The 288,358-nt window shown below is 39.6% G+C and overlaps 3 protein-coding genes and 1 non-coding gene across 8 annotated transcripts; 1 reads left to right on the top strand and 3 right to left on the bottom strand.

Moving 5' to 3' along the window:
• Positions 1–1,167: 1,167 nt before the first annotated feature.
• ALKBH3 (alkB homolog 3, alpha-ketoglutarate dependent dioxygenase) lies at positions 1,168–37,319 on the bottom strand. 5 transcript variants are annotated; one of them, XM_060105298.1, is made up of 10 exons: positions 37,174–37,319; positions 35,390–35,538; positions 35,129–35,232; positions 34,281–34,315; positions 31,301–31,348; positions 28,707–28,810; positions 27,002–27,090; positions 19,705–19,914; positions 2,284–2,382; positions 1,168–1,529 (listed from the first exon to the last, which is right to left on the bottom strand). In XM_060105298.1, exons 2-10 carry the CDS (start codon positions 35,466–35,468, stop codon positions 1,452–1,454), a joined length of 846 nt encoding a protein of 281 aa, XP_059961281.1. In that variant the 5' UTR covers positions 35,469–35,538; positions 37,174–37,319; the 3' UTR covers positions 1,168–1,451. The 5 variants fall into 5 exon arrangements, with proteins under 5 accessions (XP_059961281.1, XP_059961282.1, XP_059961280.1 ...); XM_060105299.1 differs by having other exon boundaries at positions 37,114–37,319; XM_060105297.1 differs by having other exon boundaries at positions 36,967–37,319.
• A 15,887-nt stretch (positions 37,320–53,206) lies between these two features.
• On the bottom strand, positions 53,207–222,658 carry HSD17B12 (hydroxysteroid 17-beta dehydrogenase 12). Its single transcript, XM_060104367.1, has 11 exons — positions 222,395–222,658; positions 166,083–166,129; positions 159,095–159,170; positions 117,164–117,271; positions 95,386–95,450; positions 94,506–94,550; positions 77,834–77,868; positions 70,135–70,216; positions 68,420–68,485; positions 54,942–55,091; positions 53,207–54,682 (listed from the first exon to the last, which is right to left on the bottom strand). Exons 1-11 carry the CDS (start codon positions 222,552–222,554, stop codon positions 54,578–54,580), a joined length of 939 nt encoding a protein of 312 aa, XP_059960350.1. The 5' UTR covers positions 222,555–222,658; the 3' UTR covers positions 53,207–54,577.
• LOC132494549 (U6 spliceosomal RNA) lies at positions 82,727–82,832 on the bottom strand. The gene has a single exon (XR_009533125.1). It is a non-coding gene; the product is annotated as a U6 spliceosomal RNA (small nuclear RNA).
• A 48,468-nt stretch (positions 222,659–271,126) lies between the features above and the next one.
• On the top strand, positions 271,127–272,544 carry LOC132493496 (phosphatidylethanolamine-binding protein 1). Its single transcript, XM_060104115.1, has one exon. It carries the CDS (start codon positions 271,222–271,224, stop codon positions 271,783–271,785), a length of 564 nt encoding a protein of 187 aa, XP_059960098.1. The 5' UTR covers positions 271,127–271,221; the 3' UTR covers positions 271,786–272,544.
• The last annotated feature ends 15,814 nt before the right edge of the window (positions 272,545–288,358 follow it).

Consider the following 288,358-nt stretch of genomic DNA (forward strand, 5'->3'; position numbering starts at 1 on the left):
AGTCAGTATGATGTTCAGATTTCATAAAGCATTTAGCATTTCTTAGAGAAAGGAGCAACACACAGGGAACAACATTGAAAAGAAAGAGACTCTGGTTCAAGAAGCTACAGAGCTTGTCAGAGAACAGCGCCTGGCCAGGCATGGCATTCATCTGCCTTCTGGGGAAGAGCCTGCCCAGCCTTTGGCATTTTATTGTGATCATGGAGATCATCAATCTTACAGCACGGAATGGAAACAAGATCAAAAGCAAGAAGGCTCGCTAAACTTTCCCCGCAGGGAGCTAAGGGGAACTCTTAACTCTCTCGCCCTACTTTCATCCATTTAAATCCATTCTCTTTCTCTCCGGTTTTCCCTGTCTTGGTTTGGAATTGGCATGCTGCTCCTAAGTCAAGGGGTCAGGAAGACACATGCTTTTATGATGCAACAAGGGGCAGTTGCTCTGTCTGCTTTGGGAACCCTGGTGACATCAGAGACTAACCCTTTCATCTCGTGAACATGTGTAGAAGAAAACACTGAGTCAGAAGAAAGCCTTAGTCATAGGGCTACTGAACTCTAAAGTGAACAGGACTGTTAGGTAACTGAGTCTATTCCCTGTAGGACCGCTCCCGCTCCTATCTGGCTAGGGTTTAAATGACTCAAGTCATTCTCCAGGGGGAACTAATCTATGTAGAACAGCTGCCACTAGCAGGGCATTTGCTGCTCTTCAGCCGAAATTTCTCATGACATCACTCAATTCTTCCTCCCTTTGAGGGGACAGTTTTCTCTTGTATTTCAAGTAGTCCAGGTGGCTGCTTGGAGATGCACTGGAGAATACCACCTCTGCCCTTTATTCAGAGGCCTGTAACCTGTCTGGGCATATCCTGGGAAGATGGACAGGCAAGGAGACTCAGTTAAATAAAGTGCTCCCAGAATATGCAGCTTTGCATCACAATAGCACACAAGCCAAGATGTTCAGGAGTCAAGGCAGACTTCAGCAAAGCTCTGTTTGGGTTTTAGCAGCTGTCCGCCTACGGAAGGCTCCAGAGTCACTGACTCATATTTATACCTCCACTTTGCTAAAGGCACAAGGAACAAACATGTGTGGATTTACCCCGGAAGCAAAGTCCATTCATATTTCTTCAAATGAAGCGGGAGAGGGCAGAAAAAAAACTGCTTATGGACAAAATCATCTGTGAACACAGCCACAGCAGTTTTTAACTTGCCTAAAGAAAATATGTGATTTCAAAACATGATTAGGGATTACTGTTCCCACAGTAAACATATTACAAACATGAACTGCAGGCTGTCATTTAATAGGACTCCAAGCTGGGAAGCAAATCCCATCCACATCTTCCAAAGAGCCACACCATGAGAGCAGCTGGACCAGTCTCCGGAAGTTTCTTCATGGTGGAAGGTTTGCTCAGTCTCAGCACAGCTTCCCTCTCCAAGACCTCACATCACCAGTGTGCCCCTCAAGGGTCAGGATAAACTGTCCGAAAGGTCAAGTTTATTCTTGGTTCTCTAGAATGGTACTCCTTGGGCACTCGATGCTAAATGGAAATATGAATAACTCTGACATACGCACACTTACACTTTTATTCCAAAGCAATTTAAAACTTATTTATGAGGACATAGACATGTTTCAATTTTATCTCCCGTCAATGAGCAGCAATAGCTCTTTTAAGTCTTGTGGAGAAAGGTCTTCTTCTCTGAAACAAATCTCCACCACCACCCTCACTGTGATATGTCAACACCCTCACAGGGAGACAGTTTCATTTTTTCTAAGTGTTGCTCTTCCTCTCAGCCTCCTGCCATTTTTCCAAAGCTCAAAAGAAAACACATAAATGGCTGAGATCACAGACAGGCATGAGATTCCCCTCTCATGCTAAATGTTCTTAATTTGCACACCTTAAAAATGGCCTGGCCTAAGCTATGGAGCTGTGCAGCCCCATATGCTAGCCACTGGTTGCCAGCTCTAAATTAATTAAAAACTCAGTTCTTCAGCACACTAGCCATATCTCAAGAGGTCAACAGTCATGTGTATAGTGGCTACCACATTGGGCTGCACAGATACAGAGTATTTCCACCATCACTGGAAGTTCTAGTGGACACCGTTGCTGCAGAGGGCCATTTTGATTGTCAGTAGAATCAAAACCCCTTGGAAATGATGTCAGTTTATTGCCTCTTGCTCATTATAAAAGCCACTTGCTTTTCACCACGTCTAATATAGAAATTAATAACCGTAAGCCAGTCAGGAAACTGCCTCTACATGACAGCAAATCCATGTTACTTGCATGTTCTCACCTGCCAGTCTGCTTGGGTGGCTCCTTCCATGAGTAACAAGGTCCCGTGACCCAAGGGTAACTTCACTCTGTCCACATATGTGTAGTCTCCATTCTCTTCCTAGAAAACAGCATTCATTGCAAATGCATTCATTTGCTTGTGTGATCAAGTTGCTGCAACAGATCATGACACTGGTCAAAGAAATGCCGGCCTCCACTCAGCCAGACTGGCTCTGTCACTTGGCGGCTGACTGGCCTTAGGCAGGTTACTTCACCTCTCTGTTCTTGAATTTACTCACTTGTAAAATGAGGATGACGAGAGTACCTGCCACACAGGGCTGCTGTGAGCCTCAACTTACATATGTGAGAATTACTTGGAGACTGGTACGTATTAGGTACAGCATAACAGCTATTAGTACTAGTATTATCAGCATCCAAAATGCAGAAAAGCACATTCTGGCCGATGAAGGAATTCAGAGTCATTTATACAATAATTCTTCACATCTGCCTTATTCTGTGCCCTGTGTTTTGGCACAGTGTTAGGAGAATAGGCTTTCAGACAAGACATGGTGTGATGAGTTTTGATCCCCTTCTCATAATTTATGCTAATTCACTAATTGGTACCTATGTTAAAACTAGTCACAACTCTTCCTATAGCTACTTTGGTATTTTGGAGATATATTCTTGTTTCTTTCCAGAACAGTCAACAACAAGATTTTCTCAAAGCAGCAGGGAGCTCTGCTGTGACCAGAACAGTGTTGCTAAACTGAGACTGGCTGTGTAAGCCTTTGAGAATGGATCGCAACTCCTGAGCACCTAGGATACAAGTGCCCGTATTTACATTGCCCCTTTCTTCCAGAGCTCAAAGTCAATTCACGTCCAACACCGTAATGAAGCCTCCCAGAACAGGCTGCAATATGGCCAACAGGTGGTGTCACTCCTCCTCCACCACCGACAAAGGGGCACATTAAACAACTTCCTTGTTCACAGAGCACGTCAAGAATTGAGAGCACGTCAAGAACAAAGAGCACATCAAGAATTGAGACCGGGACAGACCCAAGTTTCCTGACTTCTTCACCTCCATTCCGGGCAGATTCGTCCATTCATCTGCTTCACTTCCAATGCAAGAGATTACATTTGGGTTACTACAGGATTAATTTCACTGCAATGCTGTGTTTATGTTTATTATTGTAGGGGTGCTTCTGAGAATGTAACTGTTTACAATGATTTCCCCCAGGAAAATCAAAATCAAAACAAAATGAACTTCCATAAACAGTCTAGGTTCCAGTCCCCAGCCCTTGGCAGTGACTTTGTCAAGCACTGTCATAACTTTATAAGCAGAAGATATAAGCAATGTTTGAAATAACTTTTGGTCTCAGTGATTGATTTTCTGTCTGCCACCTTCTGTCTTCCAGTAATAAGTAAGCACCAAAACATTTACCTCTGACCCCTCAGCCAACCAGTGGGAAGGTGACCCTGTCCTCAGGTAGCCCAGCTCCACCTCAGAAAAGCAAAAGGTTGCTCTCTGAAGAAAGTATTCCAGACAGAGGAGATGTATGTTCTACTGAAGAAAAGATATCAGAAGGGAGTGCATCGTTCATGAGATCAGAGGGTCCAAGGCTCCTTGATTTAGGCTGTAAAGTCAGTTACCAGATCAAGGTTCAACACAGCTAGAAACAGAACTGTTGTTGCCCTCTATATAATCCAGAAGTACAACGGGGCCTTAGTCTATAAACCAAGCACAGACACTAAGACAGGAGAGTGCAGTGGACAGGAAAGACACGTAACACAACAGGAAGAGAATCCTGAGATGAAGATCTCTTAGAACATTAAAACATTATTGGGATAACACTGTACCTCAACTACACTTCAATTTAAAAAAAGAAAAAAAATACACTAAGGAGGAAAAGCATGTTCTAGGAAGAAGGAATTGTATATGCAACAGCCCAGAGGCCAAGAAACTAAGCCCCATCCTGTGTACACAGGTCTGTGAGACCAGGGAACAGGTGTAAGGAGTAATTTGCAGAAGTTAGAAAAGTTAAGAGCCAGCATTTTCTAATCCAGTGTTGCTCTGCCAAAGCCACTGTAATAAAATGCAAATTTGATCTCAGAATGCCTCTCCCTTGCTTCAAATACTTTAATGACATCCCAAAGGTTTCAGGATGAAGTTCAAATCCATTAGCTTGGCGCCCAAGGCTCTTGATGACCTGCGTGCTCCTTCTCTTTAGTTTCAGTTCCTACCTCTCTCTCATGGGCACCCTGTACTCCAAATAAACCGAACTACTTACAGTTTTCCAAACATGAAAAAAAAAAAAAACATTATTGGGGAGGAGGGAGTGCTAAGGCCAGTGGAAGAGAAGAGGGGAGCACTGTAACTCTACCTGGAAACATGAAGCAGGAACAGACCCAGCAAGTGAAAGAGAATTCCAAATGCGAGAGGGAAATATCAGCATGGATGGAAAGTGATGTTCAACAGAGCCACGTCTCCCTCACTATTCCTAAGATCTGAGGTTTTCAAATTAGAGAAAGCCTCAGGTTGGTTTGAAACACATTACATCCAGTATAACCATTAGTTGTACCAAAGAGCAAAAGAGGGTGAGCCTTCACTTGGCAGGGAGCTACTCTCATCAGTCCCTGAAGGAGACAGTGATACCAGCACACTCACAGCGAGAGGTGATGTCATTACTTTGCTGCTTGTTATTCGTTCCTTCCAACACCCTTGGCTTAGGAAGTACATTCCTAATTCACAGAAGGAGACAGAAAGGAGGACAGGGGATCCTATCAAGGCAACACAGAGCTCCCGAATGCTTCCTTCCCGAGACCAGAGCAGCAACAGACCAAAGAGCCATGCTTTAACTTCACCAAGATACACAGAGACTTTTTCCACTGAGGAAGCAGATAAAAGGCCAGAGGAGCTGACGTGGCTAAGCGTAAGGGCTCAGTTGATAAACGGATAAGCGACAGTGGAAGCACAGTTCAGACTGTTTAGAGGAATGCACTCACAGCCATTAAACATGGTTAAGTTACCCAAACACTGCTCTGTAACCCTTTTGATTTACTCAGGTCTTTCTTCAAAACAAAACAAAACACACCCATTAAAAGGCCATGGCTTAGGATAAAATTTTTCATTCCCGATCCCAGTTAAAAGAAACTTTTAGGGTCACAGTCAGTCTACAGGGTGGGTTTTGCTGTTGATATTCTTGGTTTTCCACACACTTGAAACCTCACAGGTAGATGGAAAAAGCAAAAAAAAATTTTTTTAATATTAATGTTAATCAACATTCTCACTCCCTCCCCAACCATAGCCAATTCATCTGAATGCTTAATTATAATTTCCAGTGAATGCTGGGGTTTTCCAAAGTTCCACAACTTTCACCAAGATCTCAGCTTATCCAGTTTCCTTTAGAAAAATATTATTTAGGGACTTCCCTGGTGGTCTAGTGGTTAAGACTCCGCACTCTCAATGCAGGGAGCCAGGGTTCAACCCCTGGTCAGGGAACTAGATGCGACATGCCGCAACTAGGAGCCCGCGTGCCGCAAATAAAAATCCCACGTGCCACAACTAAGACCCGACACAGCCAAATAAATAAATATTTTTTTTTAAATGCTATTTAAGAAAAAAAAAAGCCTGGGTGTATATTGTTATATCATTACAAACCACCCAACAGATAAGAAATCTAAACATTTTTCTTTTCACTGGAAAGGAAACTTCACACTGTATGAGATCTATGTAGATTTTTCATGTAATTGCGCCTTTCTTGTCCTAAAAAAGGTGTCTTAGAAATTATAGGGTTGGCCAAAAAGTTCCTTTGGTTTTTAAGTAAAAATAAAAGTCACTTTTCATTTTCACCAAGAACTTTATTGAACAACGTATTCAACCTTTTGTTCCACTACCTTCTGCCATTTTCCAGGCAACTTCATAATTCCATCTTCCCAAAACTTTTAATCTTTTTGAGCAAAGAATTGTTCCAGGTGCCTTTTACAGTCTTCCAGGGAATTGAAATTTTTTCCATTAAGAGAATTTTGTAAAGACCGAAATAAATGGAAATCCGAAGGTGCAATGTCTGATGAATACGGCAGATGAATCAGAACTTCCTAGCCAAGTTGTAACAGTTTTCGCCTAGTCATCAAAGAAACACGTGGTCTCGCACTATCTTGATGGAAGATTACGCGTTCTCTGTTGACTAATTCTGGACACATTTGTCAAGTGCTGCTTTCAGTTGGTCTAACTGGGAGCAGTATTTGTTGGAATTAATCACTCGGTTTTCTGGGAAGCTCATAATAGAGGACTCCCTTCCAATCCCACCATATACACAACATCACCTTTGGCCCAGCCTTTGGTGTGGTTGGCAGGGGTTCATTTTGCTCGCCTCACGATCTCTTCTGTTCCACATTATTGTACAGTATCCACTTTTAACTGCCCATCACAATTTATTTTAAAAATGGAACATTTCCATATGTTTAAGTAGAGAATCGCACGCGGAAATACGGTCAAGGTTTTTTTTGCTTAACTTATGTGGAACCCAAACATCGAAGCAATGAACATAACCAAGCTGGTGCAAATGATTTTCAGTGTTTGATTTGGATATTTTGAGTATGTCGGCTATCTCCCACATGGTATAACGTTGATTGTTCTCAATTAATGTCTCGATTTGATCGCTATCAACTTCAACTGGTCTACCCGACCGTGGAGCATCGTCCAGCAAGAAATCTCCAGCACGAAACTTCGAAAACCACTTTAGACACGTTCGATCAGTCACAGCACCTTCTCCATACACTGCATGAATATTTTTTGTGTTTCAGTTGTTTTTACCTTTCTTAAAATAATAAAGCATAATATGCTGAAAATGTTGCTTTCCCCCCATCTTTAATATTAAAATGGCTACACAAAAATTCACCAATCTTGATTTTGTTTAATGCACACTGATATGACAGCTGTCACAATACAATCTAACAAAATTGTTTCAAATGATGTTAAAGACAACTAAGCGCTACTAGAGTCACCTTTTGGCCAAGCCAATACAAACATCAGTGCTTGAAAATCATCATTGGCATAGTTTTTTTTCCTACTATAAAAGTAACATAAGTTCACTAGAGTAACTGACACACTTGAATTACCTGTTCAACGTCTGCCTTCTTGATCTCTGATAATAAACTCCATGAGGGGAGGGCTATGCTGTCTTTCCCTCTTGAAATACGCTCAATGCCTATCACACATATCAATAAATATGTCCTGAATGACTGAGGAAAAGCACCAATATAGAAATCACCTTTAATCCCGTCATCCAGAATTCATACAACACATACACAGGGAATAGTCTACACATACAATCATGCACTCATTTTTAACATTGTATTGTGAGCATTTTCTACATCTTAGATGTACTGTATTTTAAAAATATGGCTGTATAATATTCCTTTGTATGAACACATCCTTCCTCCTTTAAACTCACAAATTATTTTTTGACCACCTACATATGTTAGGCATTATGCTAGTGCTAAGGATATAGCAGTTAGGTACACATGGTTGGAAACAGAGATTTTAATATACCAGTAATACTTAAAAAAAAAAAAAAAGAAAGGAAAGAACAACCTACTGCAAGTAGATCTTGGGCTAAACATCTCTGAGTATATTTCTAGGATATATTCTTTAAAGTGGAATAACTGGATCTAAGGGTATGAACTTGAAGGCACTTTGATTTATCCATCAAACTGCTTTAAGAAGGTTGTGGCAATTTATAATTCCAGCAAAAAAAATGTGACAGCACCTGCCTTCTGAGCGCATCACCAGTATATGGAACATTATCCATTGGCAAAAAAGATGAGGGAAAAATGGCAATTCATTCTTCAAACATAGAGTTCTTTAATAACTAACCAAGTTCACCGTTTTTTCACATGGCTATGTGCTGTTTGCATTTCTTCTACTGTAAACTCTGTTCGTGTCTTTTGTCCATCATTCTATGGGGTGTTAATGTTTTTCTTATTGATCTGTAACCATGTACAGTAAGATATTTTCCCTTTGTTATACTTTATATAAATATGTTTCTCATTTGCTATTTGCCTTTTAACTGCATTTATGATATTTAACACAGAATAACTCAAAAATTTTTACAGTCAACTCTACTGATCTTTCTTTGGCTCTCCTTCATGGTTTTTTCCCGTCTTCAGGAAACTTAAATATACAACTGCAATTCCTTTCAGTTAAAAAAAAAGTCTATATTTTTTAGATTTAACTCTTTAATCCACCTGGAGTTGGCTCCCCACTTCCCTGCCCCAAGTGTCTTTTCATAACGATTTCCAGGTACTTAAACCAAGGCATCCTGCTAGACTTTCTGGACAGGATCAACCATGGTGTACGCTGCTAAAGTACCAGGCATGTTAGGGACCATCTGTACCCAGTACTGCTAATTCTCACCACAACCCTGTAAGGGACATGATATTCTCCTTTGTATTATAAGCAAAGGAAGCTGGAGGGAAAGTACGTTTCTAAGGCAAAAGGCTGGCTAGAGGCAGGTAGGCAAGTATTTGAACTTAGATCTGCCTGGCTCTAAAGCCTGTATTTTTTCCCCCTTGTTGTGCTCTCCAAAGTTATCTCTCTTTCTTCTGAAATCCTGTGATTATTTCCTATCTGAATTATATGGCACACTGACTATACTGTAAGGGTCACAAACATCAGCAAGTAGCATAAACAAGGGGCGTGGGCCAGGTGCAACACAGTGGGGAGTGGGGACCATGGAGAACTAGAGAGCACAGGGCCTGCATACAGGTGGGAGCCACTCTGCAGCTCCCTCACCGTTCCCCTGGAGTTGCCCGATCTTCTGGGTTTTCCAGGGAAACTGATAACGGGAGTTTTATATGAAATCTCCTGAGTTAGAAATTTTGGCAACTAACTCAGTTTCTTTAGAAACCCTGGGAAGTATATAAAGAAAACAAGTCTGAGGACCAGTTTCCGCTTAAGAGCTACCCAACTGAGCCGCTGGTGGACCCCTCACATGACTCCTTCTTTTATGCCCATGTCTTGTCATCGTATGTAAGCTCCCAAGCAAGGCCACATGTTATCTGCCAGGCTTCTTTGATGCCCCTTTGCCATTCCACATGGCAGTGCCTGAAACAAAGCTCAGGACAGATATGCTGCTTCAAGTATCACATTCTTAATCTCAGTGATCCCAACGCAATCAGAAAAGGCCATGGATGCAAAATATGCTTCCAAATTAATGATCTTAGTCAACAGTGAGACATTTGGTTTTCCAAGTCACCTCTGATCTCCTAGGTGAGCTACATACTAGAAATTTTCCCATCTTTTTACTAAGAAGATGCTTATAATAACAAAACACAAATGAGCAGAAAGGTCAAACAAAACAAAGTAGAAGCGCTCTACCTGTTTCTCATTTCCCAAACTCACAGGAAGCACCCAACATACACTAACTCTTATTAGTTTCTTCATTGGAGGCACCAGGAATGGCTTCGAGGCTATAGTGGGCCCCTGAAGCCTGGAGAGGACTTAAGTTAATGAGAAGGTGGAGAGCACATGCCGAAGGAGCAAAGAGACAGTTCAGCAGAACAGTGCAATCGCACAGGGACAGTGAGACACCAGAGTCGGTGGGGCATAGATTATGTAAAGATTTGACAGTCTGGCTGAGGAGTTTACATTTACGATTTGTTCCAATAGGAGCAAATAAAGACTTCTGAGTTGGAAAACAAAGTGATGAAAGCAGTGAGCTCAATCCTGGCTCTCTGTGCCTCTTTCTCTGTTCTTTTGCCCTGAATTGATAATGGTGCAATTCCATAGCTTTACATATTATCTAGATTATTAGTTTCAATTCAGTTCAACAAATAATTGTCTGTGCAATGTGGTGCAAGTGATAGAATACCGTGCCTCAGCCACCTCACCTGTACCATGGGGATAACAGCACTATCAACTTGACAAGATTACTGGAGGCTGCATGTAAAGCACTTAGAACAAAGCCAGGCACAGAGTCAGTACTATACACTTGTTACTGATCACCATCCCTTTACTGTTGTTATTGTTGTTGTTATCCTGACAATTCCCAAATGATAGCTCTAGCACAGACCTGTCATGTGAAGCCCAGACTTCATAGCCAATGTCCTACTTTACATTTGGAAGTCTCAAGTGTCTCGAACATACCATGTAGAAGAAGGAACTCTTGTTACCCTCTACAGACCTCCCCTAAATAAGAGCAAAATAAAATGCAAAACCCCTGCTCCTGCTCCCTCTGAGTAAACAGCACCTCCATCCACCAACTGCTCAAGCCAGAAACCTGGTTCACCCTCCAAAACATACCTCAAATTCATTCACTTTGTTCTTCCCCACTGCCACCATCTGAGTCCAAATCACCAGTCTCCCACTAAAAATACGGAAACAACCTTTCATTTAGTCTCCTACTCTTGCCTCTGCCTGAATTATTCTTCACACAGCAGCCAGAGAGCTCTTTTAAAAATATAAACCAGAGCATGTCACAACCTCATTTATTCCCATTGCACTTAGAGTAAAATCTAAATTCAGAGCTCCAACCACAAGATGTAATTATCTCTCTCCATTCATTTATCTTCTAGCTCCTGTGACATCCATGAGGGCAGGGTCCATGTCTGCCATATTTACTGCTATACCTGCAGAGTTGAGCATAGTACCTGACACATAGTAGGTGCTCAATTAATATTTGTGAGCAGGAGGTGGGGGGAGAGAGAAAAAAAAATGAGCTGTTCCTGAAAATATCTGGCATCTGGATATCAGACAGAACTAGGGAGGAAAGATTAGAATTAAAGATATCAGGGTGGAAAAAGGTCATTTTAGTATTTTAGACGTGTGGTAAAAAGAGCCTGGAATGAAGCTGCTGTTAGAAGGATAAGTTTTTCAGACACTTCAAGAAAGAACTAAGAAGATTTGGGAACTGAAACAATTAAAATGAGAGAATGGGAAGAACTAAAAATAACTTACAATGTAAACCTGGCCAAGAGAATAGTGACATCATGAACATAAACGGCCTTATGGGTGGGTGAAACTGTGGAGTTTTCTGAGAGAACAACAATAAATCTGATTTTACAATTTCAGGTTAGACGTCACATGCTGTTATACGTGGAAATGTCTCGTGAACATGTACAAAGTGATGACTAGAACCTGAGATAAAAGTCAAAACTGGAAATAAGATCCAGAAGTTGCTCCACCAAAGAAGAAATGGTTGAAGCCATAAGAACAAATGAAATCCCATTTATTTACTTATTCAACAAAATACCGCCCCCCCCTGCAGACACACACACCATACACACACACACACACACACACACACACAGTGCTAAAGGCTGGGACGTAATGATAAACAAGACAGAAGTGGACCTTGCCTATACAGCATTTACAATCTACTGCTAGGTCATAATTTCCTAAAAAGTAATGTAGACAAAGATAACAGAATCGAAGACAACCTTGAATATCCATATTTAAGGGGTGCAAAGGGAAAAAAACCTCAAAGGAGGCAGAGAAGTAGCAATGAGAAAAGTGTGAGAATAGCTAAGATAATACAATATTTCAGAAGCCAATAAGAGAAAGAAAAGGCAGCTAACAGATGGCTAAGTTTCAGGCAGAGAGGTGCTGGACACTGGTGACCAATGTTACAAAGAAGAGGAGAATGATGACTGAGAAAAGGCCAGAGGACTCGCTCTTTAGGACAGTGGTATAGTATATTCGCAGCGTGGTGGGATGGAGCTAGAGAGCAGGTGTTCCAAAAGTAAGTTAAGTTGTAGGAAAGGGAAACTGCAGATAGAGACAACTTATCCCAGAATCCGTGCTTCAAAATCAAGAAGAAACCAAGATGTTAGAGTGCCTGCAGAATCAAGCAAAGGGTTTTCTCAAGACAGATAGAATAGGAATTTCCCTAGCTCTCCAGTCCAAGAATCAGATACATGGTAGAGCTGCTTGACAAGTATGGTCAATTGAGGCTTTTTTGCAGACTGAAATAATATTTGAAAACTAAATGCCAGCACGTGCTACAGCTACTTAGCCTGCTGGAGCCAAGGGTCCCTTTACTTGCCCTACCTCCCAACTTATGGCCATGCCAAAATGTTCCCCTCTCCTCTTTTTTAATCATTTCTTTCCAGCTTGTTTTCCCAATCAAATTGTGGTGTTGCTTTGCCCTTGAGAACCTGGCTGGCTTCTAGACAGCTTCATCGATCATCAAAGCTTGCAGCTATATTTGGACAGAAAAGTTGTTCCTACAGCAATGATGTAAGAACACAGCTGGACGTTTTGTTCATAGTGGTAATGTATCTTTTAAATCTGACACAAACAAAACATATTAGTTATGGAAATTATGGAGACAGAATAAAGCTAGGACCCCACAAAGTCATCTCTACAGTTAGTCTGCTGACTCAAACCACGCCTGCAAAGATGGCATCCTCAATATCAATCTGGAAAACATTACTTTAGAAAAAGAAGCAGCTGTTTCTGAAATAAGATCTGCTAAAGGAAGAGGCTAGCTGGAAAAGCAAAGATTTGAAATGACCGAGATTATCTGTTCAAAACAGTTTTGAGCTCGCTTGCCACACACAAATCTTGGGGTTTTTATCAAACTCTTTTCCTGACTTTTGACATGGATTTGGCATGAAAGGTTCTAGCGAGGTGAGTGAGAATACTAAGTATGGGGGACTAGCACGTGCAATCAATCATCCTATACCAGGCGAACCCAGTGATTGTAAAAGGCAAATGCAGTTTACAGTGAAACACCTGCCGACAGTATTTGTTGTTCAGATTTGTTGTTGATATAGTATCGGTGGTGGGGTGGGGGTCAGAAGTTACTGAATTTAAGCAAAAAGAAGCTTGGCTTTACACTGACTGTTACAGTCATTCTAGCCACACTGAATGTGCCTTAATGTAATGAAGATGCCATTCTTGGTGATATAATGTTTCCAAGAAATGCAACTTAAAGGAACTGCTATTTTGAAAGAGCTTCCACTCAACACTGTAGCACCAGAAATAAACACTTTCCTTCCTCTAAGAGCATACAGAACAAATTCCACGAAGCCTGACATCCAGCTGACCCCAGTCACCAGCAAAAGTGCAGGGTTCTCCAGTCATCCATTAAATCAGAACGTTCATTCCCAAACCATTCCGGGACATAACCTGATCAGACATAATCTCCCACACCCACCCCTGCGCCCTTCCACTGTGTCCGCTGGAATTCTCATTCAGTGATGAGCAAACACCCGCCTATATCCTCAACCTCATGTGCTCAGAAGATTCCAAATTCCCTGAAACTCTCTCTCCTGTGGAAGCTGATCACATCTCTTGTGTCTACAGAGCCAGGGGATACTCCTTATTAACGCTTTCAGACCATATTCCCATGCCTCTCGTAAAAATACCTGCTTCTCGGAGCTCCTGTCATTAAAGCTGTCCACCTCCCTTCTTCTCTGCCTCGGTCCCAGGAAGTATAACAACCTCCTAATTGGTCTCCTGGCTTCCACTCTTGCTCCTACCTAGCCCGAGCTCCACGCAGTAGCAACTGACCTTGTAAAATTTCAATCGGAACATGTCACTCTTCTGCTTAACACATTTCAATGGCTTCTTGATGTACTTAAAATAAAATCCGCTCCTTCCTGAGGCTCATGAGTCTCCGCATGATCTGGCACTGCCCCACTCCTCCCATCTCATCACTTGCTACTCTCCTTGCTCACTCTGCTCCACTGTGGGGCCTTCTCCTCCTTCCTCAAACTCACTAAGCTCTTCTCTGCCTCAGCTAAGCAGTCATCCACCATGAAGATGTGGCTTATGAAAGATGGAAAAATTACCAGAAGGCTTAGGAACAGTTTTTTAGAGTATGGCAAAGTGGAGGGAAAAAAACTCTACCACTGAGACAACATTCAAAAAAAAGTTTGCAAGCAGATCCCATACATAATTGGGGCACACAGACACTTGACCGATCACTTTGGAAAAGGTTGTTCTCCCAAGACGAAAAGTACTATCGGTGGCAATATGAAACTGGGAGGCTCTTTGCAAAAATCAATTATTCCCAGTGGCAGTCAGGACATGGATTCTAGCCTGAGACAAGGCCCCAAGGAAGCAAATGATGGTTCTAACTCCCAAAAGATCTCGTGTCGGTAGAGAATTCAGGTCCTACCAGGACTATTTATCTGTATCTGCTTAAACATGCACAAATTAATTTCCCACTCACTCATGCTCTCCAAACCACTGCATGACCCTACAGATAGGAGCTCAAAAACTCAGCCACCATTCCTGACCCACAGGCCACTTTACCCTCTCAGAGTCTCCTTTGTACTCCCTCAGTGAATGCCATTCACAGTCCAAGGCAAACTTGGAGGTTGGCTGTTCATTTTCTTTTTTGATTTCCACATATGAAAAGTCACCGTAGCATCCACCATTTATAAAAGCTTAAAAATTCACTGATTACTGCAACAACTTTCATAGTGCCTTTCACGGGAAAACTTCTCTATTACTCCCATAAAGTAGCTACCAATTATCATCCCCATTTACAAAAAAGGAGTAAGTATAAATGAGGCGGATAAGTGCTTCTTACAAACGTCAGTAACAGAAATAGGAAACAAAACGTGACTTTCTCAATTTCATTAGGGAATGTATTAAAAATATGATGGTTATCAACAATTTCTTTCAGGTAGGCCTTGTAATTTCTCAGAACAGATGCTGTAACCAGAAGATGGACTAATGAGAAGTGTGGATGCCCGGGAGAGCCGCAGCGGGGGTTCTGGCTGAGGCGGCAGTTCAGTCACCACTCCGTGAAACACTACACAGTCCAGTTCATCCAATTTTCAAATGTAACCTAGTCAGTTTATTAGTTTGGATTCCAATATCCTCACTTCCTCCACAGTCCTGGAAAAATATTGGTATTTATGATCAAACTGACCTTTTCATACTCCACTCTTCCCAGCCGTGTGTAAAAAACCTATTAGCAAGGGAGGTACTAGGAACCCAGACGCACTGGGAACTCTCAGAAACCCTACCATTACAAGTGGTTTTACAACCATCTCTTTTGGTGATATGAACAGAGTTCACATCCTTCAGAAGGTGCTAGAGAGAGGAATGGTTAGAGAAACGTCCAACTGGCCTCAACTCAATCACCTCGAGATGGATAGAAGCCCCTCACGTTTTCAGGATTCAGCTGAAGGACAGAGCTTACGCACGGGTAAGTTTCTAGAAAACAAGGCTTTTGGCATCCAAACCTTCAGTGCATCACAAACTTCCTATTATCTAATACCCACACCCCCCCAACTCAGCCATCACTGTTTCTATGGTAACCGACAGAGAAATAGCAGCCTGCCAAATGGCTTTTGTAGTTCCTTTTCCAGCTTGTTTTTCAGTATAGAATTAAAACTATACTGGGAAAAGAACCAGACTAATCTTTACAACCGGGACACGATGCAGTTTGAAAAGTACAACTGGGTTTGGGACACGAGTGTAGAAAAGCTTTAATGAGCCCAGCTTGGGAGAATAAAAAAAGGTTCTTGGGGCTTCCCTGGTGGCACAGTGGTTAAGAACTCACCTGCCAATGCAGGGGACATGGGTTCGAGCCCTGGTCCAGGAAGAACCCACATGCCACGGAGCAACTAAGCCTGTGCGCCACAACTACTGAGCCTGCGCTCTAGAGCTCATGAGCCACAACTACTGAGGCCCGCACGCCTAGAGCCCGTGCTCCGCAACAAAATAAGCCACCACAAAGAGAAGCCCGCGCACCACAACGATGAGTAGCCCCCCGCTCGCTGCAACTAGAGAAAGCCTCTGCGCAGCAACAAAGACCCAATGCAGCCAAAAAATAAATAAAATAAATTTACAAAAAAAAAAAAAAAAAGGTTCTTGGTTTCTAAAAAATGTCTACTGAGGTATATTTGGAAAGCTTTACTTTTGTCTTAAGACAGTGTATCCTGACATTGGCCTGAAGATGGATATGATGCTATTCATTCAGGTTTAACTGAATTAACAAAAGAAGGGATAGGGTGAATGGAAGAGCAAGTCTACTATGCCCCCAAGTACCTTATTATCATTAAAGGAAGTGGTAATTGACTCTAAAATCAAAATGAATGGGCTGGAGTTGACAAACTTGGACTAGAGGACAGTGAAACGAGGATCAGCATCTTGGAGGAGTGAATGTTTAATCCTAGGGGTGACACATGCATGAAGCTGCCTGAGCCAACTGCATGAACCAGAAGGGCACTGATGCTTAGGAAACAAAGATCTCCTTACCATCTCAGCACGGCGAGAAATTGTTAGGAATGTAACGTGTGGAACTGGGGCAGCTTTCAGAAGATCAGCAGCTACAGAGAACTACTACTTAAGGTGCCAGACTGCAAAACAAACAGCTGCTGCAGGGGTGGAGGAGTTTGAATGTTAAAAACAAAAGGCTAATTCTCTTTGAAAGTGGCCCCAAACAGATGCTTTTCTGTCTCAAAACTGCATACTTGAATGAGGTACAGGCAATCTCACGATTCCTCTATGTCAGCTTTAGGTGAGAAACTTTGACTCAAGTCAAGCAGGTATTACCTTCTTCTCCTCTGATAGTTTAAAACTAACTGGATTTTGAAAGAGATGCCCTCCCACAACCTCTAGCACACTCCAAATGTCTTGATGACAGACATGAAAATTACAATCTATAGTGGCATAGGGAGACAGGTTCCTAGGAGCTACAGAAAGTCAAGACTCCTACAAATTCCACACAGAAGACTAATTTATACTTCCTATTTTATGATTTTACTTTGAGTTGTACAATATGAATCATGAGCCATGTTCTCAAAGCTATCACCACAGCTGAGAAAGAAAAGTAGACTGATTTGCAATAAACTTTTCCTTTCAATCCTTCAGAAAAGGGATCATTATCCTGTGATAAAGATGATGTACTCTCAGATACATTTCCAAGGATGTCAACTCAAAGAAAGGCTTCTGCACTTTAAGCTTAGCTACATTTGTGGAGCCCAAGATTTTTTAAATCTGTTAAAGAAACCTGAAGAAATCCTTCCAAAAGTTTAAACCTGGGTTTTGATTATCCAAGAATGGACTTTATGGGTTCTGGAGGAAAAAAGTAATTTTTAAACTATATTCACTAATGCATGATTATAACTTCCCCATCTTAAACAAAAGCCAGATTTGAAGGAATACACAACTGCATCAAATTCAATCATAGTTAAGACTATGCTGGAAGCCAAAACTTATTAGAGTCAGTAACCTGACATACTGACACATTTATATTTCTTCCCAAATTTTCTTACTTATCAGATATGTATTTTCATCAAATCAGCTACCATAGTTATAGTGCAGATTCCCCTGATACTAGTAGACAATTAAAGGGACTTAACCACATTTTCAGTGTTTCATGGCCTGTGCTTTCACTCATGTTCACCAAAATAGACTCTAAGAAGCCTTGAGAAGACAATGTTTCAGTAAGTATGGTCAGTCTCCCTCTTACACAGAGATTTTGTTCCAAATGGTTGCCCTCAGAAACAATGCAAAGTGGTAGTTACATTTTTCCATCCACACACGAACCTACAACATAACTGAATTATATTACCAAGAAATAGCTCTTGATCACCATGAATACGTTTTTATGTGAGAAAATGAAGACCTTCAGCTGCCTAGAGGGGAAAAGGAATAGCGGTATTCTGGGCACCGGAACATTGTTAACGCTTAATAGTTGGAAACTGCTGGTACAGCAAAATTAATTATCCAGAAAGCATGCTTTGGGAATTTTTAAGCTTAAAATCTATAAACAGGCCAAAAATGTTTTAAAAAAGGGATGATGGTGGTGGTGGTGAATGTACGTGTACAGAGAAGCAGTAACTGAATACTTCAATACTTGGCAGCAAAGAAAATAACAGCAAAGACTCAGAGACTCAGATTACACCAAAGATTATATTGGACACACGACAGCTTGTTTTCCAATCAGAAAGCTGGATGGATAACTCTGGGAGGCGGGCAGAGCACTAGCACGGACCAGATCAGGAGCTCCAGGAGGGGAAAGATGACATCACCGTACTTATCCATTGCTATAGCCCCAGCTCCCAGGACCATGCCTGGCAAAAAGTTTGTGTTCTATATGCCTGGCTTGAGAAGAGGGTCTGAACTTTAAAATGAGACACGTGGTATTTCTCCACTAGTCATACAACAGGAGACTTATTAAGGGCGGGATGAATTCTTCACATGTGTGAACTTGGGAGTTAACTGAGTGGAAGCCTACATATGAAAGCATAACCATACCTTGCTTCTCAGGTGGTACTCCCTGGTACATGAGAAGGCTGACTGCCAGTGAAACTGTGAAGGCTATTCAAAGTGCTCGGGGAGCAAGTTCACTCAGTAAGTCACTGGCAACTGACAATCCCTCACTAACAAAGACTAAAGTTTCTGTGCAAACAAAAGCAAAGAAAACCCAGTCAACAGAAAACATACCAATGAAAGGTGCTTAATGGCATAAATGCAAAACAACACAATATGCTTCAAAATTCCGTTCTTGGAAACCCAAATACGTGTCAGAAAAACAGCCCAAAGAAGTATATCTGATGCAGAACAGACACAAGCACTGACTGCCTGATAATTATGTGGTCTGGATTAGGTCATACTCAAAACACAGCCTTGTAGGCTTTCCACACTGACTGGGTCTGGTTTAATGTTATAAACAAAATGACTGGGAATCTTGGTTAGAAAAAAACCCCACAAATCCTGGAAATAAGATAATTTGGTAGAGATCTGCTCTTTTCTTAGAGTTTCTAAGATCCTTCTATCTACCTTAGTCCTAAAGTTCTATACTTTTTGATTTAAAAACACTAACAGCCCTCGTATCCCTCAAATGTCTTGTAATATAGGTAAGAGCTGGGCTGGACAACTGAAGTTATTCTACAGTTTAGCCACTGCTTGTCTGATAATCTGGCTTGAATTTCCTCTCTGAAAGAGTTACAGAGCCATGTGGATTTCAGGAGCAGGCTAAGAAGGCAGTGAGGATGCATGTGATGCTCTCTCACAAGAGAGAGGCAACCCTGCCATGAAGAGCACTTACTTAAAGTTTCAGGGGTATCTTCCTTGAGACGCCCTTCTTTGCCTCCTGGCCCCCACTAACTTGAACCTTGCCTTTATAAGCCCTCCTTCCTAGCATTTATCAGAATTCCAATTACTTGAGTAATTAGTAGTATCTGTATACCCCCGTTTCCATGTGGACAGGGACCATGTCTGTCCTTCCCACCAATGCAAATAAGCCTCTAGCACCTGGCACGCGGCAGGCAGTTTCTGTTGCATAAGTGAATGAACGAATGGCTTCTTTGGAAGTCACAAGTTAACCATGGGGTAAGCAATCAGTTGAAAATGTTTCATCAACAAAACACACACTCCAATCTCCTAAATCTGAAAAAAGGAGCCTTTTAGAGGTCAGTTTTTTTCACAGAATATTAGATGGCAGGAGGAGCATAATATAAATAGACTACTCACTGGTGGGGGCTTCTTTCTCATCTCAAACATGCGTGTGGCACCAAAACTGAGTGAAGCAATGATGGGGCACCTCCCCAATGAAGGTTCGTCGTCACTATGCCAGTCCACGCTGTCCTTCTCATTTCGGTAAAGATTGCAGAGCAAGGAGTTGAATGTGTGGCCAGTGTTCTCTTCAATTTGGTTCTTCAGCATGAGCAGCACAGGATGCCACTGCAATCAACAGGCCAAGAAAAGGGGCAGAGACAGTTCACATAAGACACAAGGTGGCAGCCATGTGGAAAAACAGGAATGGCAAAATCAGTCATGTTATAATATAAACAGGGGCATGAAATAAGCAAACCACTGGAAACGTAATAAACATAAGGCTAGAAGAGTAGTTTAATTCTCTCCTGTAATTTCTGTTTTGAAGCAAGCTGACCTCTACACTTTTATAAACGTACTAAATTTGGTATAGAACGTCATGAAGACCAGGCCTATCCACCCATCTCATCCTTTCCATGTTAAATATATGACGCTCGCAGAGAAGCAACTGTCAATACACTCAGGGCAGTCACCTCAGTAGGTCACTGAGGTAGCGTGTGGAACAGTAAGCCTGGTTTGTCACCACAGCTGACGGGCCACCAAGAGTTAGCAGATGCAGACTGAAGTCTGAGGAGGGAAACAACTCTCCTGCTGGGTGGCCCTCTGTTCCATTCCTATTTTATCAAGAAAGGCAGAACTGCTCTTTAAAAAAGATATTTAATATTTCCAGAGTGGCAAACTGCCTAAAAACAGAACCTAGAGGGGAAAAACATTCTACAGAATGGAATCATAACATGGCTGTGCAGTACAGAAGATTTAAACAGAGTCCACAGCCCTGCCTCCTGAGCACCGAGTTCACCTCTGTTTATATGTGGAGCTCAGCGTCTTGCCACACATACTTTAGGAAGCTATGACCCCTAAGCTTAGGTTGTAGTTGGGGGCTACAATCAGCACAGCTCACACTGGTTCTTGTTAGAACTCTATGTCCTGCCTCCAGGAAACCTCAAGTGCTTTACAGAGCTTCCTGGAGAACAGGAGTTCTCAAACCACTGGCAAAGATTATTGAGGTGGGAATTCCCTGGAGGTCCAGTGGTTAGGACTCCGTGCTTTCACTGCTGAGCGCCCAGGTTCAATCCCTGGCCGGGAAACTAAGATCCCGCAAGCCGTGAGGCACAGCCAAAAAAAAAAAAATTATTGAGGGCCCCAAAGAACTTCTGTATGTATGGGTTATAGCTATAATAGTTACCATATTAAAAATTAAAACTAAAAAAATTTTTAATTTTGGGTTAATTCATTTAAAAAATAACCTCATTACATGTTAACGTAAGTATTATTTTATGAAAATTAACTATTTTGCAATACAAAATATTGGTGAGAAGAGTGGCACTGTTTTGCAAATCTCTTTAATGTCTGACTTAATAGAGGAGTTGATTCTAATATCTGCTTCTGCATTTAATCTGTTACAATATGTTGTTTCTGTTGAAGCATACGAAGAAAACTGCCTTCACACAGTTAAGCAGTTAGAAAAAGGAAGAATCTTTTATAGCCTTTTCAAATAATCGTAAATATTCTTTGACATTACACCAAAACTCAACTGAACTGACTTCTTAAAGGTTAGATGCAATGGGGAATCTGAAACTATATCAACAAACTTTTCACATTGCTACATCTAAATCCACTGGTCTAGCATGCACTTTGAATGGATGTTTTAATCTTGCATGATTCTGTAACATCAAGCATTGGTCATTTGGAAAATATTGGCTCACTGAGTTATGCAGACCCTTTTAATACTGACATATTTTATTATACAATATCAAAAAATCATCTCCAATATCAAAAAATCAAAAAACCACCGATCTCTTCAGAAAAAGCTAAGTAAAGGGAAGAGGTCAGGCTCAAGGTGGTGGATATGAGTTTTTCCAGAATTCCTAATATTCCCTTTAAACCTCAAGTTTTATCATTAGTGACAAATCTTGTCCATTATTTTCCTGGAAGTGACACTTCATTCATTTTTGAGAAAATGTCTGCTGAATACTCAAGCCTGAGTAACTAGTTTGTGAGCCAGCTGCTCTTCCAAGTAAAATGGTCCATGATAAAAGTAGCTCGTTCAGCTTACAGCTTAAACAATCACACCAGTGTTCTTCCTTGACAACCATCATACTTGGCTTGTAGCAGGAGTGCCTTATGCATACTTTCCATTTCATCAAACAATTAAAAAAGATCAAGACTTAATAAAACTAGGGCCTCCCTGGTGGCGCAGTGGTTGAGAGTCCGCCTGCCGATGCAGGGGATACGGGTTCGTGCCCCGGTCTGGGAGGATCCCATATGCCGCGGAGCGGCTGGGCCCGTGAGCCATGGCCGCTGGGCCTGCGCATCCGGAGCCTGTGCTCCGCAACGGGAGAGGCCACAACAGTGAGAGGCCCGCATACCGCAAAAAGAAAAAAAAAAAAAAAAAAAAGACTTAATAAAACTAATAGTGCTTACTGCTTCATCAAGGGACATCCTTAAATGAAATCAGCATTTTGTTTTTGTTTTTGTTTTTACTGGAAGTGCAGGTAGTAAAGAAATCAATGATTACTAGTACAGCCTGGGGGCAGTGTCTTGATTCATGCTAAGGCACCGGCAATTTTATTCACCATTACTTTTGTATCACCAGTGCAAATTCAACACAGTGAAAAATGTCACCTAGTCTTAGCATTACCATAAAAATATCTTTGACCTTGTGGATTCCCAGAAAGGATTTCGTGGAGTTCTTCCAGGGATCTACAGGCTCTACTTTAAGAACTGCCACTTTAAAGAAGCCCTTCAAGGGCTTCCCTGGTGGCATAGTGGTTAAGAATCCACCTGCCAATGCAGGGGACACAGGTTCGATCCTTGGTCCGGGAGGATTCCACATGCTGTGGAGCAACTAAGCCCGTGTGCCACAACTACCGAGCCTGCGCTCTAGAGCCCGTGAGCCACAACTCCTGAGCCTGTGCTCTAGAGCCCGTGAGCCACAACTACTGAGCCTGTGCTCTAGAGCCCGTGTGCCACTACTGAAGACCGCATGCCTAGAGCCCGTGCTCCGCCACAAGAGAAACCACTGCAATGAGAAGCCCGCGCACCGCAACGAGGAGCAGCCCCCGCTTGCCGCAACTAGAGAAAGCCTGCACGTAGCAACAAAGACCCAACGCAGCCAAAAATATAAATAAATTTTAAAAATAAGTAAATAAAATAAAAATAAGGAACCCCTTCAAAGTCCATGTTCTATGTTTGAAAGCAAAGAAATGGATGTTCAGCAAAGGAAAGCATAATGTCATTATAAGGTATATCCCATGACTACTGTCAGGTAAAACTTCCAGGGAGCATATGTGGAAATCACTCAGCTTCCCCGGCACATGGAAATCATGGTAAAAGCTGGCATTCCTTGTTATGGATATTAGCATTACATTCTAAGCAGAGGATTTTATTTATTTATTTTACTGAAGTAACACTGGTTTATAACATTATATAAGTTTAATGTGTACAATGTTATATGGGTTGGCCAAAAAGTTCGTCTGGGTTCTTCCAATATTTCTGTTTCTATATAGCATACTGCATGCTCACCACCAAAAATTTAGTTTCCATCCATCTCCACACAGTTGATCTCCTTCATCCATTTTGCCATCCATTCTGCCCCTTCCCCTCTGGTAACCACCACTCTGTTCTTTGTATCTACATGTTTGGTTTGTTCATTTATTTTATTAGTTTTTTATATTCCACATATGAATGAAATCATACGGTATTTGTCCTTCTCCACCTGACCTATTTAACATAATACCCACAAGGTCCATCCATGGTCTCACAAATGCTAAGAGTTCATCGTTTTTTAAATGGCTGAATAGTATTCCATTGTATATATATATACCACATCTTCTTTATCCATTCATCTGTTGATGGGCACTTAGGTTGTTTCCATATCTTGGCTATTGTGAATAATGCTGTGATGAACACAGGGGTGCACACATCTTTTCAAACTAGTGTTTTCATATTCTTTGTATACATAACCAGAAGTAGGATAGCTGGATCATATGGTAGCTCTACTGTTAATTTTTTGAGGACTCTTCATACTGTTTTCCATAGTGGCTGCACCAATTTAAATTCCCACCAACAGTGTAAGAGGGTTCCCTTTTCTCCATAGCCTTACCAGCACTTGTTATTTCTTGCCTTGTTGATAATAGCCATTCTAGCAGGTATGAGGTGATATCTCATTGTGGTTTTGATTTGCATTTCCCTAATAATTAGTGATGCTGAGCATCTTTTCATGTTGTCCATTTGTATGTCTTCTTTGGAAAAATGTCTATTCAGCTCCTCTGAGAAGAGGATTTAAAAAAATAAACAGCAATAATAACAGACAAAACTCAGATCAAGAAAACAAATGTTATTAAACTAACATAAGTTAGTTCAAGAGAATAAGTTTCAAAGTAAAATTCCATAATAATGTTAGCAAGCTGTACTTCCTATTTATTTTATGACTTAAGCTTATCTTCATGGCGATAAAGATCAGATGCTAGAATTATACACTTAACAAGAGACACAAGAATGTAAAGGAGGATGACGAGAGCTTTTCGCCAATGTAACTGAGAAACTAATTAGCACTTCCTTGACTTGCTTAGGGACTGAGCACTGGGATAACACCAAGTCTGCATTATGTTTCTAAGTGGATATATATTTTTTCTTGGTTATTTTTGGTGGTGAAGGAGAAAAGGAGGAAAAAAAGGAAATAATGAACTAGAGGATTAACTTAGACTCTCCAACCAATACTCTATATACAGATCCCTCAGAAGTGAACGTCTATATTAAAATTCAGAGTCATCTCACTGTTCAGTGAGTACATTCTATCCTTAAAAGACATTTGAGGAAATGAGTATGAGAAAATATGAATCACAAATGTAAAAGGACCTATTCAGTGGACTTCAAACAGTGTTTTGTAGAGACGTAGGTACCACAGAGATGTCTCCGGGATCACAGTGGGAGAAAGGAGAGGTCAAGCTGGTAGGACTGCCAGTCAGTCGAGATACTCTTTATTTTCATACATTGGGTTCATACAAGATTTAGTTTGAAAAAAGACTAAAAGGAGTTTAATTACCTATGGGTGAATCTCTTCCTGTGCTATGGGATACTAAACTTGAAGTAATAACAACTTTAAACTAGTACCCCCAACACATATATACACATTAGGGAATCCCCCCTTTAAAAAAATCCGAGGCATCACTTTTGACTTTGTTCCAGATGGTATACAAACTAAATTTATTAGCAATAAATGCAAAGTTATGAGCCAGCCAAATTCAAATGAAAAAACTCTAATTTGACAACCTTAATATCCAACAAAAGAGGCTTGCTTGAATAAATTATGCTACACATAGATTATGGAATACTATGTACCTATTAATGCAATGTTGTAAAAGAGTATTTAATGATACTAAAATATGTTAATGATATAGTAAAATGAAATGTAGTATATAAATAATTGATTTTATTTTTATAGAAAAATTCTCTACATATATTTGCCTAAAAAAAGAAAAAAAAGACTGGAACCAAAATATCAGGTAGAACTATTATGCAAAATTTTAATATTCTTCATACTTATCTGTAGCTTCTATATTTTCAATAACAGATACATATTACTTATATTATAAGAAAAGGATTGACATCTAAAAAATTCTTTTCAAGAGTTGTCAAAATGTCTTCAAGAATAAGTGGTCACTCAACTCAGCAGATCTTTGTGCCTTATGTTTATTCTAAAGCAGCAGTTCTCAACCAAGGTCAATTTTGACCCCTGGCAGAGGTCTGGCAATGTCTAGAGCCATTTTTGGTTGTCACGACTGAGTAAGGGGTGCTTCTGGAAGCTCGTGGGCAGAAGTCATGGATATTGCTAGACATCCTACAATGCACAGGATAACCCTAAAAACAAAGAATTATCCAGCTTGAAATGTCAGTAATACCGAGGTTGAGAAATCCTGTTCTAAAAGATTAACTAGAATGAATAAGAACTTCTTCCCCACAGGCTGTTTAATCCTCAGCTTCTCTGCTATGACTGTTGACAAGAAGATAAACTAATTCTGACAGAAACACGGCCAGCAGTTTATGCTGGATTGGCCTAATTCAATTCTCTTCACGTTTCCAAGTCAACTTCAGATATAGAGGGTCTCAACGCTTCCCTGGATCACATTCTAAATGCAGCTGTAGAAACCAGAGCATACAGCTATCTCTTTATGTGAAAAAGCCATGTTCCCTTCAGTCAATATTTTATCCCTGAACATTTTAGTAAAATGGTAGTTTATGATAACAAATTACTAGAAGCTCTAAATGTGTCATATTTCTCTTTATTTCAATGCCATAAGCAAAACTCCATTTTCTTCAAAGTCTCTTTCAATAAAAACATAATATTATTTGCCAAAGGCAAGATTCCAGGGACTAAACAGAGAGCTGTTTCTTGGATCTTAATTCCATCATCTGGGCAAGCTTAATTTATATACTAGAATCTCTCTGTCTGTCATGGAAATTTTTAAAAACAAAAGAAGCAGCAGAAACAAGCCAAAGCAATGGTAAGTTAGAAGTATGAGAACTGCAACCACAGAATGAAAGCAAAATCAACAAGAAAAGCACGGATTTTTTCACAAACAGCAAAAGAGCCTGAGAAGTAGGAAGAAACATTCTGACCTCACTGGTCAGTCATAAGGCTTAGACCCCACAGCAAATATGTATCAGGAGGCACACAGAGGGCTACGGCCGGAAAAGCCTGGGGAAGGGGAGATTAGGAAAAGAAATGATTCATTTCTCTGAAATCCTTGAGTCTGGTTCTAGTTCACTCTAGTTCCAGTTTTTTTCTCATCCTCTGTCTTTATCTATGGATCAAAAGCATATCAAGGGGGCTTCCCTGGTGGTGCAGTGGTTGAGAGTCTGCCTGCCGATGCAGGGGACACGGGTTCGTGCCCCGGTCCAGAAAGATCCCACATGCCGCGGTGCGGCTGGGCCCGTGAGCCATGGCCGCTGAGCCTGCGCGTCCAGAGCCTGTGCTCCACAACGGAAGAGGCCACAACAGTGAGAGGTCCGTGTACAGCAAAAAAAAAAAAAAAAAAAAAAAAAAAGCACATCAAGGGTGATAAGCCCCAAAACTCAGTGTTTGAACCCAGAGGATTTTTTGAACTAGGAATCACCACGCAGCTCTGCAAGGTATCTTACTGTTATTTTATAGTACTCTACATTTATAGTATACAATCTATAAAACCAAACCAACAACAACATTCCAACATACGTGAGGATTTGGTTCCAAAGTGATTCTTGAATAAGTGTAAGGAAGTTCTCCATACCATGCTGTAAGTCTTGGTTGCTGGTATGTTACATCTAAGAAAGAAAATACAGGGCCTTTGAAATGGTTTGATGCTATTTAAGGTGTACCTATTGAGTGCCAACACCATGCCTTGCAATGTATAAGAAGCTATGAGAAATACAAAGGAAGAGTAAGGATGGGCCCTGACCCAAGGTTCCACCTTCACAGAGGGCGTGGGATTTCAGGAGTAGAATGCTGACAGCTAAAAGGAGGACGATAAGAGAATGTACACTGGCAGAAACAGTATGGGTGAAGCTCTGAGGTGAGAATGTGTGTGACTTATTTGTGTCAGTGATGACATAAACAAGAGTGAAGGAGACACAGCGCAGAACAGAAGGGTTCAGATTAGGGAGGGTCTAAAATGCAGGATATGGAGTCTGAACCCTTGCAGGTAGGAACTTGTGGCACCAACGTCCGTACAAGAAACAAGACAAACTGTTCACCCATGTGCCACCCTTGTGTAAGCCCTTTTGATTCCAAATGAAGAAAAAAGTGCTCTGACCAATCATAGCATGTAGCTAATTTTAGTCAGAAGGTTTTGATGTCCAATTTATTTAGAGAGGGAGTTACCACAGATCTGCTATTTTTCCTACAATTGATTTCAACCACTACAACAATAAAAACAACAATAATAAAAGCAGCTAACATTCACTGAAGGCTTACTATGTAGCAGGCATTCTGTTAAGTACTTATCATGTACTGTATCATTTAATTATCACAACAACCATGTAAGATAGGTATCAATATTATTATTCACTCTATTTTACAGATCAGAAAATCAAGAATCAGAAAATTATTTAACTGTAATTTGTTTAAAATTAACAATTATTTTGAAAGACAGAGCCAGCAATCAAAGCCAAGTCCGTCACCAAAAGCCCTGCTGTAGAAACTGCTGGGAATTAGAAGGCTGCCCTGAAAGAGTTGACTCTCATTCTGACACCTGAGTTACAAAAATGATGCCAGTATACTTTGCCTCTTTCTCCACAGAAAATTTAAATTCACTCAATGTGCCAGAAAGGAAATTCTATGCTAGAGCACAGGCGCTCCCCAGTGACCGCCTCTGGTATAGCAGGTACTGTTGCTTGTGGATGACCACAGAGGAGCCGGTTCCAAATCAGGTAATCTCAACAAGCTCAGTAGAATACTACAGATGCTGAAGCTAAAGGAGACTGGACTCTTCTAGTGAAACTAAAATGAGAATAAAAAGCTGGTAAAAAGGATCACAAAAGAATATATGCCAAATAGAATCAGGAAAAAAAAGCTCTGGAAGTTTCTATGAAGAAAGAGGAAAGCTGGCACCATTTGTAGTAATAAGTAGTGAACAAACACAAAAGGAGATAAGCATATCAACCACAGTTCAGTCAAACCAAACTTCCTTTGTTTCCCTGAACGCCCATCTTCTGCCATGTTCTGAGAACCACTTGCTGTTTCTTCTTCCAGGAACACTCCTTCCTGTCCCCTTTGACAGGCTAACTCCCACTCATCCCGAGGGTTCCTGTCAGATTTTGAATCTCTGTTTAAATCTGGCTGTGGTTCAAAGAAGCAACGGTGCAAAGAAGCAACGGTATTGGAATACATTCCGGAAAGGAAGACCAAACATCAACAACTGTGATCTCAGAGATCTACTTACCCTCTCTGATGCCAGTCCTCTGTTTCCAGGGAACATCCTGACAAAGCTGTTCAAATACTGAGTCGGCTTCTTTTAAGTCAACAAAGCCAGGATACAAACACACCCTTGATGCACAAAGAACAGTTATTAACTAAAGAACACAGAAAAAGATGAGTTAGACTCTAATCATTAGCAGAACAAATCTGGATGCTTCCTTTCGTGGGGAGATGAAATCATCTTACCACACCTCCAGAGCTTAATATCACCCAGATCACGATGCTCCGGATGTAAAATAAACCTCTTTCAAGTTAAGACAAATGAAAGAGGCAATGAAGGATAAAGAGGTACATGACAGCTTTCATAGATATGGTTCAAATATTACCCAAGCACTGCTTAGCTATGAAACCTTGGACAAGTTACTTAACCTCTCTGAACCTTGGTTTTTCTCATCTGTAACACAAAGATGATCTCCACCTTATAGCATCACTGTGAAAAGTAGAATAACTAATAAAATGCTTGGCCCTGTGTTACTTTAACAATTGGTAGTCTTCTAAGACTATGCTAATTGTAGGGAAAGCAATCATTTATAACCATCAAAATAAACATATCCAAATAAGGGTTCTTTCTCTCATTGAATATACACTTATTTCAACAGTGCCAAGCCAGCTCAAAATTGTTTTGGATATCTTTTTTTTTTTCTCCTTTAAACAGCTTTATTGAGGTATAATTTACATACTGTAAAATTCAGCAAAGAATAATGTCTTCAAGGTTTATCCATGTTGTAGCACATTATCAGAACATTTCTTTTTATGGTAGAATAAAATATTTCATTATATAGACATACTGCATTTTACTTATCCATTCACCAACTGATGGACATTTGAGTTGTTTCTACTTTTGCCTATTATGAATGCTACTATGGACATTCGCATGCAAGTCTTTGTGTGGATGTATGTTTTCATTTCTCTTGGGTAAGACACCTAGGAGTGAAGTTGCTGGGTCATATGGTAAATGTATGCTTAACTTTTTTTTTTTTTTTTTTTTTTTTTTTTTTTGCTGTACGCGGGCCTCTCACTGCTGTGGCCTCTCCCGTCGCGGAGCACAGGCTCCGGACACACAGGCCCCGCGGCCATGGCTCGCGGGCCCAGCCGCTCCGCGGCATGTGGGATCCTCCGGGATCGGGGCACGAACCCGCGTCCCCTGCATCGGCAGGCGGACTCTCAACCACTGCGCCACCAGGGAGGCCCTGTATGCTTAACTTTTTAAGAAACCATCAAACTTTTTTCTAAAAGGGTTGTACTATTTTACATTCCCACCAGCAATACAGGAAGGCTCTAATTTTTCCACATCCTCATTTATAATAACACTTATTATTGTCTTTTTGATTATGGAAATTCTAGTGAATATAAAGTGGTATTTCATTGTGGTTTTGATTTCTATGTCCCTAATATACTATTTCATTTTAACAATGCATTTGGCTTTTTTGGATACCTTTCTTAAGAAATGTTCTGAAACCCCATGGAACACTCTCTTCAACAGCCTTGTTGGTAGTAAATTTTCACTCTTGAAAGGTACATTTAATTTTTTTTAACAGTTTAACAAGTAATTTATTAATTAATTTTAACCTGTTGTCCAATTTAAAATGTTTGGATCTGAGTTATTACTTTTTTCCAGTTTTACTAAGATATAATTGACATAGAGCACTGTATAAGTTTACAGCGTACAGCCTAATAATTTGGCTTACACATATTGTGAAATGATTTTGTGAAAAAGCCCAAGCTCACCTGAAGCCATACCAGGTTAACAATGAGATGTGACCAAAATAATGCAACTGGTTTTCTTGTGTGACTATTAAACTTGCTTTAAAAGGGAAGTTCTGAAAAAGGCTATAACAATAGCAGTGCCAGTGGACTAATTATAAAGGCTTCCAAGTCCAACAGCACCTCTTTCTAAGCAATTCATTTAGATAGATAAGTTCTGATTTATTTAAATGTCTCATTACTTTATAGTGACATGCATTAAGGTGACGCTTTCAAAATGTTTTGAAACAATGACTAATGCCTAATATACCCTAAATCATATATGCTTTAATTTTACTGAAATCTACCTTTATATAGCAATATGACATAACTTAATATATATTATATATAATAATGTATGATCAACATAATATGTAATAATATTGGATTGGCCAAAAAGTTCATTCAGTTTTAAATAAATAAAAATAAAAGACACATTTTCCACTTTCACCAAGAACTTTATTGAACAACGTATTCACTAACCGAACAATTTTTTTGCCAACCCAATACATACAATGTAATCTAACAATAATAATATAATGTAACACAAATAGCACAGAAGTTGAGGCCAGACCCAACTCTAATATTAAATTACCCTGTAGCCTAGGAAAAAGTACTCAATCTCCCTGGACCTCATTTCCTCATCTGAAAAACTGGAGAAATAAGTTACTATACCTGAGAGGCTTTGAAAATGTTTTGAAGCTAGTATAAAAGGAGATATTACCACATTAATTACTTTAATCAAGGGAGTAGAATATTTTAAGAGACTATAACTCGGCGATAATTATAGTCCCTTTCTAGTGAGGATTCACTTACCTAGATATGCCTGTGGGTGACAGGCTGATTTCATACACACCCTCTTTACTAAAGAAACAAAGAAAACAAAGACTTGTTAGTGTCAAGCAAAGCAACATACTGCACGTAGCAGAAGGAAGGGTTGTCCTGAAGAGTTCACAAAGCCCTAGCTCACCAAAATCACTTCACGATGAAGGCGCACTATGAGGGAAGTACAGCCCCACCTTCTTCTACCACTGAGGGAAGGGGCAACAGTGTGGTAATCATTAATGGCACTGGGATTGGAATCCTGACAAAATCAGGCCATTTAGGCAAAAACCAGGACAAAGGGCTTCCCTGGTGGCACAGTGGTTGAGAGTCTGCCTGCCGATGCAGGGGACAAGGGTTCGTGCCCGGGTCCGGGAAGATCCCACATGCCACGGAGCGGCTGGGCCCATGAGCCATGGCCACTAAGCCTGCGCGTCCGGAGCCTGTGCTCCAAAACGGGAGAGGCCATAACAGTGAGAGGCCCGCATACCGCAAAAAAAAAACAAAAAAAAACAAAACAGGACAAAATAAATTCTAGTGCTATTACTTTATATTTCACCCATAATTCAGGCTGATGTGCTGCAGGAAACTATCACACAAAGGGGTGGCAAATAGAGTACCCCCTTGGAGACTCTGGAATAGAGATGCATTGAACAGAAGCAAGTACAAGGTCCCCATGAGCTAGCTCCACCTCCTGACAGTTCCCACAGACGCATCAGCTTCCACGGTAATTACTGCCTGGAATCTTCTGAATACACCACCACGTGTCTAACCCCATGCTTTTCTACATGCTGGCATGTCTCCCCGCCATCTAGCACCCCCAATCCACCACCCCCAGCTTTGGTCCAGTGGAAAATTCTAATTCATCCTTCAAAATCTCAGCTCAGCATCACCTTCTCTAAACCTTTCCTGACCTGTAATCCAGGCAAATAATGTTAGCTATCTCATCCTGTTACCACACCACGTTACCTACAAGTCCTCACTTCCAAGATATTCAGGATTACAACTTATCTGACTACATGTCTATTTCATTTACTAGACTATAGGCTCCTGAAGGGCTGGAATGGGTTATTCTTCTGTTTCCTAGTGCCTGGCACATAATAGATGAGCAGTAAAAAGCTTACTGAACTTAATCAAATGTGCAACAGTACAAAACTGTTACAGATGGGCAGGGTAGTGAGGTCTATAACCCACCACGGTGAGAAAAGTGACCCAGACTGGAGAGGTGCCTCTGTCACGATAACTGTGTCAGAGTCTTCTCACAGAGATAAGTTATAGAGAATAATATAAAGGGACAGTATTTCCATCACCCTTTTCCACGTGACTTAGCAGTTCATGATCTTTGAGCTGGGCTCTTAGGTAGATGTATGAACCACTCTGAGCCAAAATGTAGGCAGAGTTATTATCATAAACACTTAGCACATTTCAAAATGAGTTGCCTATAAAGTCTCCTAGAGTGTGAATATAATATTTCAGTGTGATATATTTTGGGCCACATTTAGAAACGCTCACTTCAAATGTTAGGGACATTTCTGGCTATTAAAAAAAAAAAATCTAGGGACTTCCCTAGATTCGCTTCCACTTCCTGGCACGGTGGTCAAGAATCCGCCTGCCAATGCAGGGGACATGGGATCAATCCCTGGTCCGGGAAGATCCCACATGCCGCGGAGCAACTAAGCCCGTGCGCCACAACTACTGAGCCTGCCCTCTAGGGCCCGCAAGCCACAACTACTAAAGCCCATGCACCTAGAGCCCATGCTCCGCAACAAGAGAAGCCACCGCAATGAGAAGCCCATGCACCGCAATGAAAAACAGTCCCCTCTCGCCACAACTAGAGAAAGCCCGTGCACAGCATCGAAGACCCAATGAGGCCAAAAAAAAAAAAAAATCTAGCATAGCTCACTTCAGATAAACAGAATTAACAAACCCTATGGTCAAGGAGGAATGAGTACTGTCATTTTCTCTCTGACTTGGAAATTCACAATTGTCCACTTTTTCAACCTGAATGTCCTATCTGTAACAGGTTTCATGGCTTTGTTTCTTCTTTTTACCAGCAATGGAGGCAGTATCACATTTGTGTTTGCAAAACAGACTGTTAGAGCGACCAGACTGGGTCTTAAGTGATTATACTGTCCAAACCCTTAATATTACAGACAAGGAAACAAAAGTCCAGAGAGATAGCAATAACTTACCTAAGGACTAGGTAAGTTACCGTATCTAACTAATGGCAAGGCCACAACTACATACCCTCTTTGAAAGTATGATGACATCTGTGTTCGTTTTAAATTTTTCTAAGATATACAAGTCAATCTGCAAACAGCCAAACAGCTTAACAGTTGTTCATGAGCAACAGCATACACATAATGTTAATTTGCTAAAATAAAAGGATGCTTTCTACTGATAATTTATCTGCATCAGATGGAAACTGAGAAGCAGGAAAAGAGGAATCAAAGCATCTTTCATCATTTTGGAAAAGAATATTTTAGACACAGATCACTATAAGAGAAATGTTTACTATCATTTAATTGCTCTGGAAGAGTTGTGTGGTTTCAAGAAATGAACTGTAAGAGCATCTAGATTTCTAGCAGTTTTCATGAGCATTGCTAGTAAAATGATACTTACAGGTTTTTCAAAGAGCCATGTTTCAATGACTCAGGAAAAAATCCCTGTCGTTACCTAGGAGATGTTTTAACTACTATCTGCAGACATATTAGTGAAATAGGGTCTGGAAATCTACACCAGAGCCAGAGTTTAATGTACAGATATCTGGTTGCACTTCCCACACCATCTGCAAATTCAGAAAGGCTTCTCAAAAGACCAAGTTTAGAGACATCTGAGACAGGAAAATCCCAGCCTAAAATTTAGACACATTGGCCATTATCTCTTCCAGATGGAAAAACCAGGGTGAGGGAAAGATCCTGGACTCTCCCTTTCACTGTGGGCAATAGTTACAGGAGGGCAGCGATTTACTTACTCGATCACTCGTGGCTCTGGGGCTCTGCGTACCACCTGCAAGGAAACAGCCAGGTCTGATTTCTGAATGATTCCTAATCCTCAGGGAGGCTTACTTGCAGGATTACTGTATCCTCTCACTTCTAGTCAAAATAAATCAGGTTTAAAACTCTCCCTTTTTTATTCTAAGCTCTCACTATCCCACCAGAAACTCTTGTTTCTATTCTTCTTAGAACTACTTCACAGTTACTAGTGGGCAGTAAAAGATGACAAAATTAGAATTAATACATTTTCCTAGCAGTCAGCAGCTCTGGAAAAACCATCTTTCCAAGGGATTTTTTAAAATAGAAGATATACTAGGAAATAAGGGGTTTTAATATTACTTATACAGTCATTACTACAGCAAGATGCCTGATTTTTAGCTCTTTTTTCCCATGTTATTAAAAAGTGACTCTTCCCCTTTCTTACATTCTTCCCAGTAGGAGAAAAAGCTAAAAAGATCAGGCATTGTAGTAGCTGAAATTTCAATCCAATTCCAGAGATATGTGCTATACTAGCAATTTTTAGGACCATTAGAACTTAGATAACTAATGCAAGCTCTAGTCATGGTATAACCTCTAACCTCTAGTCATGGTACACCTCCTTGCCAAAAAAAATGGGAACTATATATGCCTACAAATTGGAGGAAGACTACAAAGAATCCTCAGACATACTAAGAAACTGATACTCCATATTTCATTATTATTATAATACTTTCAACTCTTTTCATTAGTGAGTTTATTCTGTCACTATTTATTTGAGTGTCTACTATGTGACTGTTGCTTTTATAAATAAATCTTTGTTACTGTTGAAGAAGAAACAAGAATTTACCTCCTGGGGTTCTTTGAACACAAACTGTCTGTCAGACAGACGATGCTCCTTGTTCATCCAGGTTTGACCAGGTCTCTGTTGGAGATGCTTCTCAGCAGTGGGAGCTGAAGCAAGAGAGAGAAGAGACTCAAACCTTAACATCAATTGAAATGGGAGTCCACTATAAACCAAAGGGATATATATAAAATAGGATGATATGAGTCCAGACACACACACACACACACACACACGCGCGCGCGCGCGATCCCCACAGGTTCTTGCCTGGTTGAGCAATGGCCTGGCTCTTAGCAGGGCCAGCCCAGGCTCCCTGCACTCGGGCTCGCCGTCTTTTGTCCTCCATGTTGACCAAGAAGGCTTCTGCTCTCAGCTTTCAGAAGATTTCACTCCTGATTCAAACTATACAATGGTATCTGTTTAAAGAAAAAAAAAAAAAGATGTTTTAGCTGGGGTTGTGAGAGCTTGGACTATCAAGGGGTAATTATAATCCTTTCAATCAGACGAGATGGTTCAATAGTAATCAGAGCTTCTACATGAAATCAACTTCTGACATCACAACATCTCAGTCAAGGAGCCTACTAAGTCACTTGGGGATGCTGCTTTTAATGTTTATCTTTTGCAATGTTTATCTTATCACAGTACTTTCACTTCATTCGCAAGAAAGTAGATGTTAAGAAATTCTAAAACCAGGACCTAACAAAAACCACATTACTTTTATTAGTCCCCCAAGAGCAGAACACAGAGAAACTGTAATACTCCACCTATGAACATTCAGAAATAGGCTAAGACAGTTTCCCAGGGCATTGCCATATTCCATTATCACAGGCTGCATCAAACTTCCACGGAAGCTTGTTAAAAACACCTATGGCCTGTCTCAGGATGTGATGTAGGATGGATACAGGTGTTTGTCTTTATAACAAGCATTGTAGGAGATGATGATAAACAGGTATGTAAGGCCCACAAAGTTAAGTGGCTCACCCAGTGTCACTCAGGAAATCAACAGTAGGTAGACTAACATTCAAATTTTATTACGTGCCAGTCTTCAGCTAAGTAAAAAATCCACCTCGTAATGGCCAGTAATACTAATTTGACATTTTTGCCAATAAAAGTCTAGCCCACAGCAAATACAGGAGCATGCACAGCTACAAAAAAACAAAAACAGGAAGGGGGGGAGTGTTCCAACCCTATAATCCATTTCCATCTCAAGTTCTCAAAGGTAACAGGCTCACTTTATAGCTTATTTAGCCTGCAGATTCCCAGCCCCACCTCCAGACCTTCTGATTCAGTAGAATAAAGCTGGTCCCGGGAATCTGTATGTTTAACAAATTCCCCCAGGTGATAAGTCTGTAAGTCTTCTTATTTAATAGGTGCGGAGAGGACAGAGGCTGCCATCTGCCTAAAAAGTTAATGGCAGAACCAAATACCAACTCTCAAGTCTCACATGATTTGCGGAGTAAGCCCTCACGTGACATTTTCTCTCAAGTGAGGCCTTAAAACCTTAACACAACAATTAGCCATCGTTCTTGCTGTGTTCACAGGGGAGCGATGTGTTATTATTATATGCACGGTACAGCTGTTGAAAATACAGATTCCAGAACCCCATCCCAGACCTACTGAATTTGCAGTCCCAGACACTGTTAACTAACCGCACCTTCCATGACGAGATTCTTTACTCGAATTAAGTGTGAGAACCCTGCTGCAGTGCAAACAGCAAGGGTTCTGGCGCCAGCCAAAGGACTCGCTTTGAACCCAGATCTGACACTTCCCAGCTGCATGGCCTGAGGCAAACGACTTAACGTTTCTGAGCCTGTTTCTTCCTCTGTAAACAGAAGAACCAATACCTCTCTCACGGTCCAAGTGCGGGTTAAGCGATCCTCGAAGGTAAGAGAGCCTAGTCCTCTCAACAAGGGTTAGCAACTTTCTCTATTTTAGACCCTGCTTTCCTGGGAGGCCCTGGACGAGGTCCCGGAGGTCGCTCGGGAAGGTACCTCAGGGCGGTCCCCGCACTCGCAGCCCCGGGCACCCAGCGATAGGCCTGGCGGCCGCACCTGCCGACAAAGACGGGCGCAGAGGTTCAAAGCCGCTCGTCCTAAAGCAAACCCCGCTGCCCCGGCCTGCTCCGCCGCCCGCGGTCCGGAGAACCTTGAGCGCCGGGAACCGACTCCAGCAACTCTCAACCACAGGCCGCGGCGTCAGGCACTTCCTCTGACGTCACGTGCCGGTGCCGCGGCCGCCGCTTCCGGCGCCACCTCCTGGAATCCGGGCGGCTCAGCGTTCCCCGCGCCGGGAGGGCCGACTCGCTGAAGGTGCAGATGGTAGTGCCGGGGTTCGAGGGGAGCACAGAGACTGAGCGTGCGGTGGAGCCCCGTGAGGGGCCGGGACATGGCGAAGGTGGAAAGGAAGACGTATTAACTAGGCCGAAGTCCCTCTGGATATTCCCCGCACACCCCTAACTAGAGACGTCCAAGAGCCCGCTTCTTTGGTCTGTGCGGAAAGAGCGACTGAGACCCAGCGGGCCTGGCAGAAGGGCGAAGGCGTTGGGGAACCTGGTCCTGATGTACTGAGCAAAAGGATTTGACTTTTATCCCGAAAGCCATTCAGAGTCTAAGATGCACCTCCATTGTGTTGTCGCTGCAGCCTGTGCATACCTCGATCATAGCACTTAGACCAGGGCATGGGACCACGCCTTATTCGTTATGGCTCTACAGTGCTAACAAATTTTGCGAGAGAGAAGAGACCTGGGTTTCCGTCTATACACCATCATTTACTAGGTGTATAATCTAGGTCGAGTACCCTGCTTCTTTATAAAATGGGCACAGCTTCTGTTGGGAGCATTAAATGAGATAATTTATTTAAAGAATTTAGCACAATGCCTGGAACACAATAGAAACTCAGTAAATGTTAAGAGTGTCTTCAACCCATCTGAGTTCTTGAGAAACATCTTTAAAGTGGCCATGGTAAATCATGTACCTTACAGTGTGAAAATAGCAAAAGTAGCACTAAATTAACTATGTCTGTGCAAGTTATTCTGTGAAAGTCTTTAAAATAAACCTTGTATTATATAGTGCTTACCTGCAAGAAGCTCAGTATACCCCATCAATGACCCTATGTTGTTGTTACTATCAACTAATAATTTGTCAGTGTCTGCTTCTGGTTCAGGAATCTTGTATGTATCTTCCAAAGGATGTCATTTCTTTCTTTTCAATGATTATGGTTTTGGAACAGGAACAAAGAAGTCCTGGATTGTCCTCCAAGTAGAACATTTCTTAAAAATCAATCCATGGGGGCTTCCCTGGTTGCACAGTGGTTGAGAGTCCGCCTGCCGATGCAGGGGAAACGGGTTCGTGCCCCGGTCTGGGAGGATCCCACATGCCGCGGAGCGGCTGGGCCCGTGAGCCATGGCCGCTGGGCCTGTGCGTCCGGAGCCTGTGCTCCGCAACGGGAGAGGCCGCAACAGTGAGAGGCCCACATACCGCAAAAAAAAAAAAAATATATATATATATATATATATATATATATATATATATATATATATATATCAATCCATGGTCTGCCTGCACCCAAAATAACTGAATCACCTTTAACAGTTTTAACAGAGTCACCTGTATTTTTACCAATGTTTGAAAACGTTTGGGAGGCATGTAGGGTGACAAATTGTCCCGGTTTTTCTGGGACTGAGGGGTTTCCCAGGATGCAGGACTTTAAGTACTAAAGCTGGAACGGCCCTGGGCAAACTGAGATGGTTGGTCACCCTAGATACATGTGAGTATATAGTTTTTTTTTTTTTTTTTTTTTGCGGTACGCGGGCCTCTCACTGTTGTGGCCTCTCCCGCTGCGGAGCACAGGCTCCGGACGCGCAGGCTCAGCGGCCATGGCTCACGGGCCCAGCCGCTCCACGGCACGTGGGATCTTCCCGGACCGGGGCACGAACCCGTGTCCCCTGCATCGGCAGGCGGACTCTCAACCACTGCGCCACCAGGGAAGCCCATGAGTATATAGTTTTTGAAAGATGTTCTTGATGGGTGTTGGCATCCTGGGTTTCCTCATTTCTATTTGCAGTATTTGTGTTTTTGTTAGGGGGTGGTAGCAGAGACCATGGGAGAGTCAATGAAGGTGGGGTGCATTACCAGTCACCAGCCTATTGATTCTCAGTCCCAGCCCCATACTTCTCTGCTCTGCTTGCAATACTGGAACATTTCTCTCTTGCCATTTGGCTCGGTGTTAAGCTTCATCAGTAGAGGATGCTGGAGGGACATTAGAGGGAGAAATGTTAGAGAGAAAGAGCTCTTTCCCCTCACTCCAGAGTGCTTCTCTCAGCTGGCTCTGCAGTGCATGGTGGCCTGCTGTGACTGGCACCTCTCTGTGCGCTGAATTAGTTGCATTTCCAGCCTTGTTAACATCCCTTGTGAAGTTAAGACATCATCTGGGAAGGAATGGGATCCCAAAGCTTGAAATAGGGAACATCTGCTTGGACCCAGGTGAAATTGACCATCTTGAACATCCAAGTCACCCTGAGCCTCCCTTGGCAGTGGAAGCAGCTTGCCCTCCTGTGTCTGAGGAGACTGGTCATCCTTTGCTTGAAAACCCTGTGAAACCCTCACCTGGAGCAAGCAGGCGACTTAAAAAGAACAGCACAGGTCTGTGCTTCCTGATGGGTGGCAGTCTTCCAGATTTGTGCCTTCCTTCGTGTTCTGCCTCGACATAGAGGTAGGTAGTGGCTGCTCCCTGTATCTGCTGTTTCTGTATATCAGAATTTTCTTTTTCCCCTTGTAGGTAATATCCTATCATGGTTAATCAATATATTTTTTTCCTTGTTCAAATTACTATATGGTTTCTGTCTCCTGTTTAAGTCCTGACTGTTACAGTGTGATTGTGATAGCAGGGATGGGAGCAATGGGTAGCGAGTGGCTGGCTCCAGGGCGGGCCTTAAACTGCAGGTAGTGGGGTTGCCTCTGATTTGGACCCTTATTATCTCTGGCCCTTTACTCTTGCACTACCTTCTTGATTCTCTTCATCTGAGACAACCCTCCTGAAGTCCCAGTAGGCACAAATCTGGAAGCTGAAACCAGCGTTTCTCAGCATGTAGTCAGAAGACCATCTGCACTGGAGTCCGTAGGGGATGCTTGTAAATATGAAGATTCCAGGCCCCCCGGTAAGTCTGGGGCAGACCTAAACATTTTTTTAGTTTGCATTTTTAACAGTGCCTTGTTTCATTTTGCAAGAAGCTTCACGAGTTCTCTTTACCTTTTCCAGCTGCCTGCTTTATTCAGGTGGTTACTTTTCCACCCAACAGTTATCTCATCCCCTGGATGGCAAAACTGATACTTACTGTACGTGGTGGTAGCTCTTAGAAATGATTCTGGGTGAGGCACACAATGTAGCCTGTTTTCAGTTGCTGATTTTCACACCAGACTCCTGCCAAACATTCAGTCACCTGCTGCTGAACTCCTGAGAAAATCCAGTCCAAGGCAAATAACCGCCATCATGCTAATAGTTCTCAGTGAAGGTTTCATAGAGAAATTCCCAGCTCACGTCTCAACTGCCAAAGGCTTAGCATTTCCTGGCTTGAGCGAGGAGGGTGTTTGTGTGGAGGTTTTCAAGTCTCTGTCAACTTTAAACATTGTTGAGGGAGAAAGGATGCTTCCCCAGACTCCAGACAGGAACTCCTCCTGTTCAGTGCCCAGCGTGATTGCAGGTGCTGCCAGAGATAAAATCTACCATTGAACCATAGTGTAAAGGTTATGAGGTACAATTAAAGAACAGTATAATTGGATGTGAAATTGTGGAGAGCAGACAAAAATCCAGGACAGGAGAGACCACTAGAGGTTATGGGCATCAGTGAAGACCTTTATGGCAAACAGGGAGTTATGTCAAGGTTTGAAAGTATGTAGCATTCATATGGCTCAAAGATGTTCTGATAGTTACATTGCCCCTGAAAAGAGTAAGCTACATTTCCACGTCCTTGTTTCTAAATAGTAGCAAGTAATATTATTAGTTAACATTTCTTGAGAGCTTCTTGCATGCCAGGTGCTGCTCCAATTACTTACATGCCTACGCTAATGTAATTTTTAGAGCAACCTTGTGCTGTAGGTAGTATAAATATTAGTTCCATTTACAAAGGAGAAAACTGAACCACTATGCTTCATGATGCCACCATGCCACTACTCTACAAATACATGGCAGAATGAAAGCCAAATTAAGAAAGGCAGGACTATTCCTGGAATGATACGTGGAGCCATTTCCTGGGACCTCATAGCTGGTTTCCTTCAGTGACTTCAAAAGTGAAGGGTTGGTAGCAATATAATCCAGCAGACCCTGGGTTATAGGTCGTTCTTAATGGCTTTACCTAGATGGCTTAGCAGATTCCGCTTTAGAGTTACCCAGCCCTCACAGCTGTGTGAACTGTATTTTTTTTTTTTTTCTTTTTGCGGTATGCGGGCCTCTCACTGTTGTGGCCTCTCCCGTTGCGGAGCACAGGCTCCGGATGCGCAGGCCCAGCGGCCATGGCTCACGGGCCCAGCCGCTCCGCGGCATATGGGATCCTCCCAGACCGGGGCACGAACCCGTATCCCCTGCATCGGCAGGCGGACTCTCAACCACTGCGCCACCAGGGAAGCCCAGGAAAGAGTTTTTTGAGATGAGGTAGAAAAGAGGCAGATCATGCAGGCCTTGAGAGGCATAATAAACATTAAATGTTAATTTATATATGGTATGAAGTATATGATTAACATTAAATACTCACTCGCCCTTTCTCCGTTACTTTCCATCTCATAGGATACTTTGAAATGGTTGTCAAATCCATTTGTTTTAAAAAGGTGAAAGATTTATGTGATCTAAAGAGAAACCAGAATATTGGTCCATTTGTTCTTAGGTGTGTCCTAAGGCAGGGATTGTTTTCTTTCAAGTGATTAGGATGCTGGTCAGAAAATAGTCAACAAAATCTTATTACTGAATAAATTAAAAGTACCTGAAATTATTAAGTTAACGATTAGTGGAATAAGTCCCCTAATGCCTTAGGAATAAATTATCCACTTTGTAGAAGCAAATCCATTATGTAAAGAGTCATAAAAGCTAAACTGATGTGCCTAGGTTGTCTTTTGCCTGGAAAGAATGAAAGACAACATAGCTGTTAAATAGAGTATTCATCTGAGGTTCCACTTACAGCTTTTCCATAGGTTGTGTAGTGCTTGGCAACCACCATTGGTTTGTCCACTTGTCAAATGCAGCCAACACCTGCATCAGGGTGGGTGCATGAATAAAAAAACATAGTAAACCTAAATCATTCCTATGCATGGAATAACACTCTGGATAAACTGGACATGTTAAAAGTGGCCTTATAGCTTTCATACTTCTAGTACCACTTTCTGGGCAGCAACCACATTTATAAGGTATGAGTCTGAAAGGATTATTCCAGGTCTTGCACCATTGTGCTCTCAGGGGCAGAAGAGTGGCTTTGCAGAGATGAGCTAGTCAATAGTACACCAGGTAGGAGAATCTGACCCCATGTAGTGAAAGCACATAGAGCTTCCATTTTTAGAAATTAGGTTGGAGATCCTGAGGGCTATCTGGTATAAAACACCTACAAATAAAAGATAAAATGCTTTTCAATAATGAATTGGCCTGTGCAAAAAAGATTTCCTCTGAGACCAGGAGTAATGTGGGAACATGAGTCCAGAGAGATGAGTAAGCTGGGACATATACACTCCTGAGTGGCCAACTGCTTGGATATTCCTGGGGGAGGGGGGAGGTGGCTTGGGACGGGATGGAGACAAAGTTCGTGAAGGGGAGTTACAGCAGAGACCTTCTGCATAAAGCTGGGACCTAGGAAGGAGTACGTACCGGGAGGGGGTGCAGAAAAGAAACCTCACAGAGGCCAACAGCAAGAAAATTTTTTTGTCTTGGCATTAACTTAGGGTAGGGAAAACTCTCCCCTGAGAATTCATGGCCACTAGCCTAACTTTACATAGGATTAAAGGCTGAATTAATACCATTTATACAATTCCCCTGTCCCCTCCCCCAAACCCAAGACCAACAAAAACCAACAACTGCATAGGCTGAGAATTTTAATTTAAGGCAGGTGAAAATTGGTAGTGCCCTCATGTCTGATGCAAACAAACACAAATCCTGCCAGGAAAATTTACACTCAATAAGACTGAATAATTCCAATATAGGTCTAATGAACATAAACACACACACACAAATCATGAAAAATACCGGGAAAGGAAGAACCATTAGCAAAAGTCAGCAGACACAGTAGAAACATCTACAAAAACTACTGGATTATTGGAACTATTAGATACACAACATAATGATGTTTAATATGTTGAAATAAATAAAAGAATGAAAAACATAAGTATAGTTTAAAAATAGCTTTGAATTTTTGATGGTTTTAAAAAGAACCAAATGTAACAATTAAAATTAAGAACTCAGTGAAGCATCTATTTCTGGGTGGGACATGGTAGTAGTGAGCAGTCACTATAATGGAAAAAATAAACAAGTAAATTATAATCTTTCTTTGAAGACACTGGAGATTTTTGGATGCAATGAGGACTAGCTTAACTAAAACCCTAAAGAAAGAACCCTTGCTAGGTGAGCTAGCTATGTTCTTCCCCAGGGACATTTTCCAAGCATGACAATGGAGAATTGGGTTTGCCAAAGACAGTGGCATCTCTACAAGGGGAAAGAGAATCCAACAGACCTTTTGACAGCCATTGGGATGGAATGACAGATTGGGATCTAGAAGAGTTCTCAAATGCATAACCAGTTTGCCCTACAAGGCATTTGCTGAGTACTAGGGCAGCACAGAAGGATAGAGGACTGGGATGGAAAGACAAGGTAAAACCTCTCAGTCTTACTATGTTTTAAAAACCAAGTTCTTAAAGCATAAAGAGGGGCTTCCCTGGTGGCGCAGTGGTTGAGAGTCCGCCTGCCGATGCAGGGGATATGGGTTCGTGCCCCGGTCCGGGAAGATCCCACATGCCGCACAGCGGCTGGGCCCGTGAGCCCTGGCCGCTGAGCCTGCGCGTCAGGAGCCTGTGCTCCGCAATGGGAGAGGCCACAACAGTGAGAGGCCCGCGTACCGCAAAAAAAAAAAAAAAAAAAAAAAGCTCTGAGAAAGAGGAGCAGCCCACAAGAAACACATGACAGGTTTCATTCTGCTGACATTTCAAACTATGGGGCACTGCATTTAATTAAAGTGGCATCCTAACCCTAGCTCAGCTCAATACCCACCCTATCTACCAGTGAGGAGGCAAGCCCTCCCTGGAGAAAAATAACATTGATTCAGTCTTCATGTATAGAATGTCTGGCATACAATTTTTAAAAATTATGGGACGTGCAAGAAGGCAGAAAAATGTGACTGCTCATCAAGAGAAAAAACAAACAAGTAGATCCACAGATAATCCAAATGTAGGAGTAAGCAGACAAGGACTTTAAAACAACGATTGTAATATTTATAAAAATAGAGGAAATGTACAAAATATGAAAAAGGGAGTATTTAAATAGGTGATTAGAAATTACATGAAAGAATCAAATGAACATTCCAGACATGAAATGTTTAATACCTGATATTACATGGATTTAACAGCAGAATGTATCCTCAATATGGTAGGATTAGTGAACTTAAAAGATGGTCAATAGAAAAGAAGCTAAGTTAAGCTAACCTAAACCCTCTTACTATATAATCCAGCAATCATGCTCCTTGGTATTTACCCGAAATGAGCTGAAAACTTTTGTCCACATAAAACCCTGCACGCAAATGTTTATAGCAGCTTAATTCATGATTGTCCAAACTAGAAGCAACCAAGATGCCCTTCAGTATAAGCAAACTGTGGTCCATCTGTACAATGGAATATTATTCAGCAATAAAAAGAATAGAGCTCTCAAGCCCTCAGAAGTCATGGAGGAAACTTAAATGCATATTAAGTGAAAAAAGCCAGTCTGAAAAGGCTATGTATTGTATGATTCCAACTATAGAATTCTGGAAAAGGCAAAACTATAGAGGCAACAAAAAGATCACTGATGCCAAGGTTTGGAGGTCGGGGGAAAGGAAGGCATGAATAAATGGAGCATGGAATTTTTAGTGCAGTGAAACTATTCTTTATGATACTATAACGGTGGTTATATCACATGCATTTTCTGTAAACATAAAATTGCTCTATACGGTCTATTAATTTTCAAAAGTGACAGTAGAAGATATCCAAGCACAGAGAGAAAGAAAACAATGGAAAACTTAAGTTGTCTGTATGGCTCCTCTATTCTTTGCAGAAATTTCGAATTTCCCTGGGTTGTTCTGTCGTATATCTATTAGCTTATATCATACTGAATCCCCAACTAGAAGAAATGTAAAAAAGAATGTTTATGCAAACTCTTTAAAAATTAATTTGTAACCACTCTACATTTTAATGCAAGGCTGGACTCACAAGAAATAAAAATGGTATCTCTAAGGGCAGAAGACAAACCAAACCAAAAGGGGAAAAAGTGTAAGAAACTGAAACCAGAGCTAGAAGCAGGGAGCAGTAAGGAAAATAAATCAGTGAGGGAAATGCCCAAATCAGCATTGGTAAGAGGAGAGTAACTCTTGGAATCACTACAAGGTGAGAGAACTAAGCCTGAGATTCCTGCGTCGGCAGGTACCTCAAAGAGAGTGGTGCCGCGTGCTAGAGGGCCTAGGCCCCTGACAGAAACAAAACATTCATCTCTGCAGAACATCCCAATTTAGCCCTCAGGATTCGTCTCCAGTTTAAAATCAAACAAATAGACTTCAAAATAAAAATATCAAACACAGAAGAAAACAAACATCCAGGTAAGAGCAAAAATATAAAAAATAGATTTAGACTCCTAAGAATTTCAGATGGAAGAATCACCAGATGTGGAATGTAAAAGACCAATGTATGAAATACTTTCATTAACTTTTAAAACTGAATTTTTAAAATAAGCACACACTAAGAAACTATGAATGACCAGGCAAATTTAAACGAACTAAAAAGAACTTTTTAAAACGAAAAAGATAACTGAAATTAAAATAGCAGTGAATAGCTTTAACAGCAGATAAAAATATATGAAGAAAGAATTAGAGAACTGGAATGTAGATGTAAAGAAATTACGCATCATGCAGCTCAGGGAGACAAGAAGTATGGAAAATATGAACGAGAGGTTAAGAGACAGAATAAAGATATGACACATGAGAGGCAGATGGAGACAATGAGGATTTTTCAGAAAGACAAAAGACAGGGCTTCCCTGGTGGCGCAGTGGTTGCGAGTCCGCCTGCCAATGCAGGGGACACGGGTTCGAGCCCTGGTCCGGGAGGATCCCACATGCTGCGGAGCAACTAAGCCTGTGCGCCACAACTACTGAGCCTGCGTTCCAGAGCCCATGAGCCACAACTCCTGAAGCTCGTGCACCTAGAGCCCGTGCTCCGCAACAAGAGAAGCCACCGCAGTGCAAAGCCCGCGCACCTCAACGAAGAGGAGCCCCCCCACTTGCCGCAACTAGAGAAAAGCCCGCGCACAGCAACAAAGACCCAACACAGCCAAAAATAAATAAATAAAATTAAATTAAAAAAAAAAGAAAGACAAAAGACATGAATTCTTAGATACAGGAAGCACAGTATAAACCAAGCAGGATAAATTTTCAAAATTCCATACTTGCATACATTATCATAATACTGAGGAACACCAAGTCAAATGGTGTCTTTAAATTGGCCAGAGATGTATCACCTACAGAAGAATGCCATACTGACACTTCTGAACACTAACAGTGGAAGCCAGAAGTCAGTGGAATGATCAGGTGTTTCATGAACTTTAAAATGCCATCAATTCTAAGTCACACCATTACTTTAAATATACCACCAACAAAGGGGAAAACATAGTGCCAATTAAACTATGACATGCACCAGAGGGAAGGTCTGAGATGCAAGAGGCGTGCAAAGTGATAAACATGTAATTTATTTTATGTCAACGTTTGTATAAAATAATGAAAACACAATTTATAGAGTTAAAAAAAACCAAAATACTGGTCCACAAAAACATGTTAAGTCAGGAAAGTGTTGATCAGAATAATAATGTTCTAAAGACCGTATATTATTATTATTATTATTATTATTATTATTATTTATTATTTTTTTTTTTTTTGCGGTACGCGGGCCTCTCACTGTTGTGGCCTCTCCCATTGCGGAGCACAGGCTCTGCACGCGCAGGCTCAGCGGCCATGGCTCACGGGCCTAGCCACTCCGCAGCATGTGGGATCTTCCCAGACCGGGGTATGAACCCGTGTCTCCTGCATCGGCAGGCGGACTCTCAACCACTGCGCCACCAGGGAAGCCCAAGACCGTATATTATTAAAGAAGGGGTTATGATTCCAGACAACTTTAAATTGTATTGCACATGCACTGAAAATGTTCAGGAGTAAAGACAAGGAAAATATAGTGTAAACCTTCCAAACTAGTACAGGGGGGAAATGGAGTTTAAAAAAAAGAAAAATTGAGCCAATCAAAAAGTGAGAAGCAGCATAAAAGAGAGAAACAAATAGCACAAAATAGCATGATAGAAGTCTTCATGTTTTAAGAATCATAATAAATGTAAATGGAGTAAACTTGCCTGTAAAAAGCAGAGATTACCGAATTAAAAAACAACCCCCCACCCCCAATCCAGGTTTATTCGGCTTACGAGACACAAATATGTAGAAAGATAGAAGGGAAAATAATTGAAAAATATATACTACTAAATACTAACCAAAATAAAGCAAAGGTAGCTAAGTTGATATCACAGAAAACAGATTTTAAGGCAAAAAGCATTAACAATAAGGATGTCAGTACATGACCAAAAAAAGTTCAACTCCCCAGGAAGACATAATTCTAAACTTTATTTGCCTAAAAAGACAGCCTCAAAATGTATAAAGTAAAAATGATAAAATCGGGGAATTTAACAATTCGTCATTACAGTGAGAGAATTCAAAACACTTCTCTCAATTATTGACAGGTCAGGCAGACAAAAGTTAATAAAGAGATGGAAGATCTGCATACAATTAACAAATTACTTAAAGGACATATATTGAAAAATAACAATTAGAAAATAAACATTCTTCTTAAGCACATATGGCACATTAAAAATAAATGGGCTGTACCAAGACATAAAATGTCTCAAAAAAACTTCTAAGGTAATAATACTTCTAAGAAAAGGTAATAATGAAAAGCTTACATTTGTGTAAGTTTCCTATTGCTGCTGTAACAAACCCAGTGGCTTAAAATAAGACTATCCCCTCACAGTTCAGGAGGCCAGAAGTCCAAATTCAGTTACTAGTCCAAATCAAAGTGTTGGCTGACTGAGCCCTGCACCCTCCAGAACCTCTAGAGGAGAATCCATTCCTGGCCCCCAACAGCTTTTGGTGGCTGATGGCATTCCTTGGCTTATGGCTGCAATACTCCAGTCTCTGCCTCTGTGGTCACATGGCTTTCTCCTCTTCTGGCTATAATCTTTCTCTGCTTCACTCTTTTTTTTTTTTTTTTTTTTTTTTTTTTTTTGCGGTATGCGGGCCTCTCACTGTTGTGGCCTCCCCCGTTGCGGAGCACAGGCTCCGGACGCGCAGGCTCCGGACGCGCAGGCTCAGTGGCCATGGCTCACGGGCCCAGCCGCTCCGCGGCATATGGGATCCTCCCAGACCGGGGCACGAACCCGTATCCCCTGCATCGGCAGGCGGACTCTCAACCACTTGCGCCACCAGGGAGGCCCTCTGCTTCACTCTTATTAAGAATATTGTGATTCCATTTAGGGCCCATCTGGATAACCTAAGAAAATCTCATCTCAAGATCCCTAACTTAATCACATTTGCAAGGGCCTTTTTCCATATAAGGTAACATTTACAGGTACAGGGATTAGGACCTGATACCTTTGGGGACCATTATTTATCTCATATATATTTTTTTTTTACCTTATGCTGTGCTGGATTCTGAGCACTTTTAAAATATTAATTTATGCTCTCAACAATCCATGAGATAGGAGCTATTATTATTCCTATTTTCAGATGGCAAAACTGAGGTGGAGAAAGGTTATAACCTGCCCAAGCTATGTCATATTCACATGTTCTTTGACTACAATGCAATTATTTAGAAATCAGTAACAAAAGATTTAACTTTTTATTTTGAAATAACTTCAGAAATACAGGAAATTTGCAAAACAGCAAATTCCCATGTACCCTTCACCTAGATTCTCCAAATGTTAACATATTAACACATTTGCCTTATCATTTTCTGTACAGATACTTTTTTCTGAAACTTTTGAGTTTAAGTTGCATATATAATGTCTCATTATCCCTAAATAGTCTAGTGTGTATTTCCTAAAAAACAACTTTTTCTTAAGTAACTACAGTACAATGATCAAATTCAGGAAATTACCATTGATACAATGCTGTTATCTAATCTATACTCAAATCTCACAAATTGTCTCAAAATTGTCCTTCATAGCAAAAAAAAAAATTTTCTTAACCAGGATCCAATCCAAGATCATGTGTTTTGCATTATTTGTCACATTTCTTTAGTCTTCTTTAATCTGAAACTTCTGACAAGTATAAGCTGGTTATTTTGTAGAATATCCTTCAATTTATTTTTTTTAATATTTTAAAAATAAATTTTATTTTATTTATATTTATTTTGGCTGCGTTGGGTCTTCATTGCTGTGCGTGGGCTTTCTCTAGTTGCGGTGAGCGGGGGCTACTCTTTGTTGCGGTGCGTGGGCTTCTCACTGCGGTGGCTTCTCTTGTGCAGCACGGGCTTTAGGTGCACAGGCTTCAGTAGTTGTGGCGCATGGGCTTAGTTGCTGTGCGGCATGTGGGATCTTCCTAGACCAGGGCTCAAACCCATGTCCCCTGCATTGGCAGGCGGATTCTTAACCACTGCGCCACCAGGGAAGCCCAAAAAATATTTCTTCTTGATTATGTTCAGTTTATACATTTTTGCTAGGAATACCACATAAGTGACGCTGTACCTTCAGTCCATCATATCAGAATGCACGTAATATAAAGCTGTCTTATTAATGGTAACACGAATATAAGCTTTTTAAAGGAAATACATTTACAAAAACTTAAATTTGTGCTTTTAAAAACAAAAAATTCATAGCTCAGAGAAATCATAATTTAAATTTTTTAATATTAGCACTGAGAATACATTTGTGTATATACATATTTGTGCACACAAACACACAAATTGTGGGATGTAGTAAAAGATAAACTTAGAGCCTTAGATGTTTATTTCAGAGTAAAAAAAAACATCGAACATGAATTAAATGTCCAATTTATGAAAGAAAAATAACAGAATAAACCTCCAGAAAGAAGGAGAGCATGAAAAGAAAATGGCAGAGAGGATCAACAAAGCCAAAAGTTGGTTCTTTAAAAACTAATAAAATAGACAAACTTCTGGCAAAATGGTCAAGGAAAAGAAAGTGAGAAGACACAATACCGGGAAAGGAAACAGGCATATATATCTAGCAGAGGTTTAAAAAATAAAGTTCCTCAAGTTACTTTATGCTAATAAGTTTGGGGGAAAAAAATGAGTATATGCTTAGAACAAAACTTTTTTTTCAAAACTGAATTGAGAAAAAATAGAAACCTGAGTAGTCTTATTTTTTTTTTTTTTTTTTGCTTTACACGGGCCCCTCACTGTTGTGGCCTCTCCCGTTGCGGAGCACAGGATCTGGACGCACAGGCTCACCGGCCATGGCTCACGGGCCCAGCCGCTCCGCGGCATGTGGGATCCTCCCAGACCGGGGCACGAACCCGTGTCCCCTGCATCGGCAGGCGGACTCTCAACCACTGCGCCACCAGGGAAGCCCTGAGTAGTCTTATTTTTAAAGCAACATAATAAGTAGTTAAAAATCTTGCCACAAATAAATACTATAGGACCAGATTGTTTTCTAAGCTTTCAAAGAAAAGTCTGTCCCAATCTTTTACAGATTCTTGTAGAGCATAGTAAATAAAACAGGTAGCACTCCCCAGCTCATTTAATGAAGTTATAATCTTGACATGAAAACCAGACAAGTATGAGAAAGATTGCCAGCCCATTTCTTAAATACAGATGCAGAAATTCTAACTAAAATACCAGCAAACTGAATTCCACAGTAAATATAGTGAAATAAGATCAAGAATGTAAAGGTGATTTAATACTAGAAAGTCATAACTAAACTAAAGCAAGATCTCTGAAATCTTCCAGAAATAGCTCACCTAGTATGTGCTTCAATATGTATGTACTCTCCTAGCTATTCTTGGAACATACCAGGTATGCTCTCTCCTTGGGCTCTTTGCACAGGCTGGTCTGCCTGAAATGCTCTTCCCCCAGGGAGGTAAAAGTCTTGCTCAAGATGGTTCCAATGCCACCTCTTTCTGGGTCTGCCATGAGTACCTTATTTAACGTCACAAGCCTCCCACCCCTACCCCAACAAACATTGATTCCCCATCCTATTTACCCTGCTTCATTTTTCCCCGCAGCATATAGCACTTACACCACATTATTATTCCTTTTGTTTATTACCTGTCCCTCATTTGCTCCCTCCCCAGGTGCCTCCCCCGCCCCACATCCTGTTCAAGTGTAAGCTCAACTGGGGTTAAGAAATTTTTGTCTGCTTTGTTCATTGTAGTTTCTCCAGCATACAGAAGCGTAAATGGACATGGTTGGCATTCAATGAATGCACACAACAGTTTGTCTAGAAACTTTTGTAACAAGGAAGACAAGCTGGCTTTATATCCTTTTAGGATTACCATTTGTAGTACCCATTTTGCTTGCTTTTCAGTGACACAGGTAAAGGAGAGTGGTCAAAGTTGTAATATGCTGTTTATCACATTAAATTTTTTTCATCTATTAAGTTTGTGTTCATGCTAGACAGTGTTCCATTTCTAGATGTTTCCATATAAGTCTCAATAGAAAGAATTACATTTCCATAAGGGAATTTTAATTCTGTCTATATTTATATGTTTTGCATCGGGAGTAACATAAATATGCTAATCTAAAAATATTGGAATGTCACAAAGTAGTGAGTCCTTAAAATTTCTTTAATTAGTTTCTAACATATTAAATAAAACACTTTGATCTTTTTTTTTTTGATACTGGTAAACTACAGAGCAAAGTAGCAAAATCCAGGACCACGAAAATATCAGGTAATTTTTGGCATCAATAGACTTCAGAAATTATAGTACTACTTAAGCTCATTTCATTCTCATAAGGCATTATTATCACAATAAATCTCTTTTACACTGAATCAGCACCATTTGTATTGGTATTGGCATTGATGTTCACTCTATATAAAGTTCACTTCTATTGTATTTTGATGCAATAAATATCAAGTGAGAACTCAGAATTCATCTCTTTAGGGCAGGACTACATTTGAGGAAATGGAGACCAATATCATCTTTATTTATTGCCAGTGCACATGGGCCTGACATAAGGACAAATCAAAATGGCACACATCATTCTGTGTGCAGGGCAATTCCTCTCCTGGCCTCCCTCCCCCATGCTATTGTACTGAAAGGACAATGAAAGAACAATAAATTAAAATCCAGTTTTCTATGTTGTGAGGAGAGCTGATTCTACAGTAATAATCAATACTAATCTTCTACTCTGCTCTTTGAGTTCAAACCTTATCTAGCACACATCAGACTATAAAATCAAGTCAATATAAAGTTAAGTCTAAAAATTATGCTTCACTATTTTGAAGGTTTTTGAGAACATTGGTTTCTCTTTTAGTATAATTTTTCTTTCATGTGCCTGGAAACATAGATTTTCATGTCATCATCTTCAACCTTGAGTGTCGAATACAAGAGGATACTTGCTAAGTTGAAGCAGTCAAGGCCATAGCTCAGAAGTTTTGAGATTGCTAAGGGATTTCCTAGCCAGATTACAACTATTTTCTAGATGGGATAAAAGGCGAAGTATTTTGTATACTTGCAAACCAATCCCTCCCCCTCTCTACCAACTGTCCAGCAAAAACCACCACCACAACAATTAACCAACAAATGTGTGAAAGCAAATAATATATTGCCCAGGTCATTGTGATTTCACCATTTCTACAACAAAATGAGAGAGAGAGAAAGGCAATGTGTTTTTCGTAAAGCTAAATTTATTCAATTTAAATGACTATTCTTTATTCTGAGATTATGTTCTTCTTATCTGGGGGATGCTAAAATGTCTTTTCTTTTATATAATAATGCCAATAGCAGACGGTAATTTGGGTTTTGCTGTTTTTGTTTTATGTCCTTAGCTGGCAAGTCTAAAAGCTAGAAACACTTAAATACCCCAATTAAAAATTTTTATTTATTTATCTGCAGATTTCCTGGTGCTTAAATCTCAGAGCCTGGGAACCATAGCCTAGGTAAAGACCTACCTTCTGTGTTGCATGTTTCACAACATTGAATTAATTTCTTAGCAAGTTCCCCAAACAAGTTATGAGGCAGAATAAAAGTAAGTCTTAATTTATATTAAACCAGTGCAAAAATGGGCTTAATTTCAAGCACCAAAGGAATATATTTTCAGTCAACACCATGGTTATAACATCTTTTATTAAAACTAATTGTATCAATATCTATAGGGTACCTATTTAAAAGTACAATGCCACTACTCTAATATCATCATTGTTCTAGGAGTAGCCTGGTGTCACATATGTGAGCAGTATTGGTGCAGTGCAGAAACAAAGAAGCTGGGGTCCAAGCAGGCCACCTTGCTGGGTCAGGGTTTTAGTGGCACTGAAGGAGCTGCCCATCAATGACATTTTGGCCCGTTTACCTTTATAAATCATACCATATAGCATTCAGTATTTACATACACTTAAACTGAGAAGGCATACGTATTAGAGGAAAGCATCTTTTAGTGGGCATGTGTCAAAAATAACTCTGTATTTCATCATTATTTTTCCATCATTAGCTACCCTTGAGAAAGGAAAGTTCCATAAAATGTACAAACCAGGACATACTTTTAGAAAACCTTACAGAGTGCTATGCAAATTGCAGTGTGTCCTCCCATAAGTAAATCAATTAATCCTCACTCCCTCAAAGTGTTAAAAACAAAAAAGGATAGCTGGCCATTGCTTTTTAAAGTCTGTTTCAGAGAAAATACAAGTATAATCATCACTGGCATTCTGGACCAGATGAAACTCTTAAGCCTTACATCTGACTCTATCATTCAGTGATTTGTTATAATTGTGTTCCTTCCTAGTAAGCAGTTCTTGCTAACGTTAGTTCTGTATCTATTTGATAGGGGCATTTATGTTACACTTCAAAATAACTCCTAGTAGCATCCAGAATATATGTCAGGAACTCCTGAAAGCAACTCTGCTTTCCTCTCAGTTATGACATTTAGCTCTATCAGTAACTGTTAATTAACATGACAACTGAAGATTTGGAGATGATGGGTGCCTTGCAGCAAACATGCCTAGGCTGGAACATCTGGTCAAGTTACTCAGCACAGTTACCAATGCTTAGTTCTTCTTAATTTTCTTCAGATAGCGAGCCCGGGTGGCGTTGCCTAAATTCATGGTCAATTTAAAATACAACCAGGAAGGCAGGCTTGAGATTACTGAGGCCTAGGGAAAGAAATGGGGAGATATGCAATTAAGGCTTACAATTTGAACTCATTTGAAACATATGATCTTATGTTTTACTATATTGTTGTTTTATTTATAGGTAGATTTTAGAGTTCTTGGGTGTACAGTTGAAAACAGATGCCTTGCTAGTAAGTCTAGACAATGTATATATGCTAATATACCACATACTATTTTGTGACTCAATGGGAAAGAAAACCCCAAACCAAAGTACTGATTTGGAACTTAAAAATCTACATACCATAAGAGAATGGATCAGGTATCCGTTGGTTCGGGATTGCACGCCGACGGTTTTAATGGCAGACTTCACAAACGTCTCTGAAGAGGGCTTATCCAAAGTTGGCTTTCGAATTTTAGCCAGTTTCGTAGCTACAAAGTAGGGCAGGACACTCTAGAATGGCAACATACCCCCCCCAGAAAAAACCATGCCACTGGTTAGGAAGGCCACAAACTCAATTCACACTGATGCTTGATTGCTCTTAGTGGCAGAAACATTCTGAAAAAATCTAAAGTCTGTATCTTTAGAGAGAGAGAAGAAAAGAGAAGCAGCTATCTAAAAGCTACCTTGATAGAACAAACGATAGCATAAAACAAGTTGTAAAAAAACAATCTGTCGGGCCTCCCTGGTGGCGCAAGTGGTTGAGAGTCCGCCTGCCGATGCAGGGGATACGGGTTCGTGCCCCGGTCTGGGAGGATCCCATATGCCGCGGAGCGGCTGGGCCCGTGAGCCATGGCCGCTGAGCCTGCGCGTCCGGAGCCTGCGCGTCCGGAGCCTGTGCTCCGCAGCGGGGGAGGCCACAACAGTGAGAGGCCCGCATACCGCAAAAAAAAAAAAAAAAAAAAAAAAAAAAAACAATCTGTCGGGCTTCCCTGGTGGCGCAGTGGTTGAGAGTCCGCCTGCCGATGCAGGGGACACGGGTTCGTGCCCCGGTCCGGGAAGATCACACATGCCGCGGAGCAGCTGGGCCCTTGAGCCATGGCCGCTGGGCCTGTGCATCCGGAGCCTGTGCTCCGCAACGGGAGAGACCACAACAGTAAGAGGCCCGCATACCGCAAAAAACAAACAAACAGACAATCTGTCAATACAACAGAGTTTGAGACTAGAGAAAGTATTAAAAATAAGCAGAAACATACCTTTTTGTGTATTTAGAAAGAAGGCATTAAACAAACCTAGGGAGCAGAGATTTGGGGCCGGATGCTTTCTACTCTGACTAAACAATATAGTTACAGAACCACCACATAGGAGATTTTTGACATTTGATGCCCCTAAAGAGATAATAATAATTTCCTCCATACTTTATGGTTATTAAGCTTGTTCTATCAGTTTTGGCCCCTCTAAAATAAACATTTCATGTTCTCAGCTTTGGGCTACCACTTTTCTTCCCTAGTTTCTTACCATTCTGCTTCTGAGTTTTATAAACTTTGCTATTGATAAGATAGGACCACCACTCTTTTCTTTTTCTTTTTTCTTGGTTGGGGGGAGACGGGATAACAGTATGGAAACAGCTTGGGTAACTAACAGACACTTCACAGAAGTGGTGTGGGATGACAAAGCTGGACATTACCTTTTAGGTTAGGGGAGCTGTTTCTTTATTTCTTATGCTTGCTATATTTTGGATATGTTTCAACACAGAATGCAAGGAAACCCTATTACAACGACTCCTGAGTCATGACACAAGCAGTTCCCTCTACAGTTTGAAATTACTTGGGCACGGTTGTACACCAAGGAGTGAATGTATTCTGCGTACCTGACATGGATGAAAGGAAAGGGTGTAAATTACAATGAAACTTCTATTAAGGAAGAGGATCTGTTTCAACACATGGTGGTCAAAATCAAAAACTTCATTACTAAAGGCAGAAATAAAATTGAGATGTACTCCAAACTATAGATTTTCTTCCTGCCAAGAGCTGGGGAGTTCCCATATCTCTTTGGTTTTATTTTGTATTTTTCCCATTCCCAAGTATGAGTCACCCTCCTTAACGGGTGAGCTGAAACTTCAGCCCACCTGTTAGAACCATGAGCCCAAGGGCCTAACCACTGTTACTCTCCAACTTTCTCCTTCTTAGTCCCTGCAGCCACAAACCCACACTAAGTAAACTAACTTCCCCAAAGTACTTCAATACCTGGGCCAACTTTGATTAGGTGACTTTTGGTTTTTGAGAATTTGTGTATTGGAATTATTACTCTACACTTATTCCTCACTTAAAAAGCAATTTTTTTTTTTTGGTCAAGCAGGTCTTTATTTTTAAACCCATGTTGCTGCAAGGATCCAGTATATGAGAGCACAAACCAAAGAGAGATCCCAGACTAACACACAACATGAAATGCAGAGCTCATGAGGCTCTGCCAATGGGTAGGGAAAGAAAAGTTTGTTCAAGCTGAGCAGCAAACAAAGCAAAGAGAGTGTATGCATATACTCGGACTCCAACAGTGAAGGGCCATAAGCAAATCCCATCACACCTCTATGACCCAGGTTTCCTGGCTACAAAAAAAATAAAGCTTGAAACAAAAACAAAAACCTTCCCATATATTGATCACAAGCCTGCCAAGAGTACTGTACAGTATTGAGCTTCTCAACATAAAGGTGGTCCACTCATTATACCTTCCAATTACAGAATTAGGTATTCTAATCCCCCCTCCCTCTCTATGTGGCATACATCGGACTGTTCTGATTTTGCAGAAGAATGAAGTCGCACTGCTTGGCTGAACCACTTGATGGTGCCACAAGTTAACAAACTCATCATTCGGCTAAACCATCCAGCTAGTCTAGAGAAGGTCCTGGCTCTTGAGGTGGGGACAACAGACGCATGTACATTCTATTCTGGAAAGGGTATTTATTTCTACAATGGTTTAAAATCAAAGCAGTTAACATGGCCTAGCAGAGGATGGGAAGAATTCAGAGATGAAATAACTTTTGAGCTAAGGCTTAATAATGTGGAGGAATCTGCCAGATAAACACATAAGGGAAGACCATTTTGTAATGGGAACAGCAGGGGCAAAGAAGAGGAGACAGAGCAGGATGTTCTCATGGAACTGCAGTTGTTCAGCCAGCACGGTTCAAACAGTGGAAATGTGGGAAGCAGGGGCAGAAGGAAGGCTAAACGGTGCAGAAAACGAAATCCAATCACCGACAGTATCGATTTCTAGAGCATAAGCTCTGTGACGACACAGTCTTACTCACCATTATATTGCCAATGCTTAGCCATTGCCATTGCCTAGCATGTAGTAGGAGTGCTAAGAAGATCTACTGAATGAATTAGCAACAGAACACTTCATTATGGACAGCACTGAATAGAGTACTGGGGTCCCTTTCTACTGCTGCTGCCCAGAAAATTAATGACAGGAGGAAGCTGACAATGTAGCATGAGAGTTTAAACCACAATTTCAGATATTCTAGAGCTTAAGCAAGGTTATTTATCTAAACAAAGGCAAACTTACAGGTCTTAGTTACTCAGAATTTTAAAAGAAGGAGAATTTCAAGTTACGTAAAAGTAAAGAAATATCTTGTTTTTTTAAAGAAATATCTGTATCTTATATGTCAAAATGTCATCTAGGTACATCCTTAAACAGTTAAACAAAAACCCAATAAATGATAATTAATCTACTTTTCCGGTTTATGCAGGGGAACATTACAGTGAACAGGTCAAGAATATACCCATACTTTTGTAGGGAGTATTTTGGGCAGAACAAATTTTTTAAAGTTTCTTATGCTCAACAATTTGCCATTATAAATACTGCCAGCTCGGAAACAGCGTGAACCTTGACAGCTACCCATGCAGGCAAGTGCCCTGGTCTTTGCACTTAGAATCCCAAACTGAAAATAATTAACCAGCCCATAAAGCAAAGCTTTTTTTGTCCTTGCTCAGCCTATTGAAAAAAGTCCCTGGAAACAAACTTGGTATCTTTTTTTCTCACCCACTGAGTAGCTTGCTGAGGTATCTGGTCTTTAGGGAACAGTTTAGGGGGCCTCGATTCAGGAACAAGAAGGTTATTACAACTTAATGTCACAGAACAAGAGAAAGATGGATGCCCAGGGCTGCATGGCAGATATTCAAGAATCAAACACTGAAACTTCTAACTTCACGTAGTAGCACATCTTTCACGTTGTCATCTGTGTACTAAATATGCCTTCTCAAATTTAAAAATGACCAGGACAACTTACACCCATGCTTTGGGAAACATGGGTCCAGAGAACGCCAGGCTCCAGTCTATTTACACAACATGGAATTCTCAAGACGGGGTCTAATCTGCCTTTTATGAGCACTAAGTTCACCAGTGAAGTCAGCACATATTCTTCAGGCAGAGGCTGAGGCTCCTATGAGGCATTTCAGGGAATCTTTTCTCTTTAAGTCTGTATATTCATCCTCCATTTCAGGATCTGAATAACTGTATGCATAGAGCCTAGTTTTGGAGTTTGTGTTATTTCACTTGCGGACCAGAAGATGAGCATTTCCACAAAAGGGCCCGTGATTATCTCATTGGTAGAAACCCTTGGCCTTACTAGAAAATGTTAGGAAAAAGGAATCATTCTGATGGAACAGAGATCCCTGATAACATGGCAATGAGCAAAGGCCCCACAGTAACATTAGGTATAAACCTTAGCACCTAAGCCCAAAATGAAGGAGTTAAAATGTTGTGCTCTACATAAAAAAATCCTTGATCAACACTGGCTGGCTGATAATCTTACAAATGACCTACCTCCAAATATGTGGAATTCATATGTTAACATTCAAAGGACAAAAGGGAAAACAGCATGTATTGAACAGGTCTTTCCTGAGCGCCTACTAGAACACTGTTTTAGGCACTTGGAATATAGTTATGGACAAAGACAAAGTCCCTGATCTTACTGAGCTTACATTTTAGTGGGGGGAAGGGGGGGCTGGTGCACACAGTCTACAAACAAATGGTTAAAAGAATGTATACAATATTGGCAGGTGATGATAAAAAGGAAGAAGAGGGCTTCCCTGGTGGCGCAGTGGTTGAGAGTCCACCTGCCGATGCAGGGGACACGGGTTCGTGCCCCAGTCCAGGAAGATCCCACATGCTGCAGAGTGGCTGGGCCCGTGAGCCATGGCCACTGAGCCTGCGCGTCCAGAGCCTGTGGTCCAGAACGGGAGAGGCCACAACAGTGAGAGGCCCACGTACCACAAAAAAAAAAAAAAAAGGAAGAAGAAAAATAAACCTGAGTAAAGGGTGGAGGTGATGGAGGCTCTTCCTGCAGGTGATCAAGAAAGGCCTCTGGGATAACGGTGACATGTATGTGATATGGTCACATATAAGCAAAGATCTCAATGAAGGGAGAGAGCAAGCCAAAAAGATACCTGGATAAAGAGCCTTAGACTGAAAGAAGAGCAAGTGCAAAGGGCCTGAGGTGTGAGTGTGCTCAGAGGGTTTGAGGACTGCAAGGAGGCCAGAGAAATAGCGGGGGGAGGGGGGGCACACGCTAATGTGGAACATCTGCAGTCAGAACACGGTGGGTCACAATAACTCTTGGTCTTACTCTGAAAGAGAGGAAAAGCCACAGGAGAATTTTCAGCAGAGGAGTAAGATGACCTGGATTATGCTTTAAAGAGATCACAGACTGGGTGGGGGGGCTATAAGCAGGGGTGGGAGTAGGGAGGCCACATAGGACGATGCTGCAAAAGGTCCAGGGCAAGAGATCGCGGTGGCAGTCATGAGAAGTGGTCAGACAGTGGATGTGTTTAAAGGGTCAACTAAAGTCAGTGAGATTCCCTGATGGACTGAATTTGCGGTGCAAGAGAAAGAATAAGCTGGATACGGCGGGGGGAGAAAACTTCAGCTTTGAAACCAGACAGACTTGGATTCAAATTCCACTTGACCACTTACTAGTCATGAGATCTTGAGCAAAATACTGAGCTTTATTTTCTTTCTTGGGGGATATAGCATCTTCCCTATTCTATTATTACGAGGATTTAAAAAAATTGTCAGTTAAAGAATGTGAGATTTAAACTCTGGTATGTATTAGAATTCTTTTCTAAGTTTTCTAATATTTATAATTTTCAGAATGGATTTAGAAAGAAAAAACTTGGCTGAGTTTTTATATCCTGTAAGAGGGATAAGAACACCATTTTCTATAGAAAATGACTGTGGTAACCAGCTGGATCTCTGAGTCCTTTATGGATACAGATTTAATGTGGTCTGAAGGACTAAAGGACATCTTAGGTTTTTAGTTCTTGTGGTATAACACTGCTGTAAAAGGCCAAGGAAAAAAGCCATTATCACTGACAAAAATGAGGATTCACCTAGTTGGAAGCAGTCTGGGTCCAATGATCCCAACAGGACTAATTTTACTATTCTTCAGCCATTTCTCAAAGTTGGTGCAGTTGACTAGATATGAATATTTCCTGTGAGAATCTTTCTGTTGCTTTATAGTTCTCTGTATTTAGACTCCATTTGCACTAAAGACACACGCCATTACCTCCTTTTATTGTCATTGGCAATTAACAAGAAAGATGGATGAGGACTTATGTTTTCAGTCCCGATGCGAATTTTTCTGTGTTTAGCTTTCTAGCTCTTTGAAGCCCAGTAGATCTGTATGATTACTCTAAGCGATAAAATGTTTTAACAAAATACAAACGACGAATATCTTCTTTCATTAACAAAATAAACTGGAATTTTGTTTGCTCCCTCATCTCAATTTGTCCGATTTGTTTTCTACATTTATTCTGACTAAAAGCTACATTTTTAACCGAATTAACAAAACCACCAACTCTCATCACCAAAAAGCAACAAGGCACTGGAAGATAGGACTTTAAGAGAATGGGGCCCAAAGAATTTCTCCATTATGGTAAATTCACACTTAAATGGAATATTCTTTTGCAATCTTTGTGCTAAGAGTGAGAAGCCCCCTTCGTTTTCAGGCCAGACCGGCTGAAACCTACACCCACCTTCTCTGGGTCTGGGGGGGTCTCCACCTGTGTCCTCACCTTTCCTCTGGTAAAAGGTCAGGTAAACTAAACCTCATGCGATGGTTTCAGTTAGCAAATGGTCTCCTTGTTGACAGCATTTCCAGAGACCTGGCTTCGCAGCTTCAAGGAAGAAAACTATGGTGCAGAGTAACACCCCGGGGAGAAGCAGGAGGGCACGGCAGAAAGAGCACAGATCATGGCGTTATTCAAACCCTCACGGTCAATCCGGATGGCTAAATTCTCCATACCTCCCCACATTACCCAACACAGCAGCCTCCTTTAGGTTCTTCATAGAGCGGATCACTATGTAAAATAATCACATTCATGTGTTTGTCTGCTTGCTATTGTCTGTCTCCTTCCCACTAAATATAAACTCTGCCACAGCAGGGACTTCATCTGTCTTTTTGCTATTGCATCCCCACCTCCCTAGTAGTTCCCTCTCAGTATTTCTTGACTGAAGAAACGTGGAACAAAATACACACCTCTGGTTTTGGACTTACTATCCCTTGTCGTTGTAATGTGTTTAAATATCTGTCTCTCTCTGTGGGTGCCCTGAGGTCAGAACCGTGTCTTATTCACTTGCTTCCTCCCTGCCTGGCTGAAGAGCTGGCCAGTGGCAGGCACTTACTGACCTTAGGCAAGTTACATGATTCCTATTGATTCTTGGCTTTCTGTCTGTAAAATGGGACTAGGTTAACATCTATCTTAAATGAGATAACAAAATAGGTGAAGACATGGGGCATATTGTAGATAGTCAGTAAATGCAAGTTTCTTTCCTTACTTCATGCTTATGTTTCAGAGTTTCCATTGTTTTTATTTATATATGCATTATCATGTGTCCCCACGTGCTAGAGGGGGAGGCTGAGTCTCAAGGTAATGAAGCAGCTTTCTGCGGGTTAGACCACTGAGGGGTGATACCAGAACTAAAACCTTGGTCTGCTGACTGTAGGCTCCGCATCCTTTCCTCACCGCCTCTAAGCACACCAGTAATCAATGTGGTCTGCATAAAACCACAGCCTGGACTGAGGGAGTTAAGACTTCTTACTTTGAAATGGGTAAATATCCGGGTAGGGCTTCATGAATTCTTTAGCATCAAAAAGCTCTTCATAAGGCAGGTGTGTGAAGAGTCATTCATTGCTGGATGCTAAATCTAGGGGAAACTGTGAGAGGGGGCAGGACATCTGCATGGTTTTCAAAGTGTCTTCCCACAGACTGCTTATCAGTGCAAGGGAAAAAAACAGTAACGCTACAGCAGAGAAACTGGGTAACCCCTTGACTGAAGGGTCGAAATCAACATCAGCAATAAGGGGCAGATGGATATCATGTGTCTCTGGATGTGATGCCCTGAGAAGGACACAACGTCACATATGTCATTTTGGCCAGGGAAGCATAACCTGAATCTAACCATGAGGAAGCATCAGAGAAACCCCAAGTGAGAAATGTTTGATTATAAAGAGCAGAGGAGTACTGTCCTCTTCAAAAACGTTAATGTCCTAAAAGACAAAGAAAGGCTATGGATGTATTCCAGATTAAAGGAAAGTAAAGAGACAGGAGAACTATATAATACCTGGTCCTAGACTGAATTCTTTACAGGAGGGTAAAAAATGCTATAAAGAATACTATGAGGGGGAGTTCCCTGGTGGGCTAGTGGTTAGGATTCTGGGCTTTCACTGCTGTGGCCCAGGTTCAATCCCTGGTCAGGGAACTGAGATGCCACAACCCGTGCAGTGTGGCCAAAAAAAAAAAAAAGAATACTATGAGGTCAGAAATTAGAATACAGATGGTAGGTTAGATGAAAATACTACATCAATGTTAATTCTAAAGTTGGTAACTATATTGTGATTATTTATAAGGGTATCCTTATTCTTTGGAGATACACACCAAAGGATCTGGAGGTAAAGAAACATGACATATGCAACTCACTTCCCTATGATAAAACAAATGGAGTAAAATGTTAACAATAAGTGAATCTGCATAAAGAGTATTGGGGTGTACTTTGTACTATTCTTATTTTTACAAGCTTTCTATAGATTTGAAATTATTTCCAAATAAAAAGTTTTAAAAAAATAAGGCGGCCTGTGAAAGTTTTACAGAATAAGAGTTCAAGGAGTATAGTTTTAGGATGTCATCTTAGTTTCAGCTATTTCTTACTTGCTTAGTATTAAGAGACAGAGCCCTGTACTGGGGCCCACCAACTAGCCAGTCAGAGCACTTTGGATTTGGCCCTTTGAAAGAGGCATAATTTTGATTGGGTTTTAGTTATAGGGTAAGAATGAGAACAGATCATTCTCACCAACAGAGCACACTTTCCATGAGACTTACAAAGATGTACTTCTTATCCTCTATTCAAACATCAACGGAGTCGAAATTCACCTCTAGGACGTTTATATCACATGTTGTTACTACTATTTATTTGTGTTTCCAGGAAATGCTTATATATTAGCAAATCTGAATTCATGAAGAAAATTTTAAATGCTCTTACAAAATTACAGGAAAGAAGTTGAGGGAAAGATGGGGAGAGAAAAAAGCAAAGAAAAAAATATTAACAAGGAATTAATACAAAACGAGCTGGGATTTGAAAATCATACTCTCTTCCTCTCCCAAAAGAGCAATCTGTTGTATCTTCACATGGAGGTAGACCTAAAAAGAGCATTTGCCTTCCAAAGATTAGAAGAAACTGAATTTTGGTATCATAGCATTAGCTTGGAAACCCTCTAGAGTTTGAAAATTCAAGACCAGAGGCATATGGGAGCAACAGAAGAAGCTCAAAAGACCTTAAAAACAGAGGACTGTGCACCACCAAGCATGGCCATGCATAGCCAGGGTCCTCTGCGATGCCAGCAAATGGCAGGTCTCTGGTGTGCCCCGCATTACACGTGCCATTAGCAACACAGAGACAAACACGATAAAAAGTCTGTTCTCAAGAATACACTGGAGTGGGGGGAGTCCTGGGCCAGAGAGTATCAGGCAGAGGTATACAATAAGGAATAAGAGAGCAGAAGGGAAGGTGTAACCACAAGTGCCCAGCGGCCAAGATAAGGTTTCCCAGGGCAGGTGAAATGAGGCTGAAGCCCTGAAAGACGGGCAGGGGCTGCAGGTTCCGGTGCGAATGGGGCAGGGAGGAGATGTGGAGAGGAGACTTGCAGAGGAGCGGGGGCAAAGGCGTGCCAGCAGAGGAGCCAGTCAGGGGCACCGCAGAGGGCAGAGCATGCACTGGACACTACAGTGTCCGCTCTGGTCGGAATGTAGGGTGGCGTGATGGAATGGCAAGAGGCAATGGCCTCGTGGGGTCTGAATTCAATCCTCAACATGACGGGTGGCCACTGGAGGACACTGAAGGAAAGCAACATCATCTGACTTGTTTTTAATAAGATCACCCAGGAAACAGTATGTGGGATGGAGTGGAAGGGAAAACTAGCTGATAAATACTCCTAGTCCAAAACAACGTGCAGACACAACATACCACCAGAGAAAAACCAATCATTTTTTAACTGAGCTTCATTTAGACCAGATTTTTTTTTCTTTAATCCCTTTGGTCAGAATTAATATGAGATTCTCTTCTACTTCAGAGTTTTGATGTGTTCACACAGAAATAACAACTGTACTTCTCCTTACAAACATTTCAGTTTTTGTTTTTTTCACTAAATTTTCACTAAATTCATTCTAAGTTTAAACCATGAATGAATTCCTATGAAGGAAGAGAATGATCAATGAAATTACATCATTTATAATTCACTATTAGGAAAAAATAAAAATTTGTCAATGTAAAATATTTCAGAAAACAAATGCTAATGTGCTTTTGTAGTAGCTGTTAGTCACAGCAGATCAATAGGCAGACCATATGCAGAAAAGATCTTTGAGGGAAACCAGACTTAAAAGTGAGAGACGAAACAGTCTTGTCTGTTCACGGAATTTGAGAAATTGATCATCTATACTCACAAGGCCTAAGACTCCCTTTGTCACTGAAACACTTGAAGCTTCTGGTCACACTGACTCTAGGTCACCCACCAATGGACCTTTAAGATTCCTGCCTGCTCTCAGTAGTGTTTAAAAATTGTTAATAGCGTGAATATAATAGATTCATCACAATGAGAAAATGGCACCATATTGTGTGGCACATGATGCCTGACCTCCCCTGAGTGCTTTACTGATTTCCTGTCACCAAAATATAACACGTTCTACGTAGCAGGTTCAAACTATTAGCATTAAAGTGACTGGTGTCAAGGAAGCGGGAAAAGGGAGCGTATGGTAGCTCCGTATAAAATTCAAGATTCTCGAAAACCCTGTCCTCCCCAGGGTACCCTATATTTATGTGGAGCTGCAAATTGGAATGACACCAAAGGGCTATGACATCGAAGGATCCCTTGGGGGAGACCTCAGGTAAGGATTGAGGGGAAGCAGGCTCTAAACTGACCCTGGAAGACGAGGAAACATTTACCCTAAAGATATAAGGGAGGAAGTGGAACTAAGCAGCCCAGCACCTTCTGGTTTGTGGCTGCCTAAGCAGATGGATCCAATAAGTCTTCAGTGCTGTCCTGAAGGCCTGGAGCAAGTAGCCCTGTGGTTAAGAACAAAGGCTTTGGTGCCAAACAGACCTGGACTTGAGTCCAGTTCAACATGAGCAAGTGGCTTAACCTCTCTGAACCCCAACTTCCATAAATTTAAAGATGATGATGATCAACACCATCTTATAAGATCATTATGAGATGCAATGAAATACATGGATACCTATGAAGTGCTAAGCATTGTTCCTGAAAAGTATCCCCTCAAATATTACCTATTATTATTATGATTGATCATTTGAGGCTTCAGGGTGCAAAAAGGAAAATACTAGGCTCACAGAATTAAAAGCCATAATGAACACTGGATGTGTGAAGAGGTGGGGGCAGGTCGTGGATAGGAGCAGGAAAGGGGTAAGAATTGCAAACTCTCCCAAGACATTGTTGAAAATGTGCCTAATCATGGAAATACTGTGCACCATTATTTCTTTGTGTTGAGCAATAGCTGATTTGAGACTGACACCCATAAAAACCTCTACATTTGCTTCCTCTTGTATTTTGTACTGTAGTTTCACAGCATTGTATCTGTTAGCTACATAATAAAATCAAAGGTCTCTATAAAAATTAAGTCAAAATGGATCAAAGGCCTAAATGTAAGAGCTAAAACTATAAAACTCTTGAAAGAAAACATGGGGGGAAAATCAACTATACTTCAATAAAATTTTTTTAAAAACAGGGGAAAAGCCTCATGACATTTGACTTGGCAATGATTTCTTGGATATGACACCAAAAGCACAGGCAACAACAACAAAAAATAGATAAACTGGACTTCATCAAAACTTAAAACTTTTGACCATCAAAGGACACTATCCATAGTGAAAAGGTAACCCACGGAGAGGGAGAAAATATTTGCAAATCATATACCTAATAAAGGGTTAATATCTAGACTATATCAAGAACTCCTACAATTCAAAAATAAAAAGCAAGCAACCCAATGAAAAAATGGGCAAAGAACTTCAATAGACATTTCTCCAAAGAAGACAGCCAAATGGCCAGTAGACACTTGAAAAGATGCTCAACCTCACTAATCACTGAGGAAATGCAAATCCAAATCAAAACCACAATGTGATACCACTTCACACTCATAACAATGGCTACTATAAAACACAAACAAAAAGACAGTAACGAGTATTGCTGAGGATGTGAAGAAATTGGAACCCTTATGCATTGCTGGTAGGAACGTAAAATAGGGCAGCTACTATGGAAAACAGTAAGGCGAGTCTTCAGAACAAACAAAAAGAATGATCATATGATCCAGCAATTCCATTTCTGGGTACATATCCAAAAGAACTGAAAGCAGGGTCTCAAAAAGATAGGGGTATACCCATGTTCACAGCAGCCAAGTGGTGGAAGCCTCCCAAATGTCCATCGACAGATGAATGCATAAACACAATGTGGTATATACACGCAACGGAATTATGAAGGAAATTCTGACACATCCTATAACATGCATGAAGCTTGAAGACATTATGCTAAGTGAAATAAGCCAGTCACAGGAAGACAAATACTGTAGGATTCCACTCACATGAAGTACCTAGTGTGGTCAAATTCAGAGACAGAAAGTAGAATGGTGGTTGTCAGGGGCTGGGGGGAGGGGAAATGGAAAGTTATTGTTTAATGAATACAGAGTTTCAGTTTTGGAGGATGAAAAAAGTCCTGGAGATGTAAGGTAGTAATGGGTGCACAACAATGTCAGTGTACTTAATGCCACTGAACTGCATACTTAAAAGTGATTTAAATGGTGTTTTCGGTGATGCATATTTTACCACAATTAAAGAAAACTAAAAGATCACTACCACACCTATATCATCCTGTTGTATGCAGTCATCCTCGTGCTAGTAAAACTCAGTTTTATTCAGCTCTCTCCTCTCTTGTGATTATTATACAGAGGCTTTGGAATAGTCACGGCACTCCTTGCATACGTGGCAGCTGAGAGATATTGACAGTCTAATTCTTTCAAAATAAGATCATAAGAACTTACAATTATTATGCACCAACTGTTTATGCTGCATAGTTCTACTTTAGGTATTACCAATTAAAAATTCTAGGAAATAACTGTTTAAAATCTAGACTTAAGTGCATAAAGGAAAAGAAACCATGTCTTTAATGGTGTGCTAACGTCACATTCACTTACTTAGGAATGTGATTTTCTTTCGTTGCCAAGACAGCAACAGTTGCTGTGGAAACCACACAAAAACAGGGATACTTAACTGAAACAAACTCCACTCACCTGCACAAAGATGCCCTTGCTCTTATATTCCTCATGGAGGCACCTAGAGAAGAAATCTACAAAAGCCTGGGAGGGGGTGGGAGTGAGAACACAAACACACATATTACATCAATCTGCCTGATCTGTAGCCATGGAAACAAAAACAATCAACTAACCATTTAACACTATAGTTTCTAATCATTCTTTTCATTTCAAATGCAGAAGGGACCTTAAAAAAAAAAACCTTCAAAACCTCAAGTTTTCTTTATCTGCCACTAAATTAAGTATTCTCTTACCAAATATAATATCCAGATCAAATGCTGATTTAACTGGAAAAGGCACTTCTTATCTTTTCTTTTTTCAGAAAATGACTTTCCGAGAAGAAACGTCTTATTATATAACAAAGGATGCGTTCCTCCTCCCCACTTGCCATTCAAACAGAAACACAGTATGAATTCTGTTCAAGTCTGTTCTATGGGGATTTTGTTGTCAGTAAAGAAAAGAAAAGAGCAAGCGTCCTCTTGGCCCTTTGGGATGGCAAGATCCAAGAAGTGTAGAGGTGAACGTGACAGCCCATCTTCTTCCAACAGAACAACTTTAAATCTATTTGTAGAATATAATGTGCCATTTTTTACAAAGGTGGACTCAACCTCAGGCTTGCAATGCAAAGTATCAGTGATGACTCTAACTAGGGTCCTAATTTGTGACAGTCTTGTGTCCGTGGAGTAGAACAGGCAAGAACAAGTTGAAGTTCACCAGTCGCTTCAAGAAACATGGTGCTCATTTTAAACATGCCTACTGCATGTTTCAGATATACAGAAAGCAAGCAGATTGCAGGGCTGGGGGAGGCGGAGCCAGGCTTTTTCAAAATACAGTGCGTAGTCACTTTAAGTTTTTCCAGGGGACAAAGAGCCAAGTGAAAAAGAGGGCAGGCGTTTTGCTCTTTTCCTTTCCTGTCATATTGCAAGCTCTTATTGTGCATTTTATTTTGTTCATTTTCCCCTAAAAGCTTGTTTAATTTCAGCATCCCAATGGTCATTTTTATTTCAGAGATGTATCCTATGCTTCAACAACGTATTTGAAAATGATGCTATGGACCTGCAGGCGGTACAAAATGCATTCTAAATTACTGTCCTAGTAGTAACGTGAAAAGAGGTGAATGGTGATGTGGTTTAAAATTATGGCATCTCACAGAGAGGTCTGGAAAATTCTTGTCTCACTCCAGAAGTGGCAATAAATATCTGTGAACTTTGAAGAATGTGGCAAAAACTCATACTCTCCCCATCTATCTTGTGCATACTATGTATCTATGTGCTGACTAGCTGCGATCCTTCTAAGCTCTGCGGACTTGGCACTTAAGCTGTATGCTGAGTCATTCATGAATCAAATCCCCATTCTTAGACTCATTTATGTTATGTTCTGAACAGCTGAGCTAACTGGCCCAGACCAAGCTCCCTGTTGGGAAGTACGAATACCAATTTTAAAACCAGTAAACTACTGGGAGAAAAAAAGCATCTGCAGATCTGAGATCTTGGTGCCTCATTTGTAAAGTTGATACCAGTCAGTGTATCTCCAGCTCTGGCTCCTCTGAAACTAGTGCTGGCTATTTTCCTTTTCTTCTCAGTCCATTTGAAAACTGCTAAGGCTAGAACTTCAAGAAAGTTCCATGCCCATTTCTCAGACTGAAAAGTATTCGTTATTCTTATTCTGACACAATTTACTAAAAAATTGTTCACCTTGGTTGCAGAGTACACGGTCAACAATGGAACTGGGTACATGCCACTGGCAGAGGAGATGTTCAGAATTGCCCCTTTAGATCTAAAAAGGAAGATGCAAGTAAACAGAATGAAATCATATATACAATTGTTTATAAATTACAGATCTAGATATCTAATTATTTGAAACAGAATATCCTGGCTGTTTTTCTAACACACATCTCTCCTTGCCTTTCATCAGCACGTGACATGCTTGGTCATTGAATGAGGCATAACTCAATCAACTAAAAATAGCTCTTCTTTGCAATTAGCTCATTTCTCAGTCTTAGTAATCAGGGGCATGACCAGATTAGATCTTCAGTCTCCTCCAGTTGATTTCTATTCTCTGGCCATAGCACCAAGAATTCTTACTCTTAAAAACACTCTCATACTCCTTGTATGCCTTTAATTTGGCATATCACCACATACTATCATGCTGTCATATTTAATCATTCTATGAGTATAAACATTCTTCTCCCTCAAAAAAACCATAAGCTTCTAGACCTCAGAGCCCTTATCTTACACTTTTCCTCAAAATACTCTGCACGGTCCTGAGCATGTAACAGGTACTTACATGAATGAATGGTTATGTCCTGCTCTCAGGCACTAAATGCAGAGTTGACTCTAAAATCATGCGACTCCATAGTTCATCAAACCATATTCTTTTGCGAAGAGGCAAAGCTCAATTTCTACTGTAACTTTTAGTGACTAATGAAAGTTCAAAGTCAGAAAGTTACCAGGAATTACTCATTCTACAAATAAATGAAAATTAGTTTGAGGAAAGCAATGCTGTAAAAACATACAAGTTGTCAGCAGTCGTATATGGCTTGTGTAAAGTGTGAAGTTAGGGTTTTAGGAATTTTAGACAGAATTAACAGCCAGCTTTTCCCCCTCAAATCCATTCTTTTCAGGGGAGTTGGTCCCCTTATTCAGCTATTGCTATCTGCCCCACCTGCCTCCTGCCCTCTAGATGAGGTTCCTTTCCTTCAGCTTAGTTTCTCATTATTCTTGGTCTGAATTTACTTCCTAAGGCCTAATTTTTAAGTATTTTTTTAAAAGGATGATACAGACTCCTCTTATACAAAATAATAAAAGAAACATGATTAAATGGCATCTAAGTTATTCTAGACAGAAATCTGAAAAGAAATAATCCCCAAAGGTCACCCAGTCCATCTGCCAGCCTCTAGGCGAGATGCCACTTCAACCATCAAATGAAGTCTGGACCCTCCGCTTAATGAGTCACTGAAAACGAGCTGTTGTTTTTTGTTTCTGTTTTTGAACTGAAGTCCTTATTAATAATAGTTATACACACTTTCCTAAGTGGCGAAATCCATTAACACGTTGGACACAGAAATCAAATCTCAAATTTTAAATTGTTATATTACAGTTTTGAAGAAAGTTGGAAATATTTAGTCAATGTATTAATTATACCATTCTTGTAGTTTTTGCTTGCATCTCTCACACAGACAGAAAAGGCTTTTCTTTTTAAATTTTAAGAGAGTAAGAATGCCTATCAGGAGTTAGAACCCAATTACTCTAAGGTTAAAAACTGGTGAATTAGCAATGAGTATCTAGTAATTTCATTTTATCTATATTTGTGAGATAGTCCTTTGATTGAAATGGGTTAAAAACCACCCATCTCAGTAATGGGTTACTGAGACTTTTAATACAGTATTAATTTATGATATTTAAAATATCTTTTTAAAAATTAATTATTTATTTTGGCTGTGTTGGGTCTTCCTTGCTGTGCATGGGCTTTCTCTAATTGTGGTGAGCGGGGGCTACTCTTCGTTGTGGTGCATGGGCTTCTCGTTGTGGTGGCTTCTCTTGTTGCAGAGCACGGGCTCTAGGCCCACGGGTTTCAGTAGTTGTGGCACGTGGGCTCAGTAGTTGTGACTCACAGGCTCTAGAGCACAGGCTCAGTAGTTGTGGCGCACGGGCTTAGTTGCTCCGAGGCATGTGCGATCTTCCCGGACCAAGGCTCGAATCCATGTCCCCTGCATTGACAGGCGGATTCTTAACCACTGCGCCACCAGGGAAGTCCCGTAAAATATCTTTATCTTTTATAGGGTGTTAAAAATGTTCTCAAATTAGATCATGGTGATGATACACTCTGTGAATATACTAGAAACCATCACATTATATGCTTTAAATGAGTAGATTTTATGATATGTCTCAATAAATCTATTAAAAAAGAGAAAGAGAAAGTGAAATATATTTATGATATACTGGAATGCATCACCTTTAAGCTAAGGGCAGATCCCAATTAAGTAGAAGCTAAGAAAGCTATTGTATCTTCTGCAATACAATATGCTTTCTGAGAAGTAACCCCAAATCCTGACAAGTTGCACCCCATCCTGAGCCCCAAGCATCCTTGTAGGTTTAGGTAGTGCTTTATTTTAATGTTTTCTCATGTAACCAGGAATTGCTATGTCCTCACTCATTCACAGCAAGTGAAGAAAAGCCAATTTGAAGTAGTTGTAGAAGATGCTGTTTTTCACTGTAACCTATCACTGCTGGTTTTATCAGCAGGATTATGGGCTGGATGATACTCAAATTGGCTGAGGTGGCTGCATGTGCCCTTGAACAAGAATCTTACATTCTTTGATTTCCTTCCACACAAATGAAATACAGTTGAAAAGTCTTCCAAAATTAAAGTTTAAATGTTATCAAAAACATTTTAAAAATTAAATCTTGACCTCACCAAAATTGGTTCCTAAAACTTCACTCACCAAAGCAATGATTTCAATACAGGAAAATTTATTTAAAGATAATAAAAACCTTGTTCCTGGTTACAAAATTAATACAGACCAATAGTCAAATATGCCACAATTATGCAAGCATGTGCTTTGTTTACTCCTTGAGGCAAGTGAGATTTTTCTTTCTCATATATTCTACCCTAATTTAAAATTTCTAGGGGGTAGAGTTAGTTTGAGTTAGTGAAAAGTCAGAATTGGAAGGTACCTTATTCAAAACACCATATTTGCACTCTAAAATGCATGAAAGCAAATCCAACACCAACAAAGTATAAAGCGAGAACGCAGTAGATCTAAGTAAACACTAAAAGGATAGCATTTATCACTGCACCAAAATGACAGTAGAGAAAACACCCCTTCCACAAAAACACTGTGCTACGAAGGTTTGTCTCGCAAAAACCTTCCCCCCCACACACAACAGCATAAAAGTCTCTCTCCCTCTCTCCAAGGATAATGATATTCGACTTAGTTTTGTCTGAATCACAAATGACACACTTGTAGAGCTGTCTCAATCCTTGTACTGTATACAGTGTCTCTTCTTTACGTAGAGATGGAGATGAACATTTGGGACCACGAGGCACAAAGGACTCGCCTTTAAAATCAACCACTTTAGGGCCTCCCTGGTGGCGCAAGTGGTTGAGAGTCCGCCTGCCGATGCAGGGGATACGGGTTCGTGCCCCGGTCTGGGAGGATCCCATATGCCGCGGAGTGGCTGGGCCCGTGAGCCATGGCCGCTGGGCCTGCGCGTCCGGAGCCTGTGCTCCGCAACGGGGGAGGCCACAACAGTGAGAGGCCCGCATACCGCAAAAAAAAAAAAAAAAAAAAAAAAAAAAAAAAAAAAAAAAAAAATCAACCACTTTGTCTAGCGCTAATCCCCCATCTAAGCAGAATTAGTGACGTCAAACCAGTTTCCATGGCACAGCCAGACTCATGACAACTCTGTTATATGAAGCAGAGGGACAAAATGGGCTGCGCTTAATTGCACACAGAAACAAACATAAAACCAAACCCTGGTTAACCTCTCATTTTCTGGGGACTTGGGGAACAATTCTAAGACTGGAAGGTACATTGAGAATATTTGCTGAAGTTCCATAATGAAGACTCATGATGCTCATATTTCAGCACATTTCTAGTTTGTTATGACAAATATCCAAATAAACAAGTCAAGTAATATTTTCTGTGATACAACATTCTTAATTCATCAGGTTGCTTTCTTGCTAACAGCCACACGATGGTGTCTCAGTGGTGTAAGTTATTGAGGATCTACTAGAATTAAAATACTGCAAAAAAACAAAGCAGAAAATACCACTGCAGATAAGGAAGCACCTTTTCATCCAAAATTATTCTCTTCAATGACTAGCCCTCCCACAAGCGAGACATTAAACACACAAAACCCTATAAAATTCGGTACCTTATATTTATAGCCTCCTATAGCTATGCTTTCTAGACTTTCCTCTGTCCTGTGAAATCCCCAATTAGAAAACTCTCTTTAATGATCACTTGGATAAAAAAAAAATTCCCAAGCCTCTTTTCTTCCTTACATGCCCCACTATTCTATCAGACTGTTGTAGTATCCTTGTGCACAGCTCTTACAAAAATACTATTGTCGTAGAGGAAGTGATAGGTCTTCCCTGAAATAAGTCACTGATTTCTGCCTTCCTTGGGACCCTCTCATCACTGCTCCACACTGCAGGTGAGAGGGGGAAGATGGGGAGGCGTAAATGCTGCTGTTAAGCAATGGAACACAGGGTCGATCCTAATGTGGACTGCTTACTTGATACAGAGTGTGACTGCAGACAAGGGAGATTGTACAAAAAAGACTACATCCCAATTCTTCATATTTTCACTTCTTATCAGGGAGCAGATAAGTGTGCTCTTGGAGGGTCATTACTTTTTTTTTTTTTAAGCTTAAACATAACACAGAAATTGGTACAGACAGTTCTCTAACAGATTCTCAAAAAGACTGAGAAACATATCGAAACAGGGTTCCATGTCACAAAAGAATCCTGGATCACGGAGGTCAGATATATAATTAGAACCAGCAATCCAAATACATTATACAAATATTGCTTTGTGGAAGAAAGTTTGCAAACATTTCCCACATGAAAGAGAACTGCCTGCCCTAAAACACCATAACATGTCATAATTCCACCTTAAGTAATACAGTATGAAAGGGGCTATTTTTAGCTTTTCCATGGTTGTTATGGCAACCACCTCCTGGCTCCAGCTGTACAAAATGTTTATAATTCCAGGGAAGTGGAAAGAGCAAGTTTCCTCTATAACATAATTATGTACTTTTTACTTGTATGATAACAATACCTTAGTTTGATTATAGAGACTTGTTTAGTGATAGTCAGCTGGCCCTAGGCTATAGTTCTAGAGTTTGGAAAATCGCATACATCAGAAGTAGAATCAGTGAAAGGGGAAAAAACCCACAACAACAAAGAACCCTGCGGTTCCTCAATGGAGATACGAAACCTACGTATGGTAACCAACCATAGTTATGTCATTTGGGGATGGTGTAAAGGGCAGGTTATAAACAAATCACTTGTAATACGTAAGTAAGAATGCTTTCAGGTGATCTGTGAACTCAGAGTCTTTCTTTCTTCTTGGGCACACAGCTAATGACATTTCTGGCCTCCCTTGCAGTTAGCTGTAGCCTGTGACTGAGTTCTAGACAATGGGATGAGGGCAGAAGTGAGGGACATCACTTTTAGGCCTGGCCCATGAAACCACCCATAAAATCATCCTTCCTCTCTCTTCCCTCATCTGCTGGCTGCATGCAGATGTTTCTGCAGAGAACCGCAAGGCCCAAGAGAAGAGTGGACCCCCCTCACCCCAGATGGAAGGAGCCTGAGATCCCTGGCTGACTGGGTAGAGTAGAGCCCCGATCACTGATCCACACCAAACTGTGACGTGAGGGGAAAATCAACCTTTAGAGTGAGATTCTGGGGTGGTCTGTTATAGCAGTTAGCCTGCCTTGACTAATATAACGAGTAACTCCTTTAACTCAAGCAGACATAGCTGTTCCTTCTCCTATCCAAAAGTACCGATTCATAAAACCCACTTACATTTCTGACTAGTTCTTAGCAGGTGCCACAATCACCCCTGTGACATCAGTTTCAATACCTAGCCTATGATGGCTTTCCACCAGATCATTTCGCAACCCCCGTGTAAAATCAATTTGATTTCTTAAAGGCAAGGATCCAATTCATCTTCTGTATGATAAACTTTACTCAGTGAATGCCTGTTGAAACAGATGGATCCTTTCCTTTGCATTCTTTGTCTTTATCTAAGGCTCCAGCTACAACTGTGATCGTGGCTGCTAGGTCTACAGAGAGGTGTGAGCACCTTGTGTCTGTATCATTTACTAACTAATTATGTAGCCTCATGGCACTCAGTTTCTTTGGATCTCACTTTTTATGTCAAATGAGGGGGGGGTTAGTCTCAATTAATTTTAAAGTACTGAAATTCTCTGACTCTTTGAATCTAATTCTTCCTGGTCATAACCAATATCTTTTGATGTGATTTTTACCAACACACTTAAAAATTCCTTTTACAGTACCTCTGTGGTATATTAATTTCTTCTTTAATGGATGGAATGTACTAACCTGAACTAATACTGTGTCACTTGCAGATATCCAAACTAGAATTAAGTTGATGACCCAAACTTCATCCCTCTTGAGTTCTATGCTGTCTGCCCTAACTCTCTGTAATATTCTAGGATTCTGGTCTAGTTTTACCACCATCACTTCCATACCTGACCATCAGGGGCACACTCCCACTGTAGCCATCAATAAGTAGTTTAAAGGTTTTAAAGGGGAATTTTACTAAAATAAAGCAATTAAAATATACAAAACCACATGTAAAATGCATTACGAAGAAAGAGCCTTGCTACAAAGTAGCTGAGAGAAAAAATGGATTCCTAACTTCAGTGTCCTCATTTGTATGATGGTGGGAGGCTATCGAAGTTAAATGAGCAAACATATATCAAGTTCTCATCCAACACCTGGCACATAACATGGAATCAATAAACACGAGCTGTAAACCCTGCCTAAAGCTGACCATGGAGGTTTCTTCACAGAAGTAGGGTCCCTGGGTCTCCCCTTTGCAAAGCTGTGACTCCTTTGGATCTCTTCCAAACTCAAAGTTATTTTGCAGAGGAAGGATGACTGTGAAGCCCTCAATTTAGCAAATGACCAAGCAAGCCCAGCTCTTTGCAACAGGTTTTCTTGGAAAGCTTAGCCATCACTCAGGCTTCTCTAAGGGAGGAACAGAGCTTAATTACCATCTGACACTTCACACTATTTCCAATGTAAGGACTTAGCAACACATTTCTCAATAAAAATGAAGACATCTAGCATATCCTAGTGGAACCCCATTCAAACTGGAACACAGCTGGGGCTAGAGGACACAGCCTCTTCCTCCAAGGGCAAGGGTGGGGGCTGACATCTTACAATCACTTTCTAACATGCCCATGTCCCTCATACATCCATTCTCCCAGTAAGAACAGAAAACACCAGAGGATGGATGGGGTCTCGCTGCATCAAAGTCCACTGATTTGGGCTCTGAGAGCATAAAGCTTTAGGAAGGCATTCCCCGGAATATCCTAGCAACTCCATCCGCCCCCTCAGAACAGCAGGCAATTGAGTGAGTGATGGTGACTCAAGCAGACTTTTTAATCCTGATGTAAAGGAACCACACAACCCTGGAGAGGGAAATAAAAAGGGAATCGAGTGGAAAAGGCCTCCACCACCAGATGACTCATGCTCCACCGTGTGACTCGCCTGGCACATTACTCTGTCACTAAGACATGGAGGAGAGGTTCATTAGTCACTTTAATGAATTTTTCAAAGTAAGGATTCTCCCTATAAATAACCATGAGCTCTGTTGCTCTAGTGTTTGTGTGTGAGCTTATGACTCACCTTTCTACCATGCCAGGCAGTACCAACCATGTCATCTGCAAAAGAGAAAAACAAAACATCAGTGAGGATGCAGGCTACACAGAGAGTGGAGAGAACTCACCCACACAAACAGGGAGGGAATCACGAAACCACTCGCCACTTCTACAGACAGCAGTTATTTGATATACTCTGTATAATTTGCCTGTGGCAAGTGTGCTAAAAAGGAATCAGATGAAATTACTGGAGATAATACTGTAAATACTTTCAGTGAACTTGGCTAAAATTAGTCTTGCCTGAAATGTAACAGTGACATGCAGATCTTCAAATAATTAAGGCTTTATGGTGAAATCTTTGTCTCCCAAAATACATTCTCAGAAAAGGACATATGTTATCACAAGAAATATCCTGCCTGCCAAACTTACTTAAGCTTTTTAATCTCAAGAGATCGAATAACCTTTTCCTATCAAAAAAGCCTTTAGAAGAATGCCATAAAGTGACATGTTGGCAAGTATTAGGTCTATCTTCACATTTATTTCTCTTGTTGCTCAAGTGAACTGTGAGTAAAACGCATCCTTAAATAAAGTTGAAGTTATCTGTCATCTCAAATAACCAACAATGAAAAAAAAGACACCAGCATTTTAATTTTTTTATTTTTATTTTTGGCCACACTGCAAGGCATGCAGGATCTTAGTTCCCAGACTAGGGATAGAACCCACACCCCCTGCAGTGGAAGCATGGAGTCTTAACCACTGGACCCCCAGAAAATTCCATGGACACCCACATTCTTAAGGGACTTCATAGTTGTTGACTAAATACATATACTATGACGAGAGAAAGTACTTCTAAACTCTGTTTTAAGATATTATTAACTAAGAAAAGTTAAGACATCCACTGGCTTAGTCAAGGCCACGTCATAGTTAAGTACTGAGGTTGGAGTATGAACTCTGGACTCCAGAATATCATCAGTTCTCTAAGAAACAAATCCTGTTTTGTTACAGAAAAGTTTGCATGCGTGCCAACCATAGGAATTTTAAGCTTTCTATCTTGAATAGTGTCTTAATTAAAACAGCATTCTGACGAGCAGAGAATTTTTTTCCTAGAAACATTTTGAAGAAAGAAAAAGTATCCAGACTTTACCAATGCAGAATCTGCTTTGGAGTACTCCCAACCCAGATATCAACCTTGGGGCCATTGCATACACTTCTCCAGGAAGAACACGAATTCAAACTGACACTGTGTCATAAAAGGTAGACTAACACACCGCCAACTTCTAAACAAAGTGGTGTCTTCAAAGCCTAGGGGAATCATTTCAACAGAAGTATCTAGATTTGGTCAAATCTTCCAGATTAAAAAAGGAGAGACCCTAAGAAAGAGTTTGGCCTGAAGCGACCCTATCTCCCTCCTTACATATAAGTCTGCGCTTGCGTTTTTTGGGGTTTTTTTGTTTTTGCCTGTGCCACACTGCATGCGGGATCTTAGGTCCCCAACCAGGGATGGAACCCGTGCCCCCTGCAGTGGAAGCGCAAAGTCTTAAGCATTGGACCGCCAGGGAAGTCCCTCTATGCTTCTCATATTAAACTCATCTTCATAGAAGGATGGGGCAAAGAATGCCAACTGTCCCTCAACATTCATTCTTTCCTTAATATAACAATTGAATTTTCAGTTGGATAATATGCTGGCCATAAAAACTGTATTTTCTGCATTCTCCCTCACAGGGCATGTGGCCCTATAACTATGTTCTATCTGATAAGATGACAAGTAATACATGCCATTTCTTGGTCAGGCCCTTAAAGGAGGAAAAAAATACATGTCCTCCTCTGTGCCTGTTCCTCCTCTTGATGGCTAGAAAGTAGATGTGATGGAAGGCGCTAAAGCAGCCATCCTAGACCCCAAGGTGAAAGCCATGTGCTAATGGTGGCAGAGCAGTGAGATAAAAAGAGGCAGGATCTCTAATGATTGTGGAGCTCTTGTGCCAAACGTTGCTTACCCACCTACCCTTTTATCTGACAGAGAAATAAATTTCTATTTTATTTAAGCCATTACTAAACCTCTGCTACAGCAGCCAAACCAATATTCTAACTGACATAACTGACCTTGTGAGTTGTTAAAGACCAACCAGTGTTAACGTTTTATGACTTAAAAGAGAAACGATCCCCAAAGCAAACTCAATCAGAAATTATGCTGACAGCCCACATGGCTTCCATATGTTATAGTTTGTTAAAACACGACCCTATTTCTTCGCTCTTCTAGGTCTGCTTGACTCAAGTCAGAATGTGCCCGCTCACCCTCAGACCAAATGGTATGGAACTGGGCTTCCCTGGTGGCACCGTGGTTAAGAATCCACCTGCTAATTCAGGGGACACAGGTTCAAGTCCTGGTTCGGGAAGATCCCGCATGCCACGGAGCAACTAAACATGGGCGCCACAACGACTGAGCCTGTGAGCCACAACTACTGAAGCCCGCGCACCTAGAGCCCGTGCTCTGCAACAAGAGAAGCCACCGCAATGAGAAGCCTGCGCACAGCAACAAAGACCCAACGCAGCCAAAAAAAAAACAAAAAACAAACCCCCCAAAACTGTATGGAACCAAGTCAAAGAAAAAGCTGAAAAAGCTGAGTTCAAAGTTTATCCTTTCAACGCAGTCAGCTCTTCTCTTTTCAGATTAAATAACAACTCTTCAAATCGGCTTACATGTTTCCTAAGATTTATGTTTTTATAGGAGTATAGGAATCACTCCACATGGAGCAATAGCTGCTGAATGTTTAAGGCAATGTGGTATGTAGTCAGGCCAAAGAGCTAATCCTAGCCCTTCTACTTCCTAGCCATGTGACCTCGAGTTTGTTTCTTATCCTCCTCTGCAGTCCTTATGTATTAAATGAAGAAGGCATCTACATCACAGCTTATTATATTCTGAATTTCATATAAGGTGATGTACATAATGGACCTAGCACAGAGTGCACCACGGAGTAAGCCCCTCAAAGGAAATTATGTCCCTTATTGCCAGCGTGCACTCTTCTTTCAGGACACAGCACCACTAAGTATCGAGGCCTCCCTTAAGTATGTTGTGCCCAACACAGTTTAGAGCCGAAAACAGTGACACATTTTGAGGTCATCCAATTCAACTCACCACACAGAAATTTCTGGACAGTTCCAGCAATATTTTAAAGTGCCTCAACTGGGAGCTTCTTAGGGTAAAAGAATTGTTCTAAAATTAGAGTGCCATGATGATTGCAAGATTGTGTAAATTTACTAAAAACCATTCAACTGTACACTTAAAATGGATGAATTTTAGAGTATATAAACAATCCCTCGATAAAGTTTTTAAAGAAAATCTCAATAAGCATATGGATAAGAATTAAAGAACTGGAATCACAAAATACATTTGATGTTACTTTATCAGACACAGGAAATAAAAGAGCTCTCAAAATGCTCTATGCATATCAACTCATGGCCTGGAGCAACGCGAAGTAATAAACAGGCATTCTTCCATTCAGTAGAGGACATGTTAGTTACTTGAATCAGGGTTGGGTGATGGGAGCTCACGACTGAGCAGGAGAACAGATATTTATATAAATAAATCATTACATGACAATGCGATGAGTGGGACAATAGGAGTAAGGACAGAGGGCACCAACGCTTAGCAGAGGGACTAGTTATGACTAGGGAAACAGGTAGAGCTTCACAGATTACGGTTCAGTTAAGTTCTGAAAGAATAAATAAGAGTTCACTAGGCAGAAAAAAATTCTAATCAAGGGAATAGAATGCAAAAATGCAAACAGCTGCAGGAAATTACAATATGCTATAGAATTAATGCATTTAAAAAAACTTTTTGTTGAATGGATGAAATATACAAAGAAGTAAAAATATGTGCATCCTATTATATACGTCATGCAATGTGCATATCATACTACGTCACGGACAGCTTCCCATGCTAGTATTACAAGTAGATGTACATCAGGCATGATAACAGTTGTGGAGGATTTTCTTTGTAAGGATAGATTATATGCATTCTTAGCCGTATCTGAAAACATTTTTTTATTTAGTACATGTCATCAGGGGACCATAATGTTTAGCTAATGTATTATAAAGAGGTCCCCAAGCATTTTGTGAAAAGGAGCTATTATGCAGTTCCCCGAAGTCCAGAGATCACTAGAAACAGGATGAGGAAGGAGAAGACTGATAATAAAAATGTTCTCACCTAGGGGTAGGCGTATGTGTGTGCGTGTGTGTGTGTGCCTGTGCATGTGTATGCATATGCGCATGCACAAGCGCATTTGCAGTAAGGAAATGAGACTTGTTAAGTGCAAAGTAGATAAGTAGAGTTGACAGGGGTAGCCACTAACTGTTCAGCATTCCTACACAAAAGGAGAGAAGGGATGGGATTTGTGGACACTGATCAATCTGGAGAACTACCAGGGAAGTCTACAAGATCTGCTGATGGATTCCTTTATTCTGACCAGGGATCTCAGTACCATTTGAATATTAATAAGCAGTCGTGCAGAGTTTTAAAGTTCGACTCAGGTTTTTCCCCAAGATGTACATTTACACATTACATATTATGTACACATAAATACAGTCCAATAAGAAATATCACCTTAAGCTGGGATATTAAGGGAATACAAATGCACACATTGCGAGCTATTTTTTCCTTACACTGTGTATGTCATATATTAAATGTCTCCTTTCTGAATGGCAAAGATTATACAGGAAATGATCAGAGATGAAATAAAACCCCGTAAGATATAACCTGACCTACAAAATTATATCAACAGCATGCTAACATTAAATCAGTCTTGATGGTCATCAATGTGTGGACATCTTCAAAATACAGTTTTTTTTCTCCCCATCTCACTGAGATATAATTGACATGTAAATATATTGTGAAACGATTACCACAATAAGTTTAGTTAACATCAAAAATTTGGAACACCTCACAAATCTGCATGTCATCCTTGTACAGGGCCATGCTGATCTTCTCTGTATCATTCCAATTCTAGTATATGTGCTGCTGAAGCGAGCACTAAATATATTATTTATATAGGTGAATTAAAACTCAAGAAGTTTTAATAACTTAACCCAAAGGAAGAAGCAGTGTTTTCAGTACCTGGCTATTAAAAGGCCAGAAATACTTGTTGGAATGATCACTGACCAAATGATTCATCAGCAAAAACAGAAATCTATGGCTTCCCTGGTGGCGCAGTGGTTGAGAGTCCGCCTGCCGATACAGGGGACGCAGGTTTGTGCCCCGGTCCGGGAGGATCCCACATGCCGTGGAGCGCGGAGCGGATGGGCCCGTGAGCCATGGCCGCTGAGCCTGCGCATCCGGAGCCTGTGCTCCGCAACGGGAGAGGCCACAACAGTGAGAGGCCTGCGTACCACAAAACAAACAAACAAACAAACAAACCAGAAATCCACTCATGAAAAAGTTATATTCTTTTGCATTGTTCACTGGTTTCTCCTCTTAAATTCTGACTCTACATGATTTCTCCTTGCCATAATAAAATAGACCATCTTCTCGAATCTATCAAATATAACAACACTGAAAAGCCTAAGAAGAGTTAACCTGAAATCTGCCGGCTTTTATAAAATTGATTAATGCCTTTATTTATACTTAAATTATCTTGCCTTCTACTCAGAATACACGTCATAATAAATTCAATGTCAAGCCTTCTTTATCTGGCTATGTGTATACAAGTAACTCAGTATTCTGTGTATAAGTAGAGAGGCTTCACTACGTTAACATCAAATTAAATTCTCTCTCTCTTTTTTTTTTTTTGGCGGTACACGGGCCTCTCACTGCTGTGGCCTCTCCCATTGCGGAGCACAGGCTCGAGACGCGCAGGCTCAGCGGCCATGGCTCATGGGCCTAGCCGCTCCGTGGCATGTGGGATCTTCCCGGACCGGGACACGAACCCGTGTCCCCTGCATTGGCAGGAGGATTCTCAACCACTGCGCCACCAGGGAAGCCCCTAAATTCTCTTTAACATCAAGTTTTACAAAGGATATTTAAATTAAGCTATTAGTATTCTCATTTTACTTTATATGCATCGATTGGTATCTTGATATCTGGTTATTTATGCCATACACCAAGTGTTTCTGTGAAATCTCACTATCTATCTGAACTCCACCTCACAGCCTACAGGCTGTTTCTGGAGTTAACTCAATATGCTTATTTTAGGCCATCTGCAGGTGATAATTGCTGTACTAGGAAAATGTTTGTTCCTCTTAAGATACCGCTAAAATAAGGTTACCATACTTGTAAGTTCAGTGGTCGAGAATATTAGAAAACTAGTAGTAAACATGACTTCTTTACTTGTTTTCTTCTATGTTGAGGCTGTTTCCAAAAGTATACAGCAAACAATTTAAATTTAATTCTTTCCTAAAAAGTAGGTAAAAGTCCTGTAATAGTACCTCTACAACAATGGGAGCTTTAAATTCCTGCAGAAGAAAAAAAACAAATGTTTCCTCTCTCTATATACTTTTTAGTGACGGTTTCATCAATCCTTACCACAAAAAAGTCCTAGATGTCTAAAATCAAAGGGAGAAAGGCCACTATATGTTATCGCATACCAAGATATCACATCACTTTGTATGCAAGCTGGCCATAGAGTATACACATACACAAAGATAAATGAGTCTTCACCAACAACAGCTCAATTTACAATTCCTCTTGGGGACACCACATATTCTACTCAAGACTGAAATATTTACTGGTATTTATTGCCACAACTACGTATATCCTGGCTGGGAAATAAATAAGAGGCTGATTTACTTCATACAAAATCAAAATCAGTATTATTAGATCATTCAGTTGAGATAACCTGACTCAAAAATGCATTGGCTTGATGAATTGGGAGATTGGGATTGACCTATATACACTAATATGTATAAAATGGATAACTAATAAGAACCTGCTGTATAAAAAAATAAATACAAATTTTTTTAAAATGCATTGGCTGGCCTAGAAAATCCTTGAAGACATTATACTAAACTGTATCCATCACAGTATTCTGGAATATTTCTCATATTTTTGGCAACTGCTTGCACTGCTTTTGTAATTCAAAGAGCACCCACAATCAGTGTCATTTCTAAAAGAAATTAACATGAATAAACTTTTTTTCTTTTCATTTCTCTGGCATCAGTAATCAAGAGTTTGTAGAAGGAACCTTATTTTATACTCAGAAGCCAATCCGAGTTTCCCACTTTTTAGTTTGGTATGAAAACTGATAACACAAGCAAGTTATGCAAATTATACAATTATTTCACAAGCAAATAATTTTTTACAAGCAAATTATTTTTTTTAAGATTTATTTTTTCAAATATTATAGGTGTATAGTTGACCAAAACAATGTACGTATAATCTAAACGTTGATAGTTATTACAAAAAAAGTACAATTTTATGAGGAATACATTTTTTTTTAATATCATGTAACCTCTGGCGTTTGGTCATATTTTGGAGAGAACAGTATAGAGAAAACACTACTGTATAGTGCTCAAAAAGAAAACTAAAAACCCAAGTGAAAAGATTAAAATTCAAGATACTTTAGTAAAATAAGAAAACAAATATTGACACCTGTATCACCATTATATACAAATAGGAAGTGTAACAACTTGCTCTGGAATCTGTGCAAAGCCCCATGAATCCAGGCTATTAGTACAAATAATTAGGACACCACAAACAGCCACTTTGTCCACTTCTGCCCCGCCCTCTACCCCAGAGAAACCTGCTTGGAGTAAACAGGATCTGAATTCAAGCAACTGAAAAATGAACCCACACAAATTAGAAGGAAACAGATGCAAATGCCTTAAGCAAATTTTCAACTGGAATCATTAGCAGTAATTTTTAGAATCACAGTATAATAGCGAAAAGAATTACGTAAAGTAACAACGATGTTACACAATGCCTGTTCTGGAGAAATGAGGTGGTAACTCCACTCAAGTCACACTAGAATGAAACAGCGCACATTTCCTTTGACAAACGGTATAATTTGAGCTCTGTGGTACCAAGAATACAACTTAATTAGAAATTCTTGGAATCTCACCTGTATGGCTAACAGAATACTTACTGCGCAGGGGGCGAAAAGCTTAATAAGACAAAGTTTTTAGAGTGCTTTGAGATCTCTGAGCATTGCTTGGTTTTCTTCTCTATTAATGTTTAGGTCTTTGTGGAAGTTATGAGCCCTCCTTGTCATTTCCCCTCACCCCATATCACTTAGGCTGAAATTCAGCCCCACGCCATAAAAAACTTTTCCTTTTATAATAAATTCTGGTTTGATTTTGTTAAAATCATTAACAAAAGAAAAAGAACTTTCCAGAACAGAGAGCTGAATGCCAATTAATTATAATGAAACTAAAGCCATAATTTATAAACTCTAAACAAAAAGAACACACATACCGTCACATACTGTTTTTCTAAGTTTAGCATTTTATAATATGCTAAGAGTTTCTATTACTTACGTTTTCCCCAAATAAGCTGACTTCTCCAAAAGTGACAGATTTAGGTAGGAGAAAATAATTCCTAAAGTTCTCAAAGAGATTTTTACATTTTCACCCACTTATAAGGCATTTCTCCTATAAACTAGCTTTACTTAGAGCTGGAAAGGACCTTAGAACCAATCTCCAACTACTCCCTCATTTTTTAAGATGAAAACTATGGAAAGAGTGGTTATCATGTAGTTTGGCAAACCCATCATTTTGTGGTTGTGCCTGAAGCAGCCCATTCCTATGAGACTCTAAGGGCTAAATGTGCCCCCAAATTTGGAAGTTTTTAAGAGCTTAATGATAGCTGCTTTCAAGTGGATTAAAAGACTCTAGATATTAACTTGGAATATCTTCGTTCTGAAAAGCCCTGGGTGGGGGCAGTGGTGAGGGTCATACTCTCCTTCCTACAGTTTATAAATTTCCGACTGTTGTTAACTTGAATTCTTGGGGCAGAGTCGGGGGGATAAATCCTTAGCATATTCCCTAAATTAAATACAACTAGACTGCTGAACAGAGACTGCTCTGATGGATTTCCAAATTAATACAGGGCTCCCCCTACTGGTACTAGGTCACATGCCAGAGGCAAATCCACGTAAGAAAAAGTAAACAAGCGCTTCTCCTGTGCTTTTTCATCCATCTGTCCATCCATCCAAACATTTATTATTATTGTCTATCCCATGGGCAGGGCATAGCATTATGGCTAAGTGACGTACAATGAATACATAGTGGTATTATGAGAAAAAAAAACCTGACTTTTCAAAAGCATGCAAAGGGCCTCATACTCCAAGTGATTTGATTTCAGATAATCATAGAGATGGAAGAGATTGATTTAGTCAAAGCCATTCAAATTCTTCAACTCAACCAAGCAAGCAATGATTCAGTTTGAGTAGACTGAATACTTGGAGTTACTAAACAGGGGAACAGGAACTCAAATGTCTAAAAGGTCCAGGTGGGTAACATAAACGAGTGCAGTAAGTCAGACTAGTGGGGACTGTGGTAATCTGGAGAGTGCAGGCCTAATTACTCAGCATGCTCAGCTGTTACTCAGCTCTAATCACTTGTTGCCATGCAGCAGTTCAGGTCTATGTTACCCTAGTCTTAGATTTTTCCCAAGAGAAGCTAGAAATTTGGGTGTGAAATGTCCCAATATGAAAACACAGCTGGAGCCAACCAAAATATGTTGGTAGGCACGTCCAGCCCACAGACAATTGATTTGCAACCTCTGGCCTAGAATCAGAAGGCAACTCACCTTTTATCACTGGGGATAAAAAGTGAGTTGATTTGCAAAATACTTAGGAGGTTGAACTAACTGGCCTTGATTAGATGTGTGTGTGCACGCATGTGCCTGTGTGTGATGTCATGCGTCCCTTCTCCATGCTAAACATCTCTAGTTCTTTCAACCACTCCTAATAAGACATGGTTTCAAGTTTCCACTTTGGCTGATTATCTGATGAAGGAAGAACTAAATTCTGATCCCCTGCTTAATACTCCTCCTCCCCATTCCCAACTAAAACAAACAAAACTCAGTGGTACCTCACTGTAAGTGGAAATTGTTAATAAATTTTTCCTTGGGTCACACCTCCACCCACCTCCTTCTCTGCTCTAAAAAGGGTAATAAGGAAGGTTGGGACATCCCCTCTACTTGTCAGAATGATGGTCTGGAAATCTCCTAAGGGATCCAGGTGTAGGAAGGGCCACTCCCTATCGTCCGCTGTATTCACCAAGCCCAGTTGCAGCTTCAGGGCCCAGTACCTTCAGAAGACTTAGGTAAAGTGTGGGAAGTGCAGGTAATATGGTTTGGGCCATGTTCATTTGAAAAGGAGTGTAGAGTCTATGGGGTCTTGAGGTCCTAAAACTGTCATTAAAGGGATCAAAGAAAGTCAGGCCTAGAGAAGGAAGGTAACGCCGAATGTGGCAGATGTTAAAACAAGTGATCTCAAAACAGTAACAAACAATGCAAAGAAGATCTGCTTCAGAACTTGTCTTTGGATTGGTGCTCAGTGTGCTACCTGTTTGAAAGTGGACTTGTATATACCTGTCTCTGGAGTTGTGGCACGTTCCCCATTTTCCATGATTTCTCTAATAATAACCAATAGCAATACAACAATTTCATTTGCAAACTCTCCATATTCTGAGATGGAAACCGCTTCCCATAAAACTGGAACTACTGTAGAAGGGTGTAGCTCAGTAACTGGAGGGTTAATTATCTCTAAACTCCGGGCTTCCCTGGTGGTGCAGTGGTTGAGAGTCTGCCTGCCAATGCGGGGGACACGGGTTCGAGCCCTGGTCTGGGAGGATCCTACATGCCGCAGAGCAACTAGGCCTGTGAGCCAAAACTACTGAGCCTGTGCGTCTGGAGTTTGTGCTCCGTAACAAGAGAGGCCGCGACAGTGAGAGGCCCGCGCACCACGATGAAGAGTGGCCCCCACACGCCACAACTAGAGAAAGCCCACGCACAGAAACGAAGACCCAACACAGCAAAAAATAAATAAATTAATTAATTAATTTAAAAAAAATTATCTCTAAACTCCATTATTTCTGGTCTGAAGGTCATTGTTCCTGAGGCGAAATAAGCCTTACCTTAGATTTTAGTTACAGAACATCTGAAATCACAAGGAAAAAAGCCCTGGCCAGGAGGACCTTTCTTCCAGTGGAAGGCTGATCTACCTGCCCTATCAGTCACCTATGTAGAATTTCCACACCACTGCTCTCCTCACCTTGGCACGTTCTTGCTCTGCAGGGAATAAGAACAAGACTAAATTTAACCCTGAAGGTATTAAGAGCAAAACTGTAAAGCAAGCAACAAGGCTTCTAAATACCCCTTGGGTTACCTCAACTAACCTGGTAAAGGGAAAGCCCAGTTAAGCAAGTCACTGAGAGAGAAGAAAGGAATAATCCTAAATTATTGCATAAGAGGAAAAGTGAAATAATCGGATGGAACTGGGGAGACGAAGGCCTGGGAGAGCTAATCTGGACTCTTTAATTGAACATCAGGGGTCTACAGTCACAACTATTCTTGTTAATATTTCTTCCTCAATATTCTGGGGACCACTCATCGCCACTTCATCTGCTGATGACCTGTAATTCCCTCGGTCAGGATATTTCACTTCTGTTATTCCTCTATTGGAATGGGGGACTGATACGATTTTTAGTATCTGACCTGTTGATACAGGATGGGAACACATGGACCAAGCACTAATCCTGGACCTGCAGGAAGGTCAAGCCAGGTCATTCAATACTCACGAGGCAGCATAGGCTTCCAACCAGACGCTGGGCCCTACCCAGGACACATCTCCAAATTAGGGGCACAAACCCAAGGTCACAAGGGCAAGCTGACTTTTCCAATCTTTCCTGGCACACTTCTCAGATGGTCAGCCCCTATCATGTGGTTTGCTGAGGAGATAAAACTTGGACCAATATTGATGGTGAGAAGAGGTTGTTCTCTTTCTCATATAAACCTTTTTCGATACATTTATTAAGGCATTAGGCTGCAGACATCCATGCCCTGGTTCCCCACATATCCAGCCACCAGAAAACCTTGTAAGCTCCTAGAGCCAGACTAACTTTCATCTTCTTTTAAGTTACCCCAGGGCTCCAAACAGCCACTGATACTGAAAATGTAGCCCTGGCCCTGCAACATAACACAGTCAACTAAAGGACAATAGGCACAATTCATCAAAACATACTATAGAGCAAATCACGGCGGCACGGAAGAACACTAAACCTGGGAGCGATAGACACAGAACTCCATCAAGGTGAATGCCCCTTCTCAGTACAAGATCAACACACATACCATAAAATACACATTGCCAGGCCACTCTGCCACTAGAACTGTCTTTCTAAAATGTACACCAGATCACACCTTGTTTCTACTTTAAGGCTCTCTGCCCTCTTGAGCACAGCACTCAAGGACCTGCACAATCATGTCCTAATTTACTTTTCTGGCCACTGCACACCACTCACCTCCTGTTTGATCAAACCATATCCACACCTGAATGGTCACTAGTCCACTGTGTTACAGAGATGATAATGACCCAGATCCTGCCTATAGTACAGTGAAGACTAACTGGCTGTCCTCCAGATGTTACTAATTCCATGATGAATAAATCAAGAATTTTGAATTGTTTTTCCACTAAAAGTACCTATCACAAAGGGACAGGAAAATGCATATTTACATGAAAGATAAATTAAAGGATGATTATCTGGCTTAACAAAAGTGTTTTAAATAGCAAACTCCCTTACTGCTTTGTAAATGGGATGTGACTTCCAAAAAGAGGTTCACATATAAAAATTTTAAGCATATATCCAGCTCTTCTGCTGGTGATACTTCCCAGCAGTATGGCTCACAATATGATAGGGCATGATGTTTAATAAGTTGGCATTTGTCTCTAACTCATTTCGTGGGAAAAAGTATCCATGCCCATGGGAAAAAAGAAAGTGGAAGAGGAAGAATAAAGAGGTGGGAGAAGCATTTTATAATTTGTCAAGATACTAGGACTGGTGCATCATCATTATTTCATTGTTACTTTAAAGAAAACTGAAAGATCCTCTCCAGTGCTGTGGGACTGGTGGTGCTTCATCCACATCTCTCGCCACTGTACTACTCACCTTTAAGCAGGGCCATGAGGTGACCACCACCAGCACACAATGATCTGTGCTCAGATGCTGGTTGAAGGATGCGGTGTGTGACTGCAGTGCACAGCAAGCTGACTGGTTCTCACAGATCAAGGTCAGGACCTTGGCCTTTTATCACTACTATTCTGTAGACTGCCAGCCCAAAATGCATGTTTTCGGAGACAGAGGAAGCCAGGGTTTTAGAGCGTAAGGGTATACAAACACAGAAGTACTGACAAGCAGGAGATCTCAGGTGAAGATACTAATGTATCTAGAGTAAAAACTTTGCACAGTTTATCTGACAGAGGAATTAAAATGATCAGGAGACTAATTTGGAGCTAGCATTAACAATGCTATAGGATGGACCTAGAGTCTGACATACAGAGTGAAGTAAGTTCAGAAAGAGAAAAACAAATACCGGATGCTAACGCACATATATGGCATCTAAAAAAACGGTACTTATGAACCTAGTGGCAGGGCAGGAATAAAGACACAGATGTAGAGAACAGACTTGAGGACACAGCAGGGGAAGGGGAACCTGGCACAAAGCGAGAGAGTAGCACTGACATATATACATAACCAAATGTAAAATGGATGGCTAGTGGGAAGCTGCTGCATAGCACACTGAGATCGGCTCAGTGCTTTGTGACCACCTAGAGGGGTGGGATAGGAAGGGTCGGAGGGAGGCTCAAGAGGGAGGGGATATGGGGATATATGTATACATATAGCTGATTCACTTTGTTGTACAGCAGAAACTAACACAACATTGTAAATCAATTATACTCCAATAAAGATATTTTTTAAAACCCCACAATTCTATAAAATACAATTTAAACACTGGAAAATATTTTTCATGATTAACTCATTACAATATATTATGAAACACATGTACATAATAAAACACTCATTATTTTTTAACTCTCATTATTTTAATTTGGCATTTGGCCAAATTAGAAAAGATTATCAAAACAATAGTACAAATCAGTCATTTCAAAAGGCAAAACCATAAAACATACTATAGACTAGAAGTGATATTAATTTTGATCAAAAAATTTGCTTGCTATGGGACTTCCCTGGTGGTCCAGTGGTAAAGAATCTGCCTTCCAATGTAGCGGATGCAGGTTTGATCTCTGGTCTGGGAACTGAGATCCCACATGCCGCGGGGCAACTAAGCCTGCGTGCCACAACGAGAGAGCTGGCAGGCTGCAAACTACAGAACCCACGCGCTCTGGAACCTGTGAGCCACTGCGAGAGAGAAGCCTGCGTGCTGCAACAAAGAGCCCACGCACCGCTACAAAAAGATTCCACATGCCAAAACGAAGACCCGATGCAGCCAAAAATAATAATAATAATAATTTGCTTGCTAAAAAAGTAACAGTTGCACATGTTTACTAAAAATCTTTATCATCTCTGAGTTTAACAAAGTAATAGAAACATTTTTTAGAGGCTTTAGTATGATCTGGGCACTATTCTAAAGAGGTTTACACATATTACCTTGTTTAATTCCCAAAACAACTCTGTGAGGTAAAGAGAATTATCATCCTCAATTTATAGATGAAAAACTGAAGCACAGAGAGTAAGTAATTCACTCAAGGCCATATAACTAGTAAATGATGGAGTTATCTAATTAACTTGAAACCTCATACAGATTATTGAAGAACGATTACATTTACATAGTATGCCAAGGGAAATACCTTTAAAACTATACAGATACATGCACATTAACCACATTTTTTGTTTGTTTTGTTTTGTTTTTTTAAATTTCTTTATTTTTTGGGTGCATTGGGTTTTTGTTGCTGGACGCAGGCTTTCTCTAGTTGCGGTGAGCGGGGTCTACTCTTCGTTGCGGTGTGCGGGCTTCTCATTGTGGTAGCTTCTCTTGTTGCAGAGCACGGGCTCTAGGCACGCGGGCTTCAGTAGTTGTGGCACGCAGGCTCAGTAGTTGTGGCTTGCGGGCTCTAGAGTGCAGGCTCAGTAGTTGTGGCACACGGGCTTAGTTGCTCCGCGGCATGTGGGATCTTCCCGGACCAGGGCTCGAACCTCTGTCCCCTGCATTGGCAGGCAGATTCTTAACCACTGCGCCACCAGGGAAGTCCCCTTAACCACATTTTAAAAGCATTAATTTTCTGCATGTGGGACTTGATCCAAAGCTAATCACAGATGCACTTGTTTGTATTGATAGTTTGCCTCACAAACTACTTGAGAAAAAATCTTGGTTAGTAACAACAACGAAAGAGATATAGCAATTATTTGTTTTATAAAATTATTTGTCATATTATAATATGATTCATTAGAGGTGCCTTTAGGTAGCAAGCTACCAAATGTTACATAGTGTGCACGCATCAACAATGTAGCTTTCTTTTTGGTAGAGCTGGTTTACCTGTATCAACCATATTGCTAAAGACTGAAATTATAAAGACTGAATTAACTACATACTTTAAAAGCAACATATAGGTTACACAGGGAGAAGCACGGCCATATATGAAAAGCTGACCAAGGGTTAAGACTTTAGGGACCGTGAACTTGAAATCAACCATGTAAGGGTTATGATTTCTCAGGAAATGAAGACCCAAGGAGAGATTTTCTTTTAAGTATCACAATAGAAAAAAGAATCAAGACTATGCCATCGAGTAAAAATTAATAATTATGTTCCTATTTATATTTATCTGGTCACTTCTAATAGTTTTGAGCTAAATGTTTTTTTGGTTTTCTTAAATTAGTACATAAGAGTTAATGAAAATAATTAGGCTTTTCCAACAGTATGTTCAAATTTAAACTACCCAACATTACGTATGGAAATTCTGCCTCAGGCAATATTTTCTTCTGGTCTGGTATGTATAATCAAGGTGTGATATCTCATTTTAGTTACTGTTAAAATAGAAGGGGAAATGGGAATTCCCTGGCAGTCCAGTGGTTAGGACTCCATACTTCCACTGCAGGGGTTCGATCCCCGGTCAGGGAACTAAGATCCTGCATGTCGCACAGTGTGACAAAAAAAAAAAAAAAAAAAGAAGGGGAAATGGTGTTCAGATGCTCATACTTCCTAGCTATTCGTCCTTTTATCATATATTAGCTGTGGTGTCTTTTGTTGGCATATATGAGTGACATGGCTATAATGAATGCCTAGCAACTAGAAATGAGGGTAGTTTTCATGTGTGGCTGATAAAAAATCACTCTTATTACTCTGTGGTCCCACACTCCCCATACAGTGCTTTCCCACAACATTTAGCTCGTCACCTTACGTAGACCACAGGGGATATGGAATGGAAACAATTTACCAGTGATGAATTATATGTAGATGAAAACTTCGTAAAAAAATCCATCTTCAGCCTAAGTTAGTTTGTATAGTCCCAGGGCCTACTACAGTGCTTGTGTATAGGAGGCATTTAATAAATGTTCATTTGTTAAAAAGTAAAACTACACAGACACCTGTGTGGTATTTAGTTCTATTTCCTGAAGACACGAGGAAATAGCCTGCTTTCATCTGGAATATGTACTTACATCAAAACAAGAGCTGACTGACGTGAACAAACTGATTTAGTGTTTTTAAATAGAAAAAAAACAAAAGAAGATGACATATTTATAAAGAAGCTGCTTACCTTGCAAACAGAAAGAACATTAATATTTATCAGTTTCTTGATGGTCTGCAAAAGAAATATTGATAATTTTATTTAGATTTGATCATGGAAGTAACCATATTAGATACATATGTAAGTGATCCAGAGATGCATTGAAAGTTTCCCCAGAACTTGGAAAATGAGAGGAGTTGGGGCAAAGAGGCAGATTTTATTTTACTCTGTGTTATAGTACTTTTCTACCAAATGCAGCAATTCATACTAATATACAAAATTCAAGGTATATGTACAAGTGAAATGTGCAAGCAAAAAGACATACTAAACCTAAAATAAATATGCAGTTTCCTCTCTGCTAACATGGAAAGGAGAAATTATTGAATCTAAGGTTTTCAACAATTTTTTTAATTTACATATTCCTTCAATGATATGCTTTTCTAGTTTTTATTAAAGAATTATACATGCATCAAGGATATAGCTTTCATTTTGGTAGAGCTAGTTTATCTGAATCAACCATATTGCTTTATATTGATATTAACACATTTATGGTTTTTAAATTGATGTTTAGAATCCTGATACTTAAACAGAGCTGTTTTGATATAATAAAAGTGATAATAAAAAACTGGAGCTATTATAGAAGCTGGCTCTGTACAAATGAGGTGATAAATATTTTCTCACTCAATCCTTCTAACATCTCTGTAAAGCTGCCTATTTTACAGACAGGAGAACGGAGACTAAGTATGGTTGGGTCATTCCCCAGGTAACTCAGGTAGAGTAGAAGGACCAGGGTGTGAACCTCGGCCGTTAGTTGGACTCTAGTGCTCAGAGCCTGAACGTTATACCATATTGTCTCACACACACCTACGTGCATTCTTTTTGTGACCATAATCTATAAAGAATGACTTACATTGTCCAAGTCAGGAACATCCAAAAAGTATTCCGGATACTCATATGACATTCCCACATTGTTCACTGAAATAAGACAAGATCATTAGCTGGCTGACATATACATTTTAGAAATTTATTGAAAAAAAAGAGATTAAAGATATCAAGACTAAGATGATACATACAATTATGTAAAATGCTGTTTATGCCTAGAGTGACCTGTCCAAGATCTACCTGTAGGGACAGTTCAAATGTTTCTTCCTTCATTAAGCCTTTCTATACCCAACCCCTGGCAAAAGGACTTTTTATTTGCCTCTCAATTGCCCTAGCACCTTGAAGTATGTGTGTATTCTGCCTCTGTAATACAATTATTTGTAGATATTGCTTAACCCCTCTCTAGATCTTCAATTTTCATAGTGTAGTAGAAAGAGCAGAAAGTACTATTATGTAGGAGACCGGAAACTTGAGTTCTACTTATCACTGTTTCAGAAAACGTGTGAATTGGGGTAAGTCACGCATGATACACATCTCAGTTTCTTTACCTCTTAAATGAGAGCTCATTTAATCATTCAACAAAATTTGCCATTCATCTATGTGCAAGACGTGTCAGGAACTAGAAAAACCATAAAGAAAAAGGCAGTTTCTGGCATCATGGAGCAAACTATCCAGTAGGAAGAGAAAGGCATTAAACAAAAAGGATTAAAACAATTATTTCATTGCAAAGTACAGAATGCTGTGGGAGCCTGTCCCAGACCTCATGTGGGATATGCGGGAAGGCTTGAAGTTCACAGGGGTTAAATAACTTGCGAAAGGTCATAGAGCAAAGTAAGGCTACGATTCAAACTCAGGAAATTTGACTTCAGAGGCTAGGCTCTTAACCACTACTTTAAAGCCATCCTATGCCTTCATTCAGTATTCAGTTCAGGAAAAACTGTAATAATTGGATAATAAACAGAAATCTGACAGCAATGTTTAATAAAACTGTAGAGTATTAGAAAGGAAAGGTTTCAGTAGCAAAAAGATAATGAAATTCTCATCATTCTGCTCAAGCTTATAAGGAATTGTGCCTGATAAACCTGATAGTAGTAATAGTAACTTTTTCAATAGACTAACAAAATTAGCAGTTCAAAGGAACTCAATAAGAGTTCTATATTTAGCAGTAAGCCAGTCACTTCAGGCTGTGAGTCTCAAGATTTTACTGGTACAATTCGGTCAGGATGGCTTGAACAAGATCACTGAAACCTGTCTGAAAAGTCTGTAGGCAAAGGACAGTAGCAAAGCAAACTGTATTTAATTCAGATTCTTGCCCATCTGAATAGGGATGGTATCTAAACAAAAAAATAGCAGGTTCAAATCCATTTTTATTTTTATTTTATTCAAAAGGTTCTCCACCCACCAGAGGTCTAGGAATCAATTCTATAAAAGATCTGTTAACAATTAAGCCAAAACTAGTTGAAGGTGAGGGTTTATGTTCATTCAACTTTGTCTTAACCATCTACAGAGTTATAAAGGATGAATGTCTTATTTACAATGTTACTAAGAGAAACAGCAACAACCAAAATATCTGTTAAAACACTGTGCATAAACAAAATATTCTTTACAAAGTCAGTTTAAGATTACGGAATCCTCAAGGAAAGGTTTTTGCCAAATTGTAACATTCTTCACGATTTCAAGAAAATGCTGTCGGGGACTTCTCTGGTGGTCCAGTGGTTAAGACTCCACACTCCCAATGCAGGGGGCCCGGGTTCGATCCCTGGTCAGGTAACTAGATCCCACATGCCACAACTAAAAGATCCTGCATGCCACAACAAAAAGACCCCGCATGCCACAACTAAGACCCAGCACAGCCAAATAAATAAATAAATATTTCTTTTAAAATAAAATAAAGAAAATGCTGTCACATACAGCAAACTCCATCTCTTTTCACTCTCCTGTATCTAGAAAACTTTCTGTCTTCAGATCTCTTTGTAGCTCATGGAAATACTAATGCTCTATTTCAAAACTGTAAAGAAAATTGAATAGTATAATTATAAATATTTAAAGTCCAGATATGGATTAAAGAAAAAAATCCAGAAACTTTGTAAGCAGCAGTTAACTTTGCTATCTTTGCAACTTCTGTTACAAGGCCAAAGTCGAGGTAAGGAAGCCCACACATAACTAAGCAAGCAAGGAAGTGTTACTCTGGGTAAGGCTGTATTTACAACAGAAAATCTTCAGATCTGTCTCTGCTAATTGAGCAAAGGAAAGCCATCAAAGCTATTTACTCATACAGTGAAAACGTGATCATCTATTTAACACAACTCTAAAAGAAAACACAGTCAACTCTGGGAACATTAACCCAAAGAAATAAACAGCATCATGTATAAGGGTTATACTTTTTTTTTTTTCTTTTGCGGTACGCGGGCCTCTTACTGTTGTGGCCTCTTCCGTTGCGGAGCACAGGCTCCGGACGCGCAGGCTCAGCGGCCATGGCTCACGGGCCCAGCCACTCCGCGGCACGTGGGATCTTCCCGGACCGGGGCACGAACCCGTGTCCCCTGCATCGGCAGGCGGACTCTCAACCACTGCACCATCAGGGAAGCCCAAGGGTTATACTTTTATAACCAAAAATACACACAGAAAAGCAAAAGTTGTTAAAGCTGGAACAGATGTTTCAGAGCACTGAGCCTGATTTTATGAAGGGAAGTACACGTCAAGGTCACACTGGCAAGTTGTCCTTTACTAGGGACTAGGACTCTTAAATCCCTCCCTGCTTTATTAGTTGCACATTTTGCTAGTGGAATATATGCTACCCATATTGTCTTCACAATAAGTAATCACTTCAGGGTGCTATTATTTAAGAGTTAAAGAAAAACAACTGTTGCTCTCAAACAGCTATTTCCATAAATTGCACAACAATGTGAATCTTTTGGAAAAGGCAAACTCCTTGCAATTTTATTTTGAGACATTAGGTGGCAGCAACAGCCAAACAGCAGGCGGAAAGCTTTCAGGGACTTGGAAAAGGAAGAAAACAGGCTTTGGGTAGGAGGGAAGGATGGAAATATTTCCATTATAATTTAATCTCATTTAGAATGGGTGCATGCAATGCCATCTTCTTATATTACAGGATTCACCAAACCAAACAATGCCACAAGTTGTTCCAACATTTTTCAGATAGTTGAAAATCCCTCTTAAATGGTAGCATTTTAAATTGGCATTAAATATCTGTTCATTAGTGAGTTTTCTTGAATACTTCAAGTGAGGCACCTGAGACAGATTGAACATTTTCTGTTCAATGACCTGAAAAAGCCTTTTAACTCGTGTAACACAGCGTGTCTTTCAGAAAACGAGGTATGTCCATATAATCTCAGAATTTCAACCACCACAGGACCATGAACATATAAACTACTTCCCATCAGTTTCTCAGTGGAGTTCCAAGACTGGGAAGAGCTCAACAGAAGAGATGAGGCAGATGGAGAACAGAGGTGAACACAGACCATGAACAACGACAGGTAAGTGGAAAGAAGGAGGTGGCGAGATCCTCGCAGGGAGGAACTGTCAGCGCGCCGTGTTCAGCACTGCTCTCCACGTTCGCCATCCAGAACTTTCTAAAACAACAATACTGATACGTATAGTACTTCAGACTCAGAAAACACACAGAGTATTTCTGAATGTTATATATATATAAATATTCTAAATTACATCATACTACTGTTTAAAAATCACTTCCACATCTCACACTTTTTAAAAATGACAAGAACATCCACAAGATTTGTTTCTTGCTGCTGCTTCTGACCTCACTGGACTTAGAATCCTTTATCAAAACCAGCTGCTATAGAGATAATGATGTCATTAGGAAATTAGATTTTTGGTATCTGGGTTGGGCATGCGGGAGGAGCAAATGACAATAAATTAGTAGAGAATAAAAGTCCATCTGAACAAACACAGTAATAACAGATATGGGTAACCACACAGAGACCACCTTCAACCTGCTACCTTTTCCAGATTAATCAGACATAAGAAATCAAGGTGGTTTAAAAATACACTGCCTACAAACACATGAAAGGATGCTCAACATCACTAATCATTAGAGAAAGGCAAATCAAAACTGCAATGAGGTATCACCTCACACCAGTGAGAATGGCCATCATCAAAAAATCTACAAACAATAAATGCTGGAGAGGGTGTGGAGAAAACGGAACCTTCTTGCACTGTTGGTGGGAATATAAATTGATACAGCCACTATGGAGAACAGTATGGAGGTTCCTTAAAAAACTAAAAATAGGGCTTCCCTGGTGGTGTAGTGGTTGAGAGTCCACCTGCCAATGCAGGGAACACAGGTTTGTGCCCCGGTCCGGGAAGATCCCACATGCCGGGGAGCAGCTGGGCCCGTGAGCCATGGCCGCTGAGCCTGCGCGTGCAGAGCCTGTGCTCCGCAACGGGAGAGGCCACAACAGTGAGAGGCCCACGTACTGCAAAAAATAAATAAATAAATAAAATAAATAAATAAAAAACTACAAATAGAACTACCATACGACCCAGCAATCCCACTACTGGGCATATAACCTGAGAAAACCATAATTCAAAAAGAGACATGTACCACAATGTTCACTGCAGCTCTATTTACAATAGCCAGGGCATGGAAGCAACCCAAGTGTCCATCAACAGATGAATGGATAAAGAAGATATGGCACATATATACAATGGAATATTACTCAGCCATAAAAAGAAACGAAATTGAGTTATCTGTAGTGACGTGGATGGACCTAGAGACTATCATACAGAGTGAAGTAAGGCAGAAAGAGAAAAACAAATACCATATGCTAACACATATATATGGAATCTAAAAAAAACAAAGGGTTCTGAAGAACCTAGAGGCAGGACAGGTATAAAGACGCAGACGTAGAGAATGGACTTGAAGACACGGGTGGGGGAACGGTAAGCTGGGACGAAGTGAGAGAGTGGCATGGACGTATATACTCTGCCAAATGTAAAACAGATAGCTAGTGGGAAGCAGCCGCATAACACAGGGAGATCAGCTCGGTGCTTTGTGACCACCTAGAGGGGTGGGATAAGGAGGATGGGAAGGAGACGCAAGAGGGAGGAGATATGGGGATATATGTATATGTATAGCTGATTCACTTTGTTATAAAGCAGAAATTAACACACCATTGTAAAGCAATTATACTCCAATAAAGACATAAAAAAATACACTGCCTAATGGTTGGGCTTCCTAATATATATGAAATAATGCAAAGTCTTCTGTATCTCCTTATCATATCAAAGTAGAAAATATTATAGTAAGTTTACATTTTGGTCACATTTGTAGTTGGATACACTAATGCAGTTCAAGCACCCATACATATAAAGACTAGAGAAATGGAAAACCTATTAGACTTCGCTAATAAAAATGAATTTTTAAAAATGCTGCTACCTCACTATATTTCAAAATATACTGAATTTTTAAAATGTAGGGGCTTCCCTGGTGGCGCAGTGGTTAAGAATCTGCCTGCCGATGCACAGGACACGGGTTTGAGCCCTGGTTGGGGAAGATTCCACATGCCGTGGAGCAACTAAGCCCGTGCACCACAACTGCTGAGCCTGCACTCTAGAGCCCGCAAGCCACAACTACTGAGTCCACATGACACAACTACTGCAGCCCGCGTGCTTAGAGCCCATGCTCCAAAACAAGAGAAGCCACCGCAATGAGAAGCACGCACAACGCAACGAAGAGTAGCCCCCGCTCATCACAACTAGAGAAAGCCCGCGTGCAGCAACGAAGACCCAATGCAGCCAAAAAAATAAAATAAATTAAAAAAAATAAAAATGTAGACCCAAGTAAAAGCACAAGTAGGGAGAAACATCTCCTGTTTTAAGCTTTTGAACTAGGAGGGGATGGATCTTGGAGCCCAATAGACCCAAATTTCAGTCCTGGCTCTACTATTACCAGATCTTAACAAGATGCAGGTGATTTCACCCCAACAAGCCTCATTTTCCTCATCACCTTTATATAAAATACAGATAAGAATTAAATGATAATATGCATAAAATCTTTAACCCAATGCCTGGAACATACTAGTATGTTAATAAATGGAGGAGAAAGAGTTGTTATTGCTGTGTGGTCATTTATTCAACAAGTATTCACTGAACTCCTATTTTGCACCCAACACTACCATAGGGGCTGCAGCAAGACAACCAAGGTCTCTCTGTTTTTACTGTTCATGACCAGCACTGAAGTGGAGAGAGCCTTCTAAAAGAGAGCTCTAGGCAACAGCTAACCAGAATAACTTTATACTGACGAATTTATCCTAATTGCTCCTTTACCCTCTTTACTTCATTCAAGAGGATCTAATCTTACAGTCTGCAGAGTTTGGAAAGTGATGCAAAGAAAATTTCTTCTTTGCCTTATTTAACATATTGCTGTAGCTAGCACATGTTCATACTCTGACAGATGATATTTGGAACACCAAGTAAAACATTTTGCAAACTTTACAGTTTTCCTACACTTGCGAGTAGCAATTTCTAAATAAAAGAGAGTTTACAAGGCTTTAAATCTGCAGCGCTTTTACTCAGAAATTGAAAAATTAAGATCGAGTCAGAAGCAACACAACAGAACATTTCACCTCAGCTGTTTAATTATAAATTGCTACGTGACGCTCATTACAAAACCACATAAGATGTGCCACACATAAAGTTGGAAGAGAGAATGAAGAAAGAAGGATGGCAGAAGGTTGGTAGTTAAATCTCAGCGAACGGGAGGAATACGTTATCAATTTCATGAATTACGGTTCTACTTACATTTCTGAAATCACAGCTAATTACCCAGTTTTAAGTTAAAGGTTTTGCTGTAATTAATACCATTAGTGGTTTTCAAATAAAAGGAAATACATATGAATTCAAAGTCTTATTCTCACTTTGGAAATTCAATCTCATTCAATACATCTAAGGGAACTATAAGGCACTATACTTAGTCTAATAATGTTCCTGATGTATCTCCTAAAAATTCCATGTACCTATTCTGCTTGCCATGATGGGCTACATCAGGCTTCTGCTTCATTCAGCACAAAGGAGGGCATTTATACCAGATGCCACTGTCTACTTGAAACTCCACTTGGCCACAGCTCTCTCAAGTTTAACATAACCCAAAACGAAATCATCATTCTTCTCTACAGAACTGTCCTGGCTCAAGGTCTGCTGTCTTAGAGAAATCGCAGCCAGTTGCTCAAGCTGACCTGGAGGTTGCTAATTAGCAATTATATAACCCTGGACAAGGCATTTAATCACAGTAAGCCTGTTTTCTGTCTGTAAAATGGGTATAGAAATATTAATATCTACCTTATAGGATTGCTGGGGATTAAATGAGATTCATTAGCATGATGCGTGGCATATAAAAAATACTTAATGAAGCTTGGCAATAATAATTAAAAACAACAAACTACCATTATTCTTCACTCCTTCTGTCAGACAAGACTTCTGATGAGGACCTCATCAGAAATTAGTCCTATTTCTATTTCCTAAACATGTCTCTAGTCAATTCACTTCTATCCATTCCCATTGCCATCATCCTAATATAAGCCATCCTCATCTTATATTTCATTGCTGAAATAACCTTACTGGTCTCTTTGTGTCAATTCTTGCCCCTTCCACTTGGGGCAGAACGATCTCTCTAAAATTCTAGGATGATATCAATTTGCTGCTTATAACTCTACAATGTCTACACTGTCCTTACAATAAAGTCCAAACATATCAACCTGGTTTTCTAAAGCCTCCTGGGATATGGTGCTGCTTAATCTCCAGACTCTAGCACTAACCCCTTTGCATTCATGCTCTAGACTTACATATCTTCTGTCAGTTCCTCCAACTTGCCAAGCACATTCGCCTCAGAGTACATACTGTTTTGTACATACTGTTTCTTCTACCGGGAAACATCTCTTCTCGCAGGTTAATCAGCATTGAGGTCTCAATTTAAAAATTACTTTCTCAGAGAGATCATCTCCAATACTCTTAGCTTCCTCCGTAACATACCCTGTCATTAAATGCAACACATTCCCAATTACTTGTTCACTGGCTGTCTTCTATGAAACCAAAAACAATATCAGTTTTGTTTACTGCTATATCTCTGGAATTATACTTCTTGAAGGAGTTAGTGTATGACTGACTGATGAATCAATCAACAAATAGGAAAGAAAGAGGACCTTCAAGTTGGCAGAGGAGTAAGACATGGAGATCACCTTCCTCCCCACAGATACATCAAAAATACATCTACATGTGGAACAACTCCTACAGAACACCTACTGAACGCTGGCAGAAGACCTCAGACTTCCCAAAAGGCAAGAAACTCCCCACGTACCAGGCTGTGTGGCTGACAGGGTCTTGGTGCTCCAGCTGGGTGTCAGGCCTGAGCCTTGGAGGTGGGAGAGCCGAATTCAGAACACTGGACCATCAGAGACCTCTCCGCCCCACGTAATATCAATCGGTGAGAGCTCTCCCAGAGATCTCCGTCTCAACGCTAAGACCCAGCTCCACTCAACGACCAGCAAGCTCCACTGCTGGATGCCTCATGCCAAACAACTAGCAAGACAGGAACACAACCCCACCCATTAGCAGAAAGGCTGCCTAAAATCATAATAAGGTTACAGGAACCACAAAACACACCACTGGACATGGTCCTGCCCACCAGAAAGACAAGATCCAGCCTCATCCACCAGAACACAGGCACCAGTCCCCTCCACCAGGAAGCCTACACAACCCATTGAACCAACCTTACCCACTGGGGGCAGACACCAAAAACAACGGGAACTATGAACCTGCAGCCTGCAAAAAGGAGACCCCAAACACAATAAGTTAAGCAAAATAAGAAGACAGAGAAATACTCAGCAGATGAAGCAGCAAGGTAAAAACCCACCAGGCCAAACAAATGAAGATGAAGTAGGCCATCCACCTGAAAAACAATTCAGAGTAATGACAGTAAAGATGATCCAAAATATTGGAAATAGAATGGAGAAAATACAAGAAACGTTTAGCTAGGACCTAGAAGAACTAAAGAGCAAACAAACAATGATGAACACACAATAAATGAAATTAAAAATTCTCTAGAAGGAGTCAATAGAAGAATAACTGAGGCAGAAGAATGGATAAGTGACCTGGAAGATAAAATAGTGGAAATAACTACCAAAGAGCAGAATAAAGAAAAAAGAATGAAAAGAATTGAGGACAGTCTCAGAGATCTCTGGGACAACATTAAACACACCAACATTCGAACTATAAGGGTCCCAGAATAAGAAGAGAAAAAGAAAGGGACTGAAAAATATTTGAAGAGATTATAGTTGAAAACTTACCTAATATGGGAAAGGAAACAGTCAGTCAAGTCCAGGAAGCACAGAAAGTCCCACACAGGATAAATCCAAGGAAAAACACGCCAAGACACATATTAATCAAACCATCAAAAATTAAATACAAAGAAAAAATATTAAAAGCATCAAGGGAAAACAAAAAAAAAAACATACAAGGGAATCCCAAAAAGGTTAATCTGCTGATCTTTCAGCAGAAACTCTGCAAGCCAGAAGGGAGTGGAAGGACATATTTAAAGTGATGAAAGGGAAAATGTACAACCAAGATTACTCTACAAAGCAAGAATCTCATTCAGATTTGATGGAGAAAGTAAAACCTTTACAGCGAAGCAAAAGCTAAGAGAATTCAGCACCACCAAACCAGCTTTACAAAAATGCTAAAGGTACTTCTCTAGGCAGTAAACACAAGAGAAGGAAAATACCCACAAAAAAAACCCCAAAACAATTAAGAAAATGGTAATAGGAACATACATATCAATAATTACCATAAATGTAAATGGATTAAATGCTCCAACCAAAAGACACAGATTGGCTGAATGGATACAAAAACAAGACCCGTATACATGCTGTCTACAAGAGACCCACTTCAGACACAGGGACACGTACAGACTGAAAGTGAGGGGATAGAAAAAGATATTCCATGCAAATGGAAATCAAAAGAAAGCTGGAGTAGCAATTCTCATATCAGACAAAACAGACTTTAAAATAAAGTCTACTACCAAAGACAAAGAAGGACACTACATAGTGATCAAGGGCTCAACCTGAGAAGAAGATATAACAATTGTAAACATTTATGCACCCAACATAGGAGCACCTCATTACATAAGGCAAATGCTAACAGCCATAAAAGGGGAAATCGACAGTAACACAATAATAGTAGGGGACTTTAACATCCCACTTTCACCAATGGACAGATCATCCAAAATGAAAATAAATAAGGAAACACAAGCTTTAAATGACACAAACAAGATGGACTTAATTGATACTTATAGGACATTCCATCCACAAACAACAGAATACACTTTCCTCTCAAGTGCACACGGAACAATCTCCAGGATAGATCATATCTTTGGTCACAAATCAAGCCTTGGTAAATTTAAGAAAACTGAAATTATATCAAGTATCTTTTCCGACCACAGCGCTATGAGACTAGATATCAATTAAAGCAAAAAAACTGTAAAAAATACAAACACATGGAGGTTAAACAATATGCTACTAAATAAGCAAGAGATCACTGAAGAAATCAAAGAGGAAATCAAAAGATACCTAGAAACAAATGAAAATGAAAACATGACAACCCCAAACCTATGGGATGCAGCAAAAGAAGTTCTAACCGGCAAGTTTGTAGCAATACAATCCTACCTCTAGAAACAAGAAAAATCTCAAATAAACAACCTAACCTTACACCTGAAGCAATTAGAGAAAGAAGAACAACAAAAACCCAAAGTTAGCAGAAGGAAAGAAATCATAAAGATCAGAGCAGAAATAAATGGAAAAGAAATGAAAGAAACAATAGCAAAGATCAATAAAACTAAAAGCTGGTTCTTTGAGAAGATAAACAAAATTGATAAACCTTTAGCCAAACTCATCAAGAAAAAAAGGGAGAAGACTCAAATCAACAGAAATAGAAGTGAAAAAGGAGAACAACTGACACTGCAGAAATACAAAGGATCATGAGAGATTACTACAAGCAACTGTATGCCAATAAAATGGACAACCTGGAAGAAATGGACAAATTCTTAGAAAAGCACAACCTTCCGAGACTGAACCAGGAAGAAATAGAAAATATAAACAGACCAATCACAAGCACTGAAATTGAAACTGTGATTAAAAATCTTCCAACAAACAAAAGCCCAGGACCAGATGGATTCACAGGCGAATTCTATCAAACATTTAGAGAAGAGCTAATGCCTATCCTTCTCAAACTCTTACAAAATATAAGGAAACACAAACACAGAGGGAGGAACACTCCCAAACTCATTCCACGAGGCCACCATTACCCTGATACCAAAACCAGACAAAGATGTTGCAAAAAAAGAAAACTACAGGGCTTCCCCGGTGGCGCAGTGGTTGAGAGTTCGCCTGCCGATGCAGGGGACACGGGTTCGTGCCCCAGTCCGGGAAGATCCCACATGCTGCGTAGCGGCTGGGCCCGTGAGCCATGGCCACTGAGCCTGCACGTCCGGAGCCTGTGCTCCGCAACGGGAGAGGCCACAACAGTGAGAGGCCCGCGTACCGCAAAAAAAAAAAAAGAAAACTACAGGCCAATATCACTGATGAACACAGATACAAAAAACCTCAACAAATATTAGCAAATAGAATCTAACAACACATTAAAGGGATCATAAAGCCCACTTGATCATGCTGTATCCTGGGAATGCAAGGATTCTTCAATATACACAAATCTATCAATGTGATATACCATATTAACAAACTGAAGGATAAAAACCATATGATAATCTCAATAGATGCAGAAAAAGCTTTTGACAAAATTCAACACCCATTTATGATAAAAACCCTCCAGAAAGCAGGCATAGAGGGAACTTACCTCAACATAATAAAGGCCATATATGACAAACCCACAGCCAACATCGTCCTCAGTGGTGAACAACTGAAACCATTTCCACTAAGATCAGGAACAAGACAAGGTTGCCCACTCCCACTGCTATTATTCAACATAGTTTTGGAAGTTTTAGCCATAGAAATTAGAGCAGAAAAAGAAATAAAAGGAATCCAAATCAGAAAAGAAGAAGTAAAACTGTCACTGTTTGCAGATGACATGATACTATACACAGAGAATCCTAAAGACGTTACCAGAAAACTACTAGAGCGAATTAATGAATTTGGTAAAGTAGGAGGATACAAAGTTAATACACAGATATCTCTTGCATTCCTATATACTAATGATGAAAAATCTGAAAGAAAAATTAAGGAAACACTCCCATTTACCACTGCAACAAAAAGAATAAAATACCTAGGAAGAAACCTGCCTAAGGAGAAAAAAGACCTGTATGCAGAAAACTATAAGACACTGATGAAAGAAATTAAAGAGGATATCAACAGATGGAGAGATATACCATGCTCCTGGATTGGAAGAATCAATATTGTGAAAATGACTCTACTACCCAAAGCAATCTACAGATTCAATGCAATCCCTATCAAACTACCACTGGCATTTTTCACAGAACTAGAACAAAAAATTTCAAAATTTGTTTGGAAAAACAAAAGACCCCGAATAGCCAAAGCAATCTTGAGAACGAAAAACGGAGCTGGAGGAATCAGGCTCCCTGACTTCAGACTATACTACAAAGCTACAGTAATCAAGACTGTGTGGTACTGGCACAAAAACAGAAAGATAGATCAATGGAACAGGATAGAAAGCCCAGAGATAAACCCACGCACATATGGTCAACTTATCTTTGATAAAGGAGGCAGGAATGTACAATGGAGAAAGGACAGCCTCTTCAAAAAGTGGTGCTGGGAAAACTAGACAGGGACATGTAAAAGTATGAGATTAGATCATTCCCTAACACCATACACAAAAATAAGCTCAAAATGGATTAAAGACCTAAATGTACGGCCAGAAACTATCAAACTCTTAGAGGAAAACATAGGCAGAACACTCTATGACATAAATCACAGCAAGATCCTTTTGGACCCACCTCCTAGAGAAATGGAAATAAAAACAAAGATAAACAAATGGGACCTAATGAAACTTCAAAGCTTTTGCACAGCAAAGGAAACCATAAACAAGACCAAAAGACAACCCTCAGAATGGGAGAAAATATTTGCAAATGAAGCAACTGACAAAGGATTAATCTCCAAAATTTATAAGCAGCTCATGCAGCTCAATAGCAAATAAACAAACAACCCAATCCAAAAATGGGCAGAAGACTTAAATAGGCATTTCTCCAAAGAAGATATACAGACTGCCAACAAACACATGAAAGAATGCTCAACATCATTAATCATTAGAGAAATGCAAATCAAAACTACAATGAGATATCATCTCACACCAGTCAGAATGGCCATCATCAAGAAATCTAGAAACAATAAATGCTGGAGAGGGTGTGGAGAAAAGGGAACACTCTTGCACTGCTGGTGGGAATGTAAATTGATACAGCCACTATGGAGAACAGTATGGAGGTTCCTTAAAAAACTAAAAATAGAACTGCCATACAACCCAGCAATCTCACTCCTGGGCATATACCCTGAGAAAACCGTAATTCAAAAATTGAGTCATGTACCACAACGTTCACTGCAGCTCTATTTCAATAGCAAGGACACGGAAGCAACCAGAGTGTCCATAAAGAGATGAATGGATAAAGATGTGGCACATATATACAATGGAATATTCTCAGCCATAAAAAGAAACGAAATTGAGTTATTTGTAGTGATGTGGATGGACCTAGAGTCTGTCATACAGAGTGAAGTAAGTCAGAAAGAGAAAAACAAATACTGTATGCTAACTCATATATATGGACTCTCAAAGAAAAAAAAAAAAAAGGTTCTGAAGAAGCTAGGGGCAGGAGAGGAATAAAGACCCAGACATAGGGAATGGACTTGAGGACACAGGGAGGGGGAAGGGTAAGCTGGGAGGAAGTGAGAGAGTGGCATGGACATATATACACTACCAAATGTAAAATAGATAGCTAGTGCGAAGCAGCTGCATAGCACAGGGAGATCAGCTTGGTGCTCTGTGACCACCTGGAGGGGTAGGATAGGGAGGGTGGGAGGAAAACCCAAGAGAGAGGGGATATGGGTATATATGTATACGTACAGGTGATTCACTTTGTTGTAGAGCAGAAACTAACACACTGTAAAGCAATTATACTCCAATAAAGATGTTTAAAAAAAAAAAACCAAAGAGAAAAGTATCTTAAAAAAAAAACCCAGGGCCTCCCTGGTGGCGCAAGTGGTTGAGAGTCCGCCTGCCGATGCAGGGGATACGGGTTCGTGCCCCGGTCTGGGAGGATCCCATATGCCGCGGAGCGGCTGGGCCCGTGAGCCATGGCCGCTGAGCCTGCGCGTCCGGAGCCTGCGCGTCCGGAGCCTGTGCTCCGCAACGGGGGAGGCCACAACAGTGAGAGGCCCGCATACCGCAAAAAAAAAAAAACAACCCAAAAAACAAATAGGAAAGAAAAGATGCTGTAAAGAATTTGTCTGGTCTTTGCCCCAGATTCCTCGGCTGGAAATGTCTAAACCCTTGGAATGTCTTTGCTGTTCAAGGTGGGGCATTAGGGATCACACGTGAGTTTAAGCTAACAAATCAGCACAGGCTTCCTAGCTGGTGAACACACAGATGTGTGGAAAGGGTGATAAGTCCTGACTCCAAAAGGAGAGGGCTCAGAATCTCTGTGTTTGGACGCCTGCTGGACTGTGCCTTATGTGTCTGTTCATTTGGCTGGTCTTGATTTGTATCCTTCACAATACAACTGTAATTTTAAGGGTAGCAAATTGTCAAACCTGAAGGGGTCATGGGAATTTGTAGCCAGTTGGTCAGAAGTGCAGGTGGCCTGGGCACCCCCAAACTTGTAGCTGATGTCTGAAGTGAATGCAGTTTAATTGCAGACTGTGTCCTTGAACTTGTGGAGTCTACACTACCTCTGAGGTGGTTAGGGACAGAATTCAATTGTATTACAAAAGAGAAGTTTTGGGAAGTATCCTCACCCCTAGAAGGCATGAAAATCATATCGTGGAATAATAGAGAAACTCCACCCTCTCTGCAAACTATTATCCTACCATGCTCCTATAATCCTTTCCTACATACTTTAGAATAATAGCCTCTGTCCTTTCTTGAGCCTGAGTCATTTTATACCTGGGCTACAGGAAAAAAAAAAAAAAAAAGGAGTGTATTTCCAAACACTTATCATTGGTGCTCTCTCAACTAACTTTATTTTGCCCTATTTTTCGTCCCCTCTCAGCACTCCACTAATCGCCAACCTACCACTACAGTTTCCTCTTTAAGCCTCTCTTCTTCATTTCAAAATGATTTCTCCATGTCTTTCATTAACTAAAATAGTCATTTCCTCAGGGTGACTGATCCAGCAAGGAGACAGTAAACTGAATGTAGTATTCCCAGTAAGATGTAAATGAAGATGTCATTGCCCTTTCAGAGATATTTACATTTCAAAAGAAGGCAATTTAAAACTAATTTCTAATTAGTAAAGTTCCTGAAATGGGCAAGAAGATCATCTGTAGCGTTATATATTTTTAAACCCTCTGAAGAAGCAAGACTCTTCTACTTGTAACTTCCTTCATCAGTTGGGACTGGAAGGCCACATAACTTCCCAGTGCGCTCAAGATTTCTTCCTTCCCAGGGTTCCTAGAAACGTTTTCCTCAACCCAGTTCCTGCAGGCTTGCGGCTCCCTCTTCTAGGCATCTATTTCCTCTTTCTTTGACACTGAACTAACTATAAGGAAGCCATCTCTGGATCCCAACCAAATTAATTACCTGGGAGTTTGCCATTTTGAAGATCACTGGTCCTTTTCCCCAAGTAGCTAAAAATACTCTTGGGTCTTTTGTTAAAAAGCTTTGAAAATTAAGTATAAACCGTTATAGAGTTGACTGATCTTAACTATTAATCTCTGCTCAAACTATCTTTTAAGATTCTTATTCCCAACACTCAACTATTCTCCATCTCAGAACATTCAGGGAAATACTAGGCTGTAGGGGAGAAAAACAGAACACAAATGCTTCCCAAGTATTTCCCATAATCCAGAAGGTTGCTTAGGCAAGGATAATCAAGAGGTATTTTTGCATTCAGCTGAGGAGAAGGGAAGGATACTAATTTAAAAATAACCCACCAAATACATTAATAGAACAACTACTCATTTATGGAGGGCATAGGAAGAAAAGAGAATAAAAAGGTCTATTCCAGATTTTGCAATCAATGACTCTTTGCAATCAACTGACTTTTATTATCTATACATATTGTTGTTATTTAAATGATGCTTCCTAATAAAATTATGGGCACTATGTAGGGATAGGAAAAAGTTGATGGGTAATAAATAGGCCTAAGACACGAAGCCATCACAGGTTGTCACCCTGTACCAACCAACTCTCTTAACTCTACAAGTTACATAAATAATGATAGTATGGGCTTCCCTGGTGGCACAGTGGTTAAGAATCCGCCTGCCGGGCCTCCCTGGTGGCGCAAGTGGTTGAGAGTCCGCCTGCCGATGCAGGGGATACGGGTTCGTGCCCCGGTCTGGGAGGATCCCATATGCCGCGGAGCAGCTGGGCCCGTGAGCCATGGCCGCTGAGCCTGCGCGTCCGGAGCCTGCGCGTCCGGAGCCTGTGCTCCGCAACGGGGGAGGCCGCGACAGTGAGAGGCCCGCATACCGCAAAAAAAAAAAAAAAAAAAGAATCCGCCTGCCAATGCAGGTGACACGGGTTCAAGCCCTTGTCCGGAAAGATGCCACATGCCACGGAGCAACTATGCCCGTGCGCCACAACTACTGAGCCTGCGCTCTAGAGCCAGAGAGCCACAACTACTGAAGCCCGCGTGCCTAGAGCCTGTGCTCTGCAACAAGAGAAGCCACCCGATGAGAAGCCCGCGCACCGCAACGAAGAGTAGCCCCTGCTCTCCGCAACGAGAGAAAAGCCCACGCACAGCAACAAAGACCCAAGGCAGCCAAAAATAAATAAATAAATAAATAAATAAGTTAAAAAAATAATAATAATGATAGTATGGGTGGAGAGGACCTTCATAGCATTTGGCATAGGGAAATTCTTGGTCTAGTATGAATTAAAAGCTTGAATAAAGTTATGGGTTGTTTTTTTTAATGAATCACAAAACAAGTAACTATCTTTTTCCAGGAGGACCTTTCTATTTCTACCTCTAGAATAAAGAATGCCAGTTTTTAAAAGTTAAAAAAATCAGTGAAATTTGAAAAAAGTATTCTTTGTGGCATACTTCTAAATGCAAGGCTACTCCCCTGGCCTTGGTAAATTACGCCTCCTGCAATGTATTGTATGAAGTCCTCCAAACCAATCTGGAACACACATGAGAGTCTCTCTTGAGGACTCAAGTGAGCATTATAGCAGTCATATTTTGTTAACTAACTGTTTGCTTACTGAAAGCAGGACTGATGTCACTTTCTCTAAATAGCTGAAGTTTTTTAAGTTTTCTCAAATCCGTGTTTCTTGGCCCTTGCCTGAGAGAAGACAGCAGACGCTTACTTATTTTACACACCAGAGTTAAGAATTAATTGTCTCAAACTTACACATTTATAGTCTTATCAAGTGATGGTGACCTTTCAGCACAAATTCACACAATTCATGGCCATTTACTTTCTGCTTATCTTATTGAAAACAATGTTTCTTTCATAACCAATAGCTTTAGCATTTTCCTTTGTAATTCTGAAAAATATTAATTTTCTTTATTAAGCACTGACTATGCTTTAGTGGTTAGTGCTATTCAAACAAATGGAATGTACCTTGGTGATTTTTATTTCTTTTTATCATTACTGGTTTCATTAATACTCAGTAGACAAAATTCTCTCCTATGATTTAACATGGATTGCTAAATCTTACTAGAAATCAATGTATATGTTTGCTATTTTAGGGAATGTTATAAAGGTGAGACTGACATTAAGCAGAGGAGGAAGGAGAATAAATAAGATTATTTATTAGACAGAAGGGGAGGTATGTGGGATCTGGATGGGGAGGAAAAAAGGAAGAAAGAAAGTGAAGGGGCTATAGGCCCAGGTAATGATAAGAAAAAGAAAACATCAACACCAGACCCCTCCCACAAGTTCTAGAGGGTTATACAGACACTAGAGAAAGAAAGGTAAGATTTGAGTTGAAATATGACCTAGCAGTAAGATAAAATTTAGCTCATAAAGGTGTTTTAATAGTTTCCTCAAAAATCTTGACAAATTAAAATTACAATGCAATATAAGATATCTGCTAATACATGTCAATGTAATTATACAAAGCTTATGATTAAGGAGACAGTTCTGGTAGAGTAGAAAGAAAACAAAATGTATAGCCAATTAACAGTATAATGTATGTGAAAGTGCTGCTGTAAACTTTAAAGGCGTATGTAAACATTAGCTATAATTATTTTTAGTATTGATCTGTAACCAACCTAGAAATCAAAAATTAAGTTGTCTGTGTATGTGTGTGTGTCTCTCCATAAGTATTCAATCAGAACTATTTAATTACAATATAACTTCAAAGCAGGGATTCTCAACCTCAGCACTGTTGAGACTTTAGACTGATCATCCTTTGCTGTGGGAGTCTGTCCTGTGCACTGAAGGATGTTTAGCAGCATCCCCGCCCTGTACCCACCAGGGGCCAGTAGAACCTCCTCCTCCTCCCCCCTCAATTAGTGACAACCAGAAATGTCTCTGGACATTGCCAGATGCTGCAAAATTGCCCCTGGTTGAAAGCTATGTTAAAGCACAAGAAAAACCTAGAAATTATATTTATGGCTCTCCCACACAAACTGAGGATGAGAGACAGCCAAGATGAACTAGAGCTAGATATCCATCACTAGGCACATGTGGCTACTGAACACTTAAAATGTAGCTAGTCCGAACTGAGATAATTCGGACTAATTTATAAATGTAAAATACACCCTAGACTTGAGGATTTGGTATGAGAAAAAGAACACAAAATGTTTCAAAAAACTTTATGTGGATTACATGTTAGTGATAATATTTTGGATATGGTGGGTTAAAATAAAATACATTATAAAAATTCGTTCATTTGTTTCTTTTTGCTTTTTAAAAATGCGGCTACTAGAAATGTTCAAATTAAATGTGTGGTTTGCATTATATTTCCAGTGGACAGTGCTGAACTTGTGCAAAAAATTATCCCTCCTTCACACTATACGTTCCAGGCAGCCTTTGATAACAGAGAGCTCTGTCCCCAGTTTTCTCTTTACCTTCTCTCCATTCTCCTTGGATTAGCTCCAGTTTCCTTTCTTCAGTGAGATTACTACTCAGAGATGACTTACCTCCAAACTCTATCTCTAGTTAGGAGCTCTTCCGAAACCCAGATCCATATGCCCACTATCAACTTAACAACTCCACTTGGACATCCTAGAGGAACCCCAAACTTAAATGATCCTCATTCCAAAAAGGGCTCCTCCTCCAGGATTCCCCATTTTATTAGATGACACAGATGCTCAAGCCAGAAACCTGAAGGTCAGCATGAGTTCTCTTGCAATCTCTCACAAGTAGAGTCCCGCTTCCTCTACTCCCTCAATATTTCTGGAATCATCCTTTTTCCTAACACTGGCTAGGCCAAGTCGCCATTATTTCTCCCCACATCAACTCCATCATCCCTTTTACCCTCTTATTACACCCTGCCCTCCCCATCTCAACACTTAGCCCACAAGTAACTATTTTTGATTAGGGCTGTCTTTCCCTTTAGAACATTATACTACATAAAGCCAGGCACCTTCCTGTTCATTGTTGTATCTCCAGTTCATTGACTGACGAATGAATGAATGAATGAATGAATGAATAAGGAGGGGTGTAAACTGCCGACTCACAGGTTGCAATTTACTAAGGGGCTGGACTACAAAAGCAGTGGTTCCATTAGCATATGTGGCCCAGGAAAATATCAACCCTTAGGTCTAAATATCAATGCTTATATATTGACACAAGTCCTAGGATTCTAGAAGTGGGGAAAAGGTGCTTGGGCACCATGTACTCTGTACCCTCATCCTTAACAGATCTATCTATTGTGCATAAAATCACACTGCAGACTTTCTATATACTGGGTCAGGAAAGAACAGCTGAAGAGTGCCTTTTATAACCCTCCAGGCCAGCAGCAACCTGATACCTGACATCTTCCATTTTCAATGGCATAGTCCCAGAGTAGCTATAGTTTCAAAGTTACCCAGTGAAAAGCAGCTGAAATTTATATAAAGCTAAGAACAACTGTGATTAACTGAACCACTCCTGAAACAAAGTTATTCTCCAAGAACACAAGTTCAATATAAGTCTCCTCTCATTAGGGATCCTTGATCCCCCTCCTTGCCTAAGCCAGCCTTCACTCTCCAGTCCATGACTAGTTTGAAAGGGGTTTGGATGGACTATGGCAGTGTCTATCCTAATTAGGAAGTTACAGCTACTACTGACTTGGAATTTTTAAAAAATTGAGAATTTTACAGATGTTCGCTGTGCTTTAGGTTAAGCTAAAGGAAGAAGAGCTTGTGAAAGACTCCGAGTAATGTATGTATTAGAGAAGAACAAGGCAAAAAATAGACCTGTGTGTTCATTCATCTTTTGCTACTGGCTCTCCTATAAGTATGGGAATAGCTGTGAGGGCAGGTGGGGTGTGGTGATGTGTGATATGGACCAGGCAGGAGCTGAAAAAATAACACATCAAAACCAGGGTTAACCCCAGCTCCAATGGCACTATGTAGGGCTAAGTTTTTTTAATTGCCTTTTCAAGAAATTATACAAGAGACCATTCTTTTATAGTATGAGGAAGACAGGTGGGGTCTTGACTAAAGAAAGGTTAAGAAACATTTTTTAAAAGTATTTTCTCTTTGTTGTTCCTCCTTTTATAGTCCAATAAAGAAAATAATGGCAATTACCAGGTTCCCACCAATTTAGGCAGTGGGATAAAGAGATTTAGTGAAGAAGTGACATTTTTCTGAACTAGATGCCCTTTTTCTTTCTAGAAATGAGTCAGAGAATGCTGGGTAACTTTCTGAAGCCTGTTTTTTTTTTTTCTTTTCCTCAAAATCTGGTGAATCTTTTCCATAACAAGGACCAATACTTCCACATCTCAGAAGCATCGGTTTTTGGCAATAAGGTAGCTGAGGTGTAACACAAGGAAGTAGGAGACTCAGAAAAAACAAACAGTGGCTAAATCCCATGCGCAGTACTCAGTCTCTACGGCAGCTTAGGCAAGTCACTCATCTCTCTGAGCCACGTCTTCTCAACTGGGGTGATAGCTCCCCCAAGGGAACAAAAATTGATTCGGGGGTATGGTGTGAGCTCTTACCCTTTTTATGTATAAAGAACAGATATACATACAGCATATAAACAATACACAGTGGATCTGTGGTATTAAAGTCTCATGGGAGGGTAGACTAGGGGAAAATAATGTCTAAAAAGTCTCCTTGTTGGGGAGGGGGTAATACTGAACAAAAGGATGAGACCCCTCTAAGCCTTTATTTCCTCAGCTGTAAAAATGGGTCAGCATTACCCACCACAAAGGATTATTATGATATAGCTATATCTAAATATATACAGAGAGAATGAGAGACTAGAAATAAAGCAGGCAGGAAAAACAACCTAAATTGTAGAATCATCATTAAAACACAACCCAAAACATAAAGATTCAAGTGTATATAGATCCATATCATCTAATGATCACTTGTATTAACAAGACAATTTTCTTCTCACTAGTCATTTCACCAATTGAACACCTAACATCCAAAAAGAAAGTCCTAGTCAATAAATGCAAGAAGAATCTGTAAACATGAAAAAGATACAAACCTAAAACACCAATTTCAAGACCTGCCAAACTTGTTTTAATTTTATCATAAATATCTTCTGATGCAAAGTCAACAGCAATGGTCTTTGTTTCCACTTTGAATTTTTCTCCTAGGGAAAAAAACACAAATGGAGAGAGGAAAAATTAATATATGGCAATTAAGATTTAAGCATTTGATGACATTACCCTTTCAAACACTTTTTCCCCCCAATTTTATATGAAATTTAGACCAGGATAATTTTAAGCGATCATGAGACCACCTAAGATATGATATAGAGTCAACACAGTAGTTCTGCAATAAAAATTCCAATGTTATCACAGAGCTGGCTGAATGTTCCTTAATCAGTTCTCCTATAAATCAATAATGATGACTTTTTAGACCCTTAGGTACAAATAATAAAACATGATGTATATCATAATATTATATACTCTTTAAATATCACTGGTTTGTGATTTTAATTGCAAACTGATACTTCATAATTTCAGGAAAAAGTCTTAAGTGTGATCTATTAAAACAAAAAAATCCACCTTATTAAAGTGGAAATAAAATGTATATGATCATATTGGAATTTAGGAGCTTGGTTAATAATGAATAATCACTACATTTAAAAAGCCACACAAAATGCATAGTATTGGAGCTACAAAGTGATACCAGAAAGACCTCAGTGTTGTACTCTGCACAGGACTGTTAAGGTCCAAACAGAGCTAAGGGAAATAACAGATTCAGAAATGAGACCCTGGAGAAACAAAACTCATCTGAGGGAACGTGTCATGTTGATTTCTGCCTTCACTAGTGAGCCGCTTTGAGAAGATGGCATGGACTGTGAGGTCACCCAGACTTGGGTACCAATTTGACTTCCACACTTATTTGCTAAATGACTTTGAGCAAGTCACATATCCTCTATGGGCCTCAGCATCCTCTTGTGAAAATGAAGGTAATAATACCCATTAGTGCTGTCAAAGGTACCAAAGTATTACCTTTAGCACTAACAATACTACCATGTACTGGCATACATGAGGCACTCCATAAAGTCTCCAAGAATGCTTATTCTTTGGAACTTGATGAGAATTCAAAAGAATTAATTTAAAAATCCTGCTTTCAAAAATAAAATTTTCTTCCTTCGAAGTCAATGCCAGCTTATCACAGAATATACAGCAGTAATCCACATAGGAGGTTTCTGTTCTGGATCTGAAAGGATTTATGTCTAAAACTAAAGAGTTGGTTCACAAGAGATTCTTTAGACTCAATGAAAAGTATCCACCCTAGATAGGAATCTATGAATAAACAAGAGAGGATATAACTGACCTGGAAAATACCTTATCTGGTGTTAAAGGTATACCTACTATTCGAATATAAATGAGTTATTATGTGTTCATGTAATGGTCAGCCAGATACAGGGCTGTCATTTCCCAGTAGCTGGTCTGACATGTCTTAGCATAAATGGTTCACAGAATTTACCACAAGTAAGTAAAGAACTCTGCCTTTATTAGAGCCACCAATTCACAAGAAAAAAGACCAAAATCAAAAGGCTGAAGGATACCTTTTATTGAATGTAAAACTTTATTCTGGAAGTAAAATAAGATAAAATTTATCTATTTATTTGAGGAAAGCAACATCTGTTTCCACACTAGCACTATATACTGACATTTAGGAAAATTTCTCTCTAGTAATAAAAGCTACCTCACAACCCCTGAATCAAATTTACTTTTAGATCTCACAGGATTTGGTGAATGTACTTATATGGCACAGTCTTACATAGATACGCTGCTTACAAAAAAGAAAAAAAATTCAGAGACCCTTTTGCAAAGAATGTTACTTAATAAGAACCCTCCAGTAAGCTCTTTCTTATGTCTTCACACTAGGATAAGCAAAATGGTTTCTGACACAAGTTTTTCAAGATAAATAAAAATTTGAACTTAGACCTGAATTACTCTGAATCATGTTCTAGTCCAGTTAACGTTGTTTACTTTCTCTTAACTTTTCTTCACTGCCTCTATTGTGGGCTTTACTTTCTTTCTTTCTTTCTTTCTTTTTTAACATAGGTCAGCTCCTGTCATCCTCCTTGCAATCCTCCAAAGCGTTCCATCTCATTTACAGTAAGAACCAAAGTCTTCAGCATCAGCCTGATACTGAACTAATCTCCACCCACTTACTCTCCAGTTGCTCCCCAGCCTTGGTCACAGGGGTCCTAGCAGTTCTTTAGACACAGGATGTTCTCCAAGTAAACTCAAGGCTTTTGAACTTACTGTGCCTTCTGTCTGGAATGCTTTTCCACATCCCCTGTCTCTGTTGGGTCTTTAAGTAAATGTTACCTTCTCAGAGAAGCCTTCATTGACCACCCTGTAAAAAATGCAGGGCTTCCCTGGTGGCGCAGTGGTTGAGAGTCCGCCTGCCAGTGCAGGGGACACGGGTTTGAACCCTGGGCCGGGAGGATCCCGCATGCCACAGAGCAGCTAAGCCCGTGCACCACAACTACTGAGCCTGCGCTCTAGAGCCCGTGAGCCACAACCACTGAAGCAAGCGCCTGGAGCCCGTGCTTCTCAACGGGAGAGGCCACTGCAGTGAGAGGCCTGCGCTCCGCAGCAAGGAGTGGCCCCCGCTTGCCGCAACTGGGGAGAGCGGGCGCGCAGCAACAAAGACCCAAGTCAGCCAAAAACAACTTAAAAAAAATAAAAAATGCAGCCATTCCTCCCCAGCACTCCTTGTCCCCCTTGCCTGCTTTATCTCACTCCATCGTGCTTACCCCTCTCTAATACACTATATACTTTAATAACGCACGTGTCTGTTGTCATCTGCTCCCACCAGAGTTAAGCTTGTGAGGACAAGGTCTTAGATCTGCTTTGTTCAGTTGCTCAACAGTGTCACAAAGGCTCCAGGGTCCTTCCACTCTTTTCTCCTACTCCCCTAGGCTGGCTCTTCTCTTGGTTTCAAGAGAGCCACTGCCATTCCAAGCAACCATGCAGGCAATGTTCAGAGGCAGAAATGGGACATCCCTGTTATATGTCCCTATTATAGTGAGGAAAACTTCCTCAGAAGAATCCAGCAGACTTCCCTCACATTTCTTTTCCCAAGATTAGGGGATATGTCTTTAAAAACTAAAAAAAGAGCTAACATATGATCCTGCAATCCCACTCCTGGGCATGTATCTGGAGAAAAACATGGTCTGAAAGGATACATGCACCCCAATGTTCACTGCAGCACTATTTACAACAGCCAAGACAAAGAGGCAACCTAAGTGTCCATCGACAGAGGAATGGATAAAGAATATGTGGTACATATATACAATGGAATATTACTCAGCCATTAAAAAAAGAATGAAATAATGACATTTGCAGCAACATGGATGGACCTAGAGACTGCCATACTGAGTGAAGTAAGTCAGACAGAAAAAGAGAAATATCCTATGATATTGTTTATATGCAGAGTCTAAAAAGAAATGATACAAATGAACTTATTTACAAAACAGAAACAGACTCACAGACTTAGAGAATGAACTTATGGTGACCGGAGGGAAGGATGCGGGGAAGGGAGAGGTAGGGAGTTTGGGATCGACATGTACACACTGCTATATTTAAAATGGACAACCAACAAGGACCTACTGTATAGCACAGGGAACTCTGCTCAATATTATGTAACAACCTAAATGGGAAAAGAATTTGAAAAAGAATAGATACATGTATTTGTATAACTGAATCAACTTTTGCTGTACACCTGAAACTATCACAACATCATTTATCAACTATATGCCAATATAAATTTAAAAAAATGTTTTTTAAAGATTATGGGATATGCATGCTCTTGACCAGGCCCATGTACTGGCTTTGAGGATTCTGTGAACCGTCCCTACCACTACCACCAAGTTGTGTGAATCAAAAATAGTAGCACATATATAAGAATAGGACAGGAAATGCCTCTCTCTGGCCAAGACAATTAGAAAAGAATTATGAAGGATGTTCTAAAAGGCTGAGGTGGAGATAGCTGGCTTCCTTAGGAGCTAGGAAATAAATCTAGGCATCTTCCCCCTCCCCATAGTCTATCAGCTCTCATCTGACTCTGCCAACAGAAACCAACACAGACGAACAAGAATCCTCAATTTCAAACATCAGTACAAGGATGTAATAAGCACCTGGAAGAGAAGTGGGGACCACATACACATAAAACAACCTTCATTTCCACCTTCGCCACCTCCCCTACCCAAGGTTCTTCATAAGACTACCAGTCCACAACTCAGCAACAGCCCACCACTGGGGAAGAGTAAGAACTTCACCAAAGCCTTTGGAGACATACTTCTGAGTACTCTGATCCTTGCCCACCACGGAGGCCCATGACATGACAGCCTCTGTCACGTCTTTCCTCCAGGGTAGGAGCTGTGAAAAGTTAAAATAATACCCTACAAGTGTGTGGAATAAAGATATACAAACAAGTGAATCTGAAGGTTGCAATGGAAAGAGATGAGCCACCCAACTGCCCCTTCAAGGAAATTCTGGTTACCCCAGCTGCTGGGGTATCATCAGCAGACAGCTTTCAGGTGTCAGCCCCTTGGCGGGGGGAAGGGGGAGGCAGGGGGAGGGGGTTGCCTCAGCTTCAGAGAGTTGCCTGGACCAAGATCATGCCTTTCTCATGACATCCACATTCAATAGTGATTGAGGTGAGAGTATAAAGCCATTGGACAGCTTTCACTGCCCACATTCTGATTCCAAAAGTATAGTCTGTTTACTATCATATTTTTCTGTTCTTTCGTAATGCCCTAGTTTTAATTATTCTAACTTTAAGATAAGTTTTAATATGTCTAGTAGTGCAGAGCTCCTTTACTATTACTCTTTTTCAAAAGTTTATTGGTTTTCCTTACTTGTTTAGTCTCAGTTTTTATTGGGTTGCAGTCAACATTTCAATTAAATTTATGAAGAATGACAATGTGGTGTTCCCTCCAGGCTCTCCATTTATTCAATGTCTCACAGTAAAATCTAGTGTTGTGAATCCTTAAAGAAATTAAAGAACTAAAGAATCCCATTGGGCTTCCCTGGTGGCGCAGTGGTTGAGAGTCCGCCTGCCGATGCAGGGGACACGGGTTCATGCCCCGGTCCGGGAAGTTCCCACATGCCGCGGAGCGGCTGGGCCCGTGAGCCATGGCCGCTGAGCCTGCGCGTCCAGAGCCTGTGCTCTGCAACGGGAGAAGCCGCAGCAGTGAGAGGCCCGCGTACCGCAAAAAAAAAAAAAAAAAAAAAAAAATCCCATTATTAGAATACTACACACCATATGCAAAGATACTCCATACTACTGACTTAAACCCTTTGATATTTGAAATTGGATAGGCTAGCATCCTAGCTACTAGTTGTAGCCAAATATAATCATGCCCTCCTTCCCTTTTTCCCAGATTGAAATGATTCCGATATGGTCTTGACCCTCTATCTCTCAGCCTAGTGGCTAAAACGAAAAACTAAGAAGCAAAATACTCTGATAATTGATATGAGCTGTTCAAGGAAGTCAACTCACTAGAAATGGGGGCAGAAAATCAGCTCTGGCTTAAAAAGTGGGGAATGAAGCTAAGAAATAGCTGGGCTGATACCATTCATCCCTTTTTATCTATTCCACTGAAAACCACATGACCACAATGGTGGAATATTAGAAAGCAAATATTATTCATAAATATAGAGCTATAACAATGAATGTCCTAACTGCCTTGAGTCAGTCCATCACCTCTAAGAATGGGTGTCCCACTCCAATACTCACATTGCTGATTTTTACTCAGAGGATCCTGAATTAGTTCAAGTCTGGAATTGACAGAGAAGGAACTTCTCTGTCAAAAGTAGTTTCAAGATGCAGCTAAAACACCTCTCAATATTAAAACTACCACGTGGGACTTCCCTGGTGGTGGAGTGGTTAAGAATCCGCCTGCCAATGCAGAGGATACGGGTTTGGTCCCTGATCCGGGAAGATCCCACATGCCACGGAGCAACTAAGCCCACGTACCACAACTACTAAGCCTGCGCTCTGGAGCCCGCGAGGCACAACTACTGAACCTGCATGCCACAACTACTGAAGCCTGCACGTCTAGAGCCCGTGCTCCACAACAAAAGAAGCCACCACAATGAGAAGCCCGCACACCGCAATGAAGAGTAGCTCCCACTTGCTGTATCTAGAGAAAGTCCGCGTACAGCAACAAAGACCCAATGCAGCCAAAAAATAAATACATAAAATAAATTTAAAGAAATAAAAAAATAAAATAAAAATAACACGTTTTTATGTTCAAACCTAGAAAGGTCATGAACATATTCATAATAACCTTATTTATGTTTAACATACTTCTAGGTCTGGCCATCACTATTTTCATTTTGTTCAACAAATTGACATCTCTCCACTTTCCCTGAAGACTAGGATAATATATTGGTGGTTTATATTGATAAAAATATCAGAAGAAAAAATCGACATCTCTCAAATTTAACAGTTTTGCTCTAAGAATAATCTTATAGGTCTTAGAAAGACTTTCCTCATTTTTTCCCCTGGGTGCCTGGGGATATTAGGTCTGAGAATGCTAGAAAAGAGGTCTAATCTACATAAACTCATGTACTATTTATAATTTTTCTATTAATAACAACCAAAAATAATATATTGATTCTCCTTTCTTGACACATCTGCTCCAAATAAACAATCTATCTTTCCCCCTAAGTTTCAGTTTCCCCCTAATTCATTACAAAATTCCTATTACATTTATCCTTCCTCATCTTTTCCATATTATAAATTTCATCATTTAAGATTGGAGTTGTGTTACCACCTCTGTGGACTGAATTTTCATGATTCCCATTACCTCCAACGTAAAGCTACTTACTTCCTCTCGACTGTGCTCCTAGAGACCTTCTATATAACACTATTAAGCACTTCCCATAATACATTATGCAGAGTCTCTACTTCCTAACAAACACAATCAATTTGTTATCTTTCTATTCCCAGCACCTAGCACAATGCCTGGCATATAGGAGAGGTCACTCAAATGTTTGTTGATTGAATAAATGCATCTAGGCCAACACAGCTGATATATTAAAATCATCTCACTACTTCTTGAACTCCTCTCTATAGAAATAAAACTACATGCCGGTAAGAGATGTCTGTGTGAGACATAATAACATAAGGTACTTAACATTAGGCTTTTTAAAGCATTAAGATAAATTGAGAAACAACTCAGTTCTTCCATCTGTCCTGCCTGGGTTGGACTTCCATCCACATGGAAGTAGAAACACTTTAGAGTAATTAGAAACCTTAGAAAACCATCCAGTCTCATGAATAAAGTACTCCAGGAGCTTAACTCAGGGGCACGGAGATGAACGTGGAAGATACTTTAGTCATGGGACCACTCTCCCTCTCCCTAGCCCTGAAAAAGATAATCAGGGGGAGAGGAGAGACTCTTGGGAAAATGGTACTATATTCAATGCCTACCAATTTTAGCTTCTTAAATCTAAATCCAATTTGTAACTATAAAAATGTACTGCATGTTTTGAAAACCCCCTCCATTTTCATATGTTTTACAATATTTGGAACTGTAAAAAGTGAGTCTTTTGTACTTTTTCTAAGTTTTAGGAGAAAACAAAGAACAAGTCCCCTAAACATATCCTTTCCACTTAACTTCACTCCTTTTCCTGTTTTCTTTTTTACCCCCAAACCTCACCATCTCCCTTCACCCCTGCCCCTTGGGATTAGACATCTCCCCACAGAGAAAGCCTCCCTTATGTAGCTCTGGAGAAAAGGTGCTTATGCCCTAGATGGGAAAAATTCATCTGACTCCATTTTTTTTAAAGGCCCACTTAATTATAATTATCAGAGATGCTACACAAATCATGGTCCATTTCTTTTTTACATTGCCCTTGAAAATATATTCATGACAATTTTAATCTCAGATGAAGAGACTCACTTTCAGTCAAATCAAAAAATCTGTCATAGCATCATCAGGGATTCCACCCCAAACCAAGTATTTATTTCTTTATTTTAAGCCAACGTTATTATATATTTTATTCGTTACAGCCTATTTAACTAGAACAGCCATCTGTAATAAATAAAAACCTTATACCATGTGAATTTGTTCTACCGATAGGGCATGAATAGGTCCCATTCTTTTTAAGCCCTGGGTTCTACATTGGTTCAGGTATTTTAGAACCCTGGACAAGGCACCTTTGAAGAAATTTTCAAATAAAGATGTTTATTTTCTACATTTGGAGGAAAAAAAAGGCCTGCCAATGGAAATATCTGAATTTTATTTTTTGAGGTGAGAAAAATATAAAAATTATTTATAACATTATTATGCTTAAGATTCCAAGATGATGTTGCTAATACTATGGAAGCAGAGTATTATGGGCTGAATATTTGTGTCCCCCCCCCAATTCATATGTTGAAGGCCTAACCCCCAATGTGATGGTGTTTGGAGGTGGGGCCTATGGGAAGTAATTAGGTTTAGCTGAGGCCATGAGGGTGGGGCCCTCATGATGGGATTCGTGACCTTGTAATGAAAAGGAAGATAGAGAGAGCTCTTTCTCTCTACACAACACACCTAGGAAAGGCCAAGGAGACACAGGGAGAAGAAAAGCCAGGAAAGAGGCTCTCACCAGGAACTGAATCTGCCAGGACCTTGATCTTGGACTTCCCAACCTCCAGAACTGCGAGAAACAAAGGTCTGCTGTTTAAGAGACCCAGACTATGGGGCTTCCCTGGTGGCCCAGTGGTTAAGAATCCACCTGCCAATGGAGGGGACACAGGTTCGAGCCCTGGTTGGGGAAGATCCCACATGCCACGGAGCCACTAAGCCCATGTGCCACAACTACTGAGCTTACACTCTAGAGCCCACGAGCCACAACTACTGAGCCCGCGTGCCACAACTACTGAAGCCTGAGCGTCTAGAGCCTGTGCTCTGCAACAAGAGAAGCCACCACAATGAGAAGCCCGCACACCACAACGAAGAGTAGTCCCCGCTCGCCACAACTAGAGAAAGCCTGAACACAGCAACAAAGACCCAATACAGCCAAAAATAAAAATAAATAAAATAAATAAAGTGAAAAAAAGAAAAAGAGAGAGAGAGAGAGACCCAGACTATGATATTTTATTATGGCATCCTGAGCTGACCAAGACATAGAATTTGTTCAAAACAGCATGGGGATGCAGTCAGAAGCTCTGGACTTGAATGCCAGCTCCATCACTTGGCTGAGGGTACTTCAATCAAGCCTTTCAACCTTCAGGAATTCCATTTCTTAGGCTTTAAACTACAAGAAATAATACCCACCCTACAGAATTCCTATGAGGATTACATGTCATAGCATATGAGAATGTATTTTATGAAACTGTAAAGTCTTATTCAAATGTTTTCTTTTCCTATATCTGCCAATACCTACAAAGATGACTGCATGATATGTAGTTGTTTTTTCCTAAATAGCACAGGCTGCTGTAGGTATTATCTGTATCATCAACTCTTTCTTCTTTGCATCAGCTGCATATCCCCTGTCAATCTGACCAAGCACATATACCTCCACTTTAAAGAGTGATTTATTTATTACTGTATCACCCACGGAATCTATGGTTACAATATACTACTTAAACCATGCCTTTAGTGTCCCAAGTGTTTCTTTCACTCAATTTGCTTGCGATTAACCTTTGAATTACTATGCTTTATCTATTCCAAGATGCACATTTTTATTCACTTTTTATCTTTGAAATCAGAATGCCTTACAATTGATGGCGTGTCAGTTTAATAGGCCATTTTTCTTTCTTAATGCTTATAAGCTGCATCATTTCATGATCAATGGTGTCTCCGATCTGATGAAAGAAACAGAACCCTGCTGGTCTCCATCCTCCTCTTTCAGGTCACGAAATGAACCAAGGACAGCTTCCAAATGCAAGATTCTCTGGTACTGCAGTGCCTATTACATTCCAACACCACCGCTAGTCAAGAAGGCAGAAGCTTGCCCATCCGAAACTAAGACCTGACAACCTTAGCATATGCTCGTTCATTTACTCAGGCGACACAGGCATTTGCCACCAGGCAAAGCACCTCGCTCCCTAAATTGTCAGCTCTGTGAGGGCAGGGTCCGTGTCTGGTTTTTTCTTTACCACTATACACTCAGAGCCCAATAGTGGCTGGTACACGATAGGAGCTCAATGAGTATGTTTTGGTTGATTAAACTCAAGAAGTACACACTGAGTAGTGTCCACATGTCAGACTTTACCCTGAGAACAATAGCAGATACCTGCAAATAGGTCATGTTTTGGTGAAGGAAATGTGTGTGAACCCATCTGGTGCTCTAATAAATATAAACAAAGCGTGCAAAGAGAAAGCAATCACTCTTGCAGAGTGGGATTTTCTACAGGAGGTGACACTGGTTTCGAGTCCTTGAGTAGGAATGGGCCATGCAGAGAAGGAGAAGTAGGCAAAAGCAGAGCGTGGGGAAAAGGAAGGGCATGTGGATGGAGTAGGTGGTACACAGAGAAAAACAGTTCTGTAGAAGGACACTGGTGGAGGCTGTATGTGCCAAGATAACAAGCAGGACCAGCTACACAATTTTCTGGGGCCCAGTGCAAAATAGAAATGCGGAGCCCCTTGTTCAAAAATTAAGACTTTTAGGATGGTGACAGCAGAGCATCAAACCAAAGACAGGGCCCTGTGCAAATGCACAGGATACAGACCTATGAAGGCGGCCCTGTAACACGTTGACAAGTCATCCTGTGTGTTAGAGAACTTAGCAGAGGTTCTTAAGCTGGGAAGTGACACGACCACACTTGTTTTTAGGAAGGAAATGCTGTGGCAAAGAGGACACAGCCTAATATCAAAAGTAACGGGCAGCTGGGAGAGAACACAGCAGCTGCCCAAGTAGTCCTAAGAGAAGGGGCCCAAAGAAGGGAGGCAGCAGTGGAAACGGGAGGTCTCTGAGTTAGAGTCCGAGCTGGGGGAGAGAGGACACAATGGTGTTATCCATCTGCTTTAGACAGTTTACTAACTATAGTATCTTAGAGCTACAACAGTCTTCATCTGGGACTTCCCTGGCGGTCCAGTGGTTGCGACTCTGCATTCCAATGCAAGGGCCACGGGTTTGATCCCTGGTCAGGGAACTAAGATCCCACCTGTTGCGCAGCCAAAACAAAAATAAATCAAAAAATAAAACAGTCTTCATCAGTTTTGCATACGGGGCAACATTCCTCCAGTTATGTCTCGGCATTTTTAAAATCACATAAAATATTTCTCTGTTAGTTTCATTTATTTATTTATTTTTGGAAAGCAACTTTTTTCTTGAGGTAGCTTACTTACTTCTCTTTGTTGGCTTGAGAAATGAAATTACAGTCATCTCTTGGTATCCAGGGGGGTTGGTTCCAGGACCCCCTGTGGATATCAAAATCCACAGAGGCTCAAGTCCCACAGTCAGCCCATGTATTCATGGATTCAACCAACCCAGGATCGTAAACATAATACATGATCCTGTGGTTGGTTGAATCCACAATGTGGAACCCACAGATACAGAGGGCCGTGAGTACTACCAGTAAGATCTGGGCCAGAGCTGACCGATTTTCCATGCAGGATAATTGTGAACTAAAAATCAAGTTGGAAATCAAAAGGGATATTTTTGTTACCCTCCATAACATTCCTCCCTTCTTCTTTCAAAGAGAAAGGTAGTTAGAACTAATTGAAGTCAAATATCACATGGTACCTTTCTTCTAAAAATGCTGATTGTGCTTTTTTTTTTTAAGTGACCTCTTTTTATTCCAACCTGTCACTCTGTTCTTACAAGATTCCACTCTGGTTTTGTGAGATCTTGCCACAGGAAAAAGTATTCCTTTCAAGATCTGGGTCTCTCACTTTGGTATTTAGAAAAAGGAAGCTTAACAGTTGCTTTTATTTCTTTAAAGACAAAACAAAACTAGGAACTTTCGAAAAAAACACCACAAAACTTAAAATATCAGCTATTGAAATGAGTATTTTACTTTATGGCAATTAATACTTTGAAGATCAATACAGTTCAACATTTTGTCAAGAATAGAACCATTTTTCTATTTAACACAAAAAATTTCATTTAAATTGTTAAAAGAGCACAGTCTTCATATATTAAACCAAAGTAAGAGCATAAGTGCTTGATTTAGAGTCTCCTCCTGTACTCTTTGAATTAAGGATAAGGACCCGACACCAATCATCCTGACTCTAGGACGTCCTAAAGAACTCAGAGGTTCCATGTAAAATGCACAGGGTTGCAAATAGTCTACCAACTAAACAGGAGTAATAACTGTTATAGTTATCAATTACTGAGAATCAACTAGATGCAAAAACGTCTACTGAATGACATTATGTCATTTAATCTGCAAAAGAATTTACTGGTACCTTGCTGAAACTTGCAAATGATTACTCTCCTAAATTTCAGTTTTCATCATTTGAAAGGCCATCATTTATTTATTTATTTATTTTAATTTTGAAATAATCTCAAGCAAAGTTACAAATGCTGTACAAGGAACTTTTTTTCCTGAACCATGTTCCATTCAGTTGCTGATAAGATTCCATCACCCATAAATCCTTCAATGTAGCAGTTCTCAAACTGTGGTCCATGACCCTGAGGGTTCCCGAGAGTCAGAAATACCAAGACATTATTTGCCTTCTTCAGTGTTGTGACAATTGCACCAACGGCACAAGAGCAATGATGGGTAAAACTGCTAGAATCTTAACAGGAATCAAAGCAGTAGCACCTAACTATGTTAAAAGTCACTGTATTCTTCACATTCTGGCAGTAAAAAAGAAAATGTCAGTTTCATTAAAGAATGTCTCCTGATGAAGCAGTAAAATAAGTAATTTTCTTAAATCTCTATTCTTGCGTACACATCTTTTTAATGTTCCATGTGACAAAATGGGAAGTGTGCATAAAGCACTTTTTCTGTGTACCTAATACAATGGCTGTCTTGAGAAAAAGCAGGTGCAATTGAGTCATGAGCTGATTAGCCCCTTTTTTTCATGCAGCATCATTTTACTTGAAAGACCAACTGACAGAAAAACTATGCTTATTCAGATTTGGCAGACATACCTTAAAAAAATGAATGAAGTAAGTCTGTCACTTCAAGAAGAACAAGCAACAGTATTTATTGTCCATGATAAAACTGGAGATTTTAAGTGAAAATTAGAATTTTGGAAAACTTGTATCCACCATCATGAGACTGAGAGAAAAGATTTTTCTAATGAGATTAAGGGTGATATTCATAATTGTAATTTGGGGGGACTGTGCCAACAACTGTAAGATCTGCAGAACTCAGGAACCAATATTTTCCAAAGATCAATGCATCAAGTTACAAAATCATGATTGGCAAAAGACCGATTCAAAGTGGGAGGTAGACAAATGGATTTTAAGGTAATTGAGTATGAAAAATTAATATGCTTTCAGATTCCATATTGCAACTAACCTTGAAGAAACCTCCCCTTAAGGAGTTTTGATGTAGTATCGAAGAAGAATATCCACAATTATCTGAAGATGCTACTGAAATCACTTTCTCTTTTCCAACTACATATCCATGTGAGGCCAGATTTTCTTCTTATACTTCAACCAAAAGAACATATCTCAGCAGACTGAATGCAGAAGCAGATCTGCAAACGCAACTGTCTTCTATGTCAGATATCAGAGATTTTCAAAAATGTAAAACAATGCCACTCTTCTCACTGAATCTTGTTTTGTTTCAGAATAAAGTTATTTTTCTTACTAAAAATACATTATGTAAACACAGAATGTGTTTATTGCTATTATTTTTACATGAATTAAATAATTATTTTTAAAAATTACTCAGTTTGAATTTCTAATACAATAAACATTGATAGCTATATCCCACATAAACAAAAGCTCTTTGGGGCTCTCAATAATTTTTAAGAGTATAAAGGGGTCCTGAGACTAAAAAGTTTAAGAATGTTCCTTTTGTATTTATTTCCTACAAAGACAGTCTCCTAAATGTTACATAACCATCAAAATCTAGAAATTAACCTCGATACATTATTGCCTTCTAATTCTTGGGGTCTGTTCAAATTTCATCAATTGTCTCAACAATGTCCTTACTGCAAAAGGATCCAAATCAGAATCATCCATTGCATTTAGCTGCCATGTCTGTTCAGCTTCTTTCAATCTGGAACAGTTTTCCAGTCTTTTCCTGACCTTTATGACTTAGACACTTTGAAGATCACAGGCCAATTACTTTGTAGAATGTCCCTCAATTTAGGTTTGTATGTTTCCTCATTATTAGATTCAGGTTATACATCCTTGGTGGGAATATCATAGATATGAAATTGTGTTTCTCATTGCATCCTATCAATTGTCCCATTACCGATGAATCATTTGGTCTCTTATTAATGTGGTGTCTGCCTGGGTCCTCCACTGTAAAGTTACTATTTTTCCCTTCGTAATTAACAAATATTTTTGTATCTTGTGGGGAGAGATTTTGAGACTACATAAAATCCCCTCTCATCAAAATTTCAATTTATGCATTTATTTATCATTATTAGTATGGGCTCATAATTTCCTATTTTAGTCAATAGACTATAATTTCTATCATTTTAATTTTAGTGTTCAATTTATCCAGATTTGATTAATGGGAGAGAGTCCCTTCAAGCTGGCTTCTGTGTCTTTTTGACATGTCCCCATTATTCTTTGAATACTTTCTTGATTTCTGGCACAATAAGATATCCCAGGCTCACCTTCTATTTTCCCTGCCCCAGCCCTGGAACTAGCCATTTCTCCAAGGAACACTGCATCCTTTATTAGAAAACAGTCTGGAAGCCAAGATCTGGGTGTTGAGTTTACTCATTATGATTGGGGTGTAGCCGCTCCCAGTAAAGACCATAAGTTTTGGCAACCAACTTTTGCCGTGTCACAGGCACAATACAAGTACATATTGGGTAGTGTCCCACAGAGGACTTAGTTGTTGCTGAGAGACACTACTTGAGATGCTTTGATAGAGGAGCCAAAGATGCTGTAGGCAGGCCTTGGGGTTCTTCTCCAGAGCTTGGAATGCTGTAAATGTATCCAAGTCTCTTGGATACTAAATACACAAATGTCTTTGATATATAATGTGTAATAAAGGCTGATAAAACACTATAATTTAAGCCTTAGTTTCAGAAGGGATAGCTTTATTTGGGGCCTTCACTTGGTAGATAAAAGTATGAAAAAATATCTGAGCTATGTAGGGCAAAATGAGCTCTTGGTTACTTATGGAGTTTCATGCTAAAGATATATAAGCAACTTCCATACTTTGCTCAAATCATTTCCAGAAAGTACACCAAACAGATATGGAAAAATAGATCCCATTTGCCCACAGAAACAATTTTATAATTGGAATTTCTGTTACTAAAATGAATCATAGCTAAGTCCAATAACATAAATACACAAATAATACCATCAGCCTCTACAATAATTTAAAATAGTAAAATTATGCTCCCAAATACTGATTGCCTTGCTGACCCAATTTACTATAGAGTATATATTTAGCATATAAAAAATGTAACTATCATATCATAAATTTGACCTTAAAACATATCAGTCCCACTTAATATACAATAAAACTGCCCTCCTAGAATTTAGAATGATTTGGGCAGTATGGGCCTTTAAAAAAAAGAAGCTCAAGGATGTATGAGCTAAACCTGTTAATTAAATTTCTCTGTAGCATACAGAGGCAGTAACATTTCCAACTGTGCTTACAGTTGCTTCAAAGTAGTAGAAGCTCAATAGATATTATTACAATGTGGGTATATCATAAAGGCAAAAATGAGGGATTTTCTCAGTACTTAAAAATAGAGAAACTAAGATGGATATTAGACCGTAATACCAACACACTGGTTGAATCAAGGCAGTTCCTAGAAGAGTACCTGAACTCCCTAAAATTGTAGGCAAAATACTATGTATACGTATTTTTATAGGAATAAGGTTTTTTATCATTTGGAATCACAAAATGGTCCATGACCCTCAAAAGAGTAAACATTTTTGGTTAAACTGCTCTCCAGAAATAACCACTGTGAACATCATGGGCTGTGATCTTGCAGACAATTTTAGATGCATATCGACATAACAGAGTTGGATCATGAGGTTAGTATTTGTATATACGTGGCATGTTGGTTTTTTCTTTTTTAAACAAAAGTAAGACCAGACTTTCTCTAAATATGCTACTCTGTAACTTGCTTTTTTCACTAAAGACGGCCTTCCATGTCAGTACATACGGAGAGACATTTTTAATTACACAGAATTGCTGGGCCACAATTTATTTAATCAGCCATTCAAAACACAGTATGAGCAGGCACAGATCAAAGGAAGAATTCACTGTACTGGAGAAGGAGAGTGTAGCTTGGCAAGTTATAAGAAACAAAATGTGAGAAGTCAATGAATTCAGAGGAAATTTTACAGGTCACCAAGACTTTATTTTTAAAAGAAGACAAAATAAGGACCCAGGAAACTACAGAATGTTTACATTTGTTAACACCAAAGCCAAAAGCAGTTTGACCAAAAGGAGTTATGGCTGCAACTAAGGCTGCTCCCCTCACATACACCCTCCCCAGGCCAAAGCAATTAGAATAAAACATATGTATACAAATAAAGTATGTAGAATAAATCATAATCCAAGGCAGGGTTATTTGTTGTCTCATTAAGGCCACCCTGGGGAATGGTCTGGGGAAGAATTTGGAATAGGCTATACCACAGGCAACAAACAAAGGCATGAAGTCCTACAGGAAAAACACTGAATAATGTATTAAAGAGCCCTACTGAGCCAAAGCATTCAAGAGTATTTGTGGACTCTGGTCACCTCTTTTACCCCCATAACTGCGGTCAAGACGGGCAGTAAATCCATGGCTACGGTTCTAATCATCCATATCAAGGTCTGGAAGGAATCACTGACCAAGAAGAGGTAGCTTATGTTCCCACTGCCCTGTTAACACTGAGCAATCTAGCTCTTACTATGTCCATTGAGAAGTTGGGCCCTGTCTCTGCTCAAACAGGAAAATGGATTAGGGAGTCACTGACAGACATTTAGATAGTTTCCCATTTCTCACTACTATAAATAATACTGTGTTGAATATCCTGTATATAAATCTTTGTGCAGTTACCCGAGTTCTTCTGTAGGATAAATTCCTACATGTAGAACAGTCAGGGTATATGTGTTTTTAGATTGGGTACAGGAATCAACTTCTGCTTTTTTTACAGTCTGAATTAATTAGTTGATGAATTTCAGAAAGCCAGAAGCATTTCTGTCATTTTAAAAGAAGAAATACTTCACCAGGTCAAGACTGGCTCCCAGGGCTAACAGAACTATAAACAGAGCCAGGTTGCAAGCAGTAAAATACATAAAGAAATAAAGTGTTGAGTAGAGAGAGAGAAATGCTGGAGAGACCTGAATGTAGAAAAAATGAGAACTAAGGCAAGTCTTGGAAATGTTCTTCCAAGCACAGGCAGAGGGAAATCGGCCAGAGATAGCAAACAGGTATCCAGGCAAGGCTGTTCCCATCATGGAAATGGAAATGCCAGACTCTTCACTCGATGCCCTTAGACACACAAACTCTTTGGGCAATAGATGGCCATGCTCATGAAGAGAACTTTTGGTTTTATTTTGCCTTCCTCTGTACATCTGCCAACAGTGATTAGTTACAATGAGAAGTATTATAGGCTGTACCAGAGTTATACTTCCTTTAAAATAAATAAATAAATAAAACTGGGCCTTTGATTTTGTTTATCGGCCTATGAAACTTGGTTTCATACAATTTTACCCATGAAAGGCATATTTACTCTGAATATTTGGACAAAATCAGGTTCAGGGCCTGCATATTTATAGACCAGTTTGTAAATATTGGCCAATTCTCCAGAAGTTTCCTTTTGAACTGAACAGTGTGGAATTTAAGTTTTCTGTCTTAGACATGCAGGCACATGGACTCTCTCCATCCCCGGCCCGGGCCACTGCTCTCTGGCAGCAACCATAAATGCATCACTGCAGGCCACTCCCGGTATACGGTCCCTCAGCCACAGTAGCCTGCCTACAGCCAGATTTCGCACTCTGTACCTGAGCTGAATACGTCCCTCTGACAACTTGGAGCTGTCCCGTTCTAGTTCCGACTTAAAATTTCTCTTATCTCACAGCGCTCTTCTAAAACAGTCACAATGGCAACCTTTGAGTGCTTACCACACGCCAGGCACTGAGCCAAGTGTTTTCCATGAATCATCTAACTGAATTCTCACAACAATCCTAGAACATAGTGCTAGGACCGTCTCCATTTTAAACTGAAGTGAAACAGCTTGCCCAATGTCAGAAAGTTCTGTTAGAGACCAGATGGGAAGCCAGGCATCCAGCGCTGGAGAAGGCATCTTTCTCCCAGCCCCCTTCTCTCTTGATCATGTCAGGTACTGCTTCCGTATTAACTGAGCCTGGCAGCCTTACATTTATTTTTATTTTATGTTATTTTTTAAATAAATTTATTGATTTATTGATTTTTGACTGCGTTGGGTCTTCGTTGCTGCGCACGGGCTTTCTCCAGTTGTGGCAAGCAGGGGCTACTCTTTGTGTGGTGCGCAGGCTTCTCATTGCGGTGGCTTCTCTCGTTGCAGAGCATGGGCTCTAGGCACACGGGCTTCAGTAGTTGTGGCATGTGGGCTTCAGTAGTTGCGGTGCACGGGCTTAGTTGCTCCGCGGCATGTGGGATCTTTCTGGACCAGGGCTTGAACCCGTGTCCCCTGCATTGGCTGGCGGATTCTTAACCACTGCACCACCACGGAAGTCCCCAGCCTTACACTAAGATCCTTACATTTAGGTCAAACAATACAACAAAATTTTCAGTTTCAGAATGACTCCTGACTTGCTGAAGATTATTGCTACATTTAACCCATAAATTCACTTTTGAAACTCTCGGTGTATGAATATCTGGAAACATGGTCCTGAACACCTTGAGTTTGGTTAGTCTTCTTCTATTGATGACATAATTCAAATCTGGATAGTCTCATCATATAAAAAGCACATCCTCCAAAGTCTCTTTATAAGGCAGTGGATGCTATGGATATTCATTCACTCATTCAACAGATATTTATTGAGTGCCAACTCTGTGTGGAAATATTAGCCATGACCCAAACCAATCTGCTTATCTTGGAGCTTAGAGTCTATGCAGGGGTGGGGGCAGACAGGAAAGAGACAGGTAAAAATATAAAAAATATAATGCATCGGGCTTCCCTGGTGGCGCAGTGGTTAAGAATCCGCCTGCCAATGCAGGGTCACGGGTTCGAGCTCTGGTCCAGGAAGATCCCACATGCCGCGGAGCAACTAAGCCTGTGCGCCACAACTACTGAGCCTGCGCTCTAGAGCCCGCGTGCCACAACTACTGAGGCCTACGCACCTAGAGCCCGTGCTGCACAACAAGAGAGGCCACTGCAGTGAGAAGCCCACACACCACAACAAAGAGTAGCCCCCGCTCACCACAACTAGGGAAAGCCCACACACAGCAACAAAGACCCAACGCAGCCAAAAATAAAATAAATTAATTTAAAAAAGAATGATAAAAAAATTTTAATAAAATTAGAAAAAAACTAAGTTAGAAAGACAAATTTAAAAAAAAAAGATAATGCATCAAATTTGGTAACAAATGCCACAGGGAAAAAATAAAGCAAGGTGAGAGGGAAAGGGAATGACTGAACAACAATTTTTTAAAAATGAAAACATTTTTTGAAGCTAAGAAATTGTCTACTCCTTATTTGTTAAACTGGTACAACATTGCGTTTAAATTCCTATGCCATTCCTAGTGTGCAACAAATTCATAATTACAGGTTCTTAATGGATCAAATTATATAGCTAATTGAATGCTGAATCCTTAAGAAGTAAAGTTACTTGTTTTTGCTATACCTTTCAATTATTTCTAAGAAAAAATGAGTATTTGAAATTTTTCCAATTGACAAATGGCACACAATTTAATGTAAAATATAAAACACAATGTGTCTATCATTAATAAATCCTATGTCTCTATATGTGTATTTTCAATCAAATTTGTAGGAAGTCTAAGTGGTCATTTTGAGGAAACCAATTCATATTACCCTAAAAGTAATAATCCCAGGCAGACCCTTAGTAGTCACTGAACTGGTCCCTCAGCCAACAGCCTTCTGTAGCAACATTTCCTTTTTCCTTTATAAGCTTCAGTAATGACCACAGCGTCACTGCCATGAAAAGTTACCTTGAAAAGCAAAGGCCAACATCTTTTATCTCCCTTTTATCCTCTCCTATTCCTCGTTATCAAATGCACCAACAAGCAAGACTCCAGAGCTATGTAAATGAATCACACTGCACTGGAAAGTCACAAAAAGCACATCCCTATAGAGAGTTTTATTAAAAAAAAAAAAAGGAAGAAAAAAATTCTACATCTTCCTTAGAAACACTAAGATGATACATGAGACGATATCCTCATGTATGATTATGTAACATAGGTATGATTCGTACGTATATGCAGCCGAGAGTATGGGAGGCAATATAATATGGAGCAGAAGGGAGTACGGTGGGGACTGAGGGTTGGGAGAGGGTAGATCACCTATATCCTGCTACCAATGTCTCCCATGAAATGACAGAGACACTAACCTTTATTCTCTCAAAGATCCAAGTCAGCAAAAATTATTTTGCAAAAGTCAATCAATTTCCAACAATTCTTTTTTTTTTTTTTTTTGCGGTACGCAGGCCTCTCACTGTTGTGGCCTCTCCCATTGCGGAGCACAGGCTCCGGATGCGCAGGCTGAGCGGCCATGGCTCACAGGCCCAGCTGCTCCGCGGCATGTGGGATCTTCCTGGACCAGGGCATGAACCCGTGTCCCCTGCATCGGCAGGCGGACTCTCAACCACTGTGTCACCAGGGAAGCCCGAACAATTCTTAAAGTGGCAGCCAACTTTAGGATCAGCAAGTTTTCTATATTAGTAGGGATTGGAGACCAGGATGATGAAAAGCAGAAAGATAAAGAATCATCTGTCCAAAGGGAAGGCAGTAGCGGATCATGCGGAAGACATTTTGCAAAGTGTCCTGAGTAAATAGCAGTTATACTTCTCACTTTGCCCCAAGAAAGCAATTAACATATTATACCTGGAATGGCAAAGACTGAAGTTTAAGCTTTCCCCTTACATTCAAAAATTTCTCAAGTATGTTATCTTGTTTGATCCTTACAACAATCCTCTAAGTTATAGAAAGCAGATATTATCAACATTATAGATGTGAATATATCTGTCCTACACAAAGTACAATAGACAACCAGATGTCTCGGGTGACAAAGGTCTCAGTGGAAGACCAGAGATGGATCCAGGTTGCCTAACAAATGGTTAATCCATGGTCACAGAATCATGCACTGTTACCAGTACTTGGTATTTAATAGAGCGTTCTGGATAAAAACAATGTTGTCAGTTGATTTCACATTCCAAAATGGAACTTTTTTAGAAAGGTATGGATTCCAGCTCATTTAAGAACCTTGATAATCCTTAATAATTAAGATTCATTAATCATTAATACCTATAACGAGAACTGATAAATGCCTATTAGGTTTCCCTTAGAGATTTTATTGCCCACACAGTAGATTATACTCCATGCCATGTCCTCCGCACTGCTTTGGGCAGGTCTCATTTGCCTTCCACATATTTAAAGGTCATGAGGGTTAAGTGAAAAGTGATCAATTCCATCTCATGATTTTAAAATACAAGATAAAAACTGTAAATTCTGAAGGTCAGAAAGTTCAGGATGAATGTCATTAATTAAATTACCAAGTTCTAAAATATTCCATCATCTTTAAAAATTTGAATCAAGGAAAATAAACTTTCTACAATACCTCAAAGAGCTTTCAGCAAATATTTCATTTACGTATCCTGAAATGCTCATTCTTTATAATTTTATACCAAAGAGATTAGAATGGAAACATTAACACTAGTTCACAATACAGAAAAAATACTGTTTTTTTGTTTTGTTTTGGTTTGGTTTGGTTTTTTTTGCGGTACGCGGTCCTCTCACTGTTGTGGCCTCTCCTGTTGCGGAGCACAGGCTCCGGATGCGCAGGCTCAGCGGCCATGGCTCACGGGCCTAGCCGCTCCATGGCATGTGGGATCTTCCCGGACCGGGGCACAAACCCGTGTCCCCTGCATCGGCAGGCGGACTCTCAACCACTGCGCCACCAGGGAAGCCCAAAATACTGCTTTTTAATAAAACTAATTTTAATATATTATGTAAAGAACATTTCTATGTATAAATAATTTATATACATATTTAAATATGCATATGTATATATCTATCAGCTTCTTAATTTAAGGGGAAAAAGATTAAAAGAGAACTTGAAGAAATAAATTTCTGAGTTGCCCACAAAAGTGGATTTATGAAGGAGAACATCATAGTAGAATATATACCCTGTGGTCATGAAGGAGAGAGTGGAAGCTTTAAAAATACACTCTTACCATATTTGTGCAAAGAGCTCTCTGGATAGGAGCCACCAAATAATGACACAGGGCAGTGTACTCTGTACCTGCACTGCCTGGATCCATACCCCAGTTCTGCAATATGACCTCAGCAGTGTGACCCAGGGGATATGTATGAGTTCTCTATTGCTGCATCATAAATTACCACAAAGTTGCCTGTTTAAAACAGCAGACATTCATTGCCTCCCAGTTTCTGTAGGTTAAGAATCTAGGCATGGTGTAGCTGGGTCCTCTGCTCAGTCTCAGAGGCTGTGATCTCACCTGAGGCTCAGGTTCTACTTTCAAGCACACTGGCTGTTGAGAGAATACCATTCCTTGCAGTTGCAAAACTGCGGCTCTCTGGTCCTAGAGCCCCCTTGCCATTCCCTACATTATGGCCCACCCCATAAAATGGCAGTTTGCTTCTTCGAGGCCAAAAGACTATTTCTGCTGCTTCAAATGTCTTAACCTCAGGGAAGGCTTGAGCCAGCTTTTAAAGAGCTCACCTAATTAGTTCAGGCACACCAAAGATAATCTCCCTTTTGAAGAACTCTAAGTCAACTGATGAGAGACCTTACTTCTATCTGCAAATTCCCTTCACCTTAACCTAATCACAAGATGTCCTGCTAACACTCAAGGGGAGGGGATTATACGGGGTATGTACACCATGGGGCATGAATCTTCAGGAGCATCTTAGAATTCTGCTTACCACAGACAGTTAGCCCTCTGTATCTGACTTGTATCACCTTTCAAATGGGGATAACGAAAGCGCCAATCCCAGAGAGTTGCTTGATTCAATGAGTTGATTTCTATAAAGTTCTCAGAATAGTCCCTAGAACATTTAATGATTGTAGAAATAATACTTTGATAAAAATAAATAAAATAGTAGCCCACAGATTGTTGGGGCCTCCTCAATTTTATCTGGCCCCAATTAGGGCTAGGTTGATGGAAAATTGCAAAGTTTTACATAAGACATCTTGGTTTCCTTTTAAAATTCTTTTTAAATAACTAGAAAATGTGGCACCCTCAGGCTTGCACTGCCACACAGTACAATTAGCAAGAGCCAACAACATCTTTACACGGGGCGAGAGCTCTCTGGTTCTCCAGACCTCACCACTCCTTCTAGCCTCATTCTAGCCCACTTCATTCATTTTCATTACCTGCCTGGTCTCTAAAAGCATATGCATTTCTAACCTGGGATCTAAACTGATCCCTTTCAGCCTATGCCCAATGAACGATATAGAAACAGAAAAAGGCGTATAGTATAAATATATTTTTTGAAAACAAAAATGTTAAACTGAAAAAAATAAAATGATGAAAAGCAAAAAATTTACTTTCCATGCCATTTTTTTTTAAGCCAAGGAGTATAAGCCAAGGAATCCAAGCACAGACATCTAAGTGAAACATTTCATAGGCAGTATATAACAACAAAAACTTGAGATTCAAATGTATTCCTTCCAAGAGTATGAAATATTTACATTGCACTATGGATTTGGGGTTATAATGTTGTATGAACACACAGGTTCATCAATTGTAACAAATGTACCACTCTGGTGCAGGATTTTGATAGCAGGGGAGGCTGTGTGTACACAGGAAATCTCTCTACCTTCAGCTCAATTTTGCTGTGAACCTAAAAGTATCTCTAAAGAATAAAGCCTATTTTTAAAAACAAATAAACTACATAATATTTTTAAATCTAGTAAGATAAAACCTTCTTCATAAAATATTCTTTAATTTTTCTAAACATCTTCAAAATGGCTTGAAAGTATTTTCTTTCCCCCAAAATCATTCCTAAGAATTTGACAACTTAAACCCCATTTACAGGGACTTCCCTGGTGGTCCAGTGGTAAAGAGTCAGGCTTCCAATGCAGGGAACGCATGCTCGATCCCTGGTTGGGGAACTAGGATCCCACATGCCACAGGGCAACTAAGCCCACGAGCCACAACTACTGAGCTCGCATGCCTCAACCAGAGAGACTGCGTGCCGCAAACTACAGAGCCCATGCACCCTGGAGCCAGCACGCCGCAACTAGAAAGAAGCTTGAGTGCTGCAAAGAAGAGCCCGCACGCCACAACGAAAAGATCCCGCATGCCTCAACAAAGATCCCATGTGCCCACAACTGAGACCTGATACAACCAAAATAAATAAATAAATAAAATATTTTTAAAAAATAAATAAATAAAACCCATTCACAAAAAAGATTAGAAACAGCCCATATTCCCATGATGCACTGTTCGCAAGAAAAAGTAAACACTCCTATGGATTTATTCTCCATTCATACTGGATCACAAGCCAGTAGTACACAGGCTATTTTACTTACTTTTTAAAATATAGTAATATTCCTAAAAGTCTGTGCAGCAGTATTTGATTTCCTTCATCTACCAAAAGCAGCTGCATTGTATAAAAGTCCTAGAGGCAATGTTGCTGTGTAAAATGATGATTTAAGTAACATTAAGCCCTTCTTGCAGAAATCATCTTGTACTTATGCCAAGAGAAAATTCAATTAATAACATTTTAGCTCTGTGTGTGAAAGGGTGATGGAAAGAAGGCAAAGCCAAAAAATGAAAGTATTTTAATTCATGATTTGATTAGGATGGTCCATGTGAATTTATATGAGTACACATAACTGTTGTGTAACATTTTCAAGAATGAACTTTTAAGAGAAAACAGGGGTCGGGAGCAGTGGGGGAGCTTACGCTATGTATTTTCCATTTAATGCAGTAATATGCCACATATTCAGGCTCCATCATCATTAACATGATCTTTAAAATGTACTTTAAGTCTCCTCACTATAACTTCTGACCACTTGAAGCCATGCCGAATGAACAAGGCAAACTGCCGGGTGAATCAACTTATAAAATTTTTGTTAAATTTGAAAAATTTCAAAGCAGTTCAGTAAAAAGGTTAGATGTCCAGCCACATACACACACACACACACACACACACACACATAAATTCATAAAGAGCACCACCAAAAGTTAAGACATAAAAATAAAGAGGTAGGGCTTCCCTGGTGGCACAGTGGTTGAGAGTCCGCATGCCGATTCAGGGGACACGGGTTCGAGCCCTGGTCTGGGAGGATCCCACATGCCACGGAGCAGCTGGCCGGTGAGCCACAACTGCTGAGTCTGCACGTCTGGAGCCTGTGCTCCGCAACAAGAGAGGCTGCGATAGTGAGGGGCCCACGCACTGCGATGAAGAGTGGCCCCCACTTGCCACAACTACAGAAAGCCCTCGCACAGAGACGGAGACCCAACACAGCCAAAAAAAAAAAAAAATACATACCGTATCATGCAATGTATATAAAGTCCAAGGAAGTCAAAGCTAAATGATAACATTACAAATTAAGATAGTGGTTACTTCAGGGGAGGAAAGGAGTAGTAATTGGGAGGGAGTATGTGATTCCCTCAACTCTGTGATCACTCACTAACCTGTACATGAGTATTTTTATAGTTTTCCCACATCCTAAGTTTATATTGTTTTCAGTATTAACATTTACAGGTATATTTCTGTTACAAGACAAAAGCAAAATTAACGGAAAACATATATAAAGTGTACCCATACCATACTAGAAATATATTTTATTGAAGATAAGACATATCCAAGTGATACAAGTGTTCTACATGCCTTGCAAATGTTCTACCATACCCTGCAAAGGAAACAGCATTTCTCTTTAGATGTGCTGCTTAGAAAGACTGTAAAGGATAACAGAGTGTTGCAAACTCAACTGTCCTCAGGGGCCAAACACATTTCTCAAGTGTGTGAAGAGGCCCTAATAAAAGTACATATGCATGCACTGTCAGAGTGGGGAGGGGCTGGGACACCCTCGACAGGACAGTCCCCACCCTAAAGGGCTAGTGGGTCACAACTCCAGCTGACTGCTGCCCTATAGGAATGTTGGGCCTACGGTTAAGAGATCATTTGGACTTTCAAAGGAAGGCATAAATTACGATTTACTTAATTAAGTGACATGTGCTGACTTTTAAAAGAAAAAGCCCAACAAAGCTCATCTAAAAGGTACCTGTTTGAGATATCAGAGGAGAAGAGTGCTATGGGAACAGGTCCCTAAGGTACTAGCAAGAGATACCAGCTTGGGATTTAGGATACCAGCAAAAGTTTGGCTTTTAGAGAAGAAAACATATCTTCCTCTGAAGAGGATAAAAGTCTAGGCATACAGAGACATAGGCTGAGTAATCAGGTCCTTTGTTAGAAGGAAACAATAAGGAATGGCAGAGAAGGTGTGGGTTTCCAGCAATGGTTTCCAAACTTCACTGCAACAGGCCCTTTTATCAAAAGACCACAGAACTCCACGCACAGAACTGATAAAAGCAGAGTGGCCAACACTGAAGCAGAAGGAAAGCTGGAGTCACAGCCATGAGGGTGCCCCCTATCTTGCTGGAGGTCCAACATACAACCACATAGACCACTACTGAAAGACACACAAAGGATCAATAGTGGCCTTCTAGAATTGGGTATGACAGCAGCATCTTCCATGACATTCAGAAATAGGAGTCCAAAACACGGATTCTAAGCGATTCAAGACTGGAAAACAAGGCACACACTCAAGACACCTTGGAAATCTAGATTAATACCATAAAGGATAACTTGGGGAGGAGAGATGAATAATTAGAAGTGTCACCCAGGAGTGGAAGGAGAACTAGACCTGCAGTTAGATGGTCTGCAATTAAAGATCATGCTGCCTAGTATGTGATCTTGGGTAACCTTGCCAGCCTGTCCTCATGATTGCTCTAAGGATCAATTATGAATGTTTATTTCATTACTTATTCAGGAAATATCTCAAATATTACTGGAAGACTGTTTTTAATCAAAGCTTGTTTTAATATGAATAAACAGTTTTATTTAGTTATGTTAGGGTTTTACTAATTCAAAGTCCTCCTTAAATACACAGTTGGACATGGCTGTGTCTTTGCCTCTCACTGCTGTGGCCTCTCCCGTTGCGGAGCACAGGCTCAGTGGCCATGGCTCACGGGCCCAGCTGCTCCGCGGCATGTGGGATCTTCCCGGACCGGGGCATGAACCCGTGTCCCCTGCACCGGCAGGCAGACTCTCAACCACTGCGCCACCAGGGAAGCCCAGCTGTGTCTTAAAAAAAGAAAAAGAATACATCCATGCAATCAAAATGCTCACATGTCCTTTATCACTGATCCAATGCTAATAACTGTAACAGTCAACTGCATTCAAAAATAGTCACAATGCCAATTTAGCATAGTTTGTTCTTTATTCTTTTGATGCTAAGTAATTCTGACATTATGTTTTTGAAATGTACCTTCCCAAAAGTTATCATTCAGTTACCCAGCCACACTATTTAATGTATATTTAAGAGCATGGGGGTAAAGGAGAACAAAGCACAAGAAGCCAAAGATATGAACCCTGTCCACCTCTGCCATTCTAGCTATACTTGGCTTCTCAGACTTAGCTTCCATATTTATAAATCAGGGTTTTAGTTCATCGGTAGTTACTAAACAGAGATGCCCTTTTAAAATAGTGTAGAGTGTGCTTTTCAAACTATACATGCCTAAACATGATTCTATGCATTCCACGAAAGTGATTATATTTATATTTGTGGCTTACTATTTTAATCAGTTATTGAAGAGTGATTGCATTTCAGATCTTATACATCTCTACAACGTTAAACAGAATGGAAGCATAATAAAAGCTGACTATCAATATTCTTTCTAAATATTACTAGTAGCCTGCTGTCCTTAGATATTAATTCTATTGTTTTTTAATAGCAAACGAATAAAATAGTTCAAAATTTATGAAATTTCCTGTCAGTTTTAATGGATGCATCTTCTCCTTGATTCTATTATTAGATATAACAGTAGGTCATTTAAATTTGATTTGTAGTTATTTTAAAGATTCTCATATAACATAAATTATACATTTAATAAGTGACAGTATAAAGAGATCATTAAAACAATGGATAATTGACAAGAAAACATAACTTCACTTGATGGGAAAATCAAAATAAAGTGAACCTTTTTCATAAAACTTTCAAAAATACTTTCTCTCTGTGATAAAAAAGAAAGCAATCCCTATATCAGACTACTGAACTTTATGTTTCAAAGAATATGCCTTTCTACAAATTCTTTTATTAAAGCCAAAGGCTGTACCCCAAATTACAATTATCCACTTAAAACCACAACTAACCATTTAAAAGTGGGAGGAGAAACACCAATCATCTACTTGAATGGGAGCAATTTCAGAACACCTTGGTCTCACATTTCCCCAACCAGAAAAAGTGTTTTATACAGAAGTCACTGAACCATCAATAACCTGACTGGAAAGACCACTTACTGTTTTAAAGAAACCACACCAACATAAGCAAATATTTTAATTAAGAGGTATAGCTAGTGTCTGGCCATGGTGCAGTACACTCCCACATGCCAAATGCCAGCTGTAGAATAGCAACATTCAAGCAGCTGCCTTAATTGGAGATGCAGACCAACACATGCTAATTTGGCTGGGCCAACTAATTGGTAGGTATGCTACATTTCTAACAAAATACCCACCCATATTACAGATGTTTTTCTCTACTGGAGCAAATGATTGGTAACAAACAGTAAGGAAGCTGAAATAAGCTACACTTGGTGAAATTGTTTAGTTGGACAGCTTTACAACAGGATCCTGCATTACCTCAGAAAAACACTTGTGCCAAAATTGAAACATCAGCTAAATGTCAAAAGCATCTTTTTGTGCAATATTAAGAATATGATGAGGTTTCATAATGACTCTTCAGTCACCAAAACAATACTTGCTAAGTGGGCACAACCCCCTTATTCATGCCAGGCCCCATGCAAACATTTGCAAAAGAATTGAGTCCTTTTCTCTCTTTAAAGTCTAATGCAGACCAAACATTTATAGACATGTGCAAAGACAGAAATTATATTTACTAGAAAATCTATAATGGTAGAAAAAAAATGGGGGGGCCCTCATGCTTATAGCCATGCTGGTGTAACAGAAACCGGGTTTACTCTATCACTTAAAACTTTAAAAAATTGACAAAATATATGAAACAATGGTATTTAGACATTGTACAATAGACAGTTCAGGAGAGGTATATCTAATAGAAGGGAAATAAATAAGGTGACCACTATGGTTGCCCTAGCTTATTGCCCAGTTAGGTTTTCTAGACTGGGATAAAGAGAGAACTCACATAGAGATGAGCAGTATCCCGTGAGTTGAGGAAACAGACTTGAGCATTTGGGAAAGACAGAGCCTGCAGAATTAGCAGACAGAGTAAAGAGAGAGAGTGAATGAGAACAAGAGCAAGAAAGACATATACATACAGTTGATCCCTCAACAACTCGGGAATCCAGGTGCTGACCCCCTGCACAGTTGAAAATCGACATGTAACTTTACAGGCAGTACTCCATATCTGCAGTTGTGCATCTACAGATCATGTAGTATATATTGAAAGCAATCTGTGTATACAGTGGACTCATGCAGTTCAAACCAGTGTTGTTCTCAAGAGAGAGACAGAGAGAACATGCTATATTCTATACGTTCCAAAAAGTAGAGGGTGGTCATTTTTTTAAAAAGATAAGGAAGATGTTAAAAAAAAACCTAAATTTTTATATATAGAGAAAAACACAATGTCTGGATTAAAAAATATATGTATATACTAACAGGATTAATAGCAGATTAGACACTGCAGAAAAAAGGTTAGTGAATGTGAAGGCATAGCAAGAGACACCATCCAAAATGAAATAGAGAGAGAAAAGAGACTGAAAAAAAGAAGAGCACACTATCAGTGAGTTGAGGGACAACTTCAATCAGTTTAATATACTGAATCAGTTTAATATAACTGAAGTCCTGGGAAATGGATGAGGGATAGAAAAAAATATTTGATGAACTAATGGCCAAAAGAATGACAGCAGACTTCTTGTCAGAAACACTGCAGGCCAGAAGGCAGTGAAGCAAAATAGTTAAAGTATTGAGGAGGGCGAGGGGGGAAGAACCTGTCAACTTAAAATTTTATACCCAGGGAAAATATACTTCAAAAATTAAGGTTTGGGGGCTTCCCTGGTGGCGCAGTGGTTGAGAGTCTGCCTGCCAATGCAGGGGACACGGGTTCGTGCCCCGGTCCGGGAAGATCCCACATGCCGCGGAGCGGCTGGGCCCGTGAGCCATGGCCGCTGAGCCTGAGCATCCGGAGCCTGTGCTCCACGATGGGAGAGGCTGCAACAGTGAGAGGCCCGCATACCGCAAAAAAAATAATAATAATAATAAAAAAATAAAGGTTTTTTCAGATATACAAAAAGAACTCGTCACCAGCAAACCAGCACTACTAGACATGTTAAAGGACATCTTTCAGACAGGAAAAAAAAAAGTCCTGAAATCTTTATTTACACAAAGGGATGAAGAGCATCAGAAATGGTAACATGAAATACAGTTTAAAATACAATTGAACTAAGGCAAAAGTACTTTGTTACACAGTCCATAACACAAAGAGAAACAGAATATATGGAATGGAAGTATAGGATCATCAGGTTCATATGCTACACATGAAGTAGTACACTGTGATAACTTAAAGATGTACCCTGCAAAATCAAAAGCAATCACTAAAAACAAACAAACAAAAAAAGATGTACAGCCAATAAGCCAAGGGAGAAAATGATATGTAATAATAAAAACCGTGCTATTAACCCAAAAGCAGGCAGAAAAAAAAAAAAAAGGAAACAAACAGATGGGACAAATAGAAATCAAAGAGTAAACTGGTAAATTTCAACACAATCATATCAACAATGACATTAAACGTTAATGGTCTGAGCATACCAATTAAATGACAGGAATCATCTAATTGGATAAAAAGCAAGACCAAATCTATGTTGTCTACAAGAAACCCATTTTAAATATGAAGTGCATATAGACTAACAATAAAGACAGAAAAAGATATATCATGCTAACACTAACCAAAAGAAAGTTGGATGCTAAAACTAATCACAAGAAATCTGGACAAAGTAGATTTCAGTGCAAAGAACAATACTATCAAGCAACTCTCTGTTTTAAATTTGAAAACACCTTTTCTTTTCTGACTAATAACTGCTCACTTAAATCTGAGAAAACTCAAAAATTACCAAGCAAGGACAAAATTTCTAATGCTTTAAATGTGCTAGGAATTTCAGAAGATGCATTCTCAAAGAAATGACCAGCTCAAGCAGTGATAGTTTAAAAAGTCAAACAGATATTTGGCTAGCAACTAATAGTTATTTAAAATTACAGTAATACAAACTTTTGAAATATTTTTAATAATGGTATCCAATGTGTATGTAAACTTCTAATTAAGGCAAACTGTTGGCTAAATTAGAGCTGGTTTGATCATTTTAATTTTTAAAATAGTTCTGTCTTCTTTCTGATCATATCATAGTATGAAATATAATGCACTGTAACATTTCATTCTTTGAGCTTTTAAATTTTCTTCACAGGTTTTACTAGTTAGATGTAGTATCACTGCTTCCACACATACGATTTAAAGTCATAAAAACTGATGTCTTTATTAAAGGGTTATTAGCTCTTCTAAATTACAGACAATGCTGCAAATCACTTGATCTTAATCACTGTTCCCGTCTTCCGTGTAAAACTTTCAAATGCCATCTCTGACAAACTTGGTATCAATAATCATTGTACTGCTCTGCAACATCACTATAAATAAACTTCTATAATTCTAATTGGCCTTAAGATACCATACTAATATCACAGTAAGTTAAATAATAAAGAATCTTTGATTACCTGGCCAGTTTCTAAAGACTAAAATTCTTAAAGAAAACTCTAATTAGGATAGTAAATTTAGTGTGGTATATGCTTCATCTTATGATAAGAGAACACAAAGTTAATACATTTTAAGTTACAGGTGAAAGTGTTAATTTGCAATCTAAATATATATATTATATATATATGTGGGTGTATAAAATGTGTTAAAATCTACAAAGAAAGCTTATGAATTAAACAGTTTGAAACCAGTTGTTGAGAAGAAACTTGATCTTTGATAATATAGTCTTCTCTTAACAAGCAAGCTATAAAAAAATTATTCTGTGCCTTCAGTACCTCGCCTGGCCAGGTTCCTCAGCTTCCCAGAACACTCTCACTTCCTAACAGCCAGTTAACTTTTTGAGCTTTTGTGTTGACCTTTGTCATGCCCCTTAAACATTTTTTAACAAAAGTTTCTTGTTTCTGAAAAAGCTAGATTTCATAACAATTACTGTTTCTTGTACCTATGCTTTATTTTAATTACTGTCACTCCAAACCAAGACTGTAATCATTTCTTGTCTTGGGCACCTATGACTTATGCTTATATTTCCTGCAATCACTAGTCTCCTGGCAACTCGTTATGATACTTGCCTTTGCAAACTTAAGCCTCAAATTAAAAATAATAAAATTGTTAACATATATTTTACACCCAAACTATCTCTGGTACTTCCCAGATAGCCACTAGGTAGCACTATTGAGCAAGGAGGCTATTAGGAAGAACTAAATATGTATTCTCCATATTTTTAATTAGCTTAACTCTATCATGAGAGCTGCCCTGTTTACAAAGCCCATAATATGGGCAGACCCATGGTGTAACTAATAATGAATATGGTTCAACACTTGTATACCTTTCAGGGTGGACAGAACATATTCATGATCCTGTGCGAAGACTGGCACAATGACGTAAAGAAAATGATTTCTAAGATTATGTTTATAAGTATTAAATACTCTTGTTAATTGGTGGCATGTTTAAAACACACTTTATAAAAGTCCCTAGAGATGTATTTATCAATGCCTTTAGTGTCCATCATTAAGGCCTGTGCCCTCAGGATAATCACTGACTAAATCATTAATTAGGGGCTTCCCTGGTGGCGCAGTGGTAGACAGTCCGCCTGCCAATGCAGGGGACACGGGTTCGTGCCCCGGTCCGGGAAGATCCCACATACCACGGAGTGGCTGGGCCCATGAGCCATGGCCGCTGAGCCTGCGCATCCGGAGCCTGTGCTCCGCAACGAGAGAGGCCGCAACAGTGAGAGGCCCATTAATTAGCTGTATATTATACCCCAATCGGGGATTCCATTCTGACAGTTAATTACTGTAATAAATTAATGAGAGACCAGTTAATATCAGTCTTATTAACAGGTGGTTTCTACTTTTCCTTCAAGCATGCCAAAAGGCCAGGTCATAAGCTGGAGGTGAGAAAATTGAGTCTGTAGGATGAAACATTCAAAGAAGAAAGCCTGGATAAAGGCCTATATCAGTATTCTTGACTATTACTGACTCATGGGTCAGGCTTCCTGCCTAGTGTAACCCAACATCACCACCAAGAGCAGACTCTTGGACAGACTACCAGAAACCTGAGTCAGCATTTACCAGACTCTTTAATTCGAAAATCAGACACTTTGTAAAGCCACGCTGCTGACCCAAGATTCAATGCAACAAGAATTAATTCTGCAAGACTGAATGGAACCCATGAGGGAAATTTAATAGTAGTTTTGAGAAAATACCTTTCTCCTTCAGTTTTCACTAAAGTCTCATGGTGGCCGGCTATCCTTGGGCAAATTGGAATGAAACACTCTTTGAATGATATGTTCCTCCTACTGATCCCTCTGAATTCAGGAAAAGCATTCTCTGGGACATCTTAATATACCTTACAAAATGTGGCAGACTATATTTTCCAAATCCAGATTTTATTTTCAAAAAAATATCTCCCTTCCCACATGTTCTCCAAGGTTACTACATCACGCCCCCATCAAGAGGTGGTATCTTTTCCTCTCCGCACTGAATCCGAGCAGGCTCATCGCTGCTTTGACCAACAGAGTATAGCAAAAGCAACACCATATAAATTCTGAAAGTAGGTCACCAAAAGATATCAGCTTCTCCCTGGTTCTCTCAGGACATTCACTCTGAGGAAAGACAGCTACCATGTAAGAAGTCCAACTACCCTGTGATGGACATGCTGGAGAAGCTACATGAAGGCACGGCAGTCAACAGTCCCAGCTATGCCATGGCACCAAACTGGGAAGAAGCCATCTCAGATCTTCCAGACCAGACAATCCACCCGCTAAGTATCAATGAGTGACCTCAGTAATGCTATGACGGGCAAAAAATTGTCCCCCGAGCCTCGGCAAAATTCCTGACCAGCAGAATTTGTGAGTATCTCAAACCGTTATTTTACATTGATAAGTTTGGGGTAGTTTGTTATGTGGCAATAGTAACTGGAACAAAAACTAGTAAATTGTTAGGTTGATTGAAAGATGGAAATTGTGTAGAAAATACAGCACATTTTTTTACGTTTTTTTTTTTTTTGATGTGGACTATTTTTAAAGTCTTTATTGAATTTGTTACAATATTGCTTGTTTTATGTTTTGGTTTTTTGGCTGCAAGGCATGTGGGATCTTAGCTCCCCGACCAAGGATTGAACCGGCAACCCCTGCATTGGCAGGCAAAGTCTTAACCACTGGACCGCCAGGCAAGTCCCTACAACTCATACTCATTGGCCTTGTCTGCAAACCTAATCAGGACAATGGTCACATATTACACAACATGTCTTTACCGAGTTCTTTTACTTTACATGGCAATGTAATTATTTGCATAAGCTCACTAAGAATCTATCTTTCTCTCTACCAGGATATAATTAGACAAAACAAATTTGTAACTACCACCATGCCAGAAATGTTTCACTTAATAATAAATCTCACTTAATTAGGCATGACAAGCCCACTAGTAAGGAATTACACTCCCATATGGAGAAATAATGCTTCAAAGACCTGCCAGAAAACTATCCTGGTACCTGCTCTGTGGCTTGAGGAGTCTCAGTCTTATAGGTAGCACAGAATGTCACTTTCTGGAAGGCCAGGAACATTGAGCTATTTGAGGAACTTGGAGTAAGAGGATACTTCTGCAGTCACAGGTACTACAGGCAAAATCATTAGAGGCAAACTGAATGATTTTTTGGTTCCTGACCTTGAAATAGGTGAATTCGAAGGGCAATAAAAATATTTCTGGCACTACAGAAGTGATATATATACATATATGACTCTAGAGGCTGCATGAGATTAACTCTAATCCTACTATCACGTGGTTCTAGTTTTTTTGGGGTTTTTTTGTTTGTTTGTTTTTAATATTTATTTATTTATTTGGCTGCGCCGGGTCTTAGTTGCAGCACATGGGCTCTTAGTTGCGGCATGCAGGATCTAGTTCCCTGACCAGGGATCGAACCCAGGCCCCCTGCATTGGGAGCACAGAGTCTTAACCACTGGAACACCAGGGGAGTCCCAGTTCTAGTTTTATTAAACACAAAACAAAAAGATCTTTATGTGTTCAATAATGCCTCATTGTCCTTACGTAGCTGAAATAAGCTAAATATACCAAAGCACCATATTAACAATACTGATAGTGCATCAGAAAACCATGGAACAAACATGTTTGGTCAAATCCACACCTTAACTGCACAGATATAATCATAGGTAAGGACTGAAAAAGTGAAACTGATACTGTTCACCTTAACCTATTCCTCTGTCGACTACAGACCAGTAAGATTTACATTTCTAAAAGCTTTGCATTTCAAGAAATAAAGCCATGAAATTTCAGGGCCATCCTGAAGGTTTTCACCCTGACGTAAGTCACAAAACAAAGAAACATCAGGGCTTCCCCTGGTGGCACAGTGGTTGAGAGTCCGCCTGCCGATGCAGGGGACACGGGTTCGTGCCCCAGTCCAGGAAGATCCCACATGTCGCGGAGCGGCTGGGCCCATGAGCCATGGCCGCTGAGCCTGCGCGTCCAGAGCCTGTGCTCCGCAACGGGAGAGGCCACAACAGTGAGAGGCCCGTGTACAGCAAAAAAAAAAAAAAAAAAATTATCCAGGAGGTTTTTTTCCTTGACAAATCAAAATCGATAAAAATACTTAATACATTCATAATACTGGCTAACAATGATAATAAAATAAGCTTATTATATGTGTGATGACTTTCAGCGTGTCACTTTCAGTGACAGGTATCCTTACAAAGAACTGTAATTTCATCTAAACAGTCAATCCTGAGAAAGCAGTTATCCATTGTTGGCGAAACATTTAGTTCCCTACGAAATTGTATATAATCCTTTTAAATTTTTTCTGAAGAACATTGATGAGTAGACTGTCTTCCACATTCACCAGGAATTACTTCTCAAGGAATTACTTCTTAAGGAATTACTTCTTGGGGATAGAATCCCCAAGTTTGCATAATGACAGTGGCAAGTTAGAGGGTGAAAGGAGCCCTATTTCTCTCCAGTTGGCACTTAGTTTCTTTTTCAATCTCCACCTTCCCTCTGAGATAGGGAAGAAAGAGGGATGAGTTTAACCAACTGGAGTGAGTGTAAGAGCTGGACTAGGAGAGACAAGTTAGTCTAGTTAAAACTTTTTTGACTTCTGTTTCCTGACTGAACTCTGACTGATACAGAAATTGGTATCAGGAGTGGAAGCCCAAAATACAGACCTCAAAAGACTTTTATATTGGTTTGATGTGATGCAGTAGCATCACTACTAATCAAATTAACAGTGATTTTGCTGATTGTAGTAAAGTATCTACTGAAGAAGTGCCTTAAAGGATTTGAGTTTGGGAGAAATGATGACTACAAAGACTTGGAAAAGCACATCAAAACCACATGGAGATATCACCTCACACCTGTCACAATGGCTATCATAAAAAAGAACACAAATAACAAATGTTGGTCAGGATGTGGAGAAAAGGGAACCCTCCTACACTGTTGGTGGGAATGTAAATTGCTACAGCCACTATGGAGAACAGTATGAAGGTTTCTCAAAAAACTAAAAATAGAACTAGATGACCCAGCAATTCCACTCCTGGGTATATATTAAAAAAAAAACCCCAAAAATATTAATTCAAAAAGATCCATGCACCCCAATGTTCATAGCAGCATTATTTACAATTCCCAAGATATGGAAGCAACCTAAGTGTCCACCAATAGAGGAATGGATAAAGAACAGGAGGTGTATATATATACAATGGAATACTACTCAGCCATAAAAAAGAATGAAATTTTGCCATTTGCAGCAACGTGCATGGACTTGGAGGGTATTATGCTAAGTGAAATAAGTCAGATAGAGATAGACAAATACTGTAAGATATCACTTATATGTGGAATCTAAAAAGTACAACAAACTAGTGAATATAACAAAAAAGAACAAGACTCAGATAAAGAAAACAAACTAGTGGTTATAAGTGGGGAGAGGGAAGAGCAGAGGGGCAATACAGGGGTAGGGCATTAAGACATACAAACTACTAAGTATAAAATAAGCTACAAGGATATATTGTACAACATGAGGAATATAGCCAATATTTTATAATAACTATAAATGGAGTATAACCTTTAAAAATTGTGAATCACTGTACTGTATACCTGTAATATATACTATTGTCTATCAACTATACTTCAATAAAAATCAAAGACTGTGGTACGTGGCTTCTTCTGAATGCACTGGAGCTCTTACGGAAAGAAAATGACAAGCTTGGGTCTTTAAGCTTTCAAGCTCACATTTATGATCAGGATCCAGAGAACTTCTATGACAACCCCAATAAAAACTTTTATGTCTTATAGCCACAGAGCTCACCTGGCTAACATCAGATTTAACTGTGCCATCTGCAGAATTACAATGGAAGGTGAATTCCACAGATTCACCACGTTTCATGGATGAAAGCGAAACTGAATGAGAAAGAATGAGACCCTGAAACTGGAGACAAGGATATTTGGGTGGACTCTGCTGAAGCGCAAGAATCTGGATACACACACTGCCCCCTCAATGCTACTCTGAGCCTCCCTTGCCAGTGGAAATAGAAATAGCCTGCTCTCCTGTATCTGAAGAGATTAGCTTTCCCTGGCTTGAAAATCCTGTAATAACCTCACCATAGATATTGGGTTGGCCAAAAGTTCATTCGGGCTTTTCCCAAACGAGCTTTTTTGGCCAACCCAATATATGGGTAATTTGCTTGCAAGGGAATTCCTCTTCTCAAGACCTAGCTGGACCATCCCTTACCACCACCCGTAACAGGGTTATATACTGACATTCTCTGGGGAACAAGTACCAAGTCCGATTCATGAAGTAATAATTTATACACAAAAATAGCTGTCAAATTTTGCTAATTTGTATTGGTAGAAACCTAGAAAAATCTGTGTGAGAATAGATTCTAAGAGTGTTAGACTAAGGAAAACAAAATATAACACCACATTGGGCCAATATATTTTATGTGAGTCACTTACTAGAGATTTAGGATTTAACAGTTAGCTTATACAGCTAGAAGGGGCTCTAAGAGTTAACGTGTTGCTGACTGAAATTTGGACTCCATGATAGCCCACATTTAATAAGACAGGGAGGTCACAACTTCCCATGGCATAATCTAGAGTCAAGGACCCAAAAGCATAAGCAAATAGAAATGTTGGAGTGAATCTATCATTATAACTTACACACAATCCCTCTACCACTGTACCCCCAAGAGGGCCCAGTAGATAGCTCCTCACTACGGCTCCAGCTTGTCTATCATACGGGCAAGAGGTCATTAGTCTGGCCGTTTCACACTCTGCCAGTCATAAAATTTGCCATGTTGCTACAACATAAGAACTCCCCATTTTCTCTCTCTGGTCCCTTATTTTTTAAGTACCTTCATGGTACTTACTACAAACTGCGATTATTTATTTGTATTTTTTTGGTTTTGCTTATTTTGGTTTTGTTTATTTTTTTTTTCTATTTCTTTTTTCTGTCTCCTCCACTTGCATATATGTTCCATGAGGGCAAGGACAGCATCTATTTTGTTCACTACTGCATCCTAACTGCCTAGCACAGTACCTGGTACACAGGCATTCAATAAAGATTTGCTGAAGGCATAAACAGAGTTAGTCTGTCTTCACCAACATTAAATTCTGGTCCTTCCTTCTTCTGGAATACATAGGTTCAGGAAAACATTATCCTCTCAAAGATGATTTACATCTGAGTTAAAAACGTGTACAAACTTATAAATCTCCTCTGTGTATTTATTTCTTCAGCTTAGAATGGATGACCTGGTCTGCTGATATCACCTCTTCCATTAAATTTGTATCGTGCCCAGAAAAGCATTTTTCAAAATTTTCAACAACTAAAAAAAAAAATTTTTTTCCTCATAACAGAGGTCAATTCAGTGCCTTTACTATCTGTTCCTTCATGAAAAATGTTTGAACAGGATCCTGTCTTTCTCCAGAATCACATTTCTGTCCACAGTCATGTGTCACCTCATATCACAAGTTAACCAAATTCTCAAATATCATTAAAGTATATCTTCTGACTCACTGGGCAATTTTTGTACAGGTTGGAGCACTTGCTGTGAGTGTCGTGAGGTAGCTTTTCTTGTTTCTGAATCAAATAAGTGGTGGATTCATTCATAGCATAGCATTTCAAAATTCAACGTTCCATTTAATCAAAAGCTTCTATTTTCTGCCTATGAATGTTTATTTCTAGCAACTAGTAAGTGCATTCATTAACAGTCAGTTTTACACACACACACACACCCCACACACATATACACAACATTTTTATCACTATAAGAGTTATTATACACATGACTACAAGTAACTAAGAAAGAAACAGTACTAAGATCCAGGCAGTATGTTCAGTTCACCTACTACATAAGTAATAACTACCTCAGGCTCCTTAGTGTCATGGCTTAATTCAAATTCACACCTTAGCAAAACTACAAGATTCTGTATGTCTTGGAACTTCAGGGTTGGTTTTACATAGTTGAAACCTTGAAAGTTAAAATCCTTAAATGCCTGAGACTTATGAATATCTCACTTTTCTAAAGATTTGTGCTCTCAACATGGTTAAAAAAAAGAAAAAAGATTTAACATGCTAACGTTATACTAGGAATCTATGAAGATCTGTTTTTCACCTAAAGATAAAGTGCATCAATGTGTAATCTGTCCAACAGGACCAGCTATGGTCTGGGTAGAAATAATAACAAAAATATACACCTCACAAGGATGTTTGAAGGATCAAAGAGGATAATACATGTGAAGGAATAAATAAATAATAACGTACTATATAAATGTTAGTAGCAGGTGGTAATGTTAATAATAAAATAAGTATGTTGTGCACCTTAAACTGCCATAATGCTATATGTCAATTATATCTCAATAAAGCTGGGGAAAAAAATAACAGAAAAATACAGTAGATATCCTCTCTCATCTGAATGAATTAGGGCAGTTTGTTAGCTGGCTACATAGAGAAGTCAGTTACAGCAAGGAATCCTAGAAAATGATAAATACACACTGTAACCATTTTATTTTCATTTAAACCATGAATAACTGTAATTCTTTCACCAATCCTCTGTGTAGGGCCAAGTCCTTATCTGAGTTTAGATCTGCTACCTGGAATTCTAGTCTTTCTTATATAAACCACACTCATAATGCATTATTTATAATTGCAGTTTCAGCTCTCATAAAATGCAGCAAAAACTTCAACACATATGAAACAATCAAAACAAATTTCTTCTTACTTTTTATAGTTTTCTCCAATATTTTGAATTTTTCTTGTTTACCCCTAACTTGATAGCCAATTTTTTTTTTTTTTTTTTTTTTTTTTTTGGCTGCACCATGGGACTTCTGGGATCTTAGTTCCCAGACCAGGGATCGAACCCGGGCCCAGCAGTGAATGCGCTGAGTCCAAACGACTGGACCACCATGGAATTTCTGACAGCCAATTTCTAAAAAAACTTGCTTTTCTCAGTTTTTTCAGAGCTTTTAACTTAGTTCTTGTATTCCCCTTTTTAAATTAGTATTGCATCAGTTTACAGAATATTAATAACAAATGCACCCAGCATAAGTAAGTTTGGAAACAAATACAACTGACTGTTCATAAATAAACCATTTGACCTATAGGAATAAAAGTACACAAGCATCAAACTGAGAAGCCTACAGGTCACAAACAGTTAGCATACTGGGAACATGAGTCAGTACATTTTACCAAGGAAATGGACAACACTGGTTTATCCAGCTGGTTGGTTAACTGAATGTCAGTTGAAAGAGTTTTTGCCGTATTATAATTCAGGTTTCAAGCATAGCTAAGAAAAAAGTTCAAAGTAGTTTCCCTGTCACATGTATATATGCTACCTTTTGCATTTCTTCCTCAATCATATATGATATACCATTTAAAGACAACGAAGTCAAAGAGTAAAAAAATGCAAGAATATTTAAATGAAACAACAGAAAAGGAATTCAGATATTTAAGGAGAACATGATAAAATGATCAGAGAATTTGACTCCTGACAAAAGAACCTAAATGAGTCAGTTAAAGACATTTTAAGCAAATTATAATAGTCCTATATTAATTTGAAAAAACTGATGATCCATCTGTGAAACATCCCATTAACAGCACGAAAAAGCAGCTTTCTGAACTATAAATAATTATGTCAATGCTAGATATCTACTTGAAAACATTAAATTTAGACTAGCTATATTCCTTCTGTGATCATAACGGGAGGGAAGGGTGATGTGAGAACTTACTTATTTCACTGGAAACCTGGTTCAGTTTGTCCTGTGATCTGCTGATAAGGACAATCTTCATTCCACGCTTTGCTAACTAAAACAATAAAAGAGACACCAAACAGCTGAATGACACCTGCGTGTTTCACTTTAAAATGTAAATTATTGATAGATACAGTGTCACTTTAAGAAAATCTGACCATATGATAATCCAAGTTAAAAAACTAATAAACCCGAGTGCAATGAATGGGCAAAACAAAATGATTCCCCAAAGGGTTATCTTTCTCAATCAAGCTAATATATAAAAGTCATAGGGTTTTAGAAAAAGGAAGACTTTTACTTTTATTTTAGACTTGTCTATACTTATTTTTTTTACACCATAAGTATCTATTACTTTTTTAATTGAAAAATTAGCTTTAAAAATGTTTTCATTTTAGAGAGGATACATGAAGACTGCAGAACTGGCAAAGAAAACCACAGTTAAAATGTTAGGAATTCCTAAAAATTGAATCAATTTAAAAATGTTTATTTAAACATTAGACTTTATGGACTACAAGTGCAAACTAAGATAGTTTATTGGATGACTTAAAAAAGAATTTCCTGAAGGGTACCCTCTATGTACTTCCCCAGTGCTGTGTAAGTGCTTCATAGAATGAACGATTTATGGGAACATGGTTTCTACCCCAGAGACGCATAAATATAGTGGCAGAGGAAAAAAACACTGATATACACAGAACTTTTTAGTGAACTACTCCAGACAGTATATAAATGAGAATAAATTAGGTGCTATGAACTAAAAGTGATTTAGTGAACTAATTTTCCAGTCCTAAATCCTCAAGCCAACTTTTATTAACCATAGTACTGCAAATGAGAAGATATGGAAGAACATTTTTTTATAAAAATAATTAAGGTTGGTAATAATTTACTAAATTAATCATTTATAAAACATCTAAAGAACCCATGAATATATACTGATAGTTTTTCTAAAAAATGGGGGAGGAAGAACAAGGAAAAGCTGTTTTTTATAGAAAAACAGCATCTAATGTAAATGTAAAAGGACAGATATCATTATCATTAAAAAATTACTGGTTTTCTTCCCTAACTTAGGAAAGGAAATAGCCACCCAAGTCCAGGAAGCACAGTCCCAGGCAGGATAAACCCAAGGAGAAACACGCCAACACACATAGTAATCAAACTGACAAAAATTAAAGACAAAGAAAAATTATTGAAAGCAACAAGGGAAAAATGACAACATACAAGGGAACACCCACAAGGTTAAAAGCTGATTTCACAGCAGAAACTCTACAAGCCAAAAGGGAGTGGCATGATATATTTAAAGTGATGAAAGGGAAGAACCTAAAACCAAGATTACTCTACCTGGCAAGGATCTCATTCACATTCCACAGAGAAATCAAAAGCTTTACAGGAAAGCAAAAGCTAAGAGAACTCAGCACCATCAAACCAGCTCTACAACAAATGCTGAAGTAACTTCTCTAAGTGGGAAACACAAGAGAAGAAAAGGACGTACAAAAACAAACCCATAACAATTAAGAAAATGGTAATAGGAACATATATTACTGATAATTACCTTAAACGTACATGGATTAAATGCTCCAACCAAAAGACACAGGCTCGCTGAATGGATACAAAAACAAGACCCATATATATGCTGTCTACAAGAGACCAACTTCAGACCTAGGGACACATACAGACTGAAAGTGAGGGGATGGAAAAAGATACTCCATGCAAATGGAAATCAAAAGAAAGCTGGAGTAGCAATACTCTTATCAGATAAAATGGACTTTAAAATAAAGAATGTTACAAGAGACAAGGAAGGACACTACATAACGATCAAGGGATCAATCCAAGAAGATATAACAATTTTAAATATATTTGCACCCAACAAAGGAGCACCTCAACACATAAGGCAACTGCTAACAGCTATAAAAGAGGAAATCGACAGTAACACAATAATAGTGGGGGACTTTAACACCTCACTTACACCAATGGACAGATCATCCAGACAGAAAATTAACAAGGACACACAAGCTTTAAATGACACAATAGACCAGACAGATTTAATTGATATTTATAGGACATTCCATCCAAAAACAGCAGATTACACTGTCTTCTCAAGTGCACATGGAACATTCTCCAGGATAGATCACACCCTGGGTCACAAATCAAGCCTCAGTAAATTTCAGAAAATTGAAATCATATCAAGCATCTTTTCTGACCACAACGCTAGGAGATTAGAAATGAATTACAGGGAAAACAACGTAAAAAACACAAACACATGGAGGCTAAACAATACATTACTAAATAGCCAAGACATCACGGAAGAAAACAAAGAGGAAATCAAAAAATACCTAGAGACAAATTACAAAGAAAATATGACAATCCAAAACCTGCGGGATGCAGCAAAAGCAGTTCTAAGAGGGAAGTTTATAGCAATACAAGCCTACCTCAAGAAACAAGAAAAATCTCAAATAAACAATCTAACCTTACACCTAAAGGAACTACAGAAAGAACAACAAGCAAAACCCAAAGTTAGTAGAAGGAAAGAAATCATAAAGATCAGAGCAGAAATACATGAAATAGAAACGAAGAAAACAATAGCCAAGCTCAATAAGACTAAAAGCTGGTTCTTTGAGAAGATAAACAAAAGTGATAAACCTTTAGCCAGACTCATCAAGAAAAAGAGGGAGAGGACTCAAATCAATAAAATTAGGAATGCAAAAGAAGAAGTTACAATGGACACTGCAGAAATACAAAGCATCATAGGAGACTACTACAAGCAACTCTATGCCAATAAACTGGACAACCTGGAAGAAATGGACAAATTCTTAGAAAGGTATAACCTTTCAAGACTGAACCAGGAAGAAATAGAAAATATGAACAGACCAAGCACAAGTAATGAAATTGAAACTGTGATTAAAAATCTTCCAACAAACAAAAGCCCAGGACCAGATGGCTTCACAGGTGAATTCTATCAAACATTTAGAGAAAAGCTAACACACATCCTTCTCAAACTCTTCCAAAAAATTGCAGATGAAGGAATACTACCAAACTCATTCTATGAGGCCACCATCACCCTGATACCAAAACCAGACAGATACTACAAAAAAAGAAAATTAAAGACCAATATCACTGATGAATATAGATGCAAAAATCCTCAACAAAACACTAGCAAACAGAATCCAACAACACATTAAAAGGATCATACACCACGATCAAGTGGGATTTATACCAGGGATGCAAGGATTCTTCAATATACACAAATCAATGTGATACACCATATTAACAAATTGAAGAATAAAAACCATATGATCATCTCAATAGATGCTGGAAAAGCTTTTGACAAAATTCAACACCGATTTATGATAAAAACTCTCCAGAAAGTGGGCATAGAAGGAACCTACCTCAACATAATAAAGGTCATATAAGACAAACCCACAGCAAACACCATTCTCAATGGTGAAAAACTGAATGCATTTCCTCTAAGATCAGGAACAAGACAAGGATGTCCACTCTTGCCACTATTATTCAATATAGTTTTGGAAGTCCTAGGCATGGCAATCAGAGAAGAAAAAGAAATAAAAGGAATACAAATTGTCACTGTTTGCAGATGACATGATACTATACATAGAGAATCTGAAAGATGCCACCAGAAAACTACTAGAGCTAATCAATGAATCTGGTAAAGTTGCAGGATACAAAATGAATGCACAGAAATCTCTTGCATTCCTATACACTAATGATGAAAAATCTAAAAGAGAAATTAAGGAAACACTCCCATTTACCACTGCAACAAAAAGTATAAAATACCTAGGAATAAACCTACTTAGGGAGACAAAAGACCTGTATGCAGAAAACTATAAGACACTGATGAAAGAAATTAAAGATGATACAAACAGATGGAGAGATATACCATGTTCTTGGATTGGAAGAATCAATATTGTGAAAATGACTATACTACCCAAAGCAATCTACAGATTCAGTGAAATCCCTATCAAATCACCAGTGGCATTTTTTACAGAACTAGAACAAAAAATCATAAATTCTGTATGGAGACATAAAAGACCCCAAATAGCCAAAGCAGTCTTGAGGGAAAAAAGCAGAGCTGGAGGAATCAGACTCCCTGACTTCAGACTATACTACAAAACTACAGTAATCAAGACAATATGGTACTGGCACAAAAACAGAAATATAGATCAATGGAACAGGACAGAAAGCCCAGAGACAAAAAGTGGAGAAAAGACAGTCTCTTCAATAAGTGGGAAAACTGGACAGCTACATGTAAAAGAATGAAATTAGAACACTGCCTAACACCATACATAAAAATAAACCCAAAATGGATAAAAGACCTAAATGTAAGACTGGACATTATAAAACTCTTAGAGGAAAACACAGGAAGAACACTCTGACATAAATTACAGCAAGATCTTTTTTGATCCACCTCCTAGAGTAATGGAAATAAAAACAAAAATAAACAAATGGGACCTAATGAAACTTAAAAGCTTTTGCAAAGCAAAGGAAACTACAAACACGATGAAAAGACAACCCTCAGAATGGGAGGAAATGTTTGCAAATGAATCAACATACAAAGAATTAATCTCCAAAATATACAAAGAGCTCATGCAGTTCAATATTACAAAAACAAACAACCCAATCCAAAAATGGGCAGAAGACCTAAATAGACATTTCTCCAAAGAAGACATATAGATGGCCAAGAAGCACATGAAAAGCTGCTCAACGTCACTAATTATTAGAGAAATGCAAATCAAAACTACAATGAGGTATCACCTCACACCAGTTAGAATGGGCATCATTAGAAAATCTACAAACAACAAATGCTGGAGAGGGTGTGGAGAAAAGGGAACCCTCTTGCACTGTTGGTGGGAATGTACACTGATACAGCCACTATGGAGAACAGTATGAAGGTTCCTTAAAAAACTAAAAATAGAATTACCATATGATCCAGCAATCCCACTACTGGGCATATACCCAGAGAAAACCATAATTCAAAAAGACACATGCACCCCAATGTTCACTGCAGCACTATTTACAATAGCCAGGTCATGGAAGCAACCTAAATGCCCATCGACAGATGAAAGGATAAAGAAGATGTGGTACATATATACAATGGAATATTACTCAGCCATAAAAAGGAAAGAAATTGGGTCATTTGTAGAGACATGGATGGGTCTAGAGACTGTCATACAGAGTGCAGTAAGTCAGAAAGAGAAAAACAAATATCGTATATTAACGCATATTATGTGGAACCCAGAAAAATGGTACAGATGAATGGGTTTGCAGGGCAGAAATAGAGACACAGATGTAGAGAACAAACGTATGCACACCAAGGGCGGGAAGTGGTGGGGGTGGGGGTGGTGGTGTGATGAATTGGGCGATTGGGATTGACATGTATACACTGATGTGGATAAAATTGATCACTAATAAGAACCTGCTGTATAAAAAAGTAAATTAAATAAAATTCAAAATTTCAGAAAATTACCATTTTTAAACCACCCTAGTAACAACTAATTTAGGCAAAAAACAGCAACACATGCTGCGTGGAAGATTGTTGGGAAATGAAATATCCATACAGTCTCAAAGTATCATCCCACAGATTCTTTATTAATTACAAAGGGGAAAAGGTACTTTTATAATGGAAAATTATGGTAGACAACGTCTTAATAAATGATTTATTTTAACATAATCAATAAAGGAACAAATGGACTTCTTGTGGCTCCTGATAAGATAAACTCAAAAGAATACAGTATCACCTGTGTAGCATTCCTGCTAAAAAATGTTTAACTTGAATCTAATCATGAGGAAACAATCAGACAAATCCATATTGAGAAATCTACAAAACAACTGGCCTAGGTTTTTTTTAAAATGCCACTGTTATAAAAGAAAAAAGAGAAAGAAAGGAGGGGCTAGGGAACTCTCCTAGTCAAGAAATATGACATTAAGAAGCAATGCATAATCCTTAAATGGATTTTGGAACAAAAAAAGAAGCTCTATGAAACACATTAATGGGACATTTGGGAAACTTGTATATGGACTGTATATTGTATAATAGTATTGTGTCAAGTTAAACTTACTATGTGTGGCCAGTGTACTGTGGTTACAACGGTGAATATTCTAGTTCTCAGAAGCTTCAAGCTGAAATATTTAGGAGTGAACTGTTACAATGTCTGTAACTCCCAAATAGTCCAGCCAAATTATAATTATAAGTTAAATGTAGCAAAATGTTAACAGCTGGCGAATCCTTGTGAAAGGTGTATGGGTGTTCATTGTATACTCTTCCTAAAACTTTTCTGTGGCTTTTATACTCAAAATAAGAAGCTCAGAAAACAAAGGATTTTTTTTAAAACCCTTTTTAAAGGACAAATGAGAGATTCAATGGATCTGTCAGGACCTTCATCACAATCGGGCAATATCAGAGGCTATTGGTGCCTCTGTGGAACTGGAAGGCAGGGAAGCTCTCCTTCACAGGAGAGCTTTGTACAGTGGTCTTCAAACTATCATGGTTTCCCTTCCTTCAATTACATTACAGAGAACTTGAATCTTTTGCCTGTGTCTGTCAATATCTGTCCATCCATCACAGTCCTTCTTGTGAAAATGACGCCATGGACTTGTTTGGAGATGTAACCACTCTCTAATAATCTGTCTACCTTTTGGAAAATAATCCAAAACAATTAACTTTAAAAACTGAGAACTGTCTATAGTTACACAATATAAAATAAAATTACACTAAAATTTTCACAACTCCAACTTCCCAGGATAAAAAGTTTGACACATATTTTGCACAAAAATTTGTTTTAAAGTGTGTTTAAGCAAACACAGCATTTCTAACAAGATCGAAACAAAGTACATCTATTATATAGTGTAACACTATATTTGTGCTTTTAACTTCAAAAATCAAAACTACTATAAGAGATCATTCTATATCTGTTCTTATATTCTTATACCAAAAAGAGAAGTCTTGAAAATTACCTACCTCTTCTGCATATGATTTTCCAATTCCATCAGTACTACCTGTGACAACTGAGAAAAGAAAAAAGTAACAGTTTAGTTTAAGAATTACAATGCAGAACTGATCACAATTAGGAACCACCAATTAGACCTGTGTAATACAGGTGACCCTTGAACAACATGGGTTTGAACTGCAAGGGTCCACCTATATGCGGAGATTTTTTCCAATAAATACATACTACAGTACTACACAATCCAAGGTTGGTTGAATCCACAGATGCAAAACCTGGGATGTAAGATCCAGATACTGAGAGCCAAATGTAAAGTTATACTTGAATTTCCAACTGTATGGAGGGTCCGTGCCCCTAACCCCCCCATGCTGTTCAAGGGTCAACTGTACTTGATGTAAAAGATGGAGCAATTACCAGTGGCTCAAATTTAGGGATGAATACCCATGACAATGGCTAAAATTTAAAAGACTGCAATACCAAGTGTTGACAAGGATGTGGAGCAACTAGAACTCTCATACATTGCTGGTGGTGCTGTAAATTGACAGTCATTTTGGAAAAATGATTTTACATTATGTCCAGAAATAAATGTGTGCCTATCTATGACTTAACAATTTCCAAGAGGTAATAGGCATCATGTTACCAAAACAATGTCCATGGTAGCTTTATTTACGTATAGTTGGTAAACATGCCCAAATAATAAACTACAAGAGAATAAGTAAATTAAGATATATTAACACAGTACGCAATGAGAAGCCCGTGCACTGCAAAGAGTAGTCCCCCCTCACCGCAACTAGAGAAAGCCCACGCACAGCAACAAAGACCCAACACAGCCAAAAATAAATAAAATAAAATTAATTTTAAAAAGAGCTTAGGGCCTCCCTGGTGGCGCAAGTGGTTGGGAGTCCGCCTGCCGATGCAGGGGATACGGGTTCGTGCCCCGGTCTGGGAGGATCCCATATGCCGCGGGGCGGCTGGGCCCGTGAGCCATGGCCGCTGAGCCTGCGCGTCCGGAGCCTGTGCTCCGCAACGGGGGAGGCCACGACAGTGAGAGGCCCGCATACCGCAAAAAAAAAAAAAAAAAAAAAAAGAGCTTAAAAAAACAGATATATTCACACAATACTAAATAGCAATTATGAAAAAAAGAACTACCAATACACTCAAAACAAGAACACATCTCCCAGACATTATGTTGAGTGAAAAAAGCCTGAGATAAAAGTGTACAAGCTGTTATGATTCCATTTATGCAATTTCAAAAAGGGCAAAACTAATCTATAAAGATAGAAGTGATAATATTGGCTACCCCGAGTAATGGGGTAGATGACAGGGAAGAGGCATTAAGGGAACCTTCAGGATGTAGGAAATATTCTATATCTTGTTGTGTATGTGTGTATGCAAAAATTCATGTAGCTGTACAATTAAGTACACACTGTATCTGTTATACCTTAATAGACTTTTTTTTTAACTATAGGTAGTAGAAATTGAATAACATCTATTTCTTCTAAGGGAGAGTATATTTCTCTTAAAAGCTCTAAAACCTTATGTAGCATAAACATTTGAAAATGATAATGGGTCAGGCTACACCATGGTATCTTACCTCTACAATACCGGAATAATGTTTGTTACAAATTCATAGCATGGTTTTGAATAGCATCCCAAAAGGTTAGGGATGTCCCCCAAACTTCTCTATGGAGTTTTCCCAAACCATGTATAAATTACGGAAACAAGTTATGGTGTAAAGTAGGATTTTCTTGTATTTGTCCTAAAACCACTTCTTTGAAATTACATGATGGTCCCTACTTTTATTATGCAGAAATATGGCAAACATATCTAAATTCTTCCTAGCCATATCTTTCATAATCTAATAGATTATGAAATAATAGAATGTTATGAAATCATATCTATCTAGATCTACTTATCTATCTGTCTCCATCTCTCTTTTTCTCCCCCCCCATCTCCTCCTCTTATTCTTCCTCTCCCTCCCTGCTCACCCCACCCCCTGTCATTTGTTGAAGACATTAGGTCATACATTTATACTTAACCAGCCTGTCATTGGCTGATTGCATCCTCCTGATGTCATTTAACATGTTCTTCCATCCCCTAAAAGTTAGTTGTACATGATCAAGTTCAGGTTTGATTTTTTGGGTAAGAATACTTCATAAGTGATATTGCATATTTCCATCAGGAGGCACATGTTTGCTAACCTTACTTTTTGTCATATTAGCAGCCATTGATGATCACCGCTGAGACACATTATTTCATTAGAGATTGCAAAATGGTGATATTTGAATTCTATCATCCCATCTTCATTTAGTAGCTGGAATAGTTCCATAGAGAAATGACTCCTCATCAGTTATCTGATTACAAATGATAACAGAGTTTGCACAGGAACACAAGATAAATGTTTTGATTTTTTTCCTCCTTTACCAGTTTTCAAAGTAAATTGGTTCTCTGGCATCTCCCAAAGGTAACTCATGTATTTTTATGATTGTGGTTTTGTTTACAAGAAACATTACTAAGTCATGGATTTAAACATTCATAGCAGAACCCATCTATATGAAATTAAGTATCAAATGAGAGTTCCTCCAACCTCATGATCAATTCAGTTGCATATTTCTGTAACTTTTCATCTCCTGAGTATTTTGGAAGTACGGGGACCCAAGTTTTATACTGTATTCCTGTTACTGATGCACTAATGTGTCACACATGAAGTATAAACATTTTCTGTTTCCAATTCTCTCCTTTTCCTTCTGTGATAAATTTTTCTGCTCTCTCCAAGATCCCCAGAACCTCACCTCCTCGCCTCTTCCTTCAAAGGCTTGTTCAAACTCCACCAACTAATTCCACTGTTCAGATAACTTCAAACAAAAGAAACCTCTCTCTCCCCTAAGCTCCCTTAGCCCTTTACATGCACTTCTCTTACAGCACTTACCACTCTCTACTTTGAATTGCATTTTCTTACGTGTACACGTCTTAATTCTTCTACCAGATTCCAGGCTCCTTGCTATGTGATGTGCACAAGGTAGGTGCTCAGTAGACATTTGCTGAATGCATGAATGATGCTCACGTTTACTTGGTCTTACAAACTACAAAACACACGAGACTTGGACGATTTCCCTGAGAACCTGGTTTCTCAAAGATCTTCACTTTACAAGTACAGTACCTTATATTCTCCTAATCTGTCTGCCACTCAATCTGTCCATTCACAGAGCCTTTGGTACCTAGATTATTCTGTTTATTCTCTACAACTGTGGAGCAAGCAAATCCTATATGTGATTACAGCACTGAATCAGTGGCAACATCAGATTTTCTCAGATTGTGTGCTTTAAAATCCCTCAATCAGAAACGCTCAATAATTAAACTACAATAAAGTCACTCCAAATAATGCATCTAGAATTTTGGGCTGGAATATACATATTTCAGAAGAACACAGATGACTCTGGTGTGTGTGTGTGTGTGTGTGTGCATGTGTGTGTGTTTGTGTGTATTTAAAATTGCCAACCCCAGGCTGAGCTAAAGCAGCATACCACACTTTAAAAATAGTCCTGGAGGACTTCCCTGCTGGTGCAGTGGTTAAGAATCCGCCTGCCAATGCAGGGGACATGGGTTCGAGCCCTGGTCCGGGAAGATCCCACATGCCATGGAGAAACTAAGCCCGTGCACCACAACTACTGAGCCTGAGCTCTAGAGCCCGCGTGCCACAACCACTGAAGCCCGCACGCCTAGAGCCCGTTTTCCACAACAAGAGAAGCCACAGCAATGAGAAGCCTGCGCATCGCAACGAAGAGTAGCCCCCACTCGCCGCAACTAGAGAAAGCCCGCGCACAGCAACAAAGACCCAACACAGCCAAAAATAAATAAAAATAAAATAAATTAAAAAAAAAAACAATCCTGGATAGCTCAGAATATGCCAGGACTAGAGATTATAAAATTTGCCTAAGGGATATCAAACCTTCCTTTTCCAGATTCTCCAGTTTTTGGAGTTTGTAATGGGTACTGTTAGAGCACCAACCACATCCTCCCTTCCAGCACAGAGGTCTTCAGGCAATCCTCTTGCCAGGAGTGTTATCTGCTGTCAGCTCACAAGTGAACATCTCCCAGGAACTGCCCTCAGCCAAAGGGAGCTAGCTGCCTTGCCCAAGGTTATAGCTCCTCCCCTGGGCAGTACATGTCTAATGACTGGTCCACACAAAGATCCAGCTCCCTTAAGCATTAGTTAAGCATCTCTGAAGCACCATCCCAGGTTCAGAGCTTCCCATGGGATCAGGTGACTCCTGCATCACAGTTTGACTTCTCCCTCTGCCCTACTCGGCTTCCTTTGCTTCCTCACAGGTGCTCTTCCTGAGAGCATCCCCCAAAACACATACACACATCTCACTGTCCAAGTTTATTTCCTGATGAACTACTGACAGCCTACAGTCAAGCTCCTTCTTTTTTCAAGTGATTTTATTTATGTCGAATACATAACTTAGTCCAAAAAAGATAATAGTTACAAATTTTTAGGCCAAAAATACCAGGACTTTACCTCTATCCTTCTGCACCTTCCTATTCCATCCCCAGAAGCAACCATTTTCATTGCTTTTAATTGTTTTTCCTTATCTTTACATGTTCTAAATCCTATGTTACACTGTAATTTCCTGATTCATCAATATATTACTTGACTCTTCAGGTCTGATGAGAACTTTTACTCCCTTTATATTTTCCTCATCCTTCCAATGAAGTTATATTACAAGATTCTGTCACTTGTCAGTGTTTACCTGATTGTAATACTGCAACTCAATTCTGATATTAACCACCCAGAGTTAGTACAGATCCCACAGGTGAAAGACATGGTCCCCAGCAAAACTGCCCACAATGCAGGCACCAGCCACAAGTTCAGGGGTCCCTAGGCCACCAACACTTGTGACTGCTTGGCTACAAAGTTCACGGTTCCCATAACTCCTCAGGTTCAATAATTCACTAGAATGACACACAGACCTCGGGATAACTTACAGTTCATGATTACAGCTTTATAATAAAGGATACAAATCAGGACCAACCAAATGAATAAGCCACTTAGGGCAAGGGCAAGGGCGGTCCCAAATGCAGAGCTTCCATGCCCTCTCTGAATCAGGGCAGGTCATCCCCCCACCCTCACCCAGCACATCAATGTGTTCACCCACTAGGAAGAATCTACATCAAGTTTCAGGGTCCAGAGTTTTCACTGGGTTTCATTACAACGGCATGGCCGACTGAATCACTGGTCACAGGACTGAACTCAATCTCCAAACCACCCCCCTTCCCTCCCCAGAGGTTGGAAGGTTGAGTTGGTATCACAAGGCTCAAAGCTCCAATCTTCTAATCACATGGTTGGTGTTTCTGGCAGGACCAGCCCCCATCCTGAAGCTCAGTACAGTCCCACTGATTTCATTAGTATAAACTATCAGAGCCCACCATAAATAATAAAGACACTCTTATCACTTAGGAAATTCCAAGGATCTAGATGCTCCCTCCCAGGAACAAAGGTCATTCAAATTCTTTATTATACAACAATTACTGTGGCTAGAAAAATATATTATCCACTAGTGAACCAAACAGTATAGTAGAATTACATTCTCTTTCCTAATCAACGATTTTGTTCTCATGGAATTAAAATTGCCTTTTTATTGCATTTGCGTAGTTTTCTTTTTAAATTTTCCCCCAGTCTCTAACAGCCTCTCGATATAATTTTCCACATAATCAACCCCATCAATTTGTTCCATTACTTTTTTTTTTCCCCCTTAAAGATCGCCTTCACAGAGCACTCCAGCTTTCATCCTACTCCAGCCTGGAATACTCTGTGGCACAGCTATTGTTCTAGAACATAATCTTGGGAATTCCCTTAGACTGTCTCTCCTGGGTTGAAGCTCTTCTTTTCTAGATCTTGTTCTATTCCCTCATTATGCAGCACATCTAGCTTCCCAAGAAAGGATGCATGAAGATACATTTTGTAAACATTTAAAAAGTAAATTTTAGATTTTAAAATAAGTTTTAGACTTACCAAAAAAAAAAGTGAAGATAATACAGAGTATTCCCTATACTCCAAGCCAGTTTATCCTATTACTAACATCTTACATTAGTATGGTAAATTTGTCACAATTAATGAACCAATTATGATACATTATTATTAACTAAAGTTCATATTTTTTCAGACTGTCTTGTTACTGAGTGTCCTTCCCTTGTAGGATGCCATCCAGAATATCATATTAAATTTGGTTATCACGTCTCTTTGTGTGACAGTTTGAAGCAAATTTTTTTTACATTTTTATATCTTTAAAAATAAAGTCTGTAAGGCCAACTGGCCCGAGGCAGGGGAACGCAATCAGATTCACAGGTTGCATCAGACGGAAACTCTCCAGACCACCCAGTTCCAGAAACTGACCTGGAGACATTCCGGACCACCCAGTTCCAGGAACTGACCTGGGGGCTTTCCACCCGGTTCCCGCCTTTCAAGGGGCGGGACTAGCGGTCCCAAGACTGATGCAACCGGCACCAGATATCGCCACGATACCCGAAGAGACCACCAAATAAGGAATACCCTGCGCCCTCCCAGATTCACCACACCCCTTTCCCTTCTTCCCCTATACAATCTTGCCCAACCCTCGCCCGGGTGCGACTTCTCTGGCCCCTTTCTCACGGACCAGTGAACCTCGCCCGGGAGCGCCCCCTAATAAAGCTCACTTGAAGCTTTCCTCTGTCTCGCGATGCCGTTTCTTAAGATCCGACCTTACAAAGTCTATTTCTAACTTCACACATAACAGTTTAACTAGTGTGGACGAAGAATGTCGCCTGCCATATCAGTAAACAACGGATGTTGAGGCCATCAAGCCATAGCCACCCCCAAGTGCGCACCCTGAGAGGGTTCAGGATGGAGAGGAACAGAATACTGGCCTTTTAGGGTGCACATCAAAGCAATGACTTCAATAAACGCAGTCTCTTGCATCTTCCCATACATGGAAGACTGCTAAATTCATTAACTCAAGAAGTCTGGTTTTCTTTAATTAACAGCAATCTTTTGATTACTTGGTTTTGTTGCGAAAACTCCTATGTAACCCGGCTCCTCCCTTTCCTCCCTCAGTGCTATTTGAGAGGCTGTCTCCTGGGCTTAAGTCCTCAGTATGTCCACCTAATAAAACATAATTTTCAACTTTTAGGTTGTGCATTTTTTTAAGTCGACACTAGGTATGGAATTCTAAACAGATCATTTTTAACAAAAATTAAAAACAACTCTCCACTGCACCAGTATTGTTTAAAAAGAATGTTTCACCATTCTGATTTCAGACAATTTGCAAATGAACTTTTTGGTCACTGGGGCTTTTAGGATTGTTACTTAATCTTTAGGACTCTGTCATGGTAACAGAGCTTGGGCTGGGTGCTTTTCCATTCATCGGTGCTAGGCACTGATGGGCCTGAAAATCCATGATCTTCAATTCTGGCAATTTTCTTATGTATTAATTCTTTGATAATTTCTTCACATTCTTCTCTAGAATTTCCATTAATCAGAGTTCAGACATAAGAGTTTCTCTATTAATCTTACTTTTCTTCTTGTTTACTTTCCTGGAAATTTCTTCAACTTTTATTTTCCAAATGTTCTACTGACTTTTTGAACTTAGGTTGCCAATTTTTTAATTTTTTTTTTTTTTTTTTTTTTTTGTGGTACGCGGGCCTCTCACTGTCGCGGCCTCTCCCGTTGTGGAGCACAGGCTCCAGACGCGCAGGCTCAGCGGCCATGGCTCACGGGCCCAGCCGCTCCGCGGCACGTGGGATCCTCCCAGACCGGGGCACGAACCCGTGTCCCCCGCATCAGCAGGCGGACTCTCAACCACTGCGCCACCAGGGAAGCCCCCAATTTTTTAATTTTGAAGAGCTCTTCTGTATTCTGATTGCTCTTTCTCTTTTTAAAGCAGCAGTTATTCTTATTATAAATCCATTATCTTCTCTTATCTCTGAGGACATTAATTAGACTTTGTTTACATATTTATACTTTCTTCTACTCTTTTATTCTGTTTCCTCTAAGTTCCTTTTGATTGTTTTGGTCTCTCTCATCTTGGAGGCAATAACATGACAATTAGTGTACATGGGTGGGATGACTATACTGTGACCCCCACTATAGGGTAATCGATGGGCAAACCAGCTTTTTGATTAGGGAATCCACAAGTCAGTATCTGCATTTTCCCTAGGACCCTTCAGTATCTCTTAAGCATTTCCCAAATTCCAGTCTTCTGGCTGCTGGGTAGTTGGGCAGCTATTAGTCTGTAGACTTTTCACCTAACCCCTGTTCTCAGTCTCGTATCTCACCTCTGCCCTCTTCTGTGCCCAATTTTCTGGAGTCTCAAGCACATCTGGTTCAGTGCCCTTCCCTATCCCTGTCTTTTGAGGTACCTGATACTTGTAATTCCTGTGCTTTTCTGGGGTGCAGAGCAAACTTGCTTGCTTCCCAATGGTGGACCATCCATGAGCACTCAGGTGTCGGCTCAGTGAGGTAAGTTATCACTCTTCCAACTTCATTTGCTGTGACTGGGGATGAGGGATTTCAGAAGTTCCCTAGTTTCATCAAAATGGTGCTTTCTGTTCCTTATTCTAATTATTAGAGAGGATTTCCAAGAGATAAAAGGCTAGAAATACTGTTGCTTGGCTATTTTAAAACTGCAAGTCCCCCAAGGTCCCTCTTAAACATTTTAAAGTAGACTGAGTTGAGAATAAATACTAAATACACTTCTCAAAAGATTTAGCTTTATGCTCCCAACAAGAACATTTTTTCCTATCATCTGCTATTAACTATCAAATTTAAATCAAATTAACACTTTTTAGAAACTATTATGTGTATGACTACAGAGAATACAATGATGTATAAGACCCACTGTAGTTATTAGGTGTTCCATAAATCACCCATTTCACAGTTAAGACTTCAAATATTAAACAGAAATAATATGACTTTAAATTGTATAAATATTAAAAAATTTTAAATTGTATAAATATTAAAAATTTAGCCTCTGATCTTTTTAGATAGATAAAAATATCACTTTTCCATATTCTGATAATTCTCAAAACCAAAAACAGAACTGTATAGTTACACATAAGTCAGATACTGCCTCACATGTATGTTTTTTTCCTGAGAAAATAGAAAAGTATAAAAATTATTTTTATGGGCACAAAGAAACAAAAAATAAAACTGGAAACCAAGAGCCTTCTTTACTCATCTCTGTAAGCACCACTGCAGTTCTATAATAATCAGAGTCATGTACAATGGCCAGGCAACGGGGGATCAAGTATCATTTCCCCATCAAAGGAAATGACAAATTCTTTAGTTCTCTAAGTCATATGATAGGTAATATCTTTGAAATAATGTACAGACACAACCAAGTCATCTGTCAAACTTTACTCACTCATAAAAGTTTTACTTGATGCCAAAAAATAATAATAATAAATTTGTTTATTTAAGACAGGGAGGATGGGGACAAGGATTATCCTGCCTTTTCTTTTAAAGATATATTCTTTGCTTTAAAGCTACATACCTTCCAACAGTAGTAGCAGAGACAGCAGCTCATAGTGGGATAGAAAAAAAATCCTTGGGTCTTCCCTGGTGGCACAGTGGTTAAGAATCCGCCTGCCAATGCAGGGGACACGGGTTCGAGCCCTGGTCCGGGAAGATCCCACATACAGCGGAGCAACTAAGCCCGTGCGTCACAACTACTGAGCCTGTGCTCTAGAGCCCACGAGCCACAACTACTGAAGCTAATTAAAGCATACCTTAAATCAAAAGTCTTTTGGCAGTTGTTCTGTGGCATTGGGGAAATACAGGGAAGAGGTTACTATTTTTTACTCTTCTTACTGTTGGTATTTTTTTAACCGTGTGCTTGAATTGCCTTTCCAAAAACAGAAGTCCTTTCCTACCAGCAATAGAAAGATGGTGTAAACTGATCCAGCAGGTTCTTCATCTATTCCAGTTTCCCAAAAATCAGTGTAACACTGCTTAAGTCAGTGTTTCCTAAGGTCACCTAATACATTCTTAAAACTGATTTTTAAAAAATTAAATTGAATAGAAATCTTAATTACTGGACTACTATTTACTTAACTACTTGATTATTGTAAAAGACTACCAGTTTCAATAAATATAAATAGATTAGTGTAAAATATGTATGTAAAAAAACATTAACATTTTAAAATATTCATCAATGCAGTACCTAAGATTATTTCTTGATAGGTCTTTTGAGAAACACGACCTAAGCACTATCACCCTGATATACCTACCACCTTGCAATGAAAACCAAATGAAACAAAGACCAGCTTCCAAATCATCCGAATTAGAAATACTGCTTGTTTTTTGCATTTTCTTAAGATGAAAAAATTAAGCACTCATAGCCACACTGAAAGATGATGCAATGTGCAAAAACAATCCTGGGGACCCATCCTTCTTATGTTATATACACACATGGGCCAGAGCCTGCTGTCTTCCTCAGTACCCATCCTTCCCTTCCTTCTTTGCAGCAATCATGGCCTGGAATACAACCTCCCTAGCAGCTAGGTGTGGCCATGGGATTAAATCTTGAAAATAAGGTGCAGTGTTGTGAGGGACTTTGAGAAAGGCTGCTTAAAGGAGTGACTCAGCAGGGAGAGTCACTTTCTGCCCATCGTCTAGCCAATTCAAAAAAAGATGGCTGTAGCTCCAGCAGTCTTGAACCAGGAAGTAACCTTGAGGGTAGAAGCCATGGGCTAAGATGAAGGAACATACTTGTAGAAATCAAGGTTTTTCATGACTCCATGAAATTTCTATGCCAGGTTTTTTTTTCAACCAATCAGTTATTTTTTTATTAACTGCTTACCACAGAGAATCAAACATACACAAAAAGTGGGAATTCCCTGGCAGTCCAGTGGTTAGGACTCCGAGCTTCCACTGCAGGGGGCACAGGTTTGATCCCTGGTTGGGAAACTAAGATCCTGCATGCTGTGAAGAGTAGCCAAAAAAAACCCAACATACACAAAAAGTCTGTCTGGTCTTCTTTAAACTGGGTGAAAAATAAATAAACTTCTATATTGTTAAAGTGACTATTACAGGGCCAGAAAAGCAAGAGTAAGCTGTCAGTAAATTGTTAAAACAAAATATTTAATATTGATAAAATAAATTTTCACATCTTGAGGTATGGGGAAGCCATTCTGGCTTATATACGAGTTAACTTGAATTTTATTTTAACTGAAACAGCCTGTTTGTGGCCTATCAAATATACACTGTACATCTGCTTTAATTATTAAAGAAAAGGGCGCACTGATGAGAAGTAAAGAATGTCCACGTTAAAAATAAAGATTAACTGTCTCCCTTCCTGGGATGCCAATGCTGGTACTCCTCTGATGATAAGACTCCCTTCGCCAAGGCCATACTGACTCACTGTGTACATGCTGGTCGTTTTTTTGGAAACCTTGAAGAAATGTATCCCTGAGTTGTTTAATGTTCTTCCAACAAGATATAAAACCGTACTGAAAACCAGGCTTCTCAGGAGCAGTTTCTCAAGAGTTATCTGAAGGCTGTTTTCCCAGCTATAGTCCTCAATTCAGTTCAAATAAAACTCTTTTTCTAGTCTCATTATTGATTGTTTATTGATTATTTTCATCGACAGTATTCACATCATTTTAAGACTATTTGCTCAAGGTACTTCATTGATATTATCCAGTTAATTCTCACAACAGCTCTCACCCTAGTCTAAGCTATCATCCCAACACACAAGGACTTGTGCAATGACCCTTTTCAGTTCCTTCCCACTTGATTCATGCAATACACAGCTAAAAATTATCTTTCTCAAACACCATTTTTATGATCTCACTCTTCTGTCAAAAGGCAACAATATTTCCCTATGGCTAATTATATAAAACCTGGAACACAAATCTAGTCACGTCTCCCCATTGCCACCACCTGGGGCTACCAGCATTCATCTCCCGCAAGAACTACTGCAACAGCCTTCTAACTACTTCACCTGCTCCCTTTTAATTAATTAATTTATTTATTTATTTTTCTTTTTGGCTGCATTGGGTCTTTGTTGCTGCGCGCGGGCTTTTCTCTAGCTGTGGTGAGCGGGAGGCTACTCTTCATTGCGGCGTGTGGGCTTCTCATTGGGTGGCTTCTCTTGTTGCAGAGCACGGGCTCTAGGCATGCAAGCTTCAGTAGTTGTGGCACTTGGGCTCAGTAGCTGTGGCTCGTGGGCTCTAGAGCGCAGGCTCAGTAGTTGTGGTGCACGAGCTTAGTGGCTCCGTGGCATGTGGGATCTTCCCCGACCAGGGCTCGAACCTGTGTCCCCTGCATTGGCAGGCAGATTCTTAACCACTGCGACATCAGGGAAGCCCCTTGCTCCCCTTCTTATTCCTCTCCAACTCACTCTCGGCACTGCAGCCAAAGTGATCACTCCATTGCGCAGATCTGACATCACTTCCCTGACAAAAATCTGTCAGTCATTTCCCACTGCCCTTATTCTTTACAAGGTCTTCCATGAGCTGACCTCACCTCCCATCACTTTCCCCCTACCACCCACTGCCCTAGTCATGCTGAATTTTTTCCAGTTCCTACAAGGTAACATGCTCTCTTTTCACCAGTGTTGTTCCCTCTACTCCCAGTTTCACATCCCCGGCTTTCTCTCTCCCATCCTTGACATCTTCACTTGAACATCTCCTTTCCCTTAAGCTTTCCTTGGCCTCTAGACTAGCAGGCTCTCATAGCTCACTGGCCCCATGGCACTCTGTACCTCCCCTGCATGACATTCATCATATAGGTTTCCATAAGGGTCTGGGTCACCACAGTCTAAGTGCTAGCGTGGTGCCTGGCAAAAAGCAGATGATGAATGAGGTTTTGTGAGATGAGTGAATGAATAAAAGGAGATTATGAATGGAAAACTAGCCTCTTGGGACACTCCCCACTGCTTTACCCACTTTTTTAGAAATAACACCCAATCACCTACTGTACACAACCCCACCTACTCTTCAGCCCTTCTCAACATCAAGAATCAGCGATCTAAACTAAAATTTAAGAAATTTCAGAGAGAAGTTTAACTTAGTTTATGATGAATCTACAGACACACATTTTCAAAGGACAGTTCTCTGTTCTTGTCATTAAGACTGGCTTCTTCAATTAACACTCGGTGTTCTCAGATTCCATTTTGCCATGGAGCAAGTGGATAACTTAAGGTAGTTTTCAACAATACACAGAAAAATGCTACAGGTATTGCCCACGCATAACCCAGTGGCCTCAGGTACTACCCACAACCCTATGGGTTGTGAGAGTAATTTATGACAGCCAGGGCCAGAACTGAGGTAGAGGAAGGAGAGAAGGGAGGAGGGAAAAAGGAGATTCAAAACGGCTTATGTTTTCATATATAAATATAACACCAGAAACCAAATTTGCAAGCCTTTGAGAAGATGGAAACTGACAACTATAAAGAATATCCCAACTTGGCATCCAGAAGTGTCTAGCTTGTTACAGATTATATAAAATACTGGCAACTGACCAGGGCTCAGCTTCCAGATTTTATAAAGTCAACAAAAATGCTTCTGTTTCTGTAGGTTAAAAATATTCTACTCTTTTTGTCCTCAACTTGCTAGGAACAGATATTTTTAGTAAGAACCCAATCAACCTTATCAAAATCAAACATCAAAAATAGACGAGAGGAACACTGGAAGCAAACATGCTATTTTTAGCTCTTCTGTCTATTCTCTGCCACTACCCACCAAATTCTGACTGCAGAGCCCATGCATAAGAGCTTAAGTTATTCCAAGCAGGTTCCTTCTCCTGACCCCTCCCTCCCCACCCCTCCCCCAACAGCTGAATGCTGAAAACACTCGATTGATTAAAGATTAATACTGCCGCAAACCACGACAGCTGCCGTTCCTCTGAGTGCTTTTGTGGGGTGGGGAGAATAGAAAATGACAGAGAGCTTGCATCAGTATTCCTCTTGGGGATCTATTACATGGAAAGAAAATTGCTATTTCAATCCCCTTTTGTTGCTAAAAATAGCAGTCTCAATTGATTCAGGCAAACAGGGAACAGGCTTAGCCAGGCTGAATTTAGAAACCACTGAAGTCCTAACAGCAAATGCTAAAGTAGTCTAACACATGCCAGCTCATATTTAACAAAGAACAAAGAGAGGCATGCAGCCTGCAAGTTAATAAAACAGCAGCAACTTCCTGCATTTTTATTAAAAAGAAGCAGTGAAAGTGATGCAAAATAAAGACAACTATAACTTGTTCTCATCATATTTTTTAAAAGAATTTTTATAGGAAAAATAATCAGATTATGCATCAACCTTGATATTGTGGGCATTTCCCACAACCTCACGGTTTGGGAAAATACACACCTCTTCTCAAGTACAGTATACTACTATGGAAAGAAAAGGGTCAGTTTACAAACATGCTATCCCGGTACTGCATAGGCCCCTCTCCCACTACGTCCTCTTGGGTTTCCTACTGAACAGCTCTCTCTCTCTTAACCTTCCCTCCTTTTCCCTTGACCCAACCAAATGGGGCAGACAGGTATAATTTGCCACTCAAAAACTAACAAACAAAACCAAAACAGAACAAGACAACATTCAAAGCACCCAGAGGTTCAGAACAGAGAAAAGGAAGAAACTGCAAAAAGCAGGATCCACTTAAGGGAGCTAACCCCCTGGGCCCACTTCCAGGCAAGGCCAAGTAATAACATTCTGGCGGCACCAAAACCCCAAGATATCTTCTGCCTGATTCTTTCACTTTACTTGGTTAACTGAAAACCTTGGCAGACAATGATTCATTTCAGTGAATGCCACATCCTCTTTAAAATGCAAACCCTTGCACAAGAATTCAAAGGTTATCAATCCTTCTGCCTCTGCGTGATTTAGTGGATTCAAACTGCTTTGTGGCTTCCTTTGGGAATACCCAAAATGTGAGGGTAACACACAAGGGGCCTCCTGAGAGTAGGAATTCTGACTGGGAACAAAGGGGTTACTACTTCTGGATCACAGGCCTAGTAAGACCCCACAGAGGAAAGCCTTTAGGCTTTTTCCATTTAAGTACAAAGGGAGTATGTGAAGTGGTTAAGAATATGGGTGCTAAAATCAGACCAGCAAGGTTCCAAGTCCAGGTTCAAATGCAAACTCTGCCAATTATCAGAAGCTACTTAACCTCTACTGTCTCAGTTTCTTTATCTATAAAGTGAAGACAACACCATCTGTCCCACAGAGTTACTGTAAAGACTCAATAAAATAATGTTAATAATAGTACTCACCATACTGGATTGTTTGAGAATCAAACAGCATAATGTATACAATGTACTTAGCATGGAACTTATCATATTATAAATTCTCAACAAATATTAGCAATAGATGAGGAATATTAAAAGTGGAAGGGGTACAGAAAGGAAAATTAAGAAGCCACTAAAAGTACATCAAAAGTATATGCAATGAAAGAAAAAAATAGGTAGGTTGGACCTCATCAAAACTAAATTTGGGGCTTCCCTGGTGGCACAGTGGTTGAGAGTCCGCCTGCCGATGCAGGGGACACGGGTTCGTGCCTTGGTCTGGGAAGATCCCACATGCTGCGAAGCGGCTGGGCCCGTGAGCCATGGCCGCTGGGCCTGTGCGTCCGGAGCCTGTGCTCCACAACGGGGGAGGCCACAGCAGTGAGAGGCCCGCGTACAGCCAAAAAAAAAAAAAAAAAAAAAAAAACTAAATTTGTTTGTACATCAAAGGACAATATCAAGAGAGTGAAAAGACAAACCAAAGAATGGGAGAAAATATTTGCAAATCATATATCTAATAAGGGACCAATACCCAAAATATATAAAGAATTCCTACAACTCAACAACAAAAAGACAACCCAATATTAAAATGGGCAAGACCTGCATAGATATTTATCCAAAAAAGATATACAAGTGACTAACAAGCACATGAAAAAATGTTCAACATCATTAGGAAAACACAAGTGAAAACAACAATGACAAACTAGTTTGGCCATAATTTTTAAAAAAAGAAAATGGAAAATAGCAAGTGTTGGTCAGGATGTACAGAAAGTGGAGTCCTTGGGGACTTCCCTGGTGGTGCAGTGATTAAGAATCCGCCTGCCAATGCAGGGGACACAGGTTCGATCCCTGGTCAGGGAAGATCCCACATATTGCGGAGCAACTCAGCCCATGTGCCACAACTACTGAGCCTACACTCTAGAGCCCAAGAGCCACAACTACTGAGCCTGAAAGCCACAACTACTGAAGCTCGCATGCCTAGAGCCCGTGCTCCGCAACAACAGAAGCCACAACAATGAGAAGCCCGCGTACCACAATGAAGAGTAGCCCCCGCTCTCCACAGCTAGAGAAAGCCCGCGCGCAGCAACAAACACCCAACACAGCCAGAAAGAAAAGAAAGAGAGAGAGAGAGAGAAAGAAAGAAAGAAAGAAAGAAAGAGATCTAGCAGTAATTTTCTCTGGGTGATAGTGAAATTATGCAATTAAAAAAAAAAGAAAGAAAGTGGAGTCCTTGTATATTGCTGGTAGGAAAGCAAGATGGTACAGGCATTGGGGAAAAACCGTTTAGTGGCTCCTCAAAAAGATAAACACGGATTTACCATGTGACCCATTAATTCCATTCCTAGGTATATACTCAAAAGAATTGAAAACCTCATTCAAACAGAAACTTGTACATTAACAGCCCAAAAGTTGAAACAACCCAAATGTCCATCGACTGATGAATGGATAAACAAAATGTGGCATACCCGTACAATGGAACATTACTCAGCCATAAAAAGGAATGAAGTACTGGCACATGTTACAATGTGGATGAACCTTAGGTATAAACACTCTAAGTGAAAGAAGTCGGATACAAAAGATCACACACTGTATGATCCCATTTACATGAAACATCCAGCATAGTAAATCCACAGAGAAGAAAGATTAGTGGTTGCCAGGAGCTGGGGAAAGAGGGATAAAGAGTGACTGCTTACTTGGTATGGTGTTTCCTTTTAGGGTGAGAAAAATATGTTGGCACTAGATAGAAGTAATGGTTGCACAACACTGTGAATGTCCTAAATTCCATTGAACTGTGTACTTTAAAATGGTTAATGGTTAATTTTCTGTTATGAGAATTTTGCCTCAATTTTTTAGTCTTTTTTAAAAAAAGTTAGTAAAGATTAGCTTTTCACCAAGGGCTAGACCACAAAAAGAAAAGAAATCGCTATTTCTCTTGCCGTATGGTCCCTTGAATTCAGGAAGTAAGACTTCGATTAACACATCATTCAATTTATACAACAGAATGCAGAGGAACCTACATTTGGATTGCTCCCATGGGTAGAACAGCCCTTTTACATGTATCTAAATTTATGGAGGACCTACTCTGTGCCAAACACAGTAGCAAGCACTTTACAGATATTTTAATTGTCCCAACACTCAATTAGTAGCTACCCCAGCAACTATGCGAGGGTTATAGATAATAAGATCTTATTACAGTATCTAATTTTTATTTTTTGGGCCACACCACGCAGCTTGCGGGATCTTAGTTCCCCAATCAGAGACTGAACCCGGGCCCCAGCAGTGAAAGCACCGAGTCCCAACCACTGAAGTGCCAGGGAATTCCCAATATCTAATTTTATAAATAAAGAAACCATCTCAGAAAGGTTAAGTGACTTGCCAATGGTCACATCATCCTAAATCTGATCCCCAGAACATGAACCCACTACACAATAGAACACTGACCTATAAACTTGAAAGTGCCTAAAACAGTCACATTTAGCAAGGATGCATGGTGCATATATAAATACTCCAAAGAGTTCCTTGCTCATTAATCTGATGATGCAGAATCCAACTTTATTTTCCATTATTCCTTAACCAGCCTCAACCCCAGCCAATTTGTCTGGTGTTTCCTAAATATAACATGCCAAGGAACGGGTCCCATGTTGTGCTCAATACTGAGAAGGATGTTTCTCTTTACTCTCTACCCCCTTTAGCCACCTTCCAGTAATCTGAACCTCTAAGCTTTACAGACAACAACAGTCATTAAGTCCAGCTGACTTAATCACATCCTAGCCTCTAGAATGTCAAAGCCTGACTAGTCTATTATTCAAGCTAAATACTGTTCACAAGTTCCAAATAACTGGAAGCAAAGAAACAGAACTGAAGTTCTCTTTTTATCTAGTTCTAATCCTAATGGTTAATTAGATCATGAGGGACCCTGGTGGCGCAGTGGTTAAGAATCCGCCTGCCAATGCAGGGGACATGGGTTTGAGCCGTGGTCCGGGAAGATCCCACATACCACGGAGCAACTAAGCCCGTGCGCCACAACTACTGAACCTGCGTTCCAGAGCCCGCGAGCCACAACTACTGAGCCTGTGTGCCACAACTACTGAAGCCCACGCGCCCAGAGCCCGTGCCCTGCAACAAGAGAAGCCACTGCAATAAGAAGCCCACGCACCACAAGGAAGAGTAGCCCCCGCTCATGGCAACTAGAGAAAGCCAACGCGCAGCAACGAAGACCCAACGCTGCCAAAAATATAAACAAATTTAAAAAAAATAAAAAATTAGATCATGAAATAAGGCAAGGAAGGGAATTCCCTGGCAGTCCAATGGTTAGGACTCTGAGCTTTCCCTGTGGCCGGCCCGGGTTCAATCCCTGGTCAGGGAACTAACATCCCACAAGCCACACAGTGCAGCCAAAGAAATAAGGCAAAGAAAAAGAATGAGTTGATGGCATAGTTACAAGATTCTTATCTCTGACATGTTACGTAATCCTGGCTCCATTTTCTTCTTCACGTGGAGTAGGTAACATTCAAATGACATTGTCCAGTCTATGTAATTGTTTTATATTCAACATAAACCATAACATTCCCTCTACACCTATGTAAGAAATTTACATCTCGTAAATGCCTAAAGGCTTGAAGTTACTTCAAGTCCAAAATTGGAACAGTCCTTTAGCTCAAAACAAGAAATATTAGTTCTTGGGCTTCCCTGGTGGCGCAGTGGTTGAGAGTCTGCCTGCCGATGCAGGGGACACAGGTTCGTGCCCCGGTCTGGGAGGATCCCACATGCCGCGGAGCGGCTGGGCCCGTGAGCCATGGCCGCTGGGCCTGCGCGTCCGGAGCCTGTGCTCCGCAACGGGAGAGGCCACAACAGTGAGAGGCCTGTATACCACAAAAAAAACAAACAAACAAAAAAAGAAATATTAGTTCTTGACATATCTTATGATTATATGCATTTAACTGGAAGAGTGATAACTAAATCAAACATTTCCTTAGCTAATAAACAGTATTAAAACACACTAGTAGGACAATAGTGTCTATTACACGAGTGTCCTTGAAATATATATTTCAGGCCTGATAAAAGTGAAAGAGTTATAATGAGATCTACTTGGGAATCCCAATAATTAACTTCTTTTGAATGGTCTGAATTTATACACACCAAGGTAGATATATATACATATATATATAAGGAGGGTCTAGTGTAGATTATTTGGTTTATTTCAACCAAACTCATACAGTTTAAGCTCTTAACAATATTCTTCAGATAAGTGGTTAAATTCCTCCAACAAAGAGACCCCGGATTTTAGCCACTTTGACAAATAAGTCCCTCCCAACTAAAAAGCTATTCTGCTTTCAGCTAGGTTTATCACAGTAACATTGCAATAAAGTCGTATTTTGAGCCAGAGTTTCCTAGTAAATAATTTCTTTTTCAAGGATCAAATACTTTCCTAGCCTAACGTTCATGCTTCAGCCAAAGAAGCCTCACCACATCCGTAAGTACTTTACACCTAGAAGAAATCAAATTCATTCTGACTCAGGCCTGGTCAAGAACTTCAAAACATTGTCCAGCAACTATACTTCAATAAAAAATAAAATAAAAATAAAAAAGAACTTCAAAATAGCTTCCCCAATAAACAATTTATGATATATATCTTGAAGACTGTCTAGTGTCAACAACAAATTTGAGTAAGGAAATGAAGAATGCTAATCTATTCTCTCCAATAGTTTTTTTTTTTCTTATCCCCGAAAAGCCAAAACCATGGAAGCACGGAAGCACAGTTCCCTCCTATCAGACAACATCTAGCTGAATCCTCTGTACTTTTTAGGAAAACCCAAGACTGCCAATGAAATTATGCTAAGCAACTTAACGACTATCACACTTTTCAAAATGAACACTCAGTGAGATACATTTTCAACCTAATCTTCTTAAAGGAGCTTCATATAACCCAACACCATGTATCTCAGTTACAGAGATCATATTGGGGTGAGTTGACTAGCAGTCAGGAAACCTTGGTTCTAGCCGTGGTTCTGCAAGCTCAGTGAACCTCGACCACTAATTAACATTTCTGAGCCTCAATTTCAGCATCTTTTTAAGTGTAGTCACATACTAAATGAATAGCCAAGACCCTATGGTTCCATGACTATGATGAATATAAAGTCATGGTCATGACTTCTTTCTCACCTTTAATTATTGAAACAAACACACATCCACAAGTGTTAGAAACAGTAGACGTCAAGTCAGAGCTATGATTTATGATAATAAAATAGACCTACAGCTAGCTCATCTTTAGAAAGTCAAGAAAGAAAGAACGTGAGTAACTGAATCAAAAACTCTTTTAGCTGTTTTCAACTTCCAAAAAAAGTTAACAAGAAAGGTAGAAAACCTGAGGCTTGTTTTGTAACTTTATTTCACCTGTGAACCACTGGTGTTCTGGAGGTGGTAAAGACCAGTGAAATGATTTTCTGCTTGTTGCTTGAAGCCTGCTTTATTCAAGTTCATGGATAAGTCCTCGCTCAGATGCAGTGGTTAGGTAGCAAGTACAGCTGTCTGGGAGCATTATGGACCCAAAGGACACATACTCTCTTCTCTTCAAGAAGCTACCTCCTTCAAACATTAATTCTAACAAAAGGCTGATCTAAAATGCAATCTTATGTACTTTTCAGCAGTCCCATTTATTTACTTATACCTCTTTATTCCGCAAAGGAACTGTGGCAACTCACTGGGCTCTAGTAAAATTTTCCACAACTTTTTCAAATGTAAATTACTTAACAAAGTCTCACAGTCTGAACTAGAGCTGAAAAAGAGAAACAGTAAGGTCTCTGATGCCTGATGCTAAAGTTGTGTTGTTTACTGACCTACTCACCTACCTTACAGGTATGCTGGAAGGATTAATACCATCTGCTATTTAATGTTTTGAAAACATCTTCAGTTCCTCACAAGATTAGGATGCCTCACTGTTCAACTCATAAATTTCAGTATTCTACTAGATTCTAGTAGATGTACAGTAGCCCTTAATTGTACAGTTTTTCTTAATTGGTCATTGATCCTTAAGAAACAAGGGCATCTGAAGCAATTCTTTAAATGTCATGCCTTTCCATGCCATCTGCTGGCCCTTACTAACTTAATGCTCTATTGCCTTTCCTTTTTAGTTTTTCAGAATGAACATGACCTTTAAGATGCTGGTATACCGCAGCATTGTTTGCAATAGCAAAATCGAAACCATTCAACAATAAGGGACCACTAAATAAATTACACAGAATATATAATTAAGAATATATATACTGTATATGGATATAGTCGATATACAGAATATAATTATGGTATATATAGTAATACATAGTATATCCATACATATGTATACTACATATACTATATATATACCTATATTATATATGATAGTATGTCAATACAACAGAAACACAATGCCTCCATCAAAAATTATAGCACCAAAGAACAGCTATTGGCAGTGAAAGGTGTCCATGATATATTGCTAAGTGAAGACAAACTGGAGAAAAACCATGAGGAACAAAATTGACTATATTTGTTTCAACGACATTTATTTCTCCTGAAGACCCTTAGTTGGAATTTCTAATGACCATTATCCAATGATGAGCCAAAAGAAGCTTATCAAAAACTTAGCTTATAAACAAGCCAATTCCCAGATGCAATAGTAGGAATGACAAGTACGATTGCGATCTTTTATATAAAAAAAGATTTACACATACATATGTATGTGTATGTTTGTGTGTATGTTGGAAAAAGTCTAAAAGGTCATACATAGACCAAGAAGTTGATGGTAGTTACCTCTAGGTAGAGGACTGTAAGTAATTTTTATTTTCTTCTTTTTACTTAGCTGCATTTTCTAATTTTTCTATAATAATTAAATGTATTTCTTATATAATGTTTTTTTAAAGTTTAAAATTCAAATAAAATTATATTCCGTAAGTGCTAACTTAAACTGAATTACACTATGGAAGTCCCTATGTGGTTACTGCCTCAGTGAGATGGTCTGCTCTAGAAATGAAACAAAATAAAGAGCTGAACCTATTCTACCACTTCTGGAGAAGTGGACAGCTATGCCCACTGTACACTCACTGCTTCAATCCATCTCTCCTGACCTGAGACCCAGAGGTATAGTGGGGAAAACAAAGAGAAACAGGACTGAGCAAAGGCCAAAAAGGATAAGAGGGTATTGAGAGGGGAATTTTGTGGGTTTTCTACTATTTTACCATAATACCAAGTACTTGGAGAAAGACAGTTGTAAAATTCAGCATTAAGAGATGATGGTTTGGGCTTCCCTGGTGGCGCAGTGGTTGAGAGTCCACCTGTCAATGCAGGGGACGCAGGTCTGTGCCCTGGTCCGGGAAGATCCCACATGCCGCGGAGCAGCTGGGCCCGTGAACCATGGCCGCTGGGCCTGCGCGTCTGGAGCCTGTGCTCCACAACGGGAGAGGCCACAACAGTGAGAGGCCCGCGTACCGCAAAAAAAAAAAAAAAAAAAAAAAGAGATGATGGTTTACTCTATGAGGGCAATTTATATCAACAAAGTGCCTTATAACCATGAGTTACTTTTCTAGCAAGCTAAAGATTCAAACAGACTCAAAGTTCCCACAAAGCTGTCTCTAAACTGGATCTTCCCTGGAGCCATCTACTCAGCTTTCATTTAAAGACAACGGAGCCAAAATAAAAACTAAAAAAAAAAAAAAAAAGACAACAGAGCCACTTTTAGTGAGTCAGCTGCTAACATATAACATAAGAATAATTAAGGAAATAATGAGGACTGCTGCAATATTTTACACTGAATTTGTTCCCTCTTGGCCTTTAAATAGGCTACGGTCTTCTCTGCATGTGCTACCTGACTACACAATTGTCACCTTCACTGAGAATAAACATGACATTGTATCATGACCAAGTCCTCCATGCAATGTATATGTAAGTAAGTTTACCCTTTAGGTAATAACTGTGGTCTCATATTTATATACTGTATAAATAAAATCTGTTCTTTGAATTATTATGTAAAGCAAACTCCCCAATTAACTTAATAGAAGCCGTAAAAGTCTTTTTGGAATGTAAACATCCCGTCCTACTTCAGCTATTTTTGTAAATTTATATTCTCTTACACCAGGTTTCCTTGAGTGGACCACACCTGTTTGCTGATGGATTGGCAGCTTCTAATTTGGGACAGAATGTATACAAGGAACCAGATGGAAATTTTAATAGACAGGCCATGTCATAACGTTTGTTCTATAAGAGCTATTCAGATACTACCTAAATGTGCTGAATCTTGGAAACTCAGTCCATTAGAAGGCCAACACTGAAGCTGCAAAAGTCCTTTTTCATTTAATTCAAGAGAAAAACAAACAAAAAAGATACTCTCTCTATGAGCAAAGGATTCTAATGGGACCTGATGAGGAAAGTATATGCTTGAGGTTTAGTTGTGGGAAGACTATCTGTGAAGTATGACAAGAGTTCTGGACCAAACCACATCTACTGGTAAGCCGAATCGTAGAGGTCAGGGATAGGAGTGTTTATATGAGCCATTTCAGGCCCAACTCAGGCCCTTGATTTCTCCTTCCTTCCTTTGCTCAGGATTTAGGGATGCAGTCTACTTACACTCCATTAGCATTACTCTCACCTACTTGATCCTCTGGAATAGAGAACGAGATGCTATGTCTCTGGCTGCCTCTTTCCTTGATCTCGAAGACAAATAACCCTGGTCCAAGCTACTCAACTACCTCAATGCACTCGTCTATAAAATGGCAATAGCAATAGTACTTAACTCAGAGACTAGGATATGAATATGGATATCAAATCCTTACAACAGTGCCTGGCACATAATTAGCATTGTATGTGCTAATTACACGTGTCAGCCATTATGTTTCATTATTATTACTGTTTAGAACAATGTTTAACATAAAAGCACTATATACTAGTATCATTATTGGTGTTTGAAGTATCTGATTGCTAACTGTTACATAAAGCAAGAATAATAACGTTAACACATATTTTTTTAATTTAGAAAACTTACAAAAATCTTATATTCATGGTTCCTGACTACTTGATGACTAACACAGAAAGTCCATTTTGGGGATGGCCCTCCATCCTTTCTTACATTTATTGTGTATTTTCTCCTAGCCTTCATTTACTAAAACTCCATTGTTCTCTTATGACCTAATTAAATGGGCCTTCCTTTATGAAGCTTTTTCTGAAGTCCACCTCCTAGTATACTAATAACTTACATTTTTATTTTGTTTATTTTGCCTCTCTCCCTAGTTAGAATAAAAGCTTTAGGAGGCGGCTTCCCTGGTGGTGCAGTGGTTGAGTCTGCCTGCTGATGCAGGGGACGCGGGTTCGTGCCCCAGTCCGGGAAGATCCCACATGCCGCAGAGCGGCTGGGCCCGTGAGCCATGGCCGCTGAGCCTGCATGTCCGGAGCCTGTGCTCCACAACAGGAGAGGACACAACAGTGAGAGGCCTGTGTAGGGACTGTTATATTTTACTTATTGATGAATCCCTGGGCCTAGAATAGGAGCTGGCATATAGATTTTCAATAAACATTACTGAATGATGAATATTCAATCTGGCCTGCCCTAGACCTCTTATTAGATAAATAAATACCTATCTATTTAAGCCACCAGAGTCAGGTATTCTGTTATTTATAGCTGAATACAATCCTGCCTGTTAGAGCACTATAGAATACTCATCAAATATTTGTTATTATCCCTGTTATTGCTATTACTGTTATTATAAATTAACTAGCATTTATTATGTGCTTACTAGGTTCTAGGCATGACGGTCCATATCCTTAGCATATTGCTAAATAAGCACTGCCTTTTGTAACGTTTACAGTCAGTAGCTTCAAGGTACATACCAATTTTGTAGGTGAAGAAACTGAGGCTCGGAGAAGCTAAATAATTTGCCCAAGGTAACAGAACTAGGAGCTGACAAGCACAAGCTGAAAACCCAAATTTCTGGCTCCTGTGCCTACACTCTTCCCCAGTAAACTATACAACCATGTCTGTGAAATATCCACATATATCTTCTCTCTTTAAAATAACTATAAACTCTACAAGTCAGGAAGCTTGTTTTCCAAGCCTTGGTATCTACCAGAACAATTAATGTGTTAGGACCTGAAGTATCTACTCAGTAAACATTTATTAGAGAGATGGGCAAGTGAATACCACGCCCACTTTGGAAATCTAAACTTTTATAAAAATTGGACATGAGTATACTTTGCTAAAAAAAAATGAATTTACTATATTTATGAGCTGCCCCGTGCTTTCTCTCGATTGCAGGGATTCTCCTGTTGTGGCTGCATCTGCCACTCAACCATCCAGAATAAAAGAAGGGCCTCCTAACAAATGATTGGTGTTGTTTGTATTTAGAGATAATGATGGACTTATTTTCAACACAAACCAATAGGCTTTCTGCCACATATAGTAACCCCTAGGCCCTTACGCAGCTATCGCTCATGCAAAATAATGCCAGTCCCTAGTTGGGTGAGACAATAAACACACACACACACTGCATACAAATACATACATAAAATAACATATCTGGAGAAGGCAGCCAAAAACTGAATGGGCCCATGAAGAGAGCCTCCAATGCACACGTTCCTCTTCTCCTTGCCTACAGCTCAGTAATCTATAACAGTTTTCCCGTAATAGATAATAAGCAGAGATGCGTGAGCAGCTGCAGAGAGATGAATGAACTGTGTGATGCTGAAAATCTGTGAATTGAAGTATCTAATACATGAATTGAAATAAAAAAAAACAATTCTCCTCCTCCAAACAGTTATAGGAACAAATCAAAGGGAAAGGAAAAGAGTTGGAGGGAAAATGAGACAAAGAATAAAATCTGGTCTGTGTGACACATTTATAAAACTGATGGCCTGTCAGCAAGACACTGATGAATATTTTTGCAGGATAAAAATGGCATCCCAGTGTCTAAAAATAATCCCTTGCGCTGCAGACCTGTCTGGTTCAGCTACACCACTGGAATACAAACACCCTCACTCACTAGCACACTTTGACTCAAGGTTTCAAAAAGAAGGAAAAATTGAACGTTTTGTTATCAAGAGGACATATTTTATGTGGTTTTCAATCAGTTATGCTCTCTATAAAATATCCATTTGAATTCAGATTAAGTTTAAATGATTTTCATTTACTAAAAAAGGTAAAATAAGTGGTAACAGCAATAAACCATTAACTCACCTTAAATAAAAGATTATTTCCTCCCAGCCCAATTATAGTAAAATAGAGTGGCATCATAACCATCTCGTGATAATAGCCTAAAATCACAATTTGAAAATAAAATCATGAATTATTTCTAAGGCTTGCTGACTTGAATGGCAGATCTAGTCAAAACACCATCTCCAAATGACTCTGGAGATGGGGTGAAAAACCTATTATCTCATTTTGTATCTGAGTTCCACAATAAAAAGCTGTTAGCTCAGATGGAAAACTAAAGTTACTGTCCTTCACAAGCAGCACTTTAATTCATCAAAGCCATTCACCTTCCTCAATTCTGCTTTGTGTAGTTAGGAGTCTGGTCTCAGCTAAATGCTTGTTTCAACGCTAAGAGTTACGCCCCTCTAGGAGGCTCTCCCAGAACATTTTGATTACTATCATGCCACCATTTTTAATAGTAAAAACGAATGAACTCTCCATAACAATAGCATATGAATAACAAATGACACATGACCCTTTATGACCACGCCCAGTTGGAATAAATAGGGGAAAAAAACCAAACCGACATTTTTTTCAGGGGCGCATGAAGTTTTTACAACATAGTACAAAACACACTGCCTAACTCTGGAAGGTATTTGGTTGTACTACTAATTTCACAGTAAATGGCTGCACATTAAAAAATATATATCCTCCAATACACATCCATATGCTTCACTGCATCTCAATCTAAATAGTGGCAGAGTTTCCTAATGAATAAAAAAGCACGTTTAAAAATCCATAAGATAAAAAAATTTCATTTTTAGGAGTTTTTATTATCATCAATCTTATCTTCATAATAGGTATCACAAACTTAATAACGGTCACAGTAAAACTCTTGATTCCCACTTCAAGCTTGCTCCTCTTGCAGACTCCCCATGGGACCACCCATCAAGCTACTCAAGCCAAAAGCCTAGAAGTCAGCTCTGATTCCTCCTTCCCACATCCTATACCCAATCCACCCACAAGACCTGTCCACTCTCTCTCTCACATATATACCATGTACAAGCACTTCTCATGCCCTAAAGCACCATACCCTAGTTCAAGGGGCCACCATGCACATCTCCCATAGACGACTGCAAGGCCCCTTAGTGCCAATCCAGCTTCCACCCTTGGCCACTCCAGTCTGTTCACCAAACGGCGGCCAGAGTCACCTTTACAAAAGTGAATGACATCACGTCACATCACTACCCCTCTTGAATTCCTCCATGACTTCCCAATATTCAGAATGAATAAAATCCAAAGTCCTTTCCATGTCCTATGGGATCTTTCATGGCCTTATCCATGACTACCTCTTCTACTACCATTTTCCCCCTTACACTCCACACCTAGTCACACAGCTCAGCCAAAGGCCTTGCCTTTTCTCAAACACACCAAGCCCAGTCCCACCTGTGGGTCTTCTTACTTGCTTTTCCCTCTGTCTGGGACACTCTTACTGTAGAACTTCACAAGACTGGCTCCTTCTCATCACTAAGGTCTCCACTCAATATCATGTCTTCAGAGAGGGCTCCCTGACCATCCTACCTAAAATATCCCCACCACTTCACCACTCACATACCAGTTACTTTCAATCCTCTTTATCCTTCCTTTATTCCATCAGAGCACTTATCACTATCTGTGATTCTATTATTTATGGAGCTAGTTGATTATATTCAAGGAGGGAAAGATGGATAATAATCTCTATGTCTGTCTTACACATCACTGTATCCCCTAAAAAACCTACTGGACAAATCAATCATCTACAGAAGCAAAGAATACAAATTCAAATACCAAATTATTTCCAGATAGAAATAAACAAGGACCTGTTTAATTTTCAAGCAGAATTTTCAAGAAGATATAGAGGGCACAGGATTGGCAAAAGATTCTCAAATTGAGAAATGGTCTCAGGGTAAATATCAAATCAAGGGTTTGTCCCTAAAATCTTTTGTTGAGACCCTGGAAATATTTAAGGTATTATCTAGTAGACTCTTCTCACCTATACAAAGGGACTTGTAAGAATCGTAAGGACCTTGTCTTATAGATGCAAACCAAAGACAAGTCTGTCTTGGAAAAAATAATGGATGTAGATTTGGGGACATAAAATCAACCCCCAATAAAATTCATAGAAAACCCTCAAAGTTTCTAAGAAAATTGTAGTGCTAAAAGCACTACCATCTTGGACTAAAAGAAAAGAAACAGCTCAAAATGAAAAAAATGTGTCGGGGGGGGTCCCAACTTCATATAGATAGGAAGCAGGTTGAAAAAGCTACTCAGCTGCAAATATAACTCATCTCTTATGGAAAAGAAAAGCAGCAGAGGAGAAAGCCAGAAGACCAAAGGGTAGAGCTGACAGTCTCAGAAAACAATGTCCTAGGGAACAACACCCAAGGAGCAGAAATGGACACAAATCAAGGAACATTTTCAATATGTGGAATAAGAAAACTGGCAACATAGTGCCCAGCTGGATTTCAAAATTGCTATGGACCAGTGATGGCTATGTACTTCTCCTTCTTCCTTTTTTTGAATGGGAATACCTATTGCAATTTTCCTGTCCCTGTCTCACCAGTATATGTTGGGTGTGGATGGGTCAGGTGAGTGGGGTAGGCAACTTGTCTTCTTAGTTCATAGACCTCTAGATCATAAGAAGCTGTACCAGAGTAGAGGTGCCTAAAAAACTTCATGTGCATCTGTTCTTTATTTAAATGATAAGGTCCTCAACTTCAGGTTAAAGTAATGGGATAAAACTTCTCCAAAACTTCTGGAAGAGGGGTAAGTGTATTCTGCATGTGGAAGAGATGTGAATTGTTATGCTCAGAGGGCTGACTGTAGTAGATCATTTCCAAAGATGGCTACAACAATATCTCCCATCTTATGCCACTTTGCTATGGGCATCTGCCACTCTTCCATCAAAAGGCAGAAACCTTTCCCTCCCACTTGATTCTGGGAGGGTCCTGTGACTTGTTTTGACCAACAGAATGTGGCAGAAGTGACATTGTATGATTTCCAGGTCAAGGCTTTAGGATACCTTGCAACTTCTGTTTTTTACCTTCTTGGAACAATCTTCACTGCCATGTAAAGAAGCTCAACCCAGTCTAGTGAATGATGAGAGACCACCTAGAAAGGCCACATGGAGAAGAACTGAGGCTCCCCTCAAAGAGTTCCAAGGCCACAGATATGGAGGTGAGGCCATCTTGAATGTTCTAGCCCCAGTGGAGCTGCCCCAGTGACTACCATGTGAAATAAAGTTGTATCCACTGAGCCCTGCCCAAATTCCTGATCCACAAATCGTTAGCAATAATATATTTGGTTGCTTTCTTAAACCACTGAGTTTTAGGATAGCTTGTTATATACAACAGGTAAGTGAAACATCGGGTGGTGGGGTAGGAAGGCCACTGTGAATAATAAAAATGTCTGAATTTTTCAAGTTTGAAAAAAACACATTTTAATACTTTTAAACATTCACAGTGACTTCTAGGATAATAACCTAGAACTCATTTCTTCATTCACCAAATATTTACTGAGCACCTAATATGTGTCAGGAACTGTTCTAGGCCCTGGAAAAACAGCAGTGAATTAAAGTCCTGTGGAGACAGCAGGAGCAAAGGTGTGAAAGTAGGAACAAGCAAGGGAAACAAAGAGACCTTTAGGGATCTGCTTTAATAAACAAAATGATTTCTAGTAAGCACATCAATATTGTAAGTTAGTGTTTGCCAAATAACTAAATCTAGTTTTAACTTTCTCCTTGAAATTGTTACTTGGATGCTTTATCACTGTACCAGGAGTTCTTTTTAGCCCAGCCCTTTTTCAGGCTGAGCTAGAAGAAAAAATGAGGTCAAGATGATGTAATACCACTAGTAAATTTTGAACACCTGAGTTTTCAGGTATCTTCAGTGTACTAACTTTATTCCCTGCTTAGAACATGAGCACTTTCACACCTTTGCTCCTGCTATCTCCTCTTCCTGGAGTGCCCTTCCCCCACATTCTTCTCCTGGAGGACTCCCGATGTCCTATCAGTCAGGGGCTGCTCCCGCTCTTCCACTGTATCCTTTGCATAAATAGAGCACAGTATTGAACATACTATAATTTCTTATTTATTTGTTTAATTGCCCCCACTAGATTGTTAGTTCCTCCAAGGGAAGGCTGTTCTTCCATTTCTAACCCAGAAATCTACGTATAATCGTAAATGAAAAATAAATGTCTGTTGAATGAACGAATAAGCCTTAAACTTTGATTAAATCATGGTTCCCTCACCTGTAAAATGGGGCTAATAATCCAAGAAGAAGATTGAATTGCAACTGCCTGGGAAACTATAAAGCATCATTCAAACTTTTTAACATTATTTACCAGACATGATTTTAGTGTGTTGGGGTTTTTTTTGCTTCGTTTTAATCAGTCACTCCATTTGCAGTCAGTTGTCATATCCTGTGTATCTGTATTTTAACATGTAATTGTATTTAACATGAAGAAAACATTCATGGTTTGTGCTATAACCAAAGGGCACAAACACTTTAATTTATGGGTGTTAAGAGTCACAGAATTCTAGACCTAAACAGACACATCAACTTGGTTTTCAGAACAAAATTCCTCTTCTTTCCACATAGAGGTAGTTATTTTAAAGCCAGATGTTTACATATTATAGAATCTCAGGCAAGGGCTTCCCTGGTGGCGCAGTGGTTGAGAGTCCGCCTGCCGATGCAGGGGACACGGGTTCGTGCCCCGGTCCGGGAAGAACCCACATGCCGCGGAGCGGCTGGGCCCGTGAGCCATGGCCACTGAGCCTGAGCGTCCGGAGCCTGTGCTCTGCAACAGGAGAGGCCACAACAGTGAGAGGCCCGCGTACCGAAAAAAAATAAAAATAAAAAAAAGAATCTCAGGCAAGATTATAAAAATGCAGAGGATGAATGGATATGCATACATACCATCAGAGTCATAACCAATCCCTGATATATCTATCACTCAGCAGAGGCACTTTAAATCTACACTGTCCATCACAGTAGTCACTAGCCACATGGCTATTAATTTTAATTTAATTTTAATTTCAATTAGATAAAATTAAAAATTCAGTTCCTCAGTTGCACTAGCCACATTTCAAGTGCTCAAAGGCCACATGTAGTTGGTAACTACCAAACCGTACAGTGCACATATAGAATATTCCCATCATTGGGCTTCCCTGGTGGCACAGTGGTTAAGAATCCGCCTGCCAATGCAGGGGACACGGGTTCGAGCCCTGGTCCAGGAAGATCTCACATGCCGAGGAGCAACTAAGCCCGTGCGCCACAATTACTGAGCCTGTGTTCTAGAGTCCGCAAGCCACAACTACTGAAGCCCGCGCGCCTGGAGCCCGTGCTCAGCACCAAGAGAAGCTGCCGCAGTGAGAAGCCTGCACACATGAAGAGTAGCTCCCGCTCACCGCGACTAGAGAAAGCCCGTGCGCAGCAACGAAGACCCAATGCAGCCAAAAATAAAATAAAAAATAAATAAATTTATTTAAAGAAAAAAAAATATTCCCATCATCATGGAAAGTTCTATTGGACAACACTGCCTTCAGTGAAATAGTTTCATATCAAATTACTGAGAGAATTCTTTCAATATGGCTTCCTGCCTGCAGTAATGAAAACAGTGTGATAGTTCAGAAGAAATGTTAAACAGAGGGGTAGTCAGAAGAAAAGGAAATGTATCATTTTTTCATAGGTTGAGAGGATGCAAGTTTATGTAAAAATTCATTCTTTGAAGTGACTAATATTCCAATTAATGGCAATACTAATTGGCAATGCTAATTTTGTTTAGCAAACTTTCCTCCCTGTAACATAGACCTTTTTCTTAATGTACATCTTCAACATCACCATCTTCGGAGTTTGGGTAAAAGGAGCAATCTTCTAAAAGCTTTCCCATGTTAAAAGTCTGATCACTTTCTTCAAATTAATATATCACACTATACTTTTAAAGTATTTTATCTCCTAAAATATATAAAGCATATTTTACTTGGGACTCTAATAGCTAAATGTTAATTCTATAAAATCTAACTTTAGAATACACTTTTGGAAGAGTTTCTTTCTAAAGCATTAAAATAAATATCTCTGCAAAGTTATCTGAATTTAAAAGATGGCAAATCTATCCAGTACTAAGATTTGTATTTTATATCCATGAAGTAGGTTCTTTTCTTTTGAAATATTAAACAAGCTTCCAAAAGCGGGATGCAAAGATGGTTTACAGAAATTGCACAAATTCAAAGGAATTTTCAAAGAATTTCAAAATATAATGGTAAATTATTTACCCAATTGAAAAAAAAACTAAGTATGTTTGCTTTGGGCTCTCTTGGGAGGCAAAATATGTATTTATGTTCAAGTACTAAATTAAAAACCAAAGGAAACTTCATTTTAATAAAAATCACCTTCAATATAAATTTTTAGAAAGTGTTTGGTGCTCATCAGCGCCCTCTAGGGTCAGTTATTACAGTTCAAAGTGAACCAGATCTTAAAACAGTAATTCATTATTTAAAATAAAAGTGATACGGACTTCTCTGGTGGCGCAGTGGTTAAGAATCCGCCTTCCAATGCAGGGGACACGGGTTCCGGCACTGGTCTGGGAAGATCCCACATGCCACGGAGCAGCTAAGCCCGTGCGCCACAACTACTGAGCACGCATGCCTAGAGCCCATGCAACGCAACAAGAGAAGCCAACGCAATGAGAAGGCCGTGCACCACAACAAAGAGTAGACCCCGCTCGCTGCAACTAGAGAAAGCCCGCGCGCAGCAACGAAGACCCAACGCAGCCAAAAATAAATAAATAAATAAATTTTATAAATAAATAAATAAATAACTGAAATTAAAGTGATAAAGGTAAATAATATTTAAAGAACTTAAATCACAGTCATAATTTCCCCTCAAAAATTTCAAAATTCCCCTCTGAAAGTCCACATACACTTTTTTAAAAATGAGTTCAGTCTGGCAGTGTCTCCTTTAGATATTTATATTGTTTTGCAAAAAGATGCTCAGGTGAAAGACACTATGCCTTTTGAAGTTTACTATGCAAAGATTCTTGCTCCAAAATCTGCATTTTTAAGATTTTTAAGTCATGTATTTTTATTTCTAGTTGTCCTCCATATGCCTAAATTTTAACAATCACTCTATGTGTAAAAAAGTTTACCTAATGTATACTCCATTAAAATAAGATAAAGGGGGCTTCCCTGGTGGTGCAGTGGTTGAGAGTCCGCCTGCCGACGCAGGGGACACGGGTTCGTACCCCGGTCTGGGAAGATCCCACATGCCGCGGAGCGGCTGGGCCTGTGAGTCATGGCCGCTGAGGCTGCGCGTCCAGAGCCTGTGCTCCGCAACGGGAGAGGCCACAGCAGTGAGAGGCCCGCGTACTGCAAAAATAATAATAATAAGATAAAGGAAGCTTATATTTCTTGAACATGTTGAAAATTTCAAATGACAATTCACTGTAAGGCCAGTTGGCCCAGGTTTTTGTAAGTCAAGAAAAAGAAAGCCTATGTTTACTGTTTCTCAGATATCACCCACTAAATTATTTTAGCGAAACATATCTCCAAATTTCCACCAACACAAAAACTACCATCAAATCTCTTTTTATGTTTCCCCTTCAACCAAGTGATCCAGTTCTCTGACCCTAGAAGTGCAGAGACACAGAGCAAGCCTGCAGGCACAATGTGCCCATCATCACGCAGCAGAATTCAGCACCCCCTAACTCTGGCTTCATCCCCCAGCCCAGAGCTGTACATGTACCAACCCGTGTTCTGAGTATGTGCCTCTGCAGTGCTCTCAGGGGCTCAGGCACACGCAGTCACCATACCCACAGATGAAGGCCGTGGTCACCAGAAGACCACTACGTTCAGACCAGCAGTCAGAGCACAAGGCAGCAGCCCCTTCTGTTCAGAAAAGACGGGAGTAGTGGTCCATTCACAATTTTCCAAATGCTTTAAATATACATAGGTACAGAAGCAAGATGTTTATTGTGTACATCCACTAAATTAATTTCGGGTTTTCTTCTGTCTCTTTAAAAATGAAAAAAAAGTTATTGTTTAAGCTCATTCTAGGGGGAAAACTCCAATTACTCCCTACTCTCAGCTCTTACTAAACTTGCCTGATGTTTCACAAACTGCATACGCCATACGGAGGGGACAAAACGCCGCAAAGCGTTCCATCAACTATTTTGATGAAGCAATGAAGTCAAAGCACTACTGATAAATCCCTCTTTGGACATTCAACAAACCCATAAAGAGGAGGCCTAATGCATAGTATTCTTGCTTATGAGGGGTAAAAACAAGCTCTTTCTTTTATGTAGAAAATAGTTATGCAGCTTGGCTCTTGATGTGTTACGTCACCTCCTCTCTGCTGCTTATTACCTGGGCTATTTCACTGCCCTGTGTTTTCTCCACTGGAGGGCACAGTTAGCTAAAAGAAAATTTGGTGAAACCTAATTTGGTCTGTTCTGCGGTTCCAGAAAAAGTATGGGTGGGAAATGAGGTTAAAGCTGCTCTCAGAAAGGATGTTTCAGTAACATTTCTGAATTTTACCTATCTCTGTTCTCCTTGAAAACCATTATAAAAGATAATCACTAATTGGCTAACAGCTAAAACAAAAAAAATATATTCCAAACACCACTATCTATATAAAGTGTAAATAAAAGATGAGGCGGAAAGCAAAGAATGATTTTTTTAAATGGTGAAAATGACCCACTTCAGGTACAGAATAATCTAAAGAGTAAGTGCAAATAGAAATTCTCCTCTTCAACAAGCATATACACGACTACTACGGTCCCAACAAGGCATCACCATGAGAATGTGGTGTTGAATGACTCAGTTCTTTTGCAATGACATAAATCATAAGCTCAGAAAAAATAGGTTTTATTTATTTTCTGTTTTTTGCATTATCATTTTAGAGATAAGCCAATAGGGGATGCTATTCAGCAGTTCGTTTATAGCTGTCTTTTCTTTACAAACCTAATCAATCATAAGGGTGTAGTTTCAATATGCTTAGGAAAAAGATTAGTAAAAGAGACACAAATACTGCACTTCTCGATAAAGTCAATAAATGTACAGCTTTCAGAGGAGCTTATAAAACAACAGGCTTTTGTTGTTTTAAAAACTGCTTTTGAATAAAACTGTTTCTAGGCTCCAACTTATCAGTAAGCTTTCTAAGCCTTTATTGTGTTGAAAGTAAAGTGATGGAGGACAACTGTATGGATATTACCCAGGGAATCACTTTTATTAGGTCCAATGACAAAACAGTAAAAGTTAGTTTTTTATTACAGATAGATCAAATTAATTTTTTAAGGTAGCAAATGGGGCAGAATAACTTGGGTGGGATTAAGCCTTCAGAAAGATCTTCTAAATATCATGTACATTTAAACAAGTTATTCATGTTATTTTAAGCGCATCAAAGAAATCCATAAGTTCCAGCTAGGATCTTCTACATAATTCAGTGGCAGGCAGACCAATCCTCTGCAGTCCTAAGAGAAGAAGGAATTCCATCTGCCTGATAACACAACTGATCGCTCCCAATCCTTTTCCCCATTTATTTAAAGCATGGCTAACCATAAGAAGAGTCTTCTAGGCAGAAGGATAAACTAGTACAAAGTCTGTGCTGTAGATGCACAGGGAACAGCAAGGAGGCCAGTATGGTTGGAGTGGAGAGAGGCAACTGCATTCAGGTCTGAGTTCAAATGTCACCTCATGAGAAAATCTTGCCTAACCACCCTATATAAAACTAGCAGGGATACAAACTTCCTCTCCATGCTCTTGTTATTCTCTATTGTCTACCTTGTTTTATTTTTCTTCTTAGTACATCTCATCGCAAGACTTACCAAATATTTATTTGTTTGTTGTCCATCCTTCCCTATTAAAATGCAAGTTCCATGAAAGCCAACACTTGGCCCATTTTGTTCACTGCTATCCCCCCCCCAGCACACCAAAGATGATCAAATATTTGTTGAATCAATTAAATGAAAGATTAATGATGGGAGTATGGAGACAGCTCGAGAATAGATGATACAATATCCATGATATATGTTGTATGCCTGATATGAGGTGCCAATACCAAATAAGGGGCAGAAATGGTAGTAATATAAAAATGTAACAACAAATACAGAAGAAAAAGAGGCATAAAGACTACAAAGTTAAAACTGGTGATAACAACTGTCCTAGTCTTCTTATACTTGCCTTTGATCCGTTACCAGAGAGTTAGATTCTGTCACTTATCAGCAATAATACCTTACCTTAAATAATACCTGTTTCTTAAACACAAGAATAGTCATCGTTCCAAAACCCATGAGTGTTTCACCTCTGAAAGAGGAAGGCAGGAAAAGAACACACACACACTCCCCTTCATTCAAGGGACAAAATTTGAGTAAGTTACCGAATCTCTCCTATCAGAAGTGACACACCCACACAAAGAAGCACAGCTTCCCTTGAGCCCCAGCGATGGTGCATGGCCAACCTGAGTCTTGATAGGCCCGAGAGGCTTAATTTCTTATTGTACTACAGTCCTTTTATTTTTTTTTTCTTTTTGCGGTATGTGGGCCTCTCACTGTTGTGGCCTCTCCCGTTGCGGAGCACAGGCTCCGGATGCGCAGGCCCAGCGGCCATGGCTCACGGGCCCAGCCGCTCCGCGGCATATGGGATCCTCCCAGACCGGGGCACGAACCCGTATCCCCTGCATCGGCAGGCGGACTCTTAACCACTTGCGCCACCAGGGAGGCCCTACAGTCCTTTTAGACTTGGTCCTTGCATCACTGCTATTCAAGATGAACTCAATCTCTATCTTCTTTTTAAAACAGTATTTAGATTCACACATCAGGCTCTCCTGGTTCTTAAAACAAACTCAGCATCAGTAAGGCCATATCGCCATCTGAGATACAAAGCAGAATCCATGTCCCTAAGCTCCTGTATCTTTGTTCCAGCTTCTCAGTGACTCAGACGGCACATTTCCCCATTTGGACTTTAAAAACAAGGGAATGTAAATAACACTGAATCTCTAACCTTATACTCAACTATTGTCCCAACCAGGAATATTTGAAATGGATTTCATAATTTTTATATTAATAATACATTAATATGGGGAAATGGCAAAGCTAAGAATATACCACCAGGGTAATGAACACTATTGACTTCTTACTGGCTTTGAAATGGAATTAGAGAGAAATAAACTCTAAGGATAGTAACAGACCCACACATAACATACACCCACCCCACCTTCACTTCTTCATACCCAGTCCTGATCCTTTTCCAATTCAGTTGAACTATACTGGGTCAAAGTCTTCAGATTACTAGGTACTCCCTAAAAATAAAGTTACTTAGACTAACTTAAAGTAGACCATCTTATGGCATTTACTTCAAATTAACTGAAAACCCAATATTCCTAAATCATTTGGTAACAGTTCGCAAAGAATCTTGGCAATATGACAGTTTTCACATACTTATACTCTTTGGCTTTATTAACTGTAGAGCTGACTAAAATAATTTAATGGCCTAATATGGCCAAGAACTCAATGACCAGCATAATCAGGAATTAGACTTTATTTGTTTAGTGAGACATGCAATCATATCTCATACCAAAGTTAGCCTCCTTTCATCCATTTCAGTATTCAAATGAACTGCAATATATTGTTTATCCAAGTCTATAGGACCTTAAATCAATTATAAAATTTTACTCAAAACAAGAAAATCTCCCTACTTTTCTACTGAATCTGTAGGTTAGGATGCTTTCAGCTGAAATAACAGAAATAGCTTTAAGAAAAATGGGGTTTATTATCTCAAAACAACAGGAAGTGTAAGGCACCACCAGAATGGGTGAATTCAGCAGCTCAATGACGGAATCAAAGACCTAGATGCTTTCCATCTTTCTGCTCTGCAGCCCTCAGTGTGCTGGTTCCTTCCTCAGTTTGTCCCCTCTGGTCTCAAAGACGGCTACAGGCAACACATCCTCACAGACCAGTACCCTTCCTTCTGCCTCTTTTGAAAGGGGAGGAAAGCTTCTCAGAAGCCCTCGCTCCAGGAGATTTCTTACATCTCATTGGCCAGAACTATGCTACATGCCCATTCCTAAACCAATCTCTAGCAAGGAAAGAGGAATCATCAAAATAAGTGTAAACTACAATTGGGCCCCTAGGTCTGAGGAGAGGGCCATCCTCCTCTGAAGTATATGGTTGTCCAATACCTACACAAATCCGGCATTCTGTCAACAAGCAAGCAACCAACCACATCTGCCAAAACTCCCTCAAATGCTGCACTCACTCTGTACTGACCATATGGCAACCATCTCCTGTTTAGTAGATCAGAATTAAATTATGGAGAGGAAGAGATTAATTCATACCTTAATGCAAACACAATCCTAATGAAGTTCGTTCAATATTTAGTCAGTCATCTGTATTTATAAAAAGTGTAAAAACACCTAAAACAGGCTAATCCATCAACCACCCTGAGAGGCAGCAAATCTCCCATCCACAGTGAAAGATTATAACATATACCAACTTATGCTTCAAATCTACTATATTTCTTTTATTATTTCCAGGAAATAACTCCTCTACCTTTTCCTTGGTCTTTATTCGTTGCTTTGTTTAAAGAAAATGAAAGCAAGGGCAAATATGGTGATGAGAATTACAGCTAAGCTGGTAGTGCCCTGTCCATATCCATCCTGACCACACCATTGGACAGCACATTCCAAATGTGTCTCTTCGCCCCAAGGGCTTTATCTGGTGGCTGAAGCCAGCAACACCCAAGTGCACAGTGGACATAAGTACTATCGAATTAATGTTCCTCACCACCAACAGCCCTCAACCAGTGACTAATGGCCATTGGTATATAAAATACTTGAGCTTCCAGGCCCTGCAGGTGAAGGAGCTCTGAAACTTGAGTGCTACACTAGCTACAGGTGATCACAGGGCTTGATAATAGCCCCTTTATTGGCTGTGTTCCCTTCCCTGTCTCCCTCCCTACTGGTATTTCCTGGGATCACCTTCCAAACAAACTGACTGCACTTGAGTCCCTGTCTCAGTATCTGCTTCTGGGAGAACCCAAAGATAGGAATACGAAAGGAGAGAAAAGTAAATGTTTCCATTTGAAGAAACATTAACACACTGACAAAAAAAAAAAAAAAAAAGTAATCCACAATTTTCAAAGAAGTAATGTATTTTGAAGCAAGTATTATTAGAAGATTTGGGTGTTTACACATGGTCCTAATCTTCGCTATATTTTTAAAAAGTAGAATCGAAGTACATCTGGAAACTATGTCCTCATATCAAAGACGATACTTTTGCTCTGGAGACCTAAAAAGTACCATTATGTCATCAGTGTCGTAATTCATAAGAATCGAGCTTAAATGAAGATTGGAACAGAAAACCTTTAACTAAAGAAAAAGTACTCTCTGAATATCTTTAAGCCTGAGACAAAAACAGTAGGGTATTGAGTGAGAAATGACAGGAACTTCTAATTACCTCTTACAATAACGCTTCTAATACAATAATGGAACTTTAAACAGTTATGTCAAACTTGAGAGTGTTCCAATTACATCAGAGTTGAAATGACACTTCACTGCCAATAACTTAACTATATCCTTAATCCATTATACCTAGCCACAGCCATTGCATATGTTAAAAATAAAGTTGAAGTATTTTATTTAAAATTAACATAATTTGTGGCTAAATTCGTTTAATTTTTAATGCAGAAACCCGGCTTACATCAACAAAGTTGTTTAAAAAATAGTTTTAGGTACATTCTAAAATTGACATATATTAGATAATCACATCAAAAGAAACTTAGGTGTTGATCATGACAAATGTGCAACAGATCCCAAAATAAATCTCTGAAGCAATTTGAACCTCACACAAAGGCTCCAATCAACTCAGGGGGCAACTCTATTTCTAGGTTTCTAACTGAAGATGGAAGGGGGAAAAAGGCCCCATGTCCTCTTTGTGCATAATGCTTTGTACAGTGTTTCCAGACACGATTCAGAGACTCAATATCTCTGAAGATATACAGAGTGGGTATTTTTAGACATATTTGATAGATGCAATAAACAGAGAGGCTGACTGAAAATTCCACAGATAATAAATGTCAAAGGAAGGTGGACTCTGAACTCAGGTCTTCTGATTGTGTTTCCCTGCTTTTCTGCCTAAAAAGGAAATAACAAACATTTACCAAACTAAGCCACCAAGTGCTACATGGGATACACTCAAACAGCTCAAAAATAATGTTCTCCTTGTCCTAAGATATTACATGTTGAGGCTCCAAAGTTTCTATAGATCGTAAGATACAGCATATAATTTTTGACAACTATAAATGACTGCTGAGCCAAAGGACTTTGGTAAGGAATTCAGAACATCAGGCTTGGGCCAGTGCTAATCTACAGGAAGACTGCCAGACATCCACCCAGAACCACACGGGAATCACTGCTTTCCTCCCAAACCCTGCTCCTTCTCTTTGGGTTTCCGTGGTCGGTGCCCAGTGTCAGCCTCTGCCGCCTCCTTCACCCGCGCAACCTGCCTGTGACAAGGGCCCAGGACTTCTACCTCTGTCTCTCGTCTGACTCCCCCGCTCAGTCCCTGCCCCACGACCTTAATCCAAGCCACCATCACCCAGCGCCTGGCTTACCACCGCCACCAGTCTCCTGCTGGTCCCCCCCCATCTCCTGGGTGGCTCCCTCCACATCCATTCTCCAAAATGCCAGAGCAAGCGGTCCAAATACAAACTTGATCATGACATCTACTGCTTAAAATCTTTCAATGACTTCCCACTGCCCTGAGGATAAATAAAACCCTCACGGAGCCTCAAGGTCCTTTAGGACTGGCCCGCTGCCCATTTCTCTAAGTCTTATCTCTTGCCTCTCTCCTCCCAAGGACTGTCTGCCCAAAGTTGTTGAATGCTCTCACTTTCTGCAAGGTCTTCACGCAAGTCTTCTCTCGGCTGGAAAAACTCCCCTGTCCTCCAACCCCCTCACCCGCCCACTTCTCATTCATCAGTGCAGTTTGCAGAGTTCACAGGAGTTCCAATCCCAGGGGCTCCTCCTCTTCCTAGCCATGTGCCTTCAGACAAACTGCTTGACCTCTCTATTATCTTAGCTTTCTTTCAGTCAGATGGGGATAGGACCTACCTTACTGGAGTGCGTGAGGAGTAAATGAATTCACTGAGGCATTTAGAAGAGTATCTGGTAAATGGTAAGCTTTTTTTTTTTTTTTTTTTTTTTTTGCGGTACACGGGCCTCTCACTGTTGTGGCCTCTCCCGTTGAGGAGCACAGGCTCCAGACGCGCAGGCTCAGCGGCCATGGCTCACGGGCCCAGCCGCTCCGCGGCATGTGGGATCCTCCCGGACCGGGGCACGAACCCACGTCCCCTGCATCGGCAGGCGGACTCTCAACCACTGCGCCACCAGGGAAGCCCCATGGTAAGCTTTTTAACAAACATTTTGTCTTATTACTATTATTAACATCATCATCATCTTCCTACTACCTCTTTTCTTCCACACCTTGGATTAAGTGTGACTTCTTCCAGAAACCTTTAAACCCCCGAAGAGGTGTTCCCATGGCTGGCTCCTGCTAAACTTTTCGGAGCTGCTTATGCAATGATCTGTGTCCTCTACTAGAACAAAGAAGGTAGCGACCAAAGCTTTCTTGCTCACCACTAACTTCCAGACCCAGTGCAGTACGCCAAGCACATAGTCAGCACATAATGACTCTCTGCTGAATGAATGAATGACCCGATTCCACTGTTTAATCACTACAAAAGTCATTCAGATTGCCAACTATAATAGAAATTTCTTCTGGTTAAACCTAAGACCATTTTGCTGCTGTTTCCCCATTTGGAGGACTTTAATTTTTTGTTTAAAGAAAAAGAACATCCTCTCCAGTCTATTGGCCCAATAAGAATCACTTATATTAATTTCACAATAAGGATAATTTTTTTAAAATCCATCTATAAAGAAAGAAAGCAGACTTAAAACGTTCTTGTCTATAAATGTAATAAATATAAACTAAGAAATGGGGCCACTAAAAAAAATCACAAATATTAAATAAGGACATATTGTTCTCTCAATTCTTTATAGTGAAGCTGCCAAAGTCCTCAGCTATTCTTCCTATGGTCTTACCAAAAGCAAAGTAAAATTTCCATTATTTGCATCTACCAAAAACCATTCTTATTGACCCCACTACCCTCACCGCCAATCTCCAATCAGTAAAGACTCGGTGTGCTGGGTGTGGTTCTCACTGCATATCAACACAGAGAAGTTTCAAGTTTTCTCTTTGTTTTTTCTAATCTATTTCAAATGTACAAACACAGAACTAGCCTAAAATAGAATCTTTATTTAACTGTCAAAGTTATAAGTAAATATTTAGTACAAAAATCACTTGAAGTTTTAACACTATTATAAACCAAGCCCTGGTACCAAGAATAGCTATCTGGCTAAAAAGCCTACATGTATAGTCCACTGCCTTCTTCTAAGGCTAGCCCAACCCCAGTCCAGTGTTTCCCAAAATGCATGATCTTAAGAATCAACTTAATTTGTTAAAAATACATTTTCCCATGTTCTTTTCTTAGAGAGTTTGATTGAGTGGGTCTGTAGTGAAGCCCTAGACTCTCTATTTTTGTGTGTGTGTGTGTGTGGTACATGGGCCTCTCACTGTTGTGGCCTCTCCCGTTGCGGAGCACAGGCTCCAGACGCGCAGACTCAGCGGCCATGGCTCACGGGCCTAACCGCTCCGCGGCATGTGGGATCTTCCCAGACCAGGGCTCGAACCCGTGTCCCCTGCATCGGCAGGCTGACGCTCAACCACTGCGCCACCAGGGAAGCCCTAGACTCTCTATTTTTAACCAGCACATCCAACTGATTCTTAGGTCCCATGGATATTGGCATAAACAGATCTTTCACTTTCAGACAACATTTGAGGAAGTCTCCGACGTATAAGCTCTTGGACAGGTATTGCAAATTGCCTTAAAATCACCCTTATCAGGAGCTTCGGCAGGAAATTTGGCAGGAGCCCGTACTCAGAAAACCTAGATTCACTTTCTTGTGTCATTTACTAGCTGTGTAACCCCTGTTCCAGTCCCTGCAGCTCCCTCTGGTCCTGGAATACTACGTGGAAATAATAACTACAGGGTGGTTATGGCAATCCTTTGAGAATACTTGCAAGAGCAATTTGTAAATTAAGATGTCATCATTACGGTAAAATTTCATTAATTCAGCCTCCTCTAATTCAGAATGTGTGAACATCATTGTCTAACACGTTGGGTTTTTTTCACATTATCTATAAAGAGATCATCCCCTCCTTTCTCATGACAGGCAATGATAGGTATTGGAACACACAGATAGGCAGCTGCTCCCTGTTCCACAGCAAAATTATGACTGAATGTGCAAGATTAGGGGAGCTTGCTTACTTTATTAGGTCTGTTTATGTGACAAGATGGGAGTTTCAACAATCATTAAAGCAAGCTTGGCAGTATTTCTGCTGGAAGTGAGCTTGGTGGTGAGCAGTTACTGCCAGCATTACAGTAAAACCAGTCTGGAGAATGAGTTTTCTACATACGAGGAAGGTTAAGGGAACTCTAAAACTGGAATTTAAACTTCTAAAGGATACTGCACCCTTTGCTGGCCACCTTGAGAAGCAATCCTGAAAACTATACAGTATTTCCTTGGCAATTTAGTGTCATCAACTTCATCTGTAGTTAGGGCTACAGGCACAGCCAAGACTATAGATAAGAGATAATGGATCGACCCACTTGGCTTGTAGCACTATACACAGTGAAGAAGTCCCCCGGTCTTAACATCCATGTAGGAGTGCACCAAGAGTAGGAAATAATGGTACCCTCGGGGCTACAGAGATGTGTGTCATTTCTTCGAGAGTTCAGGCTCTTGTCCAGAGAAGGCTTTTTGCCCCAGACCAGCTGCGGAAATGTGATGAAGTTCAGTTCTGCCAGCACCCTTCCTGTTACCACTCGTCACCTCTGCCTGTCCTCCTCGCCAGTTTTCCTCTCCTAATTCATCCCTGACAAATCTCTTCTATTCTGCTGTCAGGGCCTGCTGCTCATCACGCCTACCACTGCTTTTAATCAACCGACCACCGATGCAACCCCCATTTTCTGCTCTTTGCCACTGACCGACCCTCTTGCCTAAACAATCTCTAACTGGATGAATGAACTTGAGCAAGTCATTGCCTCTTCCAGCTTATTTCCCTAATAGTTCAACTGAAGAGGTCACCAACAGCCCTTCTAGTTTTGTTATTCTATCATTAGTCTCTTCTGCCTCCTAATGATCCTAAGCACTATCAGAGTTCCAAAAGTACATGATGGCTTCCATGTGGGCAGCTGCACATAAACATTCAGAATCCGGACTCTGAAAAGTAGGTAGAATTTCATGAACAGGAGGAGTAAGGAAGAGTGAACAACAGAAGAAAGAGTGCTCCAGGCAGAGAGAGATCAACATTCAACAACCCCTGAAACTACTGAATGTCTCTGCATAAGCAAAAGGACACAGAAGCAGAAAGAAGTGGTAAGTACAGGCACTTCTGGGACACAAAGACATTCAGGGCAGTCTAGTTCCAGGGTCTATACTATGAGAACTTCTTCCTGGGGTTATAGTCTATATTTTGTTTTTAGACTAAATAATTTCATTTTTAGAGGTGGGGAGACCACTAACATTTCTTAGATTTACAACTAATAAGAGAATATAGAAAGAGAAGATAATTCCCCACAAAAAATACACTATCCCTTGGGCCTCCCTGGTGGCGCAAGTGGTTGAGAGTCCGCCTGCCGATGCAGGGGATACGGGTTCGTGCCCCGGTCTGGGAGGATCCCATATGCCGCAGAGCGGCTGGGCCCGTGAGCCATGGCCGCTGAGCCTGCGCGTCCGGAGCCTGTGCTCCGCAACGGGGGAGGCCACAACAGTGAGAGGCCCGCATACCGCAAAAAAAAAAAAAAAAAAAAAAATACACTATCCCTCAAAAACACTGGAATACCTGAATATTTTCATTCATTCAACAACTATGTATTAGCACCTATTTTGTGCAGGCTCTGTCCTAGGCACTTGAGATACATAAGTGAACAAGAGAGACAGATCTTTGTCTTCATGCTGCTTCCATTCTAACAGGGGTAGACAAACAAGAAATGTCATAAATGAGCAAAGTATACAGTATGGGAGATGGTGACAAGTGCTATGACAAAGAGCACAAGTAGAGGAGGAGAACCGGGATCAGAAGGGTGGAAGAGATCAGACTGTAAGTTTAAAGGTAGGAGGGAAGGTTTCAGTGAGAAGATGATATTTGAGCAAAGACTGGAAGGAAGGAAGAAGACTCAGCCACATGCATATCTGGGGAAGAGCATTCAGGAAGAGGGAATAACCAAAGGCCAAGGCAGCAATGCCAAGCATGTTCAAGGAAGAAGGGGGTGTGGCTAGGAGGGAGGGCGAGACATGGGCAGAGAGGAGATCAGAGGTAAAAGAAGGCAGGAGTCAGGTGGTCAAAAGCCTTGTCAACCACAGGAAGAATCTGGGGTTTTCATCTAAACAGGATGAGATGGGAGACTGGAACTGACATATATACACTATTGATACTATGTATAAAATAGACAACTAATGAGAACATACTATATAGCACAGGGAACTCTACTTAATGCACTATGGTGACCTAAATGGGAAGGAAATCCAAAGAAGAGGGATATATGTATATGTATAGCTGATTCATTTTGCTGTACAGTAGAAACTTACACAAAATTGTAAAGCAACCATACTCCAATAAAAATTAATTTAAAAAAAATAAATAAATAAACAGGATGAGAAGACATTGGAGGGATCTGAGCAAAGATCACATGATCTGACTAGAGCTTTTCAAGGATCACTGGCTGCTCTGTAAGAACTGATTACAGGGGAGCCAAGGTGGAATCAGAATGACAGGAGGCTGTTCTAATAATCGAGGCAAGAGATTTTGGTGGCTTACACCAGAGTGGCAGAAGGAACCGGATACTGGATATTTTGAAGTTAAAGTCAGTAAGATTTCCTAATAGACTGTATGTGGGTGAGAGAAGAAGAGCTGAAAATGACCCAAGGTTTTTACAGTGTAGTTGAAAAGTTGCACAGAACCAGATTTTTCTAAGTCCATCGTATCTCAGGTTCACTAATGGGGACCATATTTCAAGGAACCACTTAGTAAATCTTTTCACAAAGCAAGCAATTCTCCTGGAGTACTGTGAATCGCCTCCTAATCAATCTATTCACAACTTCAGATTTCCAATGGTTTATCTGCTGAGTGAACTACATTATTTCTTGGTTTCAACAATCCCTTTTCATCCAATAAGAGCAATGTATACAAATAAAGATGTCTTAAATATATGTTACTTGGCATCCATAAAAACACACAAGATGTTACATGAGAACCTCATTTACACCTCATTTCACTGTCATAATAACCCCGAAAAGTAACAGCCCCATTTACTAGATGAAGAAAGTTATGCTCAGAGGTTAGCAATCTTTGTCCAAGGTCGAACTTCTTAGCAAGTAGCAAAGCTCAGACCTGCTGCACTGACCCTAAAGCCAATCTTCCCGTTAGCGCTACTGTTCCCCAATGTCATACTCCTGAGAGGCAGTAATTGTTCAAAATCTTTAGTTTTCTAGTCTTTCCTCCCTTCCCCCAATGACTAGATCATTTAAGTAGAAATAACTTCACTTAACAGTGGTAAGGATAACTTTTCAGAAACTGGATAGTCTCCCTGGAACTGCCAGTTAGAGACCAGGCAAACACGTTTTTTCACCAGACAAAATGAATACGAAAACAAAGCATTCAGATGTGTGGCAGGCTTCTCAACTATCACACCATGGGTCTATGGAGTGACCTTGAGAAAGCAATAACCCAGTTTCAGGGTTCATTCAACGTTATCATCCAGTCTCTGGTCAAGAATAGAACTTCCCATACCACAGTGATTAGATTTTCCCACAGGGAGAAATAGTCTTTGAAAGATGATAACCAGAAAGTGCACAAAAATGGCCTCCCTTACTATAAAGTATGAATTTGCATTTTTTAAAGGCAATTTTAACTGAGATTATCTTAATAATCTGCTCGTCTCTATCTCTGTGACAATGCAACAGCTTCAGAAAGATCATAGAAGCAGAAACTTCTGTTTAAAGTTGCAACTCAGGGCTTCCCTGGTGGTGCAGTGGTTAAGAATCCGCCTGCTAATGCAGGCGACACACGTTCGAGCCCTGGTCCAGGAAGATCCCACGTGCCGCGGAGCAACTAAGCCTGTGCACCACAACTACTGAGCCTGTGCTCTAGAGCCCGCGAGCCACAGCTACTGAACCCGAGTGCCACAACTACTGAAGCCTGAGCACCCAGAGCCCGAGGTCCACCAGAGAAGCCACCAAAATGAGAAGCCCACACACCACAACGAAGAGTAGAACCCTCTCTCCACAACTAGAGAAAGCCCACTCGCAGCAACGAAAACCCAATGCAGCCATAAATAAATAAATAAATAAATTTACTTAAAAAAATAAAGTTGCAACTCTGGATTACCCTTCTGCTTCAAATCCCCACAATTATCTTCCATGTTCTTAAACAGCCCTGCTCACCGCCCCTGAGCCCCTCTCCACTCCCATCTTACATCATGCCTACCCTTTCTTGGCTCCAAGCGCTCAGGCCTTATTTTAAGGGGACCCTGCTATTTCCCACCTCAGGAGCCTAGCACCTGCTGGTCCCTCTGCTCTGTCTGCTACTCTTCACTTCCCTTCAGATCTCAGCTCAGTCATCACTCTGACCTTCTTTCACAAGCTCCCATAGAACCAAGTGTGTCTGCTTTCCACCACTTAACAGGGCAGTTTGTTCCTGATTCCTGTTTGCCATCCCACTGGTCTGTTACACGGTCCATGGCCAGCCTCAGGAGGATGTGGACGGTGGGTGGACAAATGAACAGTGTTGGATCACACTCTCCACCAAGATGGTGAAGGCTTCACCCTCCCTGCCTCCTAGCCTTAATCGTAATCTATCCCAGAAGGCAGAGATATAAATTGCTATATTTTAATATTTTTATGCTCAGGAAAGATGAGCAGGAGAGGAATGGAATAAAGGATCTGTGCTACAGGGCTTCCCTGGTGGTGCAGTGGTTGAGAGTCCGCCTGACGATGCAGGGGACATGGGTTCGTGCCCCGGTCTGGGAAGATCCCACATGCCACGGAGCGGCTAGGCCCATGAGCTATGGCCGCTGAGCCTGAGCATCCGGAGCCTGTGCTCCGCAACGGGAGAGGCCACAACAGTGAGAGGCCTGCGTACTGCAAAAAAAAAAAAAAAAAAAAAAAAAAAAGGATCTGTGCTACAGACTGAATTCATATGCTAGAAACAAAATGTATATGTTGAAATCCTAACCCTCTCAATATAATGGTATTAGGAGGTGGGGTCTTTGCTAGGTGACTGGGTCATGAGGGTGGAGCCCCTAACAAATGGCATCAGTGCCCTTATAAGACACCCCAGAGAGCTCCCTGACCCCTTCTGTCATGTGAAGACAGAACAAGAAGACAGCTATCTATAAACTAGGAAGCAGTTCCTCATCAGACACCGAATCTGCCAGCACCTTGATCTGCCTTCCCAGCCTCCAGAACTGTGAGAAATGTTTGTTGTTTAAGCCACTTAGCCTATAGTATTTTTGTTATAGCAGCCCAAACGAACTACAACACACTATTAAATAAAATTTCTTTTAACTTATCCTTATCTACAAATGGCTTTAAAGGCAATGGAATTGATCTATTCAAATCCACTTACCAATGTATTCTGCTCACTAACCAAATCTTTCAATAATTTTTTTCTGAAACTGAAAGAAATCATCCTCAACCAACAAAAACAAACAGAAAATTAGTTTTGAAGCTCAATACTCTCACTTGAGTGAGAGTAGCAAAGGTAATCTCAGTTTGCTGAAGATGCAGTCAGCCAGCTATTAACCTTTTCTTACTAAGCCTTATCTTGTCAATTAGCTCAAGTGACTAGTCTATAATGCTACAAAGGCTAATAATATTACTAATAAGTTATTAAGCATTTATGGACTAGGCACTGCACCACCTGTTTTACACAGAATGTAAATGGCGCCTATGAAACAGGTGCCAGTGTTCTCCCCATTTTGTAGATGAGGAAAGTGAGGCTCACAGATGTTTACTACCTTACTCAATGTTACACTCTAGTTTAAAGTAGAGGAGCTAGAATCCAAGTCTAGATTTGAGTCTCCGAGGTCTCAGGTTTGACACTTAAATAGGAAACTTATTATTGCACAGAAACGAAGAGGAAGAACAGAAAAAAAAAAAAAAAAAAGGAAGCAGGAGACGATGGAGGCTGGTGTGAGGTTGGAGGAAACAGCTCAGAGTACAGAGGCTGAATTTCTAATTCCAGGAAACCATCCTCTTTGGTTTTTCCTCCAAATAAGACCAGGGCATGCTTTTAGGGCCAATCCTCCAGTCGCATCTGTTTCCTCTTACACAGCTCTAGCCCTAGTGCTTTAAGGTTGCCGCTGCTAACTCCAATCTGGAGACTGTTCCATTTAGGCCTATGGACTCCCTTTTCAGAGATGAAGTGAAGAATTAATAAATATCTTCAAGAACTTTTATGACTAAGTTCATCTGTTTCTCTGCCCTCCACCACCTGCCCTGCTTTAAAAAAAAAAAAAAAAAAAACGAAAAAAACAGCTTTTTAAAAAAACACTGTGATCAACATCAAAAACAAACTCACCAGCAAGAACAGGTCTACCAGGATGTCAACAGGGAACATATTACACTAACCAAGCTGGACCTCTGGAGAATCACTAAATCCATTTGAGAATGCCAGACTGATAAACAGAAAAAGCATTCAAGGTCAGGTCCAGCCATATTGATGACAGTCAAACCCTTCACTTTGTTAAGCACCTTGAGTGCCTTTCCAATGTGTTCCCATGCAACAAGGTTCATGGTTACAAATCTGAAGAAAATCCCAAGCTACTTGATTCTAAAATGTGCTACTTATCCTGCAATGGTTCCAGAATAACCAAGCATGTCCAGATTTGAAAGTGTGCCTTAAATCAAAAAGCAATAAAGTTCCTAAGGTATAAAGGAATCCACCCCAAGTATCCATGTAGTCTGTAAGCCAATCCCCACCACACACAGCATGTAGATGTTGCATAACGGACAACTTGGCTTTGCATCCTGATCCTGTAACTCACCAGCTATGAAACCACAGACAGAGTCATTTACCTAAGCCCCTGTTTCCTCCTCTGTACACTGGGGATTTTGGAGCACAACTCAAAGAGAAATTAATGATAATCTATGTGAAGTACCTGGAACACTTCAAGCATTCAATAAGTGATAGTAATATTTCTTCTGGACTTGCCAAGTTAAATAACATTTCATACATACATATGTACATACATAATCACGTGGTACCTCAAAACCTAGTTAAAAGAAAGGGACCCACTGTCAGTGGGCCCTGGTCACTCAAGTAGTCTTCAACAGAGGTAACTAGACCAATCCTGCATCGCTGTCCAATGTAAAAACAGAAATTACGCACCACACCTGATTTTGAGAATCTGATTCTTGGAGCTTGGCTAAGCAGAGCCAGCTTTGACGAATGGCTTTTCCACAGAAGAACCCCACCACCCCAAACCCTTTTTAAGTTCTCACTGTCTACTGAATTAGGAAAACCTTGCAATACTACAGAGCCAAATGAGTTCCATCAGCTTTGGAAAATCTCAGGGATCTGCTAATGAAGATGTGCAGAGGGCAAAATGCAGAGGAGAAGACCCTTTGCAAAATCTAACTCAGTCCACAGAATGGAATATTTTTGTTGTTGTTGTTGTTGTTGTTAAACTTCATACTTTATTTGGATTTCATTAGTTTTCCTTTTTTCTTTTTTTTAATTAATTTTTATTGGAGTATAGTTTGCTTTATAATGTGTTAGTTTCTGTTGTATAGAAAAGTGAATCAGCTATACATATACATATATTCCCTCTTTTTTGGATTTCCTTCCCCACAGAATGGAATATTAATCAGCAATTAAAAAAAAAAAAAGGGCTTCCCTGGTGGCACAGTGGTTGAGAGTCCGCCTGCCAATGCAGGGGACACGGGTTCGTACCCCGGTCCGGGAAGATCCCACATGCCGCGGAGCGGCTGGGCCCATGAGCCATGGCCGCTGGGCCTGCGAGACCGGAGCCTGTGCTCTGCAACGGGAGAGGCCACGACAGTGAGAGGCTCGCGTACCACCCCCCCCCCAAAAAAAAAATGAAGCCACTGAAACATGCCACAACATGAAGGAACCTTGAAAACACTGTGCTAAATCAAAGAAGCCAGCCACCAAAAACTTCACATTATCTCATTCCATTTACATGAAATATCCAGAATAGGGAAATGTATATAGACAGAAAGACTAGGGCTCGAGAGGGTGGGAATGAGGGAGTGACAGCTAATAGGTACAGGGTTTCTTTTAAGGAAGGTGAAAATGTTCTAAAATTAGGTTATAATGATGGTTGTGCAACCCTGTGAATATAATAAAAACCTTGACTTGTGCACTTTAAAATGGGTAAGCTGTATGGTATATGAGTTATATCTCAATAAAGCTATTTTTAAAATCTAACTCATTAACTGATTAGTGGATTCTTCATTCTTTGCTGCCTGGAGCTATATCCTCTCCTTTAGAAACTAAGAGCTCAGAGTTGCACCTATCACCTCCACTTTATTTATTTATTTATTTTTTAAAAGATTATTTATTTATCTGGCTGCGTTGGGTCTTCGTTGCTGTGCGCAGGCTTTCTCTAGTTGTGGCGAGCGGGGGCTACTCTTCGTGGCGGTGCACGGGCTTCTCATTGTGGTGGCTTCTCTTTGTTGCAGAGCACGGGCTCTAAGCGTGCTGGCTTCAGTAGTTGCAGCACATGGGCTCAGTAGTTGTGGCTCACGGGCTCTAGAGCACAGGCTCAGCAGTTGTGGCATACGGGCTTAGTTGCTCCGTGGCATGTGGGATCTTCCTGGACCAGGGCTTGAACCCGTGTCCCCTGCATTGGCAGGCGGATTCTTAACCACTACGCCACCAAGGAAGTCCCCACTTTATTTCTACATCAATCATTTTAGGTGAACTCCAATGATGGAAACTTGCTCAAATAAATGCAAAATGTGTCTACGCTCAAACCAAATTCTACAGATTACATTCTCTGTTGCTCCACAGCAAGGACTATTCTCCTCTTAGCACAAACTGACCACCTTTGTTAGCAATCTTCTTTTCATTACTTGCTACAGTGACCTTCAAACAACTTGAAGCTCCACTTTCACAGGATCTCTTTGCTCTTGGAAGAGATACAGAAAGTATCACATGACAATGGCAGGCAAGAGAGCCTTACCTCCTAAATTGGCTAAACCCACCGGCTAGGGACCTAGTGAAATCAGCGTAATTCACTTAAGTGGGGCTGTTACTGGAGAGAACTAGGGAAGGAATGACCCAGCTCTTGATTAGAAGATGAAGGAGATAAATTAGAGGATGGGCCATGTAATGGATGGTCTTAAAAACCTACAAGACTAAGCAATCTGTGGTCTGGAATATTTTTACAGATTGCAAAGCACAACTGTATTTCAGGGATTTTCCAAGGTTTTTGTGGGTTTTTTTAAAATGTCTAGAAGAGCTTATATCTGATCAATATGCCAGTTACTGTGGGAAAAGACAAAAAATGAGGACCCACAGTCCCTGCCTCACAGATTCTAAAATCTGAGGGGGAGAAATTAAACATACTCACACACAGAGACTTAAGAATAACAAGTATAAAAATATACTACCAACTCAACACACTTTATTATGTAATACTTGAAATAATTGGTTATGGAGAGGAAGACGTTAAATAAACATCAGTATTCGAAACTAGGCAATGCCTCCCTAATGACACCAAGGTGCCCTAAAACCGAGTTCCCTTATTGAGTTTATGATTAATCTCTCTACCCAAAACTTTATTCCTTCTCTGGTCCCCTCTGACCTCAATCCTGTGCTAACTGAACACTAATCAACCAGTCAGATGACTGAAACTGCCACTGTCCATATAACATCATTAATGTACTAAAACTGCTGTTGTCAATGACATCATTAACGTATAAACTCAGGTTGTTTCTCCACTACAAGATGAGCTCACAGACCCCTGAGCCATGGACCACCTGGCCTGGGAATCATAAACCAGAGACACCCTCACTCCCAAAACTATGATTAGGAAATGTCACAGAAATGTCCCTAGATGATGATTAACCCCAGCCTCTCTGTTCTTTCCCGTAAAAAACAAAAACAAAAAACAAAAAAAAACCCAGAACCTTAAACTCAAAGACCAAGTTGAAGTGGATCTGAGGCTTGTCTCCCACTCCCTTGCTTGGTGCCCTGCAAATAAACCCTTACTTTGCTGCAAACACTTACTGTCAAGAGTTCGGCTTTCAGGGCCTCCCTGGTGGCGCAGTGGTTAAGAGTCCGCCTGCCGATGCAGGGGATACGGGTTCGTGCCCCGGTCTGGGAGGATCCCATATGCCGCGGAGCGGCTGGGCCCGTGAGCCATGGCCGCTGGGCCTGCGCATCCGGAGCCTGTGCTCCGCAACGGGAGAGGCCACAACAGTGAGAGGCCCACATACCGCAAAAAGAAAAAAAAAAAAAAAAAGAGTTCGGCTTTCAGCACCACAGGCACAAGAGCCCTTGCCTGGTTACACTAATAACTGGTTGAACAAATTACCTATTTTTAATCACAATTTAACCCTAATTATTCAAGTGTCATCTCTGCTGGTTTGTTTTTCAAATTATTTCAGTTTTTCAAAGATTCCCTGAATTTGGAGAGATAAAGGAAGACGTATCTTCTTTTAAGATCCAGGCCCCCACATGTAAGTAATGTTAAAAATAACAACTTCATTATTTCTTCTACTTAAGTACTTAAAAAAGACAGTTTTCCCAACAAATGAATTGGACAACATTTCACTTTATGATACTATGATCCTCTCTGTTATATCCCAGTGTTCTAGTTCAAATTTCATTTCCAAATCTTTTAAACACTGCCCTTAATTTATGAAACATCCTTCCTCTGGGGCCAAATCTTTTCAATATAAATAATACTTATGAAATGACAATGTCATATCACTTGACTTTTTACTATGGATTCATATACAAATGACTTGGTCTCTTTGAGTTATTAGCCACTATGGTCAATTTTAGATCGTTAAAAAAAAAAGTTATTACCATAAGTCTTTGCTTACAAATTACAAAACTTATTCATCTTGATATATGATCTCCTAAGGCACTAGAGTCTTGTTCAAAAGTCAACATGCGGACTTCCCTGGTAGCGCAGTAGTTAGGAATCCACCTGCCAATGCAGAAGACATGGGGTCAAGCCCTGGTCCAGGAAGATCCCACATGCGTCGGAGCAGCTAAGCCCACGTGCCACAACTACTGAAGCCCGCACACCTGGAGCCCGTGCTCCCCAACAAGAGAGGCCCCAGCAATGAGAAGACTGTGCACCGCAACGAAGAGTAGCCCTGCTCACCACAACTAGAGAAAGCCCGCGCACAGCAATGAAGACCCAACACAGCCTAAATAAATAAATAAATAAAACCTTCATTTAAAAAAAAGTCAAAAAGCAAGTTTTCCAAACTGACAACCAAGAATTTGGGCTTATCAACCGTGAAATTACAATCTTGATTATAATCAAGCTGAGCACACTTCACTTGCTTTTTCAACGATCAAAAACAATTAAGTGACTTTTTAAAATAAGTATTATGTTAATAGCTGCTTCACATATTCATTCCTACTTGAGATGTTTTCTCCTTTTGTTGCTGTTCCAAAATGTTAATTTATTATGTTTTTCCTACTAAGTTGTTGAAATGTTTTTGAGTGAATAAAGTTAAGAATATGGAGTAACATTACTTGTGTACCTTATTTGAGCCTAGTCTGAAAGCAACCCCTAACCACCCCAAAATTCAATAAAATGCTTTGTGAAGTGAACATTCAATTATAAAACAGCAGAATGAATAATCACATCGGAGAACGGCATATCACTCGGTTTCAAAAAAAAAAACTAAAAGAAACAAAAAAATAAGGAAAGAAAATCAACAAAAAAAGCAGAAAAAGAAAAACAGTAAGCGCAAAACTTTCCTCAGATGTTTCCCAACTTCTCCAATCTGACCTTTCTCCTCCATCTTCAAAATCCCAAGACTAGATGGAACAAGACCTGTTTGTTTAGCTCATTCTTTCTGGGAATACTTTTTCCTGCAAATGTCCTTCTGCAGAAAGTATTTCCGATTTCTACATGAAGAGTACTGTTTTGCAGAAGCAATAATTCTTGCTACTCATTAGGACTCCAGAACAGTTTACCAATTTTTTTTTGTAAATTACCTGAACTAGGCCGAATCCAAGGTTCCAAAGAGCAGAAAGTCTTCTGAAATTCTATGTCCTCTTCCTCCACCCTCGCCCCCCAAAAGGCAACAGAATGCTTTTCATCCTGAGCACAGGGCCAGTATTCAAGCCAAAGACTTTGTTTTAAAAACACTCATAAGGGGTGAGCCAAGGTGCGTAGAGTGCGACTAAGGAAGCAAGCAGCAAGGCGACTAACTCCGTGAACCCAGAACGGCTTAAAGGTCACAAGACCCAGGGAGTTCAGGCCAGATTTCTCCTGCGCCCACCAAGAGGCACTTTAGATTCGCTGACTTAAGCCAGCAATGTATTTAGTATTTAAAAACTCTACAAGTCTAAGCAAGCCAGAAAATGGCTTAAGGGACAGGCGGGTATGCGGGACGCAGGAGTCTCAGAATGGAGGAGAGGGGAGCTGGGGACGGGAAGGCCAAGCGCTGGGCCCAGAAGTGGCCAGCGCGTTCCAGGCCCGGTCGGGAGCCGCGCGAGCCGCAGCAGGAGCGAGGAGGCCGGCGGCCCTGGATTCGACTCACCTGCCCATTCACCGAGCCCCGGTCCGACCCCCGCCTCGTGACCCAAACCCCAGACCCGAAGGGCCGTGAAGAGCGAGCACGAGATGCGCAGGGCCAGGTAGGCCACGGTGCCCGCGCCCACCCAGTACAGGAAGCCGGCGGCAGGCAGAGCGCTCTCCATGGCTTTCGAACAAGCCTCACTACCTTCGTGAATGGAAAAAACAAACGAATGAATGCAGGAAGATGCGCTGGCCGTGAAGATGAGAACTACCGTAATAGGCGCTGCTCCTACACAGCTTTAGGCCTAAACCCCGCCCATGGCACCACATCCGTGCCGCCATTGGTGATCTATCTTTCTCTCTGCATGTAGTGCGTCGGTCATTGGCTGACCCTAGTTTCACTGCCCCGCCCACGACCCCCCTTGCTCTCACCGAGCCGCGTTTCCGTTCTAAGGCTGTGGATCGCTCACCTGCCAATCAAACTTCAGTCCCGCCCAACGTGTCCCCACGCCCCCAGGATTCAGCCAGAGGGTTGCAAGTCTCACCGCCGCCAAATCGCCCAGGTCTCTCATTGGCTGGAGTAGGCCTCGCGATTACCGAAGGTTGTGCTCCGATTGGCCAATCAGACCCAGTCTGGTTTGAGCTTGGGTTTGGGGAGGGAATGGGGTCAGAGACACCGGTAGTGAATGGGAAGATTGTGGTAAGAAGTGGACGTGGAGCCATGGTTTTATTTTCACATCTTTGTTAAATGTGCTGTCGTTGTTCCCGTAAGCTTTTCCGAATAAAGGTTTGCATCTCCTGTTTCTGTGCCGTCCCCACGACACACCTTCGCTCCGGTTACACAGCCTTATGGAGGGCCTTCTAAATGCCAGGCGTCCCTCCCGCGCGGAGCATTAAATAACATAGTTCCCAATGTCTTGGAGTTCAAGGCAAATAACTTCATGGCTTCAAATGACTATAATACGCAATGGCATAAGAGCTATAAAATGAAAGATACATTATGGGAATACAGCTTGATGAACAGTTAGATGCGGGAAGGGCTCCATGCTTTAACTGGACTTAAAGGACTATAGAGATTTTTCTTTTACTTTCCTTTTGTATTTTCTTTTGGTGGGGGGCGCGGGGGAGTGGTGAGACGGTACAAAAGTGCACAGTCCAAGTACAGATATGAAAACCACCTCAGCAAAGTTCCAGAGGAGTAGGACCACAAGGTAAATTTAAGAAATTGTGTAATGCGATACAGTGCTTCACACGTATTCCCTCATCCTCCCATCAAGAGTTTTTGTTTCTTTTTCTGACAGGGATTTGGGAATCATATAAGATACCTAATATTTTTTCTTAGCCAGTAGGGGCTGCTGATTCAAGACTTGAGAGTTTTCTTAAAAGGCAGAGACTTAAGGGTAATAATTCTAAGGGTCAACATTTCAACACATCTTGAAGCTAAAGTCATAATTTTATAATATTTACTTTAAGAGCCTTATCTCTCCCTGCCCAACCCCCTCTCTCCTCCTCTTATAGGATTAATTAGATATAACCTCTTACGGGATTATATATTATTTCTCCACTCCCTCTTATAGGATTAATTAATGTTCTTCATAAACTGTCAGTTGTCCAGCAGAATTCAGCCATGTGAGTTGAGCTGGCACCATATTTTGTTTTAATTGAATTTGATATCTTTGGCTGGGGCTGCCTGTCCAATTCAACTGAAGTCTCACCACTCCTCTCCCTCCACCTCACCTTCCTCCTCTCTCTCTTGTCAAAGCCTTTGCCTACAGTACAGCCCCAAATTTATATATCCCAATTCATCACTGCTCACCAAAAAAGGGCCATCCAGATATTCAATCCCATTCTTCTTAGAATAGGGTGGAAGGAGGGGGAAAGAGTTACATAAACTAAAAATACATATTTTGTTGCATTTGTATGTATGTACTGTATGCTTATATAGCTCACACTACAATTTATGATTATTGGGAACACTATGCTGTGAATCCATAGGACCTAGAGTAGTACCTGGAACTTAGAGACACTCAAATATCTAACAGGTAAGTAGAAGTAAAGATTCATTCATTCAACAAACACTATTCTGGGAATTCCCTGGCGGTCCAGTGGTTAGGACTCTGCACTTTCACTGCCAAGGGCCCAGGTTCAGTCCCTGGTCAGGGAACTAAGATCCTGCAAGCCTCCCAGCACAGCCAAAAATATATATATTATTCTGCTCTAATTATGTACCAGTAACTGAACTCGGTACTAGGTATACAATAGTGAAAAAAATGGTCAATTCTTAATCCTCATCCTATTTTATCATTCAACAGTGGGTGGCCACTGTTTTCCTCACCAGCTGCTGCTTCCCAGAGTCCTTTGCTGGTCCTTGCTCTTGATGACCCTTAAATGATGCAATGCCCTTGGGCTTAGACCCCAGCTCTCTTTACTTCTCTACATTTTATCTAGTCCCTTTTTTTTTTTTGCTTGTTTATTTGTTTTTGTTTGTTTGATCTTGGCCATACCACGCAGCTTGCAGGATCTCAGTTCCCTGACCAAGGACTGAACCTGGGCCGTGGCAGTGAAAGTACCGAATCCTAACCACTATACCACCAGGGAACTACCATAGTCCCTTGTTTTTAAACATCAACTGTAAGTGGATAATTTCCAAATGTCTCTAGCCAGACCAGAGTGTGTATACACACACATACACACACACACACACACACACACACACACATCTCCACCTGCCTACCCAACATCTCCACTCAGATGTACAATAAAAATACACATCTCAAATTTAACATTCAAAACAGAACTCTACTCCGACCATACACACACCCCTCCCTTCCCCTGTTAAAGTCACCACTATATACCCACTTCTGAAAGCCCAAAATCTAGGGGTCAACCTTGATTTGATTTTTTGCCTTTCCATTGCATTCCAGTATCCAATTCTTCAGCAAGTCTTTCATTCTACCTCCAAAATATCCCTTGACAGACCACTTCCCCCACTTCTGCGCCTACCAACCTAATCCAAATGACAAGTACTCCTTACCTGGAATATGGCAATAGCCTCCTAACTCGTCCCCCGAAGACTGTCTTGGAGTTCGTTCTCCATGAAGCAACTAGAATTTTTTTTTCCAGTACCTGCTTAATGCAGAAATACAAAAGCCTGGCCCACTTATCTCAATTAAAAACACCTCTGAAGGGCCAACCTAGCTTCAGAGCTCCCTGTGGAAATGGCTGAGGCCTCTATTACTGCTGCATTGAAGCTCAGCTTCTCCCTCAGCTTGATCCTGCTTCCCTCATTCTCTTACTGATGTTGTTCCCCAGAGTACTCCATAAATAAGTCCCCTGCAAGCAAATCTCAATCTTAGAGTCTATTTCCCGGGAAACCTGACTGTTGTAGGTTGAACTATGTTCCCACAAAAGATATGTTGAAGTCCCTGGCATTCCATAAGTAATGGTCCCTATGGTCACCTATGAATGTGACCTTCTTCGCAAGTAAGGTATTTACAGATGTAATCAAATTAAGATGAGGTCATACAGGATTAGAGTGGGCCTTACATCCAGTGACTGTCCTTATAAAGAGTAGGAGATGTGAAACACACAGAAAGACAGAAGAAAGAAGGCCATGTGAGGGAAAGAATATAGTAATGCAGCTACAAGACAAAGAATGCTAAGGATTGTTGACAACCCCCAAAAGCTAGGAAGAAGGCTCTTTGCTAGAGCCTTCAGAGTGAGCATGGCCCTGCCAATACCTTGATTTAGGACTTTTAGCCTCCAGAACTGTGAAAGAACAAATTTCCATTCTCTAAATCTACCCAGCTTTTGTCAATGTGTTACAGCAGCCCAAGGAAACTCATACATAGACTTAAGACCTACATTTGGGTAGTCTTCTGGGACTTGCTTTTTTTTTACTGGACATCATGTTTCTAAGAATTATTCATGCTGTTTACTGTAGCTGTAACTCTCCATTTTTTTCCCTCAATATCAATGGCAATATCTCATCAGAGACATAGTAATAATACATATGTGAAAAACTTTATTCTTTCTACAATGATTATTCCTCTGTTTGAGGACATAGTCTTATTGTTTGTTCCTTTATTTCACATTTTTGAGAAAAATTCTATATAAATCTTAAAATTCATTACATATCTATCTTTGTACATATATGTATGTGTTAGGCAGAATAATGATGCCCCCCAAAGATTCACATCCTAACCACTGGAACCTGTGAATATTATATGACAACATATTATGATGATACAATTAAGTTAAGGATTTTCAGATGAGGGGATTATTCACGTGAGCCTAATATAATCACCCGGGCTCTTAACATTAGAGAATCTTTCCCAGCTTTGGTCAGAAAGGGAGATGTGACTATGGACGAATGGTCAGAGAGATGCAATGATGCTGGCTTTGAAGATGTAGGAAGGGGTCCACGAGCCAAAGAATGTGGGCAGCCTCTAGAAGCTGAAAAAGGCAAGGAAAAAAACTCTTCCCTAGAACCTCCAAAACGAAAATTTTGATTTTAGTCCAGTAAGTCCCATGTTGTAATTCTAAGTGTGTGTTGCTTAAAGCCACCAATTTGTAGTAATTTGTAATATCGACAGTAGGAAACTAATGCTGTGTGTGTGTGTGTGTGTGTGTGCCCTAAAGAAGCATACCTGGTTCTGGCCCCTGCCCTCCTCTCTTGTTCACTACACATAAGCGATAAGGTCCTTCTCTACAGTCCTCAAAAGCACAGAGATCCATACTGCACCAACCATACTTTAAGCACCATAAAGTTCTGTTTGTCTTAGTCACTAGTATAGCCCTGCTATACATATAATAGGCTCTCAATAAGTATCCATTAAATGATCGAATGGATTATTTTTGTAGAAGGAAAAGTGTAAAAGTTAGTGGCAGGGAGCAATAACTTCCAGTTGAAAAGTAAAATCAGTCACAATTTTTAAATTATATAGCTCATCTGTTGGTTCTACTTTTCTTAAGTTATAACTCACCGATTTTTCCTTTATAAAACCAACCACTTCTGACTGACTGGTTATAAATTGGAGGTTCCTACTGAAACAGGAGGGAAGGGGGCAGGGCACAGCCTTTAAAAGAATGACATAGCCCTTGAGGATATGACAAAAACTGCTTAGAACCTACTAGGTCCAAGATGGCGAAAGATTCGACTTACAGTAAACCTTGAGCCTTGTTATATGCTCATTGTAATACATTAGCATATGCTAAATGTCACACCCACAGGCAGCATGACAGTTCCAAGGCCAAACCATAAAAGGCCAAAAAGTGGGCAGTGAGTGGCCCAATTCCTGGAAATCCCCACCCCTTCTCCAAAGTACTTGGAATAATCCTCCCACTCATTAGCCTATGAAATTACCCAGTCCAAAAAAACTAACCACCCCATATTTCGGTGTCTCTCACCTTCTGAGATGGCCCACATTCTGTCTGTGGAGTGTGTTTCCATCTTGGCCACTCTCACTTTCCAGACGACCCCCATGCCCTGGGGCCGCTCTTGCCTTTTGAGACAAACTGCATTCTGTCTATGGAATGTGCATCTCTCTAGATGAATCCACTTCTTACCTGTCACTCTCTCTCTGAATTCTTTCTGCAACTAGACATAAAGAACCTGAGTTTTCTTAAGTCCTGAGACCAGGTGTGTGATCTCAATTGAAAGACAGTGGGTTCAAGTCCCAATCTGAGGTGCAGGGTTTCACTACAACCCCTTTCTCAGGTTCTATTAATTTGCTAGAATGGCTCACAGAACTCAGGAAAACAGTTTGCTTACTAGATTACTGGTTTATTGTAAAAGGATATAATTCAGGAACAACCAGATGGAAGAGATGCATAAAGCAAGGTGTGTGGGAAAAGGGCACAAAGTTTCCATGCCCTCTCCAGCTGCACCACTCTCCCAGCACATACACTTGTTCAGCAACCTGGAAGCTCTCAGAACCCCATCCTATTGGAGCGCTCATTACGTAGACATGCTTGATTAAATAGTAGGCCATTGGCAATTGATTCAACCTCCAGCCCCTCTCCCCTCCCCTGAGGTGGGGGGAGGGGTGTGACTGAAAGTTTCAACCCTCTAATCACTGTTGGGTCCCCTGGCAACCAGCCCCCATCCTTAGGAGCTTTCTAAAAGTCACCTCATTAACATAAACTCAGATGCGGTTCAAAGGAGCTGGCTATGAATAACAAGACACTCCTATCACCCTTATGGCTCTGGAGCTATTCAAGGAACTGATTACAGAAGAGCAAATATTATAACAAATGATGCTCGCATTGTTCTTTTCACTTAGGAAATTCCAAGGGTTTGGGGAGCTGTGGGCCAGGAACAGTGGAGGAAGACCAAATATATGTTTCTCATTATAAATCACAATATAATCACACATTGTTTTAATTTGCATTTTTTTGAGGCTTAAGTTTTCTTCATATGTTTATTTGCCATTTATATATTTTCTTTTGCACACTACCTGTTCATGTCTTTTGCTCACTGGTGTATTTCTCTTTATCCTAATGATCTATAAAAGGTTATTATAAGGTTATTAGCGTAAGGTTATTAAACCTTTTCAAAATGCATTTACTTTTTTAAATATTTATTTTTTTGACTGCGCCAGGTCTTAGTTGCTGCACGCGGGATCTTCGTTGCAGCATGTGGGATCTTTTAGTTGCAGCATGCGAACTCTTAGTTGCGGCATGTGGGATCTAGTTCCCTGACCAGGGATTGAACACGGGCCCCCTGCATTGGGAGCGTGGAGTCTTAGCCACTGGACCACCAGGGAAGTCCCTACGTTTACCTTTTTATTGTGGATAATTTCAAACACATGAAAAGGCAAACAATAATTTGATGAACTCCTACACATAATGAACTTCCATAACTATCAACTCATGTCCACTCTTGTTTCATCTATAACACTATCCACTTCCCCTTTCACAAATTATTCTGAAGCAAATCCCAGAAAACATATCATTTATAAAAATATTTCAGCATGTATCTCTAAAATTATAATGGCTCTGGAACCAAGCAGGACCCTGTGAGGCTCCCAGGTACAAATCCTTTCCATGTCCCCTGTTTCTTGTTTGTAGGAAACGGGCTTCATTTAACCTCCTAAGACCTTCCCTGAGTTACAAAGGGCAGATTCAAACAATTGCTAATCAGAGAAGTGAGGGAATGCAGAACAAAGGAGGAGCAACCAAGAAACAATAGTGCAGCAACTAGAGCTGGGTCCTGGTTCCTCCTCAAGGGTTATACATAACAGTGTCTTTGAATTCTGCTACAGGAACTAATGCCCTGTCTAGGCAGAGGATGTTAAGTTCAGGCTGAGCACAATCCTGGAACACCACTCTAGTTACCTCACCACCAACAAATCAGAAGAAAGTCACACCCCCTGCAGCCACCACCCCAAATTTTGCCTGTAAAACTCCCCCGAAACTCTTAGGGGAAACACTGACTGAAACTGCCTACCCTGGCCAGGCACCACAGTAGCCATTTGCATGAGTTATTTTATAACAGGAGGTCCTGGTAAGGAACATGGAACTAATAAGCTACCACCAACCAGAAGAATTCGGGAAAATTCAAAAGGAGATGCCAGTCCATATGTCCTACCAATCTCCCAGAATCCTCCTCACTGAAATCCATCTTGGCTGAGCCATGTGTGTGCCACCAGGAAGGACCCTGAGTCAGAATGATTGGCCAGAGACAACCTGGAAACTAATCCCATCACCATAAACCCCGAGACTGCGAGCCAGAGCAGTCCTCCTGGGTTCCCTTACCCTCCTGCTTTCCACTGGGCTGCCCCTTCCCAATAAAGTCTCTTGCTTTGTCAGCACATGTGTCTCCTCAGACAATTCATTTCTGAGTGTTAGACAAGAGCCCACTCTTGGACCCTGGAAGGGGTCCCCCTTCCTGAAACAAAACCATTAGGGAGTTCTGGTTTTTTGAGTTCGAGCCACCCATTCTCCTTTTATGTTCTTTGCAATAAACATTTCTCTGCTCCAAACTCCTACATTAGTCAGGCACATGGACTTGCATTTGGTAACATCCCTTTTTAAAACTATAATACCACTAAGTCACACACCACATACCATTTTTATCTTTGCAAGTTTCAAACATACATACTTGGAAGATTCATCAAGTTGAGAACATTTTAATGACCAGGAAAAGCAAACAAGAAAGTAGGATTACATGGAAAAAAAAGTTTAAGTCAGCTGCAAAAATAGATAACTAGCTTACTATACAAAGAACTACTAGAAGTGAATTGCTAAAGACAGATGTAAAATCAGTGACCAGACTCACCACAAATAAAGAAATCATCAGAAACATGTGTAAACCAAGTCAGTTAGGAAAACAACATTCCACTTTGTGAATAACAGAAGGGAGAAGAAAAAAAGAAAAAAGACTATGTGATTATCCTAATGGTGAAATAGCTTCTTCTTGGAGCACAAAGCAAGTGGTCTTTATTTATAGTTGGACACAAAGGAAAAAACTGCTCTTGGTTTTAGCATACCTGTATTAAATGAAAATCAGAGGTGCAAATGACAATAGCTCTTTGACACAAATCATCTGAAAATAAAACTATGAAACTGTAACAGGGAAGAACAAAATCTGACTCCATGTTGGATCTGTTTCTTTTACTTTGACCTTTGCTTACCATTATTTTTGTTCTGTCTATAGCTATAGGCATACATAATGGCCTGCCTCAGGGAACCCTGTCCCTCTGCCTGAATGTTAAAATAAAGTGCCTTTGTTCAGCCCACAGGGAAACACCCTGACCCTGCCCACTTGTGAATGGCTGCAGAAAAGAAGAAATTAACACACCCCCTCCCCGAGGCTGGCCAAAACCAGGAGATATTTTGCAAGACTTATGGCCTTTTTACTTTACTTCCGCACCTCCTCCCCCTCTCTGTTCTATAAAGGAAGCTAGCGTCCAGACCCCATAAGGTGGTACATCTGGGATGCTAGTTCACCATGTTCTTGGATGACTGGCTTTCTGAATAAAGTCACTATTGCTTGCCTCAACACCTTGTCTCCCAATTTATTGGTCTGTCATGCAGCAAGCAGAGCAAGCTTGGACTCAGTAACAAAACTCTAGTTTTGCGCAACATATGAGTACTTCCTAGGGCTCTGTTTTCTATTCCCAATCCATACACTGTCTCTTAGACATCTTTTTCCTTCGGCATTATCTTATAACTATATTCTGCACTTTCATATGTTTATATATGTGTATTTAATGGAGATATGAATGCTCACTCTTTCTGTAAGTTTCTTAACATAGGTCTCTTTTTGGTTTGAATTTGTAGAGAGACCAAAGAGCCCAATTTTAATATTTTCACAAGTTCCTCATAAATAAACTGCTCATTCATCATTTCATGAATGAGATATTTTAATCATTTAAATGCAAATGTGAAAAAGACTTGATATCCAAAACGGAGAATATATGTTATTCATACAAAGTGTTTAATAATCTGGGCTTAACATAAAAGACCCTGTTTTTAAAAATCCAATTAATTGCAAATTTACAGAGAAGAAAACAAAAACAATTTTTGGACAAGATTGTAATTTTTGAGTACAGATTTCCAAGTATATAGAAGACATGGTTTAAAATGTTTGAACATTACCACTTTTTTCCACTTTACTTTCAAAAAATTAACTGATACTGAAAATATATATACAATTATTTAATAGTTCTTTTGCCTGTTTAGATAACTTCCTTGATGTTCTAGGGTTGGTCAAAGTTGGAGGTGCAAAGTTGGAGATCTTGGAGTTAATCCATTCTTTCTTTTAATCATGAAATGAAAATTTGGGGACACCAAGATAGAGACTAACCAAAGAATTTCACATTCTCTTTATTCCCTATTTAATATAGGTTTGAACACTATCAGATGACCTGTTTTACCTTCCCTGCCTCAAGGTGGAAATATTCAATAGTCTAAGTGGTCCTGAACTCCTGCTCTGGGGCTGCTCAAGCAGTAGATGGGAAATTTTATGTACAGGCTATAGATGGGATGAGATATTCTGACCCTTTCCATACTCCAGGGAATGTACTGAGGATCCATGTTTAGTTAGAATTTTGCCCTTGTTATAGTCTCATTTCAACTCTCTTCTGATTTGGGATACAAGTGAGTAAGTGTCCTCTTAATCAAATTTAGGGAGATTTTTAATAAATCAAACCTAAGGGGATCAATTGGGGGATTTATAAACATTAGTCAATATCATTCAGAGTGAGTATCATCCTCGTTTTATAGTAAAAGGAAATGGTGAACTTGGTCTACCTTAGTGCTAAAGCACATTGCTCTAAATTTTTAATCTCTTCCATTTCTGATGAGAAGAAAAAATACTGGAGGTAGCAGATTTTCAGATCTCATTTGCACAATACCACAAAAATCCCACTTGACCCTCATTTATAAATGAGATAGTGAACAATGTATTCTATTAACCCAGTTTCAAAATAAAAATAAATGCAATAGCTAGAGTGCATACTATATTGTAATCTGCCTTTGTACTTAAAATAGTAAACATTTTTCCAAGTCATATTTTCTATATAACTTTTAACGGCTTGACAGATTCCATGTATGGATATATCATAGATAGATCTAAATGATATTCTATTCCTGAGCATTTAGGTTGTTACAAGTATTCAACTATTATAAATAAAGCTGAAACAAATACTTGTATGTATTTATACACATCTCTGATTATTTTATATTAAATTCTTAGAAATGCAATTACTGAATGTGTTGCAAATATTTTTTCCCAGTCTTTGGCTTACCTTTTCTTTTTCTTTTTGGCCTCTCACTGTTGTGGCCTCTCCCGTTGCGGACGAGCAGGCTCAGCAGCCATGGCTCACGGGCCCAGCCACTCCGCGGCATGTGGGATCTTCCCGGACGGGGGCATGAACCCGTGTCCCCTGCATCGGCAGGCAGACTCTCAACCACTGCACCACCAGGGAAGCCCTCCTTGTTGTATTATTTTTTTTGAAATTTATTTTTTTTATACAGCAGGTTCTTATTAGTTATCTATTTTATACATACTAGTGTATATATGTCAATCCCAATCTCCCAATTCATCCTACCCCCACCCCACCGCTTTCCCCCCTTGGTGTCCATGTTTGTTCTCTACATCTGTGTCTCTATTTCTGCCTTGCAAACTGCTTCACCTGTACCATTTTTCTAGATTCCACTAGGTATTCCTTGTTGTATTATGGATACTAGCTCCTTGTTGGATTTAGACATGAAAATATATTCTCCAATAGTGCCATCTATTATAAATTATGAAATCTTTTTTTTCTCAGTACCTTTTTGCAGTGATCTGTTGATGCATAATGAAGCACTCAAAACCTCAGAAGCTTAAAACAAACCATTTTATTTTGCTCATGATATTTTTGGGTGAAAAATTGGGAGGGGCTGCACTGGGCGTTTCCCCTGATTTACACAGCAATAGCCAAGGCAGCTGGGGCTGGAAGGTCCATTTCCAAAATGACTTCACTTACACTTCACTTCTTCAGTTTCCTTGGTGCTCCTTGGCTTCTCTACTTGATGTCTCAGTCTCCAGGGCCTATTTTTATGACCTTGGACTTCTCAAAACATGGTGATCTCAGGGTAAATGGATTTCTTATGTAGTGGCTGGCTTCCAAGAGGCAGGAAACAGAAGTCAGGCAAGGTAAAAGCAACACCTGGAATTGGCACACCATCACTTCTACCATATTCTCTTGGTTGAAGCACTCAAAGGCCCTGACCAAATTCAAGAAAGTGGAGAGATGCCACCTTTTGATGACAGAGTAACATCATGTTGTAGAAGAACATGTGAGCTGGGAGATATTGTTGTGGCCAACTTTGGAAAACACAGTCTGCCACATTATTGATTTTTTTTTCTTTTGTGAGTTGTCAAACCATGGCTTAGCCCTTCCATCTTTTCCTATTGATTTATAAAAACTTTTTATATTACATATCTCAAAACTTTTCATTTATAAAAATTATGTTTTTTCCAAGTTTTCCTCCTCAGGTAGAAGAATATAAGACAGTTTCATTTACTTCACTGTTTCCTTCTAAAAGTCTTTTGTTAAGATGAAAAAATTACTGAAATCTATATATCCCAAAAAATTAATGATATATGTTATAGGATCTTCTCAAAGAATAAACCATTTCACAGGTATCTTTAAATTAATCCCATGATATTAAAAATTCAGGGACTTCCCTGGTGGTCCAGTGGTTAAGACTCTGTACTTCCAGTGCAGGGGGCGTGGGTTCGATCCCTGGTCGGGGAACTAAGATCCCACATGCCGCATGGTGCGCCCCAAAAAAAAAAAAATCAAATTGTATAATAAAATAATTAGAACAAATGGCACAAAAAGTTTAAAATCACTGATGTCTCCATTTTAACTTTCTAATACAATGGGCCTTTTCTTTCCCCTCATAAACTGCACATACTCTACACCTTTGGTTAACACTAAAATAAAAAAGTTGTCCACTCTTTTAATACAACTTCATTGACAATATAGTCCTCACCCCCTCAAAAAAACTGCTTTAAAAACAAGTTAAAATCCAGAAACATGTATTTATTTCAGAGTTAAAAAAAGCAAACTACAAAAGCAGTTTTCAAATAATTTTTTTTGGTTAGTAAACACACAGAGAACTGCTTTCTTCTATTATGTGAATTCAAGGACTTTTAATATTGTCTCAATAAAACTTTTCACAAATATTTATTTCATGAGAGTGTCAGGCAAGAAATAATACTGTCTTCAAGCAAGACTTGTCTGAAAATGACAAGTCATGCGTCTCTTCATTAACTAAAGACTGTTAATAACAGAAAAGCAAACTAAAGCTATATGTCCTGGATTTTTTGCATGCCAAATTCTGGCACTTTGTACTCAGGTTTAAGGTAGTTATTAACTCATTTTTCCCCAGCACATAGAAATATAATATGCATAGCATTTTAATTATAAAACTATAATATGACAAGTATCCTTTATTAAAATAATGTCCTTATTACAAATATTTCAGATAAAAATGGTTTTTAAAGTTGAAGCAAATTAATTTGGAAAAACAAATTCCAAACTAAACAAAAATGTCATTTAAGTTCTAGAAGCACACAGGCACACTGAAGGAGAAAGTCAAACAAAAAGAAAAACAAGAAGGCAGAGGACACAGCAAAATGACCTCTTAAGGTCTTCTGAAGCTTTCAGATATAGCTGGAATCCTTTAAGTGTCAGTATATATGCTTGTGACCTTGTTTTCTTTCAGATGGAAATGAATTAATGTCTTTTAATTTAGACAGTATTCTGAAGTAACTGTTGGTTTGCTGTGTCTTGCCCATAAGATCATATGACTAATACTCTGACTTCAAAAAATAAGGCCCAGCAGAGCAGAGATAATGTATTCTGTCCTAGAAATATATGTAGGAAGAATCAGAAAATAAAATTGACAAGCATGCAAAAATTTTAAATACCTTTCGTCTTTCTCCCAGGAAGGTGGAGGTGAGGGGTGGAGACACACTGTGTGTTTAAGAGTATCGCGATCTAAAAACAAATGTATTAAACAGAAGAAAACAAAATACACATACGAGTGCACAAAGTACAATCAACAATTCTTCCTCTTCAAATAATGTAAATGAAAAATCAGGGCCAAATTCTGAATGGGTGATTTGTTGCCTTGTACATGCAGTTTTGCCACTCACAAATGTTCACAGATGCAGAAACACATTAATAAGAGATGCTTACTTTCAGCAAAGGGAAATGGAATAGAAAGGACTCGAGAAGAAGCCTCAAATAAATATTCCTACCCCCACCCCCACAAGTGTTTCCAAATTTTGGCTACAATCTACAATGAAAACTTAGTTTTTTGTTATCTTCCGAATTCTATTACCACGTACCTTGGAGATATTGCAGGTTCGGTTCCAGGCAACCGTGATAAAGCGAATATCGCGATAAAGCAAGTCATGCAAATTTTTTGGTTTCTCAGTGCATATAAAAGTACTGCTTACACTACACTGTAGTCTATTAAGTGCACAATAGCATTATGTCTAAAAAATAATGTACAGACCTCAACTAAAAAATATTTTATTGGGATTTTCCTGGTGGTCCAGTGGTTAAGACTCCACACTTCCACTGCAGGGGGTGTGGGTTCGATCCCTGGTCAGGGAACTGAGATCCTGCATGCTGCGAGGCAAGGCAAAAAAAAAAGAAAAAGAAAATTTATTGCCAAAAAATGCTAACCCTCATTTGAACCTTCAGCAAGTCACAGCAGTAACATCAAAGATCACTGATCACAGATCACCATAAAAAATATAATAATAATGAAAAAGTTTTAAATATTATGAGAATTACAAAAAGGTGACACAAAGACACAAAGTAAGCAAATGCTATTAGAAAAATGGTACTGGACTTCCCTGGTGGTGCAGTGGTTAAGAATCCACCTGTCAGTGCAGGAGACACGGGTTCAAGCCCTGGTCCAGGAAGATCCCACATGCCACGGAGCAACTAAGCCCATGCGTCACAACTACTGAGCCTGCGCTCTAGAGCCTGTGCTCTAGAGCCCATGTGCCACAACTACTGAAGCCCACACACCTGGAGCCCGTGCTCCACAACAAGAGAAGCCACCAAAATGAGAAGCCCGTGCACCACAACGAGGAGTAGCCCCCACTCGCCACAACTAGAGAAAGCCAGCTCGCAGCAACGAAAACCCAATGCAGCCAAAAATAAATAAATACATTAAAACAAACAAACAAACAAAAACCTGCCAAAGCTGCTAAGTGCAATAAAGTGAAGCACAGTAAAACACAGTATGCCTGTATCTGGAACTAAGTTTGTGTCTCTTTTTTGAATGAACACCAGAACCAAAGGCTTTCACTTATAACACCTAGGTCAAGAAAGTTACCCTTTGGCTTATGTCTCATTGAAAGGAGTTTCATCAAAACCATGCAAAGCCTAAGTTTCAAAAAGACAGCTTTTGACATACCTATCCAACACACAACCTAGGGATCATCTTCTCCAAAAGGCAGTGGATTTTGCCATATTTTTTTCTGAAACTTCTGTTGACTTTACGTATTACAAAACACATTTTACACCAGCAGCAGAACTGAAGTGATGGAGACGGAAAGTAGAGTACAAAATAAAGGCCTCAGGGGCCAAATGTTAGAATTCTTGGGTGTAAAACCTCACCATTTTGTCAAGAGATGTGTCTACTCGTAAATGTCCAGAAGGGTTCTTTGCAAATGCACTGAAGAGTTTGCATTGAAGAGTTTATCTCTAAACTTATAAAGTAAACACCCATCCACTCTCAAAGCACCTTCTTATGAACCATCTGTTCTGCTTAACGCAAATCAAAGGTAACTTGGCAATTTAAAATTAATGTATCTTCTTTCAAAGCAAATTGTGCTTGTGGTTGGTTTTGAATGATTCTGAATGATTCTACAAATCTACAACTCCTAGCCATCCAGTTTTCCTAAGATACAAAACCAACTCACCAGTTATTCTACTGCATCACCAAACCATAACAAATGTGGACAATACATATCATTTAAAAGTAAGTTTCTCAATCTTTTTTCAACTGTAAAGTTAGCTAATATTCTGAGACACATTGGGGTCAGGTCAGAGGAAAGGAAAGAACTTTATGTATTACAGAACACATTTTACATCAGCAGCAGAATTGAACTGACGTGACTAGCAAGCCAACAATATCAGTCTACCAATTTATACCCAAAATCACATTCAGCAGAAACACACAAACGCACCCAGCTTTGCTACTTTTCCTACCATTAGTATACTCTCAAGTAGTCAAGTACTAAGCAAACTCAGACGAGGAAAATTATGAAACCCTACTTCATTACAAAACGTCAAAGGGCTTTTTAATAATATATGAAAGTGGTCCAATGCAATGACACAGGTTTTAGATGCTCCAAAATACCAAGAAAAAAAATGGAACATAGTTTTTTTTACTCTCTCTATAATTTCTGTAACGTGGCCTGCCCCCCAAACTAAAAACTGATAGCTGATTTCCAAAACATCTATTGTACATTATTTCAAATCCCCTACTTCACCAAACTTGAGTGAAAGAACTTTCTAGACACCAGTTCTACTTAGGGGTGTGTGTGGGGGAAGCTTTTAAATAACCTTGTCTGAGAAATGGCTTTTCATGGCCAGTTAGGTCTCAAGTTACATAGACAACAACCAGACTCTAAGGCAGAATTTATGGAGCAACACATGGTGGCAGAAACAGTGAGGTCCAAGTTCTTGCAATAGGTAAGGCAGGTGCTGACCTGCTTGGCAATCTGGTGTTATCCGGAGACGCTAATACACGAAGTTACATGTCAGTGCACAGTGTCTCCTTTTGCCTCATGTTGAGAAAATACCCAATAACAAAGATCAAAGTGTCCCAACATGCAGACGCACCCTGTGAGCCAAGAGTCAGGTAACACAGGTAAAAGTAAATCTGATTCCCAAACAGTTCCAAAAGTTCCCAAACAACTTCAGAGCACCAGAGAAGCCAAAGGGGCTTGCTCCCTAGAACTAAAGGTAGTACTTGTGATACTGGCATTTGTTTTAAATCCATTTTTGCACACAATACCTTCCTACAGACAGCTGCAAAACACTCTTCTGAGAGCTCCAAAGATTTAAGAACACATCCAAGTTAGCAGAAAAGCATTTCACAAGAAGGAACTGCCTGCCGCTGCCTCACAGCATTAGCAAACAAGGGCAAAGTTCACCACGTGCAAGAGAAAGGGAATCGCACATTCACGACCGACAGGCTTACAACTCATACAGTTTCTTACACCTAAAACAAGAGACAACACCCAAGCTACTGCTGTCCACCCTTTCCAAAATCCCAGCTCTTGCGTAAGTCCCACCAGACCCAAGAAAACGAGCCCAACCTCACCCCAAACAGGGTCGTGAGCATCACCAACTACATGGAGAGTGGAGCGCTGTAAGAAACGCGGGAGGGGCGCGGGACACACACCACAACAAAACAGAGGCGACTCCAAAACTCTCAGGCGCTACCCACACAGGTATTTCAAAAGCACAAGGCCAGACGGCCAGGGTCCCGCAGGCTGGGGCCCCTCATCAAGCCGGTAGCCGCCAGAGGCCCACCCCCCGGCCAATCTAACGACAGCAGGCCCCCGAATTAACCCGTCAGGCCGCTCTCCCACCTCCCAAGCACACAACTAACAGGCTCTTGGCAACCTGGGGGCTGTTGGGGGCCCTCTAACGGTACAGAGAGCCCCCCAAGCCGTCCGGAATGGCAGGATCCCTCAACTCCTGCCTCGGCGGCGGCCATCACAACAAGAAAACGGACTTTTACGACAACTCCCACAATGCCCGCGGCCTACAACTCCCAGAGTGCACCGGGCGCCGCCGCGGTTAACCCTGTCGTGGCGCCGGGGCTGGCGAGCCCTTCTCCTCTCCCCCTCCCAACTCCCAATTGCTGCACTTACTTTCACCCTCACAGTCCGAAACTAACTTTGGAAATTTTGTCAAGCAGCTACAGTTATGCTATCTCGGTGCCTTCTTTTATCATACAAACAACCTCAGCTTCCCAGAAAATTATCCCTGACAGAGAACTTTTTGTTATTTCCAGAGCTCTCTTCACAGTGCCAAATGTTTATCATTTACGGGGACATTTAACTTCAATTAATCTTCCCCTTCGCCCTTATAACTTTCTGGCATTTTTCTGAATTATTATGGCCTAGAGCTTTTGGTACTCAACTTTATTAATTTAAAATCTGTTTTCTAAGTTCTGGGAATCAAGAGAGAAAGACTATCCTGTAACTGACCACAATGTTCTACATCTCTCCATTTTATAAGACGAATTTCCTCAAATATTTGACTGAGAAATTCATGCAATTCTAAATAAGTCCTAATAAGACAAATTAGTTATGGGCAATATATCTTTGAAATTTCAAGTTAAATTTTTTTTAAGGGAAAACCTCATGTGCCAACATACTTTGCTTTCCCTTTTTTCTTCTATTGATAGACAATCAGATATAGCATAAACTGCTGCTTTATTCCTTTCTGACTAAAATATCAGCAAACAACAGGTAAAGAAACATTTTAATATAATCTGAAAAATAAACGAAGACTTCATTCTTTCAGAAAACTGCACAGCACATCTTTTTCTCACGAAAGAACTCCTTTAAAGTCTTTCGCATTTTAATTAAAAGTAAGGTTTAAAATACATTTCTTTTAAATATATTGCCCATAATTTCAGTAAAGATGACAATCACATTTAGAGATCACTGTATCATCAGTATAAATTAAGTGTCTAAGCTGTACTTACACAAACTAAATTGCTCAGACGTGTAACTGACTGACAGACAAAATAATTGTTTGGTATTTGACGCATGCACTAACACAACAACTAGAATTCTCCTAAAGTATCTGCTATTTTTCTTATACCCAAATATAAAATAAAATGTACACAATGTCTGATTTTTCCATTGGAGCATTTTGCCATTTGAAAGGGCACTCAAAATGTATCCTGAATTTCAAAGCACAACACTCAGAAATCCTCATACACAAACAAAAATCCAAAGCCTTCTTGGAAAGATACATCATCAGCAAAACTCTATTCTACACATTCTATTTTAAACGTATCTTTTAATATTACATTTAGCTTATTAGAAAATGTTTTGATCTAGTAAACTACAATGAGAAAATATTTATCCATCATTTATTTTTTTCACTCATGTTACAGTATGTAGTTTCATTAACAGTTAAGATAAATGCTACATACCAAGACATAAAAAATTATACATACATATATGTTTTGAATTTTAGTTCATTATACTATTTTAGCTTCTGTATTTTTCTAATTTTCACTTAACACTTCAGTTAGAATTTAGGTAGAAGAAGTTGCATTGTTTTCCCCCTATTTTTTAATAGCTGCCAGACCATAAGAAGTTAATGCATATTTTATATATTATTCTCCTGATGTTAAAATATATGATTCATAAGAAAGGCTAAGATACAAGTCAGAAATGAAACTTATCTCCTCATATATCTATTACATGCTTACAACTCTCTTCTCAGTGCTATGAGATTATATTTTCCATTAGGAGGTTAGTCATTTTTTTCTTTGCTTTGCTTTTATCTTTCAAATTATAAGGTTTAAAAATTGGTATATTAAAGGGCTATATTTAAAGATGAAAATGGAAGTAATTTTATTTTTTTTTAGGTTACCATGATTCTTCTTTTAAAAATAACTTAGAAGTTTAGTATATCCTAGTTAAGTAATTTAAGTAAGTCTTAACCTATATACTTAATATTAACGTGAGTTTCTTTATAATATAACAAATGTATTCTAGAAATGAATTTTTCAAATTCATACCAAAAATTTAGTATTTTTCTCCCAAAGTTTTAGATTCTGTTTTATCACATGAATTTTTACGTGTATTTCTTAAAACCTAAACATCTATACTATGATTTTTTTTAATATTCACATGTAACGGTATTAATGTATTTAAAATTAGGGTAAATCTTGTTTATTCTTGAGAATATATGTTAATAGAAGTCAAACACTGCAATCTATTTCTTCTTCCAAATGTGATATTGGTGACAAAGCTAGAATGTACAGATTTGCAGATCTTACAACAGATTCTATATATAATTTCAGTAACTACTTCTTTTATCCTTTTAACTTCATAAAATACTTCAATGCATCTCTAAATGTTTGTTTAGACGTTTTAATTGCAGTTTTAGTTTATTTGCTTTAAAACATCTGATTTTCATATACATAATTTATACTGTTCATGCAAGTAAACTGCACTAATAGAATTACTGCCAAAAACAGAATGAGTTGCTAATATTCTTTTTTGCTCAAAAAGTTAGTCTGTCTTTTCTTTTCCGATGTTACCAGTATGACACAAGCAAAAACTGAAAAGAGGTCACACACAAAGGACAGGTTCTTGCCTGATTAAACTAATTGGTTATATTTACGTTATAACCCTACAAAGCAATATTGTGGGTCTATCCCAGAGTTTAAGCTTCTCTCTCAAATCTTAATTAACTTTAATTCATTGGCCTGCTTTTAAAGCAGTGACCGGTCTTTCAAATTTATCAAAATAGTCTACTTTTTATTACCGTATACGTTTACATTTATGTTTAGGAATATTCTAGTTGTCTGAAAAATCTCTAGTTTCTGATTTTGCTAAATATAATTTTAATTTTATGCCTTAAATACTTAGAAAAGCTGGATGATGGGAATCCTATTATCATGTCAGTCTATGAGAAAGTGCAAAAAAATTTTTGCATTCATTTTTTTCCAACCAATTGATCTTTTTAAATCAAAATTTTCCAACTAATTTGTTTTATTTAGTTTAAAAAAATCTTGCTTTCTTTCCTCTTCATAATGTTTGACATCAGTTAGGATAAGCAAAGCTTAAGTACATGTTACTTCTTTTCTCTAATCGAAATGCTCTCTTTCCAACAGATGGATAAACAATGGGAAACGTTTCCTTACCTAAAGATGAAATGTTTCACTTTCAAAAAGAATCTTCAAGGTTTGTCTGTAGATAAGACTTTTTACATTTTCCTGTGGAAATGAAAAAGATACAGGTTAATGATTATGTTCACTTCTACTCTGTAAAAAATCATAATAGGATGATGGATATTTGAATCTTTTTAGTCTTAATTTTAGAGAGCAAGGCCTAAATAGAATTTAATTAAATCAATGCTGTCAATTAAAAAATCATCTTGTTTTACAGTTTAAATTTTATCACAGAACCACCACAAGGTAGTAGTTTCTTATGCTTAATTGTTCTGCATTTTATTCTGCCATTGATTTTTCTTGTTTTTATGCATATGGCTCAATAGTTTTAATACTCTTTCAATATATTGAAGTCATTAACTATCTTTATCTGTTTTAAGATGTTTTCTAATACATAATAATGCCTCCTTTATATATAGTTTCTATAGTCTAAATTTCAAATAAATATGTGAAAGAAAAAGATCCAAACTCTAAGCTTTCTTTCAAAAGGCTTTTTCTAACTTCAAATCAATTTCCCCCAAAAAAGATGTGTAAAACACTACCTACTCTGAGGCAGAAATACTAATACTCTAAGACAGCGTAGGATTTAGGCTGAATTTTTAAAAACAATTATACTGCTCCTCCCTCTTCCTCTTTGTGCTCATAATTTTTTCTCCACTTTAATTCAGGATTACATTCATTAACTCACATCATGCCTTCTCTCCAAAGAAAAATTACCTTCGGCTTGGAAAACTTTCAGATCCCTTACATTTTCCCTTAATTTCACATAAGGATCTACTATTTCAAACTGAGTATTAATGAGTGTTAATTATGCTGTTTCTCCCCGAATTTCTTTTCCTAGACCTGTTTCTAATTCTTCCCTCTATATGATTCTACCATACCCCACTTAGCTATTATTATTTTTTTAACACCACCAAGATTTGTCTGACATTTCTTTCCCCAACATTTTAGGGCATATTCCAATTTTCTTTTTTGGTTTTGATGCATGTATCACAGTCTGGCTAATGGTACCTCTCCACACTCCAAACATAAATAATTTCACTCCCCACTAGAGACTTGTAGGCTTTCATTCAACAGACCCTAGAAATTTCCTGTTCTTCACCAGGACATCCATTTGGGATTTACATATGGATGAATAAAGTTGGAGACTGAAGGTGAATTAGATCCACAAGAAAGAATGCCAACCACAGATACCACTATTCACATCACTGAAAGTATCTTGCTCAAACTACCTTGACGCTTTAAAGTTTTAAAAATTCACAGGCACAAGCACTAAAAAATTCCTTTCCTCATGTTACCCTAGGCTATCTTCAATTTCCTAAGCCATTTTTTCAAAGGATGTAAACTTTGTGGTATAATATGCACACGCAAAGCAAAGGTTTCTTTTGAGGATAGGAAAGTTGGCCACTCACAGACCCAACCAGTTTCTAGGTCAGAAGCAACGTGACCTCCGGGGTCTCTACCCAGACTAAAAGCTTGAGTTCTGCCTCTCATTTTGCCTGTCATATGCTCCCGAGGGAATGAAGATACGCATATAACTACACCATGCCTCAGTTTCTTCATCTCTAACTTCATTCCCTGACTCAGTACAACAAGCAGATGCTGAAGTGGGAGTAGCCAGGGAAGGCAGAATCAAAAGGCCAAAAGAAGAGAGACTTAAACTAACCTGGCATCTATTCCTCAGCTCCACCCATTTTCCTGAAGCCTCCCAGCAATGGCGGTGGGCCGTGGCATTGGGTGAGGTTGACGGGAACAAAATGGACAGCCTCCAATATCTCCAAACCCTACAACAGTGCAGGCAATGAGGGTCAGAAATAGCAGCAATGTTTTTCTTTTTTAATAAAAAAAAGAAAAAAAGAAAAGCCAGGCTAAAAGCCTCTTTCTAAAATATTGACATGGTAGGTAAATGCTTTTTATAAAGAAGAATACACAAGTGGGTTCAGAGCCATAAAAATCTTATCTTTCCTTCAGCCTCAGTGCTATTGGCTTCTTTTTCTTCATGTAAACAGACAAACTAGTCCTCATTCAGTTACCCAACGTTCTCGTAACTGGGGAGCGAGCAGAGTGGGGAGCCTTTAAACCCCTCAGAGAAACTCCCTCCAACCCAACCCTGGCTCAGTGAATTGTGAAGGAAACTCAGCAAAGCGTTATGAGTGTTTGGGAGGATTCTGCCCCTCCCCTGTTCAGAACTCCACGCCAAATTAATCTGACTCATTAGATCCTATTGAGACACTCCATTACATAAAAGAAAGCACTAAGCTTAAACTTAGTTAAAAGTGATTTTTTAAAAAAGCCAAGATATATTCATCCTAAACAGTAACAGATTAACATTAACTGCTTACCAGTTTCAACACCAGCTGCAAACGAGGTTGATTCTTCATTTGCTGCAACCATAAATGCTGCCAAACTCTCCCCCAAACTTCCTTTTCATTTTAGAAACCAAGTTCCTAGAAATAATCTTTAAAAAAAGAATTTTCTTTACCATGGGCTTTTAAACATTAACCGCAAATCCAATCTAACACTGTTTAGCATAAAATTAGAGTTCTCTCTCTGTCTCTGTCTCTGTCTCTCTCCCTCCCTCCCTCCTTCTTTCCTTCTCTCTTTTAATTAATTTGGGAAAATTCACTGACTTCTTTATCTGCTACCTGGGTATCATTTTAAAACTGAAGAAACTTCCTCTCTCTTTTCCTTCATCCTTATTTGAAATCCCTCTTTAAACATACCACAAATGTCCCTGGCTTCACTGTACTGCAATCTTGGCTGGATTTCTTCAAATTCTACTCTCATAGAAATGTAAAATGTAAAATGAGGGGGTTGTACAGGACAATCTCCAAGGTCCCATTTAGCTCGAACATTCTATATGTGTCTATGATGATCCAGAGAAATTGGACCAACTCCATATAAGACCCAAATTTGGGCCTCATTTCTATGTGTGTTACTGTTGTCACTATGTTTCTATAAACTTTTTGCTAAATTACAATATAACACAATTTTTCTGCCTTTCTAGGCTACCAGTCCCCTCTTCAGTTTGCTTCTTCAAACTAATTGTTTTCTTTCTCTAAGAAACCATCTGTATCTCTAATAACGTTAACTCTATCCTTCCCATCAAGACTATCACTGCCACCAGCAGCCCTTTTCTGACCTAATTGAGAATCTCTTAATAACAGTGACACATTCTTCTAAGTAAAACAATAGTGTTTACTTCCCCTACTGTCATCATAGTCATCCTCCTCATCATTTATAACATTCATGACAGCTTCCTAGACGGCAGATGACTATTCTAAGCACCGCACATTTAATCCTAACAACCTTCTAATGCAGATTCTATTATTGTCCCCATATTACAGATGAAGAAATTGAGGCAAACAAAGATTAAGTCATTTGTCCAAGATGTATTCTTTTTTTTTTTTTTTTTTTGCTGTACGCGGGCCTCTCACTGCTGTGGCCTCTCCCGTTGCGGAGCACAGGCTCCGGACACACAGGCTCCGCGGCCATGGCTCGCGGGCCCAGCCGCTCCGCGGCATGTGGGATCTTCCGGGATCGGGGCACGAACCCGTGTCCCCTGCATCGGCAGGCGGACTCTCAACCACTGCGCCACCAGGGAAGCCCCCAAGATGTATTCTTGATGAGTGAAGGATCCAAGTTTGAAAACCATACATTTTGGGGACAGAGCTTGCACCCTTAACCACTGTGATGCCCTGCCTTTCTGCTTAAATGATTTCCAAGGGCCCGCCCACCTCTAAAATCCTCTGATTACCCAGCACTTGATTACCTCAGAATATCTCATTTCTTAATTGATGAATTAGGCATAATCAGAATATCTACTTTATAATTGTGAGAATTAAAGAAATTTAATGTAAAGCACTCAAAACAGTGCCTGGCACAGAGTAAATAGCTTGAAAAGACATCAGCAATTATTTAATGGGTGAGCTGTCAAATTGCAAATGAACACACTGAGGTCAGAAGTTAGTGGAAAAATCTAGGACTGGAACCCAGGAGTAATGCACCCACTTCTTTTTAAAAATACCATTTACTAATGCAAGGCTAACTTCAGAGACACACTTAAATTTTAAGACTTTAAAATATCCCGTGTCTTGTGTTTCTTAGTTCAGGGCTTTAGCTATTGAGCCACACAGCTCTTGCTAAAAGGCAAATTCCAGGGAATCAAGGAGTCTGGATTTGCCTGTCTTCACCTCCTGGTGCACAGCTGGGCTTTGCTAACCTGTAAGTCAGCAGTGTCTGTTTTTGGAAGAGCAAGCTTACCAGAGGCTTCCTGTTTATTAAAAATGACCACCATGTTCAGAATAGGTTTAAAGTCTTTTCAAATAGTGATATTGATTTGGTGAAATGTATTTCTCACCAGAGGCCCCATACTTGAAAATGAGCCCATTTTATAGATACTAACTGAAAAAAAAATATGTATTCAAAAGGAAAGATCTCCTTCCCTGTATAAACAAAACTGGCACTTGCAAGGGTTGTGCAGGTAATATTTATATTTTTAAATCAATATGAAGTATCAAATATGATAACAGTAGATTCAGGCATGCATTTGCGTACAGCAAAGAATCAAAGGGCTTGACATCAGCACAGTTAAAGCTGAGCTCTGCACTCTAGAATTTTATGTGGAAACAATCCCTTCACTATTGTAGGTATATTTTCTTTTTGTGTCCTCATGGCAATAAATAAACACACACACACATTTTGTGAGAAACAAATGCTATACTAACATACCAAAAAAGTATTACATTACTTGGTTAGAACACAGCTACTGAGGTAATTACTATTCAAAAGATAAAAGAAGCATTTTTAAGAAGCACATAAATCTGGTAATTCTAAAGATGATTAAAATAAAATATTTCAGTATAATTTATAATTTCATAATTTATATCATCAGCATCAGATTTGCAGTTATCTTATATGGTGATACTGGCTACCCTGATTTCCTCTCAAGTTCTTATCCAAGAATCCAAGTTCCTCAAACCCTTTTATTTCTGTGACCTTCTTCAAGCAACATTCCACCTTGCCCTGAGGTCAGAACCCCAAACTTTTCATCTATTAGCTCAGGTAAATAAAAAGGAACACGTCTTCATTTTTTAATGTCTACTGAGCTTTTCTTGCAGTTTCAATTCTAGAATTTTAAATGCATTTAAAAAACATTAAATAGTATTTTTGCACAGGATTTTCATTTTATACTGGTTTGTGTTACTAACCATACTCTTAAAAACTAAAGCCTCACCTCAGAACATTGAATTTGCCCTTAGTCCAGAGAAATTTTAAGTCCATGCTCCCCTCTTGAACATGCACACAAAATATTATCTCAGGAAGATTTTATTTTATTAATATACGTGGTATTTTTTAATATTAAAATATTGAATCCCAAGGGGGTTTTATTTGTTTGGGTTTTTTTAACTCTTTATGATGGAGAATTTCAAAGAAAAGTAGAAAGAATATAACAAACATCGTGCATACATCATTTCTATTTAAATGTTAATAGTTATTAACATTTAGTCATAGTTGCTTCATCTATGTCTCTTTTTTTTCTTTGCTGAGATAAGCTAAAGGAAATTATAGACATCATGGCATTTCACTCTCAAATTCTTCACTGTGCTCGTCTGAAAAGTAAGGACATTTTCCTACGTAACCAGAATGCCATTATCACTCCTACAAAATTAACAGTAATTCCCTATTACACAGGCCATATTCTAATTTCTCCACTTGGAATCTAATTTTCTTGATAATATCTTTTAAGTCTCTGTTCTGTCATCAGTGACAGTACACACATGTTCTTAAATAAAAGCCACCTCTAAAGTGGCTAATTCCAACTAGTTCTGCTGAGGAAGCAATACCCACCTTGAACTGCTCCAAGTCTGTTATCTGACAGATCATCAGGCATCATCTAATCTTGCCCTTTTGCCTGTTGGGGATGTCACGTTAAATCAAACACTGATGAGAACTGGTTAAAAGATCCTGTGGTATTTCAAATAGATATCTCCCCTCAATAATCAGTGTGCATTGGGGAGCAAAGAGAGTGGGACAGGGGACCATAAACCCTAAATACAGTCACATAGTTTTAAATGGGGTTGTTTTGCCTCACTCAGTACAGGTCTATACAGCTCAATCCGCACAAGATGCTAAGGTGGTAATTTTCGATAGAGTCAAACTCACTGAAACTCAGAGGAAAAAATTCATTTTCCCTTCAATCATTTATTTAACTCAGTGAAAGTAAAATTATAATAATCCATGAAGGTGATAGAATAACTGGATTATTTGGATTTCTAGGAGTGAGGAATAAAGAGGCTTTTTGAGGGGTTTGGGGAGGAGACTAGAAATTAACCTGACATAAATTTTGTTATGCTTTGTCTTACAGACCAGGGCAAAAGATCTCTCTTGTCCTTTTGTAGGAAATAATCAGAATAAAGAAAATAGGTAACCTAAGATTATCTTTTCTTTTCAATTCCATCTGCAAGCTATTTGTTTTTCTAGAAATGATCATCTATCTATATCTAAATATCTATCTATCTATCTATCTATATGTCTTTCAAAAACTGATGCAAAGAAAGGAAGATGGTTAGTCAAGGGTTTTGCAAGCTCGGACACTTGAAGGCTATTCTTCCATGCTACTTAGGGTGAGAGCATTGCTTGGAACAGCTAAACAGCATCCTTTTTTTTTTTTTTTTTTTGGCCACCCCACACAGCTTGTGGGATCTTAGTTCCCTGACCAGGGATTGAACCCCAGGGAATTCCCAAGAGCATCCTTTCTCAAGCTTTACCTTTTGAATCTTCCCCTTCTCCCTGAAGCCACAAAGCCACCTTAAAAATGTGTGCTCTCATTATTTAAAAAATATATATATATTTTTTACCTATGAATGAACTAGTTAAAGAAATACAAATTTTGGTTTGTTCACTGAGGTAAAACTGGGTGGGGAAAAGATACTTCCCCTTTCCTTTGTAACCAAAGCATACCATATTGTGTTTTCTCTCTCTCTTTTTTTTTTTTTATAATAAGAGAACTATAGCAAAAGTATGAAGTAGAAAATATTTACTGAGAGTATCAGAATTGAGTGAGGCATACCCATCAGCGCTCAGCCATGTGCCACCCCCTTAAGAACCTCATTCTAAAAGACGTGCCAACATGCCCACGTGTACATTGATAAAAATGTATGTGTGGAAACATTTACATTTGATATGATAATTTAGGTGGAGGAAATCAAAGTGAACTGCTTCCAAAAATGGGAACAAAGGACAGTATGGGAAACCAGAATCCAAAGACAGTCCTCCATCCTTTCCTTTAGTAATAAAAAGCTTTCCAGCAAAATAAATAAATAACTTAATTGTTGGCTACCTCCCCTTACCACTCTTCAGAATAAAGGCAAGAAAAATGGCAAACACGCAAGAAGTAAAAAAGAGCTGTAAAGGACCTATGGAGATCTAAAAACTCAGAAATCTATCCCTGACCAGTGACACTGGCTGCAGAGCCACTCAATGTATATGCGGATGGACAGACAGGCTGTGCATCCACCCTTGCCCATGTGGTCATCCCCCCGGATGCCTTCCTGCCCTCACTCAACAGGTGTTACAACTTCAAAAGACACACACACACACACACACACACACACATATCAGAAAACTCTAAATGCTTCAAAAGAAAGGTATTTTTTTCCCTGTACAGATTTACTTTCTAAGTGACGTTTACAGTATAAGTAGTCCTGTGTTATGCCATCCTTAGAGCATAGAAACAGAGTGTTGGCATCATTTACTTATTTAATAAATACTTATTGATTACCTCTACATGCCCGGTAAGAGAAACACTGGTCTTTGAAGTTGGAAATGTCCTTAAAGATCATCTAATTCTAGTTATTCACTCTACAGAGGGAGACAAGAGAGGTAAAATGACTTACCAAGGTCATACAGCTTTCTGAATCGTTTATCTTCTTCAATAGATAGCAAAGAGCTCAAAAGAAGGAACTGCCAGGGACATGATAGAGAATAGCTAGCAAAACTAAAAGATGAAGAATTGTGCTTTCTGACAACTTTTCAGAAGAAGGAAAAGTTCTGGCTGTTTTCTCCATCTCTCCTTTCTCATTTCCCACTCCCTCACACATGCACCCCGATGTGGCATGGTCAACCAACTGCCTCCTGCATTGCTCTCCAGCCCAGGTGTGGTGAGAGGGAGAGATGATAGGGAAAAAACAGGACACTGGCTATAGGACACAGAGGCTCTCCAAGACACAGTCCAAACCACGGTTCAGAAAAATGGCAGGATCCCTACAGATTGAGCTTTAAATCAAATATTGATAAGGTGGTTCCTTTCTATGAGAATCCATAGCTCATTGCATGGAAACTTTAGGGCAGAACAACTCAGGGTTTAATAGAGAACAATTCTTACAGTGAAAGAAATGAAAGAGAAAGAAGAGAAGGAGAGAGAGAGAGAAACTCATTTTTTTGTCGTTCATTCAGTTTCCTGATATGGGACCTTATTGTCTCCCAGTATTAATGTTAATGGTCTCTTTTAACAGAAAGGGTCAAAAGGAGCTCAGCTGGTGCCTATTAGGACTGACCATGCTCTGGACAAATAAGAAACTGCCCTCAGGAATTTTGAGGGAAAATGTTTGGAAGATTCTTTTTTAAAAAAAGTAGTGATGTTATATCTGTTAGCATGTAATTTTTCATTAACTTAAAAATTTCTTATAGTATTAAAAAATCTATATTCTGGTCTCTTAAAGTAGTTGCCAATAACAATGAAAGCTTAACAAGTAAATTCTGTTTATTTCTAAAATATATTTTAGAAAGTCCTTTTGCTACAAGAGGACTTGGAGCTCTCTTGTTAAGTATAATACTTATAAAGAGACACTTGAGATCCCTTACTTTCTACCCAATCTGTATTTGTTCAAAAAACTTTATAGTTGTTTTCTTTTGTTTTGCTTTACCCCTGGCCAAACCAGCCACCATCTATTTTCTGACTGCACCAAAACTTAAACCTCCTTTGTAGTCTAAATCATGTGTCCAAGCAACCAACTTTAGAGAGACAAAGGTACATTTTTTTTTTTAAGAAAAGAAACCTATTAGACGATTAAGATTCAATTTACAGGGCATTAAATCCAATGCTGGGGAAACTTCAATAGAGGTGACATATTAATTAAGGCAGTAAAAACTCAACCATCTTGAACCTTCATCCTTTTGACCCATTCAATTAGCCATCCAGTTAGGTTCTTACAAGGAGATGAACTTCATAGAAACACAGAAGTTGAGGTAGCCGAATAGTGAACCTTCCCCCACCGTCCACTCTATGGCAAGATACTTCACTGCGGGGCATTTAGACAAAAATACTTCTGGTTGTCACAGAAACCTGGATGCACAGGGGCTTGTCGTGGTTTGCGATACCCTCCAGGGCAGTATCACCTAAAAAAACGGAGGCATGAGGTGCAAACAGAAATGTAGCGCATTAATGCAAGCACAGAGAAAAAAAAAAATTCGGAGACTTGATATCTTGTCAATAGACACCAGCCCTAAGGCTCATCATCATCCCCAAAGACAAGTTGTCAAAGCTACTAGAGGACTTAAACTCATCTAGTCCACTTTTAACGTTTTATAAATAAGGAGACTGGGATCCGGAGAGGGAAAGTACCCGAAGCGACACAACCAACAAGTTGAAAAATCCGGAACTTCTGCCTCCTGTCCAATTTTCTTTTCTATGCACTGGATTTCACCTTTCCACAATGTTTAAACATTCATCACCTTAATTAATCCTGTAAGGAAACCTCTGTGGTAAATACAGTTATCCCCATTTTCTAGACAAAGAAATTACTATAGAAGTTTACACCAAGAGTCACTGCCAGGCTCAGAATTAAAGTCGATCTCCTGGACACGGAATCAGAGATTCTCCTAACTGATGTCTGAAAACAACATTTTCTGTTTGTTTAGCGTCTACATTCGTACTGCGTATATTATGATTTTTCTTTTGTATCCCATTTTTTTAAAAAGCAAACAAAATTAAACACACCCTGTTTGAACCGGAGATCAGACTGAATACAAATATTTCCCGTGAAAAAATGAATTCCAACACTGCAACCTCCCTACTAAACAGTTATGGAGAATGTATTGATTTGTAAATTCCCTTCTGGGCCTAACACCAGGTTTTGCCATGGTTGGGAAGTCCAACCCTATGGGCTTTCCTATTTTATAGTGATCATTTAATACAGAAAAGAGCCTGCAGTCACAAGGAATTCACCAAATGAAACTGGTGTAAACCCACTGAGCCTGTGGCCAAGGTAATATGTCCTTCTGTGCAGACCTAGAGAGAAGTGATGAGGAAGAGAGAAGAGGGAAGAGGAGAGAGGAGGAAACTTCACCAGACAGGCTCAATAAACTCCGTGAATGGGATCCCCAAGGGGTTTGAACCATATGCCAGTGAGCTCTTCTAAGAACAGCATATTCTATGTTGGTTAGGGTCACCCAATAGATTTAAAGGTGAGAAAGAGAGAAAATTGAACAAATACGAAGGACAAACAAAAAAATTATAGTAGTGTTCTCAAGGTACATTTAGAGATAATTAACTAGACTTACTCCTGTTAATGAACAAAAATACCACATATGATCACAATTTGAAAACCAAGATGTCACAGGACCCCCATTAGAATCACTTGACACTGCTCACTTGTAAAATTATAATATTATAAAAACTTATTATATTTTGTCAAGAAGTCTAGGTCAGTTGTTCAATGCAAAGGGATTGCAGATAGGCTTTGTCAGAAGTGGCAGTTAACTAGATCTTTCCAGGTTTGTAGACAGAGAGGAATAAAGATGTTTCTTCATCCCCCTTCCCCTCCCACCCTCCTCCACCCATCATCCATGTTTCCCTAGAAAAATAGTCCTGGGTAAGTCAACTTCCAATTCCATCAACATGAAAAAAAAAAAAAAAAAAAGTAGGGGTGGGATCACATTTGGCCAAGTAACTGCTTTGTAACAATTACAAATGTAGACCCAGACACTGGGTGAAATGTGGTTATGAGATTAATGGTATGGATTATCAGTAAAGATGAGTGACATTCTTAAATGCTTATTTGGATAGCTCATAACACTTTTGATTAAGCCAGTCAAATGACGTTGCAAAAGTCGACAGTAATTGTTTGAAAATTACTTAGATGAATCTCAGAGCTTTTTAAGAGAGGTTGGGATAGCTCTACCGATGGTATAACGTAGTATCACAGTTTAGTTAGAACCATGAATACAATAAATATATAAAACCAAAAGAATATACATATGTGCTTCCATACATCCATTCATTTCTTATTTCTTTAACTATGGCTATAATACAGGTTAAAAAAAGGTTTAGAAAGTTAAGACGGCTCTGGAGACTAGTTCTAACCCAGCCAAATGTGTATTAGGACACAATGTTTTTAAGTCAAAGCCTGAAAAACTGCGAGAGGGTGAACTGGTCTTCTTGTCCATTTTTATTAACATTTATATTTGCACAACGTATTTTTTTGGGGTAGCCGATTTTTTATCTGTGAGTTGTGAGCCAGTGCTCATCTGAATGCCTAACAAATCTTGAGAATTAAAAATGCTTCTAAAATTCTAGTCAACAGTGACAGTGAGAAGTGATCAAGGCCAGAGGGTTTGTTGTTGTTTTTGTTAACATGTGGATAGCAAAAGAAATATAGTCAATAGTTGCCAAGCTTGAACCAATAATGTCACTGAGAATGCTCAAATCTATTTTATTTGGGGTAAGTTTCAAACAGAAAGTTCTTCAGCAAAATGAGATTTCACTATAAAAACAAAACATGAGAAGCTAATAAAATTTTTTTTAATTTTATTTAAAAAAGGAAAGAAAATTGTATTGAATTGGGATCTAATTTCTCTAGTAATTAAAAAAAAATCATTGCTTTGTAATACTTGTTTTATGTGGTATGTTGCAAACATTTTAAACCATAATTTTATATTTCTTCTTTTTTTAAAGTATAGTTGATTTAATTTCACGTGCACAGCAAAGTGATTCAGTTATATAAACATTTTTTTCAGACTATTTCCATTATAGGTTATTACAAGATATTGAATACTCCTTCCTGTGTTATACAGTAAATCCTTGTTGCTTATATTTCTTCTTATCTGGTATTTTGTAAAAGAAAAAAAAAAAAGTCATAAAGACAAAAACTTCTGGACCAGTATTGAGAGTTTTAAAATATTATTATTACCTACATTAAAGCTGGCAAAAAGAAAAATTTGCCACTGTTTTTCAGTTCTTTCTAATAATATTTTGAAAATACAGATAAGATTTTTTTAACATTATGCAAAATTAAAACTTCTTAAAGATTTATCATGATCAAGAGTCTAAAGGTTAGCATTATATCAGAACTCTTTGATCAAAATCTAGAGAGGAATCTCACTTAGAATATTTGAAAACATGTTTTAGAAATAGGTACAATTTACTTGTTAAGCTTTCATTGATACTGGCAAATACTCTGAGACCAGAATATAGATTTTTTAATACTATAAAATTTTAAAAAGTTAATTAAAAATTACACGTTAACAGATATAACATCACTATTTTTAAAATGTTTTAAATATCTAATGAATGCATAATAGTAAATAACAAAAGAGTAAAATGCCATTTTAGGTTTTTTTTGTCATTTTAGTTTTCATCTATGGTTCCTATTTGATATCAGCATAAATTTTTTGTTAAGTCATGTTATTTTGTTTTAACTCAAAAACATATATATATATATTTTTTCTTAAATGCAGTTCATTGTAATTGAGTTAATTTTGTTTTTAAATCAAGGACTAATACCTAAACATTTAAATAGCAAATTCAGGAAATAATAGGACTTATCCCTAACATTTTTCTCAATGTTGGTTTAATTCCATATAATCACTATAAAACCAATTACCGTGTTTTTATAATGTCAGTATATCTGTATGAAAACCAAAAATCTGTGCAGAACTATTGCCTGGGTGAAGCCCGACAACTGGATGCTTGTAAACATCAGGTAGCTAGAACCGAGTCATCTAACCTTTGTGCACCTTCTAAAACCAAGCTATCCCTCTGCAACTTTCAAGACTATGAGTTTAATTCATTAAGAAAGTAAAATAAATGCAACTGATTAGCATGGATTTGAAGGTTCTAAAACTGTATTAAAATTTCCCTCCTTATTGATTCTATAGTAGCTCCTACGTTCTGTGTAATACCCATTTTACTATTATTTTTACCCCATAGAATGTATAATATTTATTTCTATATCAATGCAAATACTTAGTTTGGTGAGATAAGATTATGAACCATGTTTTGAGTTACATTTTGCATCAAAATTGTAATCTGCTGCATCTGTTTCATTTAAGCCTAAGAGTTGGCAAAATGAAAAGTTTAAAAAGAATAGTATTATTTTCCTTTGAAAATGTTACTTATTTTACTACAGGTCTCAGATAAAATGAAAATAATCCTTTTCCTGAAATTATTGTTTTAGCAAATTTTAAAAAGTAAAATGCAAGAAATCTTTAATATGCCATATGGTTTCTGTTTCTTGCTACTAGTTCATTTATTTGTAAAAACAAAAATGCATTATTTTTATATGCATTTTAAAAAACAATAAATAAATATGTGACTAATTCTAGAATGTATACTTTATGTTTAGAATTTATAAATAAATTGAAGTAAGTAGAAGGTTTATATTCCAACTAAAGTTTACAAAAAGCTGAGCAGTAAAATACCAAATTACTTAAATTTTGGCACTCAAAATAAAATTTTGTTATTCTGTTTTATAAATGTAAAAAGAGCTTAACTGAAATAATTTAAAATTTTTTATATTTAGTTTAAATTGCTTTTGGTTTTTAGTAAATGTTTTAAATAGGATTTCTATCCAGAATGTATACTTTTCCATTGTTTTACAAATAGTATAATGCAGAGTTTTTTTAATACAATTTTTCAAAAATTGAAATTAAAAAATCTTAAGCAATTAATACTTTCTTAGCAGCTCCTTGTTTTTCATAGAAATAAAACTTTAATGAAATTAGCTCAACTTCCTTTTAGTATTTCAAATATTATTATTTCAAATATCAAGAATTTAAACTTTTAAAAAGCATAGGAAGAATTTTCAATATTTACAATAATGTTATTCCTAAATTAAAATATTTATGAATTAAAAGTAATTCATCTTAAAATTTAGAAATTGCCAATGATTTCTTATGGGAGAATGTAAAAAATTATATTGGTTTTTAACAATGTCATATGTTAACTATTAGTCCAAAATTGTTTAGTTTAGTCTTTTAAAATATTTTTGAATTATTAAAGGCAGATTTCAGGACTATGTTGACAATGAATTTCTATAGTTATCAATTACGCCTTCATCAAAATGTTCCAGCTTGGCAAAAATTAAAACAATGTAATATAAAAGGATAACATCCTCTTTCTATAATTTGTTTTTTTCTTTTAAAATAAGGTTCACATAAACATGTGATAAAATGTCTTGAATGCTTCCAGTATATTTATAAGCTATGATTCCCAAATAAAACATATTTTAGTCCTATCTTCTTTTTTTTCTGAATTATAAATCAATTGCCAAACAAACTGATTGTTAATAAACAAAATTTAGTTTTTCAGATTATTTTAGAATTATCTATTTTTACTTTAATTCTGAAAATACATGAAGTTAAAAAAAATATGTACAGAATTTTTAACAGTAACTATTAGTTTAACATTTAGTGATTAAGGCCAGTATCTGCCGCAGGCTTTATAAAAGCTTTGTGTTAAGAGTTTAAAATATTTAATTATGCCATCTTGAAAAAAAATCTTCAAATACTACAAAATTGTAATGAAAGATCCTAAAAGTTAAATTTGGAGAAATTTTAATTTTTGATTTTGTTTTCTTTTTACATTTTACAATTTAGTTTCATAAAGTTTAGGCTTTTTGTAAACAGATAACAGCCATTTCATGTCTGATATTTGGAATCATTTTGATAATATTTTTGTTTGTAGAAGAACTGTCTTTTAAATTTGTGTGTGCCTGAACCTTTCTTTAAAGCAGTATCAGAATTAATGTGATTCTACTGAATGTACTCCATCAGTCTATATTTGAAGAACAGTGAGATAAATAATAAGCTTCCTTTTAATACTCATTTAACTCTTCCTGGTTTAAATATTATAATTCTAATTTTCTAATAGGACATATGACAGGCTTTTGCAGTAGTAATTTCTGGCATGAATGGGTTTCAAATTTTGTTTTAATTTAAATATCTGATATATTTCATGGACTACTAATCTACTTGATTTTTACTTTGAAATTTGCAGCCCAGTTCAGTTTTATGTGAACATTTTCTTTAAATGTTTAAAATAATTCATAATGTGTTTTAAAAAATATTTTTAAAAGATCATCTACCTTTAGCTGAACAGATCAATGTAATTACTTTTGAATTTCTGAACCTTTATAATTTCATAGCTGGGCTGTTACTTTAGCATCTATCGCTAACAATCCTAATGTGTATTGAACACACTGGTAATAATTCCCTCCTTTATTTAAATTGTGTATTTCACAAGAATATACAAATACCACGTAAACAGAACCATAGGGTATCACATCCAGCTGAAGATAGCTTAATGAGTTTCTTTTGTCTTCCAGTTAAATCTTGTCATCTCACCTGAAAAAGAAAGGTACTTAGAAGGTTAGACTTGAGAAAACGTTTTTAGGGTGGAGAGGAGAGTCATTATGAATAAAAGATTTTCTATCCCTCATAAAAATAACTTCCGATTTTCTTGAAAGAGTATTCTCCGAGAGCCTTACTTTCTTTTCCTATAAATTATACACATTTCATTGAGGTTGAACGCACAGGAAAAAAAAACATGTTCATGAAATTTCTTCCTGACTCAAATCCTACGGCCCTTTCCAAACTCTCAGGGCGAAGTATAATTATCTGGTGAATTGATCAGTGAGGACGAACAATTCACACAGTTTAGGTTCCTCAAAATCTTTTTTCAATGAGGAGATTTTTTTCCTTTGAATTATCTGAATAATTGCTTCAACTCTTCAGTTCAATTTGCATGTCTAGACAGGAAACTAGACTGAATAAGGCTTGGAAGGACTGTGATTTTTGAAACTGCTTTTTTTTTTTGAAACTGCATTTTGAATTGTAATTCTTACTATCTTCCATGTATAACCTTACTGACTGCTTGCATCTGAGGACTTCCAGAAATCTTGTGACATTTTAAGCATTCATCCAGTAATATATAATAAATATATGTATGTTCTAAAACATAAAATATATGCATATATATATATGTTTTAAAACTTACCAGGGTCTGTTCTACTCTTCCTCAGATCTTCTTCACGTGGCACTTATATGCAGGAAAATATAAATGACCTCTCCTCCCCCACCCAGTTTTCATGAACAAATAAAAGTGTTTTACTTCTTTATACAAAAGGAAAAAGTCCTTATTCGTGGTTTTTTTTAACACATTGCTGAAAGACTATTTAAAGTTAATTCTTTTTAAAAAGACCACAATGTAGCAATGGTTTGATTTGTTAGACCTAGATTTGTTCAATTACATTTTGCTGAAACCCCTTTAAAAAAAAAAGTTATTGGTCATTCCATAGGACAAAAAATAGGTTACTTTAAAAAATCATGTTATTTGAAGAATATGCAAAAAGAAAATCTAAATCTTTAGTCATCATTTTTTCAATTGGCTAATGGCAGATGGGAAAGAGTTTAAAATGTGATTGAATGAAGGTGGTCAAGAGGTACAGCCTTCCAGTTATAAGATAAATAATTACTGGGGATGTGATGCACAGCACGGTGACTCTAGTTAACACTGCTATATGTGGTATATTGGAAAGTTGCTAAGGGAGTGAACCCTAAAAGTTCTCAGCACCAGGAAAAAACATTTTTTATAACTGTATGAGGTAATGGATGTTCCTTGAACTTACTGTGTTAATCATTTTGCAATATATGTAGGTCAAGTCATTAGGCTGTACACCTTAAGCTTATACAGTGCTGTATGTCAATTATATCTCAATAAAACTGAAGAATAAAAATAATAAAAAGAAATAAAAATTTTTTAAATGATTGATTCAGAAGCTCTAATAAATGTTAGCTTATGGCTCCAAAAATTGCTATTGTTACATTGATAAAACAAGATCTTTCATGGAATCCTTCATTTTCAGCCATATTATTTTGTTTTTTATTTGTTTTATTTTTTATTTTTTTGGCCACACTGCTCAGCATGTGGGATCTTGGTTCCCCAATCAGGGATTGAACCCATGCCCCCTGCAGTGGAAGCGCAGAGTCTTAACCACTGGACCACCAGGGAAGTCCCATTTTCAGCCATTTTAAATAAATTACTCACTCTCCCTCCAGATTAAAACCTGGAAAGTAAAGCTTCAGCCACAAGATCCAAAACCATACAAGGCCTTGAATTTTGTTAATCAACTGGTCTTAAAACATGACTCCAGCAATAATATTTTTCCTTGATATTATTGTTGAAACCCACAAAGCAGCTCTTTTTTTTTTTTTTTTCAGTACACGGGCCTCTCACTGTTGTGGCCTCTCCCATTGCGGAGCACAGGCTCCAGACGCGCAGGCTCAGCGGCCATGGCTCACGGACCCAGCCGCTCCGCGGCATGTGGGATCTTCCCGGACCGGGGCATGAACCCGTGGACCCTGCATAGGCAGGCGGACTCTCAACCACTGCGCCACCAGGGAAGCCCCAAAGCAGCTCTTTGACATCACAAATAGCACCTATTCACTATAAAACAAGTTGAGCTAACCAAAAGGAAAAAAAATATTCAAAACAAAAAAGGATTTAATCACAAACCCTGTAGAACTGTTAGATTCCATTCTAATGTTAAAATTCATGAGATTGGCTTTTGAAGATGGTCCTTTCTTAAGCCATTTTGGTATGGGGGCACATAGATAAATTCTTATAAGCCTTTCCCCTCCAAAAAAATTATTCCCACGGGGATTTATGTCTTCATTTCCTCATATGATGTTTCCTTATTCATGCCCTCTTTTCTTCTCAAAGTGCACAATACAAACTAGTAACACTAAGGAGAAAGGAGGTTGGGCTAGTTAGTCTATAATCACCTTTCCAAAAAATTGCAAATTCCATTAATTAGTTGAAAATCTTTCATTTATAAAATCTGGTCACCTTCTTTATCACATATCCTCTTCTATTTATCCTAAAAGTAATTTTCAATATTCTGCCTGATAGAAAAAAAGTGAGGTTCCAACTTCAGGTAATAAAAGCTATTATTGAGTAGCTGGGGGCCAAGGGCTTTGAGAAGTCAACAGGGTTCAATAGGGATCAAAACAGTAAGAGAGGGGAATTCCCTGTCGGTTAGGACTCAGCACTTTCACTGCCCCAGGTTCAATTACTGGTCGGGGAACTAAGATCCCTCAAGCCGAGAGGTGCGCCCCCCCACCTCAAAAAAATAGTAAGAGAGTAAAATCCCTTGTCCCTCAAACATTGTGCAGTGCATTCAGTTATCTCATTCTGTACCTTCCTTCCTAGAATAATCCACCTCTGGTTTATCTTCTCCAAGGACAGAGCTCATGCAACTTTACAAAACCACTTCAGATTGTTTAGGGTGCAAACCCTTTCCTATTTTTGGACAAAAGGGGTAAGATTGGAGCAACTGCTACACAACTGGAGCTATGACTCAACTAAACTTCTGGTTTTCAGAAGAGAAGCCTTTACACCCCAGCAGATGGAGATCAGCTAAGATAACCCGTAAGTATGGAAACCATTCAGTGTGGATTTTCTGTTGTAGCCCAATTTCATAAAATGCTACTCTTTTCAATAAAATGAATTATTAAACATGCACTAAGTGTGATACAAATTATAACCCTGAAAGATGTTTTCTATCAATAGACTCATAATTCAGAAAAAAAGGACATCCATCAGATAAAGTAACCCCATTTCTAGTTGGGGAATTATTGTCACCATCAAGCCCAAGAATTTGGACAAAATTCCTTTATAAGGGATATTAAGTATGATTTCTAAGTTTTCAGTCCTTGGCTCCACAAGGGGTACAGTATCTGGTAACTAGGGTGTACATTTTCGTTTCGCGACATACTCGTGACCACAGTCCCTTTACTCTTGACCTACTTATTATTATACATTCGTATCTGTCTACATTACCCTAAAATAACCAATCACTTCAATCAATTCCATCAGTACTATGGGACCTAGAAAAAGGCAAGCCTGTTGTTTGACGCTAAGAAGCAGTTTGCACAAGATATTCCATCTGGTTGGCCCATGTAGCCATGACCTTCCCGCTGATGACTGAAGGGTTCTTGTTGAGTTCCTGACATAGCAGAGAGAAGGAAAGAAGAAGTACCTGAGCCTTCTCATCTACCTCACGCACCACCTGTCAAAAGAGTTCTGACCACAGAGGACAGGCTCATGGAGCAAAAGCAGAGTGCTTTTCGGATCTGAGGAACCTACAGATCCCATCGATGGGAAAGTATATTTTGGCTTTGTGGCCCAAACACTTGGGTTTTATATATTGAATATTTCTGAGAAAGAGCATATGGAACTCAAGTAAATCTTTTCAAAATCCTTGGGGTTTTGTGTTGTTGTTTGTTTGGGTTGTTTTTTAACTATAAATCTACAAAACATTTTGATCACTGTGTTTCTAAATTTACTGCTTGTAGAGGTCCATTTAAATTTCTATTTGAAAGTAAAATAACTTGGTATTGTGGTGGTGATTTAAGGAACACTATGTCTTCGTCTCATAGACTCTGATCGTCTTATGTCCTACAAGCAACAAATAACACTATCTAGACTATTGGTAACCTACACTGTTGTTCCTGGGGTGTTTGAGATGAATTTCTGTGCAAATGTCTTCATAACTTAAATAAATAAGTAAACCAGTGCAACTTGGCTCAGAGGTAACAAATAGACCAAAGTTGCTTCTCTTTGTCTTTCAGGTTGCCCTGCTTTCAAAAACAGATACAATCTAAAGTGGAATGGTCATTCATCATACCTGATTTATGTAACATACCATATTTAATATTTTGATGGGAGTACTGTCAAGAAAAATAATGTATTCAGGAAATTCTAAGTTGGTTTACATGGAACAAGTAAGTTCTGGTTTATATGCATTTGAAAGTACTTTTCCATAACCATGTCATGTAACTATTTCTTAGTTTTCCCTTTTCTTAAATGACCTCATTCTAACAATTATAACACCTCCCATGTGTATATGAATTTGGTGCTTTTACAAACATTATCTCTTTTGATCCTCACAGTGTTGATAACAATATTATTAGACCCATTTCAGGGTGACTAAAAGCTCAGACTCTGAAATGAGACTGATGAGAATTTGAATCTTGGTCCTCTTAGGTTTCTAGCTGTGTAACATTGAACAAGCTTCATAGACTTTCTGAGCCTCAGTTTACTTACCTGTAAAATGGGAATGATAAAAATGTTTGCTCCACAGGATTGTTGTGAGGTTTAAATGAATAAAAGTGCTGAGTATATAGCAAGTGCTCAACAAATGTTGGTGTTTAACCAAAAGGTAAATGAAACTGAGAGTCATTGAGAGGTGTGCCCTTGATGCAACCAAGGCTAGGACCCAGGTTTGGAACTTCAAAGCCTATGATGAAGCCCTCTCATTTTGTTTGCAAATGCAGCTGTTTTAAAGTGTGACTCAGCATTCTTCCCAAATACCTTCCGCCGCCTACGTACTGATCAAACACAAAAGCACTTTTTCCTCTTAACCAGTGGACTTCAAAACCTTCCATAGATGCCTTCATGAAAGACAATGGACAACCAGGCCTTGTCCTGATACAGAAAAATGCAGCAAGGTTAAGTCATAAACGCAAATCACTGAGAAAAAAATATTCTACAAGGATGAGCTTCAGTAGTAGCTCATTGCCTTAGCAGGAAGCTGTTTCAAGAAGCAAGCTGGTAAGAGGAATTGAAGAAAGTCTCGAGGTCTTTTTTTTTTTTTCCTTTTTGGCCACATCGCGCGGCATGCGTAACTTCCCTGACCGGGGATCGAACCTGTGCCCCCTGCAATGGAAGCGCAGCGCCTTAACCACTGGACCTCCAGGGAAGTCCCAAAAGTCTCAAGGTCTTTACATCAACGTATTTTAGTCTATCTTTTTAAACAGACATTCTTAGTACATGTGATCCAGGTATTCTGTTCGGTTGAAAGGAAAAGTGCATTGGCTTGAATGTCTGGTAAGTGCCCAGACCTTCGAAACATAACACTAGTCCCCTTAAGTCATAATATGTGTATTCTTTTCCATGTCTGTGGGGAAAGCTTATAAATGAAACTCATTTTAGTACTATAGTACTTTGAGTTTTCTAATGAGGCTCTCTCCCTTGAGTTCTGAGTGGGGCTGTTCTCCAAAACAAAGTCCCTTGTTACAGCTGCACACCTCTGCTCCCTCGGTGCTTTCTGAGTCACTTCAGTTAATTTATTTACCCTTTGGCTGCCTTCAATACACGTTTGAGCCATACTGATGTTCGTGGGGAGTATGTCATAATCACAGGCAATAAAACTGTGGTGCTCTATTTTTAACCTTGGAGCCAATACCATTCCAATTCAGATGTTAATGTTCCAGACTCTCGAGCCCTAAATTATAAAGTTTTTGGTTGAATTCCAGTTCCGGAATCCTCAGAAACTGATGGTGACGTTTCATAATTTCAACTTTAGGATTTTCTTACGTGGAATTTTGCAAGTGGTTTGCTGGAGGAGGGATGCTCTGTTTTGTTTCCAGAAGAACTTAAAGAGGGAGAAGATGGGGTATAAATGTAGCCTGAGAGCCAAAATTTAACTGGCCCTTCAGTGGGACATTTTTTTGACTTGGCTAGTACTATTCTGGGTGGCTTTCAAAATAATAGCTGTTAAATATTTAACCAAAAATGTATAGTGCAAGATGGTTCAATTTCTTTGTTTGGTGAAATGACACTTGGAAGATATCTTTTTTTTTTTTTTTTTGCGGTACGCGGGCCTCTCACTGTTGTGGCCTTTCCCGTTGTGGAGCACAGGCTCCGGACACGCAGGCTCAGCGGCCATGGCTCACGGGCCCAGCCGCTCTGCGGCATGTGGGATATTCCCGGACCGGGGCACGAACCCGTGTCCCCCGCATCGGCAGGCAGACTCCCAACCACTGCGCCACCAGGGAAGCCCCAAGGAAGATATCTTTAATATACACCGTGTATAACAATATTTCTTGGTTCTATAGAAGGCATCAGTTGTCAAGAACCATATGAAATTCTTCATGAAATAAACAAAAAAACAGCATCAGGGTTTGAGATTTGTCTTCAACCAGCTCAAATAAAATAAAAAATTCTAACCCAGGATCTCTGAAGATGACACGTATTTCTCTTGTGGAAAAAAATAATGAACATAAATAAATAAAATCAAAGCTATCTTGATGTTATTAGTCTTAGAGGAAAATTCCCTGGAACTTAGGCATCTCTTTAGATTCTTTCTTCAGCAGGAGACTCCTTCCAAAAAGAAAAGAAAAATAACAATTATATAGAATAATTGCAGAACTCTGGTTGACAAGAGAAAAAGGACAGTAGTTTTCAAATGGGCCCAGGTAGAGCTGTCCAAGTTCAGGTCTTCCTAGTAAATAAGATGCTATGTTTCCAATACAAACTCACCCTGGTTTGTTTCATAAACTGTAATGTCTAATGCAGTTTCCTTAGACATTTCAAATAAAACACGATCTCCCTAGTACATGGCTCAATCCACGTAAAAAGATATTTAGGGAGATGATTCACTAATCAGGAGCCTTGCCGACAGCAGAGAGAATAGACAATGGCACCTCCTGTCTGCGAGGACATGAGATTTTATGGCCTGGAAAGATGTCTGTGGAATAGGCACTTGTAGGTCCATACCAGCTGCAAGGTGTGGTTCCTGGCACTACTTCCAACCCGATTCATTGCTGTCTTCCTGCTGGGTGCTGGGTGATTCAGGCCTTGGTTTTGGCACACACAGAATTTCTCCTCTAAATTTCAAAGGCAGTTGAGTTTGACAGACACTGAACAGAGTGGTTCAATGACTCAGGGAACAACTGTTTGGTGGCCAGAGGGAAATGATCTTGCCATAATAACAGCCTGCGATCTGCTATCCTTTTCCTTCTAGAAATCTCAAAGATCACAGGAAGAACTCATCCCAGGGAGATATCAACTCTCAAGTAGAGAAGGGGAAACAAAATCCTAGAGAGACTCAGTGCCCCTAGTCTGGGTCAGGATGCTTACCCATCCTCCCAATCTCACCACCCTCGTCAGAAGCAGAAATAGTCAGTCTCCTGATGATTTAGGGAAGTGATTTTTTTTCCCCAACAACTTCCTATATCTCAAGAAAGATGGGTCATCACAATCGTCACCTGGTTTCTCAAGCAGTCCAGATTAAGGAGATAGGCACTGAAAATCTCCCTGAGTCACTCATCAACTTTTGACCATACTTAAAGGTCACTTAAATATCAAAGAGATATTGGTTACTGAAGCTGATGAAATGGAAGATGTTAAGAGTCCAGTGTGAAAAATCTGTGGACCACCAGAATGCCTGTCTCTTCAATAGTCAAGCAACTCTCACCAGCACCAAATCCCAGTGAGGTTTTTACAGCTCACCAAAACTTAACATGGATTTTTTTTTTTAAGTTTGGGGACAGGGAAGTGAGGCAGGGAAAGGGGAGAGAGAGTAACAAGATCCTTCTCTGATCTGAAGGCAGTACACCTACCAGAAAGGATTGTCATGTAGAGTAAATAAATTTAAATATATGAAGCATTTAGAACAATGCCTGAAATATGATAAGCATTCAAAAATTTAGCTAATATTACAAGAAGAGTTTAAAAATTTTTGTTTTAAATTACTTTCAAGCTGAGTATTATTTTTTAAATATAAATGTTCTGACCCTCCCCGTGTGTCTTCCCTACTTTTATATTTACTTGATTTCTCTTTTTCCCCTTCTAATACTCATCTTCTCTCACTTTTACTTTCTCACACACAAATATACAAAATCACACAACCACTTACAGGAAAAAATGTTTGTAAACATCTTGAATACTACGTATCACCTTGGCCATGCTCTTTGCCTGTAAAATATATATAGCTTCACATGCCTTTTCAGAGATATTCCATTTCTCAAAGGTAAAACTAGAGCCATCTACAACATCGCTGATTATTAGAGAAATGCACATCAAAGCTACAATGAGGTACCACATCACACTGGTCAGAATGGCCATCCTCAAGAAGTCTGCAAATAATAAGTGCTGAAGAAGGTAAGAAGAAAAGGGAACCCTCCTATACTGTTGGTGGGTATGTAAATTGGTGCAACCATTATGGATAACAGTACGGAGGTTCCTTAAAACACTAAAAATATAGTTACCATATGATTCAGCAATCCCACTCCTGGGCATATAACTGGAAAAGACAAGAACTCTAATTTGAAAAGAAACATGCACCCCAACAGTCATAGCAGCACTATTTACAGTAGCCAAGACATGAAAGCAACCTAAGTGTCCATCAACAGATGAATGGATAAAGAAGATATGGTATATTTATACAATGGAATATTACTCAGCCATAAAAAGAATGAAATATTGCCATTTGCAGGAATGTGGATAGACCTAGAGATTATCATACTGAGTGAAATAGGTCAGACAGAGAAAGACAAATATTATATGATATCACTTATATGTGGAATCTAAAAAATAATACAAATGAATTTATTTACAAAGCAGAAATAGACTCACAGACATAGAAAACAAACTTATGGTTACCAAAGGGCAAAGGTGGGGAAGGGATAAATTAGGAGTATGGGATTAACAGATACACACCATTATATATAAAATACATAAACAATAAGGATTTATTGTATAGCACAGGGAACTATATTCAATATCTTATAATAACCTATAACAGAAAAGAATCTGAAAAAAATATATGTATAACCGAATCACTTTGCTGTATACCTGAAACAAACACAATATTGTAAATCAACTATACTTCCACTAAACAAACAAACAAACAAAAAAACTAGAGCCATCTAAGATGGAGGGGTATGAACAATTGAATGTGAACCACTCAGTTGTACTAGAGACTTCCATTTTCAGCCATTATGGAGTAATTAGTACCAGACTAGTTCTCCTGCTATAAGAAAAATAAAACTGAAAGGGTTCACACTTTAGATGACAATCAGAGAAGGAATGTAATCACCAAGAAAAGGAAAACACATGATATCAACCCCATAATCACCTTCAGCTTCCTGTCTAGAAGTACCTTCTGGACTGTGGTGCAGGAAGGGGTAACTTAAGCAAAGCACAATGATCTCACTGATCTGATGGGATAATGATTTGAGTTCAGGTTTGTTTAGGTGGTTAAAATTTGTTTGTTGGGTATCAGAGAGAAAGGGTCTGTATATATAGAGATAACTCTAAAATATGCATAGGAGTCTCCTTGAATCTTTCACTGAACACTAAATTATGCAAGCATAGAAAAAGACTCTGTGAGCCATGGCAGAGAATAATTATTGAGAAACTTTGAGCTGTGCAAAGATTCCAGATATTGCATAGGGTTTAGAGACATTGGAGGTCTGACAGGTCAGAATAGAAAGACCTCACTGAACATACTGGGCATTCCTTTGAGATTTCAGAAGGGCAGAGACTTAGGAGTAGGTCTATTTTAGCTATAGAATAAGAATTACTCTATACTCTCCCTAAAAACATTAAAAACAAGTCTCAAAAGGATCAAGCTAATCTGTGAGTAAATTAACCACCTGACAGAACAAAAGTCAACACTCTTCAAAGGAAGACAAATAAACCACAAACAACAATGTAAAATCCACAATTTCCAGCATACAATGAAAAAAATCACTAGCTATGTAAGGAAATAGAAAAATGTGACCTATAACCAAGGGAAAAAAACAGTAAAAAGAAACAGACCCAGAAATACAGATAATGGAATTAATAGACAAGAAGTTTAAAACATATTAAGAACTTTAAGTAAAAACTAGACATACTAGGTGGACAGATGAAATTTCCATATAGAAATAGAAACTATAAAAAGAACCAAATGGAAATTCTAAAAGTAAAAATTATGATATCAGAAATTAAAATTTTACTGAATGGCTTAAACAGCAGATTGGACATGGCAGAAGAAGAGATCAAAGTACTTGGAGCACAGAAAGTAGAAAGACTGAAAAAAATGAATAGATCCCAGGGATGTGAGAGACAATATAAAATGGTCTAATATAGGTGTAACTGGAGTCCTAGAAGGAAAGGAAAGAGAAATTGAGTCACAGAAAGTATTTGAAGACCTGATGACCAAGTTTTCCCCCTTATTTGATGAAAAAATATTAACCAACAGACCCCAGAAACTCAGCCAATCTCAAGAAGCAAAAATATAAGCAAAACCACACCTAGACACATTGCAGTTATATTGCTGAGACGAAAATAAATTTAAAAAAGTTAAATAGCCAAGCAATCACATACAGAGGAATAAAATTTTAAATACTGATTTCTCATCAGAAATAATGAAAGCCAGAAGACAATGGAATAACCTCTTTAAAATGCTGAAAGAAAAAAAAGAAAAACTTGCCAATTGAGAATTCTGTCTCCTTCAAACAGTGAAGGCAAAATAAAGCCTTTTTTTAGATAAACAAAAAGTGAGAAAATTCACCACTAGCAGACATGCACTATAAGAAATATTAAAGGACGTCCTTTGAGCTGAAGGAAAATTGCACAGACAAAGGAGTGAAGAGCTTCCTTATATATGTGGGTAACCATAATAATTTTTATTTTCTAATTTTATGATTTCCTTAAAAGTGATTGTGTAAAAGTATGGTTTATAATATATGCAGAAGTAAAATATATGGAAATACCACATTGTAAGATTCTTATAATATATATGAAGTGGCATCAGATTAATTCATAAAAGGTTATGATAAGCTAAGAATGCAAATAATACTTCCTAGACCAACCAGAAAAAACAAAAACCAAATAGGTATGGTTAAAAGCTAATAGAGGACGGGCTTCCCTGGTGGCGCAGTGGTTGAGAGCCCGCCTGCCGATGCAGGGGATACGGGTTCGTGCCCTGGTCCAGGAGGATCCCACATGCCGTGGAGCGGTTGTGCCCGTGAGCCATGGCCACTGAGCCTGTGCGTCCGGAGCCTGTGCTCCGCAACGGGAGAGGCCACAACAGTGAGAGGCCCACATACCGCAAAAAAAAAAAAAAAAGCTAATAGAGGAGATAAAACTGTGCTATATAATACTAAATTATTACAAAAGAAGGAGGAAAAAAGGAACAAAGACTGGTGGGACAAATAGAAAACTAGTAAGATGGTAGAATTAAATCCAACTATATTAACAATTATGTTAAATGTAAATTGATTAAACACTCCAATTAAAGGCACTAATTGTCAGACTGCATAAGAAAGCAAGACCTAACTTTATGCTAAAGAGATGCACTTTAAACATAAACAGATGAGTTAAAATTTAAAAATGGCAAAAGATATAATGATAGACATTAATCATAAGAAACTGGAGTATGAAATTAATATTAGATGATATTATTACCAGACAATATTAACAGAGGTAAAAAAGAATATTTCATAATGATGAGTGACTTCACCAAGAAGAAACAACAATCCTAAATGAGTATGCATCTAATAACAGTGATTCAAAATACATAGAGCAAAACAAACAGAACTAAGGGGAGAAACAGACAAATCCACAATTATTGTTGGATGTTAACTCTCCTATCTCAGTAACTGATAAAACAAGCAGACAAAATATTAGTGACAATATAAGATTTGGAATAATACTATCAACAACTTAATCTAATTAACACTTATTGAACACTATATCCAGCAACTGCAGAATACACTTTTTTTTAAGTGCACAGGGAATGCTCACCAAGATAGAACATATATAGGGTCATAAAACCATTTTCAATAACTTTCAAAGGATTAAAGCCATATATGGCATGTTATCTGACCACAAAAGAATTAAATTATAAATCATTAGCAAAAAGAGATGTAAACTATCCCCAAACTAAATTTGAAATAAATAATAATTTAAAAAATCACATCTGGAAGTTGTGGGATGCAGCTAAAGCATTGCTAAGAGGGAAATTTAGGGCATTATATACTTATATTAGAAGAGAGGAGAGATTTTAAATAAACAATGCAAGAATCTAGAAAAAGAGGAAATAAACCCAAAATATATAGTAATAAAAAGTAATAATAAAGAACATAAATCAATAAAATAGAAAAACATAAACTGAACAATATCAAATATTGGTTCTTTGAGAAAGAGCAATAATATTAATATATTCCTAGGTAGCGTTGCCTCGGTACAGCTTGCAGAGTGCTGGGAGGCTGGGCTGCTACCCTGCGTGAGTCTTCCCGCAGCTTTCCCTGCTGTCCGACCCTCTCGGCTTCGCGATGCCGGTGGACCTCAGCAAGTGGTCCGGGCCTTTGAGCCTGCAGGAAGTGGACGAGAGGCCGCAGCACCCGCTGCAGGTCAAATACGGCGGGGCGGAGGTTGACGAGCTGGGCAAAGTGCTGACACCCACCCAGGTTAAGAACCGGCCCACCAGCATTGCGTGGGATGGCCTTGATCCAGGTAAACTGTATACCTTGGTCTTGACAGACCCGGATGCTCCCAGCAGGAAGGACCCCAAATACAGGGAATGGCACCATTTCCTGGTGGTCAACATGAAGGGCAACGACATCAGCAGTGGCACGGTCCTCTCCGATTATGTGGGCTCTGGGCCTCCCAAGGGCACAGGCCTTCACCGCTACATCTGGCTGGTTTACGAGCAGGACAAGCCACTGAAGTGTGATGAGCCCATTCTCAGCAACCGATCTGGAGACCACCGTGGCAAATTCAAGGTGGCGAATTTCCGCAAAAAGTACGAGCTCGGGGCTCCGGTGGCCGGCACGTGTTACCAGGCCGAATGGGATGACTATGTGCCCAAGCTCTACGAGCAGCTGTCTGGGAAGTAGAGGAAAGCCAGGAGATGGACACGGTCCCAGAGTCCCCAAGCAGTGTTTCAGTTTAGTGATGCATGTAGATTTCTCCCCTTCCCCCTGCCTGAGCCCTGAGCGGTCAGATTTAGGTTTAGGGTGACTTCCTTCTGCCTGTCCTCTGTAATTGTAGGGGGTTTACGTTTTGATCACATTTGAACTCTGTTTTGGCGGGGGATATTTTGGTACTAGGATGGGGTCATCAAAATGTTAATATAAGAATAACAACCCAGACGTTAAAGAAGAAAAAAATTCTGGTAAAAAGACCAGGTCTGCAGTATTAGAACAGAGCATCAGACAATCTTTAAGGGAGGTTGAAAAAAAGAAAAGGTTGATTGCCTCTGCCTTTGTGAGCCCAAGCCCAGGATAGTCTGTGATGGCATCTTCTGGCATGTGTTTTCACGGCCCTGTCTCTCACAAAGACAACCAGGGGCCGGCACGTCTGCTAGCCCCCCATGTGATACATCTCAGGCTGGTTATTGGGTGTCAGTGTCCTGCTCTGGCTCCTTTAAAGAGCAATACTGAAAAAAGCAATAGGGAGAGAGTTGCTGTTAAAGCTTGGCCATCTAGATGAGCTGCAGGGCTGAGTGAGAGGTCATCAGAAATCCGAAAGTCTGAGCCTGTTAAATTGATCACTCTTCAGTGTAAGAAAAGCCGGTCTGGATTTGCTGAATGTTGTGTTAATTCTGCTATTTGCTTATAGTTGAATAAAAATAAAAACATTGTGTAGTTGAAAAAAAAAAATATTCCTAGGTAGACTGATAAAGAAAAATAGAGAGAAAATACAAATTAACAATATAAAGAATAGAAGAGGGGTGTCACTACAGATCTTTCAAACATTAAAAGGATAATAAAAAGGTTATTATAAACAACTTTATGTCAATAAATTTGAGAATTTAGTTGAAATAGAATTTGTGTCCTAGACACTGATATAAGAAGAAATAGAAAATCCAAATAATCCTACATCTTTTACCTATGAGGGAGGAATTAAAAACTTTCTGTAAAAAAAACCTCAAGGCTGAGATGGTTTCACTGGTGAATTTTACCGAAATTTGAAAAAGAAATAATATCAATTTTCTATACATTCTTTGAGAAAATAGAGGAGGAGGAAATATATCCCAATTTACTTTATGAGGCATTATGATGTTCTTGATAATAGCCAAGGGCATTATAAAAAAAGAAAATTACAGGGCTTCCCTGGTGGCGCTGTGGTTGAGAGTCTGCCTGCCGATGCAGGGGACACGGGTTCATACCCTGGTCCGGGAAGATCCCATATGCCACGGAGCGGCTAGGCCCGTGAGACATGGCCGCTGAGCCTGCGCGTCCAGAGCCTGTGCTCCGCAACGGGAAAGGCCACAGCAGTGAGAGGCCTGTGTACCGCAAAAAAAAAAAAAAAAAGAAAGAAAGAAAATTATAACTAATATCTCTCATGAACATCGAAAAAATATTTAACAGAATATTAGCAAACCAATCCAATGATACATAAAAATGATAATATATCATGACCAAGTAGAGTTTATTCCAGGAGTGCAATATTGGTTTAATATTTGAAAATCAGTGTAATTCATCACATTTACAAAATAAAAGAGAACAGTGACATGATCATGTCAACATATGTAGAAAAAGAACTTAAAATGACCATTCATGAAAACAAAAAAAAACACCAGTTTTAGTGAACTAGGAATGAAGAGAACTTATTTAACCTGATAAAGGTCATTTATGAAAAACCTACAACTAACTTCCTCCACCCCATTAAGTTCAGGGACAAGGCAAGACCGTCTGCTTTCACCGTTTTTCAACAACCTACTGAATGTCCTAGTCAGGGCAACAAAGAAAAATAAAAAAAGAAACAAAATCCATAGTGTTTAGAGAGGGGAAAAAAAAAAAAAAGGACTTCCGTGGTGGCGCAGTGGTTAAGAATCCGCCTGCCAATGCAGGGGACACGGGTTCAAGCCCTGGTTTGGGAAGATCCCACATGCCGGAGCAACTAAGCCCGTGCGCCACAACTACTGAGCCTGTGCTCTAGAGCCCACGAGCCACAAGTACTGAAGCCCGTGGGCCTAGAGCCCATGCTCCGACACAAGAGAAGCCCCCACAATTAGAAGCCTGAGCATGGCAACAGAGTAGCCCCCGCTGTCCGCAACTAGAAAAAGCCCGCGTGCGCAGCAACGAAGACCCAACGCAGCCAAAAATAAATAAATAAATAAATAAATTTTTAAAAAAGGAAGAAGAAGCAAAATTGTTTTTATTTATGGATGTACTAGAAACAAAGATCAGGCCTAGTCATATTTTTGATCGTGTCACCAGTCACCAAACATATAACCGTTTAGACAACTGCCAGGAAATCCTCCTAATATTCTGGGCCCGACCTTTCAGGATTTATGTCAAAACAAAGGCAACCGAACGCTGCTATGAAGGGACTGTTTTCTGTAATGGAAAGAACTGTGGGAAAAAAGTGCTCTATTGCTGGATTTACCAGTAAGAAACAGTGTGACTTTGATCAATTTACCTCATCTCTGCCTCTATATCTTCATCTGTAAAATGGGAAAGTGAATCATTTCCAACCCTAAGATTCCAATTTTTGTCCTGAATAGGCAAATATTTGTTCATTAATCTTCTAGCCCTAGAGAAAATGAGGGTAGCTGGAGCCATGCTCCATCCCAGTTTCCTGAGAGCACCGAGAGCCTTAGACTCCGTGAGCTGTACCACAAAAATATACCAAAGACACATCCACTTATCATCATCTCCCACTGTCATCTCTCACCTGCACTAGCATTTTTTTTTCTTTTCTTTTCTTTTTTGGCCGCACCACATGGCTTATGGGATCTTATTTCCCCAACCAGGGATTGAACCTGGGCCCTCAGCAGTGAGAGCGCAGAGTCCTAACCACTGGACCGCCAGGGAATTTCCCTGCAATAGCCTTTTAATTGGTCTTCCTGTTTACATTTTGCCTTCCTTCAATCCATCCTCCACCAGTAGCCAAAGAGATATTTTTTTTTTTTTTTTGCGGTATGCGGGCCTCTCACTGTTGTGGCCTCTCCCGTTGCGGAGCACAGGCTCCGGACGCGCAGGCCCAGCGGCCATGGCTCACGGGCCCAGCCGCTCCGCGGCACGTGGGATCCTCCCAGACCGGGGCACGAACCCGCATCCCCTGCATCGGCAGGCGGACTCTCAACCACTGCGCCACCAGGGAGGCCCCCAAAGAGATATTTTTAAGAATAAGTCAGAGCATATCAGTCTTCTGCTTCAATCCCTCCAATGGATTTCTCATTGATCTTGGAATTAAACCCCAATTCTTGACTGGGGCTAATAAGGCCTAAACGACGTGGGTCCTGACTACTTTTCGGACTTCACCTTTTAGGCCTTGTGTCACCTTGTTCACTACTCTCCAGTTACCCTGGCCTTCCTGTCCTGTAAGGATGCCGATCCAGTCTCTGCCTAATGGCCTTAGTCTTTACTTGGACACCCTCTTCCCAGATCTGGACATGGCTGATTCTTTCTCTTTATCCAGGTCTCAGAGAGGCCTCTTTCTACCACCCTGTCTAAAGTAGACACATCCTCTGCCTTACTTTTTAAAAACTCTCTTTCACTTTAGCCATTTTCATTTTCTTCATTCCTTAGTGCAATGGGTAATTTTCCTACTTATGCATTATCTGCTTCCTTCACCAGACTTTCTCTCTCTTGTTCACAGCTGTTTGCCTTTGTCTGGAGCAGTGTCTGGCATGGATTAGACACTCAAGATACCTTTTTTTTTGGGTGGGGGCCGCATCGCACAGCATGCGAGATCTTAGCTCCCCAAAAAGGTATCTAACCTGCGTCCCCCTGCAGAGGAAGCGGGAAGTCTTAACGACTGGACCGCCAGGGAAGTTCCTCAATATACCTTTTCGAATGAATGAATGAGCTCCACCCTATCAGACTATATATCTGGCTTGAGTGGCCACTGAACCAGCCCACCTCTCCATCAGCCTAGACCAAACCCAGACTTGTCCACAGATCCAAGTCTACTTCTTAAAGCAAGTAAATGCAAATGTATTATGCATGATGTATTTATTAAGCATCACGTAACTACTTGCTCTGTGGATACAAAGAATAAGGCAAGATTCCTACTCAGCAGGACTCACAATCAAATAATGATGGAGATAGACCAATAATAATAACTAGAATTAGAATATTATAATATTTTAATAATTATTAGAATTATAGTTTTAATACCTAAAATTTCCAGTGTTCAAAGTACTTTCCTATGAATGATATCATTCAATACCAAGAGAATAGCCATCTTCTTCTGTCATTATTTTCAACCAAAAAGAAGTCAGACAAAGGAAAGACAACAGAAGTACCCTGACACAGTGGAAAGAACATGGGAATTGGAATTCTCCAGAAGACCTACACTCATCACTTTAAAAATAACAATAATGGTGATAATAATAATAATCACTATTTACTAAGAACCTACTATGAATCCAAGCAGGACTAAGTTATGCCGTGTAGTTAACTCAGAGTCAGTATATATTAGGTGACTTTGGGAAAGTAACTTAGCCTCTTTAAACCTCAGTTTCTTGTCCCTAAAATGGTGAAAATTTACTGCATGGTTGTTGTTGGATTTTGAAATAATATACAAGGGGTAGTTGGTATATGAGAGGAACTTAAAATATTAACTATTATTTTTAACAATTACCTCAAATCAAATATTTTAGAGGAATCTGTTGGCAACAAAGGCAAGTGACCACAGTCCAGCTGTCACTTGCTCCTGACCAGAGCTATTTTGATCACTGGGGAATCTATATCCTTCCTAGGCCAGAATCAGTGAGGCTCCATACCCACTCTGGGAGTCTGCAGTTCTGAAGGATTAAAACAAAACAAAATAAACCACTAACAACTCAAACATAAATTTTACACAGTAAATTCTTAATTGCAATATTTTATTGCCTTATTACACAAATTAATGTCTCTGAGTTGCCACAAAACTGGCCCTAAGCAAGAACTCATCTACCACTCCGGAAGTGGGGGAAGGGAAGGCTCCATAAAAGAAGTGTCATTTAAAAAAAAAAAAAAAAAAAAAAGAAGTGTCATTTGAGCTGGATGGGGAAGGATGGGTAAAATTTGCCTGTAGGGCAATGAGATTTCAGCTATGGGATGAGTAACTCAGAAACACAGGATAACACAAAATATTTGGGATCCCATCTACATATTTTTAAAATAGGATTACCTTTGTGGCACTGTTTTCTTTGTTGCTGCTCTTTAAAAAAAAAATGATATTGGGCTTCCCTGGTGGCACAGTGGTTGAGAGTCCGCCTGCTGATGCAGGGGACGTGGGTTCGTGCCCCGGTCTGGGAGGATCCCACATGCCGCGCAGCGGCTGGGCCTGTGAGCCATGCACGCTGAGCCTGTGCGTCCGGAGCCTGTGCTCTGCAACAGGAGAGGCCACAACAGTGAGAGGCCCGCTTACCTCAAAAAAAGAAAAATTAAAAAAATGATATTAAAATAACTATGTTCCCTGAGAATTCAATATCAAAGTTTTTTGTTGGAGTTATTTTACATGTCAGGAAGAAGACAAGCTGGATTCATGGTCGGATGGACTACAGATCAAATAGGCAGTCAGCATGCAGATAACAGAAAATGAAATATACTGGGTTTGAGGAAGGACCAAATTTCAAACTCTTGGAACCCTGGACTTTCTTAATGAATTTCAAAGAAAATGTACTCATTGTCTGCCAAGTGGCAAATCTCTGAAGTACTATAAGAAGGCCCACAGGAGGAAAAACATCATGTTCCTCTAGAAGACCTTATATATTCTCCAGGTATCATTTTATCCATGAGAGATTGAAGAGCAGGTGCACACATCAGTGTATTCATGCAGGTCCACGCACACATTCCACTGGTAGATATAGCAATGAGGTGAAAATACCTTTTTTTTTTGCGGTACACGGGCCTCTCACTGTCATGGCCTCTCCCGTTGCGGAGCACAGGCTCCGGACGCGCAGGCTCAGCGGCCATGGCTCACAGGCCCAGCCGCTCCGCGGCATGTGGGATCTTCCTGGACCGGGGCACGAACCCATGTCCCCTGCATCGGCAGGTGGACTCTCAACCACTGCGCCACCAGGGAAGCCCCAAAAATACCATTTTTTGGTGGCATTAGTTAAAAGATGCCCAAGAACAAAATTTTCCAAAGATCTCCCCTGCTGTTCATGGTTCACCCCAGAGCATCCTGTAACATCTTTCACGAAGAGGAACTCTCCCATAATGAGCCCTTACCATATCCTAGTACTATATATAACCATGACAGGGAGGCAATATTATCTCCACTTTACATATGAGGAAACTGAGGTTCAGTCCACTCATCTAGTCAGTGTCAGAGCCAGAATTTCAATCCACATCTTTTGTCTTCACTAAGTTTCCTCCTAAGTTCCTCCTACCTTCTAAGCACTTCCTAAGACTCCTACTGAGCTAGTTGTCTGAAACCAAGAATTGACTAGAAGACAGATTCTTACACTCTGTCTGGAGCGTAGAAGACAGGGATGTCTGCTCACCACCCTACCTTTCATAACAATCATCATTAATCACCAATTATATGCCAAACATTATGTCAGACGCTGGGGATTTGAAAATGTGTAAGATATTCCTGATTTCAAAGATCTCATTATGTAGTAAGGAACTCAGTTTTATGCTGGGTCCCTGTGACACCAAATGTATTTTTTAAACCCTTTATATCTGAATCAACCTAGCCAAACAATAATGGAGCAATCCAAGCGGATAAAAAAAGAAGAATATAATGAAAAAGGAATTCTTTAGGGAAAAGGGGTAGAAAAACTATATTCCAAATTTTTCTTTCTAGTAACAACTAGGAAAAATCACCCTCATTTTATCCCTTGCTACCAGCCTTGCAGAAAGGAGCAGATGAAAATATAAACTATATGGAAATTCCCTGGTGGTCCAGTGGCAGTGGTTAGGACTCTCACTGCCAGGGGCCTGGATTCGATCCCTGGTAGGGGAAATAAGATCCCACCAGCTGCGCGGCGTGGAAAAAAAGAAAGAAAAGAAAATATAAACTATGCAACCATAGGTAATGGATTTAAGCTTTCTGGATCTGGTCCCCTTTATGGGACTGATAATTCCTTTTCTGAGTCTATATCGGAGTCACTAATAAGATCATATCAAAATCTTGCTGATGGAAGCCATGTGTTACAACCCCCTCATTTCACAGATGGGGAAATAGTTCCAGAGAGAGAAAGTGACTTGCTTAAACTGTCAGGGCTATTTAGTGGCAGATCTAGGATTAGAACCCATGCCTCCTTGTCAGGTTGGGAGTCTTCTTCCTTGACCGAGGGTACAGGGTGTGCAGGAGATTAAATATATACTAAATTATATCCATCATAGCTTACATATGTAAAGGATTTCATTGTTCTAAAAAGGGAATGGGGCCTCCCTGGTGGCGCAAGTGGTTGAGAGTCCGCCTGCCGATGCAGGGGATGCGGGTTCGTGCCCCGGTCTGGGAGGATCCCATATGCCGCGGAGCGGCTGGGCCCGTGAGCCATGGCCGCTGGGCCTGCGCATCCGGAGCCTGTGCTCCGCAACGGGAGAGGCCACAACAGTGAGAGGCCCACATACCGCAAAAAGAAAAAAATAAATAAATAAATAAAAATAAAAAGGGAATGCATGTACGTTATTCTTATTTTGAGATTTTAAACCTCAGAAGGCCCCTATGAGGCAGTAAGGGGAGATACTATTATTCCCATTTTACTGATGAGGAAAAGTGAGACTCAGAAGACACAATATTTTCACAATACCACACAGCATGCAGCAGAGACAGAACATCTATCCATGTTTTTAATTCCAATCCACTACTCATAACTCCTACACATTGAGTTTGGGGCAGGTGGAGAAACAGAATAATACACCAAAAAAATGCTTTTTGAGGCCTTAGAAAACTAACAGGACCTTAGGTATCTGACTTCGTTTGGATATGAGACATTTCTCAATAAAGGGACTTTCCCAGTTAACTGAAGCATACCCATTTACGCAGCTCCCCCTTGCCCCCTTGGCTTTAACTCTCATTTCAACTGCTTTTAATATAAGGCCTTCCAATGTGCTTCACTATTTGGAACAACTTTTCTGAAAAGCAATTTAGCAATAATTTAGTCTAAGAAGTAGTCAGGAATGTTTACAAACATTTAGCTACAAATATATTCATTGCTGCATTACCTACAACTCCCCCTCTCCTGTTCTTTTTTTTTTTTTTTTTTTTTTGCGGTACGCAGGCCTCTCACTGTTGTGGCCTCTCCCATTGCAGGGCACAGGCTCCGGATGTGCCGGCTCAGCAGCCATGGCTCACGGGCCCAGTCGCTCCATGGCATGTGGGATCCTCCCAGACTGGGGCACGAACCCGTATCCCCTGCATCGGCAGGCGGACTCTCAACCACTGCGCCACCAGGGAAGCCCTCCCCTGTTTTTTTAAGCTGAAAATTTTTAACAATAAGGGATTCGTTGAATACATCATGATGCATGCATGTACTGGAGTTCTACTCAGCCATTTAAAATTACGTTGTAGGGGCTTCCCTGGTGGCGCAGCGGTTGAGAATCTGCCTGCTAACGTAAGGGACTCGGGTTCAAGCCCTGGTCTGGGAAGATCCCACATGCCGCGGAGCAACTAGGCCCGTGAGCCACAACTACTGGGCCTGCGCATCTGGAGCCTGTGCTCCGCAACAAGAGAGGCCGTGATAGTGAGAGGCCCACACACCGCGATGAAGAGTGGCCCCCGCTTGCCACGACTAGAGAAAGCCCTCGCACAGAAACGAAGACCCAACGCAGCAAAAATAAATAAATAACTTAATAAACTCCTACCCCCAACATCTTCTTTAAAAATAAATAAATAAATAAATAAAATTACGTTGTAGTGGATAGATATTACACGAAAATCTGTTCTCAAAATGTTAAGTGAAAAATCCATATATAAGCTTGTTTTTGTAAAACAAAACTATACACAGATGCACACACTAAGATGCTATCTCTAAGTGTTAGGATTATGGGTATTTTTTCTTCTTTTTGATTAAGTGTACTTTCTAATATTTTCCCCCCAAAATGCATTGCTCTTTAAATTAAGAAAATGTTATTTTCACTTTTAAAAAATGCTTACACCGTGCAATTCAATAGTAAAAATATAAAAAACAATCTGCTTTAAAAATGGGCAGATCTGAACAGACATTTTCCAGAGAAGACATACAGATGGTCAACAGGTACATGAAAAGGTGCTCAACATCACTAATCATCAGGGAAATGCAAATTAAAACCACAATGAGATATCATCTCACACCTGTTAGAATGGTTATTAATAAAAAGACAAGAAATAACAAGTGTTGCCAAGGATGTGGAGAAAAGGGAATGCTGTGCGCTGTTGGTAGAATGTAAATTGTTGCAGCCACTATGGAAAACAGTATGGAGGTTCCTCAAAAAATTAAAAATAGAACTACCATATGATCCAGCAATTCTACTTCTGGACATTTATCCAAAGGAAATGAAAAACAATAACTTGAAAAGATCTATGCACCCCCATGTTCACTGCAGTATTATTTACCATAGTCAAGATATGGAAGCAACCTAAGTGTCCATCTATGGATAAATCGCTAAAATATATATATATATATATAAAATTCAATCATAAACAGAAGGAAATCTTGCCATTTGGGGCAACATGGATGGATCTAAAGGGTACTATGCTAGGGAAATAAGTCATATAAAGAAAGACAAATACTGTATGGTCTCACTTATATGTGGAATCCAAACAACAACAGCAACAGCTAACTCATAGATACAGAGATGGGAGGTGGGGTTGGGCAAAATGGGTAAAGGTGGTTAAAAGGTACCAATTACCAGTTATAAAGTACAGTTGACCTTGAACAACATGGGTTTAAGCTGCACTAGGTCCACTTACATGTGAATTTTTTTCAATACTGAATACTACAGTGCTAAACGATCTGCAGTTGATTGAATCAGTGGATGTGGACCCTTGGATACGGAGGGCAGACTGTACAGTCATGTGGATTTTCAACTGTGCAAAGGGTCAGCACCCCTAATTCCTGCATTGTTCAAGGGTCAACTGCAAATAAGTCGTGGGGATGTAATGTACAGTATGGTGGCTATAGTTAATGATATTGTACTGTAGGTTTGAAAGTTGCTGAATGAGAACCTGCTGTATAACACAGGGAACTCTACTCAGTGCTCTGTGGTGACCTAAATGGGAAGTAAATACAAAAAAGAGGGGATTATATATATATATATATATATATATATATATATATATATATATATATATATATATATATATATATATGTAGAGCTGATTCACTTTGCCATGCAGCAGAAACTAACACAACATTGTAAAGCGACTATACTCCAGTAAAAATTAATAAAAAAATAAATACGTTAGGGCTTCCATGGTGGCGCAGTGGTTGAGAGTCCGCCTGCCGATGCAGGGGACACGGGTTCGTGCCCCGATCCCGGAAGATCCCACATGCCGCGGAGCGGCTGGGCCCGCGAGCCATGGCCGCGGAGCCTGTGTGTCCGGAGCCTGTGCTCCGCAACGGGAGAGGCCACAGCAGTGAGAGGCCCGCGTACAGCAAAAAAAAAAAAAAAAATAAAAATAAAATAAATAAATAAATACGTTAAAAAAAAAAAAGAAAGTTGGGGCTTCCCTGGTGGTGCAGTGGTTGAGAGTCCACCTGCCGATGCAGGGGACGCGGGGTTCGTGCCCCGGTCCGGGAGGATCCCACATGCCGCAGAGCGGCTGAGCCCGTGAGCCATGGCCACTGAGCCTGCGCGTCCGGAGCCTGCGCGTCCGGAGCCTGCGCTCCGCAACGGGAGAGGTCACAACAGTGAGAGGCCCGCGTACCGCAAAAAAAAAAAAAAAAGTTGCTGAGAGAATAGAACTTAAAAGTTCTCATCACAAGAAAAAAAAATCCTAACTATGTGGTGATGGATGTTGACTTACTGTGGTTATCATTTCACAATACATGCATATAGCGAATCATGTTGTACACCTGAAACTAATATAATGTTATATGTCAATTATAGCTCAATTTAAAGGACATTTTAAATTGAGCTATAATATAAATATATATTATATATTTATATTATAGCTAAATATATATATATATATATATATATATATATATATATACAGCTAAAAATATATATATACATTCTTTTCATCTTCAGAGGAACATCACTTCATTTTCCTGATAGCCCAGTCATCAGCATGAACCTGTTACTGCCCAGACAGGAGCTATGCACTCAGAATGTATTGAGATGTATAGGGCTTGTTTCCACTACATTACACAGTCTTGGGCCAGTGTGCTCTTTGAGTTCCCATGACTGCATTTTATAGTCTTTCTATTGGTTATCTCAAAATCAGCTTTTCCATCCTGTCACCATCAATTATTATCTCAAAATCAGCTCTTCCGTCCTGTTGCCACAAATGCCACCCTTCCCCCAACTTCTAGCCCACAGCTTCTAATCTGAAGTGGGGTGGGAAATTGGATCATCAAAAAATGAGAATCATTTATAAAAGAAATGCATGGGAAAGTCATCAAGAAAGTATGTAGCAAATCAAAACTACAATGAGATATCATCTCACACCGGTCAGAATGGCCATCATCAAAAAATCTAGAAACAATAAATGCTGGAGAGGGTGTAGAGAAAAGGGAACACTCTTGCACTGCTGGTGGGAATGTAAATAGATACAGCCACTATGGAGAACAGTATGGAGGCTCCTTAAAAAACTACAAATAGAACTACCACACGACACAGCAATCCCACTACTGGGCATATACCCTGAGAAAACCATAATTCAAAAAGAGTAATGTGCCAAAATGTTCATTGCAGCTCTATTTACAATAGCCAGGACATGGAAGCAACCTAAGTGTCCATCAACAGATGAATGGATAAAGAAGATATGGCACATATATACAATGGAATATTACTCAGCCATAAAAAGAAATGAAATTGAGTTATCTGTAGTGAGGTGGATGGACCTAGAGTCTGTCATACAGAGTGAAGTAAGTCAGAAAGAGAAAAACAAATACCATATGCTAACACATATATATGGAATCTAAGGGGAAAAAAAGGTTATGAAGAACCTAGGGGTAAGACGGGAATAAAGACACAGACCTACTAGAGCATCGACTTGAGGATATGGGGAGGGGGAAGGGTAAGCTGGGACAAAGTGAGAGAGTGGCATGGACATATATACACTACCAAACGTAAAATAGATAGCTAGTGGGAAGTAGCCGCATAGCACAGGGAGATCAGCTAGGTGGTTTGTGACTGCCTGGAGGGGTGGGATAGGGAGGGTGGGAGGGAGGGAGATGCAAGAGGGAAGAGATTTGGGAACATATGATTATGTATAACTGATTCACTTTGTTATAAAGCAGAAACCAGCACACCATTGTAAAGCAATTATACTCCAATAAAGATGCTAAAAAAGTATGTAGTACTATGCAAATATTTAAGCTCCAATTATTTTATGCCTTTTATATCATTTTATAAATGGATTTACACTTATACGATTGATTGCACCTCAGTTTCCTCATTTGGGAAGGGGGTACATTATGTACCTACCTCATACACTTGTTGTGACAGTCAAAGGTGCTATTATTTGTCAGGCACTTATACCAGAGTCTGGCATATATTAAATCATGAGTAAGTGCTTGTTAAAGAAAAATAAATGAATGATTAGAGTTAAGTAAAAGCACGTGGGCTCAGAATCAGAGCTTGAAGGGCTTTGACATGAATAAAATGCTTGAGTTTTACAGAATGATCTCTGACATCTATCTTCTTTGCTTGGAAATTTTTCTGGTTTACTTGGTGGTCCTCAGGCCTATTATACCAGGCGGTGCTACACAGTGTGTGCACATACACACACACACACAGTGCATACCTGGCAGTACACCCATCACCCTTCCTCTTCTCTCTCTTCTATGATTCCCTGAGCTATCATAGTCAAAGATTTACAAAAGGAAGTAATATGACTTAAGATATGATGTTATACCCAGGACGCTTCTAGAGTGAAGCAACATGTCTCAACACAATAATAACTAAGATAATACATACTGTGCATTGAACATACTCACTGCCATCTGCGCATAGCACTTTACATATATTAAGTCATTTAACTTCGACAACAATCATCCGAAGTAGGGACTACTGAGATTCCCTGTCTATGGATACAGAAAACAGGTCTGCAGAAGCTAGCTAATTTGCCCAAGGTCATGCAGCACTACTCACACTGGCTCTGAGGCCGTGGTTGGAGAGCTTTGTTTTCAAGTCATTCTATTGTTATGTGGGTGCATATTATTCTCAGAAGGAAGTAATCCCTAGTAGAATGAGCATTAATTGCTTGGCCTCAAATTAGAAGTCTCTGGTGATCTCAGTTTTACTTCCTCTCCTTTGCATAGAACACTGGTTATCCTAATTTGTTTCAGGAATTACTGGAGATGTGAGAAACTTCTCCAGGGAACCCTGCTTAGTACTCTGCCCTCAGAGGCAAAAGTCCTGTGTTTGAGTCCTGCCTTCTCATTCTTGTTGCCGGGTGAGCACAGAGACTGGATTCAAACTCTTCAAGCATCGCTTTCCTTATATTCTTTTTTTTTTTTTTTTTTTTTTTTTTTTTGCGGTATGCGGGCCTCTCACTGCTGTGGCCTCCCCCGTTGCGGAGCACAGGCTCCGGACGCGCAGGCTCCGGACGCGCAGGCTCAGCGGCCATGGCCCACGGGCCCAGCCGCTCCGCGGCACACGGGATCCTCCCAGACCGGGGCACGAACCCGCATCCCCTGCATCAGCAGGCGGACTCCCAACCACTTGCGCCACCAGGGAGGCCCGCTTTCCTTATATTCTAAGTGGAGACAGTGACAGCTGAGTTTGTTGTGAGGGCCAAATGCACTAATGTTTGAGAAAGTGTCTTGTAAACCTTAATGACCACAAACAGGAGTTAGGATTACTGTTTATTGAAAAAATGTCCTTTTGACGAACCCCAGCTACAACTGTATGGTGATGGCTGATTCCACTTCCACAAATGGCAGCCTCAGCCATCCATGCCACTCAGAGAACATCTGAGTTGGGCGGCTTTGGGACTGACGTGCCCAGAGTCAGATCCCATCAGGATGCAGATATATTGTCCTCCATATCTTCAAAGCACCTAGTCTACAGAAATGTGCTTGAACTGTAGCAATGATGGGTACAGTCAGATATCAGGAAGAACTTCACTAAGTAGATTAAGTTAATTAGAAACTCTGAGAACTCCCTTTCTGGCATATTTAAAAATAAAATAGGTCCTTCTACCTTGAATAAAATAGGTAAGGTTTCAAGAATTGACCTGACCAGAGGTAGAGGCTTGGATGAAATGACCTCCTAGGGTCTTTTCTACTTCTGTATGGCCCTGATGTTCTAGCATTAGACTCCTTTGCTCAGTGTTGCCAATCATCCTCATGTAGATGACTTGGGCTCTTTGTCCATTAGATCAGATGCATCCACAATACCAAAGACAGCTCATTAGGACTGTCTAATTTCTTTCATGTATTTTCAAGCACAGTTTCCAAAAAGCACATGTTGACTTTTATATACTTCAGAACGCAAGGGACTATGGCACTCAATTTCTCCAGAAAAGTCTGTAATGATTACTTATGATAATAATAAGTATCATATCTATATAGTGCTTTTTACCCTCCAGTATATTCTATTTTATTAGATTTCAGAGCCACTAGTACAAACAAGCAATTATTATGGTCCATATTTTACAAAAGACAAAATGAAGACAGAGGCTTAGCAAGCTGCCTAAGACAGCACACTCAGTTAGTAACTGAGCCAACTTCAGGATCCAGACCATGTTTCAGTGCTCACAGAAAAAAATCCAGTTTCATTGCATGGACCACCTAAGATAGAAGCAGGATAAGATGGGGTAAGGAATTCCAGTGTTTACGCAGCTACTTATCCATCCAGTCCCCAGAAATTCTAGGTAATTCTCTCCAAGCTAGATCTACTTTTCTGGAATAAGACATTCTGCCCATTCTGACCACAGAAAACCTGGCCAAGTATTACTCTTGCCCTATGTGGGAATCTCCCATACATAGCAGCTCCCCAACAGCATATCCTGGAATCTTCTTGCAAAGATCACCTCTAGATGGAGGCTCTAACTCTAGGAAGCCTAAGGTTCCATCCTGCCTTAACAGAGAATTAACAACCGGCTGAGGTTGCAGAAGGGCAGTTGCAATTTGACTTGCAATAGATAGAAAACATAAAATGGCATCATTGCAGAGTACATCATAACTTCTAAGATGTTACTGAAAAGTTCTCAACTTTAGACAATTTTCAAATCACATTTAAGAGGTAGAAGGAAGATCACATAACTACATGCAACATAGGAAGCTGAGATTCATCTTGCAGTGTGAGCTGGTACCCATCCCAGATCCAGGGCGCTGTGGAACCATGACAGGAGACTAACTCATTAGAAGAATCCTGTATTTGGTGTGGGTAGTGGATGATGATGGAAACCTTAGCTTTAACTATTTTTCCTGTTTTGTGTTTCAATTTTTTTAGACACCATCATTCTGTTAACAACAGTAGCTTCCTTCATATGACTTTTGTGGCGCTGAAACATTAAAGCACATTAAAAAAAAATCACAAAACCAAGCTAAAGAACACAATTTTCAGATGGGTCTACACTGACAAAATAGAAAACTTCCAACAATAGTAAATCTAAATAAAATGGACCTTTACCCATATAAACCCATTAATGCTGTTCTAACGTTGCCCTTCTTTACAGAATTAAAGATCTCTAGTTTAATTGAAGACTTTTTGCCCAGAAAATTTTTAGCATCACAAAATTCAACCAGTCTAGATCAAAATAAATATCTATTTCTATATAATAAATTCTCAATAATTTGAAAGAATAGAAATAAGAAATTATTCAATATTCAGAATTATGGTTTGTTTAAAAATCACACATATTTTTTCATGTACATTGCATATTATAAGGTAAGATATATCTGGGAATTAATAAGGAGAATGAAACATGTAGTTGAGATATTACAATTCAAAATAAGCCTATGTTACATAATAATGATTTTTAAACACAAAAGCTTCACGTTATTTCATTTATTTCAAATATTGCTCAAACAGCATCACAATTTTTAAGTGTTGGCTATAAAATGATCAGGTTAGTACATCCATTATATGTTTTACTCTGTATTAACAGATTATGTCTACATCTTCAGAGACAAATTTGGATTAAATTCTTATATAATTTTACCACTGAGCTAAAAATAAATATGGGAAAATATTGGTCTGATTCTTTGAAGGATTTTTTAAATTAGAAATAACGTATTAAAATAAAGTTTTATGTAAACTTAATATGGCATAATTGGGGCATAGATTTATGTGATCCCCAAAGCAAAAACTCAATCACCAAAAATCAAAAACCAAATAAACAAACTAAAAACAAAACAAGCTTTTTTAAAAAAGATTAAGCCATGGAATTTCAAATTATAAATAATAATTATTCCAA

Source organism: Mesoplodon densirostris, chromosome 7, assembly GCF_025265405.1.
Source record: "Mesoplodon densirostris isolate mMesDen1 chromosome 7, mMesDen1 primary haplotype, whole genome shotgun sequence".
In the NCBI taxonomy this organism is placed as follows: Eukaryota; Metazoa; Chordata; class Mammalia; order Artiodactyla; family Ziphiidae; genus Mesoplodon; species Mesoplodon densirostris.

Excerpts from the sequence above, each read along its gene's own strand:
- ALKBH3 (XM_060105298.1), bottom strand. The coding sequence starts at position 35,468 with ATGGAGGACAAAAGACGGCGAGCCCGAGTGCAGGGAGCCTGGGCTGGC. Across the intron at positions 34,316-35,128 it reads TGTTCAAAGAACCCCAGGAG|GTGGTACGCAGAGCCCCAGA; the intron begins GTAAATTCTTGT and ends GTTTCCTTGCAG. Across the intron at positions 1,530-2,283 it reads CCACCCAAGCAGACTGGCAG|CATCGAGTGCCCAAGGAGTA; the intron begins GTGAGAACATGC and ends ATTTCCATTTAG.
- HSD17B12 (XM_060104367.1), bottom strand. The coding sequence starts at position 222,554 with ATGGAGAGCGCTCTGCCTGCCGCCGGCTTCCTGTACTGGGTGGGCGCG. Across the intron at positions 166,130-222,394 it reads GGGGCTCGGTGAATGGGCAG|TTGTCACAGGTAGTACTGAT; the intron begins GTGAGTCGAATC and ends TTCTTTTCTCAG. Across the intron at positions 77,869-94,505 it reads ATGTTCTTTCTGTTTGCAAG|ATGACATGGTTGGTACTGCC; the intron begins GTAAGCAGCTTC and ends TCTCTTTTGCAG.
- LOC132493496 (XM_060104115.1), top strand. The coding sequence starts at position 271,222 with ATGCCGGTGGACCTCAGCAAGTGGTCCGGGCCTTTGAGCCTGCAGGAA.